This window comes from Heptranchias perlo, chromosome 19 (genome assembly GCF_035084215.1).
Source record: "Heptranchias perlo isolate sHepPer1 chromosome 19, sHepPer1.hap1, whole genome shotgun sequence".
Taxonomy (NCBI): Eukaryota; Metazoa; Chordata; class Chondrichthyes; order Hexanchiformes; family Hexanchidae; genus Heptranchias; species Heptranchias perlo.
In genome coordinates this window covers 6,979,309-7,221,629 of record NC_090343.1, presented here as the reverse complement: position 1 = coordinate 7,221,629, position 242,321 = coordinate 6,979,309, and the positions used below count along the sequence as shown (strand labels likewise).

General features: G+C 45.2%; 4 protein-coding genes across 4 annotated transcripts; 2 read left to right on the top strand and 2 right to left on the bottom strand.

Moving 5' to 3' along the window:
- Window positions 1-4,982: 4,982 nt before the first annotated feature.
- Window positions 4,983-8,307, bottom strand: si:ch211-15p9.2 (uncharacterized protein LOC562650 homolog). Its single transcript, XM_068000241.1, has 2 exons — window positions 8,194-8,307; window positions 4,983-6,910 (listed from the first exon to the last, which is right to left on the bottom strand). The coding sequence occupies exon 2, from the start codon at window positions 6,840-6,842 to the stop codon at window positions 5,235-5,237; it is 1,608 nt and encodes a 535-aa protein (XP_067856342.1). The 5' UTR covers window positions 6,843-6,910; window positions 8,194-8,307; the 3' UTR covers window positions 4,983-5,234.
- A 656-nt stretch (window positions 8,308-8,963) lies between these two features.
- nfs1 (NFS1 cysteine desulfurase) lies at window positions 8,964-40,107 on the top strand. The gene is made up of 13 exons (XM_068000240.1): window positions 8,964-9,181; window positions 12,646-12,710; window positions 13,425-13,541; window positions 18,794-18,877; window positions 20,194-20,346; window positions 21,491-21,584; window positions 23,244-23,378; window positions 24,827-24,984; window positions 25,941-26,046; window positions 30,019-30,100; window positions 31,703-31,786; window positions 33,471-33,560; window positions 35,775-40,107. The coding sequence occupies exons 1-13, from the start codon at window positions 9,082-9,084 to the stop codon at window positions 35,836-35,838; spliced, it is 1,332 nt and encodes a 443-aa protein (XP_067856341.1). The 5' UTR covers window positions 8,964-9,081; the 3' UTR covers window positions 35,839-40,107.
- Window positions 40,108-47,178: 7,071 nt separating this feature from the next.
- Window positions 47,179-182,703, top strand: LOC137335116 (serine/threonine-protein kinase 3/4). Its single transcript, XM_068000239.1, has 11 exons — window positions 47,179-47,288; window positions 68,427-68,507; window positions 78,121-78,249; window positions 80,478-80,592; window positions 85,705-85,869; window positions 90,671-90,838; window positions 93,349-93,486; window positions 98,419-98,547; window positions 105,635-105,824; window positions 135,118-135,278; window positions 174,809-182,703. The coding sequence occupies exons 1-11, from the start codon at window positions 47,257-47,259 to the stop codon at window positions 174,965-174,967; spliced, it is 1,467 nt and encodes a 488-aa protein (XP_067856340.1). The 5' UTR covers window positions 47,179-47,256; the 3' UTR covers window positions 174,968-182,703.
- A 12,590-nt stretch (window positions 182,704-195,293) lies between these two features.
- Window positions 195,294-205,556, bottom strand: si:dkey-43k4.5 (potassium voltage-gated channel subfamily S member 2). Its single transcript, XM_068000856.1, has 2 exons — window positions 204,591-205,556; window positions 195,294-195,743 (listed from the first exon to the last, which is right to left on the bottom strand). Exons 1-2 carry the CDS (start codon window positions 205,554-205,556, stop codon window positions 195,294-195,296), a joined length of 1,416 nt encoding a protein of 471 aa, XP_067856957.1.
- Between the last annotated feature and the right edge of the window lie 36,765 nt (window positions 205,557-242,321).

Below are 242,321 nucleotides of genomic sequence, written 5' to 3'. Positions count from 1 at the left end.
TAAATAGATTTGGCTAAAAAATTAGATTAAATAGATGACACTTGAAAACATTGCACGTCAACGTGAGATGAAATGGTTTTGTGATTGAGTCTCCAATTTCAAAGTACAACAGTTCTGGTCTTAAAACATAAGAACATAAGAAATAGGAGCAGGAGTAGGCCAATCGGCCCCTCGAGCCTTTTTTTTTATTCGTTCACGGGACGTGGGCGTCGCTGGCGAGGCCGGCATTTATTGCCCATCCCTAATTGCCCTCGAGAAGGTGGTGGTGAGCCGCCTTCTTGAACCGCTGCAGTCCGTGTGGTGACGGTTCTCCCACAGTGCTGTTAGGAAGGGAGTTCCAGGATTTTGAGCCTGCTCAGCCATTCAATAAGATCATGGCTGATCTGATCCTAACCTCAAATCTAAATTCATGTCCAATTTCCTGCCCGCTCCCCGTAACCCCTAATTCCCTTTACTTTCCATGCCTTGAAACAAACCTTGAATTTCCATGCTTTCGAGGTACAAAAATAACCCCCAACCACCCAACTACAATTCAAAACCCACCATGAATAAATCAGAATTCTGAATAAACGCAGAATAGAAAAACCATTTTAGAGTTTTATTTACTTAATATGTTATTATCACGTACAATACGGTACATTCATGCCACCTTAAGTTGCTTGACTCCACTTTCAGGTTCTGCATCATTTATTGTGAAACATAGCTGGGAAAGTTGATTAAAAATATATTTTTTTTAAATTAATGGTTTTGTCGGGGCCAAATCTCTTCACATTTAAATCTTCCCAAACATAAAAGGTGTCAGCGATGATTGGAAAAGGTGCCATTTCCTTGTTTCTTTTTTTTATAAAAAAAACCCCAAGCTTTTCCACTTTGTTTTTGTTTTGTGACCAACCAAAACAGAGCTAGCTGTTGAAAGTGGTGAATTTGGTTGGAGCTAGAACTTTTAGAATTATATTTTAGAAGAAGGGTTTTCACGGGCTCAGAGTCCAGTGCGGCGGAAGGGCAATTTGGGGCAGGGCCTGAAACCCGCCAACAGTGGCCCAAATTCCGATCGGACGGACGGACGGAGGGAGGGAGGGAGGGAGGGGGGAGGCTAGATTTCCACCCCCCTTCCCGTTCTTCTTCCTGGTGTTCCCGGGCTGCCTCTGGAATTCTGGCCAGCCAGCAAGCCCACCCCACCTCCTCCTCCTCCTCCTCAGACAGGCTCAGGGGGAGATAACACACCCGCCAAAACCAGGCCCGGTTACAATTCTAGGCTTTTAAAGGCGGCCACGGACAGCTGAGGGAGGAAAAGTCATCGAGGCCACAGCGGATCCATTATCTCACAACAGCCAGAATTGTTCTGCTGTGGGTGAGAAGAAAAATTGTTTCTGTTTGGCACGTAAAGAGCCTTTGCATCTCCCCCTCACCTCCTCCCCCTACCTCCACCCCACAATCAGGGCGACACTTCAATGTCCTGGCACCTCCCATAACAACAACTCGCATTTATATAGCGACTTTAACATAGTAAAAACGTCCCAAGGCGCTTCACAGGAGCGATTATCAACCAAAGTTCGACACCGAGCCACATAAGGAGATATTAGGACAGGTGACCAAAAGCTTGGTCAAAGAGGTAGGTTTTAAGGAGGGGCGAGAGGTGGAGAGGTTTACGGAGGGAATTCCAGAGCTGAGAGCCTAGGCAGCTGAAGGCACGGCCGCCAATTACGCGCAAGAGGCCAGAATTGGAGGAGCGCAGAGATCTCGGAAGGTTGTAGGGCTGGAGGAGGTTACAGAGATAGGGAGGGGCGCGAGGCCGTGGAGGGATTTGAAATCGATGTGAATTTTAAAATCGAGGCGTTCCCGGACTGGGAGCCAACGTAGGTCAGCAAGCACAGGGGGTAATGGGTGAACGGGACTTGGTGCGAGTTACCTCTACGGACATGGCCATCTGTCCCGACTATTTAAATGACCCTGACCCCATGCTTTGGGATCGGGTTTACCTACTGTGGCCTCAGCAGCCAGGAACGTCAATATAAATCTAGGAACATAGGAACAGGAGTAGGTCATTCAGCCCCTCGTGCCTGCTCCACCATTTGATAAGATCATGATGTGGAGATGCCGGTGATGTAAAATTGTTTACAATTGTCAACCCCAGTCCAACACCAAGTTATAGTCCAACGATTTTATTTGAAATCTACAAGCTTTCGGAGGCTTCCTCCTTCCTCAGGTAAATGTCAGGAATTCCTCGAAGCCTACGCATTTATAAATCAGAGAACAATACATGGTGATTACAGACTGCCCCTGCAACTGCCCGTTGCCAAGGCAATCACCGTGTTCAGACAGAGAGGTGTCACCTACAGAACCCCCGAATATACATTCAACAAAAAAAACAAACAGGAAAAAAAGAGAGAGAGAGAGGCAGAAACATCCGGAAGGCAGAGAAAGCCAGGTCATTTGCTGGCTTTCTCTGCCTTCCGGATGTTTCTGCCTCTCTCTCTTTTTTTTTCCTGTTTGTTTTTTTTGTTGAATGTGTATTCGGGGGTTCTGTAGGTGACATCTCTCTGTCTGAACACGGTGATTGCCTTGGCAACGGGCAGTTGCAGGGGCAGTCTGTAATCACCATGTATTGTTCTGTGGTTTATAAATGCGTAGGCTTCGAGGAATTCCTGACATTTACCTGAGGAAGGAGGAAGCCTCCGAAAGCTTGTAGATTTCAAATAAAATCGTTGGACTATAACTTGGTGTTGTAAAATTGTTTACAAATGATAAGATCATGGCTGATCTGTGATCTAGCTCCATATACCTGCCTTTGACCCATATCCCTTAATACCTTTGGTTGCCAAAAAGCTATCTATCTCAGATTTAAATTTAGCAATTGAGCTAGTAAAAACTGAATTCAGTTTGGAAGAAACACAAACACAAAGTGGAAAACTGATCAAAATTTAAGTGCTTGTAAAATTAAGGAATTATAATTCTAAAAAAAAGTATTTGCTGTGAAAGAAAGCCCAACAAACTGGATCCTTGATCCCAGCAACCGGACCATAAAAGCCAGTGCAGGAGCTGGAGCCTCGGTAAAATTAACCTCTAAACAAACGGACCATTTTTTCAGGGACTGAGTTTGCGATTAAAAAATAAAAGAACTCGCGCCTTCCACGACCTCAGGACGTCCCAAAGCGCTTTACGGCCAATTAAGTACTATTTGAAGTGTAGTCACCGTTGTAATGTAGGAAACGTGGCAGCCAATTTGCGCACAGCAAGATCCCACAAGCAGCAACGAGATTAATAAATTTCAAACTGCCATTTTTTTTTGACTAAGAAATCAAGCGTACAATGTTAAACTCTTAAATTCTTGAGACCGCATACCTACCAATGGGTTGAATGCATCTAGTGTTCTCGTTGGGAAGTACTTCAGTTCACACTTTCTCGGACAGCGGGTGCTGGTAAAGGTTCTGCTGTGGCCGTTCACACCTCCTCCGGACCCATCTTTTGTTTCTGTACTTGTCCCATTACAACCCCCCCCCCTCCTCCCTTTTGCCTCGCACCATCATCCCTTTAATCACTCCTGCCCTCCACACTATCCTCCCCTCCCCTCCCCTGGCTCTGTATTTGCTTATCTCTAAATCCTCCAGTTCTGATGAAAGGTCTTCGACCTGAAACGTTAACTCTGATTCTCTCTCCCCACCGACGCTGCCTGACCTGCTGAACGATTCCAGCATCTTCGGTTTTTATTTTCAGTGCGCGTTTCACCTCTCTGTGTTGCCCTAGAATTGATCGACTTTAGACCGTCTTTGTGAACGCGCCATTTGCTGATCAGAACCATAAAAAATGCATAGAAGCAAAAGTTTCCTCTCCTTCGACCCAGTGTTCTAAATGTAGGCGGGGTTAATCTAAGAAAATTTTTCAGGCTTGTTGGGCCTAAAGGTCTCGTCTGGTCTCCATGTTAAGAGAAAGGAAATAGAGGCACTGGAGAAGGAGCAAAACAAAAAGATTTACAAATATGATCCCAGAACTGGGAGGTTACAACTATCTGGAAAGACTGAACAGGCTGGGGCTCATTTCTCTAGAAAGGATAAAGCTGAGGGGTGACCTGATAGAGGTCTTTAAAATTATGAAAAAGTGTTCAATAGGGTAGACGTAGAGATGATGTTTCCACTTGTGGGGGGAGACCGAAACTAGGGGGCCATAAATACAAGACAGTCACCAATAAATCCAATAGGGAATCCAATAAATGTCTTTACCCAGAGAGTGGTTTGAATTGGAACTCGCTACCACAATGTGAAGATGAGGCGAATAGCATCGATGAATTTAAGGGAAAACCAGATAAGCAGGTGAGGGAGAAAGGAATAGAAGGATATGCTGATAGGGTTAGATGAAGAGGGGTGGGAGGAGGCTCGTGTGGAGCAGTAACGCCGGCACGGACCAGTTGGGCCGAATGGCCCGTTTCTGTGCTGTAAATTCTGTATATTACCCACATGTACTTAACGTGTAAGACGTGCCTTTGATCTCATTGGAATGAGAGCTCCAGATTCAATAGTCCATCTCTTTCGTACTTCAGCTCCAGACACTTTATATACAAACCTGTACAGCACAGAAGGAGGCCATTCAGCCCATTATGCCCGTGCCGGCTCTTTGAAAGAGCTATCCGATTAATCCCACTCCCTTGCTCCTTCCCCGTAGCCCTTGCAAAATGTATGTCCAATTCCCTTTCGAAAGTTACTATTGAATCTCCACCACCTTTTCAGGCAGTGCGTTTCAGATTATAACAACTCGCTGTGTAAAAAAAATTGTCACCTCGTCTCCCCTTCCCCTGGCTCTTTTTTTTTTGCCAATTATCTTAAATCTGTGTCCTCTGGTTACCGTCCCACCCGCCCGTGGGAACTGTTTCTCCCTATTTAACCCCTCATATACCAGAGAGAAAAAAAATCTCCATTCTGTTTTGCGAGTTGATAAAAGATAGGAGAACTGCACAACTTTAGTTGGTAAAGGAAGGTCAAACTCGGGACTTCAAGACAACAAAGGAACTGTAATGGGCGCTCCTCATGTTTCCAACCACATGGAACAAAGTTGGACAAAGTCCTGGGCCACCCGAAGCACATGTTGATTAGGGGGGAAACGGGGAGGGGTGTCACTGTATTATTTCCTCCTCCTCTCTCGCACGATCCCACCCACAGACCCGAAACACCCTCGTCACCTCGAGAGCGCCCGTCCCCGATTTCTCTGAGGGGACGGCGGTCGGGGGGGGGAGGATGTGCGCGTCAGTTGACGCTGGCTTCGGCTTTGTGGTGAGCCCCGATGAGGTGGGAATTCAGCTGCACCACCACCACCGTCATGTCGTCTCGGTACATGCGGGCCAGCTCCTCGGGGAAGCTCAGCATCTGCGACAGGCGGCCGTGCTCGACGGACCCGAACTCGTTGCTGCCCAGGGCGTGGCGGATCAGGTGGGTGGCGGAGTTCTGGTCTTGGAAGGCGGAGGAAACGCGGGCTTTCCTTTCCAGCAGCAGGCTGTGCATCTGGCCCACCGTCACCTTGTAGCCGGAGGTGGAGATGGGCTGCTGGAAGCGCACCCCGGCCAGGTGCTCCCCCACGATCTGCACCACGTTCTGCCGGTGCATGACCTCCCACAGGCCGTCGGTGGCCAGTACCAGAAACTTGTCCTGGGGTCGCAGCTTGTGGTAAGTGACCTCGGGCTCGGCGGTGAGGTACGGCGGAGTGCGGTAGTTGGCCGGGAAGCTTTTCGAGAATTCGCTCCCCGTCAGCAGTTCCGGCCTGGATTCGAGCACCCGCTTTTGGAGCTCCGCGCTCCACTTGAACTTCACGTCTCCGAACGCCCTGAAGGGCATCAAAAGGCCCAACAGGCGGTCGTGCCTGATTACGGTTTTCTCCTCCGACTTGGGGTGCTCCGACCAAACCCGCGTCACTTCAGCTGGGTTCTGTGCGTTGTGATCAGCGCTCAGTGTCACAGCTGACCAAGTGCCGTCGTGGGCCTGGACGCCAAGCACCGCTCTGCTATCGCCAACGTTTGCGACGTGCAAGTCCGTGCCGTCTATATGTGCAACGCAAGCCGTGGCCCCGGAGAGGGCTACCCGTAGTGCGGTGTAATTGATGAACGGATTCCCGGCGCCAATCTGAGCCTCCAGCGATATGTCACTATCGAGTCGCTTGAAGGCGTATTTAAAGGCCGTGCTGGTGTCCAGCTGCTTGCCATCCCCCAAGTCAATGCGCTCTTGCCAGTAGGTTCTTAAACTGGTGAAGTAGAGCCTTCCAGCCTCCCTGCTAACGTAATCGTTGGGGTGTTTGTGCCATTGCAGAATTGGCAACACCGGCCGCTCATTTTCCACTGCATCTTCTATCTCGATTAACGTTTTGCGGGGCAGCAAGGAGACGGCGATGTAATACAGTAACCTTTCGCTGACCGCCTGAGCGCAGGCACAGCCGGCATGCCCGTCGAATACCCCCATCAGCATCCCTCGGCTCTGCAGGCAGGTGGCCGCGCTACGCCTGTCCTCGATGGGGACGTTGGAAGCTAACTGATTGCTGTCGAAGCCCAGGACCGAGCTGATGTTTTTCCCGTCAAACTCCGGCACTTTGAAGCTGTACTCGTTGGTCTTCAGGATGTTGTTGATCTGCGGGAGCGTGAGCTGGTACGACTGAGGTTTGGCTCGGTAGCTTCTGGCCAACTTGAGCGGGTCTGGCCCGTGTGGGTTGTGTGAACGCGGCAGAGTTTTGACAGGGTTTCCGTTGCGAAGATCCCAGGCTCTACATCGCTGAGCAGATTGGTTGCTCACAGCGTACGGTAAACAGTAGATTCCTCTGCACTTCCGAACGTGATGCATTCGAGCCATCACGTCACGCCCTCTCGACATTTCCTTCAGTGTATTCAACCCTGATCAAGGCTCCATTGGCTTCATGAGCATTGCGGTTGTGATGATTCCTGCATGAAGGAGAATATCAACATTTAGAGCGAGCAGTGCGCTGTGAACATTACCATAGCCGTGGCTCAGTGGGTAGCACTCTCGCCTCTGAGTCAGAAGGTCGTGGGTTCAAGAGACTTGAGTACATAATCCAGGCCGTCACTCCCAGTGCAATACTGAGGGAGTGCTGCACTTATAGATGAGACGTTAAACCGAGGCCCCGTCTGTCCTCTCAGGTGGATGTAAAAGATCCCATGGCACTATTTTGAAGAAGAGCAGGGGGAGTTCTCCCCGGTGTCCTGGCCAATATTTATCCCTCAATCAACATCACTAAAACAGATGATCTGGTCATTTATTTCTTTGCTGTTTGGGGGACCTTGTTGCGTGGAATTTGGCTCGGTGATACCTACATTACAACAGTGACTACACTTCAAAAGTACTTCATTGGGAATTTTTTTTAAAACTTTGACTTAGTAGAAATTAAACTCAAAGCTAATTCCCTGCCATCTTTTTTTGACACCTCAAATTATTGCAGAAGCAATTTCTTGAATTAATTATTTCTCCCCGTTCCCTAGCGTGTAACCTCCTGTATTGTTCCTACTGATAATCAATAAATTAATTAAAAATATATGTAAAACACAGAAACATTTAGAGTAAATCACCTCTAACTGATGCAGGATTTTCTTTCTGTGGGGGCTAGAGAGGGCGTTTTGGACACGAGCTCGGCAACGCCCTCAGGCTGTACCTGGTGCCCAGCGACCGTGTCGCTCGCCCTCCGTGCAATGCCAGATTGAAACACGTCCTATCATTCCCACACTCACCTGACGAAGGAGAAAGCCTCCGAAAGCTTGTGACTTTCAAAACAAAACAGTTGGACTATAACCTGGTGTTGTAAGATTCCTTACATTTATCATTTCAGAGTGACGATATATCTCGGTACCAGCAACAGGGTTAAATAACTGCTGCTCGTCCTGTCTTTCGTTTGACTTAGGGGGGGTGGGGGGGGGGGGGGGGAAAGGGGAGAGGCCATTCAGCCCCTCGAGCCTGTCCCGCCATTCAATTAGATCATGGCTGACCTGTATCTTAACTCCACCTACCCGTCTTAAAACCCTCGCCTAACAAAAAAAAAACCCATCGATCTAAGTTTCTGAAATTTTCAATTGACCCCCCCCCCCAGCCTCAGCATGCTTTTGTTTTTGCAAACAAAGTAAATGATTCCTGTATTTTAAGAGCCATTTAATGCAATCCCTTGCTGCTATCCTGATGGCTGCACTGCAGGGCTTGCAATTTATATCTAACTTACCTTAAAGCAGAATGCACCCACTTTTCTTTTTTGGGGTGGGGGGGGGGTTAACCCCCTTTGCTCAATGAGGATTGCACCCAGTTTAATGAATGAACGCTGCCTGCTTCCTCTCAGTCCCAGGTCCATCCACCAGAGGAGGGGGGGCGGGGCGGGGCGGGGGAGGGGGCGGGGAGACGCCTTTTGTTTGACAGGCGGGACGACCAATCAGAGAAGGGGTAAGGTCGGGGGGGGCGGGGAGACGCCTTTTGTTTGACAGTCGGGACGACCAATCAGAGAAGGCGCAAGGTCGGGAGGGGCGGGGCGGGGCGGGGGCAAACCACGCGCGCGTCGCGACGTCAATCAGCGTGACGCGTCACACCCCCGGCGTCCCCATAGCAACCGGGAGGCTCGACACGTCAAGCGAGTCACCGTGAAATATATTTCCAATTTAATTTCAAAAAACCGCATTCCTCATAAAAACCACTTGGAATCACTTTTAACGAGAATAATTAAATAGGTCGCTAAATTTTAAAAACCGCAGGGTGTTTTATGTAACGACGCCATCGGACTTGCCTCAGTCAGTATGACTTAAATTTATAAATACGTACATTATAATTTATTAAAAGAACAATGTCTGCCTCTGTGAATATTTTAACATTCATTTAAGAGTTTTATTAATTTTTTAAAAATATTTAAGCTTTTTATTACGTTCCCCCCTCCTCACGTGATCGGGGCGCCGTTTCCCCTCCGGTTGGGCTTCGCAGTGACGTTGTTTCCGTTGCTAAGGTGAAAGGTGAGGGCAGGTTTCCGGTGGCTGTGCTGGTCCTGTTTGTGTCGGAGTTTCCCTGGTGCTGATCCTCACCCGCCTGGTCATCGGGGGACCGGCCCGGTTTAAAGGCTCGACTCGAGATGCTTTGCGGAAGTTCCTTCAGAAGTTTTTCTATAGCCGGAGGAATCCTGTGCCGGAGGTTCAGCAAATCAGAGCCCCGCAGGGCTGTGGCTGAGAAAGGTGGGGGGGAAAGGTGAGGGGGATGGAGGGGGTAGGTGAGGGGGAGGGGGTAGGTGAGGGGGAGGGGGTAGGTGAGGGGGATGGGGGATGGGGGGGATAGGTGAGGGGGATGGGGGGGATAGGTGAGGGGGATGGGGGGAAAGGTGAGGGGGTGGGGGTAAGACGAGGGGGATGGGGGTAAGACGAGGGGGATGGGGGAAAGACGAGGGGGAGGGGATGGGGGGTGGGGGGGAAAGGTGAGGGATAGACGAGGGGGATGGGGGGGAGGGGGATGGGGGAAAGACGAGGGGGGGGGAGGGGGATGGGGGAAAGACGAGGGGGAGGGGGGTGGGGGGGGATGGGGGGTGGGGGGGAAAGGTGAGGGATAGACGAGGGGGATGGGGGGGGAGGGGGATGGGGGAAAGACGAGGGGGAGGGGATGGGGGGTGGGGGGGAAAGGTGAGGGATGGACGAGGGGGATGGGGAGGAGGGGAAGAGGGATGGGGAGGAGGGGAAGAGGGATGGGGAGGGGGGGAATGGGGGAGCAATTTAATTGGGGAAACACTTAGGGGGGGGAGAGATAGGGCAGCACTTAATTGGGGAGGGGTGGGGGAAGAGGAGGATGGGGTGCTGAGTCATCTGGTTTTTGGGGTTAACATCCAGTACTTTTTTTAAGCGTTGTCGATACCCCAGTGGCTCTGAAGTAATGTCACTGAGAACTGTACGGACCAGGAAGATCCCAGGTTTATTTTCCAGTCTGTCTAACTTAGCTGATCTCCTATCGGGCAATAGTAGGGCCCCTGGGCTAGTGGGGGAACTGGCTTGAGGCCCGCACTCAATCACTTACAGTGACTCAAGTGTGTGCAAATAGAAGCATGCAAGAGTAGGCCATTCGGCCCTTCGGGCCTGCTCCGCCATTCAAAATTATCATGGCTGATCGTCTAACTCAGTCCCCTGTTCCTACTTTTTCCCCATATCCCTTGATCCCTTTAGCATTAAGAAATATATCTATCTCCTTCTTGAATACATCTAATGACTTGGCCTCCACTGCCTTCTGTGGTAGAGAATTCCACAGGTTCACCACCCTCCGAGTGAAGAAATTTCTCCTCATCTTGGTTCTAAATGGCATACCCCGTATCCTGAGACTGTGACCCCTGGTTCTGGACTCCCCATCCATCGGGAACATCCTCCCTGCATCTAGTCTGTCTAGTCCTGTTAGAATTTTATATGTTTCAATGAGATCACCTGTCATTCTTCTAAACTCCAGTGAATATAGGCCTAGTCGACCCAATCTCTCCTCATACATCAGTCCTGCCATCCCAGAAATCAGTCTGGTAAACCTTCGTTGCACTCCCTCTATGGCAAGGACATCCTTCCTCAGACAAGGAGGCCCTGTACAACTGCAGTAAGACATCCCTGCTCCTATACTCAAATCCTCTTGCAATGAAGGCCAACATACCATTCGCCTTCCTAACTGCTTGCTGGACCTGAATGCTCGCTTTCAGTGACTGGTGTACAAGGACACCCAGGTCTCGTTGCACCTCCCCTTTTCCCAATCTATCACCATTCAGATAATCTGCCTTTCTGTTTTTACAATCAAAGTGGATAACCTCACATTTATCCACGTTATACTGCATCTGCCATGTTCTTGCCCACTCACCCAACTTGTCTAAATCACATTGGAGCCTCTTTGCATCCTCCTCACAGCTCACATTCCACCCCAGCTTTGTGTCATCTGCAAACTTGGAAATGTTACATTTAGTTCCCTCATCCAAATCATTGATATATATTATGAATAGCTGGGGCCCAAGCACTGATCCCTGCGGTGCCCCACTAGTCACTGCCTGCCACCCAGAAAAAGACCCGTTTATTCCTACTCTCTGTTTCCTGTATGTCAACCAATTCTCAATCCATGCCAGTCCCATGTGCTTTAATTTTGCACACTTGTGTGGGACCTTATCAAAAGCCTTCTGAAAATCCAAATACACCACATCCACTGGTTCTCCCCTATCTATTCTACTAGTTACATCCTCAAAAAAAAAACTCCAGTAGATTTGTTGAGCATGATTTCCCTTTCATAAACCCATGCTGACTTTGTCCAATCCCGTTAATGCCCTCCAAGTGTTCTATTATCCCATCTTTTATAATAGACTCGAGCATTTTCCCCACTACTAATGTTAGGCTAACTGGTCTGTAATTCCCTGTTTGTTATGTCCCTCCTTTTTTAAATAGTGGGGTTACATTTGCCACCCTCCAATCTGTAGGAACTGTTCCAGAGTCTATAGAATTTTGGAAGATGATCACCAATGCATCCACTATTTCCAGGGCCACTTCCTTTAGTACTCTGGGATGTAGATTATCAGGCCCTGGGGATTTGTCAACCTTTAGCCCCATTAATTTCCCTAGCACTTTTTTTACTAATACTGGTTTCCTTCAGTTCCTCCCTCTCACTAGACCCTTGGTTCCCTAACATTTCTGGGAGGTTATTTGTGTCCTCCTTTGTGAAGACAGAACCAAAGTATGTTCTGCCATTTCTTTGTTCCCCATTATAATTTCCTCCATTTCTGACTGTAAGGGATCTACATTTTTCTTCACTAATCTTTTTCTCTTGACATATTTATAGAAGCTTTTATAGTCAGTTTTTATGTTCCCTGCTAGTTTACTCTCATGCTCTATTTTTCCCCTCAATCAATCTCTTTGTCCTCCTTTGCTGAATTCTGAACTGCTCCCAATCCTCAGGCTTTCTGCTTTTTCTGGCAATTTCATATGTCTCCTCTTTGGATCTAATACCATCTCTAATTTCTTTTGTAAGCCACGGTTGAGCCACCTTTCCTGTTATTCATTCCTGTCTGGCGCAAAAATATAATTGTTGCAATTCCTGCACGTGTTCTTTAAATATCAGCCATTGCCTATCCACCGTCATCCCTTTTAGTAAAGTTCCCCAATCTATCCTAGCCAACTTGCACCTTGTACTTTCGTAATTTCCTTTATTTAGATTCAGGACCCTTGTTTCAGATTCAACTACTTCACTCTCTATCTTAATGAGGAATTCTATCATGTTATGGTCGCTTTTCCCTAAGGGACCCCGCACAACAAGATTGTTAATTAATCCTTTCTCATTGCACAATGCCCAGTCTAGGATCGCCTGTTCTCTGGTTGGTTCCTCAATGTATTGGTCTAGAAAACCATCATGTACACACTCCAGGAATTCCTCCCCCACAGTATTATTGCTAATTTGGTTTGACCAATCTGTATGTAGATTAAAGTCACCCGTGATTATAGTTGTACAGTTCTTGCATGTGTCTCTAATTTCCTGTTTAATGCCCTCCCTGTCATCTCCACTACTGTTTGGGGGGCCTATATAATGTTGAATGAGAGAAGGCTCTGTCTTGGTGTGATGCCTGCCATCAAAAACCAACTGAGCTTCACTGCTGAGACTATGTCCTGAATCTTGTGTAATTTTCAAAATCGTTTTGTTTTTCCAGATGGCAAGACTTTAGAAAATGAGCTTCGACCCCTGTACTTGGATTTCCAGGCTACCACACCAATGGTACGGACATTTGATGCAAATAAATCCATACAGATGATGACGTCCAAATTAGAGGAACATTTTAATCTGTGAGACAGTGTGGCTGACTAGCCAAGCCCCATGGATATTGAGTATATTATAGAAATTGTGGCAGCTTGAGCATTAAGTGAGAACGGTATTAATTTAAAAAAAAACTGTATGGAATTTAGTAAGAAAGAAATACTTGTATTTATACAGCACCTTTCACATCTTTGGGACCTCCACAAAAGGATTCACAGCTGATGAAGTACTTTTGAAGTGCAGTCGCTTGTTTTGTGGGAAAACATGGCAGCCAATTTGCATGCAGCGAGGTCCCACAAACGGTATTGAAATAAACGACCAGTCAATTTGTTTTGGTGATGTTGGTTGACGGTTGAATGTTGCCCAGGACACCGGGAGAACTCTCCTGCTCTTTGGGGGAAAAAATGCCACAGACCCATTTTACATCTAGCTGAACAAGTAGATGAGTGGTGTCTCAATTTAACCACTCACCCGAAAGGCGGCACCTCAGTATTGCACTGAAGTGTTGGCCTAGATTATGTGCTCAAGTCCCTGGAAGTGGGATATAAGCCCTCAACCTTCTGACTCTCTCTCTCTCTCTCGAGTTCTGCCGCTGAGCCAAGATAGTGCAATGTACACTGGTACATATCACGTCGTGTGTGGCCACCTTGTTTAATATTCTAAATTAACCCCTAGGATCCTAGAGTGTTGGACGCAATGCTCCCTTACCTTGTCAACTCCTTTGGCAATCCTCATTCAAGAACACATGCGTACGGCTGGGAGAGTGAAGCAGCAGTGGAGAAAGCGAGGAAGGTAGGTCTTTATTTTCACAGCTTCAGCCGACTCTATTTAAACAACAGTTGGCTGGCCCAGATCTGTTGCAATCTTAATAAATATTTGTTTGAAAAGTCAAAGTACAATCAGCATTCAGGCTTCGTTTTATGGCAGAAGACCTGCAAGATTCTCCTCCTTTCCATGGGGCAACGAAAGACTTGTTTTATTTCTTATCAAGTTTTCATGTTTCTTGCCAGTCCAGCTGACAGCTATTACCTCTTACCATAGAACCATAGAAAAGATACAGCAGAAGGGGGCCATTCGGCCCATCGTGTCCGCGCCGGCTCGAAGAACAACCAGGTGCCCATTCTAATCCCACCTTCCAGCACCCGGTCTGTAGCCCTGCAGATTACAGCACTTTAGGTGCAGGTCCAGGTGCTTTTAAAAAGAGTTGAGGGTCCCTGCCTCTACCACCAATTTGGGCAGTGAATTCCATACACCCACCGCCCTCTGGGTAAAAAAGTTTTTCCTCATGTCCCCTCTAATCCTTCCGCCAATCAGCTTAAATCTGTCTTAGAGTTCTTGAACTCTCCGCTAGGGGAAACAGGTACTTCCTGTCTACTCTATCTGGGCCCCTCATAATTTTGTACACCTAAATCAAGTCTCCTCTCAGCCTCCTCTGCTCCAAGGAAAACAGCCCCAGCCTATCCAATCTCTCCTCGTAGCTGCAATTTTCAAGCCCTGGCAACATTCTTGTAAATCTTCTCTGCACTCTCTCTCCAGAGCAATTACGTCCTTCCTGTAATGTGGTGACCAGAACTGCGCACAATACTCCGGCTGTGGCCTTACCAGTGTTTTATACAGTTCCATCATTACATCCCTGCTTTTGTATTCTATACCTCGGCTAATAACGGAGAGCATTCCGTATGCCTTCTTCACAACCTTATCTACCTGTACTGCCACCTTCAGGGACCTGTGCACATGCACTCCAAGGTCTCTCACTTCCTCTACCCCTCACAATATATTCCCATTTACTGCGTATTCCCTTTTACTGTTTGCCCTCCCTAAGTGCATTACCTCACACTTCTCTAGGTTGAACTCCATTTGTCACTTTTCCGTCCACTCCACCAACCCATTGATATCTTCTTGGAGTCTACAGCTATCCTCTTCACTATCAACTACACGGCCAATTTTTGTGTCGTCTGCAAATTTGCCAATCATGCCCCCCTACATTCAAGTCCAAATCATTAATATATACCACAAACAGCAAGGGACCCAACACTGAGCCCTGTGGCACACCACTGGAAATGGATTTCCATTCGTAAAGACATCCATCGACTTTTACCCTTTGTTTCCTGTTACTGAGCCAATTTTGGATCCAATTTGCCACATTTCCCTGTATCCCATGGGCTTTTACCTTTCTGACCAGTCTGCCCTTGTCAAATGCCTTACTAAAATCCATGTAGACAACATCAACTGCACTACCCTTATCAATCCTCCTTGTCACTTCCTCAAAGAATTCAATCAGATTTGTAAGGCATGACCTTCCCTGAACAAATCCATGCTGGCTATCCCTGATTGAATCATGCCTTTTCAAGTGACAGTTTATCCTATCTCTCAGTATTGATTCTAATAGTTTGCCCACCACCGAGGTAAGACTGACCAGCCTATAATTGTTTGGCCTTTCCCTTGTACCCTTTTTAAACAATGGTACTACGTTTGCAGTCTTACAGTCCACCGGTACCTCCCCTGTATCTAGTGAGGATTGGAAAATGATCCTCAGCGCATCCGCTATTTCCTCCCTGGCTTCCTTCAATAGCCTTGGAAACAATCCATCCGGCCCTGGTGACTTACCAACTTTCAAGGATTCCAGTCACTCTAATACTTCCTCTCTCGTTATGTTTACCTTATCCAATATTTCACACTTCTCCTCTTTAACTACTATGTCCGCATCATCCCTTTCCTTTGTGAATACGGAGACAAAATATTCATTTAAAACCCTACCCACATCCTCTGCTTCTACACACAAGTTACCCTTATCATCCCTGATAGGTTCCACCTTTTCCTTGGCTATCCTCTTCACTATCAACTACACGGCCAATTTTTGTGCCGTCCTTAATCTTGTTCTTAATGCACTGATAAAACATCTTTGGGTTTTCCTTAATCTTACCAGCTAATATTTTTTCATTCCCTCTTTGCTTTCCTTATTTACTTTTTAAAGTCATCCCTATACTTTCCATACTCCTCTAGGCTTCCTGCAGTATTTAGTTTTCTGTGACAGTCATAAGCTTTCTTTCTTTTTCTGCTGTATTCTTCTAGACAACTAGGGGGCTCTAAATTTGGCAGTGCCACCCTTTTTCTTTGAGGGGACGTGTCTGCATTGTACCTGTAGAATTTCACTTTTTAGTGCCTCCTACTGGCTTGCCACTGATTTCTCCTTACCAACTTACCTTCATCTTAAAACATTCACAGTCCTCCCGACCTCCTTTCATCCACTCCTTTTGCTAAAGCTGCCTCTGAGAAGCACCGCTTCCCTTTTGATGCCAAACTCTTAACTTTCTGGCGAGCTCATCTGTTGTAGATTTGAGTATTCTTTCCATGTTTTGGGGTGTACTTCCAGCGCACCCCTTGCACTCCTGGATGGGATACAGAAAAATGTTGAAGGGAAGTCCTCTCGCTGCCAGCTTCCAACCTGTTTTTCATTTCCCCCTCTTCCTCTTTTTCTATTCTACTGCAGTCAACGCTCTCATGGATTTTCCTGTCTCGTTCCTTCTGAGCTCCAAATGCACCGTCCGATACACATTTCCTCCTCCAAACAAATTAAGACTCAGTTCTCGGTCACACACTCTAACACGTTCATTCCCATACCCTTAAAACTGTGGGGCTCATTACCTCACTCGGCCTTTCCTCCCTCTTAGTAACTTCCGACTTTTAAAGCCCAGTTTAAGCATCGCCTAATCACTTCTTCCTAATTCACCCACTAATCAACTTCAATCTGTTCACCCCTGTCATTATGGGCTTCAGCCCTTCACCTTCATTTCTCAAGTTTAAAAGAGCTGAGATTAATTACAGCACCCCAACTTTGTTTCTCCTCCCTATATCCTGTTGTGATCAGCTAAATTGAGAGCAGGAATCAAATCTGGGACTTTCTGGCCTGCGTGTCTCTGTAGTGGAATTTGACATCACGACCATCTGACTCAGAGGCGAGAGTGCTACCAGTGAGCCAAGGCTGATATATCAAGGCAGCATTTGACCGAGTGTGGCACCAAGGAGCCCTAGTAAAATTGAAGTCAATGGGAATCGGGGGGGAAAATCTCCAGTGGCTGGAGTCATACCTGGCACAAAGGAAGATGGTAGTGGTTGTTGGAGGCCAATCATCTCAGCCCCAGGTCATTGCTACAGGAGTTCCTCAGGGCAGTGTCCTAGGCCCAACTGTCTTCAGCTGCTTCATCAATGACCTTCCCTCCATCATAAGGTCAGAAATGGGGATGTTCGCTGATGATTGCACAATGTTCAGTTCCATTCGCAACCCCTCGAATAATGAAGCAGTCCGAGCCCGCGTGCAGCAAGACCTGGACAACATCCAGGCTTGGGCTGATAAGTGGCAAGTAACATTCGCGCCAGACAAGTGCCAGGCAATGACCATCTCCAACAAGAGAGTCTAACCACCTCCCCTTGACATTCAATGGCATTACCACCGCCGAATCCCCCACCATCAACATCGTGGGGGTCACCATTGACCAGAAACTTAACTGGACCAGCCATATAAATACTGTGGCTACAAGAGCAGGTCAGAGGCTGGGTATTCTATTGACTCACCTCCTGACTCCCCAAAGCCTTTCCACCATCTACAAAACACAAGTCAGGAGTGTGATGGAATACTCTCCACTTGCCTGGATGGTGCAGCTCCAACAACACTCAAGAAGCTCGACACCATCCAGGACAAAGTCGTCCGCTTGATCAACAGCCCATCCACCATTTTACACATCCAGTCCCTCCACACGCTGTACCATGTACTATCCACAGGATGCACTGCAGCAACTCGCCAAGGCTTCTTTGACAGAAACCCGCGACCTCTATCACCTAGAAGGACGAGAGCAGCAGGCACATGGGAACACCACCACCTGCACGTTCCCCTCCAAGTCACACACCATCCCGACTTGGAAATATATCGCCGTTCCTTCATCGTCACTGGGTCAAAATCCTGGGACTCCCTATCTAACAGCACTGTGGGAGAACCTTCACCACACGGACTGCAGCGGTTCAAGAAGGCGGCTCACCACCACCTTCTCAAGGGCAATTAGGGATGGGCAATAAATGCTGGCCTTGCCAACGACGCCCACATCCCATGAAGGAATCTTTTAAAAATACCCAAGCCTCGCGGTGTACAGTTACCCAGTCGGCCAGCTGGGATGCGATGATTTGACTCACCCATGCAATGACTCATCCTGCCATTAGTTAGATGTGTATTTGCATACTGGAAAATTACAGAATGTAACACCACGCTCTTAACTCTTTCTGTTTCTAAAATTTCTGCAGTTTCACCACCACACGAGTTGTGCTTTCACCCTATTTCCTAATTGTGATTGCATGTAAAAAAAAAGACCCATCTTTGAAAACTTTTGAGATTGGAAAAAAAAAACTGAAAATGCACAGAACATCAATCAAGGCCCCCAGAAACTGATGGATCCGCTCTGTAATTTCTAGCGTTTCCTTTCAGTTTTGGATGACCTTTCTATTTTTAGCGATAGATATTTGTCTCTGGGAGGTTGCAGGCAGGAAAGACTGGTTTTCCAAGCTGCCGCTGGTTGCTTCAAACGGAGATGCGCTCCCTGTGTTTTCTGCTTGTTCCCCATGTCTTCCCCCGTTCGTGCACTAACTCCTGCCTGAGGTTGGATGATCTCTTCCAAGGCCCTTGCAATTGTGAACCAGAACTTGGAAAAGTTTGTCACAACAGTTCAGTAATGATTTTTCTCTGACTTTCCCCACCCCCCCGCCATTTTTTTTTTAAACTTGCGAATTCTCGACTGGTTTTTCTCCCCATCTCTTCTGAAGGCTGCTACAAAATGCTGCCGTTAACTGTCCTGTCAAAAGCTCCTGTATTTGGTGAAGTCAGGATGAAATTAAATATATGTCTTACAGGCTGTGCATTTTAAGGATCTTCTCGTTCTTATTATTTTGAGCCAGTTGGCGATAAGTTCAGTTTTTTTGATACAGAAGGTAAACTTAAGTGCGTGTTTTAACCGACATTTATAATTTTTTTTTGTTGCCCAAATCACTTGTTGCTGCAGCAAATAGCTGACCTGATAGGAGCAGACTACAGAGAAATCATCTTCACCAGTGGTGCTACAGAGTCAAACAACATCGCCATCAAGGTCAGTTTTCTGTTCTGTTGTCCGTACATGCATTGGTGCAGTGCACCATCTCCGATCTGTATCTGTGCCTCTGCCTCGATCTTGCCTGTTGACACAGGGTGTGAGCTTGCTTCTGTGTGAAAGCCGACCATTAACATATTGAACTGGTTTAATTGTATTAACATCGCTGGGATGTCTATACTGACCTTTTTGCTTTTGGAAATATATACTTATTTATCTATGTCTATCTGACCTCGGTAGACTTCTGTCTTAGTCCAGTGGGGTCAGATTTGCAGCAATGCATTGTGCATAAAATGTGCTGTAATAGAGAGAGTTACACAAAGGGCTGAGACAGCCTTGAAGCAAATCACTGATTGCACAGTTTTAGTTAAACAGTTAAGAGGTTTGTTGGTGAATGTTGTTACAGCCTGGGGGGGATCCAATTTGCTAGTCATCCTTTTTCACAGAAATACAAATAACAGATCATGGGATAGGACTGGAGAACAAAGGCCTTTCATCCCTGCTGACCCCAATGTCTTCTCATTACATATTTGATGTCAGCCTGAACATGCTGGCACTCAGTTGGGGCTTGCTGCGGTAAGCGATAGGATTCTCAACAATGCAGCGTCTCCTCTGTACTGCTATGCAATGTCAGACAAACGTGTGGGGCTTGAACTCGCAACCTTCTGACCCAATGTTGAGTGCTGCTGAGCTGACACTTGGTGGTAGGAACAGGGGGAGGCCATTCAGCCCCTCAAGGCATTCAATTAGATTCTGGCTGATCTGTATCTTAACTCCATCTACCCACCTTGGTTCCATAACCCTTAATACCCTCGCCTAACAAAAATCTATCAATCTCAGTTTTGAAATTTTCAGTTGACTCTCAGCCTCAACAGCTTTTTGGGGGAGAGAGTTCCAGATTTCCACTCCCCTTTGTGTGAAGAAGTGCTTCCTGACATCACCCCTGAACGGCCTGGCTCTAATTTTAAGGTTATGCCCCCTTGTTCTGAACTCCCCCCACCAGAGGAAATAGTTTCTCTCTATCTACCCTATCGAATCCTTTAATCATCTTAAACACCTCAATTAATCACCCCTTAATCTTCTGCACTCAAGGGCAAACAAACCTAGTCTATGCTACCTGTCCTCACAATTTAACCTTTGTATATTACTTATTGTAAAAATGATGGAAGTGCTTTTTAATACATTTATTTGAGATGCATTAAACTTCCCCACTTGAGTAATGTTGCCATTTTCAGAAGACTACAGTTATGAATACCTCTTTATTTTGGACCTATTTTTGATATGATGTGCTCTAACTCTCCTCCTCTTGTTTCCAGGGTGTTGCAAGGTTTTACAAAGCCAAAAAGAAGCACGTCATCACAACCCAAACAGAACACAAGTGTGTTTTGGATTCATGCCGCGCTCTCGAGACTGAGGGTTTTCAAGTGACCTATTTGCCAGTAAAGAGCAACGGACTAATCGATTTAAAGGCAAGTTTTTAATTTTGCCAGTTTTCCCCACAGATTTTTTTCCCCCCCCTCTTTTCTGAAGGCATTAATTCCTTGTCAGGGTATAGTCCCATGGGTGCCAGTCAGCACCTTATTGCTTGCGCATGTGGTCAAAGACCTGACGGTGAATGTTGGTAATTATCTCAGTCAACCAGGGAGGAGTGGGGGTTCCTGTCATAGCTGAGCCAGACCCTGCCTGTCCACACCTGACCCTCGCGTGCACTTTCAATTGGCAGCAGGGGCCTTAATTGATCTCTTTATTCCCCTCTCCCTAGTTCAGGAGTGTTGAGGCCAATTATAGACTCATGCGAGATCAACTAACTGGGAGTGAGGACCAACCTGACCAGTATGGCTTTGCTCCACATTGGGCAGTGTATATATCAATTGAGAGAAAAACTTTCATCCTATAGCCTCAAATTAGAGTTGAAGCCAAAGAATTAAGAGTGAACTTGCATTTATATAGCGCCTGTCACGACCTACCAAAGTGCTTAACAGCCAATGAAGTACTTCTGAAGTGTAGTCACTGTTACAATGTAGGCATTTGCAACGGGCGATTTGCGCACAGCAAGGTCCCACAAACAGCAATGTGCTAAATGACCCGATAATCTGTGGTGATGGTTGAGGGATAAATATTGGCCAGGACACCGGGGAGAACCCCCCCTGCTCTTCTTCGAAATAGTGCATTGGGATTTTTTACGCCCACCTGAGAGGGCAGACGTTGGTTTAACGTCTCATCCGAAAGACGGCACCTCCGTCAGTGCAGCGCTCCCTCAGTACTGCACTGAAGTCAGCCTAGATTATGTGCTCAAGTCTTTGGAGTGTGGCTTGAATCCACAGCCTTCTAACTCGCTGAGTGCTGCCCGCTGAGAGTGCTGCCCCAATAGTGAAACGACCACGTTTAACTTTTTTTAATGAAAAAAATCTCGTTGATGTGCATCTCCCTTTCAGTTACTACTCTCTTGCACTGTACTGGATGCATAATTGATCCATTCAGACGTCTTCGTGGATCAAAAAGTAGATCTTAATTAATGCCAATTAGATCACTGCCATCAATTGGTAAAGGGTGGGTTTAGAAAAATAGATTTTTTTTTTCGTTGCTGATTATACAATTTTTCTTTCCTGCTAGGAACTAGAGAAGGCAATCCGACCAGATACCAGCTTGGTGTCGATAATGACTGTGAACAATGAAATTGGCGTAAAGCAACCAGTTGATGACATAGGTGTGTAAACACAGTGTAACTGTTGTACAGTATTCACACTCAATTGCATGTTGTTAGAACCTGAGAGTTTGTTTAAACAGATTTATTTTCTCTCCTTTCTTTACCTCCTGCTCCCCAGCCAAAAAATAAATGTTGACTCCTTGCTAGGGTGCAGTTCTGGGAGTTAATCCAAGTAGATACTTCCTCATGGGAGCCTTAGCAGTGATTGCCAGCAGATTATTTGGTCATGAGCGTGCTGTACAGCCGGGCCTGATCCAGTACTTGCTCACTATCCTGTTTACATTTCTAGAAGAGGTAATTAAGTAGTGATGAGGAGCAGGAACCTGGCTGCTTTCCACTCCATAACTTGGGTCACTGAGGGTGACTATAGCGTTGTTACTGTTAACTCAGCATAAGCAGAGCATTGAACCTCAGACCTTCCTGTTCTGAGAGGCTCAGCTGCTCACTGGATGAACTCACTGACCCATTAAGATAGCTGTTTTTTTCCACAGTTTTGATTTGGTAAGAAAGAGAGAACGTGCTTTTATATAGCACCTTTCATGTCCTCGAGGCGTTCCAAAGCACTTTTAAATGCCAATTAAGTACTTTTGAAGTCACTGTTGTAATGTAGCAAACATGGCAGCCAATTTTGCTCACAGCAAGATCCCACAAACAGCAATGGGATAATGACCAGATCATCTACTTTGGTGGTGTTGGTTGAAGGATAAATATTGGCCAGGACACCCGGGAGAACTCCCCTGCTCTTCTAATAGAGCCATGGGATCTTTTACATCCACCTGAGGGCAGAAGGGGCTTCAGTTTAACATCTCATTTGAAAGCTGGCACCTTCGACAGTGCAGCGCTCCCTCAATACTGCACTGAACTGTCGAGCTGGATTATGTGCTTCTGTCTCTGGAGTGGGACTTGAACCCACAACCTTCTGACTCAACGGCCAGGGTGCTGCCCTCTGAGAGGCAAGACTGGCACCTTTGATTGAAGAGGTGAGACGAGAATCTCTCCCAACTCTCTGCCTGAGTTCAGATGTTTCCTTTTCTAAAATTGGGTTATTTCTAAACAGCCTCAAGATAGTGGCAAAGTAATTAAGTGGTAGCATAGTGTCAAGGGGTTTTGGGGTTGTGAATCAGCCTGTCAAAGATTGTTGGCCGCTCTGGGACACTCCTGTCGGTGACGTTGCTGAAGTAGCCCAGCAACAAGGAGACCTGACCTGACAAATCCATGGAAGTGAACAATTTGGCACAGAATGCCTTTTTATCCCAATACAAAAACAGTATACTTCAAACCAAAAGTACTTGACCAGACTTACCTTGAGTTGACGATGGGAGGCCTTGGAGTTAGGGAGGAGAAAAACCTATCTGGATTCCTGCTCCTGATTGCAATCTGGTGACTTGGGCTCGAGAGTGTTCACCGGAAGAGGCCAGGCTCAAACTCGGCTGTGACGGCCAGCTGAGTACACCCGCGCTTGAAGAATGGCCACTTGAGGCGCTCGAGAGCTCCTGGGGCCTGTGGAACTGTACCCGAGTAAGGAGTCAACGCCTTCAGCAAAGGAGGGGAGATAATTGCTGAGAAAAAAAATCTCTCTTTTGAGGGCTGATGATTTGAACACCACAATCTCCTAAGTTCAGATGTTGGTTTCCAGTCACCTTTTTGTATCTGTTGCAGGTTGCCTTTGCCAAGCTAACAAGGTGTTTTTCCACACGGATGCTGCACAGGCTGTTGGTAAAATTCCAATTGATGTGAACAAAATGAAGATTGACCTGATGTCTATCAGTGGCCACAAAATCTACGGACCTAAAGGTATAAACTTCAACCAGGTCTGCTCGGGTGCAGTTTAAAAAAAACCTCATTTTTACAAACTCTGTGTCAAAATAACTTGCAATGGGTGTTGTTACTTTTATGAAACAGTTTTCTTTCTCAAAACTGTTAATCAATCACGCAGACACGGCGTGTCCCCTAGATTGCAAAAGTTGCATCTTTCAGAAGACCTCCCCCTTAAACATAGTGCACACCCCGAGGATGAGCAATTATCTCTTCCAGTAGTCTCACCCGATTAAGGACGAGGACCTGCTGTTTGATTTAATGTTGCTGAGTGGCTTTGGTTGCCTGCTATTCATTGAAGTAGCAAGCATTTTGAGCTTGACAAATATTAACACTTTGACGTATTTGTGAATTTGTTATATTTAACGTAAGATGTTTGACCACGCATTCTGCTACCCAACAGTTTTGGAATTGATGGATATTACGCGCAGACCAGAGACACAAAAAGACTAAAGCAGCTAGAATTTTGTATTTAGAATTAAATAGCGTCAGAAAACACCAAGCTATCACTCTTCAGAACATTGGCACAATGCCATTCTTGGCAAGAACACCCTCAGCTTAATGAGAGAAAAGTGTTACACATAACAGAATATTGGAGAATAGGGGGACATTTTCAGTTTCACTTGTGAGCTATGGGGCCAAGTTCACTTGTGTGCCTAACCTATTTTATATCATGTTTTGTGTTTGTGCATCCTTGGGGATCGCTTATGCAGTTGCTCACAGTAAATCAGCGAATAGACTTTTTTTAAATGACTGTGCATTACATGGTTTAATACTCCAATGTAGTATTCTGCTAAGATAGAGCTGTATTGAAGTTGTTCTGCTCTTTTTAAGGCCGGAAGTCTAATTGCTATAAGACAATCTGAGGTCTCACTGAGTTTAATCGGTAAAGCGCCATTTCTGTACGCTGCACTTGCACATAAACGGGAATTGCAATGAAACAAACTTTTCACCATTGGACGTATAGGGGAAAAGAACGGGACTTTAGAAATGGTTGGGTTAAAACAGGAATTGCAATTAAGCGAGTTGCAAATAAACAGATACGACTGTATTTGATTCTAAATGAGGTTGGGTAAGTCTAATGTTAAGGCCAGGCTGCAACAACTGAAGTATCAGCCTCTGATGGGGGAGCAGGGAGCAAACAGGCAGCCACTGTCGGGAGAAGAGAGTGCCTACAGCTGAAGAATATCACTCTGATAAAATGGTGGAGGGTTTGAGATGAGGATCTGTGAGTCGGTTCACTGGGGGGACAAGCTGGAGCTGGGCAAGAATGGGTTGATAACTGGTGCCTGGGACATTGCACGAGACCTGTTTGCCAAGATATTATACTTACAGGTATAACAATGAGATACTAGCTTTGAACGTGATATGTGATAATGCTGTTGTGTTCCGGTTTATCCTCTTCACCACCCCCCACCCCCAAATAGGCGTGGGTGCTTTCTACATCCGCCGACGCCCCCGGGTGCGAGTGGAGGCCGTGCAGAGTGGCGGGGGGCAGGAGCGGGGCCTGCGCTCGGGTACTGTTCCCACTCCACTGGTGGTCGGGCTTGGAGCAGCGTGTGAAATAGCGCAGCAGGAGATGGAGGTAAGTGAAGTGTTGGTCAGCTTTCTGCTTTGGTAGTTCCCTGGGCCCTGTGTTATCCCATAATGATAGGCACATGTTTACTGTAAAGAGCCTTGGGAGTGTTAAACAAAAGTCGACAGCGTTTTCAACCATGAATTTTAAGGAATGTGTTCTGTGTGCATGCGTAAAATAGACCTACCGTTATAGATACATTTTTCAATACAGTTCCACATCCAGTGATGAGAAGGGGTATTTTACAACTTGGCATTTGACCAGGGATGGAATCGAATTCAGCTGACAAACAATTTTTTTTTTTACTCAGCCCCCAAGTTCAGGGTCATCACACTCCCATATACAGAATCTATTTTGTTTTAATGCATTATACCACTTCATTTCTCCCCTCTTCCTCCTTTCCCCGCAACCCATTTCCTCCCCTCTTCTGACGGCATTGACTGTTGCTCACTACAGTTCCGTCGATGGGCACCTTCGGTGCCTCGCCATAACCGCTCGTTCCTCATGTGTGAGCCTAGACAGGCTGTTTAACCATGATGGCATCAGCGGAGTTCAGCGTGCTTAGAGAATAAGGGGAGGGAGGTAATTTCGGGAGACCCACAGAAATTGTTCTTTGCTGCCGTCGGTAATGTTGAGATTGGTAAGTTTTCATTTGCCAGCACTGTTGACTGCATAATGCTCGTACCTGGGCATTGGCTCTGGAATAAGGTAAAAGCAACGGTAGAGATTCTAAAAGTTAATCGTTACTTGCCAGCGATGCACACTCCACTTGACAGTTTCTGTTATATTGTCTGTACTTCATTTCCTTGGCTGCTGCCCAGCCTCAGTAAATGCAGTGGAACTGTTATCTGTACTCTGTAATCTGCTTCACTGTACTGAGTACATTGATGTGCTTTTAAAGTGGCCTGCCCTGGCCTTTTGTAGATGTAGCATGTAACACATGCTGTGTGTGTGTGTTCCTGCAGCTTGATCTTAAGCACGTGTCCAGTCTGGCCAATCGTTTGGTGACGAAGATAATGAATGGGATCCCCGACGTGGTTCTGAATGGGGACCCAGAGCAGAGGTATTCAGGTACAGCGACTGATTCTACTGTACAAGCTTGAAGGAGGATTGAGTCATAGAATTTGCAGAAGGTCATTTAGCCCATTGTGCCTGAGCGGTTTCCAGCTCTTCATCTGGAACTTATCCACTCTATCCAATTATGACATGCAATGAGATGATATACTTGAAAAGGAAAAATTTACAGGGCTGTGGGGAAAGAAGAGTGTGACTAATTTGATAACACTTTCCAAGAGCTGGCACAGGCACGACAGGCCAAATGACCACCTCCCGTGCTGTACGATTCTATTTCCCTGCCCAGGTTGTAATTAAAATATTGGGTATGATCGTCTCTATTCCATCAAGGAACTGAGAATAGGCAGGTGGATGTGAAGGATGAGATGACTGACTGCATTCTTCAAAGAATCTGCTGTCCCTGGTTCCCCAGTAAAGATAAAAAGAAAACACTGCAAATGCTGAAAGTCTGAAATAAAAACACAAGATGATCAAAGTACCCAGCGGGTCAGTCAGCATCTGAAAAGAGAAAGGATGAGTTAATATTTCGGGTGTAGACCCTTTGTTAGAATTGGAAGATGAGCAAGCAGCTTCATAGTACTGAATATAATGGGGAGCGACAGATGAGTCATTATTTTACCGTCTGTTTTGAAGCTGTTTTTTGCTCCCCTTTTGTCCTTCTAGTGCTTTTTGCTGCCCCAATGAAATAATCTTGGTGTATCATCCAATGCCCTTTCACCTATTTCCAGCTCTTCATAAGTATGTTCACAGGCCATTAATTCCTCGTTTGTGACAGGAGTAAACGTACCTAGCTCTTGACTATTACATGCCGTTCTACAGGCCATTCTGCCCCTCGAGCCTGTTCCGCCATTCAATTGGATCATGGCTGATCTGTATCTCAACTCCATTTACCCGCCTTGGTTCCGTAACCCTTAATACCCTTACCTAACAAAAAAATCTATCAATCTCTGTTTTTAAATTTTCAATTGACCCACAGCCTTTTTGGGGGGGGGGGGGGGGGAGGGAGGAAGAGGGAGTTTTCCAGATTTCCACTACCCTTTGTGAAGAAATGCTTCCTGACATCACCCCTGAACGGCCTTGCTCTAATTTTAAGATTATGCCTCCTTATTCTGGACTCCCCTCACCAAGAGGAAACACTTTCTCTCTCTCTCTACCCTATCAAATCCTTTAATCATTCTAAACACCTCAATTACGTCATCCCTTAATCTTCTATACTCAAGGGAATGCAAGCTTTGTCACTGCATCCTGTTCTTGTAATTTCTCCCTGACCACTAACCCCCCCCCCCCCCCCCCCCACCCCCTTTGTCTTGTTCAGCCTGCTAAAGGATTCACTTATCTTTCAGTTCCCAGTTACGATGAGCCATCTATATTTAAAAACATTAATCTATCTTTCTCTCCTCAGATGCTGACAACCAGCTGTGTATGTCCAGGATTTTCTGTGGCAGGGTTAAAATATTCATTAAAAGTTCATCTGATTCTTATTTCTCCCATTCTGTGTTCAGAATTCTGTTCAGTCCCAACTTTTTTTTTATGACTGATTAATGCTGCCTGGGCTTGGGGATTTAAATGGAGAACTTTCCACTGTCATTGAGTGAAAGTGATGGACTGACATCGCGCAGTGTATAATAACAGCATCTTGTGAGGCATTCTCACCTAGGCTCAGCGCCATCAGTAGAGTTGGAATGTGGCGTACAGGCCGTCCCAGCACTGTTTTCAAACACTGCCTGAAGGCCCATTTGTCACTGGTTTTTTCATTTGGGACAATTTAGCTTTAACAAAATAAAAACTGTCCCTGTTTTTCTCTCTCGTTGACCAGCCCCCTGCCCAAATTGCAGGTTGGTACGATTTTGAAATGCGCAATGGTGGGGGGTCAAACGGGGACACTCCCATTTTTCATCAAAATAGTAATTTCATTCCCTTGGTGTCGGAAATCATGGACAGATCACTGGGTGTTTCGATGCCACTTTTGTTTCATCAGTTCACTCGAGTGGAAAACCTGGGCTTTTTTTTTTTGCTATTCTCGCTTTGTTCCGTTTGGTTTAGTGACGCTCTTTATTGCAGCCTCTCCTTGTGTTGCTTTTTGGTCAGTTTTCCTGCTGGCCAAGGTGAGGATATCAGTGCTGATGGAAATGAAACACCTTTTCTGCTTGTATCATCCAGCGTCCCCAGACCTGACAACATGGGCTGGATGCAAAGCTCCACACGTCAGCTAGGCTGAGTTGGTAGCACACTCTTGGTCAGAAGGTCGTGGGCTGCAGAAATTAAGCCTGCAATGCGGGCTGACACTCCAGTACAGTGCTGCATTGTCAGAGTTGCCATCCTCCAGCCGAGACATTAACCTGAGTACAACCCATCTGCTGAAGTAGATGGTAAAGATCTCCTGCTGCTATTGGAAGAGGAGCAGGAAGTCATTCCTGTGACTTTGCCAACATACTTCCCTCAACCAGCACCACTAGGTAAAAGAAGTGAATGGTCAGTCATTTCATGGGTATTGGTGGGATGTTACTGGTCCAGGATGGCTGCCACATTTGCCCACTGCGTGTGAAGCACTTTGGTCTTCTTTGACCTTGTGGTAAAGAGCTGTATAAGTGCAAGTATATCTTCCCCACCCCACAGTGCCATTTAAACCGAATCTCAGAAGCAGCTTCGAGCACCAGCTGTTCTTGCAGCCTTCTTTGAGCGAAGTGGCCAAAGTGTAGGTTGCCAGTCCATTCCCTGTAGGGACTTGCTTGAGATTGGTCCTAATTAAGCCTCTTTGGTGACGCCTACAGGGCTTTGATGAGACCACACCTGGAGTACTGCGTACGGTTTTGGTCTCCTTACCGAAGGAAGGATATACTTGGCTTGGAGGTGGTGCAACGAAGGTTCACGAGATTGATTCCTGGGATGAGAGGGTTGTCCTATGAGGAGAGATTAAGTAGAATGGGCCTATACTCTGGAGTTTAGAAGGATGAGAGGTGATCTCATTGAAACATACGATTCTGAGAAGGCTGGGCAGGGTAGATGCTGAGAGGCTGTTTCCCCTGGGTGGAGAGTCTAGAACCAGAGGTCACAGTCTCAGGATAAGGGGTCGAACATTTAAGACTGAAATGAGGAGGAATTTCTTCACTCGGTTGTGAATCTTTGGAAGTCTCTACCCTAGAGGGCTGTGGATGCTGCCGTTGAGTACGTTTAAGGCTGAGATCGATAGATTTTTGGACTCTAGGGGAATCAAGGGCTCTGGGGATCGGGCAGGAAAGTGGAGTTGAGGTCGAAGATCAGCCAAGATCTTATTGAATGGCGGAGCAGGCTCGAGGGGCCGTATGGTTTACTCCTGCTCTTATTTCTTACCTTCTTGAGTCAGAAGGTCATGGGTTCAAGCCCCACTCCAGAGACTTGAGCACAAAAGTTAGGCCAATACTCCAGTGTAGTACTGAGGGAGTACTGCACTGTCGGAGGTGCCATCTTTCGGATGAGATGTTAAACTGAGGCCCCATCTGCTCCCTCAGGTGGACGTGAAAGATCCCATGGCACTATTTTGAAGAAGGGCAGTGGAGTTCTCCCTGGTGTCCTGGCTAATATTTATCCCTCAACCAATATCACTTTTTAAAAAAAAATTATCTAGTCATTATCTCATTGCCGTTTGTGGGAGCTTGCTGTGCGCAAATTAGCTGTTGCGTTTCCCTGCATTACAACAGTAATTACACTTCCGAAAGTACTTCATTGGTTGTAAAGCGCTTTGATCGTGAAAGGCTCTATATAAATGCAAGTTGTTCTAGGACACTTCAATTTGGGTTGAATCTGATCCTGAATCCAAAGTGTTGAGTGGGGGCAATCCACCACATGTCTAGTCTTGTCTTGCCCTTTCCTTGCTTCTGACACTAATTATTTACAGTGGAGAGCAAATTCGTTTTTTTTCCCCTCAAATTGCTTTTGAGATCGTGGTCCTTTGCAACTCTAATCAATGTGCATTTTACCCAATTCCTGCAGGCTGCATTAACCTGTCGTTTGCATACGTGGAGGGAGAGAGTCTCCTGATGGCTTTGAAAGACGTTGCGCTCTCATCGGGAAGGTAGAGTATTGGGCTGACCTGACTCTCTCGTTTTTGAGTATTATTTATCCAACTCTCAGATTTAGGCACCTGAAATCCTACACCGGCCCAAAGCTCAGACCTCGAGACTATACAATTTTATAAATTGAGGTGGCTTGATAATAGCATTTTTAGTAGGTTGCCTTACCAAAATGTACATTTAAAAATAATTTCAAGAACGTGAAACATAACCCTCTTTCTTTTGCCTGATTGTATGGAGGGACGTTAGCAGTGTGTCTCAAAAAAAAAAACTAGTTGACCATTTGTTTCCCTAAGTCATGCCCCCTTTACCCAAAGAGACAGAGTGATAACTTTTTGTGGTAGAGAGTGGTGTAGTGCTGCTTCAGTGTGCTGTGCCTCAGAGTCAGACGGTGCAGGATTGTGTACGTGATTCCCCTTTCAGCGTTCGCAGTTTCTGCTGTGGTATCATGGGGTATGGATGAACTGGGAAAAGGCACATTTCCATCCCTCCCACCCCACACACCCATAGAATGGGAGAGGTGATCAGCGAGACCCGACCACTACCTTCCAGTAGCTCCCTACAGTAGCATTGGCAGAGTATAGAGGGCATGCCCACCTAGCTACCTGCCCAAGGATATCTAAAGTAAGAGGAGAGGAAAGATAAATCAAAATAGCCGCCTTTTTACTCAAAAAGGTGCAAACCCAGCCCAGGTTTGCCTCAACCAATTGCATTCCTACCTCAAACATTAAGGCTGTATTCTTCAGAACAGGGGTGCTCCTGGGGTGTTTTGATAGAGGTGTTTTAAAATTATGAAGGGATGGGAAAGATTAGATAGAAACGGACCGTTTCCAGTGATTGAGGAGACACAAATACAAGGTTTTAGGACGGAGCGGGATTTTCTTTTTACACCGAGGGTTGAGAGACTCTGGCATGCACGACTAGAGTTAGTGACTGAAGCAGAGAGCATGTCAACATTTAAGGACAGAGGAACAAAGGGATATGGGAGCAGGGCAAGCACGTGAGATCCTGTGGATGATAAACACAAACGTGGACCGGTCGAGCCGATTCCCGTGTTGTAATTTCTATCGTTCCTCCTGCTGCTCCGACTGAGATGAGCTAACTCGGCGTGGACAGGAGATTGAACCTTGACCCTTCTGGTTTCTCCGGTTCGGCTACTCATTGGCTTTACCAATTGAGCCATCGGGGAACTCCAGTTTCTTTCAGATCGTTTATTCCTCCATGAATTTCTTTTTCGGCTGGCACAGACATGATGGGCCGAGTGGCCACCTCCTGTGCCGTCAATTTCTGTGATTGCAGGCACCCCCTCCTGTTGCACGTGTCTGGTTATAAACTGACCTATAGAGTAGATCAGAGATTGTGAGTGTGAGGATTAGTAAATTATCCTAAATTACGGTGTGTAAAAGTTTTTCAGCAAGCTTTCCACGATTATTTCTTTCCACTTCCTCTCGTCTAACAGGCAGGCAGCAACTTCTCTGCCACTTAACGGCAATCTTATCAAAATATATATTTAAAGGACTTGTTGAAGTGAAAGTAACATTTTGTAGGTTTAATTCCTAGTTGAGATTCATCACTGCCGGTGCATTGTGTGTTTCCGTTCGCAGTGCCTGCACGTCTGCCTCTCTGGAACCTTCCTACGTCCTGCGAGCTATTGGTGCCGATGAAGACCTGGCGCATTCCTCCATCAGGTACAGTGTAACGAGGGCGTGGCTCCCTCCCCTCCCCTCCCTCGTGTCCTCCTTCCTTTTGTGACTGTCTGACTTGATTTTGGGAAGTAACCATAGAATATTGAAAAATGCGTAGAGAATATAGAATATTCCACATTGCCCTGCCCCCGCCGTGCTGATATGAATATTCCACATTGCCCTGACCCCAGTGCTGATATAGAATATTCCACATTTCCCCGTCCTATGCTTTTTTTTATTCATTCATGGGATGTGGGCGTCGCTTGCCCATCCCTAATTGCCCTTGAGAAGGTGGTGGTGAGCCGCCATCTTGAACAACTGAGTGGCTTGCTCGGCCATTTCAGAGGGCAATTAAGAATCAACCACATTGCTGTGGGTCTGGAGTCACATATAGGCCAGACCGGGAAAGGACTGCAGGTTTCCTTCCCTAAAGGACATTAGTGAACCAGATGGGTTTTTATGACAATCCAGTAGTTTCATGGCCACCATTACTGATACTAGTTTTTTTAAAATTTAATTTAAATTCCCCAGCTGCCGTGGCGGGATTTGAACTCCGGAATATTAGTCCAGGCCTCTGGATTACTAGTCCAGTAACATATCCACTATGCTACCGTATCCATGCTGATATAGTATATTTCCCCCCCCCCCCGAATGCTGCCAGCTTCACTGCAAAATGAGAATTTCACTTTTGAATAATTTGGCTGAGTGTGAAATCTCCTGTCTGTGTGAAGAGGCCTGTGCAGTATTTGATTAGAGCCCACTGTTTATTTCCCCGGGTGTGACTGGCTCCTTGATTTAGTGGTTGGGGTGAGGAGAGACTGAGCTGCTTCACCGAAAGGAAAGAAAATCTGAGGACGAGCCTATTCTGGCTAATCTCACAGTGCCTAGAGACTGCTCTCTGGTAGTACTGACAGAGGCCTGGGGGAAACAAGTCTTTTGCCTGCTTCGTAGAGCAATGAATAGTGGGTGGGGATTAATATGGTGCCACCCAATAGTTCCAGCAGAGTTCTTGGCTCAACTAGGAGGGAACGAGTTCTGGAATGGACAAATGTAGGGCAGACGTCTGGAAGTTGTTTTCCACAGAGGGTGAGCAACAGCTGGGATGTTTGTTCAGGCCGTGACACTGGAGTCATTTGAAGAAGCAGGTCGACACTGTATTGGCAGAATGGTAGGGTTGGTATTCTGGAATGATGTCAAATAAGCTGAAGGACCTTCGGCTGAACCTATAGGAACAGGAGGAGGCCATTCAGCCCCTCGGGCCTTTTTCCGCCATTCAGTTAAATCATGGCTGATCTGTATCTTAACTCCATCTACCTGCCTTTGCTCTGTAACCCTTAATACCCCCGCCTAACAAAAACCTATCAGTCTCAACAGCTTTTTGGGGGAGAGAGTTCCAAATTTCCACTCCCCTTTGTGTGAAGAAGTGCTTCCTGACATCACCCTTGAACGGCCTAGCTCTGATTTTAATGTTATGCCCCCTTGTTCTGGACTCCCCCCATCAGAGGAAACAGTTTCCCTCTATCTACCCTATCAAATTCCTGTAATGCTGTATCATTCTGTGATTTATTTATTTCCCCCCCCCCCCCCCCTCCCAGGTTGGACTTCTAGAAGGATCAGTGTGGCAGTACTTGTGTTTTGTTTTTTGGCTGCTCTGTGATGCTGACACTGCCCCTTTTTTCAATTGTAGATTTGGGATTGGACGCTTCACTACAGAGGAGGAGGTGGATTACACTGCGCAGAAGTGCATCCAGCACGTGCAGAGGCTGAGGGAGATGAGGTGCGGTGTTTTATTCGTCAATTAAAATTGACAAACGATATTTTTGTCACTAAATTTTAATATTAGAATTTCATTTCTCTTTAAGACGAAAACTTAACGTCTACGCTTAAAATTAACATTTCTACGATTTTAAAAGGATAGTGGTCATAAGTTCACAACTTTTGGAACAGGTGTTGGATTTCAAACAGATGAATCAATTATTTAATTGACACTCCAATCCCAACTACATCTCAACACTTCTTGTCTTGAGAAGAGAGAAAACAATTTCTTGAAATATATAAATTTCAAATAAAATTCCCGAAAGACTAGAATGAAAATAGGGAATGGGAATGCTAAATTATTTTTTTTCCCAAAACTAAAATTTGGGATCAAGCGACCAGACTGAAATAACCTAAATTTCCTCTGAAGACTAAGTAAGAAGAGCCTCAAACCTGAGCTGCTGAGATTAGTCTGAAGCTAAGATTAAAATTAATGTAGAACTAAAACACTGATCTACTGTAACCACAGTGTAGGATGGCTGAGAGATTATCTGCAGGATTAAGTATGTTGGGGGCTACAGGTAGAGGTGGATAGATATCTATCTGGTACCCAGGTTGGTTAATTACTTTGAGAGAGATATACCACAGCAAGACTAAGGAATGATTTTTGTTCAGTATTCTTTAATTTTGCAGTTAAATAAAGTAGGATTGATGAAATAACGAAAGTTTAAAAGCAATTGGCCAACTTCCCTCAACCTAACACATTATTTTTGTACTCCTCGAGGTGAAGGATCTTAGTGCTGGAAATTGGAGCTTTTCCCATTTCAGGCCATCCGTGTCCAGATGCCCTCATTTTCAACAAAAACTTGACTCAAGGGGAGGGTGGGGGGACTGATCCTCGGTTTGGTATCCTGTTCTCCACCAAGATGTCCATTGTGTGTCAGACAGGTCTTTGTGTGTGTGAGTTGCAATTTTTTTTTTGAAAATTCTTCTTTGATGTGGGTGTCGCTGGCAAGGCCGACATTTATTGCCCATCTTTAGTTGCCCTTGAGAAGGTAAGCCGCCACCTTAAGAACATAAGAAATAGGAGCTGGAGTAGGCCATTCAGCCCCTCGAGCCTGCTCCGCCATTTACTCAGATCGTGGCTGATCTTTGAGCTCAGCTCCACTTTCCTGCCCGATCCCCATTTCCCTTGATTCCGCTCGAGTCCAAAAATCTGTCGATCTCAGCCTTGAATATTCAAAGACTCAGCAGCCACTGCCCTCTGGGATAGAGAATTCCAAAGATTCACAACCATCCGAGTGGAAAAAATTCCTCCTCATCTCAGTCTTAAATGGCCGACCCCTTATCCTAAGACTATGCTCCCTAGTTCTAGACTCTCCAGCTGAGGGAAACAACACCTTGAACCGCTGCAGTCCATGTGGTGAAGGCACTCCCACAATGTGCCTTCACTATATGTCCAAGTTGTGTGTGTGACTTGGTGGTGCTGGGGCTCCCATGTCCTTCTGGGTGGTGGAGGTCACTGGTTTGGGAGTAACGGTTCAGTGGCTCCTGACATCATTCCTCAATCCCAGTGTGTCAGCGTAAGCCGCTTCAGTCCATTTCCAGTTCCTATTGGGCCCGAGTCCGTGCCACACAACTGCCACTAACTGGCAGTCTCGCACAGGCCCCAGGATGGCTGGTGTGGGAAATGGGAGTGGGTGGAGAATGTCAACACCAGCGTAGTAGGGGGAGCTCTTCTGAAGCTAAGGTATGTTGTTGGGGCAGAGTTGGAGGAAGCTTCACTCTGCATCTGGCTGTGCTATACCTGACCGTGGGAACGCACGGTGCTGACAATGGGTGCCTGAAGTGTGGAAAAGTTCCATTCCCCAGCACTAACATAACAACCGTCCCTCCTTGAGTGCAAAAAACAAAGAAACAGGAGATTGTTGTGGTCGAGTCGAAGAGACTTCATGTTAAATATACCTGAACTGGGCATTCATGGTACTCAGTGGGTGTCCAAACTGGATCAACGTCTTGCTTCTATCTAGGTCTTCATGCACATTGTCCGGGAAGAATAGAAGCGACTTCACTTTACATATGAGCTGGGAACGCATGGTCCCCTCACAGGGTGGGAACTAGGAACAAATGTCATTTCCCCAGCGCTAACACCTCTCACCTTGAGCACAGATTTATTTTATTTTTTTAAAAAAATTGGTCCCTACGATCTTTATGACTTTATTTTTTTTTTTTGCAGCCCTCTCTGGGAGATGGTACAGGAGGGAATCGACCTGAAGAATATTAAATGGTCTCAGCATTAGGACTTTCTGGAAGGAGCAGACTGCCGTCGTGCTCAGCGACAGGGAAAAAAAAAGCAGCCATTGGGACTCTGCTCACTGTACTCCGCAGACCGATGTCAGTTTCTACATACGGGGCAGATAAACAGAGACGAGCTCGCTGTGCCTCGAGTGCTGAACCTGAGTGTGCTTTGTGGTTAACGTTGCTGCCCTCACCTTGATTATATTGGCAAGTTTATGTAAACTCAGTATATATTTCTTCAATAGCTGATCATAAATGGTTCACTTTTTTTTTACAAACAAAACCCCTGTTGATGGATATTGAATGAATTACCACTGCTGCAGCTCACCTGATGATGTGCCTTAATGTGTTGGGAGTCAGCCAGCACCATTTAGAGATCCACACGATCCCTCCGCAGGCTTTTGGTTTGTTAAACACAGCACGTGCTGAGCTGTACAGACCGGGAAGATCCCGGGTAGAAATCCTGACACGCGCTGAGCTAGTTAACTGTGGTTGGGCCAGCGGAAATAGAAGCTACAAATGGGTCTCAGTTCCTACCTCTTCCCCGGCCCGGCCCGGCCCGCAGGGCAGAAGTGACTGGGGTTCCTGCGCGACGCACTCCTGCAGTTCCTGTTGGGTAAGGGGGGAGTGAGTGAGTGAGTGAGTGAGTGAAGAACTTTCGGCTGCAAAGCCCTTCACTTTCAAAGTCAACTAGTCTGCTCAAATCGCTGGGTCTACTCCAGAGGAGCCCCCCACTAGGGTGAGGTACCAGAGGGATGCTATCACACATAGAACCCCTAAACCTCCTAATTCATATTATCCTCAGGAGAGATGGGGGTGAAATGGGGAGGGGGTGGGTAGGCGGGGAGGAACATAAAACCACGAGTGGATCTCCTGTGATGCTGTCCAGGAAAGTCGGGGCAAAATGAATTGAACTATTCTATGAATGTCCCTCTGGTGCTGATGGTATCGTTATAGGGATCTGGATGCTCCATCTAATGGTACAGTGCAGCTGCAGGTAGTTTTAAAATGGGAATATCCGATTAAAACACCACCTCGAAGCATTAATGTATTGATTTTTAAATTAGCAAATTAAATTCAAGTCACGAAAACCACAAAACTGTACGTTCACAACATCGAATAAGCATAAGATGATCGAATGACAAAAGCTGATATCTAGTGATGAAACAATACATAACCAACCATTCACCACTGAGAACCATTCAGGCACTCAGTCTGCGGGAGGCTTGCGCGAATAGCCTGCAGAAACAATCGCTAAAGAGAGGAAAGAAACCTGGCAGGCTGCCGGAAACAGTCAGGAAACCTGAAACCAGCTAATCGTGGCAGGCAGAGCGTTTCAGCAGGAGTTCAGGGGCAGCAGTAATCCCAAGGGGAAGGGAACTCGGGGCTGTGCAGAAAGGAGGAGATGGCGGGAACTGCCTGCAGAATCGATCGCTCGGTTGCAGGAATCATTTATTATCCAGCAGGAATGTTGGCGTCGAGGCGCAGGGATGGGCTCAGAAGCTTCCGGAGCCGATGATGCTCCGTCTAGTGGTGGGAGTATGAAGCTGTAGGCGTGACCCAGTGTCACAGAACGGGTGATGCCCAAATAAGGTGGCCACGCGCGACAGCAAATATAAGACTATAGATTATATAAAGATCAGATCTGCAATTTTACAATGAGCATCAAAGATCTGCGTCCAGGGTTCACCACCAGTCTCTCTGATACTGTATGAAGGTGCGACTTGTACAGTGATTTAATCCCTTATTACACTAGTGTGTTGCAAGTTGGCCTACCTTGTTTCCTCCTCTTAAAATCCCCCCCATTTGGAAGATGTTGACTTGTGCTGGGAAGCATCGCCACAAGGTTTGGAGCAGCCCCCACCCCGGGCTAACTCCGTTCTTGTGCTGAACTAGACAGTGAGCTTTAGGAAAAACTCCTGAGATTCAGGAGGAGAGGAAGGCATCTCTCCCACACCCATTTGCTCCTCACCCGATGGCCACACCTTTAGCAGAGGTTGCTAGTCAGGGACGGTGGATCCCTCAGCTGGAGTGTCGGCCTAGATTCTGCACTGAAGAGGGGCTCAAACTCTCAGCCTTTGTACCCAGAGCTGTGTTAGGGGTTGCCAACTCTGGCTGGGCGGATTCCTGGAGGTTTCAACACATGACTTCTAACCGCCCCGCCCGCTCAAACAGCCTTTCTTCCCATCTCCAATATTTTTATAACTAATTAAACGAAAGTGTGCAAAGAAAATGAATAAAACACACTTTATTTTATTGCCCCAATGATTTTTCCCCTGGGTGTCGCTGGCAGCAGTGTCCGGGAGATTAATCTTTAATTCCTGGAGACTCCAGGGCAATCCTGGAGGGTTGGCAACCCTAGAGCTGTGCGATGTACCAGCTGACCCAACCTGGCCTTCGTTCAGTTGACTATCTGGTACCAAACTCTCCGCCCATTCAACAGAACTCCTGACTCAAAGCGACTCAAATGTACAGTAATCCTCAGGAAAGTAGGAAATGGTTTTGTATGCAGCGCCTGATGGTCACATTTTGCATCATAACATTCTCCTGAGAAAATATTATGTTTTATAGAGCTTAATTAATTTGCTACTAAGGTAGTTTGATGGGTAGATGTGCAAGCATTTCCAAGCTGGTTTTGTGTGGGAGTGTTTATATTCATTCCTTTTTTTTAAAAGGAAAGTGATGGAGTGTGTTGCTTTATTCTTGCTTTCTATGGGGAGAAAAAAGGCAAATTCCCGAGGCCGTGCCATTTTGAGTCTCTGATTTTGTAATGGGAAGGAGCTGCTTCTGGGAACAAAACTATTTTAATCAGGGTGGGTGGGGCTTGCATCTTGGGATTTGTCTGGGAAGTTGATCCTAGGATAATATCCTAACTATAAAATATGCAGTGTACCCACTCACTGGCGTCTCTCCCGGGTGTCTCATGCCGTGTACCCCCTCACTGACGTCTCTCCCCCGAGGTAGACTGCAGTGTACCCCCTCACTGACTTCTCTCCCCCGGGGTAGTCTGCAGTGTACCCCCTCACTGGCTTCTCTTCCCTGGGGTAGTCTGCAGTGTACCCGCTCATTGCAGACTACCCCGGGGGGAGAGACACCAATGAGCGGGTACACTGCAGACTACCCCGGGGGGAGAGACACCAGTGTACCCCCTCACTGGCGTCTCTCTCCCCCGGGGTAGTCTGCCGTGTACCCCCTCACTGGTGTCTCTCTCCCCCGGGGTAGTCTGCAGTGTACCCCCTCACTGGTGTCTCTCTCCCCCGGGGTAGTCTGCCGTGTACCCCCTCACTGGCGTCTCTCTCCCCCGGGGTAGTCTGCCGTGTACCCCCTCACTGGCGTCTCTCTCCCCCGGGGTAGTCTGCAGTGTACCCCCTCACTGGCGTCTCTCTCCCCCGGGGTAGTCTGCAGTGTACCCCCTCACTGGCGTCTCTCTCCCCCGGGGCAGTCCGCAGTGTACCCCCTCACTGGCGTCTCTCTCCCCCGGGGCAGTCTGCAGTGTACCCCCTCACTGGCTTCCCCTACATCTTGTGTGACACCCAGTGCTCAGTAACCACTGTGACATTTCCTCGGAACACCTGATATTTTGAATTGATGGAACGATTGCAATCATCTGAAGGCCTTTAAATTTGCGTTTTTGGAGCAGTGTCAATCTGATAGCTAGTGGGTGGAACACCCCCTCATTCAGCACCAATTGACAATCTCACTCAGAGGCCACAGGGATGGCTGGTTTAGGAAAACACAGAAATCACTCTCTCTTGCAGTAGGGGCTAAGATGTTGATGGGGCAGAATGAAAGGATGTTTTAGTTTGCATCTACCAGAGGCTTAATGCTGGGTTCCTGAAACAGGAAGTGTTATATTCCTACATGTTAACATATTCCTCTCCTTGATGAACACACTTTCTGTTAATTGGAGTTTCATCAGTGACAAACCCCTGGGCTTGGGCCACACCAAACTCATTCATTATTGGGATAGGACCAGGCCCTTTAAGTAAGATTAATTTTTTTTCCGGGTCTCAAGTTTGTGACCATGAGAGTTGGCCGCGAGTTACATTGGAATTTTTACTTTTTGTGTGTCACAGCAATGGGACTAAACGATACGCACAATTTATGCTTAGATGTGTCTGTTTTATGTCTAAGCCTGTTTGGGTTCCCAGGAACCCACGACAAATGTTGTTGTGCTGCTTTTGTGAAATGTGTTGTGCTTTATTCACCGGTATTAAACTTTACCAATGCTTTATGTACAAGATCTATGTCATTAAAGGGTGTATAGTGTTGTTGTATGTCTCTTGTTGCCAGTAGATTGCAAATACGGCCCTAATGTGGAGAACTGTAATCAACGCTGTGGGGTAAATTACAAAATCACTTTCTACTCTGAAAGTACCATATTGTGGTTCCAGTACTAATAGCATAAACCACCTTTGTCATGACCGTAAAGCCATTCAATGGTGTATTTTACATGTGTCCGGGCTCCAGTGTGTACCTTCCATTCATACCATAACTGCATTTTTTAGGTTATGGTGGTGGTATTGGATGACCTTTGAAGAGCCGAAGTATTCAAATCCCACCACGTTAAGTTAAAATTGAAAGGTGTCAGCTGTGGTATGGTGGGTACCATTCTTGTCTCTTGAGGCAGAAGGTTGTGGGTTCGAGTCCCACTCCAGGGACTTGAGCGCAAAATCTAGGCTGATGCTCTAGTGCAGCATCGAGTCAGAGGTGCTGCCTTTTGGATGAGTCATTAAACTGAGGCCCGATCTACCCTCTCAGGTGGACGTAAAAGATCCCATTATTTCGAAGAAGAGCTGGGGAGTTCTCCCTGGTGTCCTGGGCCAATATTTATTCCTCAGCTAACATCACACAGTCATTATCTCATTGCTGTTTGTGGGACCTTTCTGTGCCCAAATTACCAACCATGTTTCCTACATTACAACAGAGACTACACTTCAAAAAGTACTTAATTGGTTGTAAAGCACTTTGGGATGTCCTGAGGGTATAAATCCAAGTTCTTTCATGCAATAAGCCTGGCAGTTTGTAGAATGACCATGAAGGCTGCTGAATTATCATTAAAAACCCAACTGATTCACTAATGTTCTTCAGGGAAGGGAACATGCCACTTTTTACATGTGATTCTAGTCTTGTGGTTGACTTCATGGATTCTAAAGTGGCCAAGCAAGGCATTAGGTTACAATCACGAGATCATCATCTCAGGTCAAGTAGGGTTGGGGAAGGGCGATAAATTCATATAGTGTATTAGGGACTGTTTCTTAGACCAATACGTCGGGGAACCAACCAGGGACCAGGCCATTTTGGATCTGGTAATGGGTAATGAAACAGGATTAGGAACATAGGAAGGGACTGAGAGACATCAATCACTGTACAGATATCTCCCTGAGGAAGGGACTGAGACATCAATCACTGCACAGATATCTCCCTGAGGAAGGGACTGAGAGACATCAATCACTGTACAGATATCTCCCTGAGGAAGGGACTGAGAGACATCAATCACTGTACAGGTATCTCCCTGAGGAAGGGACTGAGAGACATCAATCACTGTACAGGTATCTCCCTGAGGAAGGGACTGAGACATCAATCACTGCACAGATATCTCCCTGAGGAAGGGACTGAGACATCAATCGCTGCACAGATATCTCCCTGAGGAAGGGACTGAGAGACATCAATCACTGTACAGATATCTCCCTGTACAGATTAATGATCTCAAAGTAAAGGATCCCTTGGGAAGCAGTGATCATAACATGATAGAATTTCACATCCAGTTTGAAAGCGAGGATCTTGGGTCTGAAACTACTGTATTAAATTTTAATAAGGGCAATTATAAAGGAATGAGTGGGGAATTGGCTAAAGTGGACTGGGTAAACAGATTAGATGGTATGATGGTGGATAAACAGTGGCAAACATTTAAAAAGATATTTTATGACTCGCAACAAAAATATATCCCTGTGAGGAGGAAAGACCGCAAAAAGGGTGAACCAACCATGGCTAACTAAGGAAGTTAAGGATGGTATCAGGTTAAAAGAAAAAGCATACAACATGGCAAAGATTACTGGTAAGCCTGAAGATTGGGAAAACTTTAAAAACCAGCAAAGGATGACTAGAAGAATAATAGAGGGAGAAAATAAATTATGAGAGTAAACTAGCAAGAAATATAAAACCTGACAGTAAAAGCTTCTACAAGTATATAAAAAGGAAAAGGGTAGTTCAAGTAAACATTGGTCCCTTAGAGGATGAGACTGGGGAAATAATAATGGAAAACAAGGAAATGGCAGAGGAATTGAACAGATATTTTGTATCTGTCTTCACAGTAGAAGACACTAATAACATACCAATAATAGTAGAAAATCAAGGGGCAAAGGGGAGGGAGGAACTAAAAACAATCACTATCACTAGAGAAAAAGTACTCGGTAAACTAATGGGTCTAAAGGCTGACAAGTCCTCTGGACCCGATGGCTTGCATCCGAGGGTCTTAAAGGAAGTGGCTACAGAGATAGTGGATGCATTGCTTGTAATCTTCCAGAATTCACTAGATTCTGGAAAGGTCCCCGCGGATTGGAAAACCGCAAAAGTAACACCCCTATTCAAGAAGGGAGTGGGACAGAAAGCAGGTAACTATAGACCAGTTCGCCTAACATCTGTCATTGGGAAAATGCTAGAATCCATTATTAAGGAAGTAGTAGCAGGACATTTGGAGACTCATAATACAATCAAGGAGAGTCAACATGGTTTTGTGAAGGGGAAATCATGTCTGACAAATTTATTAGAGTTCTTTGAGGAAGTAACAGGCAGGGTGGATAAAGGGGAACCAGTGGATACAGTATATTTGGATTTCCAAAAGGCATTCGATAAGGTGCCACATAAAAGATTACTGCACAAGATAAGAGCTCATGGTGTTGGGGGTAATATACTGGTGTGGATAGAGGATTGGCTAACTAACAGAAAACAAAGAGTTGGGATAGAAGGGTCATTTTCAAAATGGCAATCTGTAACTAGTGGGGGGCCGCAGGGCTCAGTGCTGGGGCCTCAACTATTTACAATATATATCAATGACTTGGATGAAGGAACAGAGTGTCTTGTGGCCAAATTTGCTGATGATACAAAGATAGGTGGAAAAGCAAGTTGTGATGAGGACACAAGGTGTCTGCAAAGGGATATTGACAGGTTAAATGAATGGGCAAAAATTTGGCAGATGGAATATAATGTGGGAAAATGTGAAGTCATCCACTTTGGGAGGAAAAATAAAAAAGCAAAATATTATTTGAATGGAGAAATACTACAAAATGCTGCGGTATAGAGGGATCTGGGTGTCCTCGTACATGAAACACAAAAAGTCAACATACAGCTGCAGCAGGTAATAAGAACATAAGAAATAGGAGCAGGAGTAGGCCAATCGGCCCCTCGAGCCTGCTCCGCCATTCAATAAGATCATGGCTGATCTGATCCTAACCTCAAATCTAAATTCATGTCCAATTTCCTGCCCGCTCCCCGTAACTGTAACCGTAATCCGGAATATTGGCCTTTATTTCTAGGGGGATGGAGTATAAAAGCAGGGAAGTCATGCAACAACAGTACAGGGTGCTGGTGAGACCACACCTGGAGTACTGCGTACAGTTCTGGTGCCCTTATTTAAGGAAGGACATACTTGCATTGGAGGCAGTTCAGAGAAGGTTCACTAGGTTGATTCCGGGTATGGAAGGGTTGTCTTATGAGGAAAGATTGAACAGGTTGGGTCTATAGTCATTGGAGTTTAGAAGAATGAGAGGAGATCTTATTGAAACATACAAGATTCTGAAGGGGCTCAATAGGGTAGATGCTCAGAGGATGTTACCCCTCATGGGGGAATCTAAAACTAGGGGGCATAGTCTCAGAATAAGGGGTCGCCCGTTTAAGACGGAAATGAGGAGGAATTTCTTCTCCCAGAGGGTCGTGAATCTTTGGAATTCTTTACGCCAAAAAGCTGTGGAGGCTGAGTCATCGAATACATTCAAGGCTGAGTTAGACAAATTTTTGATCAGCAAGGGAGTCAAAGGATATGGGGAAAAGGCGGGAAAGTGGAGTTGAGGTAAAAATCAGATCAGCCATGATCGCATTGAATGGCGGAGCAGGCTCGAGGGGCCGAATGGCCTACTCCTGCTCCTATCTCTTATGGTCTTATGGTCTAAATGTGGCTCACATCCCAAGAACAAAGGAAAATGCTCTTCCTTCTCCCTACTTCCTCAGTGTTACAATCCTTGACTCTTCTCTGCTCTTCTGGGGCTAAAAGGTTTACATTATGAGGACCAGTTGCATAGGCTAGGTTTACATTATGAGGACCTAAAAGGTTTACATTATGAGGACCAGTTGTATTCCCTTGAGTACAGAAGATTAAGGGGTGATCTAATCGAGGTGCTTAAGATGATTAAAGGAATTGATAGGGTAGTGTAAGGAATTCCTTATTTCCTGTGATTCTTGGACACTGGACAAAGAGTCAAGCAAAGAAAGTCACCCTCACTCACAGTAAGTTTGTTAATCAAAAGTAATTATTTAATGATATCATTCATGAAGTAAAATTGAACCATACATATGACTTTCCTCTATAAAATCCAGCCATACACTTAATAATTCGCAACATTATTATGTAATGACTTAACAATTCATACACACATCAGGAAAATCATTAATACATGTTCAGCCTTTAAACCGAGGCTTTTGCTCATCCGGCCTGAAGGTTGATCAGCTCTTCAGTCCACGAGATTCTCTTCTTCTTACACGATGTTCGACTGCAGTGTGCGTTCCTTGTGACTGCCGGGTGGTGAAGAGCCTGTCCTTCTCTCAAAGTCTTCCTTTTATATTGTTTTTTAACCAATAGGATGTAAGATTGGGGAGGGTCATTCTTTTTGTCCAATCGCTCCCTGTGGCTGTGCCTCAGTCATTAACGTACCTCAATGATTGACAGTTTAGGTTTTGATCACGTGACTGGAGACCCTGTGATGTAGAAGAGACCGTGTGCTCGAACCATGGAATGTAACAGGCCCCTTTACTCTCTCTGCTCATGGCCTTTCATGTAGAGATAGCCCCTTTCATTTCTATGCACAGACATTCTTAATGGTCCTGACGTCTCCAATTTTGATTGCTTCAGTGGCTTCAAATCCATCCCTTATACCATTTGACCATAGATTGGGTGCAACACTATTTGATTTTTACAAATCCCAGCTCTTTGAACAGACTACCAGATAGGATTGAAAGGACCAATGCCTTTTCACACCTATCATTGCTTTCCCGATCCGAAGCCTTTGATGAATGCCTTTTCATACATTGCATCCTGCTGTGTTGAAAAGCTTGTGTTTCCAAAAGCCTGTGCTTTGCAAGCCTGACAATGCTTTGAGCTCAATATTATCCATCAGGCTTATTTATTTAATAATCTAGATATCTATCCGCAGGACAATGTCTTCGATTCCGAAACTCAGACTTCTCCAACGCCATCAGCGTCAGTGAGGGGAAAACCAGGATTTGCGAGAACACAGTTTACTACATTGCTGTGTTTGCAGGCTTTCAAATGCCTTTGTTTAAAAGGGGTACAGTTAACCCTGTCCTTCAAACGTCTTTTGTTAAAGGGGTTTTGAACCCCTCAGTAGATAGAGAGAAACTATTTCCTCTGGTGGGAGAGTCCAGAACAAGGGGGCATAACCTTAAAATTAGAGCTAGGCCGTTCAGGGGTGATGCCAGGAAGCACTTCTTCACACAAAGGGGAGCGGAAATCTGGAACTCTCTCCCCCAAAAAGCTGTTGAGGCTGGGGGTCAATTGAAAATTTCAAAACTGAGATTGATAAGATTTTTGTTAGGCGAGGGTATTAAGGGATATGGAACCAAGGCGGGTAAATGGAGTTAAGATACAGATCAGCCATGATCTAATTGAATGGCAGAACAGGCTCAAGGAGTAGTGAATAGGCAACATCAGGCTTTTTAAAATCCAAGCCTAATGTTGCCTATTCACTACTTCCCAATGCTGTTATGTCTTTAGGGCTTCATCAGATAATTGTCTCATGCTGAGTGCCAAGAACCATTTATAAACAATTTTACAACACCAAGTTATAGTCCAGCAATTTTATTTTAAATTCACAAGCTTTCGGAGATTTTCTCCTTCCATTTAAGCAAGTACTTGGCCCTCATTAACTGGGGTGTGTGACTTTACATAACAATATTGGGTAGTGTAGCATTGCCTAGAGGTACAACAGAAACCTTTGTACTGGAATTTGCACACTGGAATTGACATCAGCATTGCCTCATTCACCTTGTCTTCTGATAGTGTTACAATGCTGATTAAACTATGCTGCTCATTATAAACTACTAATGAGTTCAGCAGCCCCATTTCGTGTTCAAGCTTGTTATTCAGTGTGGTGGTGTCACTAAGTGTAGATTTTTTTGAAGCCTATTTAACTGTGATGCTCTGTATTCCTGTAGGTGGTGCTACAGCAGCATTGGAAATCACTCCTTCAACAGGACCTCATCAGTGTAACAGTTCCAGATCTGGTATCTGCTTCATTCAGTGACTCAAGGTTTATCGTTGGTACGAAGAGGCAGAAGTGAGGTCTCACCACCTGAGAGGGCGGTGGAAGCAGATTCAATAGTAACTTTCAAAGGGGAGCTGGATATACTGTATTATATATAAATGCAGGGCTATGGGCAGAGCAAGGGGTAATTGGCTAGTTCTTTCAAAGAGCTGACACAGACACGATGGGCCGAATGGCCTCCATCTATGCTGGAAGATTCTCTGATTGTTATGATTCCTTGAAGGGACTCTGGCGAGCACGGGATTTCCCACTTAGAGGCTGGAATTGCTGCCGGGTGGGGTGCTGAGAGAAGAGATGGGTCCGGTCCATTGGCAGCTGGACCCAGGCAGGACCAATAGGTAATACATGGCAACAGAGGGAGGAAGTGAAGGTGAAAGGGGGCAATGGAAGGAAGGTGAACAGATGGCACTGAAGGGAAGGGAAGAAGCTGAACGTGGCATTTTGTTGCAATAAAAACCTCACATTCTCTTCCAAGGCCCTCTATCTACATGTGATTTCACTTCCGTCTCTCTGTCCTGGATTCTCCTCCTTCCGCCCCGCTAGCAGTGCAGGGTTTAACTTCCGCCCCGCTAGCACTGCAGGGCTTCACTTCCGCCCCGCTAGCAGTGGATGGCTTCACTTCCGCCCCGCTAACGGTGGATGACTTAACTTCCGCCCCGCTAAGAGTGAATGGCATAACTTCCGCCCCGCTAGCGGTCGACCGCTTTACTTCCGCCCCCGCTAGCAGCGCAGGGCTTCACTTCCGCCCCGCTGGTTACATCATTTGGCCGAGCGAGTTTCTTCTGGAAGGGGGCTTCCGGTTGCGAGGCGGAAGTGAGTGAGAGGAGAAGGAGCCGCAGGGAGAGCGGGAGCAGCGCGAGCGACATGGAGGAGGTGCAGCGGCGGCACCCGCGCCGGTAAGAGCCGGGGGCAAGGGCCGAGGGCAGGCGCGGCCAGACGCGGGGCCCGGGGAGTTGTGAGGGAAGCGGGGGCCCGGGGGAGAATGGGGGTGAAGGCCACTCGGTGCCCCCTCCCTGTGATCAGCGTCTGAGGGTAAATCCCCCCCCCCCAGGGATCAGTGTCTGAGGGTAAATCCCCCCCCCCCCCCAGTGATCAGTGCCTGAGGGTAAATCCCCCCCCCCCAGGGATCAGTGCCTGAGGGTAAATCCCCCCCCCCCCAGGGATCAGTGCCTGAGGGTAAATCCCCCCCCCCCCAGGGATCAGTGCCTGAGGGTAAATCCCCCCCCCAGGGATCAGTGCCTGAGGGTAAATCCCCCCCCCCCCCCAGGGATCAGTGCCTGAGGGTAAATCCCCCCCCCAGGGATCAGTGCCTGAGGGTAAATCCCCCCCCCAGGGATCAGTGTCTGAGGGTAAATCCCCCCCCCCCCCAGGGATCAGTGCCTGAGGGTAAATCCCCCCCCCAGGGATCAGTGTCTGAGGGTAAATCCCCCCCCCCCCCCCAGGGATCAGTGCCTGAGGGTAAATCCCCCCCCCCCCCCCAGGGATCAGTGCCTGAGGGTAAATCCCCCCCCCCCCCCAGGGATCAGTGCCTGAGGGTAAATCCCCCCCCCAGTGATCAGTGCCTGAGGGTAAATCCCCCCCCCCCCAGTGATCAGTGCCTGAGGGTAAATCCCCCCCCCCCCCCCCAGTGATCAGTGCCTGAGGGTAAATCCCCCCCCCCCCCAGTGATCAGTGCCTGAGGGTAAATCCCCCCCCCCCCCAGGGATCAGTGTCTGAGGGTAAATCCCCCCCCCCCCCAGGGATCAGTGTCTGAGGGTAAATCCCCCCCCCCCAAGGGATCAGTGTCTGAGGGTAAATCCCCCCCCCCCCAGGGATCAGCGTCTGAGGGTAAATCCCCCCCCCCCCCCAGGGATCAGCGTCTGAGGGTAAATCCCCCCCCCAGTGATCAGTGCCTGAGGGTAAATCCCCCCCCCCCCAGTGATCAGTGCCTGAGGGTAAATCCCCCCCCCCCCCCCCCAGTGATCAGTGCCAGAGGGTAAATCCCGCCCCACCCCCCAACAAAAGCAATCTACCTCGAAAGGCCAATCCACATGGTCCGAACCTTTCCTTTTTATTATTTGAAGGACCCCAATCAAATCTTCTCTACGTCTACACTTGGGGAATAAACCCCCAGCTCTCTCAGGCTGTCGTGGCAGCTGAGTGCCTTAAAACTGGATGTCATCTGTGGTGGCAAGAGGGTATGTATGGTCCTCGGGACCCTGGGTTGGGGGAAAAACAGCCATGTTTCCGTCACCTGACCAAATGGCCCTTGCCGGAATTGCGTGGAATCAGAATCAGGCTTGGTTGTGATTCTCATGGTGTCACCTATGGAACATAGGAACAGGAGGAGGCCATTCAGACCTTCGAGCCTGTTCCGCCATTCAGTTAGATCATGGCATAACTCCATCTACCCGCCTTGGTTCTGTAACCCTCCCTATCAAAAATTTATCAATCTCAGTTTTGAAATTTTCAATTGACCCCCAGCCTCAACAGGTTTGTGGGGGAGAGAGTTCCAGATTTCCACTCCCCTTTGTGTGAAGAAGTGCTTCCTGACATCACCCCTGCACGGCCTGGCTCTAATTTTAAGGTTATGCCCCCTTGTTCTAGACTCTCCCACCAGAGGAAATAGTTTCTCTCTATCTACCCTATCAAATTCCTTTAATCATCTTAAACTCTTTAATTAGATCACCCCTTAATCTTCTATACTCAAGGGACTACAAGCCTAGCCTCTGCAGCCTGTCCTCATAATTTAACTGTGGAACTGTATTCCAGCACCTTTGGGAGAGAAAGGAAAAAGAAATTAATTTGGCAGGTTTGGTAATGATGCGACAATCCGACTATGATGAAGGTTCACAATTTATGTCGCATTCACTACAACAAATCAAAGACGGACTGGATTCTGAAACTTTTGTTGTAATGTCAATGACGCAAATACCATTAAACTTCCTGTTATTAAAAAGAGGAACTACCATAACTGCAGCTACAGTGTAATTGTTTCAGGCAGTGAGCAGAGTTACTGCTCAGATTTCAGTGAAGTGTAGAAATGTTCATACTGTGTCCAGTTGCACCGTGATATTCTCCCACCAGTACAATTATTTAGGTTTTCTCCTCCTGAATGTGGTTGTATTTTGGAGAGAGGATTTTGAGCTGTATAAAGAAAGAACTTTCATTTATATGACCTCAGGAGGTCCCAAAGCACTTTACAGCCAATGAAGTACTTTTGAAGCGTTGTCACTGTTGTAGTGTAGGGTAACACGGCAGTCAATTTGCACACAGCAAGGTCCCACAAACAGCAGCAAGTTAAACGACCAGATATTCTGTTTTAGGTGTTGGTTGAGGGATAAACAATGGCCCATTCCACCGGGGAGAACTCCCCTGCTCCTTGTTGAAAAGTGCCACAGGATCTTTTACATCCAGCTGATAGGGCAGATGGGACCTCGATTTAACGTCTGATCTGAAAGACGGCACCTCTGACAGTGCAGCACTCCCTCAGTACTGCACCGGGAGTATCAGCCTGGGTTATGTGCTCAAGTATCTGGAGTGGGACTTGAACCCACAACCTTCTGACTCGGAGACGAGAGTGCTACCCACTGAGCCATTGTAGACATGACTTTGGAGAAATGTTCATCCGGAGGGTATTTTTCTCGGTGCCTCCAAAGGCAAAGTGCTGCTGGTGACAAGTTAAATGGCTCCAGCTTGTAGCACTTATTTCAGGTTGACTTTCTTGACTTTGAATTTATATAGCGCCTTTAACGTAGTAAAAACGTTCCAAGGCGCTTGACAGGAACGATTATCAAACAAAATTTGACACCGTGCCACATAAGGAGATATTAGGACAGGTGACCAAAGGCTTGGTCAAAGAGGTAGGTTTTAAGGAGCATCTTGAAGGAGCAGAGAGAGATGGAGAGGCGGAGAGGTTTGTGGAGGAATGCCAGAGCTTAGGGTCTTGGCAGCTGAAGGCATGGCCGCCAATGGTGGAGCGATTAAAATCAGGGATACGCAAGAGGCAAGCACTGGAGGAGCGCAGAGATCTCGGGAGAGTTGTAGGGCTGGAGGAGGTTACAGAGATAGGGAGTAGATAAAGCTGTTCCATGAATTAATTTGATTTTATTACAGAACTATCTGGCATTTCTTCCTAAAAAGTTCTCCCTTGTGGCGTATAAACATTGTATCATGCAAAGTGAATTTCACAAATAAAATTGCACCTCCTCCATGGAGGGATTTGAAAACAAGGATGAGAATGTTAAAATCGAGGCGTTCCCTGACCAGGAGCCAATATAGGTCAGCGAGCATGGGTGAGGGGTGAACGGGACTTGTTGTGAGTTAGGATACGGGCAGCAGAGTTTTGGATGAGCTCAAGTTTGTGAAAGGTGGGAGGCCGGCCAGGGGAGCGTTGGAATAGTCAAGTCTAGAGGTAACAAAGGCATGGATGAGGGTTTCAGCATCACGAGGCAGGGGCGGAGACGGGTGATGTTATGGGGGTGGAAGTTGGTGGTCTTGGTGATGGGGGTGGAAGTTGGCGGTCTTGGTGATGGGGGTGGAAGTTGGCGGTCTTGGTGATGGAGAGGATATGGGGTCAGAAGCTCATCTCAGGGTCAGATAGGACCCCCAGGTTGGGAATGATCTGGTTCAGTCTCACACAGTGGCCAGGGAAAGGGTTGGAGTCGGTGGCTAGGGAACGGAGTTTGAGGTTGGGTCCAAAGACAATGGCTTCGGTCTTCCCAATATTTAATTGGAAGACATTTCTGTTCTTCCAATACTGGATGTTGGACAAGCAGCATGACAACCAGAGGTAGTGGAAGGGTCAAGAGAGGTGGTGGTGAGGTAGAGCTGGATGCTGTCAGCGTACGTGTGGAATCTGACATTGTGTTTTTGGATGGTGTCACCAAGAGGTAGTATGTAGATGAGAAATAGGAGGGGGTCAAAGATGTTTGGGGGGCACCAGAGATAATGGTGGGGGAGCTCACAGTGCCATACAGGCCAGCAGTGCAGTTTTGGAATTACATCCCCGAATGAACCTTTCCAGTTCAGTGAGGAAGGCCTCATTCACAATGACAAAGTTTCAGCTTGCAATTTGTACTAAATGTGCATGCACTAGATTCGCACATGGGCAGTTGCTTTAATGCCATGGTGAACAACTGTGCACAGACAAATCTTGCCCTTATTCAGTTCTCCCATTTTCAAATCTATCCTGTGTATAGTATTCACTGGCCTGAAGATTATTATAGAATGAATATATATTGTAAATTTCCTGTGCTGTTGCCCACGGTCAGTTGATAAATATGTCTTTTTTATATATATATATATATATACACATACACATGGAGTGGGGAGAAACTTCAGACACTCGCTCCACAGCGCAGCCTGGTGGCTAGAGCTTGCATCAACAAAGTGACAGTTGACATAGCAAAATTGAATGGGAATATTGATATAGTAATTTACGATGGTGATTATTGACACAAAAGCATGACCAGAAATTGTGGCAATGGGAAGAAAAGTTTGTGGATAGGAAGAGCATGTCTGAGGCAAGATTTTTATTTATATTTATATATAGTTTTAAAAGGGGAATTATATTCGAATATACTGTACCAAGGATTCCTTAACCTATTGCATACACTGTATTTCCAGTTCTGTTGGACCATTGTCTTGTGTTTGTGGAGTGCCGTTGTTTGGGCTTGTACAATGTAGCAGGGAATTTTGAGATGGGTTATTCTGGAGCTTTTGAATTTAATACTTTTAGGAAACAGGATAAGAAATTGCAGAGGCCCTATCCCAGACTCTTCATCCCCCCGCCCTATCCCAGACTCTTCATCCCCCCACCCCCCACCAGACGATTAGAGCAATGGGGAGAGTGCATAACGGAACACATTGTGCATGATCTTTAGGAAAGGGCGAGCTGAATGGATGCTTTCTGGTTCTGTACTTTATATTCTTGTATAAAACATAAAGTGTTTAGGTAAGCATATAAATAACAGAAGCAAAGCTAGAGCAGCTTCTAAGTGTTACAGAGCCCTGTGTGTATCAAATTTAACCATGTTCCCAGTATTTCTTTTGTTTTTCCAGTTCCCTCTCCTCTCTTATGAAGGTGTTGACTCCTTGCTGGGTACAATTCCACCTGTGCCAGGAGCCCTACCTCACCTAATCTTCATGTTTGAGCTGAGCAGCGAGTATGGGGAGACACTTAAAGCTGAGACAACAACAAGAATGTGCATTTATATAGCGCCTTTAATGTAGTAAAATGTCGCAAGATGCTTCACAGGAGCGTAAACAGACAAAATTTGACACTGAGCCACATAGAATCATAGGTTACAGCACAGAAGGAGGCCATTCGGCCCATCGAGTCCGCACCGGCTCTCTGTACGAGCAATCCAGCTAGTCCCACTCCCCTGCCCTTTCCCCCGTAGCCTTGCAGTTGTTTTCCTTTCAAGTACTTATCCAGTTCTCTTTTGAAGGCCATGATTGAATCTGCCTCCACCACCAGCTCGGGCAGTGCATTCCAGATCCTAACCACTCGCTGTAAAAAAAAAAAAAAGTTTTTCCTCGTGTCACCTTTGGTTCTTTTGCCAATCACCTTTAAAGAGATATCAGGACAGGTGACTAAAAGAGTTAGGTTTTAAGGAGTGACTTAAAGGAGGAGGAGAAGAGAGGTAGAGAGGCGGAGAGGATTAGGGAAGGAATTCCAGAACTTAGTGCCTATACATACCTATAGAAGCTTTTACAGTCCGTTTTTATGTTTCTCGCTAGTTTACTCTCATATTCTGTTTTCCCTTTCTTTATCAATTTCTTGGCCCTCCTTTGCTGAATTCTAAAATGTTCCCAATCCTCAGGCTTAATGCTTTTTCTGGCAACTTTATATACCTCTTTCTTTGATTTAATACTATCTTTAATTTCTCTTGCTAGCCACGGTTGGATCACTTTTCCTGTTGGGCTTTTGTGCCTTAAAGGAATATATATTTGTTGCAAATTATGTATTAATTCTTTAAATGCAAGCCATTGCCTGTCTACCATCATACCTTTTAATGTAGTTCCCCAATCAACCACAGCCAACTTGTGCCTCATTCCTTCGTAGTTTCCTTTGTTTAGATTTAAGACCCTAGTTTCGGATTGAACTGCATCACTTTCAAACTTAATGAAGAATTCTATCATATTATGGTCACTCTTCCCTAAGGGCTCCTTTACAACAAGATTATTAATTAACCCTTTCTCATCGCACAATACTAGATTTAAAATAGCCTGTTCCCTAGTTGGTTCCTCACCATACTAATCTAGAAAACCATCTCGTATACATTCCAGGAATTCGTCCTCCACAGTGTTCATGCTAATTTGGTTCGCCCAATCTATATGTAGATTAAAGTCTCCCATGATTACTGTATTACCCTTGTTACATGCACTTCTAGTTTCCTGCTTTATACCGTGCCCTACGTTACCACTACTGTTTGGTGGCCTATAAACAACTCCCACCAATGTTTTCTGCTCCTTGCCGTTTCTTAGCTCCACCCAAACTGATTGTGTATCGTGATCTTCTGAGCCAAGATCCTTTCTCACTATTGTACTGATCTCATCCTTTATTAACAGTGCTACCCACCTCCTTTTCCTTTTTGTCTGTCCTTCCTAAATGTCGAATATCCTTGAATATTCAGTTCCCAGCCTTGGTCACCCTGGAGCCACGTCTCTGTAATGGCAATTAGATCAGACCCATTTACTTCTATTTGTGCCGTCAATTCATCTACCTTGTTGCGAATGTTTCAGGTCGACCTTTCGTCAGAACTGGAAGATGTTAAAAAGTTAAAGTTTTTAAGCAAGTACAGAACCAAGGAAAGTGAGGGAGGGAAGGAAAGAATAAAAAGGATGGTCTGTGATAGGGTAGAGGGCAAGAGTGATTAAATGACAAAAGGGATGATGGTGCAAGGCAAGGAAGGTGGTAATGGGACAGGTTAAGTTGTAAATGGCAACAGTAGAGGTTATGGTCTGAAGTTATTGAAATCAATGTTGAGTCCGGAAGGTTGTAAAGTGCCTAAACAAAAGATGAGGTGCTGTTCCTCGAGCTTCCGTTGAACCTCACTGGAACAGTGAAAGAGGCAGAGGACAGAGCAGTCAGAGTGGGAGTGGGACGGGGAATTAAAATGCCAAGCGATCGGCAGGTCAGGGTCACGCTTGTGGACAGAGTGGAGGTGTTCAGCGAAGCGATCACCCAATCTTTGTTTGGTCTCCCCAGTGTAGAGGAGACCGCATTGTGCGCAGTGAATACAGTATACTAAATTGAAAGAAGTACAAGTAAACTGCTTTTTCACCTGGAAGGAGTGTTCGGGGCCCTGGACAGTGGGAAGGGAGGAGATGAAAGGGCAGGTGTGGCATCTCTTGCACTCGCACGGGAAGACGCCGTGGGGAGGAGGGCGGGTGTTGGGGGTGATGGAAGAGTGGACTAGGGCGTCGCGGAAGGAGCGGTCCCTTCGGAATGCTGAAAGGGGAGGGGAGGGGAAGATGTGTTTGGTGGTGGGATTGCGCTGGAAATAGCGGAGGATGATACGTTGAATGTGGAGGCTGGTGGGGTGGAAGGTGAGGACAAGGGCTGGGGCTGGAACCTGGGATCTGTAGTCTGTACGGTCCCGTTACTCAGTGGCTTACCAACTCAGCCATATCTACCGTTCCTTCTGGGATGCTTTCCCATTGACAGTTTGGTGTTAGTCATATCTTCCATCCCTGTCCAGCTGAATGATTTTGATAGGCTGAATGGGGAAAGACTATTTTCTCTGGTTGGGGAGGCAGTGACATTGGGGTGTCGTCAATTTAAAATTGTAGCTAAAACACTTCGGGAGGAATTTCTTTACGTGGAGAGTTGTTGGAATGTTTGCCACAGAAAGTGGTTGAGGCAGAGAGTAGATCAGCATTTGAAACAGAGGAATATACAAAACTTATGGGCAGAGAGCAGGGCTGTGGTAATAGTTTGGATTTCTGCAACAAAGAGTCAGCACAGATGCAATGGGCCAAATGGCCTCCTGTGCTGTGAACATATATGGTTCTGATCCAAAATCTGTCGGACTGATCTATTTTGACCATTTCATATAATTTGTTCCAGCCATGTACAATTTGATCGCATGTCAATTCTGTCAATGTCTGGGATCAGTGCAAGTTCACTAATCTAGGTTCCTGTGTGTATCACATAAGACTTACATAGATTATTATAGATACAAGTAGATTAGTGGACACTCGGGTCTCGCAGTGCTGGGTTACTGTGCAGTAGTGATTGTACGGCCAATATCTAATTGAGGGGTTTGAATGCCAGAATACGTGAAACAAAGCTGGGTCAGATTACCAGAGCAATTCTCGAACCACTCGCAAGTATTTATAGTGCATGCTGATTCAACCTTACTCAGAGTTTTTGCTTTTAGTCCTTTTCTCCCCTCCTGGAAACACTGACCCTTGGTGAGCTATGGGTCCAGGGGCACAGAGGCACAGCCTCCCTGATACTGATGATTTTCCATGTGTGAATCTAGACGTTGAATATCAGCAGGCTATTTGATGATGGGGGCGAAACATTTACTAGCTGAGCCTAACCCTGTCCTCAGCTGACGTCCAGACACGTGCAACAGTGGTGATTAGGAGCAGGAACCGTGGCCGATTGGGTATGGTAGCGTAGTGGTTTTGGCACCAGACTCGCAATCCACAGATCATGAGTTCAAATCCCACTCTGGCAAGTCGTGAATTATGATAATTTGTGGATTAGCTCCAGGACAAATGTCCCTGAAAGATTGTAAAAAAAAAAAATGATTCAAGAAGATCCACCATCAGCTTCTCAGCACAGCTAGGGATGGGCAATAAATGACAGCCCCGCCAGTGTCACCCATATCCCAGGAGTGCTGAGACTCATTGTAATCCATAGCATCATCCCAGTTGAAGTTGCCTCACTCAGCACAGACAGAAACCCATGGCCTTCCTGATCTGTAGCATCGGGTCGAGCAGTGTATTCAAGCTCTCGGGGATCAGTCAGGCGCCAGTGTTTTGGCTGTGTGAGGTGGGTCATTGTTTGTGCTGGATGTGACCACAGGGACATTCATTGTGCTCTCGTCCTGTTCCCTGCGCCATTCATGCTGTTGCATCATTATTGTAAGTTTATCAACAAAATCAGCGGTCAATTAGTGGAAAATGCTGTGTCCTTTTCCATATTGCAAATAGCACAGAGACGAAAAGCATATTCGCATTTAAGGAGAAGCTAGATAAGTATAAGAGGGAGAAAGGAATAGAAGGATATGCTGATAGGGTGAGATGAAGTAAGGTGGGAAGAGGCTCAAGTGGAGCATAAACACCGGCACAAACCAGTTGGACTGAATGGCCTGCTTCTGTGCTCTAAATTCTATGTAATAGCATATGCAATTTTTTTTTAAAGTAATGCTAAATTATGAACAGCAACTTGCATTTATATAGTGCCTTTAATGTAGTAAAACATCCCAAGGTGCTTCACTTGAGTGTAATCAGAGAAAAATAGGCACCGAGCCAAAAAAGGAGATATTAGGATAGGTGACTAAAGGTTGATCAAAGAGGTTGATTTTAAGAAGGGTCTTAAAGGAGGAAAGAGAGACAGAGAGGTTTAGGGAGGAATTTCCAGAGCTTAGAGCCTAGGCGGCTGAAGGCAGAGCCACCAATGTTGGGGCAAAAGAAGTGGGGGATGAGCAAGAGGCCTGAGTTGGAGGAGCGCAGAATTCTTGGAGGATTGTAGGACTGGAGGAGGTTACAGAGATAGGGAGGGGCGAGGCCATGGAGGGATTTGAACGCGAGGATGAGAATTTTAATGTCAAGGCTACAATTAGGAATGTAGGAGGCCATTCAGCCCCATGAGCCTGCTCCGCCATTCAATTAGATCATGGCTGATCTGTATCTGAATGCATGAAGCATCCGTAATAAGGTAGATGAATTAATGGCGCAAATAGATGTAAACGGATATGATATAATAGCAATTACAGAGACATGGCTGCTGGATGACCAAGGCTGGGGGCTGAATATCCAAGGGTATCCGATATTTAGGAAAGACATGCAAAAAGGAACAGGAGGTGGGGTGGCATTTTTAGTAAAGGATGAAATCAGAGCAATAGTGAGAAAGGATATTGGTTCAGAACATCAAGATGTAGAATCAGTCTGGGTGGAGTTAAGAAGCACCAAGGGGCAGAAAACACTGGTTGGAGTTGTCAATAGGCCTCCAAACAGTAGTGGTATTGTAGGGGATGGGATCAAACAGGAAATTAAAGATGCATGTAATCATGGGTGACTTTAATCTGCATATAGACTGGCCAAACCAAATTAGCAATAATACTGTGGAGGATGAATTCCTGGAGTGTGTACGAGATGGTTTTTTAGACCAGTATGTTGAGGAGCCAACCAGGGAACAGGCTATCCTAGATTGGGAATTGTGCAATGAGAAGGGGTTAATTAATAATCTTGTTGTGCAGGGTCCTTTAGGGAAGAGTGACCATAACATGATAGAATTCGTCATTAAGATGGAAAGTGAAGTAGTCCAATCCGAAACTAGGGTCCTAAATCTAAACAAAGGAAACTACGAAGGTATGAGGAGTGAGTTGGCTATGATAGATTGGGAAGCTTCATTAAAAGGCATGACTGTGGATAGGCAATGGCTAACATTTAAGGAACGAATGCATGAATTGCAACAATTATACATTCCTTTCTGGTGCAAAAACATAAAAGGAAAAGCGGCCCAACCATGGTTAACAAAAGAAATTAAGGATAGTATTAGATCCAAAGAGGAGTCATATAAAGTTGCCAGAAAAAGTAGCAAGCCTGAGGATTAGGAGCAGTTTAGAATTCAGCAAAAAAGGACCAAGAGATTGATTGAGAGGGGAAAAACATAGTATGAGAGTAAACTTGCAAGGAACATAAAAATGGACTGTAAAAGCTTCTACAAGTATGTAAAAAGAAAAAGATTAGTGAAGACAAATGGAGGTCCTTTACAGTCAAATGGGAGAATTTATAAAGGGGAACAGGGAAATGGCAGAGCAATTAAACAAATACTTTGGTTCTGTCTTCATGGAAGAGGACACAAATAACTTCCCAAAAATGCTAGGGAACCAAGGGACTAGTGAGAAGGAGGAATTAAAGGAAATTAGTATTAGTAAAACAAATAGTGCTGGAGAAATTAATGGGACTGAAAGCCGATAAATCCCCAGGGCCTGATAATCTGTATCCCAGAGTACTAAAAGAGGTAGCCATGGAAATAGTGGATGCATTAGTTGTCATCTTCCAAAATTTTATAGATTATGGAACATTTCCTGCAGATTGGAGGGTGGCAAATGTAACCCCACTATTTAAAAAAGGAGGGAGAGAGAAAACAGTGAACTACAGACCGGTTAGCCTAACATCAGTAGTAGGGAAAATGCTAGTGTCTATTATAAAAGATGTGATAACAGGATACTTAGAAAATATCAATGGGATTAGACAAAGTCAACATGGGTTTATGAAAGGGAAATCATGTTTGACAAACCTACTGGAGTTTTTTGAGGATGTAACTGGTAGAATAGATAAGGGAGAACCAGTGGATGTGGTTTATTTGGATGTTCAGAAGGCCTTTGATAAAGTCCCACATAAGAGGTTAGTGTGCAAAATTAAAGCACATGGGATTGGTGGTAATATACTGGCATGGATTGAAAATTGGTTAACAGACAGGAAACAGAGAGTAGGAATAAATGGGTCTTTTCCGGGGTGGCAGGCAGTGACTAGTGGGGTACCGCAGGGATCAGTGCTTGGGCCCCAGCTGTTCACAATATATATCAATGATTTGGATGAGGGAACCAAATGTAATATTTCCATGTTTGCTGATGACACGAAACTAGGTGGGATCGTGAGTTGTGAGGAGGATGAAAAGAGGTTTCAAGGCAATTTAGACAAGTTGAGTGAGTGGGCAAATACATGGCAGATGCAGTATAATGTGGATAAATGTGAAGTTATCCACTTCGGAAGGAAAAACAGAAAGGCAGAGTATTATTTAAATGGTGATAGATTGGGGAATGTTGATGTACAAAGGGACCTGGGTGTCCTTATACATCAGTCACTGAAAGCAAATATGCAGGTGCATCAAGCAGTTAGGAAGGCAAATGGTATGTTGGCCTTCATTGCAAGAGTATAGGAGCAAGGATGTCTTACTGCAGTTATACAGGGCCTTGGTGAGACCACACCTGGAGTATTGTGTGCAGTTTTGGTCTCCTTACCTAAGAAAGGATATACTTGCCATAGAGGGAGTGCAGCGAAGGTTCACCAGACTGATCCCTGGGATGGCAGGACTGTCGTATGAGGAGAGATTGGGTCGACTTGGTCTGTATTCTCTCGAGTTTAGAAGAATGAGAGGGGATCTCATTGAAACATATAAAATTCTGACAGGGCTAGACAGACTGGATGCAGGGAGGATGTTTCCCCTGGCTGGGGGGGGTCCAGAACGAGGGGTCACAGTCTCAGGATACAGAGTAGGACATTTAGGACTGAGATGAGGAGAAATTTCTTCACTCAGAGGGTGGTGAACCTGTGGAATTCCCTACCACAAAAGGCTGTGGAGGCCAAGTCACTGAATATATTTAAGAAGGAGCTAGATAGATTTCTATACACAAAAGGCATCAAGGGGTATGGGAGAGATGGGAATATGGTATTGAGATAGAGGATCAGCCATGACCATATTGAATGGATAGCAGGCTCGAAGGGCCGAATGGCCTACTCCTGCTCCTATTTTCTATGTTTCTACGTTAGCTCCATTTACCCGCCTTGGTTCCATAACCTTTAATACCCTTGCCTAACAAAGATCTATCAATCTCAGTTTTGATATTTTCAATTGTCTCAACAGCTTTTTCCACTACCCTTAGCCATTGGAAGAGTTGTATTTTGGGCAATGTCCATTTTAGTAGTGCTTGTGGGAAAAGCCTAAAAAGTTTCTAGGGCCCTGCAGCTTTTAGGCTTGGCTGTTTCCTTCCTCTGCAGCTTCAGATTTGAGTGTAGTGCGAGGCTCAGATGTGTCAGGTACTTTCTGTTCCTCTTTTCTGCTCGGTTCCGTTCCCTATAAGTACGGAGTTCGAAAACGAGAAAGGATTTGCAAATCTGACAAACAAATGTCAAAAGTTATTTGATTTCCTCTACGGGTGTATATAATAACGGTTTCAATGTCCTTCATGGCCATCAATAATTGCCATCTCTTTGTGGAAAATGTACACTAAAAGATAAATTGATGATCTCTTTTATGTTAAACTTTTGTGAGGTAGTAGGATGGAAATCTATTATATTAAAAATGTTTGTGTATGTACACACTTTCTACACCGAAAACTTATCTTCGTATTTTTTGAGTAACATTTTTATGTCATCATTTATAATGAGATTTAATTCCTGAATTCATCAATGAAGGGTTTTGATAGAGTAAATAAGGAGAAACTGTTTCCACTGGCAGGAGGGTCAATAAACAGAGGACACAGATTTAAGATAATTGGCAAAAGAACCAGAGGGGAGATGAGAATTTTTTTGCGCATCAAGTTGTTATGATCTGGAATGCACTCCCTGAAAGGGTGGCGGAAGCAGATTCAATAGTAACTTTCAAAACGGAATTGGATAAATACTTGAAGGGGAAAAAAATTACAGGGCCATGGGGAAAGAGCAAGGAAGTGGGTCTAATTGGATAGCTCTTTCAAAGAGCTGGCACAGGCACAGTGGGTCGAATGGTCTCCTTCTGTGCTATATCATTCTGTAATTCTATGAATTCCCTATCTAGCTCTGTCAACAGCGGGCTGTTGTGATTTAGGCCTCCGTCCAATAGGGGGCAATGTGGTAGGTTCTCTGTCCCTCTCCCACCATATCTGTACGTCTCCTCTGTCGTCTCCCACCAGCTCAGTACTGATACCTGTGCGTCTCTGTCCTTCTACCAGCTCAGTACTGATACCTGTGCGTCTCTGTCCTTCTACCAGCTCAGTACTGATACCTGTGCGTCTCTGTCCTTCTACCAGCTCAGTACTGATACCTGTGCGTCTCTGTCCTTCTACCAGCTCAGTACTGATACCTGTGCGTCTCCTCTGTCCTGCTGCAGCCTCTCTTTTTGAACTTCTCAATTTTTGGGACCATTTTTTGAAACTTTTGTCACTGATGTTTAATATATGTCTACCTTTATCTCCTTTAGCTCCCCCTCACCCCCATGCCCCCTTTCCTTTTTATCTGGAATTCTGATCTTTGGCCTGTGTCTTCAAATATCGTGGGCAATGCTATATCATGAGGGATTTATTAATCTTACAAAAACTGCTATAAATGATTCCTAAAACTACTTACAGACCAGAGGTTTCTGCAGTGTTCTGCCACATTCGGTTAGAGTTTTCTTTCTTTTCCCTCTGGTTTCCCCCATCTCTCCTACATTTACACAGATCCCAGTTATCATGTGTGAGCCAGGGCAGTGAGCGCTGTTAGCTTATTCGACTTTGGAGGGCATCATGATCAAGCGCGATTGTCTTCTTACCCGACATCCCCATTCTGCACTTCCCAGCAGGAGTCACTGGGCAGTGACCAGTAGCAGAAGGCTGGGCTGATTTCCCCCCCCCCCCCCCCCCCCCGCCTTGACCCCAGAGGTACTGATGCCAATTGTGACTTCCCGAACCTCACCCTGGCTGATTTGAGTGATCCCAGCACAGCCCAGCAGTTGAACCTGGGACCTCCTGCTCTACACATCACAGTACTACACAAGGCAGCATATTTATCAATGGAGCCAACAGGGTAATTGTCAACGCTGCCTTTCCTCTTGACTTATGTTGTAGACTTTGATTAATGAGTTCTGGTATCAGGATGTAGTATGCATATATATATATTGTTTTATTCTCTATATTTAAAGTCATGTCTGCCCAAGAATTGTGAGCAGTTATGCATAAATTTTCAGTTCACAAGATGCAGATGTGGAAGACTATTTGCCACATCTGGCTTGTTATCCAGAGCAAACCTACAGCTCCCGCCCCCCCCGCCCACTCCCCCCATCACAGCATCAACACTGTTTCTTAAATGATTCCAGAGTTTTTGTCTCCACTGTCCTACCTGAAGTCCATTCTGTGGGTGAAGAGCCTCCTAACCTCAGTCCTACCTTTGCCTCTTGCTGGTTTCACCCTACGTCCCCTCGCTTGTTCTACTGTCACAGTTTAACTTGAAGTAATGTTCTGAATTTACATTTTCTATATAGTCCTTTGATTACATAAAATTACATAGAAGCACAGAAACAGGCCATTCGGCCCAACTGATCTATGCCAGTGTTTATGCTCCACACGAGTCTCCTCCCTCCCTATTTCATCTAATCCTGTCAGCATATCCTTCTATTCTTTATATATGTACTTATCTAGCTTCCCTTTAAATGCATCTATGCTATTTACCTCAACTACTCCATGTGGGAGCAAGTTGCACATTCTAACCACTCTCTGGGTAAATAAGTTGATTATTATTTGGTATTTATTAGATATACCTCTTAAAAGGTTCCATCTCAGTTGCCTCAATAACAAGGCTGAGAAGCCCAAGGTTTTCCAGTCCTTCCTTATAACTTGGTCCTATGGCACTAGGGACCAATTGTGTGCCTGTTCTCTGCAACACCTCAAGGCCTTTGAAAGTGTGCTCGTGCCCCCGTGACCAGAGAGAACACTGTGCAGTTTCAGCAGGACATCCTCCGATTTGTAAAGGGGAAAACACAACACATTGAAAGTGAGCAAACCGTTCCTGGAGAATGGAAATTGTGGAGAGACTAACATTCTGTAATAAAAACAGAAAATACCGGAGAAGCTCAGCAATTCAGGCAGCATCTGTGGAGAAAGAAACAGAGTTAACGTTTCAGGTCGAAAATGTTTCATCAGAACTAGAACAGTTCTGACGAAAGATCTTCAACCTGATACGTTAACTCTGTTTCTTTCTCCACAGATGCTTTCTGACTCGCTGAGCTTCTCCAACATTTTCTGTTTTTATTTCAGATTTCCGGCATCCGCAGTATTTGGCATCTGATATTCTGTAACGTGGGGACAGTACAACTCCACCGAAGCATTTTGGAAGGGATATGGGAACTTCCTCGCAGGACAGGGCCGAGGGATGAACATCCCCTGCTTTCGGGAGGAAGGGGAAGACACGTTGAGCTGGATGTCAGGTTTTGCACATAGCTCATGCTTTGTTTTTGTACTCGGTGTTTTAATCTGAAATTAAAGTTTTATTAGAAATGAGCAAATGGAGATTGTTGGACATATACTTGAAAAGGAAAAATTTGCAGGACTATGGGGATAGAGTGGGCGGGAGTGGGACTAATTGGATAGTTCTTTCAAAGAGCTGGCACAGGCACAATGGGCTAAATGGCCTCCTTTTGTGCTGTATCATTCTATGAACGCTACAGGTTTTTTTGTTACTGAGAAAGATGAAGAAAAGAATTTGCATTTATATAGCGCCTTTCACAACCTCAGGACGTCCCAAAGCGCTTTGCAGCCAATGAAGTACTCTTGAAGCATAATCACTGTTGTAATATAGGAAACAGGGCAGCCAATTTGCACACAGCAAGGCCCCATAAACATCAACAAAATAAATGAAGAGATCTGTTTTAGTGAATTTGTTTGAACAATAAATATTGAGAGAACTCCCCTGCTCTTTTATGTCCACCTGAGGGGGCAGACGGGGTCTCGGTTTAAAGTCTCATCCGAGAGACGGCACTTCCGACAGTGCAGCACTCCCTCAGTACTGACACTGGAGTGTCAGCCTAGGTTATGTGCTCAAGTTTAGAGTGTGCTTGAACCCACAACCTTCTGACTCATTTTTAAATGATGGCCAGTTTGTGAGCTATTTAGGGATTTGATTGAGGCCTGTTCTGAGTGGACGGAGGTTTATGTTAAACAAAAAACATAGTAATAGTTAAATGAATTCCATTCCCACTCAGCTTTAAGGTCGTGCCGTTTTATGTCAGTGCCCACAGCCCAGTTTTACTTGACATGTAATTAAGTCTTGTTTGGTGTTCCATGGGGACTGGGAGGTTTACAGGGAGTATGTTTGATGTCACTGTGGTTTAGCCTCTGTGCTATCTCCAGGCAAGGTTGAGCAGGCACAGGAAGCGCCCGCTTGCACACTGTGCAGAGAGGCTTGTTTGGGAGTGTACACTGTCGATAATGTTCTGGAAATGTCATTTCCAGCTAAATTACGAGCAAGTTTCCAGGGTTCATTGCCGTTGGAGGCTGGTTAATTGTAGTGTGAGGTCGGCTGATAAGCAACTGACTACATTTCCTTAGCGTCTTCCCCGAAACCCCAGAGGTGGCTGCGGTCATCATACTTGCCAGATGCTCAAGTCCCTGGGCAGTCGATAAGATAAGCAGCATTAAAGAGAAATTTACTCCCTCCTCAAAGACTTGTTATCTCCAACTGTTATAGAGCAGTCACTGTGCTGTATCAACAGAGCAGGAACTGAATGGTGGCCTAGACTTGCATCCAGAGTTCTGAAGCTAAATGTTCAATGATTACTTCCTGTGCACGCTAGACACTTATGTGCTACACTCATGCTTACCAATGGTGAGTTGCAGGAACAACATATTACAACAAGTACTCGCACAAAGAGGGACAGAGAGGTATGATATAGGGCACAAAGAAAGTGTAATACCTCTTTACCTGTTACACCTCAATATGCCACAGTTAGTGTTGTTGCTAACCACTTGGATAAATTGCAGGAGAGAAGAACTTGCGTTTATTGATATAGCTCCTTTCATATCCTCAGGATGTCCCAAAGTGCTTCACGGCCGATGAATTACTTTTGAAGAGTAGTTACTGCCCCGATTTTCATCGCCCTACCATTGGCGGCCGTGCCTTCAGCTGTCTTGGCCCCAAGCTCAGGAATTCCCTCCCTAAACCTCACCGCCTCTCTACCTCTCTCTCTTCCTTTAAGATGCTCCTTAAAACCTACCTCTTTGACTAAGCTTTTGGTCACCTGTCTTATTATCTCCTTATGTGGCTCAGTGTCAATTTTTGTTTGATAACACTGCTGTGAAGTGCCTTGGGATGTTTTACTACAACAGTAACAACTTGCATTGATGTAGCACCTTTAACATAGTAAAATATTTAGTTGGAGGAAATTTCTGCTCATCCAATACTGGATGTCGGACAAACAGCGTGACAAATCGAGGCAGTGGAGGGGTCGAGAGGGGTGGTGGTGAGATAGAACTTGGTGTCGTCAGTGTACATGTGGAAACTGACGTGTTTTCGGATGACGTTACCGAGGGGCAGCATGTAGATGAGAAATAGGAGACGGCCAAGGATAGATCCTTGGGAGACTCCAGAGCTAATGGTGCGGGAGTGGGAAGAGAAGCCATTGCAGGTGATTCTCTGGCCACGCCTGGATGGATAAGAATGGAACCAGGCGAGGGCAGTCCCACCCAGCTGGATGATGGAGGCTGCAGACAGGTCGAGAAGGATGAGGAGGGATAGTTTACCAAGATCACAGCCACATAGGATGTCATTTGTGACTTTGATAAGGGCCGTTTCAGTTCTGTGGCAGGGGCAGAAACCTGATTTGAGGGATTCAGACATGGAGTTGAGGGCAAGATAGGCACAGATTTGGGAGGCGACAACACGTTCAATGGAGAGGAAAGGAAAGTTGGAGATGGGGCAGTAGTTTGCAAGAACTGAGGGATGAAGGGTAGGTTTTTTTGAGGAGGTGAGGTGATGACAGCAGATCTGAAGGGGAGGGGGACAGTAACTGAGGAGAGAGAACTATTAACAATATCAGTTAACATGGGGACCAGGAAGGGAAGTTGGGTGGTCAGAGGTTGGTGGGAATAGGATCGAGGGAGCAGGAGGTGGGCCTCATGGACAAGATGAGGGCATGAGGGGAGATAGTGGAGAAACTAGAGAAAGATGCAGCATTAAAGGCGCTACGTAAATGCAAGTTTTTTTTGTTGTAGGCAAACATAGCAGCAAATGTACGCACAGCAAGGTCCCACAAACAACAGTGAGATAAATAACCTGTTTTAGTAATGCTGTTTCAAGGATGAACATTGGCCAGGTTGGTGGGAGTGGTAAAGGATGGGTGTGAGGATGTACAGCTGTAGAAGGGTGTGAGAGGCAGAGGGTGGGTGTGAGGATGTTTGTGGTGATAGAATGGATAATCAGACTACTACACAAATTGCCCATCATCTGGTGTATGTGCAGGGTCCCTTTTATATTCTAAAGCTGTGGAAACACCATTTTTGGTTGCAGAAAGACATCAGATGGTGTATTTATTCACAGAATCAACTTCCCAAGAGACACCAGATGGTCTTGAATCTGCTCATTGTAAGCTAATTGGGTGATCAAAATAGAAGCCAACAGAAACCAGTCGGAATCAGCACAGCAGACATGAACTCAATAACATTGAAACGTGTTTATTTTTTTTGAGAAACCAAGGTGAAGAGCCAAGACCCATAGACAATGATGCTGGATATCACCAGAGAATAGAAAAGATGAATACTCAAAGAATTACATAGGAGATGCAGCACAGAAGCAGGCCATTCGGCCCAACTGGTCCATGCCAGTGTTTATGCTTCACACGAGCCTCCTCCCATCCCTCTACATCTAACCCCATCAGCATAACTTTCTATTCCTTTCTCCCTCGTGTTTATCTAGCTTCCCCTTAAATGGATCTATGCTATTCACCTCAACTACTCCTTGTGGTAGCGAGTTCCACATTCTCACCGCTCCCTGGGTTTCTCCTGAATTCCTTATTGGATTTATTAGTGACTATCTTATATTTATGGGCCCTAGTTTTGGTCTCCCCCACATGTGGAATCATCTTCTCTGCATCTACCCTACCATAGCCTTTCGTAATTTTAAAGACCTCTATCAGGTCACCCCTCAGCCTTCTCTTTTCTAGAGAAAAGAGCCCCAGCCTGTTCAATCTTTCCTGGTAGGTATAACCTCTCGAAAGTATTCGCCTGGCTGAGTCGGTACCACTCTTGCCTCTGGGTCAAAAGGCTGTGGGTTCGAGCCACACATCAGGGCTCGAGCGCGTAATCTAGGCAGACACTCAAATGAGCGACTTGCATTGCCAGATGTGAGAAACTAAACTGTTTATTCTAGTGGTTCAGGTGGATGCCAAAGATCCCACAGCATTATCTGAAGAGCAGGGAGTCCTTGGCCAGCATTCCTCCCTCAGCCAATACCAGATAAGAACAGATTGGTAATTTATCTCATGGACACTGCTGCTTATGTGCGACTTGAGCACATAATCCAGGCTGACACTCCCATAGCAGTACTGAGGGAGTGCTGCATTGTCAGAGGTGCCACCTTTTGAATGAGACGTTAAACCAAGGCCCCGTCTACCCTCTCAGGTGGACGTAAAAGATCCCAAGGCACAATTCGAAGAAGAGCAGGGGCGTTCTCCCCGATGTCCTGGCCAATATTTATCCCTCAACCAACACCCAAAAAAACAGATTATCTGGTCACTATCACATTGCTGTTTGTGGGACCTTGCTGTGCACAGATTGCCTGTCACGTTTCCAACATTACAACAGTGACTTCACTTCAAAAAGTACTTAATTGGCTGTAAAGCACTTTGGGACATCCTGAGGTCGTGAAAGGTGCTATATAAATGCAAGTTCCTTCTCTTTTCTTTCTGGAATGGCACATACAGTCATTGCACTTCAAAAAGCAGTTCATTGTGCAAAGATGTTTCAGCATGAAAGGTGCTGTATAAATGCAAACATTCATTCAATAGTGAGTGATCAGATGATGACAGGCTTGGGTCTAAAATGGCCTGTAGATTGTAGAAGGTGGGGAAAACAGAGGGAGTTCCGTAGTTTTGAGGTCCTGGAAAAGAATGAGCATATTGTGAATGAAGGGAGTAGGAGAGCTTACAGGACAGTGTGTTTGGAGCTTCGAAGGGGGCAGGAGAAGATAGTTCAGAGGAGCAATCACCATGGTAGTGTCGATTAAAATAAGGGCTAGAAGAGTTGTGACGGAGAGAAGAACCCAGAGATGCAAGAATGATTGGGTATCAGACGGTAAACATACTTCTAAATCCTTTCCAGGACTGTGACTGTTCTTTAAAATATGTTTTTTCTCTACAACAGATCTCTGAAGAAACTGAGTGAGGACAGTTTGACCAAACAGCCTGAAGAGGTCTTCGATGTGTTGGAGAAACTTGGTGAAGGGTGAGTGCCGACTGTTTACTGAGAAATCGGACCGTGTAATACTTGTGAGGCTGAACCGCAAGGGTTCGTTTGAGCTTTTACGTTTTGAAGCACAGTAACGTTTGAATTGCTGCAGGTGGCAAAAGGGTTAATTAAATTCCAGGTTATTCCTTTTGCTGTGGTGTTTCTGCAGCTGTTTTCAAATTCTCCTGCTGGAGCATTCCTTGCTTGCTTATTTTTAGCCTGTCTTGAGTTGTCGCGGCCTATTCTCCCCTTCCTGTCCCCTCCCCTGATTAAAAATATCTGGTCGACAACACAGCAGGAACAATGACCACCCCCCCACCCCACCCCATGGAAGGACAGCATCTCCTAATTCAAGTGCTGAAGTTTACATGGGAGCTGACAGTCCTCATTGATGCCATTTGCCCATGATTCGCAGGGAAGTGATGATACGGAAATCCAAGTACACAGCATACTCAGCTAGCATGTTTTCCCAGTCTCTGTATTGACTGCCAGGCTGGTCCAAAGCTGTAACCCTCACCTTCACCCACCCCACTTAACATGAACAGTGCTCCTTTGCCCTGTCTCCCCATCAGTGAATTCACTCAAATGGTCTGGAAAGGAAGGGGACTGAAATAGGAGGACAAGATTTTTTTTTAAAGAAACGAATGAATATTTTTTTCTTATTGCATGTATTTCGTGCAGACATGGGAGGTGATTGGAGCACTTTGAACAGAAGGTACTTCCCTTTAATAGGAAGCTTTGGCTAGAATAAGAGGAGACTGAGATCTTTCGTGGTGCACAATCCCTTTCATTATTCACTGGTAAAAGTGAGTAATGAAAGACATGGCTTCACCAGAGGGGTTTCACCCCCTCCTCGATTATAGCCCATGGCATTGAGGTGGGGGAGGGGTCCCAATTATAATTGATGAAATTAGTTCATAAGCTAATTTAGAGGAAGGGAAGAGGACCAACACTGGATCCTGTTTGTGTATTTTGCTCAGATAATTGTGCTTCTCCCTCTGCCAGACTAGACTGCGGAGGCTGCAGCTAAGAAATCCTGCCTGTCTCCCTTTCAGAAATACATTACTCCCCCATTTTCAGTTTCCTCCCTTCCTCTTCTGAAGGTGCAGACTTCATGAAAGATAGAAAGACTTGCATTTATACAGTGCCTTTCAGGATCTCTTGTTGTCCCAAAGCACTTCACAGCCAATGAAGTACTTCTGAAGTGTAGTCACTGTTGTAATGTAGGAAACGAGGCAGCCAATTTGTGCACAGCAAGGTCCCACAAACAGCAATGTGATAATGACCAGATAATCTGTTTTACGTGTTGGTTGAGTGGCACATACTCACCAATAACCTGCTCACGATGCTCAGTTTGGGTTCCGCCAGGACCACTCGGCTCCAGACCTCATTACAGCCTTGGTCCAAACATGGACAAAAGAGCTGAATTCCAGAGGTGAGGTGAGAGTGACTGCCCTTGACATCAAGGCAGCATTTGACCGAGTGTGGCACAAAGAGCCCCAGTAAAATTGAAGTCAGTGGGAATCAGGGGGAAAACTCTCTAGTGGCTGGAGTCATACCTAGCACAAAGGAAGATGGTAGTGGTTGTTGGAGGCCAATCATCTCAGCCCCAGGACATTGCTGCAGAAGTTCCTCAGGGCAGTGTCCTAGGCCCAGCCATCTTCAGCTGCTTCAATGACCTTCCCTTCATCATAAGGTCAGAAATGGGGATGTTTGCTGATGATTGCACAGTGTTCAGTTCCATTCGCAACCCCTCAGATAATGAAGCAGTCCGTGCCCGTATGCAGCAAGACCTGGACAATATCCAGGCTTGGGCTGATAAGTGGCAAGTAACATTCGTGCCAGGCAATGACCATCTCCAACAAGAGAGAGTCTAACCACCTCCCCTTGACATTCAACGGCATTACCATCGCCGAATCCCCCACAATCAACATCCTGGGGGTCACCATTGACCAGAAACTTAACTGGACCATCCACATAAATACTGTGGTTATAAGAGCAGGTCAGAGGCTGGGTATTCTGTGGCAAGTGACTCACCTCCTGACTCCCCAAAGCCTTTCCACCATCTACAAGGCACAAGTCACGAGTGTGATGGAATATTCTCCACTTGCCTGGATGAGTGCAGCTCCAACAACACTCAAGAAGCTCGATACCATCCAGGACAAAGCAGCCCGCTTGATTGGCACCCCGTCCACCACCCTAAACATTCACTCCCTTCACCACTGGCGCACTGTGGCTGCAGTGTGTACCATCCACAGGATACACTGCAGCAACTCGCCAAGGCTTCTTCGACAGCACCTCCCAAACCCACAACCTCTACCACATAGAAGGTCAAGGGCAGCAGGCACATGGGAACAACACCACCTGCAGGTTCCCCTCCAAGTCACACACCACCCCGACTTGGAAATATATCGCCATTCCTTCATCGTCGCTGGGTCAAAGTCCTGGAACTCCCTTCCTAACAGCATTGTGGGAGAACCTTCACCACATGGACTGCAGCGGTTCAAGAAGGCGGCTCACCACCACCTTCTCGAGGGCAATTAGGGATGGGCAATAAATGCCAGCCTCGCCAGCGATGCCCACATCCCATGAACGAATTAAAAAAAAACTGCTGGTCATGACACTGGGAGAATTCGCTTGCTGTTGTTTGAAATTGTGCCACGGGATCTTTTACGCCCACCTACTCCGTCAGTATGGCACTGGAAGTGTCAACCTAGATTATGTACTCAAGTCTTTGGAGTGGGACTTGAACCCACAACCTTCTGACTCAGGCGAGAGTGCTCGATGTACAATTCCACAGAGGCTGACTTTAGGAAAGCCTAATCCATGCCAAGTGGGAAACTTTTGTTCGAAAAAATAGAAACTGTGGTGCCTAGGGATGTGCTGCAGCATATGTATTTCAAATGATTCTAAATTACAGAGGGCCCTCCTGGGAGATGTGGTATTTGAAATAGCTGCAACTTTTAAATTTTAAAAGCAATTTCTTTTCAACTCACAGATGAATGCCTTGGTATCAAATGGCATTGGATTTGCTTTTGATTCAAATATGTTTGCTCTAAAGATAATGCCCATTTGCATTATGAGTGGCTTTGGGGGCCAGCAGGTGGGTATGGCCCCCACTCCAATAATCTTCTCCCTTTGTTCTGCCTCCTCTCTTCTTGAGGCGGCTGACTGAACTGGTCACAGTTTCCTGAGCATTAGCCACCCTCCAGTACCTCACTTGTAAAACAAAACCTTGGATAGGGAGCATCGGTGGACTATTTGGGGAAGGACATCATGACTGAGCCCCGATCTTGACATCTACACACAAGAGACTTTCTAGTCGGGGGTCCCTGGACAGCAATCAGAAAAAGGAACGCTGGTTGATTGATTTTTTTTTTAATCTTCCCATTGCCATTACCCAGGAGCACCGAGGCCCTGGCTGAGAGCTCAATCAGTGCGGACTGGGGTTTCAACCTGAGGTGCTTTCTGTTTATGGCTCAGTACTATATCCGCCAGTGCATTTACCCAATCACATATCCAAATTGAACTTATAAAGATTTGTGTGATTGAGTGGGCTAAATTGTAGATATACCGTGCTTGGCAGGAGCTGGGAAGGAAATTCTCACTGGTACGGTGGTGGGGGCTCTTGTGAAGTTGGGGTTGCGATGGGTGTTTTATGGGCCAGTTGAGAGGGAGTTTGAAGGCCCTTTTGTGCTTCTTCCACTGACAGCTGCACTGGTCAATATAAATGATTCATTTTTATGATAGTAGAGACCCATTTTGATGAGAAACGAGCAGCATTGAATAAATGTGGTTTATATTTAAAAAGAAAGAACTTGCATTTATACGTCCCAAAGCACTTTACAACAGTGACTACATTTAAAATAAGTACTTCATAGGCTGTAATGTGGGAAACGTGGCAGCCAATTTGCACTCAGCAAGCTCCCACAAACAGCAATGTGATAATGACCACTTGCGATTCCCCAGCTTCCTTCCCTCCACCATTGGCGGCCGTGCCTTCAGCTGCCCAGGCCCTAAGCTCTGGAATTCCCTCCCTAAACCTCTCCGCCTCTCTACCTCTCTCTCCTCCTTTAAGACACACCTTAAAACCTACCTCTTTGACCAAGCCTGTCCTAATATCTTCTTATGTGGCTCGGTGTTAAATTTGGTCTGATTACGCTCCTGCGAAGTGTATTGGGATGCTTTACTACGTTAAAGGCGCTATATAAATGCAAGTTGTTGTTGTCGTCTGTCTATTGGGGACCAATTCAGGGGCAGGGCTGGGAGCACATTGTTTCTATTTTGGATACGCTGCAAAGTCACGCAGCTGCGGCAGAACTGAACATTGTGCATGTAAATCAGATGAATAATCTCACGTGCTGCTGAATTTTATTGAGCTCGCTGACCCAGTGGTGTCTGCAGCAGCCTGTGATTGTTCATGTTTTCTTCTACGTTGGCAAAGCAACGCTGACTTGTTGAACCAGCTCACTTCATAGATTAGGCCAGATAAATATTGCGGAGAACTCTCCTGCGAAATAGTGGCCAAGGATTCTTTTACGTCCACCTGAGAGGGCAGACGGGGCCTCGGTTTAAACATCTTGTTCGAAAGACGGCGCCTCCGACAGTGCAGCACTCCCTCAGTACTGCACTGGGAGTGTCAGCCTGGATTATGAGGCTCAAGTCTCTGGAGTGAGACTTGAACCCACAGCCTTCTGTCTCAGAGGCAAGAGTGCTACCCACTGAGCCACGGCTGACAATGGGCTCCTGGATACAGCAGTGGAGGCTCAGACCCTGGAATCATTTAAGAACCAATTGGATGGTTCAGTAGCGTGGGCGCGGGAGGGTGAACTTTATGGTCTTTCTGGATGGATGATCTAAGATGGGTTGGACGGACTTCCTCTTCCATAATTATCTTCCTCGGCCATTGTTCATGCAATCAATTGGGTCAAATTGGGTCACCAGAATAAGGGAGGGGGAGGGGTGACTATAACCAATAGCTATAAAACGGACTCAATTTTTGTGGCCCCTCCCTTAAAATGAAAATTAATAGCTGAAATGTAGAGTAATTGAGCTGGGTGAATTTGGCTAGCTTGATTTTTATTTAGAACAAACCTCTTTTTTATCATTAGTATCTCTTAATTGAAAATGACAGTACTTAATACCGAGATACACCCGTTGATGTGGGCCATGCCTGGAGGCCAGTAATGAGTTTGTGGGTTGGAACCTGTCCAGTGTTTCCAAGGTGGGAGGGGCATGAGTGTGCTCTTGCTTCTTTCTTCACCGTCTGTTTTTCTGTTGCACTCGGAGAAGGCGCAGTCAGACTGCTTCCCTTAAAGTGCACCGTAGCTAGATTCTGCTTGTGGGTTTCCTGTTGCAGAGGAAAGATTGGAGGCCTGTGCAGAGTGGCTGTGCACACGCAGCACTGGACACCCCCGCTTGCACGCTTTGCAGCCGCCTTTTGGCACTGACTTTACTTTCACGTTGTTACTAACAGAGCTACAATATTAGAACTTTTAGTCAGAAGGTGTTCTTCCCTTAGCTGGGTGCAGGAGTAGCATTAGGACTAAGCACAAGGAGTCATTGCTTTTTTTATATTTCATAGTTGTTATGATCTGGAATGCACTGGCTAAATGGGTGGTAAAAACGGATTCAGTAGTAACTTTCAAAAGGGAAGTGGATAAATACATTTTGCAGGGCTAAGGGGAAAGAGCAGGGGAGTGGGACTAATTGGATAGCTCTTTCGAAGAGCTGGTACAGGCACGACGGAGGTTGTTTGCTCCTGAGAAGTTGTGAGGCCCCATCCTCTGTTAAAAGTGCTCATTTCTGACTGGGTGGTTCTCCACTTTATAGACTGAGATAACCACAATTTGAACTCTCAGTAATACAAAAAACTTCCTGTTCTTTTACCATGGTGACTGGCTTATTGTGGCCCACTGTTGCATCAGGTCAGAAGGTTTAGAAACAGCAGAATCTTGGCAATGGATCAAAACCAATTCAGATAGACACAGTGGAAACCAATTACTCAGTTTGTTCCACTGTTGAACTGCCTGGTCCAGTTATATGTAAACCCCGACAGTGAGTGTTGGCAAACCATTACCTGTTGGGAAGAGCTATGTTCGAGACTGTCCTTGCCGACATTCCAACCTGGACACTTTATAGAAGTGGGTACTAGATAAAGATGAGGTTGACGACCTCTGGCTGTTTTATTTTATCGTCCCCCCCCCACTTACTAACCCAAATCAATTGTATCTCTCCTCCCTCCCCCCCCCCCCCCCCCAACCCGAATCACTGCCCAGACTGAAATCACATAACTGAGCATTGAAACTGGGAGCTTCTTGGTCTGTGTGGCACAGCACCACACTGGATGCTAATACGCCCACTGAATGATCAGGGAGCTGAAACATTTTTATAGCAGTGTTGTAAAGCCAACCCAGGCTCGGCTCTTGAGTCAGAAGGTCGTGGGTTCTATTCCACTCCAGAGAATTGAGCACAAAATCTAGGCTGACACTCCCAGCTCAGTACTGAGGGAATGCTGCACTGTCGGAGGTGCCGTCTTTCGAACGAGACGTTAAACCGAGGCCCCGCCTGCCCCCTCAAGTGGATGTAAAAGATCCCATGGCACTAGTTCGATGAAGAGAAGGGGAATTCTCTCCGATCAATATTTATCCCTCAACCAACATCATTAAAAGAGATTGGGGGTTAAATTGGTTAACCCCCGAAAACGGACACTGGGATCATCTTGCGCGATTAACCCGCGTAACATTCATGCTGCCTGTTGATTTCAATGATTGCTGCGTGCAGCCATCGCTACCTGTGCTGTTGAGTGGCTGCTCACCAGCAGGGAGTGGCTAGCACCACCTAAAGGTAGCCTGCATCTCTTAAAGGAGAGGTGCACTGTGGCTGCAGGAAGTGGTGGAAGTCAATGGTGAAGCATGGTGATGACGGGAACTCTGGAATTTTTAATGAGCAACAACTTGGCTGCTCAAAATTTGCGGGACTCTTATATTTTCAAAATATAAATACGGGTCTGAACGCACTTCAGAAATCACACGCGTAAAAAACAGATGCAGGTCCCGTCCTTATGATTAAAAACTGTTGATTTATTTTAAAACATTTAATAAATGTTGCTCACAACTACATCCCACACCCTCCAATCTGCACGCAGACCCCACCAATCTGTCGATCTGAGTTTGCACCAGGCTTGCGAGAAAGCGCGCACCAAGGTTCTCTGATGATGCACTAGAGGCCTTGGTGCAAGAGGTGGACAGAAGGAGGGGCATCCTATATCCGCGGGGGGAGAGTGGGGGTCGGCAAGAGGCCCTCCAGACATATGCTCTTGAGGCAGTGGGAGGCAGTAGGGGACACAGCCAGTGCCAGGCGCATAGCGCCAACAACATGGATGCAGTGCAGGAAGAAGTTCAATGATTTGACACAAGTGGTCAAGGTGCGTGAGTTCAACTGTCAAGTGGCATATCCTACCAACTGCACCGCTAGCCGCATCCACTGCTCCACGCACTACACCCGCCGTCACCACATACCAACCAACTCTTTTAATCAGTACGCAACTCTTCCCATCAGATGCTTCATCTCACCCTCACACATTACCACTGTTGCAAGTCGCACACCCACAACTCACAGGTCAGACACACACTGGCAGCTATTCATCCATGACAGTCACATTATCCAAACATCTTGCAGGACACTCACTGACACACTTCCTGCTTTCTTGCAGGAGAAGGTGGCGCATAACAGGAGGCAGCAAGTGGCAGTGACTCCATGGAACATGAACCTGCTGTCCTTTCTCAGGGTGACAGTATTCCTGTCCCACTCCGCCAGTGCCCTTGCTGTTGTCTGTCAGTTAGCTAGCCCACTTCCTGTAGAGTATTGAAACTTTATTAGAGGAACATAGGATCAGGAGTAGGCCATTTAGCCCCTCGAGCCTGTTGCACCATTCAATGAGATCATGGCTGATCTGTGACCTAACTCCATATACCTGCCTTAGCTCCATATCTCTTAATACCTTCGGTTAACAAAAATCTATCAATCTCAGATTTAAAATTAACGATCACCTGCCGTTTGCGGAAGAGAATTCCAAACTTCTCCCACCCTTTGCGTGTAGAAGTGTTTCCTAACTTCACTACAGAATGTCCTGGCTCTAATTTTTAGGCTATGTCCCCTAGTCCTAGTATTCAAGTATGGGAGACCTCCAAAAACAGGTACAAACGCATCAGCAGCGGGAAGCGATAATCCAGCAACTAATCTATAACTCCTGCATGATCCCTTTAAATAGTGCTGGTGTTTGGGGGGGGTGGGGGAGGGGGTCCTCCATGTCATTTAAGACCTGTTGAGCTGTGCGAGGTTAAGGCAATGCATTGGCTGGAACATGGAGTTCCAAAATCGCATCTGTCCTTTTAAATCAGCGTTGCACACTGATCTGCGTCATAATCTCCCTACTTTACATGCTGCCGGCATTCGTTAAGTGCGCGTGCGCAAAAAGCCATTGCCAAGGTGGTGTCTTGTGCACGCCACGCCGGAAGTGTGTACACTCGTCTTGGATGCCGTTTTCGGAGCTCAGGAGTCCGCATAGCGCCTACACAATGGGTGCTGCCCAGCCCAATTTAGCCCCCACTATTTGGTCATTTATCACATTGCTGTTGGCGGGACCTTGCTGTGTGCAAATTGGCTGCCGTGATTCCTACTTTACAACAGTGACTATATTCCAAAAAGTAGTTCATTGGCTGAAAAGTGCTTTGGGACATCCTGAAGCCGTGAAAGGCGCCATGTGAGTGACCAAAAAAACAAACATTGTCCTTTGTGAAATACGAACAGTCGTGAGAAAACGTGTAAAGGTGAACAATATTCTGCACCACAGGTTAGGTGGACACATGGTCTTGCCCTGTGTCTCCTCAAGTGGCGGATTCTGAAGTGAAGCTCAGGTCCGATTCTACAAGAGAAAGAAAATGGAAAGCAGATTGCATGTCACATTGACAGAGACCTGTCATTAGGTTGTCTGCTCACTTTTACGGGTGAAGAGGGGGGGTGGGGGGAAGAGAGAGAATAATGTAGCCTATAATCTCTGTAGTTTAGAAGAATGAGAGGTGATCTTGTTGAAGCATATAAGATTCTGAGGGGGCTTGACAGGGTAAATGCTGAGAGATTGTTTCCCTTGGCTGGAGAATCTGGAACTAGAGGGCATTGTCTCAGGATAAGGGGTCGGCCGTTTAGGACTGAGATAAGGAGGAATTTCTTCACTCAGAGGATTGTGAATCTTTGGAATTCTCTACCCCAGAGGGCTGTGGATACTCAGTCGTTGAGAATATTCAGGGCTGAGATCGATAGATTTTTGGACTCCAGGGGAGTCAAGGGATATGGGGATTGGGCGGGAAAGTGGAGTTGAGGTCGAAGATCAGCCATGATCTTATTGAATGGCGGAGCAGGCTCGATGGGCCGTATGGCCTAATCCTGCTCCTATTTCTTATGTTCTTATGAAACGTAAAGACCAGGGCCCACGAGAAAGCCTCTGATACAAAAGACTGTTACTGTCATTCTCCCTTATTTGCTGTCTGGAGCGGATGGCGTTGATGTATAATGCTGGCTAGATGTTAATGGCCTGTGTTTCCTCCCTCAGGTCCTATGGCAGTGTGTTCAAAGCTATTCACAAAGAATCAGGCCAAGTGGTGGCCATCAAACAGGTCCCGGTGGAATCTGACTTGCAGGAGATTATCAAAGAGATCTCCATCATGCAGCAGTGTGACAGGTGAGGGCAATGAAGTGTTACCCCTGACTGCGGATCTTGATTGATGTGTCTTTTTAAAGAAAAGTAATTACAGTGATGTTGCAATACAAGCGATCCGGAACCCAGAGAACCCTGTTATAGGGTTCGTCAGTTGGAGACAGTACGCCCAAAGGGAATAAAATAACAAGTGCATCAAACTCGACTGTGACATGAGCTGTGTCTTCCTTATGTTTTCACCATTTTGTGTGACCTATGCTGGATTGCGATGTGTTGTTTCCACGACACTCTCTCGCATGCTGCGAAGCACATCGTAGTGGGTGCATGAAGGAACCCAGAGCCTCCAGTGCTAAGTAGGGAACTCTTTTAACTTTTCATTAAAAAAAAGTTTCATTTCTCTTCCTAAAATCACCAGCTCCCTTCTTGGCTCGTTTTGAATGTGCACTTCCTCGTGTTCGAATGAGCAAGACTGACCAGGTCTCGGCTTTGATCTCCGCCTGGCGCTGCCCGTTTTACTCTGCGTCACTGGAGCAGGATTAAGGGGGAAATTGGGTGGAACTTTATACACACATTGGGTGTTAAACTTCTGGAGTGAGTTACCAGGGCAAGCATTTCATAGAATCATAGAATGATACAGCACAGAAGGAGGCCATTCGGCCCATCGTGCCTGTGCCGGCTCTTTGATAGAGCTATCCAATTAGTCCCAATCCCTTGTTCTTTCCCCATAACCATGCAAATTTTTCCACTTCAACTATTTATTCAATTCCCATTTGAAAGTTATTATTGAATCTGCTTCCACCACCCTTTCAGGCAGCGCATTCCAGATCTTAACAACTCGCTGCATAAAAATTTTTTTCCTCACGTTGCCTCTGGTTCTTTTGCCAATTACCTTAAATCTGTGTTCTCTGGTTATCGACCCTTCTGCCACTGGAAACGGTTTCTCCTTATTCGCTCAATCAGAACTCTTCATGATTTTGAACACCTCTGTCAAATCCCCCCTTAACCTTCTCTGCTCTAAGGAGGATGACTTCAGTTTCTCCAGTTTTTCCACGTAACTGAAGTCTTTCATCCCTGGTACCATTCTAGTAAATCTCCTTTGCATTCTCTCCAAGGCCTTGACATCCTTCCTAAAGTGTGGTGCCCAGAATTGAACACAATACTCCAGCTGGGGCCTAACCAGTGTTTATAAAGGTTCAGCATAACCTTCTTGCTTTTGTACTCTGCCTCTATTTATAAAGCCAACGATCCTGTATACCTTTTTAACAGCCTTCGCAACTTGTCCTTCCACCTTCAAAGACTTGTGTACGTACACCCCCCCAGGTGACTGTTTCTGCATTGAAGTACAATGTAAACGGGTTCAAGAGACAACCAGATGTGTTTGTGGAGAGAAAGGTGATTAAATGAGATGGCAAAACCAAGGCCCCTATGTCCGGCTCGGGTGTACGTTAAATATCCTGTGGTGTTATTCGAAGAACAGCAGGAGATGGTCCTGGTGTCCTGGCTGATAGTTCTTCAACCAATACCACCAATCACAGATTAACTGCTCATTCACCTCACTGCTGTTTGTGGGACATTGCTGGTCCAGAATGACTACCTCATTTACCAAACAAGAAAAAGAAAGACTTACATTTATATAGCGCCTTTCACGACCTCAGGCCGTCTCAAAGCGCTTTACAGCCAATGATGTACTTTTTGAAGTGTAGTCACGGCAGCCCAATTTGTACACAGCAAGGTCCCACAAACAGCAATGTGATAAAGACCAGATAATCTGTTTTAGTGATGTTGGTTGAGGGATAAATATTGGCCAGGGCACCGGGGAGAACGCCCCTGGTCTTTTATGAAATAATACCATGAGATCTCTTATGTCTACCTGAGAGAGCAGACGGGACCTTGGTTTAATGTCTCATCCGAAAGACGGCATCTCCGACAGTGCCACACACCCTCAGCACTGCAATGGGAGCGTTAGCCTAGATTATATGCTCAGGCCTCTGGAGTGGGACTTGAACCCACAACCTTCTGACTCAGAAGTGAGAGTGCTACCCACTGAGCCAAGGCTGACACGTGAGCCACTATCATTCAAAGATTGTTTGAGGCAATTTGCCACAAAGAGGTGCTATGTAAATGGAAGTAATTGTTAACAGAATGCTGAGAAGGATGGATAGATGGACCTAAATGAGTTTTCCCTGTTGCTAATGATTCTTTTATTCTGTGTAGAATCCTAGGTCTTTAACGGTCTTTCCCTTTCTTCACAGCCCTCATGTGGTCAAGTACTATGGAAGCTATTTTAAGAACACGGACCTGTGGATAGTCATGGAATATTGCGGTGCCGGTTCAGTATCAGACCTCATTCGAATAAGGAATAAAACGGTAATTCCATCTGCCTGCCTATATCTAACACCAACAACAGCAACTTGCATTTATATAGCACCTTTAACGTAGTAAAAAGTCCCAAGGCACTTCACAGGAGCGTTATCAAACACAATTTGACGATGAGCCTCATAAGGAGATATTAGGACAGGCGACCACAAGTTTGGTCAAAGAGGTAGGTTTTAAGGAGCATCTTAAAGGAGGAGAGAGAAGCGGAGAGGTTTGGGGAGGGAATTCCAGAGCTTAGGGCCTAGGCAGCTGATGGCACGTCCGCCAGTGGTGGAGCGATGAAAATCGAGGCTGCGCATGAGGCCAGAATTCGAGGAGCACAGAGATCTCGGAGGGTTGTGAGGCTGGAGGAGATTACAGAGATAGGGAGGAGCAAGGTCGTGGAGGGATTTGAACACAAGGATGAGAATTTTAAAACCAAGGCGTTGCTGGACTTGGAGCCAATGTCGGTCAGCGAGCACAGAGGGGTGAAGGGTGAACGGTGAACGGGAGTGGGTGCAAGTTAGGATATGGGCAGCAGAGTTTTGGATGAGCTCTAGTTTATGGAGGGTGGAAGGTGGGAGGCCAGCCAGGAGAGCGTTGGAATGCACTCTTGGCGTAGGTTCTCAATAATAAAATAAAATTGGCATGATATTAGAAACTCTGCTTGTCATCTGCTATTATACTAAGGATTTTTTTTTGTTGCTAACTTTCACCCCTCCTCCTCTCCTGAAGGTCATAACTCCTGCTGAGGTATGATTGTAAAGTAATCGTTCCTCATGTATTACACTAGACCGTTTACTGCTGGCCAGCTATTCAACCAGCTGAGTGTGATTCTGCCCTCAGCAGACATCCAGTCTAGTGTGGTAGTTATTGGTACTGGCCTAGCAATCCAGAGGTCATGAGTTCAAACCCCAGCGTGGCAAATTGAATTCCATAAACCTGCTAATTTGTGGGTTGGCACATCTGGTTCACTCATGTCCTTTGGCTAATGGAACATGCCACTCCTACCCAGCCTGGCTGACACGTGGCTCGAGCTCCGCACTATGTGGTTGACTCAATGCCCACTGAAGCCTAGCAAGCCAGTCAAGACATGCAGGGATGTGGAACTGGTGCTTTGGCCATCAAATTAAAAAAAAATACACAACACTCTTTCAATCTGGACAGCTAATTGGCCAAGCATGCAGGCCGTAAATGTGAGTTATCTTTTGTCGTTGCATTGGTAATTTTCACGGACTTTCCATCATCAGGGAAGGTTCACGACCAGAAAAGACCCGATTGCGTTGTTCTTTTCCAGAACACTAGCAGCCTCATACCATAACTGAACCACTTGTCATAATGTTTCTACATATGGAGCAAAAGAGAAGCAGTTTAGAAAGAAAGAAAAGAGAAAGAACTTGCATTTATATAGCGCCTTTCACGACTTCAGGGTGTCCCAAAACGCTTCACAGCCAATGAAGTACTTTATGAAGTGTAGTCAATGTTGTACTGTGGCTACAAGAGCAGGTCAGAGGCTGGGTATTCTGTGGCGAGTGACTCACCTCCTGACTCCCCAAAGCCTTTCCACCATCTACAAGGCACAAGTCACGAGTGTGATGGAATACTCTCCACTTGCCTGGATGAGTGCAGCTCCAACAACACTCAAGAAGCTTGACACCACCCAGGACAAAGCAGCCCGCTTGATTGGCACCCCATCCACCACCCTAAACATTCACTCCCTTCACCACCGGCGCACAGTGGCTGCAGTGTGTACCATCCACAGGATGCACTGCAGCAACTCACCAAGACTTCTTCGACAGCACCTCCCAAACCTGTGACCTCTACCACCTAGAAGGACAAGAGCAGCAGGTACATGGGAATGAAACCACCTGCACGTTCCCCTCCAAGCCACACACCATCCCGACTTGGAAATATTTCGCCGTTCCTTCATCGTAGCTGGGTCAAAATCCTGGAACTCCCTTCCTAGCAGCATTGTGGGAAAACCTTCACCAGACGGACTGCAGTGGTTCAAGAAGGCTCACCACCACCTTCTCAAGGGCAATTAGGGATGGGCAATAAATGCTGGCCTCACCAGCGACGCCCACATCCCATGAACGAATAAAAAAAAATGTTGGAAATGCAGCAGCCAATTTGCGCACAGCAAGATCCCACAACCGGCAGTGTGATAATGACCAGATAATCTATTTTTTTAAATCCAGGACACCCCAGGAAGAACTCCCTTGCTCTTCTTCAAAATAGTGGCGTGGGATCTTTTATGTGAACCTGAGAGGGCAGACAGGTTTAACATCTCAACTGAAAGACGGCACCGCTGACATTTCGCCATTCCTTGTGCTGATGCCCCACAAGGGGTGTGGGGGGGGGGTGGAAAATGGGGGCAGTCGTGTGCCACTATCCTGTGCTGCAGCATTGATAAATAGCCAGCGGGCAGGCACTCACCTGGTTGTGGACTCTCCCTGCCCACCTCGGCCTCCACTGTGGTCACGATGGTGCAGCAGCCCAGCAGCTCCGCTGCCTTCTGTTCATAGTGGGTCAAAGAGCGGAGTGTTTGGAACCCGCCCCCCACTCTACGCCCTCTCGCGGGCGTTGTGCGCATTCTTGTCCTACAAAGACAAAAGTGGAAAAGATTTAAGTGTTTGGAGTAACTGAAGGAGCTACTCGTCTGCATCTAATGGCGGATTTAAGATAATTGGCAAATGAACCAGAGGGGAGAGGAGGAGGACAAATTGTTTTTATGCAGCGAGTTGATATGATGCATTGCCTGAAAGGGTGGTGGAAGCAGATTCAAGTAACTTTCAAAAGGAAATTGGAAGGAGAAATTCACAAGACTGTATTTAAAAAAAAGAGCAGGGGAGTGGGACTAATTGGATAGCTCTTCAAAGAGCTGGCAGGGCATGATGGGCCGAATGGCCTCCTTCTGTGCTGTATCGCTTATGATTTGTGACAGTGCAGTACGCCCTCAGCGCTGGGAGTGTCAGCCTGGATTATGTGCTCAAGTCTCTGGAGTGGGACTTGAACCGACGATCTTCTGACTCAGACGCGAGAGTGCTACCCACTGAGCCACGGCTGACCCTGCACTCGATGCTGTAGGTTAGCGTTGTGTTTTCCAGAAGCAGTACATGTTTGAGGGCAAGTGGCCAACACAATGGAGACTCAGCCTTAAATGACATGACGGACGCAAACAGTTAGAACAGCTCACTCATCCTTTAATCAATAATGTGCTTGTGGCTTTGTTTTTAATTGAGAAACAAAGGTGAAGGGCCAAGTGCAGCCCAAAATTGGAAAGAATAAAAGAGAAGAGATCAATCAAGAAGTAATGATTGTGATGCTTGCGTTATAATAGCCTCAGATTGTTGAAAGGAGAGACTAGCGATGTAAGGAGTCCCTGTTTGTGATCTTGAGAAATCTTAAGTTCAAGTAGGAGATAGAACAACAAGTTTTGATTTCAACAAAATGGGGATGTAGGGAAGAGGACGAGAGAACTTTCCTCTCCATAGTATTTACAACTTGGAAGGAAGAAGAAAGTTTAGAGGATCGATGACTGTAGTATTCGTAAAGTGGAGAAAAACGAGAGGTTGCAACAGGGAGCTTCGAGGTTACGGGTGAGAGGAATGGCAGTGATCGAGAGTTACTAGAAGAGCCGCCTCAGGCACAGAGCAGCATTCGTGTTTTGGGTAGAGTTGGGCTTTATAACAATTTAAGTTGTTAAGAAGAAGTGAAGCATTTGACACAAAGGAGGAAACTGAGCTTCTCGAAGGCAGCTTTAGGAATGAAGGAGTTCAGAGGAGGTAGTGAGGCTAATCATAGAATCTTACAGCACAGGAGGCCATTTGACCCGTCGTGCCTGTGCCAGCTCTTTGAAAGAGCTGTCTAATTTAGTTCCACACCCCAGTTTTTTCCCCATAGCCCTGCAAATTAGTCCTCTTCAAGTACATGTCCAATTGCCTTTTGAAAGTTCCTATGGAATCTGCTTCCACCATCCTTTCAGGCAGTGCATTCCAGATCTTAACAACCCTCTGTGTGAAAAAATTCTCCTAATTTCCCCTCTAGTTCTTTTGCAAGTTATTTTAAATCTGTGACCTCTGATTACCGACCCACTTGCCAGTGGAAACAGTTTCTCCCTACTTGCTCTATCAAAACCCCTCATAATTTTGAATACCTCTACTAAATCTCCCCTAAACCTTCTCTGCTCTAAGGAGAACAATCCCAGCTTCTCCAATCTCCCCACAGAACTGAAGTCCTTCATCCCTTGTACCATCCTGGTAAACCTCCTCTGTACCCTCTCCAAGGCTTTGGCATCCTTCCTAAAGTATGGTGCCCAGAATTGTACACAGTATTCCAGCTGAGGCTTAACCAGTGGTTTGTAAAGGTTTAGCATGACTTCCTTGTTTTTGGATTCAGTGCCCCTATTTACAAAGTCAAGTATTCCATAGGCTTTCTTAACCACCTTATCAACTTATCCTGCAACTTCAAAGATTTGTGAATATGTACCCCAGGTCCCTCTGCTCTTGCGCCCCCCTCAAGATTATACGCCTCTCCATGTTGTTCCTCCCAAAGTGCATCACTTCACGTTTTCCTGCACTAAATTGCATCTGCCATGTGTCTGCTCATTTCACCAGTCTGTCTATGTCCTCCTGAAGTCTGTTACTATCCTACTATCCTACTCACTATTTACTATGTTGCCAAATTTTGTATCATCCGCAAACTTCGAAATTGTCCTCCCTATACCCAAGTCCAGGTCATTTGTATATAACAAGAAAAGCAATGGTCCTAATACCGACCCCACTGCATACTTCTCTCCACTCAGAAAAACATCCGTTCACCACTACTCTCTGCCTTGCACTGAGAGCATTGTAGGTTGTAATCACTGAAGTGAAAAAGGAATGTTGGGGGAGGGGACTGAGTCATGGGGAACCCCTAAGTTAATGGAAGAGTCAGGAGATGAGTCATCTACAGCACAGCTGGTACAGTGGGAGAGGAAACCAGATAGCCATGCACCCAGTACGGTACAATGACAATTATTTAGAAGCGCATGGTGCCAAACCTTGGAAATTTGGAAAAGTCCAGATGATCCACCATAGTGTTCCTGGCACGGTGGCTGTGATGTAAACCTTTCCTTTTCTTCAGCTAACAGAGGACGAGATCGCCACGATTTTACAGTCCACGTTGAAAGGATTGGAATATCTACACTTCATGAGGAAAATCCACAGGGATATCAAAGCTGGAAACATCTTGCTCAACAACGAGGGACACGCCAAACTGGCTGATTTTGGAGTTGCTGGTCAGCTTACCGTAAGTTATCTCTGAACTCAACTCTGGTACAAACCACATAACAAAATAGCTCATGACAGCCGAAAGATTCTTATTATGAAGTTATGATCTTATCAAATGGCGGAGCAGGCACGAGGGGCTGAATGGCCTACTCCTGTTCCTATATATAAACTTCTTTGTTCTATTTTGCTAAGGCAAAAGAAAAAAACATTTATTAAGACAAAGTATTAAAGATGAACTGACCTGAACCGAGAACATTTTCATGCCTAAAGTAATAAACCTTGGCTGCTCTCAGATCCTTGGATACACTGGGACTACCTATTCCAAGTGTGTTTGAAGAGTTCCATTGAGCGGAGGGTATCGGGTAGATTCAGTGCTGCCGTGCTGCAAGAGAGCAGGAGTTGGAGACAGGGTTACAACACTGTAGCCCTGATTCTTTGGCCTTCAAGCGGGGCTCCTGATGGGGAGCATGGGATTGGTGACAGCTGGTAATTTCTTCCAGAGCATGGGGACACAATTGGCCACAGCAGCATCGGAGAATGGGCTAGAAGCCATAGCTTAAGTACTGTAAAAAGCACTTGTAAACTAATGTCTTTAACTACTTTGGTGTAAACAGCTTACACTTTAGATGCAACTCAGAGCTAGCAGGGGATTCGAGGGCAAGTTGCATAAACTTGGCTTGTGTTCACTTGAGTAAAGAAGATTGAGGGGTGATCTGATTGGGGTGTTTGAAATGTTAAAAGGATTCAATAGAGTAGATACAGAGAAACTATTTCCTCTGGAGGGGAAATCAAGACGAGGGGACATAATAAAATTAGAGCTAAACCATTTAGGAGTGAAATCAGGGAGCACTTTTACACACAAAGGGTAGTGGAAATCTGGAACTCGCTCTCCCTAAAGGCTGTGGATGCTGGGGGGCAATTGAAATTTTCAAGACTGAGTTTGATAGATTTTGAGGGGGCGGACATATGAGGAGAGGTTGAGTAGATTGGGACTCTACTCATTGGAGTTCAGAAGAATGAGAGGCGATCTTATTGAAACATATAAGATTGTGAAGGGTCTTGATCGGGTGGATGCAGTAAGGATGTTCCCAAAGATGGGTGAAACTAGAACTAGGGGGCATAATCTTAGAATAAGGGGCTGCTCTTTCAAAACTGAGATGAGGAGAAACTTCTTCACTCAGAGGGTGGTAGGTCTGTGGAATTTGCTGCCCCAGGAAGCTGTGGAAGCGACATCATTAAATAAATTTAAAACAGAAATAGACAGTTTCCTAGAAGTAAAGGGAATTAGGGGTTATGGGGAGCGGGCAGGAAATTGGACATGAAGCTGAGTTCGGATCGGTCAATGCCCTGTGGGTGGCGGAGAGGGCCCAGGGGCTATGTGGCCGGGTCCTGCTCCGACTTCTTGTGTTCTTTAGATTTGTGGTTGGGATCAGATCAGCCATGATCTTATTGAATGGCGGAGCAGGCTCGAGGGGCCGATTGGCCTACTCCTGCTCCAATTTCTTATGTTCTTATGTTCTTTTGTTAGGCAAGGGTATCGAGTGATATGGAGCAAAGGCGGATAACTGGGGTTGAGGTGCAGAACAGCCATGATCTAATTGAATGGCGGAGCAGGCTCAAGGAGCTGAATGGCCTTCTCCTGTTCCTGTGCTGGCCATGATATTTTTATTGTCAGTTTGCCTAGACAGTAATGGGATCAAACTCCCCAGCAGGACTTGAGAAAATAACCTGGGGCTGACACTCTACTGAAGTATGGACTGAGTGCTGTAATGTATATGGAGCAACTGTTTCTACTGGCAGGAGGGTCGGTAACCAGAGGAGACAGATTGAAGATAATTGGCAAAAGAACCAGAGGGGAGATGAGGAGAAATTTTCATACTCATTGAGTTATTATGATCTAGAATGCGCTGCCTGAAAGGGTGGTGGAAACAGATTCAGTAATAATTTTCAAAAGGGAATTGGATATATACTTGAAAAAAGACAAATTTGCAGGGCTACGGGGAAAGAGCAGTGGAGTGGGAGTAATTGGATAGCTCTTTCAAAGAGCCAGTACAGGTACGATGGGGCGAGTGGCCCCCTTCTATGCTGTACAATTCTATGATTCTATGAGTTAGCCTGCGGTCCTGGCCAACAAACCCCCCTCAACCAAAAACAAAACCAATTAACTGACCGTTTATCTCATTGCCAGTTGTAGGATCTTGAGTGCAAAATGGCCGCTACCTTTGCCTGTATAACCATCATTGCACTTCGCAGTAGTTCAGCATACGTCAAGTGTTTTGGGATGTTATAAGGTACCAGATGAATGCAAGTCTTAGAATTTTTTTTTAACTGCAGTCGTTATGGTAGTTTTACGGAAAGTGCAGAAATCTTAGGAAATAAAAAGAAGACAAGAAAGAAACTCCTGCATTTCTATAGCGCCTTTCACGAACTCAGGACGCCCCAAAGCGCTTTAGTCAATAAGGTACTTTTGAAGTGTAGTCACTGGTGTAATGTAGGAAATGCGGCAGCCAATTTACGCACAGTAAGGTCCCACAAAGAGCAATGTGAAAATGACCAGATCATCTGTTTTTAGGTGTTGGTTGAGGGATAAATATTGTCCAGGACACCGGAGAAAACTCCTCTGCTTTTCTTCGAATAGTGCCGTGGGATCTTTTAAGACCACCTGAGAGGGCAGACGGGGCCTCGGTTTAACGCCTCATCCGAAAGATGGCACCTCCGACAGTGCAGCACTCCCTCAGTACTGCGTCGGCAGGCCATTCGCCCGTGGCACTAGACGTGAACCAATCCTGTCCCCACGTACCTGCTCTTCCAGCGGAAGTCACTAGTTCAAAATCAACAGCAGGAATCCTGAGTGATATTCTTTCAATTTGTACACCCCGACCCAACTAAAGGTACATTTAATCCTTGGTCTGTGCAAACCCGGCTCAGATCAGCAAACTCGGCACACACCAGGGATCAAACCTGGGACTTTACCGAGTCCTCAAACGAACCTTTGGGTCCCTGACAGTAACTGTCAGCATGGACACTGATAACCAGAGCACTTTGTCTTTGATGAACGGTATACTGCAGGGTTACAGTGAGCGATCCAGTTAATTCACAGGAAAGCAATGCAGCCGGTGCCTATTGTAAATCTGTTAGCTTTCCGAATACCCGTCACCTCTTGGGATATTTGTGCTGTCTGTCAATGTTCTCCATTTGGCCACAAGGTGATGCCAAACTAGATTTTTTTTTCCCTCCAGTAACTTGCATTCAATACATTAGCCAGTCAGGGACCAAAATAAAACTGCAAAAGCGAGTAACTTCACCACTATAGATTTTACTGAATGTGAAATGTTTACGCAGAACATGTAGACCAAACTCTGAAGGAGATTTGCATTTGGTGAGTATGAAGGCTTATTGTGTATCACCTCTCCTGCGTTCCTCCCTCCGCCCCCTCTTCCCTGGCAATGCTAACCTGTGCTGGGGCATGTTCCGTAGGCATCGGCTGTACGCTGACCCTCCGCCCAGGAGGCCGTCCTTCATGCTTGCCTAGACAGCGAGCGTCAGTGGGCCTATTCAACCATGGAGAGCACCGTAACCAAGGACGCACTGAGGTTCATTTCTAGAGCGATAGAATTGAAAAGCAGAGAAGTTCGGTTAAACTTTTATAGAACCTTGGTTAGACCACACTTGGAGCACTGTGCACAGTTTTGGTCTCTATATTATAAAAAGAATATAGAGGCACTGCAAAAAAAGATTTACGTGGATGATGCCAGAACTGAGAGGTTATAACTATCAGGAAAGATTGAACAGGCTGGAGCTCTTTTTCTCGACAATAGAAAGCCGAGGGGTGACCTGATAGAGGTCTTTAAGATTATGAAAGGGTTTGATAGGGTAGATGTAGAGAAAATATTTCCACCTGTGGGGAGACCAGAACAAGGGGCCATAAATATAAGATAGTCACTAATAAATCCAATAGGGAATTCAGGAGAAACTTCTTTACCCAGAGAGTGGTTAGAAAGTGGAACTTGCTACCAAATGGAGTAGTTGAGGCGACTAGTATAGATGCATTTAAGGGGAAGCTCGATAAATACATGAGGGAGAAAGGAATAGAAGGATATGCTGATAGGGAGAGATGAAGTAGGGAGGGAGGAGGCTCATGTGGAGCATAAACACCGGCATAGACCTGTTGGACAGAATGGCCTGTTTCTGTGCTGTAAATTCTATCTAATTCTGTCCTCCCCCTCTTGCACAAGTGCACTTTCTAGAAGAGTCACCGAGTAGCAATTGGGAGCAGAGACTGTGGCTGATTTCCACCCCGTTCCCTCACCAGGGCAATGAAGCTAATTGTAGCCCTGTGCCATAGCCCCAAATCTATCACTGGAGGCTCCAGTTCTAGACTTAGTACATTTAATGAGAATCTACGTTAAATTCAATCTTTTCAATTCAAAAACACGTTATTATTCTCTAACAGATCCATTGTTTCAAAAACAAAACGCAGTGTGCATTTGCTAATAGCACTCCTGCGTAAACTCTGTATTCTGGAATGCAATGCCTGAAATGGAGGTGGAAGCAGATTCAATTGTAACTTTCAAAAGGGAATTGGATAAATACTTGAAAAGCAAAAAATTGCAGGGGTAAGAGTGGGACTAATTGGATAGTCCTTTCAAAGAGCCGGCACAGGCACGATGGGCCAAATGGCCTCCTGTGCTGTATGATTCTATGAGATGATAGATGCTCAGCTCAGATTTGTTTCAGTCTTATTTTATGCACTGGGGAGGCATAACACTGACATCCCACTCGGGAAAATTGTCGTTAGTAAATTGTCTGTCTGTACTCAGGATACGATGGCCAAGAGGAACACGGTGATTGGAACTCCGTTCTGGATGGCGCCAGAAGTGATCCAGGAAATTGGTTACAATTGTGTGGCGGACATCTGGTCCTTGGGGATTTCGGCAATAGAAATGGCAGAAGGAAAACCGCCGTACGCAGACATTCATCCGATGAGGGTAAGGAGTGGCAGAGCATTCAACCACACTGGGGATTTAGGGGGAAAATTTGCAGGGCTAGGGGGAAAGAGATGGGGAGTGGGACTAATTGGATAACTCTTTCAACGAGGCATGATGGGCTGAATGGCCGCCTTCTGTGCTGTATCATTCTGATTCTATGGCCGATCTGATTGCGTTGCACTACAGGATTGACAGTGGGAGTGGGAAAGACGGCCAGCAATGCTACGACTTGCCCTCCTCTGGTAATGTTTTGACGTTTTGAGAGCACGAATGGGAGCATCTGTTTCCTCAAAGTGTGAAGTAGGCTCTAAGTGTGTAAACTGCCCAGTAGGTCCAAGGGAGAACTCTTACAAGCTGTAAAATTAAAAGTGAAAGTGTAAACGTTGGAATCCTGAAATAGAAACAAAAAGTACTCGAAATACACAGCAAGTCACTCAGCACCTGTTAAGTGGGTAGCACTCTCGCTTCTGAGTCAGAAGGTCATGGGTTCAAGTCCCCCACCAGAGACTTGAGCACACAATCCAGGCTGACACTTCAGTGCAGTACTGAGGAAGTGCTCCATTGTCGGACGTGCCGTCTTTTGAATGAGACATTAAACCGAGTCCCCGTCTGCCCTCTCAGGTGGACATAAAAGATCCCATGGCACTATTTGAAGAAGTGCAGGGGAGTTCTCCCCAGTGTCCTCGCCAATATTAATCTCTCAATTAACACCTAAAAAAACAGATTATCTGGTCATTATCTCATTGCTGACTGTGGGACATTGCTGTGCGCAAATTGGCTGCCGCGTTTCCTATGTTACAACAGTAACTACAATTCAAAAAAGACATAATTGGCTACAAAGTGCTTTGGGATGTCCTGAGGTCGCTGTATAAATGCAAGTTTTTTCTTTTTTTCTTTTAAAGAGAAAGGACAGGCTAACATTTTGGAAATATACCCCTACAAAAACAAGGAAGTCATGCAAAACCATTACAAATCATTGGTTAGGCCTCAGCTGGAGTATTGTGTACAATTCTGGGCACCACACTTTAGGAAGGATGTCAAAGCCTTGGAGAGGGTGCAGAGGAGGTTTACCAGGATGAGACCAGGGATGAGGGACTTCAGTTCTGTGGAGAGATTGGAGAAGCTGGGATTGTTCTCCTTAGAGCAGAGAAGGTTAAGGGGAGATTTAGTAGAGGTATTCAAAATTATGAGGGGTTTTGATAGAGCAAATAGGGAGAAACTGTTTCTTCTGGCAAGTGGGTCGGTAATCAGAGGTCACAGATTTAAAATAACTTGCAAAAGAACTAGAGGGGAAATGAGGAGAAACCTTTTCACACAGAGGGTTGTTAAGATCTGGAACTCACTGCCTGAAAGGGTGGTAGAGGCAGATTCCATAGGAACTTTCAAAAGGCAATTGGACACATACATGAAGAGGACTAATTTGCAAGGTTATGGGGAAAAAGCTGGAGTGTGGGACTAAATCGGACAGCTCTTTCACAGGCAGGATGGGGCGAATGGCTTCTTTCTGTGCTGTATGATTCTAACTTAGTCTTCAGTTCTGATGCAAGGTACACACTTGAATCATTAATCGGCCTTTTCTTTTTACAGATGCTGATTGTCCTGTTGTGTGTTTCCAGCATTTTCTTTATTTTACTTTTTAAAAACCTGCCTAATCCCCTTTGTGGCTTCCCACCGTGCTGGAGTTATACTGCATATAGTGCCAAGCCCTCTGAATGGGGTTTCACACTGCTTGGCTTTGGTGCTTTCTGAAGTTATACTGCTTTCTTACGTTGACGTGCAGCTTCAGTGTAACTGCACCCTGTAACAAGTACACGCTTATAGTGTTTAAACATTAAACTGGTGCTGTAGAAATCTGCACATTAAATTTCCATAGCACTGAAAGCTGCAGTTGACATTATTAAATTGTCTTCTCAAACAACTTGCATTTATATAGCGCCTTTAACGTAGTAAAACGTCCCAAGGCGCTTTACAGGAGCGATTATCAAACAAAATTTGACACCGAGCGAACATGAGCTATTAGGACAGGTGACCAAAAGTTTGGTCGAAGAGGTAGGTTTTAAGGAGTGTCTTAAAGGAGGAGAGAAAGGCAACGAGGTGGAGAGATTTAGGGAGGGAATTCCAGAGCCTAGGGCCCAGGTAGCTGAAGGCATTGCTGCCAATGGTGGAGCGATTAAAATCGGGGATGCGCAAGAGGCAAGAATCGGAGGAGCGCAGAGTTCTCTGAGGGTTGCAGGGCTGGAGGAGGTTACAGAGATAGGGAGGGGGCGAGGGCCATGGAGGGATTTGAAAACAAGGATGAGAATTTTAAAATCGAGGCGTCCCCGGACAGGGAGCCAATGTGTTATGAATTATAAATACAGCGTTAAAATAGCTAGTTACTGTCTGCAACAACAGAGAGCTGATCTTTAAGATCTGTTACAATGTCTTTTTTTTATTCAAACAAGATTAGCTTTGTCTATTTCACCAGTCGTTTGCAAGTGACCTGAATACTGTTTTTTCCTATTCTACAGGCTATTTTTATGATTCCCACGAATCCACCACCAACATTCCGGAAGCCAGAACTCTGGTCGGATGAATTTACGGATTTTGTGAAGCAGTGTTTAGTTAAGAACCCAGAGCAAAGGGTCGCTGCCACACAACTCCTGCAGGTAAGTTATAACCTCATACTTGTAACAGGAAACGTAACATTTAACCAAAATACTGTTAACATTGTAACAGGAAATCTAATGGCGCAGAACTTGCTCCCGAGATAACAGAGGAGCTCGACAGCGCTCTCCGTTTTTAATGGCGAATCGAAGGAGCAAGTTTCCGCGTTTTCACAGGCGCACTAGAACGCAGAAATCATGAACTTGCTCCTACTGATTCGCCGTCGATTTGACAGCTGCGAATTAAAGGGCCATCGCACGCTGCAAACATCGAAATCACTGAAAGATCGCAAACTTGCTCATCCGCCCAGTTGGAAAGTAACTGACTTCGCCACCAAACAGGTACGCTTAAAAATACCAGGTCTAAACTAAGTTTTAAAAGCGCGGTTAGTCTTAATGACTGCCAATCAACTAAAAATTTAATAAAATGGGAGTTTCATATTACTCCTTATTTTAATAGTTTTTGGTGATTAAAAAAAATTTTTGAAATTTTAAATATTAAATTTTTTTTTTACTTTTCCCTTCTGTCTCTTTAATTTAACTCAATTATTTCTTTGGCTTTTTAATCAAAAAAAATTAAAATTTCTATTTACAATGACTTCCAAAATACTAACCTTAAATGAATGAAGTCTGCTTGTGGGCGTGTCTTCTCTTCCTGACAGATTTTGTGGGCGTGTCTTCTATTCTCTCAGACTGTTCCGTGTGCATCAACTCACGCTGCTCAGAGGCTGGGTTGATAGCGCAAGATTTTTTAAAAGTTCAAAATCAGGCAAGTCAAGGCCACAGAGCCTGCAGCAAGTACATTCGTTAATTTAGTTCGCAGGAGCTGCAGCGAGTGTTGCCTCTCCGCTCTGAGCAAGTCCTGGCCCAATATTTAACCAAATACCAATAAGATTGCAACCGAATACTGGTGACGAAACAGGAAACATAATATTTAACCAAAATACTGGTAACAGTGTAGCAGAAAACATTACATTTTAACCAAAATACTGGTGACATTGTAACTGAATACTGGTAACATTGTAACAGAAAATGTAATATTTAACCAAGTGTTGATAACGTAACAATATTCTGGTAACATTGTAACAGAAAATGTAATATTTAACCAAATACTGATAACATTGTAACAGAATTCTGGTAACATTGTAACAGAAATGTAATATTTATTCAAAATGGAGTGAATGGATGGGGCTGAAAAGCAGGTAAGAGAAGTCTTTGAAAGAATGGAGGGATTTTGGGAGAAATTTCCAGAGGGCAGGAACATGGTGATTGGAAGAACTTCTGCTAATGGTGGAGTGAATGGACGGGAAACGAGGAGTAGATTATTGCTGGAGGAGTACAGGGTGAAAGCAGGGCATCGGGCAGCAAGAGGCCAGTAAGGTCGGACGGAGTGAGGCTATAGAAAAACTTGAAGAATCTTGGAATTGATTTGCAGGAGCACTGGGAGTCAGTGGAGCCTAATGAGAACCAGGGTAATGTCAGTGCAGGACTTGAGCAGATAAGGACAGGTGCAATGACATTTTGAATGAGTTACTGTTTGTGGTACATTATGTGGGAGTCTGATACCAACTACAAACTGCACTGGGACAGTTTAAGTTAATACCACTTGGGAAGTATTGGAGAGAGGAGATTTTCACCCAATCACTCCCACCAGACTGGGCTCGGTTTATACACCAGTCCCAGAGGCAAAATGACAGCAACCTAGCCTACTGCACCATCCAAGTTTTTTTTTTAAAAAGGCTTTCTTTGTTGTGGGGATTGGAATCGGGCAGAAGAGAGTATGATGGTACGCTGGGTTTTGATTGGGTTTGCAAACAGTAACTAAGCTGTATATAGGACAAGTAACTTGGCATGCCACAACGTCACACCAACTGGTCATTCGTCGCACGTAGCACGATTTGCTGCCCAAGTACTGTTCTGGAGGGAATGAAAATCCCACTTCCTGAGCAATAAATCACTTGCCTTAGCTATAAACAGCTGCGAGTTGTTAATTGCATGATCCTTTAGCGATATTACAAAACGGCTATACATTATAAAACTGCTTAGTCAAAACATTGTGTTGCTTCTTGTCCAGTTATTGTGAGTTATTGTCCAGGGTTTGCTCTGGTCACATTATGTAGCCAACTTGGCTGGAATTCTAGTCAAGCACTTGAGAGGAATTCGATCTGCCATCCATCTCCTTGACCTCTACAGATGAATCAGCTGGGCTGAAAGGGATAGTGATTGATTAGAAAAACACAGTCGCGTCTTTATGAAGCATCCTGCAGAACACAGATGCGTTTGAGGGGAAGCTAGATAAGTACATGAGGGAGGAAGGAATAGAAGGATATGCTGATAGGGTTAGATAAAGTAGGGAGAGAGGAGGCTTGTGTGCAGTATTAACACCGGCATGGATGATCTGTTTCTGTGCTGTACATTCTATGTAATTCTATGTAACTTGCCAATTCAGTATTGATCTGAAATGAAAAAAGACACATCTGCCATTGATGGCCGAATCTGACATCTTGTGTACATGAGGGAATATCAATCTGAATTGAAGATTTGGGTTTCCTGATAGCGTAAATGGGTTTTCCTTGTACTTCACAGGTGCAGTTGCTTCATATGGGTCATTGCATGTGCCTCGTGTGCTGGGCTGGCACCTCCACTTTTTTTTTTATTCGTTCATGGGATGTGGGCGTCGCTGGCAAGGCCAGCATTTATTGCCCATCCCTAATTGCCCTCGAGAAGGTGGTGGTGAGCCGCCTCCTTGAACCACTGCAGTCCGTGTGGTGAAGGTTCTCCCACAGTGCTGTTAGATAGGGAGTTCCAGGATTTTGACGCAGCGACGATGAAGGAACGGCGATATATTTCCAAGTCGGGATGGTGTGTGACTTGAAGGGGAACGTGGAGGTGGTGGTGTTCCCATGTGCCTGCTGCCCTTGTTCTTCTAGGTGGTAGGGGTTGCGGGTTTGGGAGGTGCTATCGAAGAAGCCTTGGCGTGTTGCTGCAATGAATCCTGTGGATGGTACACACTGCAGCCACAGTGCGCTGGTGGTGAAGGGAGTGAATGTTTAGGGTGGTGGATGGGGTACCAATCAAGTGGGCTGCTTTGTCCTGGATGGTGTCAAGCTTCTTGAGTGTTGTTCGAGCTGCACTCATCCAGGCAAGTGGAGAGTATTCCATCACACTCCTGACTTGTGCCTTGTAGATGGTGGAAAGGCTATGGAGAGTCAGGAGGTGAGTCACTCCCTGCAGGATACCCAGTCTCTGACCTGTTCTTGTAGCCACAGTATTTATGTGGCTGGTCCAGTTAAGTTTTTGGTCAATGGTGACCCCCAGGATGTTGATGGTGCGGGATTTGGCGATGGTAATGCCGTTGAATGTCAAGGGGAGGCGGTTAGATTCTCTCTTGTTGGAGACGGTCATTGCATGGCACTTGTCTGGCACGAATGTTACTTGCCACTTATGAGCCCAAGCCTAGATGTTGTCCAGGTCTTGCTGCATGTGGGCACGGACTGCTTCATTATCTGAGGGGTTGCAAATGGAACTGAACACTGTGCAATCATCAGCGAACATCCCCATTTCTGACCTTATGATGGAGGGAAGGTCATTGATGAAGCAGCTGAAGATGGTTGGGCCTAGGACACTGCCCTGAGGAACTCCCGCAGCAATGTCCTGGGGCTGAGATGATTGGCCTCCAACAACCACTACCATCTTCCTTTGTGCTAGATATGACTCCAGCCACTGGAGAGTTTTCCTTCTGATTCCCACTGGGGTGAGATCTGCAGTGGAAAAAAATCCAGAAATAAAAATTAATGAACCTGAACTGGATTTGGAAACTACAAAGCTTCCTGTAAACCTTCAACTATATACTTGCTCCCCCTTCCACTTTGGGCCCTAAGTTTAGGAAAAATTTAGATGGATTTGTGCGTAATATGGAAATCCCATTTTGGATTTTGTTTTTTTTGGGAGGAATAGTGCTTATTGTATTTATTGCATTTATGGTAGTCCCTATTCCACTGGAGGACAATTTAGCAGCAGTTCACCATTAAAGGGGCAGTGTTTTCATAGTGACATGTCTTGCCGTCATCTTATTTCTAAATGGCATAAAATTAATGACGATAGCCTTGTGTGCTGCAAAACTGAGGCATGCACTGGAGTGTGCACTTGTGATTAAAAACCCGGTCTATTCCAGGAACTGAGCCTGCCTGAGATCTCCGCACCAAGATCAGGAAAGATTGAACAGGCTGGGGCTCTTTTCTCTAGAAAAGAGAAAGTTGAGGGGTGACCTGTTAGAAGTCTTTAAAATTATGAAGGGGTTTGATAGGGTAGACGTGGAGAAGATGTTTCCACTTGTGGGAGAGTCAAAACTAGGGGTCATAAATATAAGATAATCACTAATAAATCCAATAAGGAATTCAGGAGAAAACGTCTTTACCCAGAGAGTGGTGAGTATGTGGAACTTGCTACCACAAGGAATAGTTGAGGCGAATAACATCGATGCATTTAAGGGGAAGCTCGATAAGTACATGAGCGAGCAAGGAATAGAAGGTTCTGCTGATCGGGTTAAATGAAGTAGTGTGGGAGGAGGCTCATGTGCAGCATTAACACGCCGGCATAGACAAGTTGGGCCGAATGGCCTATTTCTGTGCTGTACGTTCTATGTAAGATGGTAACTCCACTTTCAATACTGGCTTACTCGCATAACATGTAAAATGTTCACAGTTCATGGTTGGATAGTAGCTGATGATTATTTACTCACCTGGTTTGCAAATCTCAGTGTCAACAGTTCCATCTCACAATGAGTTCTGAGGTGAAGAAAAAAGGTGAATTCAGGCTGCGTATGCTGCATGGTACCGTAATGTGTCAACCAATCATACTCTGATCAAATGGCTAGGCTTTTCTCTTTTTATCCTCTCAAAATACTTTACATTCTTATTTTTTCTAATCTTTTAGCATTCCTTCATTAAAAATGCCAAACCCGTGTCGATCCTGCGGGACCTGATCAATGACTCGATGGAAATTAAACTGAAGCGTCAGGAGGAGCAACAGCGGGACTTGGATCAGGACGACGAGGAGAACTCGGTAGGTCTCTGTTTCCAGCTTTAGACTTGCACCCCAGGGGAGTTAGGCTGATGGTTGGTTTAGCAAGCAAAACTGGCCTTCGTTAGCAGCATAGCTTAAACCTCTTAAGGCTGTAACCTTAAGCAGACTTGCTTGTTTTAAATACCATTTATTCATGTTTAATGTGGACGGGCTGGAGTTGTATCATCAGTGAGGTTCGCCAGTTTGGTGGTATTTATCTGTCTTTCAAAAGAATACAGTACTTGCAACCAAGGCGGGTAGATGGAGTTAAGATACAGATCAGCCATGATCTAATTGAATGGTGGAACAGGCTCGAGGGGCTGAATGGCCTCCTTCCTGTTCTTGGGTAACCATTATTGATGCACAGTGGAACTTTAATTATCTACCAGAGGCCCTGCCCCAGTTGGGTAATGGTAATGGAGAGAGTCCTCCTATACTTAGTCCGATGGTGAATTTTTAGTTTCTCCTCGGTCGGTTCAGATTACCCAAGCAAGTCTCAGCACCTTGAGATAGCACCCACATTTTTCCACTTTAAAAATTAAATATTCTCGGGGAAAAATGCTGAAAGGTCGACTCCTCCTGACAAAGGCGCTATATAAATGCAAGTTGTTGTTGAGCGTCTCACCATAAGGAGGGAAAGGGTATGGTGAACACAAAACTAAATGGCCGAGCTGCACAGAGGGCACATTCTGAGCATCTAGATAACAACTTATCCTTGCTGGATCGCGAATCCACAATCTGAAAAATCAGCCGGAAATGTTCAATTGCATTTTAGCTGGTTTATCCAAAACCGCGCCCCAACTCCGATAAAATTCTTGCAGATGATTGAGGTGGTGTACAATGGGAGTGCCAATGGCCCAGATTCCACTGGATAAAGTTGAAGACGTGTTGCACCCTACTGATGTTGAGTAAACTTTCTCGTGATGCCAGAGCCTATCTGTTTATAAATGTGCCCAGCGTTTTCATCCGTGAAGCTCCCACTAGGTCAATGGAACTGCTCTGGAGCATCAACTGCATAACCGTAGGCAAAGATACTGGAGGGTTACCAGCCAAAGCTACTGAGGCTTTTCTAAACATCATTGCAAGAGCACGTGACATTTGCGCTTGTGCTCTGCTGACCATTGTTCTGTGCTGCTTGATTCTGGCTCGGTGATGGACAGCAATCGGAGTGAACTCCTGAACTAGTTTTGATCGCCTGGTGGGGTGGGTCGGAGTGGAATTTCCCAGATTTTTTCCCCAATTGGCCTGGGTTTTTATCTTTTTTTTTCCCCTTTTCCCGTGAGATCACATGGTTTCGGGTGGGACGGAGGGTGTATATATATATATATCGACGGTATCACTATTGTGTGCCATGATGTGGAGATGCCGGTGATGGACTGGAGTTGACAAATGTAAAGAATCTTACAACACCAGGTTATAGTCCAACAAAATAAAATTGTTGGGCTATAACCTGGTGTTGTAAGATTCTTTACTATTGTGTGCGACAGGCTGGATGGATCAGAGGGTCTTTTACTGTCCGTCATTGTTCGTAACCTGGGACTGAAGCTGTTTAATCTGTGGTTTGGATACAGACGCAGTTTCAGAAACGGGCCTCCACTGCGCCACTTTGAACACCTTGATGTGGTGGTGCAAAGAAATTTCCCTCCTCTTTCCTTGCTTCTCTGCTGAAGTCGATGACTCGTGCTCGGCTGGTAATAGGAGACTAAGAAACAGGAACAGGAGTAGGCCGTTCAGCCCCTCGAACCTGTTCTGCCATTCAGTGAGATCGTGGTTGATCTGTATCCTGACTCCATTTACCCGCCTTGGCTCCATATCCCTTAATACCTTTGGCTAGCAAAAATCTATCGACCTCAGATTTAAAATTATTAGTTGAGCTTAGCATCTACTGCTTTTTGTAGGAGAGAGTTCCACACTTCTACCACCCTTTGCGTGAAGAAGTGTTTCCTAACTTCGCTCCTGAATGGCCTGGCTCTGATTTTAAGGTTATGTCCCCTTGTCCTAGACTCCCCCACTAGCGGAAAAAAGTTTCTATCCAGCCTATCAATTCCTTTCAAAATCCTAAAAACTTCAATCAAATCACCCCTTATCCTTCTATATTCCAGGGAATACAAGCCAAGTTTATGTAATCACTCCTCGTAGTTTAACCCTTGGAGCCCTGGTAACATTCCTCCGATACCTTGCCTAAGCGCAGAGCTTGCGTTATCCAGAGCAGTTCTATCGGCTTTATTGGGAGCCAACACTTCAGACCGACCTAGAGGCAGATCCAGAGTCTTCCCCCCCACCCCAGAAAGTCCACCCTTGGCTAAGTTTGCATCAGACGTTGTTGGTTGTTCCTGGTGTCAGGCAGCCCTGGATTGGTCCAGAGTTCAGTCTCAGGTGCAGGCTCCCATTAAAAGGAAGGGAGCTGCTCTGGGAGGAATGAGGCCCATCCCCGTACCCAGCATCATCAGAGTAGCCTTGGAGGGGAACGGAAGTGGGAAATGTCAGCATCCAGAAAGACTTGCATTGACACAGCGCCTTTCACGACCTCGGGACGTCCCAAATCACTTTACAGCCAAGTACTTTTGAAGTGCAGTCACTGTTGTAATGTAGGAAAGCCAAAAGAGAACTTATTTAGTACCAGGTATTGTAAATGGTTACATTGAGAGCTGGAGGAAGAACGTAACACAGAAAGCGCTCTCACCCAGACCGTCCTCCTGTAAACATTTATGTGCAACAATTTCTGGTTAGTTTTTCTTACTGGGTTTGTAATCCTTTTCTTGTCTAGAAACCAATTTATAGAAAATTTGTGTTACTGACTAGAAATAGACATAAGATGGAGGTGAGGAGAGTGTGTGCTTGCCATTTTGAGGAGTGCAGTTGTTTTGTGTGAAGTTTTGCATGGGACTGTGCTGTTTTTTTAAAAAAAAAAGTTGCATGCTTGTTTTGAAGGAGGGAATATTGTGCAAGAAATACCTGCATTTACGTAGCGATTTATCGTGTTGTCGAAACACCTCGAAGCACATCCCACAATTAATTACTTTTGCAATGCAGTGACTGTTAAATAGGCAACTGCACCAGTTCAGTTGTAAATTAATGTTGAAGTTGTTTGCTGTGCTTTTGATTTTTTTCTTTGTTTGTGTGTGTCATCAAGGTGAAATATCAGAGCTGGAGACTGGGATGCTTTCCATTTTGCGCACCCAGTATCAGCATCCAGCACTCCCTGATCAGATATAGGATAATTAGACAGAGAATAAAGCTCCCACCGACTCTACTCCAGTCAAAGAAGAGCATACCCCCATATCTCACCAGTGTGATATTTTTCCATTTTCCAAACCAGCCATTCTGTGATCTGTTCAATAAGATTTTCAGTTAGTACTTTGGCGCCCAGTTGAGACTGCTCAAACTCATTTCACAGTCTGCTGTGCCTTTTGATTTTATTGAGAATGATAATGCATGAGGCTCACACCCCATTAACTCAGACTGTTCCCCTACATTATGTGTCTCTTCATAAGTGCCTCTTTTAAACATCAAAAGTATAGTGTTCATTTCTGCAATTTTTTTTTTCTATTTCAACATTAAATTGGTGGCATGATCAAGGGAAAACAGGCCTGGAGGTCTTGTCTGACCTTTGAGTGTGAGGAGCTAGGATATTATTAGTAGATTCAGGGCGATTCAGTGATCTTATCTTTTCAACTGTGGATGTTACTTCACTTCCCTCACACTCTAACTGAGTAATCTCTTCATTCCTGTTCCCCAGTTGTATTATTGGTATTCACTGCTACAACAAAAAAGGCCCATTATCATAGAAACATAGAATGATACAGCACAGGGAACAGGCCATTCAGCCCATCGTGCCTGTGCCGGCTCTTTGAAAGCGCTATCCAATTAGTCCCACTTCCCCTGCTCTTCTCCCATAACCCTGACATTTTTCCCCTTCAAGTATTTATTGCATCAATAATAATTTTCAAAAGGGAATTGGATAAACACTTGAAGGGAAAAAATTTACAGGGCTATGGGGAAACGAGCAGGGGAAGTGGGACTAATTGGATAGCTCTTTCAAAGAGCCGGCACGGGCACGATGGGCTGAATGGCCTGTTCCCTGTGCTGTACCTACTACGATACCGTACAGATCAGAAGGTCCCAGGTTTGATTCCTGACCTGTGCTGAGCTAGCTGATTTGGGATGGCGGCGGAGGTGCTACAGTTGATCTGAACTAAAGAGGTTCCCGCTCTCAGTTCCTACCCTGCGCGAGGTGCTTGTGTGTGTATCCAGGGTGAGAATAGATTAGGTTCAGTTGCGATACACTGCTGCTGGAATATCCTGCTGCCACTCAGTCTCAAGGCTCCAGAATAAAGAATGGCCACTCAAACGAGGAACGGAGAGAGGCAGAGAGACAGAAAAAAGCATTTATGAAAGAAATGGATGCTCTGGTTTAACTAATTCTTATTGGGGGGGGGGAAAAATTTGCAGGGCGATGGGAAAAGGGCAGGGGAGTGGGACTAATTGGATAGCTCTTGCCAAGAGCTGGCACGTGCACGATGGGCCGAATGGCCGCCTCCTGTGCTCTATGATTCTATGATACATGAAAGGGGTACTGTTAGTGAGACTTTCCTCTTTAAAAGCCTGATTACTGCACAGTTGTTTTGAAGTAATGTTTAAACTTTTTACAGTTTTTATTTCATGTGCATTTATTTCCATTTTATTGGGGGGTGGGGGAAGTACAGTTGTAAATACTTTTGTTCATTGAGGTGAGATGTTAGCGCTGGAGAATGGAATACCTTCACCCACTGATTGCATCGTGCACTCCCAGATCAGTGAATCTTTCCATGTCTGTTGTGATGTCCGGGGTCACAGGAGGGTCAATCAAGAAAAAAAATTGACCTTTTATGAAGTAGGAGCACGTGGCGTGTTATGACTTCAGAAAACCTTGACGATGAGCAAGAAATGACGAGTATGATGGTGCAGCTTAATCTTTGCATCTGGATTGGATGGTTAAAATGTTACTGCACCAACTGGTGAAGCATTGATTAATCTCGAGCAACAAAAATGGGCTTCTATTTCCCTCCATTTCCACTTCCAAGCTCGCTTTTCTCACACTCCGAGGACCTCTGCATTACCCATTTTACAATGAGAGTGGTGAAGAAAGGGAGGAGAGGAGGAATTCCCTTTCTGGCCGGCATATCTCTTGTTGAACTTCATGCCCGAATACCTTGGGCTTGGGCTCATAAGTAGCAAGTAACATTCGCACCAGATAAGTGCCAGGCAATGACCATCTCCAACAAGAGAGAGTCTAACCACCTCCCCCTGACATTCAACGGCATTACCATCACCGAATCCCCCACCATCAACATCCTGGGGGTCACCATTGACCAGAAACTTAACTGGACCAGCCATATAAATACTGTGGCTATGAGAGCAGGTCAGAGGCTGGGTATTCTGCGGCGTGTGATTCACCTCCTGACTCCCCAAAGCCTTTCCACCATCTACAAGGCACAAGTCAGGAGTGTGATGCAATACTCTCCACTTGCTTGTATGAGTGCAGCTCCAACAACACTCAAGAAGCTCGACACCATCCAAGATAAAGCAGCCCGCTTGATTGGCACCCCATCCACCACCCTAAACATTCACTCCCTTCACCACCGGCGCACTGTGGCTGCAGTGTGTACCATCCACAGGATGCACTGCAGCAACTCGCCAAGGCTTCTTCGACAGCACCTCCCAAACCCGCGACCTCTACCACCTAGAAGGACAAGTGTAAACAATTTTACAACACCAAGTTATAGTCCAGCAATTTTATTTTAAATTCACAAGCTTTCGGAGGCTTCCTCCTTCGTCAGGTGAACGATGTGAAAAAAAAGGACAAGAGCAGCAGGCACATGGGAACAACACCACCTGCACGTTTCCCTCCAAGTCACACACCATCCCGACTTGGAAATATATCGCCGTTCCTTCATTGTCGCTGGGTCAAAATCCTGGAACTCCCTTTCTAACAGCACGGTGGGAGAACCGTCACCACACGGACTGCAGCGGTTCAAGAAGGCGGCTCACCACCACCTTCTCGAGGGCAATTAGGGATGGGCAATAAATGCTGGCCTCGCCAGCGACGCCCACATCCCGTGAACGAATAAAAAAAAACATCTCTCTGCCAACGCCATCCCACCTCTGGGATTCTAGATTGGGAGGGTCGGATGGACAAACCTGTGGACATCTCGGGGCCAATGCTGCTTATTTACTGAAAAATGAATAGAGTTGGTTTTTGAAGGGCCTCCAGCCCAACGATGACAACGGCCTTGTTCTCAGGACTCTGAAGAATGCTAGAATGTGTAAAAGACTCTTGGCCTTGGATTCAATGGACTGTTCTTGTGTCCATAGTTAGTGGGTCATTCTTAAAGAAAAGTTATTTTCCACCTTCTCAAGTATAGAATCATACAGCACAGAAGGAGGCCATTCAGCCCATCGTGCCTGTGCCCGCTCTTTGAAAGAGCTATCCAATTAGCCCCTCTCTCCTGCTCTTTCCCCAAAGCCCTGCAAATGTTTCATTTTCAAGTATTTATCCAATTCCCTTTTGAAAGTTACTGTTGAATCTGCTTCCACCGCCCTTTCAGGCAGTGCATTCCAGATCATAAGAACTCATGTGTGTGTGTAAAAAAAAAAAAATTGTCCTCATCTCCCCATTCTTTTGCCAATTACCTTAAATCTGTGTCTTCTGTTTGCTGACCATTCTGCCAGTGGAAACAGTTTCTCCTTATTTACTGTATAAAAACCCCTCAAAATTTTGAACGCCTCTAATAAATCTCCCCCTTAACCTTCTCTGCTCTAAGGAGAATAATCCCACCTTCTCTAATCTCTCCACATAACTGTGTCCACTCGCATTTAGACTGTATTATTCTGGAAGCAAATCCGATTGAGTTGGGAATGGGGCTCATAGGTATTTCCCCCCCCCCCCCCCCCCGTGAGAGGGTTTCAAGTTTGGGATGGCTTTTGTACAATAATACGGTTCTGGTTTCAACTGTATTTATTTTACTGCTTGCATTCTATTGAATTCGAGAAAGTCAGAGGGTTGCTATCTTTTTAACATCAAGCTGCTCTTGAATAATTAACACAGGAAGAGGACGACATAGACTCGGGCACCATGGTCCGAGCGAGTGCAGAGGACACGGGGACCATGAGGGCCGCCAGCACGATGAGCGATGGCGCGCGGACCATGATTGAGCACGACAGTTCTACACTGGACTCTCAGATGGGTACGATGGTGATCAACAGCGGAGAGGATGAAGAGGACGGAACAATGAAACGTAAGACCACAAACTATTTTCTTCTCCTTTGGCAGTCCCTCAGGGTCGAGGATGACTTGCTTCCACTCCGGGAGGTTGGGTTCCGCGGTGGCTGAATAGCCCGATCCTGGAGCCGCAGACTCTGCCACAGGTGGGGCAGGGTAGCGTTTAATAAGGAGGGTGGGTGAGACGCTCTGGATTCTGCGCGCTGCTTACGCTTGGCCTCCGCGTGCTCCACACGGTGACGCTCGAGGTGATTGGCGCCTTCGCGGATGCTCCTTCTCCCGTTTGGGCGTTCTAGGGCAAGCGATTCCCACGTGTCGGTGGGGATGTTTCATTTTTTTTAGGGAGGCTTTGAGAGTGTCCTTACAGCGTTTCCTGTGCCCTCCTAGTGATCACCTGCCATTGCGGAGCTCGGAGTAGAGCACTTGTTTAGGGAATCTTGTGTCGGACATGCGGACAATGTGGCCCGCCCATCGCAGCTGGTTGAGCGTGACCAGTGCCTCGATACTGGGGATGTTATCCTGGGAGAGAACGCTCACGTTGGTATGCCTATCCTACCAGTGGATTTGCAGGATTTTGCACATGGCCTTTCTCGATCTCGAAAAGGCCTTTAGCTCTATCAACCGTGAGGGATTGTGGAGCATCCTCCTCAAACTCGGCTGCCCGCAGAAATTCGTCGCCATTCTCCGCCTGCTCCACGATGACGTGCAAGCCGTGATCCTCACCAACAGATCCACCACAGACCCAGTACGAGTTGGTGATATCTCTCCAGGGATTTGAGGTGTCTGCGGTGCATTGGCCATGTTTCTGATGCGTACAGGAGGGCGGGGACCACCGCTGCTCTGCAGACCATGAGCTTGGTGCTGGATTTGAGATCTCGATCTTCGAACACTCTGTTTCTCAGGCGTCCGAAAGCTACACCGGCGCATTGGAGTCGATGTTCAATTTCACCGTCGATGTCTGCTCGCGCCGAGAGGAGGCTCCCGAGGTATGGGAAATGATCCGCGCTGTCCAGAGGCTCACCGTGGATCTTGATGGTCGGGGGGCAGTGTTGTGTGGCAGGAGCGGGCTGGTAGAGGACCTTTGTTTTCCAGATGTTTAACCTGAGGCCCATTCTCTCAAACGCCTCGGTGAGTGCGTCGACGATGGTTTGTAGCTCTGCCTCTGAGTGTGCGCACACGCTGGCGTCGTCTGCGTACTGCAGCTCGATGACAGAAGTCGGGGTGGTTTTGGTTCTGGCCTGGAGGCGTCGAAGGTCGAACAGTTTCCCGCTTGTCCTGTAGGTGAACTCCACTCCGGCGGGGAGCTTCATGGTGATGGGGTGGAGTGTTGCAGCGAGGAAGATTGGGAAGAGCGTTGGTGTGATGACACAGCCCTGCTTGACCCCAGTTTGCACTCGTATTGGGTCTGTGGTGGATCCGTTGGTGAGGATCACGGCTTGCATGTCATCGTGGAGCAGGCGGAGAATGGTGACGGATTTCTGCGGGCAGCCGAATTTGAGGAGGATGCTCCACAATCCCTCACGGTTGACAGAGTCGAAGGCATTTGCGAGATCGAAGAAGACCATGTCCAGAGGTTGATGCTGCTCCCTGCACTTTTCCTGGATTTATCGCGTGCTAAAGATCATGTCCATTGTGCCTCTTGATGGGCGGAAGCCGCAATGGGACTCGGGGAGGAGCTCTTCGGCCACTGGAAGGAGGCGATTGAGGAGGATTCTCGCGATGACCTTTCCCATGGCGGACAGTAGGGAAATCCCTCTGTAATTTCCGCAGTCAGACCTATCTCCTTTCTTGAAGATGGTCACAATTACGGCGTCTCTCAGATCTCCCGGCATGATCTCTTCCTTCCAGACAAACTATTTGCAGAGGCTTAAATCACTTGTTTCCCCCTCTGAGCACCAAAGGATGAGCTCAAGACCAAAGTAATAACTGAAAACGTTTAGAATCATAGGATGGTTACAGCACAGAAGGAGGCCATTCGGCCCATCGAGCCTGTGCTGGCTCTTTGTAAGTTAGTCCCAGTCCCACACTCTTTCCTCGTAGCCCTGCAAATTTTTTCCCTTCAAGTATTTATTCAATTCCTTTTTGGAAGTTACGATTGAATCTGCTTCCACCGCCCTTTCGGGAAGCACATTCCAGATCATAATCACTCGCTGCTTAAAAAAGTTTTTCCTCATGTCGCCTTTGGTTCTTTTGCCAATCACCTTAAATCTGTGTCCTCTGGTTCTCGACCCCTCCGCCAGTGAGAAGTTTCTCTTTATTTACTTTATCTAAACCCTTCATGATTTTGAACACTTCTCCTCTGAACCTTCTTAACTTTTGTGGATAGTCTGCATTACAGGAATACTTGCGTAATTGTCCAAAAGAAGGTTTTAACGTTATCATGATATGGTGTCAGTCGTGGCTTAGTGGTAGCACTCTCTCCTCCGAGTCGGACAGTGGGTTCAAGCCCCAGTCCAGAGACTTGAGCACAAAATCTAGGCTGACACACCCAGTGCAGTGATGAGAGGGTGCTGCACTATCGGAGGTGCCATTTTTCAGATGAAACATTAAACCGAGGCTCCTGTCTGCCCTCTCTGATGGACATAAAAGATCCCATGGCACTATTTCGAAGAAGAGCAGTGGAGTTCTCCCCAGTATCCAGGGGCCAATAGTTGCTAGAATGGAAGAAGAGAGTGGAGGATCTAGATGAACACAACCTGTTGTGCTCTTGCAGCAGGGATCTGGAACAGGAACTCTTGCCTGATGTATTGTTTCCCTCCCACTCGCCCCTCAAAAGCTCGAGGGGGCAGAGGCCAATTACATTGTTCCTTCCTGCCTTCCTTCCCCAGTTGAGAGGCTAGCCCAGCACAAACTGCGGATTGGACCTAGGACCCTACAGCTGCAATGCATTTGAGAAAAAACTTAATCTAGAATTTTAGCTTTACCCATACAAGGTGGTGGTTTGTAACATTCATCATTCCCCAATGAAGAGAAATCCGGACCTGTTTAACCCAGGAGAGATATGGTGGCTGATTTATGTTACAGGTGGCAATGTATCTTTTTCTTCCAGGGAGGAAGGGACGATGGTAAGCTGTCTTCACCCTTCTTGACCTGTCTGCAGCCTACGACATGGTTGACCACACACCATCCTCCTCCAATGCCTCTCCTCCGTCGTCCAGCTGGGTGGGACTGCCCCTCTCCTGGTTCCATTCTTATCAATCCAGTCGCATTGGAGGAGGATGGTGTGTGATCAACCATGTCGTAGGCTGCAGACAGGTCAAGAAGGGTGAAGAGGGATAGTTTACCATCGTCCCTTCCTCCCTGGAAGAAAAAAGATACATTGCCACCTGTAACATAAATCAGCCACCATATCTCTCCTGGGTTAAACAGGTCCGGATTCCTCGAGGGAGGGGCTTGTGTGGTAAAACTGGGTGTCGTCAGTATACATGTGGAATCTGATGTCGTGTTTTTGGATGATGTCGCCGAGGGGCAGCATGTAGATGAGAAATAGGAGGGGGGCCAAGGATAGATCCTTGGGGGAATCCAGAGGTAACGGTGCGGGAGTGGGAAGAGAAGCTTCAGAGGATGACAAACCAGTAGAGCTTGGCATCACTTTTCCACACATTGTTTTTTTTTTCTCTTTTGTAGCATGTTACCTAAGCCTGCTGTATAATCTCCAGTGTCTGGGCTGCTTTTGTTTTGTTTGTCCACTTGGGTTGTTATATTGTGAAGCTGTTGTGATGCAGCCTCAGTGGGTGGAGATGTGGGGGGAGGAGATTATCTTGTCAGGAAACGAGGCTAAACTGGAGATATCTTCCTGGGATGTCCAGTGTCATGTATACAAACACCAGTGTACTATCTAATCTATAATTGAATTAGCTAATCTGGCTACAATCTGATTCCTTCCCTAAAGCTACATTTGGAATCAGTTGATTTTCCACCACTACTTGTCACCAGCACACTATTTAAATTCTATATATATATTGTTTGACTTATAGGGAGAGGTTGGATAGACTGAGACTTTTTTCCCTGGAGAGTAGGAGGTTTAGGGGTGATCTTATAGAAGTCTATAAAATAATGAGGGGCATAGATAAGGTAGATAGTCAAAATCTTTTCCCAAAGGTAGGGGAGTCTATAACGAGGGGGCATAGATTTAAGGTGAGAGGGGAGAGATACAAAAGGGTCCAGAGAGGCAATTTTTTCACTCAAAGGGTGGTGAGTGTCTGGAACGAGCTGCCAGAGGCAGTAGTAGAGGCGGGTACAATTTTGTCTTTTAAAAAGCATTTGGACAGTTACATGGGTAAGATGGGTATAGAGGGATATGGGCCAAGTGCAGGCAATTGGGACTAGCTTAGTGGTATAAACTGGGCGACATGGACATGTTGGGCCGAAGGGCCTGTTTCCATGTTGTAAACTTCTATGATTCTATGACTCTATAAGGTGAGCCTGCCATACAACAACAATAACAACTTGCATTTATATAGCATCTTTCATGTAGTAAAACATCCCAAGGCGCTTCACAGGATTGTTATCAGACTAAAGGAGATATTAGGGCAGGTGACCAAAAGCTTGGTCCAAGAGGTAGGTTTTAAGGAGCTTCTTAAAGGAGATGCGAGAGGTAGAGAGGTTTTAAGGAGGGAATTCCAGAGCTCAGGACCTAGGTAGCTGAAGGCACGGCCGCCAATGGTGGAGCAGTTAAAACCGGGGATGTGTAAGAGGCAAGAATTGGAGGAGCGCAGAGTTCTCGGAGGGTTGTAGGGCTGGAGGAGGTTACAGAGATAGGGAGGGGCGTGGGCCGTGGAGGGATTTGAAAACAAGGATGAGAATTTTAAAATCGAGGTATTCCTGGACTGGGAGCCAATGTAGGTCAGCGAGCACAGGGATGATGTATGAATGGGACTTGGTGTGAGTTAAGATACAAGCAGCAGAGTTTTGAATGAGTTCAAGTTTATGGAGGGTGGATGATGGGAGGCCGGCCAGGAGAGCATTGGAGTAGTCAAGTCTGGAGGTAACAAAGGCATGGATGAGGGTTTCAGCAGCAGATGAGCTGAGGGAGGGGCGGAGACGGGCGATGTTATGGAGGTGGAAATAGGCGGTCTTGGTGTTGGAGCTGATATGCGGTCAGAAGATCATCTCTGGTTCAACTAGGAAGCCAAGGTTGTGAACGGTCTGGTTCAGCCTCGGACAGTGGTCAAGGAAAAAGGGATGGAGTCGGTGGCTACAGAACGGAGTTTGCGGCGGGGACCGAAGAAATGGCTTCGGTCTTCCCAATATTTAGTTGGAGGAAATTTTTGCTTATCCAGTACTGGATGTCAGACAATCAGTGTGACAAATGAGAGACAGTGGAGGGAGTGAGGGAGGGGCTTGTGAGGTAGAACTGGGTGTCGTCAGTATACATGTGGAATCTGATTTCGTGTTTTGGATGATGTCGCCGAGGGGCAGCATGTAGATGAGAAATAGGAGGGGGCCAAGGATAGATCCTTGGGGGAATCCAGAGGTAACGGTGCGAGAGCGGGAAGAGAAGCCATTGCAGGTGATTCTCTGGCTATGACTGGATGGATAAGAATGGAACCAGGCGAGGGCAGTCCCACCCAGCTGGACGACGGAGGAGGGGCGTTGGAGGAGGGTGGTGTGTGGTCATCCGTGTCACAGGCTGCAGACAGGTCAAGAAGGGTGAAGAGGGATAGTTTACCATCGTCACAGTCACATAAGATGTCATTTGTGACTTCGATAAGTGCCATTTCAGTGCTGTGTCAGGGGCAGAAACCTGATGGGAGGGATTCAAACATGGAGTTGCGGGAAAGATGAGCAGGGATTTGGGAGGCGACAACACATTCGAGGACTTTGGAGAGGAACGGGAGGTTGGAGATGGGGTGGTAGTTTGCAAGAACAGAGGGGTCAAAGGTGGGTTTTTTGAGGAACCAACGACCTTCTGACTCAGGTGAGAGTGCTACCAGCTGAATCATAGTGACACTGGTATTCAGAAACTATAGTTGGAAACTGAACTGGTGTTGTAAGGGTTTTGCCCTTTGATTTTCCTCTTATTTTAATTTGAACCACGCTTATATGCAAAATTATCAATACCAAGTTTTTTTGATGCAAGTAGAGAAGGTTTTTTTTAAGTGAAATGTGCAGATGTGAGTTGAGATTCTTTTTGACCACATGGTGGTGCCAGATCTCAGTGTCAGAGCGAAGTCTAAATATAAGAGAAAGGGGATTTGATGCCTTTTATTAACTAATTCTTCTGTTGCAGCAAATTATTGATTTTATTTTCTTCTGATTTTTTTTTCTCCCGTCTCCTGAAGCTGACTTTCAAACCATACATCTGTCAAGACTGCCCCGTTTCCATCTCTTCACTATCACCTGTCTCTGCCATTACTTCACCTCCACTGCTGTAACACATCCTCACCTCTCTTACATTCAGGCTTGACTTCTCCAGTGCGTTCCCCAGCTCTACCCTACACAGACTACAACTCGTCCAAGTACTGCCCGCATCCTGTCCTGTAATACGTCCCACCCGTTAATCTATGACTCACTGACCTTTACCAGCTCCCCGTCTCCTAACACGTTGGTTTCAAAATGTTTGGCCTCGTCTAATATGCCTCCGCGGTTTTGCCACACCTTATTCCTGCAGTACCTTCCAGCCCTACATCCGACTTGCGACCTCCGCCATCCTGCCTCTGTACTGCTGTGCAACTCCCTCCCTCTGGCCTGCCGTCGGGGGTAGAGCCCTCTGCCATTTCACCCCCGTGCTCTAAATCCACGCGCCTTCAAACATCCCCCGTAACTCTTCTGTCAGTTTCTACTCAGTGTCTTTGTTTATCACTAAGCACCGTGAAGACATTTCACCAAGTTAAAGGTTCTGTTTAAGTGCAAGTTGTTGTTAGGGGTTCCTCTTTCCCCATAACCCTGGGTTAAAATAGAATTTTTAAAAACTGCAGATGCTGGAAATCTGAAATGGGAACAGAAAATGCTGCAACTTCACAGCAGATCAGTCAGCACATGCTATCATAGTAGGTACAGCACAGGAGGAGGCCATTCGGCCCATCGTGCCTGTGCTGGCCCTTTGAAAAAGCTATCCAATTAGTCCCACTCCCCTGCTCTTTCTCCATAGCCCTGCAGATTTTTTTCCCTTCAAGTATTTATCCAATTCCCTTTTGAAAGTTACTATTGAATCTGCTTCCACCGCCCTCTCAGGCAGCGCATTCCAGATCATAACAACTCGCTGCATTTAAAAAAAAATGTTTCTTCATGTCTCCCCTGGCTCTTTTGCCAATCACCTTAAATCTGTGACCTCTGGTTACCGACCCTTCTGCCGCTGGAAACAGTTTCTCCTTATTTACTCTATCAAAACCGTTCATGATTTTGAACACCTCTATCAAATCTCCCCTTAACCTTCACTGTTCTAAGGAGAACAATCCCAGCCTCTCCTGTTTCTCCACATAACTGAAGTCCCTCATCCCTGGCACCATTCTAGTAAATCTTTCATGTAAAGAGAAAAGATGTGACTGTTTGGGTGTGTAACGCTTTATCAGAACCGAAGGATTGTACACCTAGAACGTCATAGCCTGTTTTTTCTCTTTATAGGAGCTGACTGACCTGCTGTTTATCTCCAGCATTTTTTTAATGCATTTTTGTGATATGGGCGTCACTGGCAAGGCTAGCATTTATTTACCAAGGTGATGGCAGGCCTTCCTCGTATTTCAATTTTAATCATTCTTGTATGCAAAATTATCATTACCAAGTTTTTTTGCTGCAAGTAGAGAAATCTTTTTTATATATATAATGTGAAATGTGCAGCTGTGTGTCAGCCGTGGCTCAGTGGGGAGCAGTCTCGCCTCTTAAGTCAGAAAGCTGTGGGTTCAAGTCCCACTCCAGGGACTTGAGCATAAAATCCAGGCTGACGCTCTTAGTGCAGATTGAGGGAGCGCTGCACTGTCTGAGGTGCTGCCTTTCGGATGAGACGTTAAACCGAGGGGACCCCACCCCCGGCTGTCCTCTCAGGTGGACGTAAAAGATCCCATGGCACTATTTCGAGGAAGAGCAGGGGAGGTGTCCTGGCCAATATTTATCACTCAATCAACACCCTAAAAGAACAGATTATCTGGTCATTATCACATTGCTGTTTGTGGGATCTTGCTGTGAGCAAATTGGCTGCCACGATTCCTACATTACAACACTTCAAAAATACTTCATTGGCTGTCAAGCGATTTGGAACATCCTGAGGTCGTGAATGGCACTCTCTGAATGCAAGTCCTTCCTTACTGTGAATTTTCTTTTAAATTAATTCAAATGTTCAAACAGCCACGGTGGGATTTGAATTCACCTTCTCTGGATTACCAGGCCGCTAAAATAACCACTACGCCACCATATTCCCTTTAAAAGTGAACTATTTTTCTCTTTTTCTGTGGGAAGTGTGGGGTTTCCGCTTGGCAGAAACTCACAGTGTGTGGGGAGTGCTGGGCCCCAGAACCCACACCACAGTACGACATCCCCAAAGGACTTTTGCACAAGACCGTAGGTGGGCATCGAGGCCCTCGGCAAAACCTCGAGTAACACTGACCTGCAGAAACATTCATTATGGTTCGCTGACTGTGTGTTCAGCTCCCTGAACTGTAACAGAGAACCAGAGTTAATTGTTCCTCACAGTTCACCTAAGGTAACTTTAATTTATATCACACTGCTGTTCAATTACGATATACCCTGCTCTATTATGTAAATGCAACACGCCTACGAAACCTCCTAAAGCAATTACTTTCAAAGACATTAATGACTAGTTTGGAGAGGCTTCCAATTGCCTCCTAATTACAGTCTGCTGCTGATTGACACCCAAAATGTCAAAAGTAAGAAGAATAAAAGGCATGGCATTTGACTACAACAACAACAACTTGCATTTATATAGCGCCTTTAATGTAGTAAACCATCCCAAGGCGCTTCACAGGAGCGATTATCCAACAAAATTTGACACTGAGCCACTTAAGGAGATTTTAGGACAGGTGACCAAAAGCTTGGTCAAAGAGGTAGGTTTTAAGGAGCGTCTTAAAGGAGGAGAGAGAGGAAGAGAGGCGGAGAGGTTTAGGGAGGGAATTCCAGAGCTTAGGGCCGAGGCAGCTGAAGGCACGGCCGCCAACGGCGGAACGATTAAAATCGGGGATGCGCAAGAGGCCAGAATCGGAGGAGCGCAGAGATATCGGAGGGTTGTGGGGCTGGAGGAGGTTACAGAGATAGGGAGGGGCGAGGCCACGGAGGGATTTGAACACAAGGATGAGAATTTTAAATTCCAGGCGCTGCCGAACCGGGAGCCAATGTAGGTCAGCGAGCACAGGGGGTGATGGGTGAACAGGACTTGGTGCGAGTTAGGATACAGGCAGCGGAGTCTTGGATGAGCTCAAGTTTAGGGAGGGTGGAAGATGGGAGGCCGGCCAGGTGGAATAATAGAGTCTAGAATGTGTTTGGGTTCCGTTAGCTGATCATTTATTTTGTTGATTTTTTTTTTGCTCTTGTTGTTTAAATGGACTCTCTAGCGCAGTTCACCCCAACATTGGCGGCCTGTCTTCTCCCAGAGTTGCAACTCTGGCTGGGGTTTGGCGTGGCAGCCAGCAGCTCTCCGGCACCTCCCCCAGCCGGCTGTTCTACCGTGAAAGACCTCGCAGCCCAGTCTGATTCTGTTCTCACTATGACGTCCAGAGGGCAGGTGTGCCTGGGTAACAATCAGGTGCAGGAATCGTCGGGTGCTGAGGTCAGTTCTAGCCCGCTCCCCCACCTCCCAACCACTCCAGCCTTCCCACTCCCTTCCCTCCCCCAGCCGAGACACTGTACTTGTTGACGTTAGCAGGCGGCCTCCTTGGCCATTTCTGTGCAAAAAAGCGTCGACATTGCTGAGTGTTTTAAACAGCGAGATCAAACGCAGACTCGCTCCATTGAGAGTTCTCACCGCAGTTCCTCCATTAATAATGCAACGGATCGAGACCCCACTTTAGTATGTGTAACAGAAGGAACAGCAGCATCGAGTTTCATCTTCGACTGAGGAAAACTGCCAGTGCTCAGTTAGCCAAAGGATGCTTTGGGAATCCTCCGCTTGCACCTTATCTACGATTAACTGATTTTCTAACCAACACTAGCAGGCATTTGTACACTTTTCTAATATCGATCTTGCATTCCTGCAGAAAAAAAATGCTTGTCATTTGTTGAGTGATTGATCCCCTCACCTCTAGCCTCCAATCTATTTTTTTTGTCTCTGGCACAACCTATCGTGCCTCTATGTTATTGATACTACAATATTGAACTGTCCTCTCATGTTCTTCCTAATCTGCAAACCCCATCCCCCACCTGCGTCCTACTCTCTCTATAACCTGCGTGCGTTGAAGTCAAGACTCATCCCATTATCTCCTGCTGTTTAATGCATTCTTTCCCAGGGATTGAAAGCTGCAAATGTCCCCTTCTCTTTTCCCCCCACCCCTCAGTTTCCTCTTCCTCTTACAGTCCAGGTTTTTCAAACCCAAGTTTGGCGTCACCACACACTTGCTAATTTATCCAGTCGTCTTCCTATTTTTTTCAACACTGGTGTTGTCCTGAATTGTAAAGCGTGGCCCCTCCCCTGGGGATCACCTGTATTGTAGGCTGTGGCCCCTCCCCTGGGGATCACCTGTATTGTAGACTGTGGCCTTTCCCCATGGGGAATCACCTGTATTGTAGACTGTGGCCTTTCCCCATGGGGAATCACCTGTATTGTAGACTGTGGCCCTTCCCCTGGGGATCACCTGTATTGTAGGCTGTGGCCCCTCCCCTGGGGATCACCTGTATTGTAGGCTGTGGCCCCTCCCCTGGGGATCACCTGTATTGTAGGCTGTGGCCCCTCCCCTGGGGATCACCTGTATTGTAGACTGTGGCCTTTCCCCATGGGGAATCACCTGTATTGTAGACTGTGGCCTTTCCCCATGGGGAATCACCTGTATTGTAGACTGTGGCCCTTCCCCTGGGGATCACCTGTATTGTAGGCTGTGGCCCCTCCCCTGGGGATCACTTGTATTGTAGGCTGTGGCCCCTCCCCTGGGGATCACCTGTATTGTAGGCTGTGGCCCCTCCCCTGGGGATCACCTGTATTGTAGGCTGTGGCCCCTCCCCTGGGGAATCACCTGTATTGTAGGCTGTGGCCCCTTTCCTGGGGATCACCTGTATTGTAGGCTGTGGCCCCTCCCCTGGGGATCACCTGTATTGTAGGCTGTGGCCCCTCCCCTGGGGAATCACCTGTATTGTAGGCTGTGGCCCTTACCCTGAAGATCACCTGTATTGTAGGCTGTGGCCCTTACCCTGGGGATCACCTGTATTGTAAACCGTGGCCCTTACCCTGGGGATCACCTGTATTGTAGGCTGTGGCCCCTCCTCTGGGGTTCTCAATGACAATAAAAAAAAAAGTCAATCTGTTTGACTAACCACAGTACTTTGCTGACTGTGGTTAGGATTACTTTGTCTGTTTGTCCATAGTGTATAAACTAACTTGACTGTTATATATGTAAGTACCTTAAATGCATTAGTTGAAGGAGACATTCATCAATAGGATGTCTTTCACACTGGAAAAATATTAGCTTTTGTAGTCTGATAGTCTTGAGAGCCATCTGTGGCTCAGTAGGCAGCTGTCTTGCCTCCGAGTCAGAAGTTTGTGGGTACAAGGCCCACTCCAGAGACTTGAGCCCCATAATCCAGGCTGACATTCCCAGTGCCAGTACTGAGGGCTGCACTGTCAGAGGTGCCGTCTTTCAGATGAGGCCCTGTCTGCCCTCTCAGGTGAATGTAAAAGATCCCACGGCACTTTTCGAAGAGGGGCAAGGAAGTTCTCCCCGGTGTCCTGGACAATATCCCTCATCCAACATCACTTTAAAAAAAAAACAGATTATCTGGTCATTATCACGTTGCTGTATGTGGGATCTTGCTGTGCACAAATTGGCTGCCGTGTTTCCTACATTTCAACAATGACTACATTTCAAAAAGTATTTCATTGTGGCTGTAAAGCATTTTTGGGACATCCTGAGGTTGTGAAAGGGGCTATATAAATACAAGTTCTTTCTTTTTGACATGACAAAACAAAGAATTGTCTGCTCATATAATCTGTCCGTTATGGTCATTCCTCAACAATCACTAATACCTGACCTTAAAGCTCAGAACATAGGCAACAAATGGCCAGAGGTTCCTTACCACCTCAAATAAAATTGTTTCCGCTCAATACAATTATAAGTACTGTTATCTCCAAGAATTGAAGCCTGGTCACAAGCTGCTGTGCATTTAGAAAGTCTTTTTTAAAAAAAAACTTGCATATGTAAAGGGCCTTTAACGTTCTCAGAATGCCACAACCAATTAATTACTCTTGAAGTGTAGTCACTCTTGTAATGTGGACAAACACCACAGTAAGATCCCACAGGCAGCAAATGAGATAGGTGACCTGTTAATCTGTTTATTGTGGTATTGGTTGAGTGATGAATGTTGGCCAGAACACCGAGAGTGTGCCCCTGTCCCTCTTGGAATAGTGTCATGGGATCTTTGACTTCCAACCAAACAGGCTGACGGGACCTTGTCGTAATGCCTCTACCGAAAGGCAGTGATGAGGCGTCAGCCTAGGTGACTGCTCAGTTCCTGCAGCAAGGCTTGAACCCATGACCTTTTGACTCCGAGGCTAACACTGAGCCAAGCTCACACTTGGCAAAGAGATTTTTCAGTAAGAGTTGACTAAAGCTGCGTGTATATTACAGCATTGCTGACAAAGGAACCACCTCAGGTGGTGAGCATTAAAAGCCTCTGTAGGCTGCCATTTATCGGGGCAGTCGGGGAGCTGGACGTTTATTCACCATACAGACCAGCGGTGCGGTTTCCCGATTGCTGCGTGTATGGAGGTTCCGCAGCAAGCTTGTGCACAGGGCAGTTTTTGTGTTGCCCCCCCGGTATTCGGGAATCCATCTTGCAGCATGAATGGGGTCGTGTGATAGAGTGCAGGGAGCCAAAGCAGAATGATCAGAGCAGGGAGGTCCTCTGTAACGTATCGTGAAGTTCCGGTGACTGAGCCTGTAGGTGCATTATACACAGGGCACTTGTGTGCAGAGAGCGTTATATGCTTCAACATAACTTGCATTTATATGGGACCTTTAACATACTAAAGCGCTTCACAGCGGTGTAATCAGACAAAACTTGACATCGAGCCAAAGAAGGAGACACCAGGACAGGTGACCGAAAGCTTGGTCAAAGAGGTAGGTTTTAAGGAGGGTCGTAAATGAGAGAGGGGCAGAGAGGTTTGTGGAGGGAATTCCAGAGCTACGTGAGTAGACAGCTGAAGGCTTGGCCACCAATATTGGGGTGGAGGGAGTGGGGGATGCACAAGAGGCCCTTGTTGGAGGAACGCAGCATGCTCGGAGGGTTGTAGGGCTGGAGGAGGTTACAGAGATAGGGAGGGGCAAGGGCATGGAGAGATTTGAAAACAAGGGTGAGAATTTTAAAATTGAAGAGTTCGGGGACCGGAAGCCAATGTAGGTCAGCGAGCACAGGGGTGATGGATGAACAGGACTTGGTGCGAGTTAGGATACCGGCAGCAGAGTTTTGGATGAGCTTAAGTTTATGGAAGATGGGAGTCCGGCCAGTAGAGCATTGGAATAGTCGAGTCTGGAGATCACAATAGCAAACCCCTTTACCCCAGGATACTGAAATGTAGGTTGTTTAGCTGTTGGCAAAATTTGTGAATCTCACTGGCTAAGAAAGCAGACAACTGTATAGTTGCATTAAATTCCGATAGTGGAATTGGTACTTGATGCGGCCAATGGATGAAGAAGCAAATATCTCCTCTTTGGTGAGCAACTCCCTACGCACCATTCTCCCTCTGCTGTTATGTGAAGGATGACCCATACTCAAAGAACAAAGATGATTCCTCGGTACACGAGGAAGCTTTCTCCCAATGTTCGCTATAAACGTTCAGTCTTTCCTTGAGATGGTCACACGCCATTTGCTAAAGTTTGGATTGCCTTCAGATTAATGACTTCAGCTCACAGTTACACTGTGCTCTGTGTATTGTGACAAAGCAGATTATAATTGGCCTATAAACAGCTATTCCAAAAAAAGCTAGACAGAGAATCATTTCCACAGAGTTTGTAAAGCTGTAAATTGGTCCCAGTTGGATGCCTTTGGAACAACACAAATATCTATACTTGGTACAAAACTGTGACAGAGAGATAATCTTGTTCATTAATGACCTTCATTAAGTGAAGTATCAGTGCTCGCTGCACCATCTGCAAAACACTAATTACAGGCTCATTAAGAATCACAGTTTGTGCAGATGAAAGTAGCATTTTTGTATTTTTCCAAATTAGCAAATCACTGAACTGGCTAACCTGTTGAAGAATGAATCTCCATTGTAGTTTCAGACGGTATGTAAGAAAGATTGGGGAGGGAAAGGCTTGTATCTACTATAACCACATCTGTTAAATGTCTCAAAGTGTTTCACATAAATTGAATTCACGTGAATTGCAATTGTAGGCAAACAGCAATCGTTACAGCACAGCAAGATCCCGACAAACAGCAATGAGGTGGTGTTGGTTGCGGGAGAAATGTTGGCCTGGACACTAGGAGAACTCCCAGCTTTACTTCAAGTAATGCCCTGGTTTAACATCCACCTGCAAAATCAGAACAGGCAGTTTGGGTTCAGTTTAACACCTCATCTGACAATGCAGCTCTTCCTTAGTACTAGTGCACTGAAGTGTCAGCGTAAATTAAGTTTTCATTTTTTAGAGTGGCACTTGTACACACGACCTTCTGACGCAGAGGCAGGAATGCCATCACTGAGCCACGGATAGATTTGAAGATCGTGCGTATTTAAAGGGGTAAAAACTGCAAAAGAGTGTTCAGGAATGTCACTATTTTTACTAAAATGTTGCAATTGCGCCAACGTTCAATAAACAGCTAAGCTTCTGGGAGTCACATAGAGGCCCAGACCAGGCAGCTTTCCTTCCCTAAAGGACATTAGTGAACCAGTTGTGTTTTCACAACAGATCAACAGCTTCACGGTTAAATTCTCAAGCTGCCATGTGGGATTTGAACTCACCATCTCTGGATTATCACACCAGGCCTCTGGATTACTAGCCCAGTAACATAACCACTAAACTACCGTACCGTTCAACTGACTGACTCACTGGAGATTTTAGGAAATGTGGTTTCACACCGGACTGGAGTTAGACAGCAGCAGATGCAAACTCAAAGCAGGGCGAGACGTCGCTTGGCTTTAGTACGGAAGAGATGCGCGTAGTATCGGAGTATGGTATAGCACAGGAGGAGACCATTCGGCCCATCGTGCCTGTGCCGGCTCTTTGAAAGAACTATCCAATTAGTCCCACTCCCCTGCTCTTTCCCCATATCCCTGTGAATATTTTCCCTTCAAGTATTTATCCAATTCCTTTTTGAAAGTTATAATGGAATCTGCTTCCACCACCCCTTCAGGCAGTGCGTTCCAGATCATAACAACTTGCTGTTTAAAAAAAATGTTTCCTCATCTCACCTCTGGTTCTTTTGCCAATCACCTTAAATCTGTGTCCTCTGGTTACCGACCCTTCTGACACTGGAAACAGTTTCTCCTTATTTACTCCATCAAAACCCTTCATGATTTTGAACGCCTCTATCAAATCTCCTCTGTTCTAAGGAGAACAATTCCAGCTTCTCCAGTCTCTTCACATAACTGAAGTCCCTCACCCACGTGCATCGTACTGAGAAATTACATTTGTTTAAAATTCAGGAGGAAATCATACAAAAAAAAAAATCCAGCAATTTATTGTTGGAAATAGGTAAAAACTGAATTTCACAACCCTAACCTACCTCTTTGTTCCCCCCCCTCCTTTCAATCACCTCATCTAACCTTTTCCCTAAGTGCCTAATCTGTTCATTTGTGAAGCACCTTGGAATGATTGGCTGAATTAATGTGCTGTAAAAGGATCAATTGTTATTTACACACGTCCCCTCAGATTCGAGTTCTCGCTTGTTTTTATTTCCCCGCACTCAAGTGCTTCAAACCCTGCGGTACTTCTGTGTAAAAATAAAATATTAATTAGCTGTTAATGCACCGTGAAAGAATAAAACCAGCTGAAAGAAAAAGTTTATTTTTCATGGTTAATAATCCTTGCATGGAGGGGGTATAGGATAGGACGTTCACTCTCAGTGACTGTAGGCACTGTCCAAAATCACTACCATCGCAGTCACTCTCACTTTAGATGGCGTCACTACCAGAGCACTTCAGTTTTGAAAACCTTTTATCCTTAAAACATTTATCTACACTGCGTTGTTGCAGCTACGCTAATAAAGAGCAAGGGCGTTGTGATTTTTTTTTCCTCTTTGACGCACAAATGGCCCAGTTTATTTTCTTTGGGGAGGTTCAATAGCGACCGGCAGCAAAGAAGGATGGACACGGTTTATTAAAAATATCAAGCAGCTTTGGAGGTGAGCAGCACTGAAGTTGTTAGCCATCGACGTAACTGCGTTCAGATGTTATTTGGAAGATTCAGTAGCGGTCAGGTACAGAAAATAATTAAAAAGGCTAATGGAATGTTAGCCTTTATAACTAGAGGATAGAATGTAAAGGGGAGAGCGTTTTACTACAGCTGTACAAAGCCCTGGTTGGACCACATCTGGAGTACTGTGAACAATTCTGGGCACTGCACCATAGAAAGGATATATTGGCCTTGGAAGGAATTCAGCACAGATTCACCAGAATATTACCAGGGCTCCAAGGGTTAAATTATGAGGAGAGATTACATAAACTAGGCTTGTATTTTATGGAATGTAGAAGGTTAAGAGGTGATTTGATTGAGGTTTTTAGGATTTTGAAAGGAATTGGTAGGGTAGATAGAGAGAAAATGTTTCCGCTGGTGGGGGAGTCTAGGATAAGAGAACCAAACCTTAAAATCAGAGCCAGGCCATTCAGGAGAGAAGTTAGGAAACACTTCTCCACACAGAGGGTGGTAGAAGTGTGGAACTCTCTCCCACAAAAAGCAGTAGACGCTAGCTCAATTAATAATATTAAATCTGAGATCGCTAGATTTTTGCAAGCCAGGGGTATCAAGGGATTATGGAGCCAAGGCGGGTGGATGGAGTTGGGAAAAAGATCAGCCATGATCTCATTGAATGGCGGAACAGGGTCGAGGGCTGAATGGCCTACTCCTGTTCCTATGTTGCTGCTTTTTGAGGGTTTGCTTTGCAGTGACGCAACCAGGTCTTGCAGGATCGCTTGCACTGCTAAACCCACATATGGCACCAGTCTCTTACTTGATAGCGTTGTGTCAGATGTTTGTATGCCTCAGATCTGTTATACCGGTTGTCCGACATCCAGTACTGAATGAGCAAAAATTTCCTCCAACTAAATATTGGGAAGACCGAAGCCATTGTCTTCCAGACCGTTCGCAACCTTCGCGACCTATTTGACCCGGAGATGAGCTTCCGACCACATATCCACTCCATCACCAGCTCCGCCTACTTTCACCTCCGTAACGTCGCCCGTCTCCGCCCCTGCCTCAGCTCATCTGCTGCTGAAACCCTCATCCATGCATTTGTTACCTCTAGACTTGACTATTCCAATGCTCTCCCATCTTCCACCCTCCATAAACTTGAGCTCATCCAAAACTCTGCTGCCCGTATCCTAACTTGCACCAAGTCCCGTTCACCCATCACCCCCGGTGCTCGCTGGCCGACATTGGCTCCCGTCCGGGAATGCCTCGATGTTAAAATTCTCATCTTTGTATTCAAATCCATCCGTGGAGGAGGTGCAAAATGATTTGCATTAAAAAAAAATTGCATGGTGCAATGTTTGTATGCCACAAGGGAGAACTTTTTAGGAAGAAATGCAAGATATTTCTGTAATAAAATCAAATTAGGTATCATGAAACAGCTTTATCCCCTCCCTATCTCTGTAACCACCACTGTAATCACTCCACCATTGGCGGCCATGCCTTCAGTTGCCTGGGCCCTAAGCTCTGGAATTCCCTCCCTAAACTGCTCTACCTCTCTACTTCTACCTCCTCGTTTCTCTCTCTCTCTCCTCCTTTAAGATGCTCCTTAAAACCTACCTCTTTGACCAAGCTTTTGATCACCTTATGTGGCTCAGTGTCAAATTTTGTTTGTTAACGCTCCTGTGAAGCGCCTTGGGATGTTTTACTACCATTAAAGGCAATATATAAATGCAAGTTGCTGTTGTTGTAGCATGCTTTCTTCATATAAATATTTATTTTAAAAAAGAAAGCACAGAGGCTGCGACCAACCTCACCAGATTAACTGGTTACTCATTTCACTGCTGTTTGTGTGATCTTGTGTGCAAAATGCTTTTAGCATTTGCTCACACTCGACTTCAAAGTAATTCATTATACATGTGATTTTTTTTGAGCAACATGCTATGTCAATAGAAGTCTTTCTCATGCTCCGATGAGTTTGTGTGAGGTAGCTTTTGCTTCAGAGTATGACAGAGTCTTGCATTTTTTTTCACTTCTGCACTTTTACACTTCTTTTCCACACTTCCTGCCGAATGCATTATCTGAGGAGGAGCTGGGTGATTTGAACTTGCCCTCTCGATGCTTCCCTGGAACCACAGGTGCTTCAAGAGTCGGGAGTTGATTGGGTGATTTTGCATTTCTGCATGGAACGACTTAACCTCACTCAGTGTCCTGTGTCCACCCCACACCAGTGTAGCTGAGTTCAGCATCTCATCATGGGGAGTATAATAAGCAACGGGTACACAACCCATTACATTGTCCTCCCTGAGCAGCCTTCATTGAAATCCCACAAGTTGGGAAACTATTTATATATTAAAAAAAAAGTCTTGCCGCTACCACATAGATATTCCGTTTCAGACGCTCAAAAGTTTCATGCCGCTTACATCTGACCTACAGCCAAAAATTTACAAGCACCTCCCAATCTGCAGACTTCCTTTATCAACAAGAATTAAGCTCAGGATTTAAACAGCTAGACTTGATGGCCTTGGAAGAACAGGCCAGCTTAAATATGTGTCATCTTAGCATTGTACCTTACAAGATACAATACTCCAGACATTGTAAAACAGTACATCATCTGACTTAATTTATTACATAAATTTACACTGTTAACTGTCCCAAATCTAATAACTATAATTATTCAGGAAACTTGTTCATGACTTGTAGTAAGTCACCTTAATCTTCCCAATTAACTGTTGGACCAGGGATCACCCAAAGGACCATAATTTTATCTGCTATGAGCAGAACAAAATTAGTGGTGGAAAGTCAGAGATAGACTGGTCTAGCTGGTTCTAGAATGCAACAACCATCACTACCTTTAGATATGACAAATTGTCACCCCGAGGGAGTAGATGAACACTAGCTAGTATAACCAAGCCATGGACGGAGAGAGTGGTGCATGGTTGGGTTGCAGTTTGTTGGGGACTGGTGTGGAAAAGTGTCCACAGTTAGATGTCTAGCAGGGACCCGAGTGCTGTGACTGACCTGTACAACAGGAACACATTTCTGCCCCTAAGAGCACCCGTGATCTTCTGAACATGTTTCTTCAAATAGATGGGCATTTTTTGTTGCAAGTAAATGAGCTACTCCTACTTGACAAAACACTAAGGGCTCTATTCCTTAATTTGACTGTGACCCAGTGGGGAGAAGTTTCTTTACGCTTTTCCACAAGTAATGGGGCATTAAAAAGACCAAAGATGATTTTCCATTGTTCCACGCTAGTCACAGGCTTTCCAAGCTCTTCCTCCATGAGTCTCATTTTGTGGCTTTTCCTCAAAGCAGACTCTGTCCAGCCTGCAAGGAACAGGTTAGATACACTTGACACTGTTGTCAAGTTTTTGGAATCCATTACTCCACACCAGAAGAACTCCTCTGCTCTTCTTTGAAATAGTGCCCTGGGATCTTTTACGTCCACCTGACAGGGCAGACGAGTCCTCGGTTTAAACTCCTCATCCGAAGGATGGCACCCCTGACAATGCAGCGCTCCCTCAGTACTGTAGTGTCAGCCTGGATTATGTGCTCGAGACTCTGGAGTGGGACTCGAACCCACAACCTTCTGACTCAGAGGCAAGAGTGCTACCTACTGAGCCACGGCTGATGAAAGATAAGCTGGTAAATCACCCATAGGTGATCACTGTTTACAGCTGGAAGGATCTAGAGATCAGAGAATAGTCTTTTGGTGAGTGCAGGAGGACTAAGGCGAGCAGATTGTATTTTCTCCTCTTCTATTAGATGCATTACAGGGAAGAATAATTCTTTTAAAAACCCTGCTGCCTAGAATCAGATGTAAGGGAATTCTAGTTTCTGCAAGCAGCCATAAAGAGCAATGATCATGGAGATTTATATCCAAAATTTAAATCATTGCCATAAGGGAAATGGTTATTGAAATTAAATATCTTCATTCATCATATTGGTGTGACAGCTAATCGTTAACATGCTAAAAAGAGATTGGTAGACATTTCTTGTCCCGTAGTTTATGGCTGGATTATAGTTCAGTACAAGAACGCCAGCCATAGAAATCATCAAATTTTCATGAGTTAGATTTGCATAATTTAAGGTACGTTCAGATTTCGTAATTGCTTTATAAAGATCCAGTCTGTAGTTCAATCATTTAGAATCTCATAAACGTAATTATTGTTGACATTTAAAAGGCCTGAATATATCTCGTGTCCTGGAATATTTTTAAAAATCATATAAGGAGCCGCTTATTTTTTGGGCCGGTCTGAATGTGCTTAAACCTTTTCTTGCTATAAACATTAATGTGAAAGTTATGTAGGTTCTGGTAACATTTTTATTTATAATTCCTTGGAATGTGAGCGTTGCTGGCGAGGCCGGCATTTATTGCCCACCCCTAATTGTCCTGAGAAAGGGGTGGTGAGCCGCTTTCTTCGTGAACCGCTGCAGTGTAGCAGTTTTGATACAACTGAGTGTCTGCCTGGGCCACTTCAGAGGGCAGTTAAGAGTTAACTGCGTTAGTGTGGGACTGGAGTCACGTATTGGCCCAGACCGGGTAAGGACGGCAGGTTTCCTTCCCTAAAGGACAGCTTCATGGTCACTTTTACTGATGCTAGCCTTTTATTTCCAGATTTTTTAAAAACTGAATTCAAATTCTCAAACTGGTAGGATTTTAACTCGCGTTCTCTGCATTATTAATGCAGACCTTTGGATTGGTGTCCTGGCCAATATTTATCCCTCAATCAACATCACTAAAACAGATTATCTGGTTATTTATATCATTGCTGTTTATGGGATCGTGCTGTGCGCAAATTGGCTGCCGCGTTTCCTACATTACAACAGTGGTAGAGGTCGTGCGACTGGGAGGTGCTGTTGAAGTAAAATGTCGAATTGCTGCAGGACTTCAGGCGTGTGAATGACGTGGTTTAAACTCTTTTTTAAATGATCATCATAGCAAGTAATGAAAGTATCTTAATGATCCCCATTATATTAAGTGAGCTGCTTATGTGCTTTATAAATGTAGCTGGCTGCCAGTTTGAAATTTCTTTTTGAGGAGATAGCTTTTTGCCCCCAGTCCTAAACACAGCTGCTCTCATGAGACGTGGAGCTAATGCAGAGTTTTAGCTTCACGGCTCCTAATGAAACTTTGGAATTTATTTGCCAATCTACCATTGCTAAACGGAGAACAAAAGCTCCCCATTGCAACTTTGATGGGATACTGCAAGCCATAACTGTAGTGATACAGTAACAAAGTGATTATAGTGGTAGTCGGTGAGGGATCGGTGAAATCTGACCGAGACATTATCATATTATCTGATTATTTCTTTTTTATTACACCATGTTTATCAAAACGCCTGTTGTACGAACTGCACGGCACAAAAAGATTATCATACGTGATGTGCGAAGATCTCTCTCTTCCCGGATTTGCATTAACTGCCAGGGTAACATGGAGCAAGCAGCTAGGCTGCTATACTATCGGGTTAAACCCACTGCTCTCTGTACCTCTTGACATTTTCAGAGTTCCACACATTTTAACTGAAGCCTTTCATAGTTCTCAGAGTAAGAAGTGCCTGTGCTCATCAGGGGCTATTCGACAACGGCAATGTGTATTTATATAGCATTCCGACCCAATTTAAAAACAGTAAATACATAGCAGCTCGTTCTACCTCTGAAATGGAAAAGACAGATTCAAGCTTCAGGTGTGAATTTGCCAAAAGATTTCCACCTCAAACTTTAACCTCGTCTTTTCTCTTTCGGGTGCTGGCAGAACTGTGTGTTTTTCAGCATTTTGTTTCTATTTTGGATTTGCGGCATTATTTTTACTTTTATCTCTCTCCATAAATTCTAATCCACTTCACCCTGGCATTGTACAGCTCAGAATACTCTCTGCAGACGCAGCTCAATTTGGAAAGACAGAATCTATAATTGTGCTGCAGGCTATCCTTCCACACTTCAAGGGGACATAGTACGAAAACGTCACGCTGCACTTGACTAAAATCGCAGTGGAAAAATGCCTGCTGTGTGGCCACATGAAAATCGCATGCGTTGACCGTTGCATTTGACTGAAATCCCAGTATCAACACTGCATGAGCTGGACGTGGATTTGTTATTTACTTCGGGAGCTGCAGCTTATTGTAGTTATCGGCGATGAGAAGTGACACAGTTAGATTTAGACAGCGCACTGTGTTTCCAAATTGCTTTATCGCTCGCTGCAGAAAAACTACTCTTGTCAGATTTATTATTGGTAATTTCTTTCTTGTTGGCCAATACATGTCAATTCCAAAGCCATTAAGCTGGTAACACAAATGACTTTCACAATGAGCACACCTGTCTCCCCAAGCAGGATCTTGACATTTTTAAAGCTGTGTTCTTTCTCTCTGGTAATATTTTATGCATCAGTTAAGTTGATTTCTGTAATCTCTGCATCAGCCCCTAATCTGATATAAAGACATTTTCCCTTCTGTAGCTGAGAAGATCAGGAAGCTCAAGGCACTGATATTTTTCTGTTTGCATCTACACCAGGACAGGTCCATACTTGTCCTAACACTTCCTTCCCTTCCTCTCTGACGTAACACTGTCTGGAAAATTTTGGGGTTCCAAATCAGTTTTCTTACCTTTATTTTTAATGGCATCGTTCCCATGTTGCTTCTCCTCTGTCAAGATAGCTTCATTGTCTCTTCAAGAGCTTGGGCTCACCGTGGTCTTGTGGATGGTCCTCTGCTGTTAATCTAAGGTCACCAACTGTGGTTGGACATGTTCCTGGAAGTTTCAACACCTGACCTCCAACAGCCTCGCCTCCACCTTCCCGCCATTGGTCGCCCGACACGTCCATCCTTGCATTCCCATGGCCAATTGGAAAGCGAACAGACTCTTTATTACCTGATTGGATGATTCATGACTGTTAGTCAAACAGCCTTTTCCCCCTCTCCAATATTTTTATACCTAATAAACAAAAGTAGTCAAAGAAAATGTAAAACACACACAATTTATTTAATGCCCCCAATGACGTTTCTCCCTGGGTTGCTCGCTGCAGGAATTGTAATCTTCAATTCCTGGAGACTCCAGGACAATCCTGGAGGGTTGGCAACCCTATTTTTATAAGCTGTAGGCAAGGTGACTGCGGAGCAGTTCTCTGTTCCTTATCTGTACCGATATCTCACTGTCTCCATGGGGACAGTTTTGAGGATTCTTTTATTAATTTGTCCGAGCCAGTTCTGCAGATCCCTGTCCTGTTGAAGTTGTTGAGCCCGTCACGGTTATCGGGGCTGACACAGCTCCGAATCAGCACTTTTCTTATTTTCTATCATAGATAGCAAATCAAAGCAGGTCTTTGGTCCATTCCCACACAAGATTTCAAGTGCTGCCAGTCTGTTCATTGGGATTTTTTTCCCCTCAATAGTTGCTTGTTATAACCTGCATTTTTTGGTAAACTTTAAACTGCAATATATTTGCTAATGTAAGTAGTAAGGGAATGTGTCAAAAAAGAAATTGTGAATCCCTCTCCTCTTGCAGTCTCCATTACTGTTCTACTTTCCCATCACCCTTCTTAAAAAAAACACCGTCTATCATAATAAATAAAATTGTCACTGTCTGCTTGGCTCAGTTGGTACCACTCTTGCCTCTGAGTCAGAAGGTTGTGGGTTTGAGGCCCATGCACAGGTTTGATCTTATAATCTAGGCTGACACTCCAGTGCAGTACTGAAGGAACATTAGGAACAGGGGAAGGCCATTCAGCCCCTCGGGCCTGCACCGCCATTCAGTTAGATCATGGCTGGGTCTTGAAAGCTCCAATTATCCCCCAGCATCCACAGCCTTTTGGGGGATTTCTACTACCCTTTGTGTGAAAAAGTGCTTCCTGATTTTGCTCCTGAATGGTCTAGCTCTAATTTTAAGATTATGTCCCCTCGTTCTTGAGTCCCCCACCAGCGGAAATAGTTTCTCTGTATTTACCCTATCGAGTCCTTTTAACATTTTAAACACCTCGATCAGATCACCCCTCAATTTCCTTATATTCGAGGGATTTGTTGATTGGATCTGGCTTGGGTTGGGAGCAATCTTTTTCAAGTGTATTTCTGATGTGTGGTGATAGTTTAGGATCTGCATTGTTCTCAGTGCCACGTTCACAATGAATTGGTCGCAAGATAAATATGAATGAGGAAGGCGGTTCGGCCCATCTTAGCTCAATCGTCCAGAATAAAACTCCCATTCTCTTTTTTTAAATCTCTTTCCCCTTCTTTCCCCCACCCCAATCACAGAATCCAACTGTCCCTGAGACTCAACTTTTTGCCTCCACTATCCAACTTGGAAGTACATTCCACATGTCGATTGATCGTCAAGTGAAGAACAGCCAAATTTGCCATGTTAATTGGGTTTTTGAGGGTGGCAGGACAGGTTGAGAGCGCGGTTGAGGAAGCATGCAGGATCCTGGGCTTTATAAATAGAGGCATAGAGTACAAAAGCGATGCTATGTTGAACCTTTAGAAAACACTGGTTTGGCCACAATTGGAGTGTTGTGTCCAATTCTGGACACCGCACTTTAGGAAGGATGTGAAGACCTTAGAGAGGGTGCAGAAAAGATTTACTAAAATGGTTCCAGAGAAGAGGGACTTCAGTTACGTACATAGACTGGGGTTGTTCGCCTCACAGCAGAGAAGGTTGAGAGGAGATTTGATAGAAGTGTTCAAAATCATGAAGGGTTTAGATAAAGTAAATAAAAAGAAACTGGTCGCATTGGCGGAAGGGTCAAGAACCAGAGGACACAAATGATTGGCAAAAGAACCAAAGGCAACATGAGGAAAGTCTTTTTTACGCAGCGAGTTGTTATGATCTGAAATGCGCTGCCTGAAAGGGTGGCGGAAGCAGATACAATCAGGGCTTTCAAAAAGGAATTGGATAAATACTTGAAGGGAAAAAAATTTGCAGGGCTACGGGGAAGAGCAGAGGAATGAGACTAACTGGATTACTCTTACAAAGAGCCGGCATGGGCTCGATGGGCCGAATGACCTCCTTCTGTGCTGCAACCATTCTATGATTCTAAAGGCGCTATATAAATGCAAGTTGTTGTTGGTGTTTACCATTTTGAACCTGTGCACCCTTGTCCTGCGGCTGCTCTCTTTTGGTCGGCCTGGTTCTACAATGGAAGCACGGCAGAGTTACATGGGCTGGCTGGTTCATGCACATGACGTAGCTTCAGAAGACCAGACTAGAACTTCCCACTACTGTATCAGAAGTACCTTTTAGTTTTACTGATGTGTTGAACTACGTGAGGAGTCATTCAGATACACTAGGGAAATTTATCCACATAAAGAATGATGATGGCCTTAGGGCTGTAATCACTGAATATAAATAATTCTGATCTTGTTTATTAGCGATGCGTCCAGCATCTGAAATTGCATGTTTTGGATATATTCCACAATTCCGACTATTGAAACTTTAAAGGGTTCAGATTTTAATTTTCCACTATTAGTAAATGTGTTTGGATGTAGCTAAAGGATATGAAGAGCAGGTTATTTCTCCCCTGATCCTGATTATCTCTGAACGTCCTGGTGTGTGTGCATTTGAATCTGAAATATAGAGGACTGCATTTTGCCAATTATCTTCTTCCTCTGAGAGAGGATATAATATAGTAACAAATACATAAAGGGCAAAAGAGTAACTAGGGAGAGAGTAGGGCCTCTTAAGGATCAACAAGGTCATCTATGTGCGGAACCACAAGAGATGGGTGAGATCCTAAATGAATATTTCACATCGGTATTTACGGTTGAGAAAGGCATGGATGTTAGGGAACTTGGGGAAATAAATGGTGATGTCTTGAGGAGTGTACATATTACAGAGAGGGAGGTGCTGGAAGTCTTAACGCGCATCAAGGTAGATAAATCTCCGGGACCTGATGAAATGTATCCCAGGATGTTATGGGAGGTTAGGGAGGAAATTGCGGGTCCCCTAGCAGAGATATTTGAATCATCCACCGCTACAGGTGAGGTGCCTGAAGATTGGAGGGTAGCAAATGTTGTGCCTTTGTTTAAGAAGGGCGGCAGGGAAAAGCCTGGGAACTACAGACCGGTGAGCCTGACATCTGTAGTGGGTAAGTTGTTAGAGGGTATTCTGAGAGACAGGATCTACAGGCATTTGGAGAGGCAGGGACTGATTAGGAACAGTCAGCATGGTTTTGTGAGAGGAAAATCATGTCTCACGAATTTGATTGAGTTTTTTGAAGGGGTAACCAAGAAGATAGATGAGGGCTGTGCAGTAGACGTGGTCTACATGGACTTTAGCAAAGCCTTTGACAAGGTACCGCATGGTAGGTTGTTACATAAGGTTAAATCTCACGGGATCCAAGGTGAGGTAGCCAATTGGATACAAAATTGGATTGACGACAGAAGACAGAGGGTGATTGTAGAGGGTTGTTTTTCAAACTGGAGGCCTGTGACCAGCGGTGTGCCTCAGGGATCGGTGCTGGGTCTGCTGTTATTTGTTATTTATATTAATGATTTGGATGAGAATTTAGGAGGCATGGTTAGTAAGTTTGCAAATGACAGCAAGATTGGTGGCATTGTGGACAGTGAAGAAGGTTATCTAGGATTGCAACGGGATCTTGATAAATTGGGCCAGTGGGCCGATGAATGGCAGATGGAGTTTAATTTAGATAAATGTGAGGTGATGCATTTTGGTAGATCGAATCGGGCCAGGACCTACTCCGTTAATGGTAGGTCGTTGGGGAGAGTTATAGAACAAAGAGATCTAGGAGTACAGGTTCATAGCTCCTTGAAAGTGGAGTCACAGGTGGATAGGGTGGCGAAGAAGGCATTCAGCATGCTTGGTTTCATTGGTCAGAACATTGAATACAGGAGTTGGGATGTCTTGTTGAAGTTGTACAAGACATTAGTAAGGCCACACTTGGAATACTGTGTACAGTTCTGGTCACCCTATTATAGAAAGGATATTATTAAACTAGAAAGAGTGCAGAAAAGATTTACTAGGATGCTACCGGGACTTGATGGTTTGGCTTATAGGGAGAGGTTGGATAGACTGAGACTTTTTTCCCTGGAGAGTAGGAGGTTTAGAGGTGATCTTATAGAAGTCTATAAAATAATGAGGGGCATAGATAAGGTAGATAGTCAAAATCTTTTCCCAAAGGTAGGGGAGTCTATAACGAGGGGACATAGATTTAAGGTGAGAGGGGAGAGATACAAAAGGGTCCAGAGGGGCAATTTTTTCACTCAAAGGGTGGTGAGTGTCTGGAACGAGCTGCCAGAGGCAGTAGTAGAGGCGGGTACAATTTTGTCTTTTAAAAAGCATTTGGACAATTACATGGGTAAGATGGGTGTAGAGGGATATGGGCCAAGTACAGGCAATTGGGACTAGCTTAGTGGTATAAACTGGGCGACATGGACATGTTGGGCCGAAGGGCCTGTTTCCATGTTGTAACCTTCTATGATTCTATGATTCTAGTAACCGCTATAGAAAGGAACACTAATTCAAACTACAGTCTACTCTTAATTGAAATTATTCGATAATCTTGCGCATCCCTGATTTTCATCATTCCACCATTGCCAGCTGTGCCTTCAGCTGCCTAGGCCCTAAGCTCTGGAATTCCCTCCTCAAACCTCTCTACCTCTCTCTCCTCCTTTAAGACGCTCCTTAAAACCATCCTCTTTGACCAAGCTTTTGGTCACCTGTCCTAACATCTCCTTACGTGGCTCCGTGTCAGATGTTTGATAACGCTCCTGTGAAGTGTCTTGGGACGTTTTATTACTTTAAAGGCGCTATATAAATGCAAATTGTTGTTGTGATCGCACAATGTGTGTAATTAAGAGTGGACAAGTGGGTAATGTGCTCCAAAGATTCTGCCTGTGCTGCTCTGCCCCTTCCCCCTCCCTATGAAGGAGTGCTGCATAGCCTCCATTTGCAGCATGCCGACAGTGGCACCTGAGGTTTTGAATTCAGCTGTGTGGGAGATCAGACATACGTGCACTGGTCCACGGCACTGCACGTTTGGTGTTCCAGTTCACTTTATGGATTGGCTTTTCTTTTGAAAGATGTTTGCTCCTGCTCTTCACCATGTACCTTTCTTCAGCCACAAGGGCTGTCTGCATGCAGCTAGCGAAGTCCCGATTCCATGTTGTCTGATTTATGGAAAGTATGCTGCATAAAATGCAGTGCCGTGGACCAGTGGATTTGTGTCTGACCTTCCAAAACAATTGAGTTCATAATCTCATCTGCATCTGTCATGATGCTATAAATGGAGGAGGTGCATTTTTCCAAGGGGAGGAGCAGAGCAGCATAGGCAGAAACCTGGGAGCAGATTGTCCACTTGCCCACTCCTGATCGCACGTAGTGTGGGATTGCAAGATGGATAAAGATGAAGAAGGTGGCTATTCGGCACATCTTACAACAACAAGAACTTGTATTTATATAGCGCCTTTAACGTAGTGAGACGTCCGAAGGCGCTTCACAGGAGCGATTATCAAACAAAATTTGACACCGAGCCACATAAAGAGATATTAGGACAGGTGACCAAAAACTTGGTTGAAGAGGTAGTTTTCAAGGAGCGTCTTAAAGGAGGAGAGCGAGGCGGTGAGGTTGAGGGAGAGAATTCTAGAGCTTAGGGCCTAGGCAGCTGAAGGTATGGCCGCTAGTGATGGAGCGATGAAAATCCGGGATGCACAAGTGGCCAGATTTGGAGGAGCGCAGAGGTCTTAGCTCACCTTAACCCTATATTTGGTGGGCAGCCCTGGGGTGATCATTCACAACCTGAAAGATTGGAGTTGACTGCTCAACATTAACTGTTGAATTTGACTATTGAATCTCTTTAAACCCCCGAAGAACTACCTTCCAGCTTTTAACTCACTCCATTTCGTTTTTTTTAAACTAAAACAGGGAAAGAGGATACCATGCAGCAAACCAAACCATCCTTCCTGGAGTATTTTGAGCAGAAGGAAAAAGAGAACCAGGCAAATAGCCACAGCAATCGGAATGCACAAGGACTTCAGAACTCCTCTGATAATTGGAAGGTACCGCAAGATGGGGACTTTGAATTCGTAAGTAATGTAAAGACTGAATGTAATTAATATTTGGCAAAGAAATAGTAAATAAGTGGCAATATTCAATTGGTATTTTCTGTTTTCCTACCATCTTTGGCTCAGATGATAGCACTGTTGCCTCTGGTTGTGGGTTTAAGCCTTGTACCGATAGACTAGAATGATACCCCAGTGTGTGCTGAGGGAATGCTGCAGTCGGATGCTGTCCTTCAAATGAGACATTTAAACAAGAGTTTTATTACCTATTGTGGTGGATGTTAAAGATCCCATGGTACTAGTTGATAAAGAGCAGGGAGTTCTCCCAGTGCCCTGGTCAACATTCTTCCCTCAACTAATAGCACCAATTAAAAAAAAAAAATCATCTTACATAGTTACATAGAGTCTACAGCACATAAACAGGCAATTCGGTCCAACTGGTCTATGCCGGTGTTTATGATCCACACGAGCCTTCTCCCTCCCTACTTCATCTAACCCTACCAGCATATCCTTCTATTCCTTTCTCCCTCATGTGTTTATCGAGCTTCCCCTTAAATGCATCTATGCTAGTCACCTCGACTACTCCTTGTGGTAGCAAGTTCCACATTCCCACCACCCTCTGGGTAAAGATGTTCCTCCAGAATTCCCTATTGGATTTATTAGCGACTATCTTATATTTATGACCCCAAGTTCTGGTCTCCCCACAAGTTGGAACATTTTCTCTACATCTACCCTATCAAACCCTTTCATAATCTTAAACATTTCTATCAGGTCACCCCTCAGCCTTCTCTTTTCTAGGGAAAAGACTCCAGCCTGTTCAGCCTTTCCTGGTAAGTATATCCTCTCAGTTCTGGTATCATCCTTGTAAATCTTTTTTGCACCTTCTCCAGTGCCTCCATATCCTTTTTATAATATGGAGACCAGAACTGTGCACAGTACTCCCAAGTGTAGTCTAACCATCTTAATACTATTTGTGAGACATTGCCGACATAAGTCACTGTACTCCAAAAGTATTTTGCTATTTGATGTATTTGGATGTTATATTGTGATACGGTGATATTTAAATACCAGATTTTGTTCACTTCTCTTCCCCGAACACATTTCTTCCTTACACAGGTACATAGTGAAGAATTTAAAGTAATTTTGACTAGTGCTTTTTATGACTTATTTTTAGTCGTCTGCTCTTTGATTGACAGGCTGTGGTCTCTGATGCAATGAGGGTCCCTGGTTTCATTGAAGTGAATTAATACAAATTATAAGCACTGATTTAAAATAAAAGGAGGAATCATTTGCTTCAAAATCCTGTTTGTGGTTATACCTTAGATGCACAATAAATTTGTACGTGGTTTAAGCTTTCTTTGGCGCGGTAAGTGCAGACGTTCTTGGGATTGATGTGGGATGTTTCATCAGTGACATGTAGGTTTAAATACAAAGCAAAGCAGTTGCACAAATCAGATAACAGACTGTTTGTATCTCTGACATCCTCAGAACCCCCTCTGATTTGTTGCTTTGTGATTTGAGTACAGGAGCTGGGATGTCTTACTGCAGTTATACAGGGCCTTGGTGAGACCACATCTGGAGTATTGTGTGCAGTTTTGGTCTCCTTATCTGAGGAAGGATGCCCTTGCCATGGAGGGAGTGCAACGATGGTTTACCAGACTGATTCCTGGGATGGCAGGACCTTCGTATGAGGAGAGATTGGGTCGACTAGGCCTATATTCACTAGAGTTTAGAAGAATGGGAGGTGATCTCATCGAAACATATAAAATTCTAACAGGACTCGACAGACTAGATGCAGGGAGGATGTTCCCAATGGCTGGGGAGTCCAGAATCAGGGGTCACAGTCTCAGGATACAGGGTATGCCATTTAGAACTGAGATGAGGAGAAATTTCTTCACTCAGAGGGTGGTGAACCTGTGGAATTCTCTACCACAGAAGGCAGTGGAGGCCAAGTCATTAGATATATTCAAGAAGGAGATAGATATATTTCTTAATGCTAAAGGGATCAAGGGATATGGGGAAAAAGCAGGAACAGGGTACTGAGTTAGACGATCAGCCATGATAATTTTGAATGGCAGAGCAGGCCCGAAAGGCCGAATGGCCTACTCTTGCTCCTATTTTCTATGTTTCTATGACACGCTCCAACATACACGAAACATAGTCCAAGTCTTTTATAAAAACAAACGCATAAATTTACATCAGTATTGTCTGTTATCATTTGTCCTGGAAACAAATGTCATTTTTATTTTTACAAAAAAAAGCTTTGAATGTTTTTAGCTGTTTTACAAAACACAAGCGTGGAAACCTCAAGTTGAAATTGGACTGTGTGCCTGTTCTTAGTTTGACCTAGAATCATAGAATCATAGAATCATAGAAGTTTACAACATGGAAACAGGCCCTTCGGCCCAACATGTCCATGTCGCCCAGTTTATACCACTAAGCTAGTCCCAGTTGCCTGCACTTGGCCCATATCCCTCTATACCCATCTTACCCATGTAACTGTCCAAATGCTTTTTAAAAGACAAAATTGTACCCGCTTCTACTACTGCCTCTGGCAGCTCGTTCCAGACATTCACCACCCTTTGAGTGAAAAAATTGCCCCTCTGGACCCTTTTGTATCTCTCCCCTCTCACCTTAAATCTATGCCCCCTCGTTATAGACTCCCCTACCTTTGGGAAAAGATTTTGACTATCTAACTTATCTATGCCCCTCATTATTTTATAGACTTCTATAAGATCACCCCTTAACCTCCTACTCTCCAGGGAAAAAAGTCTCAGTCTATCCAACCTCTCCCTATAAGTCAAACCATCAAGTCCCGGTAGCATCCTAGTAAATCTTTTCTGCACTCTTTCTAGTTTAATAATATCCTTTCTATAATAGGGTGACCAGAACTGTACACAGTATTCCAAGTGTGGCCTTACTAATGTCTTGTACAACTTCAACAAGACATCCCAACTCCTGTATTCAATGTTCTGACCAATGAAACCAAGCATGCTGAATGCCTTCTTCACCACCCTATCCACCTGTGACTCCACTTTCAAGGAGCTATGAACCTGTACTCCTAGATCTCTTTGTTCTATAACTCTCCCCAACGCCCTACCATTAACGGAGTAGGTCCTGGCCTGATTCGATCTACCAAAATGCATCACCTCACATTTATCTAAATTAAACTCCATCTGCCATTCATCAGCCCACTGGCCCAATTTATCAAGATCCCGTTGCAATGCTAGATAACCTTCTTCACTGTCCACAATGCCACCAATCTTGGTGTCATCTGCAAACTTACTAACCATGCCTCCTAAATTCTCATCCAAATCATTAATATAAATAACAAATAACAGCGGACCCAGCACCGATCCCTGAGGCACACCGCTGGTCACAGGCCTCCAATTTGAAACACGACCCTCTACAACCACCCTCTGTCTTCTGTCGTCAATCCAATTTTGTATCCAATTGGCTACCTCACCTTGGATCCCGTGAGATCTAACCTCATGTAACAACCTATCATGCGGTACCTTGTCAAAGGCTTTGCTAAAGTCCATGTAGACCACGTCTACTGCAGCCCTCCTCTATCTTCTTGGTTACCCCTTCAAAAAACTCAATCAAATTTGTGAGACATGATTTTCCTCTCACAAAACCATGCTGACTGTTCCTAATCAGTCCCTGCCTCTCCAAATGCCCGTAGATCCTGTCTCTCAGAATACCCTCTAACAACTTACCCACTACAGATGTCAGGCTTCCTGATGGTGAAGTGGCTCTAACAGAATACCATGCAAATAGGGCCCCATGTTAGTAAAGTGTCATGGGAACATAAGAAATAGGAGCAGGAGTAGGCCATCCGGCCCCTCGAGCCTGCTCCGCCATTCAACAAGATCATGGCTGATCTTCAACCTCAACACCATTTTCCTGCACTATCCCCATATCCCTTGATGCCTTTAATATCTAGAAATCTATCGTTCTCTGTTTTGAATGTACTCAATGACTGAGCCGCCACTGCCCTCTGGGCTGGAAGACTCCAAAGATTCACCACCCTCTGAGTGAAGAAATTTCTCCTCATCTCAGTCCTCAATGACCTACCCCTTATTCTGGTACTGTGACCCCTGGTTCTAGACTACTCCACCAGGGGAAACATCCTCCCTGCATCTACCTTGTCGAGCCCTGTAAGAATTTTGTATGTTTCAGTGAGATCACCTCTCATTCTTCTAAACTCTAGAGAATACAGGCCTGGTCTACTCAATCTTGCCTCATACAACAATCCTGTCATACCAGGAATCAGTCTGGTGAACCTTCATTGTACTCCCTCTATGGCAAGTATATCCTTTCTTAGGTAAAGAGACCAAAATTGTACAAACTACTCCAGGTGCGGTCTCACCAAACCCTTATGTAATTGCAGTAAGACATCTTTACTCCTGTACTCAAATCCTCTTGTAATAAAGGCCAACATACCATTTGCCTTCCTAATTGCTTGCTGCACCTGCATGTTAACTTCAAGTGACTCATGTCTGTAATAGAGTACCAGATAAACAGGGCCCCATGTTAGTAACGTGTCTGTAATAGAATACTACGCAAACAGGGCCCCATGTTAATAATTTGTCTTTAATAAAATAGCAGGTGAATTTGTTTCTTAAGACACTTTTACAGTGCAATACTGACATCTCCTCTTGACTGACATGCAGTTGACAGCACTACCGTTGGTTTGCCTTGAGTTGGCTGTAGTGAAGGCTGAGATTTTCCTGGGCTTCCTGATTTTCTGTCAGCGCTTGAAGCTTCCTTTGCTGCCTTCTTAAATGCACTGGGCGGTTCAATTTGCCACATGCTTACATTGTGAAGCAAGCACACGAGTGCGAGACCCAGCTCCCTACCATGTTAGTAATGTGCTATTTGCTTTGTGGCACTGAATTTAGAGCGATTGCATGTGCGCCGTGTTAGAAAGCTCCTAGTGGAGCTGCCAAACAGGACCTGTGCTTACACAAAACTGGGTTCTGTTTCAGGAGTGAGCCTACACGAGATGAACCCCACTTTACGGTGTAGTTGCAGAAAAGTGATGCACATGGGTCACTTTCCTGAAACCCCGAACCTGGACCAAACATCAGGAGCAAAGCAGCTTAATAAAACAGTGAAGGAAGTCCCAAAGTTTGCATCCTTTTTGAAAACACGGTTATATTATAAATAAATATAATGTATTTATACATTATTTTATATTTGTGGGCTATAAATATAAGATAGTCAACCAGAGAGTGGTTAGAATGTGGAACTCGCTACCACAAGGTGTAGTTGAGGCGAATAGCACAGATGCATTTCAGAGGAAGCTAGATAAACACATCAGGGAGAAAGGATATGCTGATAGCATTAGATGAAGAGGGGTGGAAGGAAGCTCCTGTGGATCATAAACGCTGGCATAGACCAGTTTATCCGAACGCGGAAGATGTGGGTATGGTTCTTAATGAATACGTTGCGTCTGTCTTCACAAAAGAGGGGGACGATGCAGACATTATAGTTGAGGAGGAGGAGTCTGAAATATTGGATGGGATAAACATAGTGAGAGAGGAAGTATTAAGGGGATTAGCATCTTTGAAAGTAGATAAATCGCCAGGCCCGAATGAAATGTATCCCAGGCTGTTAAGAGAAGCAAGGGAGGAAATAGCGGAGGCTCTGACCCATCATTTTCCAATCCTCCCTGGCTACAGGCATGGTGCCGGAGGATTGGAGGACTGCTAACGTTGTACTGTTGTTTAAAAAGAGAGAGATAGACTGAGTAATTATAGGACAGTCAGTCTAACCTCAGTGGTGGGCAAATTATTGGAATCAATTCTGAAGGACAGCATAAACCGTCATTTCGAAAGGCACGGGTTAATCAAGGACAGTCAACATGGATTTGTTAAGGGAAGGTCGTGTCTGACTAACTTGATTGAATTTTTTGAGGAAGTAACAAGGAGGGTCGATGAGGGTAACGTGTTTGATGTAGTCTACATGGATTTTAGCAAGGCTTTTGACAAAGTTCCACATGGCAGACTGGTCAAAAAAGTAAAAGCCCATGGGATCCAAGGGAAAGTGGCAAGTTGGATCCAAAAATGGTTCAGTGGCAGGGAGCAAAGCATAATGGTTGACAGGTGTTTTTGAGACTGGAAGGCTGTTTCCAATGGGGTCCCGCAAGGCTCAGTACTAGGTCCCTTGCTTTTTGTGGTATATATTAATGATTTGGACTTGAATGTAGGGGGACTTGATCAAGAAGTTTGCAGATGATACAAAAATTGGCTGTGTGGTTGATAGTGAGGAGGAAAGCTGTAGACTGCAGGAAGATATCAATGGATTGGTCAGGTGGGCAGAAAAGTGGCAAATGGAATTCAGTCCAGAGAAGTGTGAGGTAATGCATTTGGGGAGGGCAAACAAGGCAAGGGAGTACACAATAAATGGGAGGATACTGAGAGATGTAGAGGAACAAAGGGACCTTGGAGTGTATGTCCACAGATCCCTGAAGGTAACAGGACAGGTAGACAAGGTGGTTAAAAAGGCATACAGGATGCTTTCCTTTATTAGCTGAAACAAAGACTATAAGAGCAGGGAGGTTATGCTAGAACTGTATAAAACATTGGTTAGGCCACAGCTTGAGTACTTTGTACAGTTCTGGTCACCACATTACAGGAAAGATGTGATTGCACTAGAGAGGGTACAGAGGAGATTTACGAGGATGTTGCCAGTGCTGGAGAATTTTAGCTATGAGAAAAGATTGGATAGTCTGGGATTGTTTTCTTTGGAACAAAGGAGGCTGAGGGGAGATTTAATTGAGGTGTATAAAATTATGATGGGACTATATGGAGTGGATAGGGAGGACCTATTTCCCTTAGCAGAGGGGTCAGTGACCAGAGGGCATAGATTTAAAGTAATTGGTAGAAGGATTAGAGGGGAGCTGAGGAGAAATGTTTTCATCCTGAAGTTGGTGGGGGACTGGAACTCACTACCTCAAAGGGTGGTAGAGGCAGAAACCCTCAACTCATTTAAAAAGTACTTGGATGTGCACTTGAAGTGCCATAACCTACAGGGCTACGGACCAAGTGCTGGAAAGTGGGATTAAGCTGGATAGCTGTTTTTCGGCCGGCACGGACACAATGGACCGAATGGTCTCCTTCTATGCCGTAACATTCTATGATTCTATGAATGGCCTGTTGGGCCTGAAGCCATTGCTGCATTGGGTATTTATTTTTTTGGGGTTCAAAAAACATTCTTCCGTCTCTAATACCCACAGTACTTCGAAGGCTAGAGTTAGTAAGGATTGCGGCCACTAAGCTGCGCCCATGTGACAAAGCCACAACTGAGACAGGTTTTCGCACTGTGCTTCTGATCGTTCGAGTAACTGGGACCCTGTTGACTCAGAACACCAGAAAATTGCAGCCGTAAAGAAACCTCTTAAAACTCATAATCATTGCTTCATAGCTTTGCCCTTTCCAGGTTCATGGGGGTAGCACTCTGTTGGATTCTGCAGTAATAAGATTGTAGCTTTATAGGATTACATTCGGCTTTCTCTACAACCCCGAGTCATGAAGGTGCGTTGGTCAAGAATTTCTGAGCACTTAAATGGTGCCTGCAGGTATTGTTAATAGAATCATTACACACAGCGGATAAATCTAGCATTTAAGAGCAGCGTGCTTTGGTCATGGCTCAATGGCCATTTCCTCGGGGGATGTCATGGGTTATCTCAGCTACAGCTGGATCTGTTGTAGTTCTAACGGATTAATTTAGAAGCTGTGCAGGTATTAGTTATAGTTCAGCAGCCAATCTTACAGGGAATAACTGATCAAATGTTTTTTTTTCTAATGTGTTGAGAGTTCAGCCTTTCTCCCCATCTCTCCTCAACGTGTTGGCTTATTGTTATATAGATATATAACTATCAGGAAAGGCTGAACAGGCAGGGGCTTTTTTTGAGAGGTGACCCTGATACAGATCTTTAAAATTATGAAATGGTTTGATAGGGTAGATGTAGGGAAGATGTTTCCCCTTTGAGAGAATCAAAAATTAGGGGGTCATAAATATAAGATAGTCATTAATAAATCCAATAAGGAATTCAGGAGAAACTTCTTTACCCAGAGAGTGGTTAGAATGTGGAACTCGCTATCAGAAGGAGTAGTGGAGGCGAATAGCATAGATGCATTTAAGCAGAAGCTGGAGAAGTACATGAGGGAGAAAGGAATAGAAGGCTATGCAGATAGGGTTAAATGAAGTAGGGTGGGTGCATGCTCATATGGAGCATAAACACCAGCACAGACTAGTTGACCCGAATGGCCTGTTTCTGTGCTATAAATTCCATGTTATTGCTGGTGAAGGTTCCATGGGGAGAGGGCATCGGTCCCCCCAGTACTTCTCATAAGTGGTCATTGTTCATGCATTATATTGATGGGGAATGGGGCTTGTACAACTGCATGGAGTGGGGCAGCACAACGGAGCTTGATACTGCCCCCACCTGATGCCCATACACACATGCCCACACCCAGCAGGAGTCATTAGCTGGTGGTCAGAAGTTGGAGCCTGGTAGGTACTTTCTCCTCTCTAACTCAAGGGTGCAAATGCTGGTTGACACCAGCTGCCTCAGCACAGACTGTGACTTGAACTCTGGATCTGTTCGTCTCTGTATGTCTCACAACCACACTAGGTTAGGGTTCACCCTATTAAGCCAGCAGAAAGCTCTGAAAATTCGGCCTTTCTTCCCCCTCAACAATTCTCTCCCTCTCCTGATGGCCTTGATGGGATATGCTTCTGCGATTGCTTAATGTTTCCCCAATACCTTGGCCAAGTGGCCTCTTGTGTGAGGCTTTATGAGTTTTGGCAAGCAATTTGACTGGGGAAGGCATCACAGCTGAGCGCAATCCTATGTACGCACGCACACACCTACACACACACACACACACACGCACAGACCTACACACACGCACGCACAGACCTACACACACACGCACAGACCTACACATACACACACGCACAGACCTACACACACGCACTGACCCACACACACACGCACAGACCTACACACACACATGCACAGATCTACACACACACACACACGCACAGATCCACACACACACACACACAGACCTACACACACACACAGACCTACACACACACGCACAGACCGACACACACACATACACGCACTGACCCACACACACACGCACAGATCTACACACACACACGCACACACACACACACACACACACACACCTGAATTTTCCCCACCCCCACTTTATTTAATCCAGAGCACTGAGACCAATTGTAGTGTCTCAACTGCTGCCCCAGCCTAGGAAAGCCTAACGCAGCACGGACCGGGGTTGAAATCTCGAGATATTCTGCTCCGTATGGCTCAGTCCCTCACCATGGTATTTACATGACCCACTGAGGGCGATCTGACACTTAAGTTTTCTGATCGATATCGATGAATCCAGAATCTCAGGCACCTGGGCGCTGGGTATGATTTTGTCCCCTAAGTGACAGGGTCAGAATTGCTTTGTACAGCTAGTGTTAGCATAGCACAAACCAGGAATTGAAACCGTGCAATTTTGTAACAATACTAAAGAAGTGACAGTGAAATATAGCATTGCAGAGGCTAAGAAGTGCGAGTTTTGACAAATATTGCATCTAATGATCAGGCATTTGAGGTTTTGTTTCCACAGAGAATGGAATTAAATTTGTATCAATTTTTCCTCGCCCACGCCGCTGGCTGACAGTTCTTATTATATCCTTGGGAGACTCCGTCTCTATTGTTGCAGTAACAATATGAATGATTTAGCAGGGTTAAGCAGATTGATATTGATGCAAGGCGTGAACAATTACCTTTACTTTGAGGTTTGGAAGGAGTTTCATTATCTAATGATTCGGCAGACCCCACTGGTGAGAGGGGTTGGGTTGGGGAGAGGGGAGAGGTTGGTGGTGGGCAGTTAAGTCACCTTACATAGAATTTACAGCACAGAAACAGGCCATTCAGCCCAACTGGTCTATGCCAGTGTTTATGCTGCAGGCGAGCCTCCTTCATCTAACTCTATCACCATATCCTTCTATTCCTTTCTCCCTCATGTGTTTGTCTAGCTTCCCCTTAAACGCATTTATGCTATTCGCCTCAACTACTCCGTGTGGTAGCAAGTTCCAGATTCTAACCACTCTCTGGGTAAAGAAAGTTTTCCTGAATTCCTTGTTGGATTTGTTAGTGACTATCTTATATTTATGGCCCCTAGTTTTGGACTCCCCGAAGAAGTGGAATCATCTTCTCTACTTCTATCCTATCGAACCCCTTCGTAATTTTAAATACCTCTATAGGGTCACCCCTCTTTTCTAGAGAAAAGAGCCCCAGCCTGTTCAATCTTTCCTGATGGCTATAACTTCTCAGTTCTGGTATCAGCCTTGTAAATCTTTCTTGCACCTTCTCCAGTGCCTTTATTAAGTGTTGCGAGGTGTTGGAAACTCAGAGATGTATTTTTGCAGTGGCTAGTCACCACCTTTTGCTTTGGCTGGATGGCACCAGAAGTAGCGGGCACCTCCCTATCTCCATCTTTCAGAATGAATGCCCGTGTGTTTTATATTACCCGTGCGCACATAACATTGTTCCGATGGCAATTGCCTTCTTGCATTTGTGTGCCACATCCCAGGGCTAAAAGGGTTAAATTATGATGACAGGTTGCATAGACTAGGCTTGTATTCCCTCGAGTATAGAAGTTTAAGGGGTGAGGTAATTGAAGTGTTTGAGATGGTTAAAGGATTTCATAGGGGGATAAAGAGAAACTATTTCCTCAGGTGGGGGAGTCCAGAACAAGGGGACGTAACCGTAAAATTACAACATGGAAACAACTTGCATTTATATAGCGCCTTTAACGTAGTAAAACGTCCCAAGGTGCTTCACAGGAGTGATTTTGAAACAAAATTTGACACCGCGCCGCATAAGGAGGTATTAGGACAGGTGACCAAAAGCTTAGTCAAAGAGTTAGGTTTTAAGGAGCATCTTAGAGGAGGAGAGGTTTAGGGAGGGAATTCCAGAGCTTAAGGCCTGGGCAGCTGAAGGCACGGCCGCCAATGGTGGAGCGATGAAAATCAAGGATGCGCAAGAGGTAAGAATTGGAGGAGCGCAGAGATCTCGGAGGGTTGTAGGGCTGGAGGAGGTTACAAAGATAGGGAGGGGCGAGGGCCATGGAGGGATTTGAAAACAAGGATGAGAATATTAAAATCGAGGCGTTCCCGGACCAGGAGCCAGTGTAGGGGTGATGGGTGAACGGGACTTGGTACGAGTTAGGAAAGGGGGCAGCAGAGTTTTGGATGAGTTCAAGTTTATGGAGGGTGGAAGGTCGGGGTCCAGCCAGGAGGGCATTAGAATAGTCAAGTCTAGAGGTAACAAAGGCATGGATGAGGGTTTCAACAGCAGGTGAGCAGAGGCAGGGTGGAGTTAGGCGATTTTACGGAGGTGGAAGTAGGTGGTCTTGGTGATGTGGATATGCAGTCAGAAGCTCACCTCAGGGTCAAATTAGAGTTAGGCTGTTCAGGGGTGATGTCAGGAAGCACTTCTTCACACAGAGGGTAGTGGAAATCTGGAACTCTCTCCCCCAAAAAGCTGTTGAGGCTGGGGGTCAATTGAAAATTTAAAAACTGAGATTGATAGATTTTTGTTAAGCAATGGTATTAAGGGTTACAAGACCAATGCGGATAAATAGAGTTAAGGTAGAGGTCAGCCATGATTTAATTGAATGGCGGAACAGGCTCGAGGGGCTAGATGGCCTGTCCTGTTCCTATGTTCCTATCCCCTGATGGAGAATACTAGATAATACTGCCTGTTTTTTTGCTTTTTTTTATGATAACATCATAAATAGTAGTAGTATTAAATAAAATTGTATAGAAGGTCCTGGTTTTTATCCCTTGTCTGTGCCATGTTAGCTGATCTCAGCCTGAGTACATATATGAATAGTCCCACTCCAGAGACTTGAGCACATAATCCAAGTACTGGGGGAGTGCTGCACTGTCCGAGGTGCGATCTTTCGGATGAGATGTTAAACCGAGGCCCCGTTTGCCCTCTCAGGTGGACATAAAAGATTGCACGGCACTATTTCGAAGAAGAACAGGAGAGTTCTTCCTGTTGTTCTGGCCAATATTTATCCTTCAACCAACATCACTAAAAAAACAGATTACTTGGTCATTTATCACACGGCTGTTTGTGGGAGCTTGCTGTGAGCAAATTGGCTGCTGCATTTCCTACATTACAACAGTGACTACACTTCAAAAAAGTACTTAATTGGCTGTAAAGCACTTTGGGTGCTATATAAATGCAAGTCTTTTTTTCTTTAGTCATAAAGGCAGTCACCCTTCCCCCAGCATTGGTGTGACTCCCCTTGTACTGATATCTGTGCAGAGGATGGCTATGACTTGATAAATGCTAACAGGGCATCCTCTGCCTCAAGTAGAAAAATAAATTGGAACAAATTACTGTCAGTCAGAGGTGTGCAGCACTACGAGAAGCATCTTCTGCATAATCTGTAGTGTCTCTTATTAAAATCAGACTATATTTAAAATGACTTTTGTTACTGACAACAGAAGCACTATTTCTTTGTGAAAGTTATTGGTGAGCTGGAGGCAGCATCCAATTATATCAGCCGACACGAACCAGCACTTCAGAATGATTAAAAGTTCCAAATAAAAAAAAATTAAAAATTGCCTAATCCATCTTCATGCCCTCTCTCAACTGTCTGAAACAATTGCGTCAGGGCGGCTGTAACAATGTGAATTCACTGTGAGGGAGTTGTCTGTTTTGAGTAGTGTGTTTAGCAAATGCGTGCTGAGAGGATACAGGAATGTCATGAGAGAACTGCTGTGGTAATGATTGATGCGTCCGTGAATTCCCCCTGGGAGTTCAGCCCTGCTGTTAGTGTTCATGTATTGTAATTCTTGAAATATTGTTGCAAGACTGTTTTGTAAAGTTCTGCCAGTTTAATATACACCAATTGAATGGAAATAGCAGACGGTTAATACAATTCTTTTTGCTTTTCTTCCCCCGGCCCCATCCCTGAAGGTTCTAACTCTTGCTGGGTTTTGGTTCCATGGCTTCCAGTATCTCACTCAAATGGTCCCCAAGAGCCGATTCAGTGGCTGTTGGCAGGCAATTTGACCATGGGGAGCATCACAGCCTGTCTTAATTGTGCACGCATGCAGCACATTCCTGCAGAGGTCACTGGGCGCAGTTGGAGTGGGAGCTTTGGCCAATTTTCCCTCTCAAGTCAGCCAGGAGCTTGCCATGTGTGGAGTTAAATAAAACCCTTAGCATGCTACCCGATGCAGTGCATTGGTGCACCAACCTGCTGCATCACTGCCTGGCCCGATATAGTTAAGAGCTCTTAGTATTAATATGGGGACACAGTGCAAATAGTGAGAGAGCAACAGTACTGTATGTGCCCCTGTTTTATACCGAACTGGGAGATTCCAAGGAATGCGATGGAAAGAGAAGTGGAACAGAAAGGGGAATAAAAGGACACAAAGAAGGAATTATACAGTGCAGAAGAAGGCCGTTCGGCCCATTGTGCCTGTGCCCGCTCTTTGAAAGAGCTATCCAATCAGTCCCACTCCCCTCGCTCTTTCCTCATAGCCCTGCAATTTTTTCCTTTTCAAGTATTTATCCAATTTCCTTTTGAAAGTTCCTATTGAATCTGCTTCTACCGCCCTTTCAGGCAGTGCATTTCAGAGCGTAACAACTCGCTGCATAAAAAAAATTCTCCTCATCTCCCCGCTAGTTCTTTTACCTGTATCCTCTGGTAACCAGTCCTCCTGCCAGTGGAAACAGTTTCTCCCTATCTATCAAAACTCTTCATAATTTTCAACACCTCTATTAAATCTCCCCTTAATAGTTTGCATAAAGAGATCATGACATGAAAAAATACAGAAGAGACAAGCAAAAGTAGAAGTGGGAAAACAGAAGCTGAATAATAGACTTTAGCATGAGAGGGACAAGGGTATGTAGACCAAGAAAGGAAAGTGTAAAGTGTTATTACAGGAAGTAAATGGGGCCTGCAGCAATAGGGTTTGATGTGCATTGGCTCTAATCCAGCATTTAGTTTGGTTGAGGCTGCCTAAATATTGCATGTCGACAATGGGCTCAGCATGGATTAGCTCAAACCCAGCTTGCTTTTTGCTAATTGGATCTCTCCTGGACCAGTCATGGTGTTGTTGGGAAAGTTGCACGACCTCCTGATTATCTTCAATTAAATAAAAGTTTCAGATAAACAATCAACCAATTAAAGTGCATTATAGTAACAGTGATATTGGTGCAAATAATTTCTTTTGATTGTAGTTCTATTCATATTGATCCCTGCATTCTCATCCTTGTGTTCAAATCCCTCCATGGCCTCTCCTCTCCCTATCTCTGTAACCTCCCCCAGCCCTACAATCCTCCAAAAACTCTGCGTTCCTCCAATTCTGGCCACTTGTGCATCCCTGATTTCCTTTGCCTCACTATTGGTGGCCGTTCCTTCGGCTGCCTAGGCCTTAAGCTCTGGAATTCCCTCCCTAAACCTTTCCTGTCTCTCTACTCTCTCTCCTTTAAGACACTCCTTAATACCTACCTCTTTGACCAAGCTTTTGGTCACCTGTCCTAATACTTCCTTATGTGGCTCGGTGTCAAATTTCATCTCACAACGCTCCTGTGAAGCGCCTTGGGACGTTTTACTATATTAAAGGTGCTATATAAATGCAAATTGTTGTTGCATTCATAAATCAATTCTGTTGCACTCATAAATCAATTTTTTTTATTAGCATTTAGTGTGCTCTTGACTGCTTGTTATTCTTTCTGTGAATATCAAAGTGAGTGTTATTTTCTGTAGATTCCTCATTTGCCTCTAACTAAATCTATAGGGAAATATAATTTTCTGTTCAAATTGCTGTATATTTCTTGGAATATTTCATCGTATTGTCGCTGAATACCACAGTAGGTATCGCTTGATTTTCCTCAGTGGGAGCACTCATACTTCCGAGTTGGAAAGGTGTGGGTTCAAGCCCCACTCCGAGACTTGAGCATGCTATCTAGGCCGACACTTCAGTGCAGTACTGAGGGGGTGCTGCACTGTCGTAGGTGCTGTCTTTCAGATGAGACGTTTAAAACGAGGACCCGTCTGCCCTCTCAGGTGGATGTAAAAGATCCCACAGCACTATTGGAAGAAGAGCAGGGGAGTTCTCCCCGTTGTCCTGGCCAATATTTATCCCTCAACCAGTATCACTAAAACAGATTATCTGGTCATTACCACATTGCTATTTGTGGGACCTTGCTGTGCGCAAATTGGCTACCGCGTTTCCTACTTACAACAGTGATTACACTTCAAAAGTATGTCATTGGCTGTAAAGCAGTTTGGGACATCCTGAGGTCATGAAAGGCGCTATATAAATGCAAGTCTTTCTTTTTTTCTTTAAGACACATATTGCACTGATGGATGACATCAGTAGCAGTATAAATAGAGTTATATCATATATTCTCAGAATGAGATAACTTCATAAACTGCTATAACTTCACTTTTCCAGTTTATGATGTTTAAAATCCTTGATTAGGCTACACCCTCCAGGAAAAAAAGACACATTGATTGAAGCACTTTAACACATCTCTCAATGTGAATTGTCAAGTCTGAATATGCTTTAGGCAGAAAGAATTGACTGTTACATAGGCAAATGTGCAGTCATTATTCATACAGCAAGATTCGACAAACAGCAGCTGTTTCTTGATGGTATTAATGGAGGGAGAAGTGCTGGCCAAGACATTTAGCAATTGCCTTACAGCATTACACTTCGATTGCCTTGTTACTGATAATGAAAGTGTTTTTTTGTCATTTGTTCTCAGGATGTGGGCATTGCTGGCAAGGCTGACATTTATTGCCCATCCCCAGTTGCCCTGAAACGCCTTGTTGAACCAGTTTTAACAGTTTGATACAACTGAGGGCAGTTAAGAGTCAACCACATTGATGTGGGACAGGAGTCACACATAGGCATGCTTCCTGCTCTAAAGGACATTAGTGAACCAATTGGGTTTTTACAACAATCCGACAGCTTCATGGTCACTTTTACCGCTATCAGCTTTTTATTTGCAGATTTTTAAAACCGAGAATAAAACCATTCTCAGACTGCCATGGTGGGATTTGAACTCATGTTCTCTGGATTATTAATCCAGTGATATAACCACTACACCATAGTATACTTTATGGAAGTGTCCTTTATGTCATAGGGCTTCAAGAAACTTAGATCCAATATACATTATTGCAAAAGCAAACAGCTTTTAGTTCAGAACCTCTCACTTTGAGTTAGTTCTGTTTGAGCAGAACCAAGGAATCCAAGAATAGCCAATTTCAAACCAAGGACACTGATCTAAGGTGGGAGTGTAACACTACAAAGTGCAAAAAGAGGTTTTTTATTTTGGAATAGTTACTTCAAGTTTCAGTGAGGTTTTTTTTTGCAGCCAGGTGAATCTGCAAATTTTATTTCTCAGTAAATTTGATTTGTAGCCACAGGTACAGAGTCTATCATGGTGTGTTTTGTCTCTCAGTCAGAGAGACCAGGAGAATGTGAGGCGTCTTGTACTATTTCCAATGGGATTCGCAGCAGCCGCAGGGGTTTATGGTGACTACACTTCATTAGTTGTAAAGCGCTTTATAAATTGTTTAGTGATATGCAATTGGGCTGTTCAGTAACCAGGTGCTCATATAGACCGTGTCATCTGTGAACTCATGTATACATCAGATTGATGCTGATTGTAAGGTGGTTGGAGTGCTGGTGTACATAAAGAAATACTTCCTCACAGGGAGGAAAAGTAGTCATGCTGGGCTGCCCATATGCACCTCCTGGTAGCCAGTTATTAGTGGCATTGTTGGAGGCAGATGGGCAGGTTTTGCCAGTCTTTGGTTGAGGAAAACTAAGATCTAAAGGGGAGAAAATGACAGATTGTGTTACTCCTAGCTCACTGGTTCCACTGAAAAAGCAAACATTAATGCCTTTTGGGGGAGGAGAGTTCCAGATTTCCACTACCCTTTGTGTGAAAAAGTGCTTCCTGATTTCGCTCCTGAACAGCCTAGCTCTAATTTTAAGATTATGCCCTCTTGTTCTGGATTCCCCCACCATAGGAAAGTTTCTCTGTATCTGCTCTATCGAACCCCTTTATCGTTTTAAACACCTCGATTAGATCACCCCTCAATCTTCTAAACTCAAGGGAGTACAAGCCAAGTTTATGCAACCGCTCATCATAATTTAACCCTTTATGCCCCGGTATCATTCTGGCGAATCTGCACTGTACCCCTTCCAAGGCCAATATATCTTTCCACCTGCAGTGGGAGATGGGGGATCTCCTGCTGGCCTTGGCACCCCTGGGCCAGGCAGAAGAAAAAAATCGGCTAGGATTCCAGCACCTGAATGCTACCCAGTAATATCTTGTTGGGGAGTTAATGCACATGTAGGCATACAGACTCTGCTTTCCTCCAACTCTGGCCTCTTGTGTATCCACCACTCCCTTTGCCCCACCATTGGCGGCCGTGCCTTCAGCCATCTAGGCCCTAAGGTCTGGAATTCCCACCCTAAACCTCTCCGCCTCTCTACCTCTCTCTCTTTGCCTTTAAGACCCTCTTTAAAACCTACCTCTTAGACCAAGCTTTTAGTCTCCCCTCCTAATATCTCCTTCTTTGGCTCAGTCTAACCTTTGCCTGTGAAGTGCCTTGGGACCTTTTTCATTAAAGGCACTATACAAATGCAAGTTGTTGTTGAGAGAGCCTTGATTAGGCTCAACTATGGTGCCCTGCCACAGTCAAATAGCAGACTTGAAACGCTTGTTTCGGCTCAATTGAAGACTGGTCATTTGAATGAGGTACTGAAGGGTAGCCAGCACCCTTAGAGACACCTCCCAGCGTCAGTCTAGTGAGGGGGGGCTTTTCACCTGAAAAGAAAATGGTTAAATTATTATGTGCTGTTGGATTTGTCCGACACAGAATGTTGGAGGTTGGTCAAAGTATCAATGTCTTTGTGGTTGTATTTTTTTTAATATAAAGGGATATTTCTGTTGTACCATATATTGTCTCTGAAGGTCAAAAAGATAATTAAAGAATCATTAAAATTTATAAACCCTGATCCTCAGAGGAGCTGGATGCAATTACCTCAGACATGTCTCTTGTATTCTTTTAACAGGGAATGAATACGGTGTTTTGTAATCAGTCAATATCCAAGAATAACCAGTCTCTAAAACTATTCACTGGGACTTGGAGGGTTTAGAAGTCATAGAAAAATTGCTTTCAGGGTAGGGGATGTAATTATCCTTAAAAAGTATCTTTTACTGCCATTTGCTTTTGAAATCCTAACTTAACTGGCCTTCTGGGCTCAGTATAAATATGTCCTTAATGTCACAGTGCAGAGGGTGCAGTGCACTGGCATCAGGAAAAGGGATCTACCAGCACAGGTGTCCATGTGTTCTGTTTTCAAACCAATTGCTCACTGCACCGAGCACCGGGTCATCCAGGAGCACTGGCGGTGCATGAGCAGGATAATGGCATCTTCAACAGCCCATCGAATACTAAGGCGCTTAAACTCATAACCTGTACAGATCGGGAGGAACTGTTTCCACTGGCAGGAGGGTCGGTAACCAGATGAACCAGGGGGAGAAGAGGAGAATTTTTATGAGGATAGTTGTTATGATCTGGAATGCACTGCCTGAAAGGGCGGCGGAAGCAGATTCAATAGTAACTTTCAAAAGGGAATTGAATAAATACTTGAAAAGGGAAAATTTGCAGGGCTGTGGGGAAAGAGCAGTGGGTGTAGGTCTTAATTGGATAGCTCTTTCAAAGAGCCGGCACAGGCACGATGGGCCAAAAGGCCTCCTTCTGTGCTGTATGATTCAATAATATACTGAGTACAGTAGTGTAGTAGTTATGTTACATGGCGAGTAATCCAGAGGTCTGGACTAATAATCCAGAGAACGTGAGTTCAACTCCCACCATAGTGGTTTGAGAATTTGAATCCAGTTTTATTAAAAAATTGGAAATAAAAAGCTGGTATCAGATTGCTGTAAAACTCAACTGGTTAGGGAAGGAAACTTGCCGTCCTTACCTGGTCTGGCCTATATGTGACTCCAGTTGCACACCAACGTGGTTGACTCTTAATTGCCCTGTGAAGTGGCCCAGCAAATCACTCAGTTGTATCAAAATCGCTACCAGTGGTTCAAGAAGAAGGCCCTCCACCATCTCAAGGGCAACTAGGGACGGGCAATAAATGCTGGCCTTGCCAGCGACGCCCACATCCCGAGAATGAATTTTTAAAAAATTATATAGTCTGCATATCCTTAAGCCAACTCATCTACGGAATAAAGAAAACGAGAATTTAACTGATGGTGGGAATGGAGGAGACAGAAAATTGGAAGTGTTATCTGATGGGAAGCATCTGATTCAGGGTTAGACACTGACGTTCCATCTGTTGGGCCTGGGTTCAAATGCAGTCCAAATGGATGGGATGAAATATTCTCCTTTCTGACAGCTGCAAAGGTGCTATGTGTAACAAATTTTGGCAGCTGCAACTCAGTCCCTAGTGGGCACAGGACCCACAATTTAAAAATAAAATCAGTACTGGCTGATATGGAATTCACAATCGCAGTCCGAAGCCACAGGATGGCTGGTGTGAGAAATGTCACGCTGGTGCAGTAGGGGATACTTTAAAAGTTGCAGCTGGGAGTAGCATAGGTTTTCAAACTGGGTTCCATGGACTCGAGGAGATCTGCGAAATCATCAGCATTTTTTCCATCTGGGTCAGTGTCTTAAGAATTCTGCATTCAGTATTTTTCTGTGTGGCCTTATTAGCAGGTTATTTCTATTGTTTTTTTCTACAGTTACATTCTTTCCCCTTTGAAACACTATTTCTGAAGTTATCAATATTTACAGGGTATATAAGTATATATGCATGTATGTGTGTATTATATGTGTATGTATGTATATATATATTATATAACCACAACCTATATTTATATAGCGCCTTTAACGTAGTAAAACGTCCCAAGGTGCTTCACGGGAACGGAATCAGACAAAATTTGACACCGAGCCACATATTAGGACAGGTGACCAAAAGCTTGGTCAAAGAGGTAGGTTTTAAGGAGTGTCTTAAAAGAGGAGAGAGAGGCGGAGCAGTTTATGAAGGGAATTCCAGAGCTTAGGGCCCAGGCAGCTGAAGGCACGGCCGCCAATGGTGGAGCGATGAAAGTAAATATATATATACATACATACACACACATACACCCACGCACAGACAATTAACACCAGCATCTTGCAATCCCTTCAATCCTGGATGATTGGAGTTGCATTGGGCAAATGGTTTTCATACTTTCATAATACATATACGTGTATATGTATATTGTGTGTATATATATATATATATATATATAATATATATATTGGTAATGAAAGTATGAGATCCATTTGCTTTAAACAACTCCAATAATAGTCCAGCAATAAAGGGATTGTGAGGATGATGAAGTTAATTGTCCCGATGCACTTAACTTATTGGCTGCTTTTGTGCAGTTGTCTTTTTTTTTAAACAATTGAAGCGCGTTGAGTGGAACCACATCAATTGTGCAAAGTTCTGCACATGATTAATAGAGCATAGAGTAGGTCCCAGCCATTGCTGATTTATGCTGTCTGGTAGCAATAAAAATTGAGTCACTGTTAAATTGACCCCAGCAGTACTCCATAAATCACGACCCAATCTGCCGTGAGAGAGACATAATTTCCTCTCGGTGATTTGGGTTTTTGTCTTTGACCTGAGCTCGCACTCGCTCACTTAGCTTTCTGCTCCACCTTAAGACTGGTACTAACTTTTTGACGACGACCACAATCCCAAGCAGCATCTTAAAGAGGAAGGGAAATTCCAAAGGGCGTACTTTTAAAAAAATTCCAAGTACTTCAACTTTGTTTAGAAGGAAATGATAAATAGGAACATAAGAACAGGAATAGGTCATTTAGCCCCTCCAGCCTGTTCCGTCATTAATTGAGATTATGGCTGATCTGTGAGCTAACTCCATATACCCACTGTAGCCCCATATCTCTTAATACCTTTGGCTAACAAAAATCCATCAATCTCAGATTTAAAATTAACCTGCCGTTTGTGGAAGAGAGTTCCAAACTTCTACTACCCTTTGCGTGTAGAAGCGTTTCCTAACTTCACTCCCACAAGTCCTGGCTCTAATTTTTAGGCTATGGCCCCTAGTTCTAGACTCCCCAACCAGCGGAAATAGTTTCTTTCTATCTACTCTATCAATTCCCCTTAATACCTTGAAAACGTCAATCAAATCACCCCTTAATCTTCTAAATTCCACTTGTGTAATCTCTCCTCATAATTTAACCCTCGGTATCATTCAAGCAAATCTACGCTGCACTCCCTCCAAGACCAATATATCCTTCCTAAGGTGCGGTGCCCAGAACTGAACACAGTATGTGGTCTAACCAGGGCTTTGTATAGCTGCAGCATAACTTCTACCCCCTTGTATTCTAGTCCTGTAGATATAAAGGCCAGCATTCCATTAGTCTTTTTGATTATTTCCTGTATCTGTCCATGACAGTTTAATGATCTATGTCTCTATGGCCCCTAAGTCTCTTTGGACCGCCACCGTTTCGAACTTTTCACCATTTAGAAAGTACTCTGAACTATTCTTTTTAGGTCCAAAGTGGATGACCTCACACATGCCTACATTGAAATTCATTTGCCACAGTTTCACCCGTTCACTTAATCTATTAATATCTCTCTGTAATTTTATGCTTCCATCTACACAGCTCACAATGCTGTCTATCTTTGTGTCATCGGCAAACTTGGATATGTGGTTCTCTATCCCATCATCTAAGTCGTTAATAAATACAATGAATAGTTGAGGCCCCAACACAGAATCCTATGGGACACCACTAGTCACATCCTGCCAATTTGAGTACCTGCCCATTGTCCCTACTCTCTGTCTCCTGCCACTCAGCCAATTTCCTAACCAGGTCAATAATTTGCCCTCAATTTCATGAGCTTCAACTTTAGCTAATAATTTCTTATGAGGGACTTTATCGAAGGCCTTCTGGTAGTCCATAGAAACAACATCCATAGACAATCCCCTGTCATCTACTTTAGTCACCTCTTCAAAAAAAATTCAGTCAGGTGGGTCAGGCATGACCTACCCTTTACAAATCCATGCTGGCTCTCTCTGATCAGCTGAAAATTTTCAAGGTGTTCAGTCACTCTATCCTTAATTATAGACTCTAGTAATTTCCCGACAACAGATGTTAGGCTAACTGGTCTATAATTCCTTGGTTTCCCTCTCTCACTTTTCTTAAATAGCGGAGTGACATGTGCAATTTTCCAATCTAAAGGAACGGTTCCTGAATCGAGAGAACTTTGGAAGATTATAGTTAGGGCATCGGCAATGTTCTCACCTACTTCCTTTAAAATCCTGGGATGGAAACCATCTGGCCCTGGGGATTTGTCATTCTTCAGTGCCATTCTTTTCTTCATTGCTGTTAATTTACTTATGTTAATTATGGTGAGTCCCCGTCTCTGATTCAAAATTAGTTTCCTTGGGGCATTCGGCATGCTATCCTCTTCCTCTACTGTAAATACTGATGCAAAGTAATTATTTAACATGTCTGTCATTTCCTTATTTTCATTTACAATATCATTATTATCAGTTTTTAAGGGGCCCACATTGCCCTTGACCACCCTCTTTTTCCTAATAGGATTGTAATAATTTTTGTGTTTTATTTTGATATCCCTTGCAAGTTTCTTTCTTACTTAGCTTCTTGTCCTGTAATGTTGAGACCATCAAGTAGGGTCATCCTCCCAGATTAGAGCACTTTGGTGATTTCAATTATGGGGAGTATCTTGTGGGGGAGCTCCACTTGGAAACAGCAAGGTGGAGGGGGGGTGCGAGGAGAGAGAAGAAATTCGGAGATCTGGAGCCACCAATTCCTGGAAACTACGATACAGACTGGGAATGCAAATATCCTACCCTCTTCCAGTGATCCCGCTATTTCCCTATGGGGGAATTCAATTCCTTTGCTCTTTTAGACTCCGATATTCCTCATGCCTGGATAGCTCCTCTAATTTATGCCGTTAAGTTAAAAGACGGTGGGAGTTACACAGCAGGTCTATCAGCATCTGAAAAGGCAGGTTAACGTTTCAGGTGTAGATCCAACATTAGAATTGCAGTCAACAACAAAAAAAACCAGATTAACTCATCGTTCATCTTATTGCAGTTTGTGGGTGTTTGCGAGTTCAGCATATCTCACAGGCAGTGCAGCCCAAAGATGATTGACAGTGTGAAATACATTGAAATATTCGGACAAGCTATTATTTAATACATGTATTTTCTTTTAAAGTTGTGGAATCCTGCAGGTAAGCAGGACTGACCTGTTAAAAACGAATGGGCCAGAACTTGCTGGAATGGGGCATCCTGCAGTGTACGCTGTTAGTTAGACTTCTTCCTGCACCCTTCAGCTCAAAAGTTTTTGCACCCTAACTTGTTGGAAGTGCGAGCTGATAACAGCGTGGCAAGGGCAACGGGGCATCTGGGACCTTGGTGAACGACAGGACCAACAGTCTATCTCCTTAACCAGTGAGATTTAAAGGTTGAGAAAGAAACTAACGGCGGGTCGACCAGCAACTTGCGGTGATTCGCAATTCACAGGGTATCTCTTCCTCTCCACAAGTTGCTGGACAATTTACACATTAATAATGGCGAGTGCCATTAAACTCGCAGTTATTTTGGCAGCAGATTCTGGCCCAATATGTTGAGTTTACAAGCATGCTACTGACATGTAGTAGTGGTTTAACCAACGGCTACGACTGACATGTAGTAGCCGTTGGTTAAACAGTTTCTGCAGCAGCATTTTGAGCCTTTTTAAACTTTTATTTTTTATTTAATTCCCTTTCTTTGTCTGCCTGCTCTGATATCTGCAGACGAGAGGGCAGGCACAGGGCAGCAATGTCCCTTGTAGCCAGAAGACATCAGAGGTTTCCTCTCCACCCCCTCCCCCGATTACTCCTCCTTCCTCTGGACTGTGAGACGCTGCAGCCTTTGCTTGGGTACCTCCTTATAGGAACAGGAGGAGGCCATTCAGCCCCTCGAGGCTGTTCGCTGCTAAATTAGATGACGGCTGATCTGTATCTTATCTGCATTTACCCGCCTTGGTTCCATATCCCTTAAATCTAATATAATCTAAATCTCAGTTTTGAAATTAACAATTAACCTCCAGCCTCAACAGCTTTTTGGGGGAGAGAGTTCCAGATTTCCACCACCCTTTGTGTGAAGAAGTGCTTCCTGACATCACCCCTAGCTCTAATTTTAAGGTTATGCCCCCTTGTTCTACACTCCTCCCACCAGAGGAAATAGTTTCTCTCTATCTACCCTTTCAAATCCTTTAATCATCTTAAACACATCAATTAGATCACCCCTTTACTTGCTATGGCTAGAGTAGGCCTTGTTATTTGCACCACTCCTGCTCTGTGTGACGCTGAACATTGGTGGTGGGCGCTCTGCACCCCTTTCTGATTTCTTTACACCGCCTTACCTACTCCCAAGGCCCACTTTGGAAATTGAGCACGTAATCTAGGCTGCGGTTGCAGTGCCTGCTCTGAGCGAATGCTGCATTGTCAGGGCGTGCCGTCTTTCAGGTGAGACTGTCAGACCGAGCCCCTGTCTTGTCTGTTCAGGTGGATATAGAAGATTCCCACGACGCTATTTGAAGATGACAGGGTGTTCTCTCAGTGTGCTGGCCAACACTGATCCCTCAACCGACACCACCAAAAATGCAGTAACCAATCATTTATCTGGTCGCTGTTTTTTGGGACCTCGCTGTGCGGAAATTGGCTGTCGTGCTTACCTGTATAACGGTCACTGCGCTTCAAATGTAATCCATTGACTATGAAGTGCTACAGGATGTCCCGAGGACTTGAAAGGTGCCATACAAATGCAAGTTCATTCGTTTTTTTTTCTCTTCCTGTCAATAAAAAAAATCCTGTTAAAGTTATAATAATGCAACTGTTTTGCAGAAATAAACATAGTTCTCTTTTTAATTCAAGGGAAGGTTTAATTATAGATATGCTGTGCTTTAGTTGTGTCTCTGCACAGCCTCAAGCCTAAATGCCCCCGCTGTTTGTGATTTTTCTAATTAAGGTCTAATAGCTCAGTCTAGTCCATCTTGCCCATTAATTTCCTTTTACTGCACCATTGCATATTGACTCGGGCTTGGAGTTTTTTTGGCTTGCGGCTGCTGGTACATGATTCAGGTTAGCACAAGGAAGGCAGTTTATGATTCAGGGAACTGGAAAGTTTGGTCGGCATGCTCGGTGAACAAAAATAAATCGGTTGAAGCTGAATGGCTTTGGAATAATTCACTTCAAATTATTTTATCCTTGCGCAGACTGAGAGGTTTTGTTATTAGAAGTCAATGACTGTAAAGTGAATCCTCCCACCCCAAACAAATTGCCAGTGACCTTTCCAAATTCTCTCCAATAAGAAGAACAACTTGCATTTATATAACGCCTTTCACGACCTCAAAAACACAGGAACAGGAGTAGGTATTCAGCCCCTTGCTCTGCCATTCAGTTAGATCATGGCTGATCTGTATCTTAACCCCACCTACCCGTCTTGGTTCTGGAACCCTTACCTCAACAAAAATCTATCAATCTCAGTTTTGACATTTTCAACTGACCCCCAGCCTCGACCGCTTTTTGGGGGATTCAATACTGACCTGTTGCTCAGCTGTAGTTTCGGTCACGTGTTCTGTTTGCTGTAGTTCGTAGAGACTCTGTTTAAATAGACTCTGTTTGCTGCATGCTGTGTAAATAGACTCTGTTTGCTGTAGTGTGTAGAGACTCTGTTTAATGTACTCTGCCTCCAACTCATTGGCTGACAGTGGTGTTAATACTCACTCCGTTATCTATATTGTAGAACTATTTAATTGGGAGCTAAGAATGATTTCGTGCATGAGTAAGATGTTTGCTTGCATACATCGGAGGCGTAGCAATTTAATTTTCTCCCAAATGGGCGAATCCTTCTTGCTCTGAGTGTATCTCTGCGTGATCATAAACAGTTCTACAGCACAACTTCCAGAGAGAAAAATTCCTCAGTGCTGCTCCCCGAGCTGGTTACTCTATCATAGATCGGCTGAAACATGCTGGTATGTTTTGGGCTTAGGGTTGCCAACCCTCCAGGATTGCTCTGGAGTCTCCAGGAGAGCAACCCAGGAGAAAAATCATGGGGCAATAAAAAAAATTGTCTTTAAAAAAAATTTTTGAACACTTTGGTTGTTGGTAATAAAAAGTATCCGAGATGGGGAAAAAGAAAGCTGTTCGACCGACTGTCAAAAATCATCCAATTGGGTAATGAAGAGTCTGTTCGCTTTCCGATTGGCTGTGGGAAGGCAGGGCGGCGCAAGTATGGGTGTGTTGGGTGACCAATGGTGTGAGTGTGGGGGGCAGGGGCAGGGCGGGGCTGTCAGAGACAGGAGATCATGTGATGACACCTCCAGGAATACGTCCCAACCAGAGTTGGCAACCCTATGTGGGGTGGGGTGAAGGGGGTGGATCAGGACAGAGTTCCGTGCAAATATCCAGTAATATTTCATTATAGTGGGAGGCACAAGCTACGGGATGAGGCAGCATCATCTGTCATTACAATCGGGGCTTGTTTGAGAGTAATTTTGAGTGGCAGTGATTCACTGGGGAGAGGGTGGGGGATGGAGGGGGAGATGTAATGTAGCATTTAACTTTAACACTGCTTTGGGCCAGCTCCATGAGGTTTAACCCGGGTGACTCAGAGTGTTTGAAGGTTATTTTGTCGCTTGACTAGCAGACTGGATCGATTGATTTTTTTTTGAGTGCTGGAGAACAATGTTTTGCTATTGAATTGCAGGAAGGCACATTTTCAAACACAAAAAAATAGATTTTATTTAAGAGGCAACAACTCTGTAACACTGAGAAGGTTACGCTGATTTCAGTTTGTAGGTACTGCATACATAACATCACTTTCCCTTTCACTTCACGGAAATAGTTGGACTAACCTCCAAAATCCACTTTTCTACCTCTGGGCACGCTCCTTGTTGAAGGACATTGTGGAATTCCATATGCCCTGTCCCAGTGGTACAGCCCAGTGGCCACCTGCAGCTTTCACCCACAGTCCTCACCAGATCTGCCCCTTATTTTGGCCAAACAACAACAACTTGCATTTATATAGCGCCTTTAACATCCCAAGGCGCTTCACAGGAGCAAAATCAGTCAAAATTTGACACCGAGCCACATAAGGAGATATTAGGACAGGTGAGCAAAAGCTTGGTCAAAGAGGTAGGTTTTAAGGAACGTCTTAAAGGAGGAGAGAGAGGCGGAGAGGTTTAGGGAGAGAATTCTAGAGCTCAGGGTCTAGGCAGCTGAAGGCACGGCCGCCAATGGTGGAGCGATGAAAATCGGGGATGCGCAAGAGGCCAGAATAGGGGGAGCGCAGAGATCTCGGAGGGTTGTAGGGCTGGAGGAGGTTACTGAGATCGGGAGGGGTGAGGCCATGGAGGGATTTGAAAACAAGGATGAGAATTTTCATATAAGCAGGATGTTTGCTTGGAGGTGGGCATCACAGTCTGCCTGCCTGTCCCCCCTTTTCCCCCTCCCTCAATCCTCTCCTCCCTCTCCACTTGCCCCCCCCACCACTCTCTCTCTCTCTCTCTCTCTCTCACACACACTCTCATTCACTCTTACCTTCCAAATGAAGTCGCTGATATTTTTGTCACTCCTTTCACCGGAATGTTTGAGCCAGTAGTTCTATCCTCCACTAGCACCTAAGCAGAGACCAGAAATCAAACCTGTGACCTCCCTTCTGTATCGTTCAGTATCATACTGAGCAGTATATTTACCGACTGAACATAGTATCAGCAGTATACTTGCACTGAACTTCGATGAAGGAATTAAATGCCCTTGTTCCATCATCAATGCAATCTCCAAAATATGATAGAAACATAATTTTAATGATTCGATTTCAGCCAAATCTGAGAATTTATTAATTTCTCAGTTTTTCTGTAAATTTTAAAATTGTTTTTTTTCCCATCGAGATTGTCACTGAAATAGATCAGACTGCCTCGCCTGATCATACAGTATTCCTCTGGTAAATATTTTACGTTTTTTTTAACCCCGTCACAATTGAGATGAATGCACCACAGTCCAGAGTTGGTTTCCGTTACATAAATACTGCTGACAGATTAATTAAAACTGTTGCGTAAATGAGCTAAGACACTTAACAGTAATTTACATTCGAGAAACAGCCAGAGCTACGTCAAAGGGAATACTGTGACTTAAGTCAGTGCTATCAGGATGGTTGCCTTCGAATGTCAGTGATCAATGGTCACATACTTGTTTTTCCTTCCTCCAAAATATTCTTCCGTTCAATTGATCGTCACAGCAGCCTTGGCTAAAGTGATTTGTTATAATAAATGATGAGTCTGCGACCGAAGCACGATGTATCATACAACGTCATAAGCGCATTACAAGACTGCATTTCAAAGCATCGAGACAAATTGTATGCATCCAGCACTTATCCCATAAATATCTTATAGCACATTCCGACTTGGGCTTCAGTTACTTAAAAAGGTCTGGATTGAAATTCCCCGTAAAAGTCATGCACAAGGTTAGAGGGTGTAGAGAATACCCTTGGGTGACTGGATGCTGGCAAATTAGGGATGTGACGAGTATTGAAAAATTGATCAGAAATGTATGCAGGGAAAGGGGATGAGGGCAATTAGTATAGTGACTTGGACAGGTTTCAAAAAGAAATTAGGTTTGCATCGATACGCTGGCAGCGATTAGGTTTTAAAACCTTTAAGGCTGTTTTGATAAGGAAGGCCTTTGTGCTGATAAAATGCTCTTTGGATGTTGAACAGCCGAGCTTAAGACATACTTGCATAGTTTAACCAAATTACATGCGATAATGAAGATTATTTAATCCTTGCAAATGGTTTGTCAGCGAACTTTTAGCAACATGCGTAAACTTGAGCTCATTGAAAACTCTGCTGCCTGTATCCTAACTCGCACCAAGTCTTGTTCAACCATCACCCCTGTGCTCGCTGACCTACATTGGCTTCCGGTCCGGCAATGCTTCGATTTTAAAATTTGCATCCTTCATTTCAAACCTCTCCATGGCCTCGCACCCCCCCCCCATCTCTGTAACCTCCTCCAACCCTACAACCCTCCGAGATCTCTGCGCTCCTCCAATTCCGGCCTCTTGCGCATCCCCGATTTTAATCGCTCCGCCATTGGCGGCCGTGCCTTCAGCTGCCTAGTCCCTAAGTTCTGGAATTCCCTCTTTAAACCTCTCCACCTCTCTGCCTCTCTCTCCTCCTTAAAACCTACTTCCTGTCCTAATATCTCCTTACGTGGCTCGGTGTCAAATTTTGTTTGATAATCGCTCCTGTGAAGCGCCTTGGGACGTTAAAGGCGCTTTATAAATGCAAGCTGCCGTTGAACAAACACAGAAAGCATCACAGCCAAATACACCCTTTTCAGCAGGCATGACTGGATAGCAACCAGGAATGATGGGTGAACGGGGACTTGGTGCGAGTTAGGATACGGGGCAGCAGAGTTTTGGATGAGCTCAAGTTTACAGAGGGTGGAAGGTGGGAGGCCGGCCAGGACGGCGTTGGAATAGTCAAGTCTAGAAGTAACAAAGGCATGGATGAGGGTTTCGGCAGCAGGTGTGCTGAGGCAGGGGTGGAGACAGGTGATGTTACAGAGGTGGGAGTAGGTGTGTTTAGGTTCACCCATGAAGAAGGTCCTTTTGGTTGAGGTAGTTGAGGGCAGACAGTGCCTGTGCAAAATATACTCCAGCATAGTATTGTTGTGTGAGCCTCACTCAGCATTGGGGATCTGAGTATTCAACCATGTGGCACATCTTCGTCAAGTCCTGAAATGAAAACAGAAAATTCTGAAAACACTCGGCAGGTCAGGCAGCATCTGTGAAGAGAGAAACAGAGTTAAAGTTTCGGGTCGATGACCTTTCGTCAGAACTCGTAGTCAAGTCCTGTCCTGCCATCATCTGCTATCTACACACATGCACTTTTGCAGCAGGGGTCACCGGTTAGTGGTCAGCTTTATTCATTATTTGTTTAAGATCAGCTAATTCAGCACAGACTGAAGATTGAGACTGGTCTTGCCCATGTCTGTATAGCCTAAAACACCAAATCTGGCAGACGGGGGGGGGCCGGGGGCCTCTGTTTTGCATCTCATCCAAAAGATGACACCTGACAGTGCAGCACTCACTCATTACTCCGCTGAAGTCTCAGCCTGGATTATGTGCTAAAAAAAAAAGACTTGCATTTATATAGCGCCTTTCACGACCTCAAGATGTCCCTAAGCTCTTTAGAACCAATTAAATACTTTTGCAGTGTCGTCATTGTTGTAAAGTCGGAAACACAGCAGCTAATGCGCACAGCAAGCTCCCACAAACAGCAGTGTGATAATGACCAGATCACCTGTCTTAGTGATGTTGGTTGAGGGATAAATATTGGCCAGGATACCGAGGAGAACTTCCCTGCTTTTCTTCAAATAGTGCCGTGGGATCTTTTACTTCCTGAGAGGGCAGACGGGACCTCCATTTAACATCTCATCTGAAAGATGGCACTTCCGACAGTGCAGCACTCCCTCAGCACTGCACCGAAGAACAGGCCAGAAAACCCCAAGTTTGCTCCCTGGTCTGTACTGAGTTAACTGTCCTCAGCCAGGGTATCAGTCTGGGCGCTGCAATTGGCCGTAACATCCCCAGCTAGGAGGTACTGGAGGGCAGTTGACTCGGTGCAAGTCAGCCCCATTGGGAAAGGAGGAGGCCAAATAGAAACAGGTCCATTTCTATTCTACCAAAACTGTGAGCCTCACTGCCAATCGGGAAAATATAACATGTCCGTTTTAAATACTGCCTTCAATGAGTAAGCAAAGAAGTTGGGTAGAAGAAATAATCTTTTAACTTGAAGGATGATTGATGTAGATGTCCTCAAAGGTTTCTTTTTGATACACAGATAATACTCTGGGACTGTTGCCCAAGCCTATCGGTTTTCCTAGTGCGCTGTCTGTTTGACCTTTTAGAGTGCATCTTAGCTGTAAAGGTTATAGCGTGTTTATAGAGGCAGGGCAGAAATTAACTGAATCGTGTTGCAGACATTCTGCCGTTTGGGAAATTTGGTCCTGTTGTAAAAAAAAACGTCAGATCTTTGCTCAGCATCTCAGAACAATGATTGACCAATACCCCATAGTCACCGATTAAACACTGCAAGTTTCAATCACTGAAAGGCTTGTTTTGGGGACAGCATGGATTGTTCTGGAAAACCCTCTCTGGAGAGGCATAGCACATTAACAGAGGTATGGTAGGACTCTTGAGCTAAGTGTTTGTCACATGGGGAGGGATTTTTAGTTGTTAGTCACAACAATGTGTTCTTTTAGGAATGGAGTCTTTAATGGCCTCCAGTGCAGTGTGTTGGGAAAAACTTGATTGCCCCCTGACAACATAGTGTTTTTTTAAGAGGAGGGGAGGTTTAATAGCCCAGACTGTGCAATGTGTTTGTGGGAGGGTAGGAGAGGTGGTGGAATGACACTGCTGTGCGGGGGAAAGGACAATAAGGCAATGACTGCATCTTCACAAGAAAGGTCCCAATGAAAAAAGGTCCTTCACCCATTTGATCGCATCCTTCCGGAATATCAACCCTACCGTCCTTCCATTACAGACAGTTATTCACCCGAATGATCGCACAGGAACTTGATTCTGTCTAATGGAAAGCCTGTCACCAATAACAACAACTTGCATTTATATAGCTCCTTTAACATAGTAAAACGTCCCAAGGTGCTCCACAGGAGCGATCATCAGACAAAAATTTGATGCAACACTTTCTCAGTACAGCACTGGAATGTCAGCCTAATACTATTCATTCAAGTGGGGCACATAAAGGGGCTTGAACCTGCAATCTTCTGGCCCAGAGATAAGAATGCCACCAAGCTGCCATTTCATGGTCCCCGACAACAGTGGGTAAGAAGGCAAAACCTGAGGGTTTGAAATCACAGTATGAGGTAGGGGATTGGAAACCTAACAGCCTCGACAGTGCAGTGTGCATGTTTGTGTGCTGGTGGAGTGGGGTACTTAATAACTTAAATGATGCTGTGCATTGGCATGAAGTGACACTGCACAATGCAGCCAGCAAGAATTCTCTGAGATTTATTTGTTGAAAAGTTACTGACTGTTGTATTGTGCAGTATTTACCTAAGGCCCAACAGTTTGCATTAGTGCAGGAATCCCTGGGCACCAGCATTTATTTCCTTTAGAAGTGCAGGTTACTTTCAGAGAAGCATCCATATAGCTCACTTGTGATTGAGAGTGTTAAGGGATTTGGAAAGAGTTTCTGAGGTTAAAAAATGCAATTTAAAATCAGAATACTCAGGCCAGATAACAATTTCAAGATTAACCGATTCCTGATTGCATGGTCTGAAAATGGGAACATTTAAAATACGAACTTGAGAAAATTAATTGGGTTAAATGTTAAATAATTTTTTTTGAAAGAAACCCAAGGGGAGCACTCATGGTAAGGGCATCAAACGATGTAATATCGAGCCATGCCAATCAGAAAGAACCTGCATCTATATTGTGTCCAATTCTGGGAACCACACTTTAGGAAAGGATGTCAAGACCTTGGAGAGGGTGCAGAGGAGATTTACCAGGTTTGATCCTTATTCTCTGCTGAGTTATCTGACCTCAGCTAAGCGGGCCTCAGCACTCCTGGACTTGCGGGGGATGGGGGGGGGGGTGGAAATCAGCCAGGATTTCTGCATCTAATCGCTAAGCAGCGACTCTCACGCGCACACATGTGGGAACTGTCGAATTGACGGCTGACAACCACCACTGAAGCTCACACACGAAGCATGGCCAGTTGGCTGAGGTACAGGGCGGGGGGCCCGGGGGTGCTGCCAACACAAGTAGAACCGTATCCCAGCAAGAGTCAGCAGAAGGGCAGACAATTGTGGGGTAGGATTGTCCCGGAGTCTCCAGGAATTAAATATTAATCTCCTGGGCACTGTTGCGAGCAAACCTGGGAGAAAAATCATAGGGGCGTTAAAAAAAAAACGATTTTTTCATTTTCTTTGAACGCTTCAGTTTATAAATTATTGCAGATGGTTAAAAAGGCTGTTTGATTGGACGAGGCTGTTGGAGGCAGGAGGTCATGTGATGAAACCTCCAGGAATACGTCCAACCAGAGTTGGCAACTCTATTGTGGGGGGAGGCAGGGGAGAGGAAAATACCTCAAAGAAAAGACAACAGCACATTGAAGTGTGAGAGCTTAAACAAAGCATCACAACAACTACTTGCATTTATATAGCGCCTTTAACGTAGTAAAACGTCTCAAGGCGCTTCACAGGAGCGATCATCAGACAAAATTTGACACCGAGCCACGTGAGATATTAAAACAGGTGACCAAAAGCTTGGTCAAAGAGGTTGGTTTGAAGGAACATCTTAAAGGGGGGTAGAGGCGGAGAGATTTAGGGAGGGAATTCCAGAGTTTAGGGCCTAGGCAGCTGAAGACACTGTCGCCAATGGTGGAGCGATTAAAATCGGGGATGCGCAAGAGACCAGAATTGGAGGAGCGCAGAGATCTCGGAAGGTTGCAGGGCTGTAGGAGGTTACAGAGATAGGGTAGGGAGGGGAGAGGCCATGGAGGGATTTGAAAACAAGGATGAGAATTTTAAAATCGAGGCGTTGCATGCTAAAGGCAACGTACATTACAGATGATGTGGATATGTTAATGTCAGAGATACAAAAAAAGACCTGTCCATATTCAGAAAGCACGGGGTCGTAAAATATTTTGATTCCTTTGTTTGAAAAGCATTGTTTAGAACAAGACATTTTGCTTTGTTGCATCACAGACAGCCGTTTCTGCAGATATTACCATGGGTCCTGAACCAGAGACTGAGCATCGCCCATTTTCACCCTGCAGTTAATATCAACAAAGGATGAAAACTCCTCCCCTTTAAGCTGTTTTCTTTTGTAGCAAAAACAATTTTTTTTTAAAAATGGCAAATATCACGGCCGTGTCACAAATTAGGGAGAAGGGGCGGGGGGGGGGGGGGACGGGGAGAATCCCACGACGTGTTTCGTTTGCAAAAAGCAGAACGGTTGCTAACCGCAGAACATTGTGATTGAAAAAAAAGAGAGAAAGCGGTGTTTGTTACCGCTCTCCTCCCCTGATCGTCCATCACCATCCAGCGTGTCGTGTTGGCCATCCTCAAACCAGCCGCGTAATTGACTGGGCCTCTAAGGGCTGTTACAGCAAACGAGCGCCAGAGATTGGCACCACATCACTGCGGCTTTGTAAGAAAATTACTGTTCAGATGAAGAATGTCCCGGCGGAGCCTGCACAACGCAGCCGTGTTCGATATCACCAGGTTGAAGTTCATTAGAAGGTACCCCCTGTGGGACCAGAGACCAGTCTATTTCCCACCCCCCTCTGTAAATCTAGTGTGACACACAGCAGATTCTCTAAAATAAATATGTTGTCGCTGCTTTGAAGGAGAACAGATTTAAATTGATTTGTCGCGTTCCAGCGGAAATTCACCCTCCCTGAGAATTGGCTGCTCACAGCCCTGCTACCACCTGCTTGGGGGCTGTTGAATTTAGTTGGGGTTGGGGGAAAGAGGAAGCGTTTTACACGGTGAGTGTAGCCTTGCAATGGGCTGCAATTCCCGCTACCGGGGGGTAGGGGTGTTCTACCCGCTGACTTAGACCCGCTGTGACCCTGACCTAATTTTCCTGGGCAGTGGCTGGCTAAACATGTGGGGGGAGGGCCTCCTGCTCACCCCACCATTGCGAGGGAGGAAAGTGGGACACCCAGCCTGAGGGAGAGGAAGCACAGGCAGTACAAAGAAGGTTCACTCAGTTAATCCCGGGGATGAGGGGGTGGACGTATGAGGAGAGGTTGAGTAGATTGGGGCTCTACTCATTGGAGTTCAGAAGAATGAGAGGCGATCTTATTGAAACATATAAGATTGTGAAGGGTCTTGATCGGGTGGATGCGGTAAGGATGACCCCAAGGATGGGTGAAACTAGAACTAGGGGGCATAACCTTAGAATAAGGGGCTGCTCTTTCAAAACTGAGATGAGGAGAAACTTCTTCACTCAGAGGGTAATAGGTCTGTGGAATTTGCTGCCCCAGGAAGCTGTGGAAGCTACATCATTAAATAAATTTAAAACAGAAATAGACAGTTTCCTAGAAGTAAAGGGAATTAGGGGTTACGGGGAGCGGGCAGGAAATTGGACATGAATTTAGATTTGAGGTTAGGATCAGATCAGCCATGATCTTGTTGAATGGCGGAGCAGGCTCGAGGGGCCCATTGGCCTACCCCTGCTCCTATTTCTTATGTTCTTATGACCAAAAGCTTGGTCAAAGAGGTAGGTTTTAAGGAATGTCTTAAAGAAGGGAAGACAGGCAGAGACGTTTAGGGAGGGAATTCTAGAGCTTAGGGCTCTGACAGATGAAGGCACGGCCGCCAATGGAGGGGTGAAGTACTGGCTACGTTGGGCTCAGTTGGGACCCGGCAAATCAGTAGAGTATGCCCAGTCAGGTGTATCGGTCTGTGCACGGGCGGAGGTGTTGCATCACCAGTGGGTTGAGGCCAGAGAACTGGCCCGAATCCCCAAAGAATCCCAAAGGTTCCTACAAAAAATTTTGAGATTAGTCCCCTTGCTCAGACAGATTAGATTTTCTAAATTGATTCCTGGGATGAGAGGGTTGTCCGATGAGGAGAGATTGAGTAGAATGGGCCTATACTCTCTGGAGTTTAGATGAATGAGAGATGATCTCATTGAAACATATAAGATTCGTAGGGGACTTGACAGGGTAGATGCTGAGAGGTTGTTTCCCCTGGCTGGAGAGCCTAGAACCAGAGGGCATAGTCTCAAGGTAAGGGGTCGGCCGTTTAGGACTGAGATCAGAAGGAATTTCTTCACTCAGAGGTTTGTGAATCTTTGGAATTCTCTACCCCAGAGGGCTGTGGATGCTGAGTTGTTGAGTATACTCAAGGCTGAGATAGATCGATTTTTGGACTCTAAGGGAATCAAGGGATATGGGGATCAGGCGGGAAAGTGGAGTTGAGGTCGAAGATCAGCCATGATCTTATTGAATGGCAGAGCAGGCTCGAGGGGCCGTATTTTTTTAAAATTCGTTCATGGGATGTGGGCGTCGCTGGCGAGGCCGGCATTTATTTCCCATCCCTAATTGCCCTTGAGAAGGTGGTGGTGAGCCGCCTTCTTGAACAACGTATGGCCTACTACTGCTCCTACTTCTTATGTTCTTATGTTCAGGGGGCCGAGGTGACTGTGGCTGGGTTTGGGGCGCTGGGCAACCCGGCCCAAGGGCAGGAGGGAGGACACCCCAGATGTGCCAGACTTGGCACTTGCAACCACTTGTCACATGTTATTGAGGTGCCGATCTACTGACCCTGCAAACTCCGCAGGACAGCACTAGAGGGCACCGGCAGGGGCACATTCTCAAACTTGTGGATTTTCTGCCGCTGGGTTTCTGATAGCTCCAGGATAATTCTGGCCCCTTGCACATCCCTGATTTTCATCGCTTCCACCATTAGCGGCCGTGCCTTCAGCTGCCTAGTCCCTAAGCTGTGGAATTCCCTCCCTAAACCTCTCCGCCTCTTTCACCTCCTTTAAGACGCTCCTTAAAACCCACCTCAACTGTCCAAATGTCTCCTTATGTGGCTCGGTGTCAAATTTTGTTTGATAATCGCTCCTGTGAAGCGCCTTGGGACGTTTTACTACGTTAAAAGGCAGTATATAAATCCAAGTTGTTGTTGTAAATGCAACATTATCAAGACGCTATTGAATTATTAAAATGGTGTCCTAGCTGTAATTTCCAGTGTTCGCTCGTGTCCAGTGCATGTATCTATTGAGCTTTTGCCAATTCAGGAAATGCCAGAAGCAGCCTTTGAGTTGAATTTCTAAACAGTGTGAAGGTGCCCCCTTGACTAAAACATTAGAGAATAATGTTTTAAAACTGGAGTGAACACAAAGGTTCCAGTATTTGCTGGGTTTTTTGTACCTTTTTTTGGGGGGGAGAATGACCTTTGTGTACTCACCTGAAAGCAAAGTTGCCCTTTAACGCACCTAGTGCGATGAAGCAGTGTGGTCATCTTCCTCCCCCCCACATCTGGGTTGCTGCTATTTTCCTCTGTCTGAGATTTGAGTCATCGCACAGCGTTAGAAGAAAGAAGGGAAAATCCTTTGTAGTTGAATTACTTTCTGAATGAAAGTAGCTCGGTTTAATCAACAGATGTTAATTAAATGCTGTAAAGTGCAGTTAAAAGTGGGGAGAAATCTTGAGTATAATTGCTTCTCCTAATGTGGCTTTTAAAGTGCTGTAAGGATTTACTCTCTGGAGCCAAGAGATAAAGTGCTTTTTTTACAAAAAATTGCCCCTGTATCACACTGGTCCGTGAGGAACACCGATTAGTCATGCCAATAAGGCAGAAAATTCTTGGAACTCGTAGGTACCTGCCATCCTTTGAGAATCTGCACAGATCACGTCCTTCAGCAACAGTTCACAGGTTGCAAAACCATCACATTGCCCAGGAGCCCAAACTGCTGGCTCCCCACCCACCCAAATAGGACTTTAAAGGAATTCAGGAGAAAAGTCTTTACCCAGAGAGTGGTGAGAATGTGGAATAGCATTTAAGGGGAATCTAGATAGGTACATGAGAGAGAAAGGAATAAAAGGATATGCTGATAAGGTTAGATGAAGTAAGGTGGGAGGAGGCTCGTGTGGAGCATGAACACCAGCACAGACCAGTTGGGCCGAATGGCCTGTTTCTATGCTGTAAATTCTATGTCTATGTCTGTGTCATTCTAAAGCCGCATAGCAGCCAACCCATCACCGGCGTCTACTGACACAGCACAAGCACTGAAAAATATATATCTATAATAAAAAACAATTTCATTCATAATTCATTCACACTGCTGCACTATGCTTTATATGCTCTTGCCCTTCATGACCCAGTTGAAAGACTGTCATCCTAGCTGTAATTTCCAGTGTTAGTTCTACTCCACTCCACAAATTTGATCACAGCAAGTTCCATTTAAAAGTAAATTTTGTAGAAGTGCAAGCTTTCTGTTCCGCACTCCAATGGGTATTGAGTCCTGGTCGACACAATCTGTTCATCTTTGAATATTCCTTCTCCTCTCCCTCCCCCTCCCCTCGACGATGAGAATTTTAAATTTGAGGCATTGCCGGACCGGGAGCCAATGCAGGTCAGCGGGCGCAAGGGGGCTGATGGGTGAACTGGACTCGAAAACCCAAGTCAAAGTCCAGTGTGGTGTTATTCCACCGCCTTCCGAAGAGATGGAGAACCGTGAAGGCACGGGATAAAGCCAGGAGCCGAAATAAACCGAAGAGGGTTCTCTGTTTGTTACCTGGGCACGCTGCAAATTTACCTAGATGTCTGGGCAAGTGGAAACACTCTCTGGGACAGAGAGAGATAGGGTTCACCAACAATATGAAACATGGAAACCAACAATATCTAGGGTAAAAAGGAACCCCCAAAAAATGCAATGCTGCTTTCTCATGGGGAAAAAAGAGAAGTGGGAGATGCAACATTTTAAATATTACATAGAATTTGCAGCACAGAAACAGGCCACTCGGCCCAACTGGTCTATGCCGGTGTTTATGCTCCACACAAGCCTCCTCCCACCCCTCTTCACCTAACTCCTTCCATTCCTTTCTCCCTCATGTATTTATCTAGTTTCCCCTTAAATGCATCTATACTCTGCGCCTCAACTGCTCCTTGTAGTAGCGAGTTCCACATTCTAACCACTCTCTGGGTAAAGAAGTTTCTCCTAAATTCCTTATTAGATTTATTAGTGACTATCTCATATTTAGGAACATAGGTACAGGAGTAGGCCATTCAGCCCCTCAAGCCTGTCCCGCCGTTCAATTAGATCATGGCTGATCTGTACCTTAACCCCATCAACCCGCTTTGGTTCCGTAACCCTTAATACCCTCGCCTAACAAAAATCTATCAATCTCAGTTTTGAAATTTTCAATTGACCCCCAGCCCCAACGGCTTTTTGGGGGAAGAGAGTTCCAGATTCAATAATGATTTTCAAAAGGCAATTGGATAAATACTTGAAGGGGAAAAATATGCAGGGCTCTGGGGAAAGAGCAGGGGAGTGGGACTAACTGAATAGCTTTTTCAAAGAGCCAGCACAGGCACAATGGGCTGAATGGCCTCCTGTGCTGTATCATTCTATGATTCGATAATATCCAATACCCTTTGTATAAAGAAGTGCTTTCTCACATCACACATGAACGGTCCCTTGTTCTACACTCACCCCCACCAGAGGAAATAGTTTCTCTCTATCTATCCTATTAAATCATTTAATCATCTTAAACACCTCAATTAGATCAGCTCTCATTTATGTTCATCTATATTTCGATTCAGTGGCAACGGCAATAAAATAAAATAAAACTTGTGTTTTTTTTCTCTGTTGTAATTTGCAGCTGAAGAGTTGGAGCGTAGAAGAGCTGCAGCGGAGACTCGCCTCACTCGACCCCACAATGGAGCAGGAGATTGAAGAGATCCGCCAGCGCTATCAGGCCAAGAGGCAGCCGATCCTGGACGCCATCGACGCCAAGAAACGCCGGCAACAGAACTTCTGAGACTCCGGGGGTGGGGGGGGGGGGGGGGCGGGGGTTGGGGGGGAGAGTTCTCCCCACCAAGGCGATGTTTCGAGCTCGGCTTCACGATCAAGGCTCTGCGAAGGAACGTTACTCTCCAGAGCGGGCGCGCGCACACACACACACACAACAAACACAAACACGCACACACGCACACAACAAACACAAACACAAACACGCACACACACACCACAAAAAAAAAGCTCGCAGTGGACCGTTACGGCAATTTGCCCCTCTGACCTCAGGAGTCTTCCTTATTGTTATGTGGCGGTAAAATCCCGCCACCAGGAACGAACGTTATTTTTGTTTTATTTTTTAAAAAAAAAACTATTTTTCTAAAATATTTTTTCCAGAAGCCACCCCCTCGCTCCAGAAAACCTTCAGCTATATATTTAATAAAAACACAGAGGAGACCCCAGATTCCTTGCTTTGCGACGCTTGATAAAACTGCTGTATTTCAGAGCTTCAGAAGCAAACTTCTCTCCCCCTTTTTCCACCAGCCTCTTCCCCCCGCCCCCCCCCCCTCCCCACAGCTAAAGAAAACCTGGCCTTGCACAATGGACATGACTGCTGAATCTAAGACACGGAATGGAATTAAAAGTAGGGAATCCCTGTAGGAGAGGAGGGCTTTCTGACCCAAAAAAAAATCTTTCCTGTTCCCCCCCCCCCCCACAGTCTCTCCTCTCGGACTGTATTCTTGAACGATTGGTTGCTTGGCCTGTCCTCAATATTCTCCGTGACAAACATCACGTAAGAACGCCGCTCCAGAGATGGGTTTTATTAACCCCCCCACTCCGCCCCATTTTGGTCCTCCAGGTTTTACAGCCATCAGTAAAAGTAACAACACCCCAGTGATTTGCTTTGGCCAAGCACTTTCGGACGGTTTGGATGGATAGAACTTGCATTTATACAGCGCCTTTCGTGACCTCAGGACATCCCAAAGCACTTCACAGCCAATGAAATACTTTTGAAGTGTAGTCCCTGTTGTAATGCAGGAAACGCGGCAGCCAATTTGCGCACAGCAAGATCCCACAAACGGCAATGTGATAATGACCAGATCATCTGTTTTTTAGTGATGTTGATTGAGGGATGAATATTGACCCAGACAGCAGAGCGAACTCCCCTGGTCTTCTGCAAAATAATGCCACGGGATCCTTTGCATCCTCCTGAGAGGCCAGACCGGGGCCTCGTTTTAACGCCTCATCCGAAAGACGACGCCTTCAACAGTGCGGCACTCCCTCAGAATTGCACTGCAGTCTCAGCCCAGATTTTGTGCTCAAATCTCTGGAGTGGGACTTGAACCCACGGCCTTCTGACTCAGAGGCGAGAGAGAGAGAGAGCTACCCACTGAACCACGGCCGACACCTTTACATCTTAGCATCTCAGGACTGGCAATCTCGTCACGTTAACCCTCTGAGGGCTGAGTACTACTTGCAGCTTGAAACGAAATTAAAGCAATCGTCATCACCTTTGCTAATGATGCTACCAAACGGAAGTGCCGTTCTTCATAAAATAGTGCGAAGGTACCAGTTTTGGCCACTAGATGTCAATAGTACCCCTTTCTGCTGTGCGAGCTTCTGTTCAGCCAATATGGCTGCTCTCTTTGAGGTGGTCCTTCCACATTCTTAGCCACTGGCTCTTCAATTCCATCACACGCCACACGTAGGGAGACGCAATATTTTATAAATGCAAAATGCTGAAAATTGGCAGCAGATTGAAGATTAAGATATAAAAACAGAAAATGCTGGAGAAGCTCAGCAAGTGAGGCAGCGTCTGTGGGGAAGGAAACAGAGTGAACGTTTCAGGTCGATGACCTTTCATCAGAACCGATGCTGCCTCACTTGCTGAGCTTTTCCAGCATTTTCTGTTTTGGGTGGAACCCACCATCAGAATGCATCCAAACATCAACCTATCTTCCTCTTTCAGTTGCTGACTAAGTGTTTCTAGCAAATTTTATTATCAAGATTTTCAGCACCTATCATTTTCCTTTTTATTTTACCACAGAGGTTTTCTTGAATTGGTTGCTAATCTAGTTATCGCGGTGGAGCTTTCTCAGGCAATTGGCTTTGAACACGGCTAGTTGAAATTCATCGATAAATTAATAACCTGCTCTGTATTTTCTTTTTAAAACAACAAATGGGTATCCCAGTTCAAAATTAAAAGTTATTCATTTTTGATCAGCATAAATTTGGAAATTCTTGACGTGAGAAATTTTGTCAAGCCCCCATTAATATTTCATTCCGACCAAACGTTTTTGGTTGGGAGCTGCTGATGTCAGGAAACGTCACAAGGTTCTAAGCTTTTCAAAAAAAAAAATTCACACGGTATTGCCGGGAAGGGTATGTCTGAATTCTTGCCTGTGTGTCTGGGTGACCCTGGAGTACTGCTATGTGGTATCTGCTGGTTCACTGGACATCACCTGTGACCGATCAGCATTGCCTGACCTGCGTTGTTTAATTACATAGAATCACCATAAAATTTGCAGCACAGAAACAGGCCACTCGGCCCAACTGGTCTATGCCGGCGTTTATGCTCCACGCTCGCCTCCTCTCACCCCCGCCTTCATCTCACCCTATCAGCATAACCTTCTATTCCTTTCTCCCTCATGGAGAGAATTTTATCTAGCTTCCCCTTAAAGGCATCTATACTTTTCGCCTCAGCTGCTCCTTCTGATAGCGAGTTGCACATTCTAGGTTTAGAAGTTTCTCCTGAATTCTCTATTGAATTTATTAGTGACTGTCTTATATTTATGACCTCTAGTTTTGGTCTCCCCCACAAGTAGAAACATCTGCTCCATGTCTACCCTATCAAACCCTTCATAATCTTAAAGACCTCTATCAGGTCATCAGCCTTCTCTTTTCTAGAGAAAAGAGCCCCAGCCTGTTACACTTTTGTGTTTAGATAAACTGTTTAGATAACCCGCTGCTACCAAAATGATCGTGGTTCCTTCTTGTGCAAGATGGGTCAATACCCCACCTGTCCTGAGGCCCCTAGTTTCGATCCCGGGTCTGTGCTGCATTTGTTGATCTCGGTAGAGGACTATGATCTCGGTTGGGGACTAGGATTGGTTTCAGTGCCCTCTGTAGCCGGGGTATCCGCTCCTGTTTACTTCCCAGCGACCACTGCTACACAGTGCACCTGCGGACATCGAGTGAGAACGCGATCGGCTTGGCCTCCCTCCCTCGGGCATCTTGTGATGTCTTCCATAGTCAAATAGTCTGCTGGCATTGGCTACCCACTAACCACTGGTCTGATCAACATAGTATTATTAGCAACATCTCGTGACAGAAAATTGTTTCAGCAACTGATTGGATGAGGATGGTCTGCAAACGTACACTTTTAACCACATTGGCGAATTGGGATTTACCCCTAGTATTTATTTAATATATGGCATAATGGAATCTCACGGTTTGTGAGGGTTCAGAGCACATTTATGGTGCTGTACATGGGACATTAAAAAGTAGACTTTCACTGGCAGTATTGAATGAACTGGATAGTGTTATATATTATTTTCAAAATATTGGAAAAATGCTTACTACGCCATCAAGAATTAAAGGGTCTGGGCTGGCTGAGTGTGCCAGTGTCTCTCTCTACACGAGCCCACTCTCCTGCTTGCTTTCTGTACCCTGTAACATTCCTCTGACCTGTGCATTATACAGCCAAAGACTGCAGGCTATCTTCACAAAAAAGTCCTCCCACAGGTTTTCATTGCAGCTAGGGTTCCTGCTCCCAGTCCGTACTCAGAGATTGCACTTTGCAGTGATGTACACTCCATGAAGGAATAGCACCGTTGGCCTTTAAAGGCGCTATTTAAATTCAAGGTGGTGTAGAATAGCCTGCCAACGCTCGCAGTCTTAATTTGGCACCTGAAGATTGGTCACTTGGGATGAGGTGCCAGAGGGTGATGAGAGCCCGAGGAACATGGGAACAGGAGTAGGCCATTCAGCCCTCTCGGAGTTGTGACCATCCTTCAGACGAACGAAGGAATCGCTGTAACACTGAGTGCTTTGGTGTTCTACACGTGCACCTTTTGAAACTCATCCTGGAACACCTTGCGTGCTCATGCACCTAACGAGAGTCGCCTTATCACTTTTCCCAGCTGTGATCGGCAGCATTGACCACGTAGTTCCAGAATTGAGGACTCTCGGCTTGCATCGGTCGCGTTGCAGGAATGATGGGGTTAAGGTTTCAAATCACGAAACATTCTTTTTATAGAATTCCCCCCCCCCCCCGCCCGCCCCCGAGTTTTGGAAATCCATTTCCTATGTGCTGTTGAGGATGCACCAACTGTTTACCCAGTAGCTATGTAACAGTGTTTAAAATATTCCATTTTTTTAAAACCCAGACACTAATTTGATTCCAAAATGGATTGATGATGCGGGAAAATGTAATCTCCTACACTTTTAAGGGGATAGTACCTCTTTTGTCAAATCTGCACAGGATGATGTCCGCAATTTATCAAAAATAATAGCAAAAGCAAAATCTGTTTTCAAGAATGTACTGAGTTTCCCTGGTTAAACCCCTCGGGTTTACTGAACTGGATTGAGTGAATGCTTTCACCCCTTTCCCTCTCCGCTTCAGAGGGAACGCAAAGTGACTTTTGAAATGGGTAAGTGATGAGCGAATGGGGTTGGAATCAGACTTTCGCATTGGCGCTCGCAGATGTGAGCAAGATTCGCGTTCTCCTTTAGGTTTTGTTGGCTGGCGTGATGCAAGTGGGGATGGGCCAGAGTGTGGAGAGCAAGAGTGTGAAATGATTTCAGTTTGAATGAGTTGCCTTGTTCAGTGGTCACCTAAGGCAGCTGGTCTGCTTTGATGATTGAGCTGAACTCGAGTCCGAGACTCGAAGGCAGTTTATATTCCTGATATTTCAAAGATTGTGCTTAAAAAAAAAATCCAATAATTTGAATTAAACAATGTAACCAACAACAACAAATTTGGTGCTTAAAAAATGTGAGTGACCAGATAATTTGAATTAAGCAACCCTGAACTAAGAGCAGCAAGGTGTGTCGCTCCCATTCTGGGCATGCTCCCTGGTGCAGTCCTGGAGTAAACACAAGGTTAATAAAATGCTGGTCGTCCGATAGATGATCCCTCTCTCACCTTCGGCCTTCAACTTTCTTCTCTTTTCTATTTTATTGTTAGTAATATCGCTGCTCTTAACTTTTCCCCATTTTGTGACCTCAGAGTGCAGATAGGCAGTCCTACAGCCTCTTCGCCCCTTCTTGTATCTTCACAGTGTTTAAGTCGAGACTTTTGTGCACGATTGTATCACGAGCTTATTTATTTTTTGTTTCGGTTCTCAAAATCGGAACTCCTTAACTCTTCCTTCCTCCTCCATGCTTTTGAAACCCAAAGCTTTACTTCAAGCAACCGCCAACATTTATTTCAATCGCGGTGGCATCCTGCACTGTGAGCCTTGAGGCTTGGACTAGCCTTGGCGACGAAACAAAACAGGACCTGAGGGGGTAAGGATTCGGCACCGACTTGAGGGAGTCCAGAGTTCCTGATCTCAGCCTGGGGAGGGGTGAGGGAGGAGGAGAGTTGTTGAGCAGGAGCAAAGTGACTCACATCTCCTGGTATCTGGCTCAAAAAATGGCATAGAATCATACAGCACAGAAGGAGGCCATTCGGCCCATCGTGTCTGTGCAGGCTCTTTGAAAGAGCTATCCAAATGGTCCCACTCTCCTGCTCTTTCTCTGTAGCCTTGCAAATTTTTTCTTTTCAAGTATTTATCCAATTCCCCGTTGAAAGTTACTATTGAATCTGCTTCCCGACCGCCCTTTCAGGCAGCGCATTCCAGGTCACAACTCGCTGTGTAAAAAGTTCTCCTCATCTCCCCTCTGGATCTTTTGCCAATTATCTTAAATCTGTGTCCTCTGGTTACTGACCCTCCTGCCAGCGGAAACAGTTTCTCCCTATCAACTCTTATCAAAACCCCTCCTAATTTTGAACACCTCCATTAAATCTCCCCTTCTCTGCTCTAAGCTTCTCCAGTCTTTCCACATAATTGAAGTCCTTTATCCCTCGTACCATTCTGGTAAATCTCCTCCGCCCCCTGTCCAAGGCCTTGACATCCTTCCTAAAGTCTGGTGCCCAGAATTGAACACAAGGCTCCCGCTGCGGCAGAACCAGTGATTTTTAAAGATTTACCGAAACTTCCTGGCTTTTGTACTCCATGCCTTTATTTATAAATGATGTGGAGATGCCGGTGATGGACTGGGGTTAACAATTGTAAACAATTTTACAACACCAACTTATAGTCCAACGATTTTATTTTTAATCCCACAAGCTTTCGGGGGCTTTCCCATTCCTCAGGCAGTGTGCTTTCCCCTTCCTCACTGCCTGAGGAAGGGGAAAGCCCCCGAAAGCTTGTGGGATTAAAAATAAAATCGTTGGACTATAACTTGGTGTTGTAAAATTGTTTACAATTTATTTATAAAGCCCAGGATCCTGTATGCTTTTTTTTAAGAGTCATATCAACTTGTCCTGCCACCTTCAAAGATTCAATGACATTGATAGAAGCTTGGACAAAAAAATGGAGGGGAAGGTGATAAAATGGCACCGGGGCGGGGGGTCGGTGGTGGTACAGAAGGAAAAGCATTCCAGCTTCAAAAGTCTTTCATTGTAGATCTGGTCAAACCACGGCTAGAGTGTGCCAAGAAGATTATATAGCCACTCGGACCACCAAGTACTTTCTCATGGGCAGCCTTTTTTTTTGAATGTGTTGACTGGAGCTGAGGCCTGTTTTTTTGGCGGGGGTGGGGGCGGGCGAGGAGAGGTTTCGGTGACTGGCATATGCCAACCGAGCATCTCAGCTGCCGAGTGAAGTGGAGCTCAGCTCCAGGATGGCATCTCACTAGCCTGCAGCGGTTTTATGCAGATCTCCGCTTGGATCAGGTTGGAGCCTGGGGCTAACTGTCGGGCTTCTGTCGAGCGCAGCCAAAGACCCTTTAAAGGGGGAAGCACAGCGCAGTGAGCACGGAGGTGCATGCATTCTACAACAGTGTGTGTGTGGGGGTGGGTGGTGGGGGGGTTGGGGCTTAAAATAACCAGGGAAAGATGCTTTGATATTGCAGACTGCCAATGCCAAAGGCACAAGTGTTTTGCTATCATTTCAATGTGTTGACTTCCTTAAAATGTCAGTAGTGACTCATTCTTCTTATCCGCTGTCTGAAACCTGGAAGTACTGTGCTGTCTGTATGTCTTGAAAGTGTTATTGTGTGAGTGTGAGTCCAAGCTCACTGCTGTATAGATGAATTTTTTTTGGGGAGGAGGTGAGAAGAGACTGAATTAAAGTCCATTCATCCAAATCAATGAGACTTCACTATCCTGCAGTCAATTAAACACACCTAATCACTAATGCAAAGCCTGTGTTACTGAGTCCTTTTCATGAAAGCACTGAGGTGGAAAGTGACGTTAATATTTTGACTTTCTAATTTAAAAATTCAAACTTGAGTTTTAAAAATAAATATCATCACAGCAGGCTCTGATGAGTTCTGGAACCTAGATCGAAGCCTTCAGTTTTTTTTTTGTGCATATATTATACGAAATGGTCAATTTTAGATGTGTATGTTTGTGGAACAACAAAAAAAAGTTTGTAAATTTTACTGTCTTTTTATTCTGATTTAAAGTTGCAGCCGCTTTGTTCTGTAAACTTTTGTCTTACTATATTTGAGAATGATAATGTCAATTAAAAGAAAAAATGTTGGGAAATATATGAAGGAGCGTTTCCTAATCTGTTAAAATGCTACAACTTTGCACTAAATGGCTTTTAGTTCTGAGAGACCAAATGTGTTAATCTGTGTTTAAATCTTCAGGTGCACGCGCTGACCTGTGCAATACCGGGTCTCTCAGTCTAAATACTTAGCTTCAGTCCTCAGCCCACGCTGCATTAGATGGCTTCAGATGAGGCTATGAAGGATGGAATAATGGCCAAGGTCATCATTGCTGTCTGTTAATCCTCTGCTGAAAAGTGAATGTGTTTGGATGTCGGGTGAGGATACAATTGGGCTGGAGTGTGATGCACCCCATGGTTGTGCAGCCTGCCAACAATCTCTTACCTAGGCGCAGGCGCGAAGGCTGGCCACCGTAGGTGAGGTACCAGACAGCAGCTGCTGATGTGCAGTGCGGCAATGAGTCAGGAGCTGGGGGAGAAGGAATAAAATTACTTCACTTTCTAAAATTATTTTAAAAATGACCCACCTTCTCGCTGTGCTGCCTTCTTCCTGCTCGTTGCCCCATTTGAAGTGACTGAGGTGAGACTTTTTTTTACTATCCTCCTCTTCCTGTAGGGTACTTTCCCTTTTCATAGGAACAGGAGTAGGCCATTCAGCCCCTCGAGCCTGTTCCGCCATTCAATGACATTATGGCTGATCTGTATCTTAATTCCATCTACCCGCCTTGGTTCTGTAACCCTTAATACCCTCGCCTAACAAAAATCCATCAATCTCAGTTTTGACATTTTCAATTGACCCCCAGCCTCTACAGCTTTTTGGGGGAGAGAGTTCCAAATTTCCACTGCCCTTTGTGTGAAGAAGTGCTTCCTGACATCACCCCTGAACGGCCTGGCTCTAATTTTAAGGTTGTGCCCCCTTATTCTGGACTCCCCCACCAGAGGAAATAGTTTCTCTCTATCTACCCTATCAATTCCTTTAATCATCTAAAACATCTTCCTTAATCTTCTATGCTCAAGGGAATACAAGACTATTCATGATCTTGCTGAGATGGGGTATTGGTTGTACTCCTTAATCCCACCACTGTGTGGCAGTATAGGCTATGCCACTGAGCCACCTTCCTATGCAGATGTACCTTTCGATCTGCCAGACACCGTATGCCCCATACTTTGAGTCTTGCGTCCCCGCAGTCAAAAATTGCAGATCTTTTGTACTTGTACCCATTTGTATGCCGAGTAGCAAATTTTCTCCTTGTACCAGGATAAACCATTAAACTGAGGCTACCAAAAAAACAATTAATTGGTCATTCATCTCATTGCTGTTTGTGGGAGGTTCCTGTTGCAGAATGGCTGCAGGTTTCCTACGTAACATTAGTCTCTGCACTTCAATAAGTAGTTCACTGTATGAAGCACTTTGAGATGTTTTGATGGTGTGTTGAGATGCTATATAATTGCAAGTAATTTGTTGTCTTGAGAGCAACGAAAAGTGAAGTTGGCGCAGCACAGTTTGCTCATCGCTGAACAGCAAAACATATCGACACCGAGCAACTTTCACTGCCCTATGGATAAAACTGAACATGGCTATGATGCAGATGCGGTACAAAAGGAGCACTGATTGTAATGGAGACCCAATACAAGAGGAGCACTGATTGTAATGGAGACTCAATACGAGAGGAGCACTGATTGTAATGGAGACCCAGTACAAGAGGAGCACTGATTGTAATGGAGACCCAGTACAAGAGGGGCACTGATTGTAATGGAGACCCAGTACAAGAGGGGCACTGATTGTAACGGAGACCTAGTACAAGAGGAGCACTGATTGTAATGGAGACCCAGTACAAGAGGAGCACTGATTGTAATGGAGACCCAGTACAAGAGGAGCACTGATTGTAATGGAGACCCAGTACAAGAGGGGCACTGATTGTAACGGAGACCCAATATAAGAGGGGCACTGATTGTAACGGAGACCCAATACAAGAGGAGCACTGATTGTAACGGAGACCCAATACAAGAGGAGCACTGATTGTAATAGAGACCCAATACAAGTGGAGCACTGATTGTAATGGAGACCCAGTACAAGAGGCGCACTGATTGTAATGGAGACCCAGTACAAGAGGGGCACTGATTGTAATGGAGACCCAGTACAAGAGGAGCACTGATTGTAATGGAGACGCAATACAAGATCGTAGTGGAGACCCTAGAAAGAAACATGTCCAGCTCTCACTTTCCAACAGCATCTGCAGCCAATATCCAGCAGCGACCTATTCTGGTTTTTATTATCCTGTCCCCATGAACCCATTTCCCAGCAGTGTGTGAATGAGAGGCACAATCCCATGGCTCAAAGGATTTAAAGGGTTTTTATTTTCATCGATAACTGTGAGGTAATAATAATAGTTTGGCTGAACAAATTATTCCACATCAGCTTGGTTGAAAGGCCCAAATGGCCCACTCATGTAACATTGTGCACTGAGTGAGTCAATACTCTTGTTGATATTGGCAGGAACCACTTTGTGAAAGATAGAATGTCAATAATATTCAGAGTTTGACTTATTGGTGTATTTTATATCCCTTAGTCAGCATCGTGGGTTAATGTACACTTGCAGGATATACTACAAGCACAAATTGAAGCAATAGGTTTAGTTTTAAAAACTGGAATTATATTTAAATATTATGTAATACTAGTCGATATCTTGTGGTGTAGTCTTCAGGGGACAAGTGGGGTTCGAGGGGGTAATTGGTGCAGAGGGTGCAATTACAGAATGACAAGTTTACATAGGCAGTTTCCATTATAAATGGGGACTTAGGAATCTGTCATTTAAAAGGTTGACAGGAAGGGGTAGATCATGACTTCGTGCGACAGTGTAAGACGGACGATTAGCGAGTCGGCAGCCCGTTTTACATCCCTCCCCATTTTTATTTCCATTGAAGAAAATCATACTCCATCTTTATATCTCTTACATGCCCCAATTGTTTCTTTAACCAAAAAAAAATGCAGCTAGCTCCCTCTTGAATTTGTCTCATTTTTGCACCTCGCTGGGCAGCCTGTTCCACACATTCAATGCCCTCCTTGTGAAACTGTCCAATTTAACTAATTCCATTCTCTGCTTTGAGCTCGAGTCCATACCATTGGTTATGGACTTTGAGCTTAGCACATCAACAACAACAATAACAACTTGCATTTGTATAGCGCCTTTAACGTAGTATTGGGAGGAGCGTTAGAGAACCATAGAAAGGTTACAGCACGGAAGGAAGCCATACGGCCCATCGAGTCTGTGCCGGCTCTCTGCAAGAGCAATCCAGCTAGTCCCACTCCCCCACCCTATCCCCTTAGCCCTGCAAATATTTTCCTTTCAAGTACTTATCCAGTTCCTTTTTGAAAGCCATGATTGAATCTGCCTCCACCACCCCCTCGGGCAGTGCATTCCAGATCCTAACCACTCGCTGCGTAAAAAAGTTTTCCCTCATGTTGCCTTTGGTTCTTTTGTCAATCACTGTAGATCTATGTCCTCTGGTTCTTGACCATTCCGCCAATGGGAACAGTTTCCACTCTGTCCAGACCCTTCATGATTTTGAACACCTCTATCAAATCTCTTTTTAACCTTATCTGCTCTAAGGAGAACAACCTCAGATCTCCAGTCTATCCACGTAACTGAAGTCCCTCATCCCTGGAATCATTCTAGTAAATCTCTTCTGCACCCTCTCTAAGGCCTTCACATCCTTCCTAAAGTGCGGTGCCCAGAACTGGACACAATACTCCAGTTGTGGCTGAACCAGTGTTTTATAAAGGTTCACCATAACCTCCTTGCTTCTGTGCCCCATGCCTCTAATTATAAAGCCCAGGATCCCGTATGCTTTTTTAACCACTTTCTCGACCTGCCCTGCCACCATCAACGATTTATGCACATATACCCCCAGATCTCTCTGCTCCTGCACCCCTTTTAGAATTGTACCCTTTAGTTTATATTGCCTCTCCTCGTTCATCCTACCAAAATCACTTCACATTAAATTTTCTGCATTAAATTTCATCTGCCACGTGTCCGCCCATTCCACCAGCCTGCCTATGTCCTCTTGAAGTCCAACACTGTCCTCCTCACTGTTTACTACACTTCCAAATTTTGTGTCATTTGCAAATTTTGAAATTGTGCCCTGTACACCCAAGTCCAAGTCATTAATATATATCAAGAAAAGCAGTGGTCCTAGTACCGACCTCTGGGGAACACCACTGTACACCTCCCTCCAGACAGAAAAACAACCGTTCACCACTACTCTCTGTTTCCTGTCACTAAGCCAATCTCGTATCCATGCTGCCACTGTCTCTTTTATTCCATGGGCTTCAAATTTGGTGACAAGCCTATTATGTGGCACTTTATCAAACGCCTTTTGGAAGTCCATATACACAACATCAACCGCATTGCCCTCATCGACCCTCTCTGTTACCTCATCAAAAAACTCAATCAAGTTAGTTAAACACGATTTGCCTTTAACAAATCCGTGCTGGCTTTCCTTAATTAATCCACACTTGCCCAGGTGACTATTAACTTTGTCCTGGATTATCGTTTTTAAAAGTTTCCCCACCACCAAGGTTAAACTGACTGGCCTGTAGTTTCTGGATTTATCCTTACACCTTTTTTTGAACAAGGGTGTAACATTTGCAATTCTCTAGTCCTCTGGTACCACCCCCCATATTTAAGGGTGATTGGAAGATTATGGCCAGCACCTCCGCAATTTCCATCCTTATTTCCCTCAGCAATCTAGGATGCATCCCATCCGGACCGGGTGACTTATCTACTTTAAGTACAGCTAGCCTTGACACCGAGCCACGTAAGGAGGAGAGAGAGGTAGAGAGGCGGAGAGGTTTAGGGAGGGAATTCCAGAGCTTAGGACCTAGGCAGCTGAAGGCACGGCCGCCAATGGTGGAGCGATTAAAATCGTGGATGCACAAGAGGCCTGAATTGGAGGAGCGCAGAGATCTCAGAGGGTTGTAGGGCTGGAGGAGGTTACAGAGATAGGGAGGGGCGAGGCCATGGAGTGATTTGAAAACAAGGATGAGAATTTTAAAATCGAGGCATTGCCGGACTGGGATCCAATGTAGGTCAGCGAGCACAGGGGTGATGGTTGAACGGGACTTGGCGCGAATTAGGATATGGTCAGCAGATTTTGGATGAGCTCAAGTTTATGGAGGGTGGAAGATGGGAGGCCAGTCTAGACAGCTTTGGAATAGTCAAGTCTGGAGATAATAAATTGTAAACAATTTTACAACACCAAGTTATAGTCCAACTATTTTATTTGAAAATCACAAGCTTTCGGAGGCTTCCTCCTTTGTCAGGTGAATGTGGAAACCTGAGGAAGGAGGAAGCCTCCGAAAGCTTGTGATTTTCAAATAAAATAGTTGGACTATAACTTGGTGTTGTAAAATTGTTTACAATTGTCAACCCCAGTCCATCACCGGCATCTCCACATCATTAGAGATAATAAAGGCATGGATGAGGGTTTCAGCAGCAGATGAGCTGAGGCAGGGGTGGAGACGGTCGATGCTACGTCAAACAATTTATTAGGGTTCGGTTTCTCAAACACCTTTAAAATTTGGAAAACACCAAGAAAGTCTTCCCAGCTTCCAAACTTGAGCTCATCAAAAACTCTGTTGCCCATATCTTAATTCTCATCAAGTCCTGTTCACTCATTGCCCCTGTGCTCGCTGAGCTGATCTACATTAGCTCCCAGTTCGGGAATGCCTCGATTTGTGTTTTCAAACCTCTCCATGGCCTCGCCCCTCCCTATCTCTGTAAACTCTTCTAGCCCTACAACCCTCCGAGATCCCTGCGCTCCTCCAATTCAGGCCTTTTGCGCATCCTCGATTTTCATTGCTCAACCATTGGCGGCCGTGCCTTCAGCTGCCTGGGCCCTAAGCCCTGGAATTCCCTCCCGAAGCCTCTCCACCTCTCTACCTCCTTTAAGACGTTCCTGAAAACCTACCTCTGTGATCAAGCTTTTGGTCACCTGTCCTAATATCTCCTTCTATGGCTCGGTGTCAAATTTTTGTTTGATAATCGCTCCTGTGAAGCGCCTTGGGACGTTTTACTATGTTAAAGGCGCGATATAAATGCAAGTTGTTGTACGTATTTGACAGCAACTGTTCTACTTATAACGCACTTGCATCTGCAGTGTCTGCGAAATAACAATGAAACCAAAGTCACCAGTGCCACTATCTATATTTAGCATTCCCCTGCCTCCCAGCTGCTGCCATCACTGCTGCTTCACTGAGTGCAGTATATCTGAACAGTCAGTTTCTGAAATAATATCGGCTATATATAGAATATCCTTGTTTCTTGCCATTAACACTCACTGTAAATACGTCACCCTTGTCACATTCGCGGCAGATGTGTCACAATAGAGTGACACAGCACCACCTTACAAAGATAGTTACATCGAGTCTACGGCACAGAAACAGGCCATTCGGCCCAACTGGCCTATGCCGGCGTTTATGCTCCACACGAGCCTCCTCCCTCCCCCTCTTCATCTCACCCTATCAGCATATCCTTCTATTCCCTTCTCCCTCATGTGTTTATCCAGCTTCCCCTTAAATCAATCTATACTATTCGCCTCAGCTGCTCCTTGTGGTAACGCGTTCTACATTTTTACCACTCTTTGGGTAAAGAAGTTTCTCCTGAATTCCCTATTGGATTTATTGGCAACTATTTTATATTTATGGCCTCCAGTTATGGGGCCCCCACAAGTGGAGACATTTTCTCTACGTCTACCCTACCAAACCCTTTCATTATCTTAAAGACCTCTCGGCCTTCTCGTTTCTAGGGAAAAGAGCCCCAGCCTGTTCAGCCTTTCCTGATAAGTATGTCCTCTCAGTTCTGGTATCATCCTTGTGAATATTTTTTTTCACCTTCTCCAGTGGCTCTATATCCTTTTTATAATATGGAGAACAGAACTGTGCACAATACTCCAAGTGTGGTCTAACCAGGATTATAGAATCATAGAGTCATAGAATGGTCACTGCACGGCAGGAGGCCATTCGGCCTGTCGAGTCCGTGCCGGCTCTCTGCAAGAGCAATCCAGCTAGTCCCACTCCCCCGCCCTTTCCCCTTAGCCCTGCAAATTTTTTCCCTTCAAGTATTTATCCAATTCCCTTTTGAAAGCCATGACTGAATCTGCCTCCACCACCCTCGTGGGCAGTACATTCCAGGTCTTAACCACTCGCTGCGTAAAAAAGTTTCTCCTCGTGTGGCCTTTGGTTCTTTTGCTAATCACCGTAAATCTACTTCCTCTGGTTCTTGACCCTTCCGCCAGTAGAAATAGTTTCTCTCTATCTGTCTAGACGCTTCATGATTTCGAACACCTCTATCAAATCTCCTCTTAACCTTCTCTGCTCTAAGGAGAACAACCCCAGCTTCTCCAGTCTATCCACGTAACTGAAGTCCCTCATCCCTGGAACCATTCTAGTAAATCTCTTCTGCACCCTCTCTAAGGCCTTCATATCCTTCCTAAAGTGCGGTGCCCAGAACTGGACACAATACTCCAGCTGTGGCTGAACCAGTGTTTTATAAAGGTTCATCATAACCTCCTTGCTTTTGTACTCCATGCCTCTATTTATAAAGCCCAGGATCCCGTATGCTTTTTTAAACACTTTCTCGACCTGCCCTGCCACCTTCAACGATTTGTGCACATATACCCCCAGATCTCTCTGTTCCTGCACCCCTTTTAGAATTGTACCCTTTAGTTTATATTGCCTCTCCTCGTTCTTCCTACCAAAATGTAACACTTCGCACTTTTCTGCGTTAAATTTCATCTGCCATGTGTCCTCCCATTCCATCAGCCTGTCTATGTCCTCTTGAAGTCTATCACTATCCTACTCACTGTTCACTACACTTCCAAGTTTTGTGTCATCTACAAATTTTGAAATTGTGCCCTGTACACCCAAGTCCAAGTCATTAATATATATCAAGAAAAGCAGTGGTCCTAGTACCGACCTCTGGGGAACACCACTGTACACCTCCCTCCAGTCCAAAAAATAACCGTTCACCACTACTCTCTGTTTCCTGTTACTTAGCTAATTTCGTATCCATGCTGCTACTGCCTCTTTTATTCCATGGGCTTCAACTTTGCTGACAAGCCTATTATGCGGCACTTTATCAAACATCTTTTGGAAGTCCATATACACAACATCAACCGCATTGCCCTCGTCGACCCTCTCTGTTACCTCATCAAAAAACTCAATCAAGTTAGTTAAACACGATTTGCCCTTAACAAATCCGTGCTGGCTTTTTTACTGTAACGGCCTATATGCGAGGAAATACAACCAACAACTACTATTTGCATTTATAAAGCTCCCTTAATGTAGTAAAACGTCCCAAGGCGCTTCACAGGAGCATAATCAGACAAAATTTGACACCGGGCCACATAAGGAGACATTAGGACAAAAGAGGTAGGTTTTAAGGAGCGTCTTAAAGGAGGAGAGAGAGGTGGAGAGGCGGAGAGGTTTAAGGAGGGAATTCCAGAGCTTAGGGCCGAGGCAGCTGAAGGCACGGCCGCCAATGGTGGGGCGATCAAAATCAGGGATACGCAAGAGGCCGGAATTGGAGGAGCGCAGAGATTCTATCTCAGAGGGTTGTAGGGCTGGAAGAGGTGACAGAGATAGGGAGGGACGAGGCCGTGGAGGGATTTTGAACACAAGGATGAGAATTTTGCAACCGAGGCATTGCCGGACCGGGGTCCAGTGTAGGTCAGCGAGCACGGCGGGGGTGAGGGCTGAACGGGACTTGGTGCGAGTTAGGATACGGGCAGCAGAGTTTTGGACGAGCTCACGTTTTTACGGAGGTAACTGACAGGCAAGCAACACGGGAAAAAGGTGTGTGACACCCATTTTCTCTCAAACTTGACAAATCACTTCAGTTACTGCATGTGTACTCAGTGACAGATTCTGCCTGTTTAACAAAACGTCACGTTAATTTGCATGTTAATGAGAGAATATAACTAATTTCACCGGCTGCTGTTCTTTTGTGAACAGGAGGAAAAGATACCTTGAGATAATTAGACCAGGAGCAAAACACACAGACAGATCCATTCTTCAGCCACAAGTCCAGCTTGAAAAATCAATCTCTATGTTTCCCTTTTTGTGACAGACACCTGAAATTGTTTCTTGTCTGTCTCCGTTTTTATCCCATCCTTTTCCGCCTCATGCTGGGATATGGTGCCAACTCCCTGTGGTACTTCACCCAAGTGCACATTCTTCACACGCCATCATAGATGGCGAGCATCTGCAGGCTGTTCCACCGTAGAAGGCAGCGCGGACGTATCCAATTCTGTGCTCTATTGAGCCCATAGGCACGCCTGGAATATCGCGTCCGGCTTTAGGTGCCTTATTTTAGGAAAGAGTTTCGGGTCGTGGGGAAGGGCACAGACAAGATCCCCTGAGATGATTCCAGGGGTGAGAGGCGTTACTGATTGAGGAGAAACTGGGGGGGAAAAAACGGGTCTCTTTTCATTAGGACAAAGGAGATTGCACCCTCCCTTTGCCTTGCGCCATCACCCCTTTTTGTCATTTAATCACTCCTGCCCTCCACCCTATCGTAGACTTTTTTCTTTCCTCCCCTCTCCCAGGTTCCGTACTTGCTAATGAACTGTTAAATCGCCAACTTCTTCCGGCGCTGACAAAAGGTCATCGACCTGAAACGTTCACTCTGTTTCTCTCTCCCACAGATGCTGCCTGAACCTGCTGAGTGTTTTCCAGCATTTTCTGTTTTTATTTGAGATTAAGAGGAGATCTGACCGAGAAGTTCAAAATTATATGGGGTTTTGGATAAAGTAAATATGAGAGAAACTATTCCCACTGGTCAGTGAGTTGGTAAACTGGAAGACATAAATATAAGATCATCATCAATAGAGAGCAAGAGGATAGGAGAATTTCTTTTGTGCACAGTGTGGTGTCAGAACAGGGAATACCCATCAGAAAGATGCTGGGAATGGAATCCATAATTGCCTTGGAAAGGGACATGGATAAATATTTGAAGAAGAATTTGTTTTAAAAGGGTATGGGAAAAGAGCAGGACCTTCTTTAAGAGTAGGTGAATGGCTCTTTCAGAGAGCCGGGGACAGGACCGATGCAACGATTGGCCTCCTTCTCTGCTGTACAATTCTACGGTTCGAAGATTTACCAGGACAGGTCGCTGGCGCAGAATCAGGAGCGGAAATCCTGGCTCTTTTGTCCTGCCTAGATCTCTGCAGCACCCCCTCCCCCCTCTCCCCCTCCCCGATGGCTGTGTTGGTAAGTACAACCACCCAGTGTAATCCTGAGCCATGCAAATCAGGAAAATCCTAGTTTTGGCCCTTTGGTCTGTGCGGAGTTTGCTGATCTCAGCCAGGACTGCGGTCGGGGCCCGTTCTGCAGTTGTGCTCCTGCTCCTGATCGGTATCCAGTCACACCTGCCCGGAGAGTCTGCATGTGAAGTGAGGGGACAGGATCATGCTCAGGTGTGATGCCCCCATGGTGGAATAGTTTGCGGACATTCAGGGGGTGAAATTTGTCACAGACGAACGGAAACCTTAACCCCATTGCTCCGAGGCTTGTTCGAGGAACCTGTTTGAGTGTATTTTCTGTTCATTGACAGACACCAATAAATCCACATGCTCTGCTGATAACATTCTTTATTGAATACAATACTGTAGAGCATGCATAGTTAGCCTTCAACTGCATGTAAATACACATGCAAATATTAGTACAATAATAGTTATTGAGTTTATTCTGAATATTATTGATAGTTTATTCCTATAATGCTTTCATCGAGACAGACACTACCAAATCCCTTTAAGTGAGTGATAGTCCCAAAAGCCTATCTGTGCAGTGTCTTAACCGCAGATTTATTGTTTTTTGGTTCCTTCTTTGTAGCTTAATTTATTTTAAGTGCTTTTGGCTTTGGTTCAATCTTTAGCTCTGATTAACCTGAACACTTCCAACCCTTTGAAAAGATTGAATGATTTTCTTTTCATCTTTTTTTTTTGCAGATTTTCTCAAAGGTCCGGGTACCATACTGTTGAGGTAGAACACTCCTGTTGGGAAGGGTCCCGAGTGTGAACACTTGCTTGCCCCAAGGCCCACCCCCACCTTCTCGAGGGCAACTAGGGATGGGCGACAAAAGCCGGCCTTGCCAGCGACGCCCATGTCCCCGAGACAGAATAAAAAGAAAATTGTTATTTTTCAAACCTGATTTCCTTCCCCCCATTGCCCCCATCAACCTTCATCACAAGAGGGTTGGAATACAAAGGGGTGGAAGTTACGCTACAGTTATATAAAGCTCTGGTTAGACCCCATCTGGAGAGACTGCCTTCAGTTCTGGGCACCGCACCTCAGGAAGGATATACTGGCCTTGGAGGGGGTGCAGCGCAGGTTCACCAGAATGATACCGGGGCTAAAGGGGTTAAATTCCGAGGACAGGTTGCATAGACTAGGCTTGTATTCCCTTGCATATAGAAGATTAAAGGATGATCTAGTTGAGGTGTTTAAGATGATTAAAGGATTTGATAGGGTAGATAGAAAGAAACTATTTCCTCTGGTGGGGGAAATCTGCCCCCTGGAACAACGCAAAGGGAGACCCCCTTTTAGAAAATGTGCAATTATTCCCGTTGGAATAAATCCGCAATTTTCCACCTCCAGAAAAATAAAGCAAGGCTGTGGGGGTGGGGGGCTTGGTCATAACAGACATGATGCAGCATCTTCCAAAGCACCACCCAAACCCATGACCTCCGCCACCAGAAGGACAAGAGCAGTAGGCACATGGGAACACCACCACCTCCAAGTCACCCACCACCCCGACTTGGATCTAACGTCACTATAACAAATCCTGCTCATAACGAACCACCGGTTTTAACGATCCCAATAGCAGGATTCTATTTTTTTCTAACGGAAAATCAGCCCTACTGCGGCCGCGCCTTCAGCTGCCGAGGCCCTAAGCTCTGGAATTCCCTCCCTAAACCTCTCCGCCTCTCTCTCTCCTCCTTTAAGACGCTCCTTAAAAACCTACCTCTTTGACCAAGCTTTTGGTCACCCGTCCTAATATCTCCTTACGTGGCTCGGTGTCAAATTTTGTTCTCTGATTACGCTCCTGTGAAGAGCCTTGGGGAAGTTCTTACTAGGTTGAAGGCGCTATATAAATGCAAGTCGTTGTTGCTCTTGTGTAGAAGCCAAAAAAATCCAAACGAGGATTCCCAACCTCCCTCCCCCACCCACTTTGAAGACGGTCGTGATCGGGTTGCAGGCCGGTTATCGCTGCGTACAGTAAGTAACGGACAATAAACACTTTACGGGTGGGCTCGGCGGGAGACGGCGGGTTTATGTTGGAGGGTTTAGCGTCTTGGTGTACAATCGACACGAGTATGATGCCAAGCAGTAAGGATAACAGATCGTGGCGTCGGGAATTTCACCACATGCTCGATATTGTGGCTGCCTTCAGATCATAGATGGAATTTCTTCTGGGTAGATTGAGACCTGCGGCTGAGGGAAGTGTGTATATATAACGATCATAAGGATTCTTTGACAACAGTCCTTATTCATTCAGAATCCTCCTTGGTAAAGCCCTTGTGATCTAATATAGATTCTAAAACAACTTTTTTCTGTCCCGTCGGACAGTTTTATTTCGTGGTCGGTGTGTCGTTCGCCGGTCTGTCGGAGTCCCTCGGTTCCCAGTCGTCCAGCCGTCCCTGCCCCTCCCCCGGCTCCGACTCTCCCCCCCCCTCCGCCGTCCCTTTCCCCTCCAGGCGGCTGCCCCTCACGGCCGCCTCGAGCGCCTTCTCCCGCCGGTAGAAGTGGGAGAACTTGTTGAAGATGATGGTGATGGGCAGTGCCACCACCAGGATGCCCAACAGGATGCAGCCCGAGGCGGCCAGCTTGCCGGCCACGGTGATGGGCACCACGTCGCCGTAGCCCACCGTCGTCATGCTCACCGTGCCCCACCACCAGCAGGCCGGGATGGTGTCCAGCCCCACGTCCTCGTCCTTCTCGGCCGTGTACGCCATCCCGGAGAAGACGCAGACCCCGACGGCCAAGTACAGCAGCAGGATTCCCACCTCCCGATAGCTGTGCTTTAAAAAAAACAGAAATAAAAGAATGATCAGTACCGGAGCATTACATAGAATTTACAGCACAGAGTTCGGCCCAACTGGTCTATGCCGGTGTTTATGCTCCACACAAGCCTCCTCCCTCCCTACTTCATCTCACTCTATCAGCATATCCTTCTATTCCTTTCTCCCTCATGTGTTTATCTAGATTCCCCTTAAATGCATCTATGCTATTCGCCTCAACTACTCCTTGTGGTAGCGAGTTCCACATTTTAACCACTCTCTGGGTAAAGAAATTTCTCCAGAATTCCCCATTGGATTTATTAGTGACTATCTTATATTTATGACCCCTAGTTCTGGTCTCCCCAGCAAGTGGAAACATCTTCTGTACGTCTACCCTATCAAACCCTTTCATAATCTTAAAGACCTCTATCAGGTCACCCCTCAGTCTTCTCTTTTCTAGAGCAAAGAGCCCCAGTATGTTCAGCCTTTCCTGGTGTAATCTCTCAGTTCCGGTATCATCCTAGTAAACCTTTTTTGCACCTTCTCCAGTGCCTCTATATCCTTTTTATAATATGGAGACCAGAACTGTTCCCAATACTCCAAGTGTGGTCTAGCCAAGATTCTATACAAGATTAACATAACTTCTCTGCTTTTCAATTCTCTCCCTCTAGAAATGAACCCCAGTGCTTGGTTTGCTTTTTTTTATGGACTTATTAACCTGCATTTCTACTTTTAGTGATTTGTGTATCTGTATCCCTAGATCCTCCTCTCCCCATTTAGACTCTTATTATCCAAGCAGTATGTGGCCTCCTTATTCTTCCTAGCAAAATGTAACACCTCACACCTATCTATATTGAAATTAATTTGCCAATTACACGCCCATCTGTAACAGTATCTGTAAGTGGATTTTCCCATTACTGTTGCAACAAAGGGTTATTAATCCTTCAACGATAACTTCCGTGTGATTCGGGCCCGAGTGGTTATTCAACAAGAAGCTTTAATATTGACTTACCACTTCAGCTATCTTCAACATTTCATTAAAATGCTAAGAAGTTCATACAACCTGGACTCAAGGTGATCAGACTCGACCTCCGGAGGCTGCCTTTCTGGGCTGTGAACTTCCTACTGTCCCGAGAATTCCAGCTTTTGGGAGTGAGCGTGCCCTGTCTTTATATTATTCGGCTGCTTTGTTCTGCACGTACGCATCTCTGGCCTTATCCCCTAGTTGTTAATCATCATGCCAGGTTAGCAACTCAAGATGAGCAGTTTTACGTGACATAACTAATGACCTCAACCTTCATCTCTGTTCTACAAGCTGTTATTGTTCTCAGGAATGTGTAGGCCCTTCTTATCTGTATCTCATGGCCTTATGTGTTCTGTTTTGATTCAAACACAGAGTGGAATTTGCCACCCACCCCCAGCATTCGCCCTCTTGCTAAAGTGCCCGGACGCTCTGCGAGATGGAATACTTGACCATACTTGTTTTAAACCATATTCTTACAGCATCATAGAGATGTACCATTAGATCTTTGGTGGGACATGGATGGGAGCAGATGGTGTAGAATAACAAGTCCGAGACGGCGAGATTATTTAGAAGACCCGACTGAAAGAGTGAGCATGAGCTACGGCAACTTGCAAAGGGGAGAGCACGGGGCAAGGTCTGTGGTCAGCCTAGGGTTTTGATGCCTGAGTGAATGACAGTAAATGGTTGAAGCTGACATATTATAGAATCATACAGCACAGAAGGAGGTCATTTGGCCCACCGTGCCTCTTTGAAAGAGCTATCCAATTAGTCCCACTCCCCCCCTGCTCTTTCCCCATAGCCCTGCAAATTTTTCCTTTTCAAGTATTTATCCAATTACCTTTTGAAAGTTACTATTGAATCTGCTTCCACCGCCCTTTCAGGCAGCGCATTCCAGGTCATAACAACTCGCTGCGTAAAAAATTCTCCTCATTCCCCACCCCCCCCCACCGGCTCTTTTGCCAATTATCTTAAATCTGTTTTCCTCTGGTTACCGACCCTCCTGCCAGTAAAAACAGTTCCTCCCTATTTTCTCTATCAAAACCCTTCATAATTTTGAACACCTCTATTAAATCTCCCCTTAACCTTCTTTGCTCTACGGAGAACAATCGCAGCTTCTCCAATCTCTCCACAGAACTGAAGTCCCCACAGAAAGTTTTTTTTTAAGGTGACCTCTTACCATCCGAAAGGGAGTCCAATCACACTTCAGAACCCACTTCGAGCCTCGGGGGAGGGGGATGAGAGAGGGTTTTGGGGGGGTGGGGGTGTGAAGACCCCTACCTACAGACACACATCACCCTACTCGGTCGTTCACCGCTCTGGCCAGCTTTTCCTCACCAGCCTCCGGCTCAGCCTCAGCTGCTCCAAACAAGTATTAAAAGGGTTAAATTATGAGGACAGGTTGCAGTGACCAGGCTTGTATTCCCTCGAGTATGGATGATTAAGGGGTGATCTAATTGAGGTGTTTAAGATGATTAAAGGATTTGAGAGGGTAGATAGAGAGAAACTATTTCCTCTGGTGGGAGAGTCCAGAACAAAGGGGGCAGGACCTTAAAATGTCAGGAAGCACTTCTTCACACAAAGGGGAGTGGAAATCTGGAACTCTCTCCCCCAAACAGCTGTTGAGGCTGGGGGTCAATTGAAAATTTCAAAACTGAGATTGATGGATTTTTGTTAGGCGAGGTTATTAAGGGTTATGGAACCAAGACAGGTAGATGGAGTTAAGATACAAATCAGCCATGATCTACTTGAATGGCGGAACAGGCTTGAGGGGCTGAATGGCCTCCTCCTGCCTCTCTGTTCCTAAGTAGATCTTTTTTTTCACCAGCTGCCAATTACTCACCAATTAAACCCCACCCGCTTTTGTGTCCCGATGGAATTCAATTGGGTGCAGTTTACAAACTGCTCCCTGCACACATCTGGTGAATACGGCCCAGCCCATTCACTCTGATCCACACATTGAAATCTCTACATTCTGTGTGTTTCACAGATAAAGTGGATCTGCCGGAGTGTTGAGCACAGAAAGGCAACACCAGGACTCTTCCTCCCAGGATTTGTTGGGATGATCAGTCCAGGAAAAGTGCGGAAGCTGCAGAAAGAGGATTAGAGCTGAAGACAACAGTGACTACACTTTAGAAATACTTCATTGGCTGTAAAGCGCTTTGGGACGGCCTGAGGTCGTTATATAAATGCAAGTTCTTTTCATTCTCTTTATTAGTGGACGGGTCTCTGAGGGGAAAAACTTATCTGACGGATTTGAGAAAAGAAATGGGCAATTTTATGGGTAAGTTGAAAGTTTTTTTTGGAGAATTTTTATGTGGTTATTATGCTATGAATTGTATTTTGTCAGGTTTATATAGTTGGCATGGAAACAAAATGGGCACTGAAAGAGTTTGGAAAAAAAACTAAACAATTTGATTTTGTGGCCCAATGATGGTTGTGAATCGTAACTTTGGGGGAAAAAAACTGAGGGATTTGTTTCTCTTTCTGTCGAATCCTTGTTCCCCATTAGTACTTTTTTGCTACTTTTGATTTGTTCACATTCAGTCGATAGAATAGTTGATTGGTAATTTAACAGTAAGTGACTAATTGAGCCAGTTACAGTTTTTTTTGCCCTAAGACATGTGACACTTTGGATATGTGCTGTCCGAGGCCTCACCTTCAGACGTGATGCCTTTGAAAGGTGTGACGCTCTGGGTACATGCTAGACCTTTAATTGTATTTTTGAAAAATTCATTCTCGGGATATGGGTGTCGCTGACGAGGCCGGCATTTATTGCCCGTCCCTAGTTGCCCTCGAGAAGGTGTTGGTGGGCCTTCCTCTTGAACCGCTGCAGTCCGTGTGGTGACGGTTCTCCCACAGTGCTGTTAGGAAGGGAGTTCCAGGATTTTGACCCAGCGACGATGAAGGAACGGCGATATATTTCCAAGTCGGGATGGTGTGTGACTTGGAGGGGAACGTGCAGGTGGTGTTGTTCCCCATGTGCCTGCTGCTCTTGTCCTTCTAGGTGGTAGAGGTCGCGGGTTTGGGAGGTGCTGTTGAAGAAGCCTTGGCGAGTTGCTGCAGTGCATCCTGTGGATGGTACACACTGCAGCCACTGTGCGCCGGTGGTGAAGGGAGTGAATGTTTAGGGTGGTGGATGGGGTGCCAATCAAGCGGGTTGCTTTGTCCTGAATGATGTCGAGCTGACTGATATATATATATCTCTTAATTGCTGCCGTGTAATATACTCTTTATATATTGTGTTATTTATGTTATACTAGCAGATCACCTGTGGCATTGCGCATGGTAAGCTTATACTGACAAGCGCCTTGGGATATTTTACTACATTAAAGGCGTTATAATAAATGTTGTTGACAGAAGACGTATAACATGTGACACACAAAGTGTTATTCTACTGCGAAGGTGAAGCTATGTTTAGTCTGGCCTGTCCCTTTACGTACACCAAGTCTAATTGCTGTAAATGATATGGCCATTTAGAGGTTAATCGTTTCTGTTGAGGGCTGTTTTCCCATTGGGATATCCTCTGACTCCAGGCCAGATTAAACCAGCTTTTCATTCCTTTTTTTTATACTTTCGGCACTTTAAAGTGTGATGAACACACACCAATCGCAAAACTTTTATATTTATAAACACTGACTGTTGTCCATATTCTCTTTACAAAGTATCTTATCTCCTTAATTAGATTCCAGCCTGTAATTGACTCCTGAGTATATTATTCTGCATCTAATCCACTCTCCCCTCGATTTGATTCCAGCCTGTAATTCACTCCCATTATTCACTATTTAAGGGTCTTTTAAGATCAACTTAATTGGTGCTCGTTTGATAAAAAGCCTTTGTCCGGTGATGTAATGTTGAGTTGGATTGATTACAAGTGTCTTTAGATAAGAAATGCATTAAAATTAATAACTTTGAGATAGATAATGCTATATTTCTATGTTCCATTGTATCACTATTTAACAATAATATTGGGATTCCCATTATTTCTTTGTTATATATGCAACAGTATAACATAATATAGCTCATAATACAGCAGTATTATTCTTATATAATAGAGCAGTGTTTATTATTATGTGATATTTGGAGCACTGTTACTTCCCAATAGGCTGCAGGAGGTGAAATTCTGGTAATTTTACAATAGCCTTGCTATAATTGCCCAACCTCTCAGTTTCTTGTCCTGTCCTCCATGCTTCTCCTTTCCCTTCGATTTATACTGGGGTACAGTTTCTGAAGTGATAGCAGCCTTTCTGTACCTTACATAAGTGGTCACTTGCTGTGGTTCAGTGGGTAACACTCTCGCCTTTGTGTCAGAAAGTTGTGGGTTCAAGTCCCACTCCTGAGACTAGAGTTGCATAATCTAGGCTGACACTCCCAGTATTGAGGGAGTGGCCGCACTGTCCCAGGTGGTTTATTAATTGGCATTATTATTGTTCCCTTTTTAATTATGCTGAACTGTGCAAATTGTCCTAAGTGGATTTTGAAAGTGTTGCATAAAAAGCTTCTTAAATGAGCACTGTCTTCAAGTGAGGGGTGGGAAGAAGGGATGGATTTTAACTCGCAGGAGATTGCATACAGGGACGGGAAGGTTGAGAGGGAGCTGATGGTGCATGGTGGCTGCCCCATGTCTGGATTGGACTGGTTGGACGAATCAGTTGGTCTTTTCCTGTCCTTTTTCATATGTTTCTACGATGACTGTGGGCATTGTGACAGGCAAATTACTAATATACATAATATATACTGGCCCAGAATTTGCTGTAGCCGAGCTACAAACATACCCTGCCAGATTTGCCCTTGTCCGTTTAATCTCCATGATATTTTGTGCTGTGAGTTGCTGGAAGTGGGAGACGGAGACGGCGAGGCGCCCCCTACAGGGCATCTGGGACCTGAGCGAACAGGGCAAGCAACTCCTTAACCAATCAGATTGAAGGACTGAGAAGGACGTGTAAGTTAGGGGGAGTTAATTCAATGTCAAATCAGGTACAGAAAGAGAAATAAAGGGAGAGGAAAAGAAAGATTGGATTAAGAGAGAGCGAGAAAAGAGACAGAAAGAAAAAGTTTTTAAAAAAATGTAACTTTAATTTTTAAAAAAATCTCCAACAATTAAAAGCTGGAGGAATGAGACTCCACACTTTTAATAGTTAATTTTCACTGCCGGAGAGGTTGACTGGCAGTAATTAACGCTTATCACGCCGTTAAAAGGGGTACTGAGACTGGAATGGACAAGACTTAACTTTCTGTGGCGAGTTTAGTTTGTATCCACTGCACAAATACAGCGACTTCACGCCGTTCAATGCGTTTCGATGGTGAGGCAGACGGCGAGATACCGTCTTCTGGAAGCTAACGGCGGAGCGGTGCGTCTCGGACAGCAACTTTTGGATTTCCGCGATTCTGTCCCTCGCCTGAAGTTGCTGTGCGATTTGCGCATAAATAACGGTCAGTGCTGTTAGCCTCACCGTTACTTTAACAGCAAGTTCTGGGCCAATAAATGTAAAATCCTAAAAGTAAATCCCTCTAAAATAATCATCCTACCATCAAAGTACACCTCCGTGCTTTCAACTGGAAGTTAAACAAAAATGGGAGAGTGAAGGACGGAGACGCATGAACATAAACAGGAGACAATACAAGAAAACCATGTAGGAAAGAGAGGAGAAAATGTGCAGGCCGAGAAATCTGATGGCTCCATTTTTGGGCAAGAGCAAATTTTTTACCTGATAGTCTCGAGGCAAAGCCTAACCATGGTTTAGTAACAACAGAATATTTTATCTGTGATTGATTGATAATTGAATCACAGCTGAAATCTGAGATTATATTTTTTGTAAAAATGCGGGATTACATAGAACTTACAGTGTAGAAACAGGCCATTCGGCCCAACTGGTCCGTGCCGGTGTTTATGCTCCACACGAGCCTCCTCCCTCCCTACTTCATCTCACCCTATCAGCATATCCTCCCATTCCTTTCTCCCTCATGTGTTTATCCAGCTTTCCCCTTAAATGTATCTATGCTATTTGCCTCAACTACTCCTTGTGGTAGCGAGTTCCACATTCTTACCACTCTCTGGGTAAAGAAGTTTCTCCTGAATTCCCTATTGGATTTATTAGTGACTATTTTATATTTATGGGCCCTGGTTCTGGTCTCCCCCATAAGTGGAAACATCTTCTCCACGTCTACCCTATCAAACCCTTTCATAATCTTAAAGACCTCTATTAGGTCACCCCTCAGCCTTCTCGTTTCTAGAGAAAAGAGCCCCAGCCTGTTCAATCTTTCATGATGTTTGCATTGTCTACACCAAAGCTTTGTAATTTGTTCCAAGCACATATGGTGTCATCAAATTGTACTGAAAGCAATGGATTAAATTGTATAATTAGGATCGGGCACTCTGATAGTTGACTTGTGGAGATGTGACTAATCTGTCTGTCATATTATGAAGAGAGTCCATCATTCTCTGTTAGATCACTGGGTGAGAGCCTGTTATGGAAATGAAATGCCCCATAAAAGAGAAGGCCAAACTTTGTCTATTTAACCTTGAGATAATCATCTTTCCTCTGACTGGGAAGAAAATATGTTAACAGTGGGTCCAATTCAAAGTTGTTACGGGGAGGGTGAGCTGGGCACTTGCTCTACTGGTACTGGCAGAATGTGAGTGGGGTTGAAAGAGGTGTTACTGTTTGCTGATTTGCAAACCATTGGAGCCACATGGCAAATAGGTGAGTGAATCCCATTTTAGGAAAAGCTACCATTAGAAGAAAGGACTTGCATTTATATAGTTCCTTTCACAACCTCAGGACGTCCCAAAACACTTTACAGCCAATGATGTACTTTTGAAGTGTAGTCACTGTTGTAATGTTGGAAACGCGGCAGCCAAATTGCGCACAGCAAGATCCAGCGCACAGCAAGATCCCACAAACTGCAATGTGATAATGACCAGATAATCTGTTTTAGGTGTTGGTAGAGGGATAAATGTTGGCTAGGTCACCAGGGAGAACTCTGCTACTCTTCTTCAAAATAGTGCCGTGGGATCTTCTAGAGAAGGCAGAAAGCGCCTCAGTTTAACGTCTCATTCGAGGCATGTGCTCCAACAGTGCAGCACTCCCTCAGCGCTGTACTGGTGTCAGCCTAGATTTTATGCTCAAATTCTCTGGAGTGGGACTCTGAACCCACAACCTTCTGACTCAGAGGCCAGAGTGCTGCTGCTGAGCTACAGCTGACACCTGGTGTTGATATGTCTGCCCTGCCAATGATTAATTTGCTCCCATTCCCTTAGGATGCTTCCTGCTGTAACTTAGGATGGATGGGTGAAAATGTATGGCCTTATTGGGAAAGAAGTCAAGAAAAAAGGGTTGGAGAACTGTCAAGTTATATGTTGATACACTGGCCTTTGACCGTTGATTCCTCAGTGTTAGAACACTGATTGTGTGACCTCTGGGACAGAGTTTGATACCTGTCCTCAAATCTGGAATTCTCTCCCCAAACCACTGTGGATGCTGGGGGACCATTGGAGCTTTCAAGACTGAGATCAATAGATTTTATGTTAGATAAGGGTACCGAGAGATATGGAGCTAAGGCGGGTAAATGGAGTTGAGGTACAGATCAACTGTGATCTAACTGAATGGCGGAACAGGCTCAAGGGGCTGAATGGCCTACACCTTTTCCTTGGTTCCTCATAGAAGTGCCCTTGACCTTTGATGCCTTGACCACTCACAGATGGAAAAGGCTGAGGTCCCTATCTTTCTTTAAAGGTCTTTAGTGAAATAAGTTTGAGTAGTTTCAGGCTGATTCCTCATCGAAAGCACAAAGGAAAACTGGCCTCTCGATCAGCACTAAATTAAAAAGAAGAGTCCATTTCTAACCTTCAAGGTTGCTCCTAATGACCGAAGTCCTGTCGAGTGACGAGCTAACTTGAGCACTCTAAAAATCCTCATCAACCTGAGGACTTGGATCACCTTCCCCAGATTCCCGAGATCAGTTGCATGGCCAAACAACAGGTCAACCACCAGCGTGAAGTAAAACGGCAGCACGGAAACGATGTCAATTATGTTGAGTGGGTGAAAACAAAACCTCTTGAGGTTGGGCGTCAGCAGCAGCCGTGAACAGACCTCCATGGAGAACCAAGCAATGCAGAAGTGCTCCACGATTTGTAACCTGGGGTCGTCAATCCCATTCTCGTATTCATCCATGATCTGGTACTCAGGCATGCTGTGAATGCACATGGTGGCAATGGACCCCAGCACCACACTGATGGACATGAAGCTGAAGAGTCTACTTGGGATGGAATATCCGGGATTCTCCAAGGTCAGCCAGAGCTGTTTCCTGTAGTTCCCGTACTTCATCCCACGGAATCTCAGCAAGTCGCGGTTGAAGTCGGAGATCTCATCCGGAGAAGTGTCGATGCTGCTCACGTCACTTTCGTCATCCCAGTTTTTGCGCCTGCTCTCGGTTTTGCGCTCGTGGTATCGATAGCTGCAGCAGGAATCAAGGAAGAACTCATTGATGCCCCAATATTCGATCTCCTGCGAGAATGAGAAAACGCAAAGTTCGTCCATCATGTGCAGCTTCCCGGTTTGGTAAAAGTGCAAGACGTACGGGAAAAGTCCTGGGTTCCTGTCAAAGTAGAACTCTCTCTTTGATACATCATAATCGTCACATATTCGGAGAATGGACTCCTCCGAGTCGCAGGTCAGCAACTGTCCGAGTCTGGTGTTGGGGAACTTGGAGAGGGTGCTGGAGCTGAGCTTTCTCTTCAGCCCTCCAACATTGACATTAATAGCTTGATCCTCAAACTTAGGATCCCAGGTTCGGAATGTTTCATTAACCATGGTAACCAAGAGAGCGGATCCGGATTAACCTGGGAATGGACAAAACGATAGATATATAGAACAATGGAGACTGCTGGGAAGGGCAAAGAATTACATAGAATTTACAGCACAGAAACTAGTAATTTGGCCCCAGAAGTCCATGCCGGTGTTTATGCTCCACATGAACCTCCTCTGATCGCTCGACATCTCACCCTATCAGCATATCCTTCTATTCCTTTCTCCCTCATGTGTTTATCTAGCTTCTCCTTAAATGCATCAATGCTCTTCGCCTCAACTACTCCTTGTGGCAGCGAGTTCCACATTCTAATCACTCCCTGGGTTAAGAAGTTTCTCCTGAATTCCCTATTGGATTTATTAGTCACTATCTTATATTTAGTTTTGGACATGCCCACAAGTGGAAACATCTTCTCTATGTCTACTCTAGAGAATGATTCTTTGAGAGCTGCTGCAGTACTCTAGATTCTAGTGAAGGAGTACTGCAAATGATAGTGTCATAGAGTCATAGAGTTATACAGCACGGATAGAGGCCCTTCGGCCCATCGTGTCCGCGCCGGCAATCAAGCCCTGTCTACTCTAATCCCATATTCCAGCATTTGGTCCGTAGCCTTGTATGCTATGGCATTTCAAGTGCTCATCCAAATGCTTCTTGAATGTTGTGAGGGTTCCTGCCTCTACAACCCTTTCAGGCAGTGAGTTCCAGACTCCAACCACCCTCTGGGTGAAAAAGTTCTTTCTCAAATCCCCTCTAAACCTCCCGCCTTTTACCTTGAATCTATGTCCCCTTGTTATAGAACCCTCAACGAAGGGAAAAAGCTCCTTAGTATCCATCCTATCTGTGCCCCTCATAATTTTGTACACCTCAATCATGTCCCCCCTCAGCCTCCTCTGCTCCAAGGAAAACAAACCCAATCTTCCCAGTCTCCCTTCATAGCTGAAGCGCTCCAGCCCTGGTAACATCCTGGTGAATCTCCTCTGCACCCTCTCCAAAGCGATCACATCGTTCCTGTAGTGTGGCGACCAGAACTGCACACAGTACTCCAGCTGTGGCCTAACCAGTGTTTTATACAGCTCCATCATAACCTCCTTGCTCTTATATTCTATGCCTCGGCTAATAAAGGCAAGTATCCCATATGCCTTCTTTACCACCTTATCTACCTGTTCCGCCGCCTTCAGGGATCTGTGAACTTGCACACCAAGATCCCTCTGACCCTCTGTCTTGCCTAGGGTCCTCCCATTCATTGTGTATTCCCTTGCCTTGTTAGTCCCTCCAAAGTGCATCACCTCGCACTTTTCCGGGTTAAATTCCATTTGCCACTGTTCCGCCCATCTGACCAACCCATCTATATCGTCCTGCAGACTGAGGCTATCCTCCTCGCTATTTACCACCCTACCAATTTTTGTATCATCAGCGAACTTACTGATCATACCTTTTACATTCATATCCAAGTCATTAATGTAGACCACAAACAGCAAGGGACCCAGCACCGATCCCTGTGGTACCCCACTGGCCACAGGCTTCCAGTCACAAAAACAACCTTCGACCATCACCCTCTGCCTTCTGCCACTAAGCCAGTTTTGTATCCAAAGTGCCAAGGCACCCTGGATTCCATGGGCTCGTACCTTCTTGACCAGTCTCCTGTGGGGGACTTTATCGAAGGCCTTACTGAAATCCATGTATACCACATCCACTGCGTTACCCTCATCCACACGCCTCGTCACCCCCTCAAAAAATTCAATCAAATTAGTCAGACATGATCTTCCCTTGACAAAGCCATGTTGACTATCCCTGATTAATCCTTGCTTCTCCAAGTGGAGACTAATTTTGTCCTTCAGAATTTTTTCCAATAATTTTCCTACCACTGATGTTAGGCTCACTGGCCTGTAGTTCCCCGGTTTTTCCCTACTCCCCTTCTTGAATAATGGTACTACATTAGCGGTTCTCCAGTCCTCTGGCACATCCCCTGTGGCCAGAGAGGTTCTGAATATATGTGTCAGAGCCCCTGCAATCTCCTCCTTTGCCTCACACAGTAGCCTGGGATACATTTCGTCCGGGCCTGGGGATTTATCCATTTTTAGGCCTGCTAAAACCGCCAATACCTCCTCCCGCTCGATGTTAATATGTTCGAGTATATGTTCGAGTCTGTGCATTACTGCCACTTCACTAATATATAACATTATTGTATCAATGTGCTGCGAAGTTTGGGTTTTCCTCTCTTAACTTTTTGCTACTTGTTGGTTGCTGGCCAGTTGGGACTTTAGGAGGCAAACGGTCAAGGTTGAACAAGGTAAGATGTGAGAGATGTTTCATTTGGTTTATCTTTGAGGGGCAGGGCGAATATTAGCAAACCCTCCCCTCAGGAGATTGGGGTAGCGTCCAAGATAATGTATTAAAGCTGGTCTGTGGAAAGAATGAACTTGATAGGCCAAATGGCCTCGTCTCCTCTTTCCGTGCTTTCTTACGTTCTTCGGGTGAGTTCTCGACCTTTGCCTCGGGTTAAAGATACTGAACAGGATAGAGACAATTCCCTAGGGACATGGAAGGAACAACTGGAAGTCCAAATTGAACCAGATTGCGCTTGTGCGATGACCTAATAAACACTAATAAATAGACATGTGGGAGCAGAAGACTGGTGCATGGGACAGAAGTAAGGGGGGGGGTGTTGGGGAGGTGGGGGGGTGGAGGGGTGGAGAGGAGAAACCAAAAAGGAGGGGGGAAAAATAAACAATAAAAATGAGCTACATGTCTATTGCAGAGCAAGCTTGCTCGATTTTTCGGGAATTAGGGATATCATTGGCACTCTGGGTAAACATTCAAAACCAGATCTGTACACTTGTAAATAAAGAACGACTTGCATTTATATAGCGCCTTTCACAATCTCAGGATGTCCCAACACGCTTTACAGCCAATTAAGTACTTTTGAAGTGTAGTCACTGTTGCAGTGTAGGAAAGGCAGCAGCCAACATGCACACAGCAAGATCCCACAAACAACAATGAAATAAATGACCAGATCATATTTTTTTAGTGATATTGGTTGAGGGATAAATATTGTCCAGGACACTGAGGAGAACTCCCCTGCTTTTCTTCGAAATGGTGCAGTGGGATTTTTTACGTCCACCTGAGAGGGCAGATGGGGCCTCGGTTTAACGTCGCATCTGGAAGACAGCACCTCTGACTGTGCAGCACTTCCTCAGTACTGCATTGGAGTGTCAGCCTGGATTTTTTTTTCGTTCACGGGATGTGGGCATCGCTGGCAAGGCCAGCATTTATTGCCCATCCCTAATTGCCCTTGAGAAGGTGGTGGTGAGCCGCCTTCTTGAATCGCTGCAGTCCGTCTGGTGAAGGTTTTCCCACAATGCTGTTAGGAAGGGAGTTCCAGGGTTTTGAACCAACGACATATTTCCAAGTCGGGATGGTGTGTGACTTGGAGGGGAATGTGCAGGTGGTGTTGTTCCCATGTGCATGCTGCCCTTGTCCTTCTAGGTGGTAGAGGTCGTGGGTTTGGGAGGTACTGCCGAAGAAGCCTTGGCGAGTTGCTGCAGTGCATCCTGTGGATGGTACACACTGCAGCCACTGTGCGCCGGTGGTGAAGGGAGTGAATGTTTAGGGTGGTGGATGGGGTGCCAATCAAGTGGGCTGCTCTGTCCTGGATGGTGTCGAGCTTCTTGAGTGTTGTTGGAGCTGCACTCATCCAGGCAAGTGGAGAGTATTCCAAAACACTCCTGACTTGTGCCTTGTAGATGGTGGAAAGGCTTTGGGGAGTCAGGAGGTGAGTCACTCGCCGCAGAATACCCAGCCTCTGACCTGCTCTTGTTGCCACAGTATTTATATGGCTGGTCCAGTTAAGTTTCTGGTCAATGGTGACCCCCCAGGATGTTGATGGTGGGGGATTCGGCGATGGTAATGCCGTTAAATGTCAAGAGGAGGTGGTCATTGCCTGGCACTTGTCTGGCGCGAATGTTACTTGCCACTTATGAGCCCAAGCCTGGATGTTGTCCAGGTCTTGCTGCATGCGGGCTCGGACTGCTTCATTATCTGAGGGGTTGCGAATGGAATTGTGCTTTGGTCTCTGGAGTGGGACTTGAACCCATGACCTTCTTGACTCGGAGGTGAGAGTGCGACCTACTGAACCGAGCCAGGCTATAGGGGAGGTGGAGTATGTGGAAGCACATGGGATGCTGAGGAGGAGCAGATTTTAATAGAGCACCGATCTGCATCGTCTAACCCAACTGGGCAATGAGCTGGATCATCGTAGACAAAAAAAATTGAAACATGTTAATTTGATTTTTTAACACTCTTGCTTTTGTATCGAATTATTTACCATCTGCTCTTTATTTTAAACACACTTTAATTGCAAACAAAACAAGATTAACAAAATTAAATATTAACAAAATTAAATATCATAGGGTCCCATGGCAGTTGTTTACTGCTACTGTGTTGTGTAAAGGAGCCCATGTGTGGAATTAAAGGGAGGTATGAATCACAGGCTGGTATGAATTGTAGGGAGGCCAGGTGGTGCTTTGGGTTTGATCCTGCTCCTTTACCACAGGACCTGATTTTAAATCCAGCCCAGCCTGTTGGGATGAAAGTCTTCCCTACCTGTTGGCGGTTTGAAATGAGTTTGTGCAGATTCAATCAAGTCCCTAGGGCACATGCCCCCTCCTCCCCGGCCCAATTCACCATTGAATGCTTTGAAATTGGCAAACTCACAGTATGGGGTGCGAAGTAGACAATGTCGGATGTTAAACCTCTCCCACGGTGAACGTCAGCTGTGGCTCAGTGGGTAGCACTCAGAGTCAGAAAGGCATGGGGTCATGTTCCACTCCAGAGCCTTGAGCACGTATCCTAGGCTGACTCTCCCAGTGCATTACTGAGGGAGTGCTGCACTGTTGGAGGTGCTGTCTTTTGGATGAGACGTTAAACCAAGGCCCCATCTGCCATTTCAGGTGGACATAAAAGATCCCATGGCATTATTTTGAAGGAGAGCAGGGGAGTCCTGTCCAAAATTTATCCTCAACCAACATTCACAAAAAACAGATTATCTGGTCATTATCACATTGCTGTTAGTGGGATCTTGCTGTGCACAAATTAGCTGCCACGTTTCCTACATTACAACAGTGACTACACTTCAAAAAGTACTTGATGGTGTGTAAAGTGCTTTGGGACGTCCTGAGGTCGTGCAACGCAATATAAATGCAAATTCTTTCTTTCTTGTTATTGGCGGGACATCACCTTTTAAAGTAAGTATGAGCAAAATGTCAACAAGAGTGATTGTCACTTCATGCTTGTTATCACTTGCTTGGCAAATACAAAGTGACGGATCTAGGAAGCCACTTCAATTAGAATATATGTCAATAACCGGTCAGACCTGAAGGTGTTCTGCTGATCAGAGAGATTTAGTCTAATGTTAAAGCTATGGTGCCCAGGCAGCAGGTAGTACTTTCATACCAATGCAGCGCACCTTAAAAGGGAGACTGCAAAATAGAATGCACAGCACAGAAACAGGCCATTCGGCCCAACTGGTCTATGCCGGTGTTTATGCTCCACACGAGCCTCCTCCTTCCCTACTTCATCTCACCCTATCAGCATATCTTTCTATTCCTTTCTCCCTCATGTGTTTATCTAGCATCCCCATAAATACATCTACGCTAGTCACCTCAACTACTCCTTGTGGTAGTGAGTTCCACATTCTCACCACTCTCTGGGTAAATCAGTTTCTCCTGAATTCCCGATTGGATTTATTAGTGACTATCTTATATTTATGGGCCCTAATTTAGGACTCCCCCGTAAGTAGAAACACCTTCTCTACGTCTACCCTATCAAAGTCTTATAGACCTCCATCAGGCCACCTCTCAGCCATGTTTTTTTTTGTAAGGAATCTTACAACACCAGGTTATAGTCCAACTGTTTTATTTGAAAATCACAAATCATTTTTTTTTTTAAAAGAGAAAAGAGCCCCAGCCTGTTCAGTCTTTCCTGATAAGTATAACCTCTCAGTTCTGGTATCTTCCTGGTAAATCTGTTCACAAGATCACAAGATAATTACAGTTGATGAGGCCAATTAGGCCATCTTAGTGCATCATCTGGAACTGCTCTGAAATGACTTCCCCCTTGAACATTTTTGCCTTGCCGCAGGATGAAAGACACCTTGTTGCTCTCAGCGCCTCTGTTCTGATTACAGTAGAGAACAGGCACAGCTATAAACTCACGCCCACTTCCCTGCAGTGCAACAGATTACTTCACTGATGCACCACATTATTACAACTCTCAATATTGTAAGTTACAAATCAAATAGAACACAAGAAATCGTGGCCTTGTAGACTTTGTTTTGTTTTATTGAGAAACCCAGGTGTAGAGCCAAGGATGGCCCACAGTGTAAGGCACCACCAAGACTGAAAAGACTTCTGAGAAATCATAGAATCGTACAGCACAGGAGGCCATTCAGCCCCATCACGCCTGTGCTGGCTCTTTGAAAGAGCTATTCAATTAGTCCCGTTCCCCTGCTCTTTTCCCATAATCCTGTAACTTTTCCCCATCCAATTCCCTTTTGAAAGTTATTATTGAATCTGCTTCCACCGCCCTTCCAGATCATAACAACTCGCTGCGTTAAAAAAAATTCTCCTCATCTCCGCCCTCTGGTTCTTTTGCCAATTATCTTAAATCTGTGTAATCTGGTTACTGCCAGTGGAAACAATTTCTCCTTATTTACTCTATCAAAACCCCTCAAAAATGATGAGTGGACATCAAACTTGGGTTTTGACAGTTTGTAGCTTGTTGGAGGGAAAGGACAGAGGCAACTAAACAAATTCCACAGTGAAAAAGGCAAGAGCATCAGCAAACGGCTTGACTATGGTGGAGACATCACAGCCGAGCCTGTTCTGTCCTCACCAGCTTCCAGCAAGGGTTGATCAGGAATGGAAATCCTGGCTGGTTCATCTCCTTGCCCAAGACGTGCTGACAGTGAGATGAATCTTGAATTCATGAGTGATTGCAAATAATCTGAAGAGGAGAGAATCACAGTGACTCCCTCTTTATTTACACCTATCGGAGAGAATGTGTCATTATCTGTATATTACTTTTAAAGATTAAACAATTAAAATGATGGCTGCTAGTTGTAATCCCACCCAATGAATTTTGTGTTAATAAGTGATGGCTAATGGCATAGTTTAAGGGATTGACTGGGAGGAATTTCTGAGCTCACCAGTATAAGTGAATTAATTTAGCTTCAGTGATGATATGATTAACTCATTGAATGATCCACTTATTGCAACCTTGTGAATGTTAGCTCATCTTTCTGGTATAGTAATTTCTATAAAATAAATAGCTGAAGGTGTTCTCAGCATTCAAACAGAAATATTCAAGAAATCAACAGGAAAATAAGCAACTTAAAACAGTTTTAGTTTTTAATCCCCCCAATTCTCTTTCCTTTTCTCCCTCGCTCCCGTCACAAGCTTCGGCTGAGTTTCATGCTTCACATCTGAATTTAAACAGTTGAGTATCGGACGGGGGCGGGGGCAGAATCTCAGCTGAGTCCCATTCCCTCCCCACAGACCTGACAGACACGATGGCAGAATGCGTCTGTGTTTCACAAGTAATTAATGCCAAAAATGCAGAAATCAAACCCTGTCAGAATTAAAGTAGCCCATCATACAGTTGAAATCGGACAAATGCAGGGACAGACATGTCTGCATTAATTCCACTTCAGTGCAGATGTCTTAATTTCATAATCTTATTTAATTACAGAAAAATCTCTAACCCCAGTTTAAGTCGCTAAGAGGTGAGCATTCTGTCACTCACTTGAAAAACTTCAATCTATCTCCTTTATTTCCAGTAAATAGAATGCTCATAATCCTCCCCTCTTCTCCCCCATCCTCGTCTTTCCAAATTTAACCGATGCACCATTTAGTTTACAAGTTCATATATTTCGCATTGGGCAAAACGGGGAAGAAAACCCAATACCTCCGTGGGATAGTCAGATCCCCGATCCCAGGTGTGCAGCCGCTGCCAGGGGGCGATTTCCCCTCCTCTCCGTCTCTCTTGCAGTAGGGTGAGGCAGACAAGCCCATCTCCCCTGCGCCAGTCTGGTAAACGGGCCAACTTCTGCCCAACAGAGGCGGAATTTTAACAGTGGAAACTGATTGGCTTCTGAGCCCGGTTTAAGTGAGGCCTTTTCGTTCACATTTTGTGTCTGTCTCACTCTCAGTTTATCTACACTCTAACTTTTCACTTTATTTTAAAATTTTCTCCTCCTTTTCACATCTTGATACCCACCCCGTTCTATCCTTTTTTTTCTGCCTTTCACACATTCTTATTCACCCTCTTTTTGAATTCTGATCCTATCTCGAATTTCTACTTTAAAAAAAAATATATATAAAAGCGCCCACACATTTTAGAAAAAACCCAATCACCAACAGTAACGCAGGATGAAGTCTGTCTCATTCACTCGTACAAGAGTTGCACGGGATTTTTTTTAGTCCATGGAGCGAAAGACAAGGCAATGGGCCGTGGGAGATTAAACTGGTTCTGGAAAGAAAGTTTTTAAAAAAAAATGAAATGTAAAATCCGACAGGGTGATTGCGTATCTGATATTCCAGTTCAGACAACTTAGGCAGTGAAAATCGCACCGTTTATAACAAATAACGACCGAATTAAATCATTTGAAGTAAAATATGTAAGATTGTGTCACACCATCAAAAATACAAATCACACACACACACACAGGGAAAGAGCAGGAATGGCTTACCTTAAACGAGGCGTGAAGATCAGTCGGATAAAATCTCTCTCGGATTTTATAAATTTAATTCAATTTTCTTCCAAGCAATATTTGCTCCTTTCCCCCTCCTTTTTGACTTTCTGGCCCAGTTCAGCTCCCCCACCTTCCCTCTGGAAAGTTATCCTATTCCCGTCCCATACACTCCTGGCTGCATACTAACTATTTCAATCAGAGTAAGTTTAAAAAAAAATAAAATAAAATTGTTTGAAGCAATGGATAACGAAAGGGTTAACTGTTTCTGCTGCTCCCTTCAGAACATTCTGGGAATCTCAGTCTCTGATTCCTTTTCTTCTGGCAGTAGTTGGAGATTTCTGTATTTATAAATGTTGTTAATATTGGTTTTGTCCTGGTTTCAGGAATTCCCTTGCGGGATGGGGGCTCCGGCTGCCCAAGGTTTGTTGTTCTCTCGCTCTGTGTGTGTTTGTCTGTGTGTGTGTGTTTTTTTTCACTGAGATTCTCCAACTCGCCAGCCTCCCCAGCTAATGGTCCGGATCTCTGCTCCCTCTCCCCTCTGATCCGGGAGCCGCTGATCTGGATCTGATCTCACGTGTGCTTTGAGTCACTGGGAACCTTCACTCCCAGGAGTTGGACAGCTGGGAATGTCACACAATTCATCGAGTTAACGGGAGCCCGATAACAACTGACATCTAAATAAAACCGGATTAAAATAGATCAATCTGAAATCCATCCATAATCTTTACTGTTCACCCGTACACATGACTATATGGCAATGGGCAAATTGCACCTTAAATATCATGTTATATCATCTATACATTATAATTTGCAAAGCAGATTTTTGTCTAAACAAGACATATTCCAATCCATATATATGGAATTGAATATATATGTTATATATAATTATTTTTTCTAAATATAATAAATTACTTAGACAAAATATCTAGAATAAACGCATGCAATTAGGTAAAGCAGATTTGGATTTGAAAACAAAAATTGATTATCTGAATTGCGAAGAATCAAACTGAGCACTGAGCCCAGCAATCTTAAATCCAGGAAACTCCTTCCCATCACAATGGGCCTGTTCACCGTACAACTGGAGGTGTGGAGCCACCAGCCGATGGAGCAGGAGTCCTTTTTAAAAAAAATAAAAAGCGATCGGGTCAACAGGCGAGATCCTATGAAAAGATCACCATTTAAGGCGAGAATGCTCTAAACATGTTTGCGACACATTGTCGGTAAGAGCAACTTACCGAAAGGATCTTTCGGGCTGGCCGGTACTTGGCCAGTTGTTAAAGCCAGTTGTGGTTAAGAAGCAGCAGCGCCCTAGGGCTATCGAGGGTGCAGGAACTTGCAAAGATTGTGCCTGGTTTCATTGCATGATACAGCGCAGGAGGCTATTCGGCCCATCGTGCCTGTGCCCGCTCTTTGAAAGAGCTATCCAATTAGTCCCACCCTTTCCCCGTAGCCCTGTAATTTTTCCCTTCAAGTATTTATCCAATTCCCTTTTAAAAGTCACTACTGAACCTGCTTCCACCGCCCTTTCACGGAATCCTTTATGACAATAAAGGAAAATGTAAGTTTTAAAAAAAAACAAAATAAACCTAACATTTAATATCAAAAATCTGTGTTAGTGGATCAGAAATAACACAGGGTGTAGAGAGGATTGGACAGAAACAAATGGAATTCTCACCTAATCCCAGGAACCATGGAAAAGACAATTGGTGGGAATGGACAGGAATAACCTCGGGATGGACTCGGATTCGGGACTGGATCTCGGTGGTTCCATTAGAAACGAAGCGGCGAGTTTTTAGTTGTTTTTATAAAATCACTTTTTCGGAAACTTTAATAAATCCACCGATAAAACGGGCCACCCAGTTTACAGCGCCGCTGCCGCCTTCAGTGGCATCTGGTGTGGGGAATACACGGGTTAGGAACTAGTATTGTCTGGGGCGAGGGGGCTGGGGTTTGGACTGGGGGGGAAGGGGTGGAGGAGCGATATCAGTATCAGCCGTTAATGGTATCAGAGTGTGAGAAGAACATCAGACCGGGAATGAGAGGGAGATGGAGGGAGAGGGAGGGAGATGGAGGGAGGGAGATGGAGGGAGGGAGGGAGGGAGATAGGGAGAGGGAGGGAGGGAGGGAGGGATGGAAGGGGAGGATCTGAGAACGACGTTCAAATTCTTAAACAATACTGGAAAGACGAGTCGATACATTCAGATCAAAAGGGAATCGCGGCTGAGGGATTCAGTGCCGGGAGCTCGAGATTAAATGCGATGCAACCCGAAATTAATATCGTCGATATCCTGGGTTTTACGATGGGAGAAGACTCCTGGCTCCTGACTCATCAGCTGGAGGGGTGCAAGGATCTGAGGCTCTGAGGGGGGAAGCACCGGTTTCAATAGACAGGACAATAGGAAGGAGAAAGCAGACATCTCATCTCCAATCAATGGGGAGCTCCAAACCGCTGCTCCTAGGCTCCCAGCCCATCATTTGTACTTGGGTGTAACCAAGTGTTCAATAGGACGCTGCCTGCTCATTTTCATCGGCTCAAATATATTGGAAAATAAAGTCACCCTAAGTCTGACTCGATTTACATTTCTGGTGCTAATAATTAATTTTTTTAATTGTATTTTTTTTAATGCATCAGCCATTTAACACAGAGAGACAGAAAGAAAGACAGACAGCGAGACAGACAAAGCGAGATGGAGAGAGTGAGAGACAGACAGAGAGAGAGACAGAGACAAAGAAAGAGAGAGAAAGGATGGAGAGGTCGTTAATTTACCGCAGGTGTGAGCTGCAAAAATCCAGTAAAGTGATTAGAATTTTTTTTTTTAAAAAAGGAATACAATGAGATATTTATTATCCATCACCCTGTATATTTTCTCCTCTGAAGCTGTGTAAAGGTGATGGCGTTTTTCTCCTCTCCTTCTTCCCATTCATTCCCCCTCTCTCTCTCCCTGTCCTGTTCTTTGGCGCCTGGGGTGTTTCCCGTGACGTCAGGTGGAATGTTGGGCGGGTCACGTGGCGCGGGGGTATCCCCGGCAGGGAATTCCCTCTCTGCCTCGCGTCTTTTTCAAGCTGCAGAGAGCGAGTGATCCCTTCAATTGTTTCTCTCTCTCTCTCTCTCTGCCCAAACATTTGCAAAGCGGACTATATTCCCCCCCCCCCATTCGACTGTAGTGATTCAGTGGTCACATGCAAATCACATGCAAATTTCTAAAATAAAATTCTGCTAAATGCAAATATAAAAGGAAATAAGGTTTTGTTAAGGATGCGGTGCAGCCGCTCCCTCCCACACTGACATACTGTTTGTAAACAATTTTACAACACCAAGTTATAGTCCAGCAATTTTATTTTAAATTCACAAGCTTTAGGAGGCTTCCTCCTTCGTCAGGTAAATGTTCAGGAGCTCCTTGAAGCCTACGCATTTATACATCACAGAACAATACATGGTGTTTACAGACTGCCCCTGCAACTGCCCGTTGCAGGGGCAGTCTGTAAACACCATGTATTGTTCTGTGATGTATAAATGCGTAGGCTTCAAGGAGCTCCTGAACATTTACCTGACGAAGGAGGAAGCCTCCGAAAGCTTGTGAATTTAAAATAAAATTGCTGGACTATAACTTGGTGTTGTAAAATTGTTTACAATTGTCAACCCCAGTCCATCACCGGCATCTCCACATCATGACATACTGTTTGTGAGAGAAGGTGGGGTAGATACCGACAGAGGGGAGGAGGAGAGGGGGAGGGGGAGGAGGAGAGGGGGAGGGGGAGGGAGAGGGGGAGGGGGACGAGACATTAGAACAAGACATCTCTTCCATTTTTAAGGTATTTAAATATTGCCACACTTGTCAGCAGTGGCTCAGTGGGCAGCACTCTGGCCTCTGAGTCAGAAGGTGGTGGGTACAAGGCCCAAAATCCAGGCTGATACCTCAGTGCACTACTGAGGGAGCGCTGCACTCTCTGAGGTGCAGTCTTTCGGATGAGGCGTTATGCAGGGGCCCCGTCCGCCCTCTCAGCTGGATGTAAATAAACCCATGGCTGAGTGGTGACCTGATCGAGGTCTTTAAGAAAATGAAAGGTTTTGATAGGGTAGATATGAGAAAATGTTTCCATCTGTGGGGGAGTCCAAAACTAGAGGTCATAAATATAAAATAGTCGCTAATAAATCCAATAGGGAATTCAGGAGAAACTTCTTTACCCAGAGAGTGGTCGGAATATTGAACGCTCTACCGCAAGGAGTAGTTGAGGCGAATATCATAGATGCGTTTAAGGGGAAGCTAGATAAACACATGAGGGAGAAAGGAATAGAAGGATATTCTGATAGGGTTAGATGAAGTAGGGAGGGAGGAGGCTCGTGTGGAGCATAAACACCAGCATAGACCAGTTGAGCTGAATGGCCTCTTTCTCTGCTGTAGTTTTGATGTAACTGGATTTATTCAAAGAACAGCAGGGGAGTTCTCCACCCAGTCTTGACCAAAATTTATTCCTCAACCAACATAATTAAAACAGGTTATCTGGTGATTTATCTCAATGCTGTTTGTGGGATCTTGCTGTGTGCAAATTGGCTGCCATGTTACCTAGATTACAACAGTGACTACACTTCAAAAGCAGTTAATTTGCTTTAAAGTGCTTTGGGATGCTCTGAGGTCGTGAAAGGCGCTATATAAATGCAAGTTTATTTCTTTTTTCTTTAATTCCACAAAGAAATGGAGCAACAAAGATCTTTCCCCTGATTTGGTCTTACTGCGGTGCAATGATTCCTTAATGTACCCTTCACACATGCTGTGTTCTAATTACAGGGAGCTGTGGCCTGTTTTGTGTCCCCGTGCAGGTTTTCCATTCAATCTGACATTTCTAATAAAACGATTGTGAAGCACGTTCATTGCGACTGAAACATTTATTAAACGGTCTGCAGGTATATAGAAGTAAGATAATACATAGAAGACGGAAAGCACATCAAGTTATTGGAGTTCATATCTAATTGTTCATGTTTCATTGGTATATAGTGGGAGTGAATGGGAAATGGTTTGGTCCATTGAAAATTCTGTATAAAAAGGAGAAAAGAAATAATTTGCATTTATATAGCACCTTATCACACTTTCGACGCATATCAAAAGCTTTACAACCAATGGCAAAACACTGCAGATGCTGGAAATCTGAAACAAAAACAGAAAATGCTGGAAACACTCAGCAGGTCAGGCAGCGTCTGAGTTAAGAGTCTGACCAATGGATTGCTTTTGAATTGCAGCCATTCTTGTCACGTAGGTAAACACAGCAGCCGATTTGCACACAGCAAGATCCCACAAACACCAAAATGAATGACAGACTAGCTGGTTGGTTTTGGTGATGATGGTTGAGGGATGAATGTTAGACAGGGTGCCCTGCTCTTCTTCAAATAGTGCCATGGGATCTTTCCTGTCCAATTGAGCAGGTAGAATGGGCCTTGGTTTAACGTCACTTCCGAAAAATAACATCTCCAACAATGTAGCACTCCCTCAATACAGCGCTAAAGCGATAGCTCAGCTTATATGCGTGAGAGAATGGTGCATTGGAACCCAATACAATAAAAATTTTAGTTGAAGGACTTGGCCAATTGGAATTATGCATAATGGAATTAAATGTGAAAAGGCTAGATACTTTGGAATTGTGTACAATGGGAATGGATATGAAGAGGCTTGGTACACTTGGAGTGCTGTACAATCAGAGTGAATGGAAAGGGACTTGCACATTGGACTGCTACGTAATGACAATGGAAGGGAATGAGCTTGGTGCATTGGGATTCTGTACAATGGAAGTGGATGGGAAGTGGTTTTCTACATTAGAATTCAATGCAAAAGGGGAATGAATGGGAAGGGGTTCGCTCTATTGGGATTTCGCCTTTATCTAGGTATATCTTGAACTTCTTAAACTGCTGCAGTTCAAGAAGGCGGCTCACCACCACCTGTTCAAGGGCAATTAGGAATGGGCAATAAATGCTGGCCTTGCCAGCGATGCCCGCATCCCATGAACGAATAAAAAAAAACATGCATTTATCTGGAGTTAGTTGGGTTGACAAAAATGTGAAACTGATGGGTGATAGATTCACCAGAATGGATCGTTTTATTTCAATTTCTTTTGAATGTGCATCAACGACACACAAATGATTCTATTGCTGCTCAGTTGCAATTGGCCCACATTAATATTAATGGTTCATTGTTAACACCCGAATATAATCACTTCCAAATTCACAGTATCTGCAGTTACCCTGGCAACAATAATACGAACATATGAAATTGATGGGTAGGAAAAGACCAGATAGTCTATTAAGCCCCACACCATGATGGCCAGACCATCATAGCTAGGCGCTTCTTCCCTCCCCCGACCTCCCTCCCTCACACCCATCCCCGCAGCCATGTAATCTCCTGGGAGAGGCAAAAACAGAAAAACTCGGACAATAAGGGAAAAATACACTGTAAAATTCCTCTCCGACCCCCTCAGGCGATTGAAACCTGTCCAGGAGATCACACGGACCAAGTGTTATCTATAAAGACACTTACCTTCTATGTGATGTGATCTCTGCCCCAGTCAGGAACACCGCGGTCCAGCTCCCTCTTGAAGGCAGAGAGTCAGCACCGACCTCACCAGCCGGTAACACATTCCAGAGACTCACCACTCTCTGGGGAAAGAAGAACCGCCCAACATCCAGTCTATTCCTACTCTTCCATAGTTTAAACTCGTGTCCCCTGGTCCTCCCCAACCTGTCAAATTGGAATAATCTATCAATAGGGCTTTATCCATCCCTTTAATTATTTTATAGACCTCTATCAGGTCACCTCTAAGTCTACGCTGCTCTAAAGTAAGTAGACTAAGGTCCTTGTGCCTATCTGAGTAGCTGAGGGTCTTTTAACTAGGAATCATCCTTGTAGCTCTCCTCAGGACCTTTTCCGAAGCCGCTATATCACCCACCATATGGAGGTACCAAGACTGAGCGACCTGTATAGTGTCAAAACTGCTTTGATTCATACTGAATGGTTCTATTAATACAACCCAATACCTTGTTAGCTTTAGCTACAGTTTCTCTACATTGGTCATGAACCTTTAGTGATCTCTGCACAATAACATCAAGATCTTTTTGTCGCTCAACCTCTTTCAGTATTGTTCCCTGCAAATGATACGTTTATTCTGTGTTGGCCCCACCAACATGCATAACACCACATTTATCTAAATTAAACACCATTTGCCATTGTGTGGCCCATTCCTCTGGCACATCTAAATCTTTTTGGATTTGATTGCACTCCTCTACCGTCTTAACCCTTGCACAGATTTTGGTGTCATCTTACTTACCGTACCCCCAACACCACTGTCCAGGTCATTAATAAAGACCATGAAGAGTAGTGAGCCCAGGACCGATCCCTGGGGGACACCACGAGTAACCTGTCTCCAGGCTGAACCACATCCGTTAATTACAACTTTTTGGCTGGGGGATTGGAACCAATTCCTAATCCAGCTTGTCAAATTTCTACTGATACCACCAGATTCCATCTTGTGAAGTAACCTAGTGTGAGGTACCTTATCAAAGGGTTTCTGAAAGTCCAGGTAGACAATATCTACCCAATTACCCTCATTCACTACCCTAGTGACCTCCTCAAAAAAAAACTCTTATCAAATTTGTCAGGCATGACCTATTTTTTCAGAAGCCGTGTTTATTTTTAATGGCCCCTTTCCTTTCCCAGTGATCATAAAGGGCATCTCTTACGATCCTTCCTAGCGTCTTCCCAATAATGGATGTCTGGCTGATTGGCCTGTAGTTCCTTGGCTCTGATTTGTCCGCTTTTTTTTGAAAATAGAAACTCCACGAGCGAGCTTCCAGTCTAAGGGAACTATCTCTGGCTCTATCGAACTATTAGAGATAGGGGCAAGGGGTTCATAGAGCACCTGTACCATCTCTTGGATGGATATTATCCTGACCTGGAGCTTCATCCATTTTGAGCTTTCCTAACCTATCCAAGATGATATTACTATCTATTTTAATATTAATAATGCTACTCAATACTAATCTCCCCTCATCTGGAACATAAGCATCGTCTATAGGAGTATAGACTGATGCAAAATAGTCATTTAGCAACCCTGCCATAACCTGAGAATCAGTTTGAATCTGCCCTACAGTATCTTTTAGTGGCCCTATACGGTCCTTTATGTCTAACTACGGACATAGCTAAAAAGGCTTTTGCTATGACTGCCACAAATATGCACCATCTTCTTTTCCAGAGACCTCTTGGCTAATCTTATGGCTGTTTTTGTTTTCCTTAATTGCATGCGATAATTTTCCCTGTTCTCCTGCGAGTTAATTGCCTTAAGCATGTAGAATACCTTCTGTTTCGTTCGAATTTGCCTCTATACATTCCTCGTCAACCATAATAGTTTTGTTTTACCATGTGCCCTTCTTTTAACCACTGGGACACGTATGGCTTCATTCTGTTTGAGTGGTTTTAAATAGAACCCATTTGTCCTCAGTACTTGATTGCCTATCTAGTAGGGTTGCCCAGTCAACTTTTGCCAGTTCTTCAGCCATTTTTGTAAAGTTAGCCCTCTTGGAATCTGGGACCAGCATTAGCTTGGCTGCCGCCTTCAATTGGCCAAAAAGATTAAACCTAATGATGATATGATCAGAACTGACCAGGTGTTCCCCACATGGAGGTTTGATAATGCACTAAGGTCACTGCTAAAAACCACAGCTAGAATTTGTTTATCCCTAGTTGCCTCACCAACATGCTGTGTAAGGAAACAATCATTTATGGTGTCTACAAAAGTCCCATCTACTCTCCCCATTACACTAGATGCTTCACCATCAGACTATTTAATACAAGCACAATATATAAACCACTTTCCTGACCAGAGTTTCAGAGGAAAAGATTTGTTATCAATAATGGATTTTTAACATCTCTTAAATGGCCCTTTTGATATATGCATGACTTTCTACAAGTGGATGATGCTAAGGGTCCTTTCAAGCTTGATGTGAATTACATGATTCGCATTGACCGATAAGGCCATTGCTTTAAAAGCAATCTTATTCCCAATTTCACAAAATCACTTGATAGATATGGATGAGGAAGCCACTTGATTCATCTCACCCCATCCATCCAGAAAGAACATGGTCCCCCCCGACCCAATACAGTATCTAATTGTTTCTTAAGTGATTCCAGGATGGGATGTTGACAATGTTATCAGACCAAATTTCTCCCTCCATTATTTTAATAGGGTTCATCGCCCATTTGAAGTAAATGGCTTAAAGTAGCACAGAGTGGGTTTTAGCATGAGCAGGTTCACACAATGATACTGCTGCCAGTGATTTCTGACCCCTCCATTACCATACCTGGAAGTCCACTCCACATGGTGATCACTGTGTGTGGAGACTAACTTCCTGACATCAGTTCTATATTTGTCTATCACTAGAATCATAGAAAGGTTACAGCATGGAAGGAAGCCATTCGGCCCATCGAGTCCACGCCGGCTCTATGCAAGAGCAATCCAGCTAGTCCCAATCCCCCGCCCTTTCCCCGTAACCCTGCAAATTTTTTCCTTTCAAGTACTTATCCAGTTCCCTTTTGAAGGCCATGATTGAATCTGCCTCCACCACCCCCTCGGGCAGTGCATTCCAGATCCTAACCACTCGCTGTGTGAAAAAAGTTTTTCCTCATGCACTTTTGGTTCTTTTGCCAATCACCTTAAATCTATGTCCTCTGGTTCTTGACCCTTCCACCAATAGGAACAGTTTCTCTCTGTCTAGACCCTTCATGATTTTGAATACCTCTATCAAATCTCCTCGCAACCGCCTCTGTTCCAAGGAGAACAACCCCAGCTTCTCCAGTCTATCCGCGTAACTAAAGTCCCTCATCCTTGCAATCATTCTAGTAAATCTCTTCTGCGCCCTCTCTAAGGCCTTCACATCTTTCCTAAATTGCGGTGCCCAGAGCTGGACACAATACTCCAGTTGTGGACGAACCAGTGTTTTATAAAGGTTCAACATGGCTTCCATATTTTTGTACTCTATGTCTCTATGCCTCCATTTATAAAGCCCAGGACCCCGTATGCTTTTTTAACCGCTTTCTCAACCTGCCCTGCCACCTTCAACGATTTGTGCACATATACCCCCAGATCTCTCTGATCCTGTAGCCCTTTTAGAATTGTGCCCTCTAGTTTATATTGCCTCCCCTCGTTTTTCTTACTGTACTGTATCACTTCGCTTTTTTCTGCGTTAAATTTCATCTGCCACATGTCTGCTTGTGCCACCAGCCTGTCTATATCCTCTTGAAGTCTATCACTATCCTTCTCACTGTTCACTACCCTTCCAAGTTTTGTGTCATCTGCAAATTTTGAAATTGTGCCCTGTACACCCAAGTCCAAGTCATTAATATATATCAAGAAAAGCAGTGGTCCCAGCACTGACCCCTGGGGAACACCACTGTACACCTCCCTCCAGTCCGAAAAACGACCGTTCACCACTACTCTCTGTTTCCTGTCCCTTAGCCAATTCTGTATCCATGTTGCTACTGCCCCCTTTATTCCATGGGCCGCAATCTTGATGATAAGCCTACCATGCGGCACTTTATCAAACGCCTTTTGAAAGTCCATACACACCACATCAACTGCATTGCCCTCATCTACCCTCTCTGTCACCTCATCAAAAAACTCTATCAGGTTAGTTAAATGTGATTTGCCTTTAACAAATCCGTGCTGGCTTTCCCTAATCAATCCACCCTCGTCCAAGTGACTGCTAATTCTGTCCCGGATTATCGTTTCTAAAAGTTTCCCCACCAGTGAGTTTAAAATGACTGGCCTATAGTTGCTGGGTTTATCCTTACACCCTTTTTTGAACAAAGGTGTAACATTTGCAATTCTCCAGTCCTCTGGCACCACCCCCGTATCTATGGATGTTTGGAAGATCATGGCCAGTGCCTCTGCAATTTCCACCCTTACTTCCTTCAGCAACCTAGGATGCATCCCATCTGGACCGGGTGACTTATCTACTTTACAGCTAGCCTTTCAAGTACCTCTTCTTTATCAATTTTTAGCCCTTCCAGTATCTCAACTATATCTTACTTTACTGAGACTCTGACAGCATCTTCTTCCTTGGTAAAGACAGATGCAAAGTACTTATTTAGTACCTCGGCCATCCCCTCTGCCTCCATGAGTAGATCTCCTTTATGGTCCCTAATCGGCCCCACCTCTCCTCTTACTACCCGTTTACTGTTTACATGCTTTTAGAAGACTTTTGGATTCCCTTTTATGTTGGCCACCAGTCTATTCTCATACTCTTTCTTTGTCCCTCTTATTTCCTTTTTCACTTCCCTTCTGAACTTTCTATATTCAGCCTTGATTTCACTGTGTTATCAACCTGATATCTGTCATATGCCCCTTTTTTTCCATTTCATCTTACTCTCTATCTCTTTTGTCATCCAGGGAGCTCTGGCTTTAGTTGCCCTACCTTTCTCCCTCGTGGGAATGTACCTAGACTGTACCCGAACCATCTCCTCTTTAAAGGACGCCCATTGTTCAATTACGGTTTTGCCTGCCAATCTTTGATTCCAATTTACCCGGGCCAGCTCTATTCTCATCCCTTTGAAATTGGCCCTCCTCCAATTGAGTATTTTTCTTTAGAGTGGTCCGTGTCCTTTTCTATAGCTATTCTAAACCTTTTGATGCTATGATCGCTCCTCACTAACACTTGCTCCAGTTTGGATCTGTGCTCCATTGTCCTATTGTTACTGTTTGGTTGAAGTAGTGTTTGCTCCATTTATTATCTTGTGTACTTCCATGAAATTCCCTCTTAGCCTCCTCCTTTAGAGGCTGATTGGCCCAAATTTTTCCGGTCTTCCTTCATTATCCAGTCCTCTGGTACTGGAGGTCAATCTTAAATGTCTTTCCTCTGCATCGGTCCAGGGCCTGAAAGTTACTCTTACATTCCAGTGACCAAAACTGGACAGTTTTCAAGGTACATTCTGACCAGGGAAATGTGCACATGAGTAATTTGAGACATGACATGTGGTAAGTGTAACTTGCTTTGGAGGAACGGGTGACTTTGGACCTATGGTTCCTGAAGCTCTCCATCACTGGGGATTTTCCTTGTGTAATAGCTGGGTCTGTTGTAGATTGATCGATAGAGATTGATTGCTACGATTAGTCAACAACTCCATTATCGTGGTATCATGCGACTACCAGGATAGTGGAAGGCGAACTAGTTGGACCTTGGTCTTTTTTGATCTAGCAATTACATAGGATCAAGAGTAGACCATTCATCCCCTTGAACCTACATTGAGTTACATCGAAACTACAGCAGAGAAACATGCCATTTGGCCCAACTGGTCTATGCTAGCGTTTATGCTCCACATGAGCCTCCTCCCTCTCTACTTCGTCTAACCCTGTCAGGATACCCTTCTATTCCTTTCTCCCCCATGTGCTTATCTAGCTTCCCCTTAAATGAATCCCCGTTTGACTTCTTTCCTAACCTCTTTGGAATTTGTTTTGAATATTACCCTCTGCTGTTCTAGTTCTTTGTCAATTTTTTTTTCCAGTTTACCTGCCCTCATTCCACTCTCATCCCCTCAAAATTAGCTTTTTTCCGAGCTATTACTGTGGCCTTTGTCTCACTTAATCATTATTTTAAAACATATTATGTTATGATCGCTATTACTTAGATGTTCCCCTACGCTTACTTATCTTATCTGCTCTGGTTCATTTCCCATTACTCGATCCAGCAGTGATTCCTCTCTTGTTGGGCTTCTCACATACCGGGTAAGAAAGGAGTCCTGTACACATTGTAAAAACTCCATTCCCATTTCTCCTTTCCCTGCCTCTTCTTGCCAGTTTATTTGGGGATAGTTGAAATCTCCCATAGTTATTATTAAATGTTTTTCACTCATTTCATAGATTTGTCTACATATTTCTTCCTCCACTTCCCTTCCACTGTTAGGTGACCTGTAGAATATACCTATTAACGTGATCGATCCCTTCTTATCCTGTTCCACCATTTAATTAGATCATGGCTGATCTGTATCTTAACTCCATCTACCTATCTTGGTTCTGTAACCCTTAATACCCTCGCCTAACACAAAACTATCAATCTCAATTTTGAAATTGAATAGGCTCGAGGGGCTACTGTTCTTAACTGCTGAAAATCCTGAAATAAAACAGAAAATGCTGGAGATACAAAGCAGGTCGGCCAGCATCTGGTAAAGAACTGGGAAGGGGCAAGAACTGGGAGAGTGACAGCTGAAGATGGTGCTAAATACCAGTACAATGATGCAGTTCATTTGGCCGGGGAGATTTATGTATTGTTTTGGTCAGTCCTACAAAAAGGGACTTGCCGACCTTCCCTCCTTAGTTCTGACAAAGGATCTCTACCCAAAAAATGAATCCATCATTTTTTTATTTATACACTGGCCTCACAAACTCTATAAATTTATTACTGGCACAGACACTGTAAAAAATTGTATTAGAAACTGTGTCTATTGTGTATTCCCTAAGAGACTGCAGTCAGTTCAGATCAGGGTATTGCAAACTCTTGCGATTCCTCGGGAGATGCACTTTACTGCTGTCCAACCACAGTTCATGTGGCTGATAGCATTCAATTAGCAGCCTGATGCACGGGGTTTTCCTGTCCTAAAGATGCATGGCATTCTAATTTTCCTGCTAAGGTAACTGCAAATCCAATCCGGCCAATTACCGCCTCATCAGCCTCCTCCCGATACCCCCACCATCACGGAAGCCAGTCTTCGGCCAATTCGATTCACTCCACGTGATATCAAGAAACGGCTGAGTGCACTGGATACAGCAAAGGCTATGGGCCCTGACAACATCCCAGCTGTAGTGCTGAAGACTTGTGCTCCAGAACTAGCTGCGCCTCTAGCCAAGCTGTTCCAGTACAGCTACAACACTGGCATCCACCCGACAATGTGGAAAATTGCCCAGGTATGTCCTGTCCACAAAAAGCAGGACAAATCCAATCCGGCCAATTACCGCCCCATCAGTCTACTCTCAATCATCAGCAAAGTGATGGAAGGTGTCGTCGACAGTGTTATAAAGCGGCACTTAGTCACCAATAACCTGCTCACCGATGCTCAGTTTGGGTTCCGCCAGGACCACTCAGCTCCAGACCTCATTACAGCCTTGGTCCAAACATGGACAAAAGAGCTGAATTCCAGAGGTGAGGTGAGAGTGACTGCCCTTGACATCAAGGCAGCATTTGACCGAGTGTGGCACCAAGGAGCCCTAGTAAAATTGAAGTCAATGGGAATCAGGGGGAAAACTCTCCAGTGGCTGGAGTCATACCTGGCACAAAGGAAGATGGTAGTGGTTGTTGGAGGCCAATCATCTCAGCCCCAGGGCATTGCTGCAGGAGTTCCTCAGGGCAGTGTCCTAGGCCCAACCATCTTCAGCTGCTTCACCAATGACCTTCCCTCCATCATAAGGTCAGAAATGGGGATGTTCGCTGATGACTGCACAGTGTTCAGTTCCATTCGCAACCCCTCAGATAATGAAGCAGTCCGAGCCCACATGCAGCAAGACCTGGACAACATCCAGGCTTGGGCTCATAAGTGGCAAGTAACATTCGCGCCAGATAAGTGCCAGGCAATGACCATCTCCAACAAGAGAGAGTCTAACCACCTCCCCTTGACATTCAACGGCATTACCATCGCCGAATCCCCCACCATCAACATCCTGGGGGTCACCATTGACCAGAAACTGAACTGGACCAGCCATATAAATACTGTGGCTACGAGAGCAGGTCAGAGGCTGGGTATTCTGCGGCGAGTGACTCACCTCCTGACTCCCCAAAGCCTTTCCACCATCTACAAGGCACAAGTCAGGAGTGTGATGGAATACTCTCCACTTGCCTGGATGAGTGCAGCTCCAACAACACTCAAGAAGCTCGACACCATCCAAGATAAAGCAGCCCGCTTGATTGGCACCCCATCCACCACCCTAAACATTCACTCCCTTCACCACCGGCGCACTGTGGCTGCAGTGTGTACCATCCACAGGATGCACTGCAGCAACTCGCCAAGGCTTCTTCGACAGCACCTCCCAAACCCGCGACCTCTACCACCTAGAAGGACAAGAGCAGCAGGTGCATGGGAACAACACCACCTGCACGTTCCCCTCCAAGTCACACACCATCCCGACTTGGAAATATATCGCCGTTCCTTCATTGTCGCTGGGTCAAAATCCTGGAACTCCCTTCCTAACAGCACTGTGGGAGAACCGTCACCACACGGACTGCAGCGGTTCAAGAAGGCTGCTCACCACCACCTTCTCGAGGGCAATTAGGGATGGGCAATAAATGCTGGCCTCGCCAGCGACGCCCACATCCCGTGAACGAATAAAAAAAAACTCCCATATCAGAAGGTAGGAGATTCTTTTATTCTGGACTATGATCAGTGTATGTCACCCTGAACTGGTTCTTTTGCTTTAAATTTAACGTTCCTGATAAATGTTATTGTAATCACTTCTTTCTTTCCTCCCACAAACACCAATGTGATAATGATCAGATAATCTATTTTAGTGACGTGGGTTGAGGGCTAAATATTGTCCAGGACACCGGGGAGAACTCCCCTGCTCTTTTTTGAAATAGTGCCGTGGGATCTTTTACGTCCACCTAAGAGAGCAGATGGAGCTTTAGTTTAACATCTCATCTGAAAGACGGCACCTCTGACAGTGCAGCACTCCCTCAGTACTGCGCTGGAGTGTCAGCCTGAATTGTGTGCTCAAGCCTCTGGAGTGGGACTTGAACTCACAACCTTCCGACTCAGAGGCGAGAGTGCTACGGCTGACAAGAGAAGCCTGATCTAGCTTCCCGAATTAGTTTAAATAAAACAGGAAAGGTCGAGCCAGTGATCCCTGCTGATGGAGAAGGATATACCTCGCTGGTGTCAGACTCTTGCAGGTGTGCGATCCCTGGTGTAAATGAGCTTTATAACTCATTACAAAAGGGTCATAACTCACTGCCGCTGTGAGAGGCCCCTCTGAATAACGATGACAATTTAATGGTTTTGATACACATGCAAGATAATGGCAAATCTTCCCCATACCCGCCCATAACCGCAGGAAGAAATGAAGATATCATCAGATGGGAAAGTGTTAGTTGAGATTGCAATTCTGTGGTAGATTTATGTTGTTGAAAAGTTGGTGCAGGGATTTAAATATTTATTCTTCTTTTCCTCTCTGATATTTTGAATGGATTTTAGTTCTCTCCTGTGGTTCACCAGCTCCTCTACCCCTCACACTGCAAAGGCAGATTAATGACTTGCTCCCAGGACCCTGCTAACACTGCTCCCCTGCGATCTGCTGAAAGCTGATCCCACATTGGTCCAGAGTGCTAGTTCTTACCCACTGAGTGTAATGTTCTGTATATCATCATGCTTTGGATGGCTGCACTCTGTTTTGCTGTTAGATCACTAATCTACGCACTTCGCTTGATTACAGAACCACAGAGGTTAAAACCAGTTCGACTGAAGGTAAATGATCCACAGTCTTTGTGTAGTTCAAATCCCCCCATGGCCCCACCCTTCTCCACCCCTGTAACCCCTTCTGACGGTACAACCTTCCCGAACTCTCTGTTCCTTTGTCTCTGGGCTCTTGTTCAGCTTGGCTCAGTTGGTAGCATTCTCACCTCTGAGCCAGAAGGTTTTGGGTTCAGGTCCCACTCTAGGGACTTGAGTACAAAGTCCAGGCCGACAGTCCACCACGAGGGGGGCGCCGTCCATGAGTGGGGCACTAGGGGGCGCCGTCCATTGGCGACTACTGGGATTTCATTTCTGGATCCTGAGTTCAAATCCTGCCCAGGACTGGCCATGAAATGAGTTTGAACATTCATCGTCCAACAAAAAACAGCCCTTCATTTGTTACTAACTGGAAATCTCATCCAGGCCACAGGACGGCTGGCACAGGAACTGGAACAAAAATATCACAATGGTGCAATAGGTGGGGTGCTCTTCTGTGGTCGGAGGCCGTGTAATGGGAGCTTTACTCTGCATCTAATTGACCCGGGAACGCCCGATGCTGTCATTGGCTGCCCGGAATGGAAATAGTGCCTATCCCCAGTGCTAACATCCCTCACCTTGCCGATGATAAAATCAAGAAGGAAAAAAAGAGACCTTGAGTACTTACAGAGCGAGACAAACATGGAGATACAAGTGGTGGTGGCTCCAGGTCTTGAGAATTACTGATTCGATTGTGCAGTTCGGAGATTGGTTGGGGCATAAAAACTAAACGGGAAGGGAGGAAGTTTTAAAAAAAAAATGAAATGTAAAATTCATAGGTAAACAGCCAGGTACAGCTGCACTGAGCTCCCCTGGTACTGGGGCAGTTGTTTAATGACTTTCTATATATAAATATATATCTGGTTGAATTACAGGCTGCATCTCAGCTACTCTGCAGGGAAAAGGGTTATGTGTGAGAAGGAAGACACACTCTTCAGGGCCCAAGATTAAAGCAAACAGCGTGAATATCGTGCATAAAGAAAAATACCGCGGACGCTGGAAACAGGCATCAAGGTCAGGCGGCATCTGTGGAGAGAGAAACAGAGTTAACGTTTCAGGTCGATGGTCTTTCCTCAGAACTGTAAGATGTTAGAGGTGAACAGCTTTTAAGCAAGTCCAGAGCCGGGGAATGGGGTCGGGCAGGGAAAGAACAAAAGGGGAAGGTCTGTGATAGGGTGGAGGGCAGGAGAGATTAAATGACTAAAGAGATGATGGTGAATATTGTGCACCTCCTCTGATCTCACACCAAGTCTCGTTCACCCATCACCCCTGGGCCCTAAGCTCTGGAATTCCCTCCCTAAACCTCTCCGCCTCTCTAACTCACTCTCCTCCTTCAACACACTCCTTAAAACCTACCAAGCTTTTGGTCACCTGTTCTAATATCTCCTTATGTGGCTCAGTGTCAAATTTTGTTTGATAATCGCTCCTGTGAAGCGCCTTGGGACGTTTTACTACGTTAAAGGCGCTATATAAATGCAAGTTGTTGTTACTTGCCAACCTACATCGGCTCCTGGACCGGTAAGGCCTCGATTTTAAAAATTCTCATCCTTGTTTTCAAATCCCTCCGTGGCCCTCGCCCCCACCCAACTCTCCCTATCTCTGTAACCTCCTCCAGCCCTACAACCCTAAATTTGTCAGCCTATTTATGACCGAGGGTCTCCTCTGAGGTCAACACTGCAACATAAACACGGTAGAAAGCATTGCGTTAAGGTCAGGAGTGAACAAGCAGAACCTGGGGAATTTCCGTGGGGCTTCCCCAGATCATCATCATCATCATCATCATCATCATCATCATCATCATCATCATCATCATCATCATCAACAACAACAACAACTTGCATTTATATAGCGCCTTTAACGTAGTAAAACGTCCCAAGGCGCTTCACAGGAGCGATTATCAGACAAAATTTGACACCGAGCCACATAAGGAGATATTAGGACAGGTGATCAAAAGTTGGCCAAAGATGTAGGTTTTAAGGAGCGTCTTAAAGGAGGAGAGAGAGGCGGAGAGGATTAGGGAGGGAATTCCAGAGCTCAGGGTCCAGGCAGCTGAAAACAGACCTTCGCACGGACATTTCTACCCTGCTAGATGCCCAGGTGGAGGAATCCCAGTTCAGTAAACCCAAGGCAATAATCTCTTCATCTTCTCGCCCTGGTTTTTATAGGTGTACGTAAATTAAAAAGGATTAGCAGACATCACCCTCTGCTGGAGCCAGGCAGTAAAGTCAGGAGTCAATCCTCTCTGTATTAGTGATAACCTAAGGTCACTAAAATCGAAAATCTAAAGCAGCCTCTCTCCAACATACTCCCATGGACTTCCCAGTAATATTGACACACTCCCATAGATCTTGTGCAAATATTAAACATTCCCATAGATCGCGTACAAATATTAAATATTCCATTAGATCTCGTGCAAATATTAAATATTCCCATAGGTCTCGTGCAAATATTAAACATTCCCATCGATCTCGTGCAAATATTAAATATTCCCATAGATCTTGTGCAAATATTAAATATTCCATTAGATCTCGTGCAAATATTAAATATTCCCATCGATCTCGTGCAAATATTAAACATTCCCATCGATCTCGTGCAAATATTAAACATTCCCATCGATCTCGTGCAAATATTAAATATTCCCATCGATCTCGTGCAAATATTAAATATTCCCTTACATCTCGTGCAAATATTAATATTCACATAGATCTCGTGCAAACATCACGGAAGCCAGTCTTCGGCCAATTCGATTCACTCCACGTGATATCAAGAAACGGCTGAGTGCACTGGATACAGCAAAGGCTATGGGCCCCGACAACATCCCAGCTGTAGTGCTGAAGACTTGTGCTCCAGAACTAGCTGCGCCTCTAGCCAAGCTGTTCCAGTACAGCTACAACACTGGCATTTACCCAACAATGTGGAAAATTGCCCAGGTATGTCAAAGCAGGACAAATCCAATCCGGCCAATTACCGCCCCATCAGTCTACTCTCAATCATCAGCAAAGTGATGGAAGGTGTCGTCGACAGTGCTATCAAGCGGCACTTACTCACCAATAACCTGCTCACCGATGCTCAGTTTGGGTTCCGCCAGGACCACTCGGCTCCAGACCTCATTACAGCCTTGGTCCAAACATGGACAAAAGAGCTGAATTCCAGAGGTGAGGTGAGAGTGACTGCCCTTGACATCAAGGCAGCATTTGACCGAGTGTGGCACCAAGGAGCCCTAGTAAAATTGAAGTCCATGGGAATCGGGGGGAAAACTCTCCAGTGGCTGGAGTCATACCTAGCACAAAGGAAGATGGTAGTGGTTGTTGGAGGCCAATCATCTCAGCCCCAGGGCATTGCTGCAGGAGTTCCTCAGGGCAGTGTCCTAGGCCCAACCATCTTCAGCTGCTTCATCAATGACCTTCCCTCCATCATAAGGTCAGAAATGGGGATGTTCGCTGATGACTGCACAGTGTTCAGTTCCATTCGCAACCCCTCAGATAATGAAGCAGTCCGAGCCCGCATGCAGCAAGACCTGAACAACATCCAGGCTTAGGCTGATAAGTGGCAAGTAACATTCGCGCCAGATAAGTGCCAGGCAATGACCATCTCCAACAAGAGAAAGTCTAACCACCTCCCCTTGACATTCAACGGCATTACCATCGCCGAATCCCCCACCATCAACATCCTGGGGGTCACCATTGACCAGAAACTGAACTGGACCAGCCATATAAATACTGTGGCTACGAGAGCAGGTCAGAGGTTGGGTGTTCTGCGGCGAGTGACTCACCTCCTGACTCCCCAAAGCCTTTCCACCATCTACAAGGCACAAGTCAGGAGTGTGATGGAATACTCTCCACTTGCCTGGATGAGTGCAGCTCCAACAACACTCAAGAAGCTCGACACCATCCAAGATAAAGCAGCCCGCTTGATTGGCACCCCATCCACCACCCTAAACATTCACTCCCTTCACCACCGGCGCACTGTGGCTGCAGTGTGTACCATCCACAGGATGCACTGCAGCAACTCGCCAAGGCTTCTTCGACAGCACCTCCCAAACCCGCGACCTCTACCACCTAGAAGGACAAGGGCAGCAGGCGCATGGGAACAACACCACCTGCACGTTCCCCTCCAAGTCACACACCATCCCGACTTGGAAATATATCGGCCGTTCCTTCATCGTCGCTGGGTCAAAATCCTGGAACTCCCTTCCTAACAGCACTGTGGGAGAACCGTCACCACACGGACTGCAGCGGTTCAAGAAGGCGGCTCACCACCACCTTCTCAAGGGCAATTAGGGATGGGCAATAAATGCCGGCCTCACCAGCGACGCCCACATCCCGCGAACGAATAAAAAAAAAAAAAAAAATCCCTCCCACGCCCCTCGTGCGAAAGCGAACACACTTCTGGAGACACCATGCGAGATTCTCCTCTTGGAGGTGGAGTTTCAGTGAGGAGTGACCCCCCCACTCCCCCCACTCTGAATCACCCCTTACTCGAACCCATTTCCCTGAGTCAGGGGTTATTATAATTGCATAGCCGGCGACTGAAAGACAGAACTCGCCTGGTGATGTAGTACTGTGGTAAGACGGCAGTGGAGTAATATCCAACATAGCAATGGTCTGTGACCGAGAAGATTGTCATTCCATTTAGCCTGCTCATCCAGTTATCCTGTTACTTTCCGGTGACATATATCTGTATCATTTATAAACTTTAATAACCATGTAAATCCCTTCAGGAACTCGCCTGTTTCCTTTATGAAACCCCTTAAAATTTCCTGTCCAACCTCTGCCCTGGCAATTTGTTCCACATTAATCATCCTGATGCCAAAAAGATTCTCTCTGAATTGTCTTATTCATTTTATTTTTCTTTTCCCTTCCTTGGATCTGTGACCCCCTCCTCCCCGCGGAATCCTGCCAATAGCAGTAAGCTTCCCCCCCCCGCCAACCTTTACTGAATCCGTTCATAGGCTTAAACAATTATATTTCAAGTCTTCCCTTTTTCAAGAGTGAAAACTCCCAAAGGTTCACAATCACTCTTCATAGCGGATGCCTCCATATTCTGGTGTGAATCTTGTTATCCCTCTGCCTGTCCCACTCCACTAACATAACATCCCTTACAAAGTAAGGGAGGCAAAACTGGGCACACCCCTCGTGACTGATCTCTGTCAACTGTTGATGACAAGGAACGTACTGGAAGTCAGAAGTTGCAAGTGAGCGACACCTGGGAGGACAATCATAGGGGGCATTAAAAAAAATTGTCTTTTTTTTTGAATGTTTTTGTTTATTAGTTATAAAAACATTAGAGATGGCATAAAAGGCTCTTTGACCGGGTGGGGCGGCTGGAGGCTGGAGGTCACATGATGAAACCTCCAGGAAAATGTCCAACCCAAGTTGGCAACCCTATTGCAGACCAGAATCCAACTTTGAGGTTCACTCTTACAGTTTACGGTGCTGCGTAAATCCTTAGATTGTCTGTAACTTTTGGTGCGATTTATAATATTTAGAGGTTGTAAAGTTTGGGGGATTTTAATAATATAGTTAGTGGTCTGTGTTCTTAAAGCAATGTCACATGTACATGACCTCACACAGCATTGTCAATAGTAAATACAGATAAACTCATCTTCCTCTCTGTACAGTGACGGTACTTAGTCTGTGAAGATTACAGCACTCAGTGAGTATATGCAATGCACTGTCACTGAGCTGTCCTGAGAATGCTTTATGGGTGTCATCTAAAGCTCTCAATTAGATTCCGGCCTGCGACTCACTCTCAGATATCAATTATTTCATATGCTATCATAGAATAGAATCATAGAAGTTTACAACATGGAAACAGGCCCTTCGGCCCAACATGTCCATGTCGCCCAGTTTATACCACTATATACCCAATTGCCTGCACTTGGCCCATATCCCTCTATACCCATCTTACCCATGTAACTGTCCAAATGCTTTTTAAAAGACAAAATTGTACCCGCCTCTACTACTGCCTCTGGCAGCTCGTTCAGGTCTCTCATGGTGCTGATCAAGGTAAATCACATTATACGATGTTTTACAGTAGCTATAAAATTGGAAAATTGTGCATATAGTGGCACCACAAGTCCCAGCAAGAATGGAGATGATTGGGTAATTCCCCCGTCAATCACACCTGGAGACCGCACTGCTGTAAGCGGGGATTGATTTTATGCACATAATTTGTATTATGTAATTATCCTCCACTCACTGCAATTTGCTGGAGAAATAATCCTGCTTTTATCGGGAGACGTTGCTATACTTTCGGTCATGAGTTTGAAGACTTTGTTTACTCCGCCCCGTCTCCAAATCATTGGCTGACGCAGCGTTGTCAATATTCACTCCGTTTTATAATAGCAGGAGTGCTATACCGATGTGATACACAATATATTGCTCAGCTAATGTGGAACTCTGTTTAGCTAACTACATCCTTTAAGGCCGCAAAGTCTAATTGCTGCTGGTATACACAATTTAAGGTCAGAGTTTAATTGTTGTCCAGTGAGGGAAGTTTGCAGATCGGAAGGTGCGTTAAAATTTCTGACTCCAAGCCTTTCCTTTCTCTCTTACTTTTGTTTGAAAAGTTTTAACCGTCTGGAGCAATGTCTGAATGTGATGGACATTCTCAAAACTTTGAGATCGCAAGCTAGCTGGGTAGACACGGACTACCTGAACCCCTTGATTGGATTCCAGTCAGTAAATCGGTCCTGGGAATCCACTGTTCAAAAATAAACCACCTGATCATCCCAGGATTAGATTCCAGTCTGGTTAACTATTATTCTATATGGACCCATTCCTATTTTTGCAAGCCCGATTTATGTTCCCTACTGTGTTCAAAGGCCTAGGCCGGGCTTTTAAACATTGACGTTGAACATTACGTAGAATTACATAGAATGCACAGCTCAGAAACAGGCCATTCGGCCCAACTGGTCTATGCCGGTGTTTATGCTCCACACGAGCCTCCTCCTCCCTATTTCATCTCACCCTATCAGCATATCCTTCTATTCCTTTCCTCCTCATGTGTTTATCTAGCTTCCCCTTAAATGCATCTATGCTATTCATCACAACTACTCCTTGTGGTAGCGAGTTCCACATTCTAACCACTCTCTGGGTAAAGAAGTTTCTCCTGAATTCCCTATTGGATTTATTAGTGTCTGTCTTATATTTCTGACCCCTAGTTCTGGTCTCCCCCACAAGTGGAAACATCTTCTCTACATCTACCCTATCAAACCCTTTCATCATCTTAAAGACCTCTATCAGGTCGCCCCTCAGCCTTCTCGTTTCTAGAGAAAAGAGCCCCAGCCTGTTCAATCTTTCCTGATAGATATAACCTCTCAGTTCTGGTATCATCCTCTTTTTGTACCTTCTCCAGTGCCTCTTTTATCCTTTTGTTTTGTAGTTTGGAGACCAGAACAGTGCACACTAAGTGCGGTCCAACCAATGTTCGATACATATTGTGAAAAGATTCAGATGGAGAGAACTGTTGGAACCCTGGGGTCCAATTCCTGTTTCCTCGTGATCCCGCTGCTGTTCGGTAGTTGCCAGTTCTGGGTCATAACCCATTTCACTTGAGTAAACACAGGTTCCAAACTACAAGGTGGAGAGAGACCCACATTTTTAACAGCCCGCATGGAAGTTGCTGATTTTTTTTTGGAAGGGGAATGTTTGTGCGAGAGAGACTTTCCCCTGCCTTTTGCTTTTAACTTAGTTGAAACCTCCAGATAAATTGGACCTTATTTATTTACACAGATGAATATTTCATTTCTGAGGTCGGGTTTGCGAGAAAGAGAGTATTAATGCTTGTCTTTGAGCTGCCTTTGGACCAGCCAAGGTACACACACAGAGACAGAATCTCTGCACTATTTCAATACATTTTCCAGTTTTTTTTTCCAAGAGACCGACTTTCTTGAGCTTTGAGACTATGTCAGGTTTAACCATTTTCAGTCATTCACTTAGTCATCATAAACCAAGGGTTTCCAACCCTCCGGGACTGCCTGGAGTCTCCAGGAATCGGAGAATAATCTGGACAATGCTGCAAGCAACACCCACGACAATAGTTGAATGGTAGAACAAGCTCGAGGGGCTGAATGGCCTACCGCCGTTCCTATGTTTGTCATAGGGGCAATTAAAAAAAATTGTATGTTTTTTTTCATTTTCTTTGAATACTTTTATTTATTAGTTATAAAACATATGAAATTGACAAGCAGGAAAAGAGCAGCTGGTCCATCAAACCTGTCCCACACCATGATAGCCGGAGCATCCTGACAAGACACTTCCTCCGTCTCCCTCCCACCCCCCATGGAGGAGTCATGTGATCTCCTGGGAGAGGCAAAAAAAACCCCAGAGAAACAACCCAGGGCCAATAAGAGAAAAAAAATACTCTGTAAAATCCCTCTCCCACCCCCTCAGCTGATCGAAACCAGTCCAGCAGATCACATGGACCAAGTGTTATCTATAAAGACACTTAACCTTCTATGTGATGTGATCTCTGCCCCAGGCAGAGAGTCGGCACCCACCACACCAGCCGGTAACACATTCCAGAGACTCACCACTCTCTGGGGAAAGAGGAACCTCCCAACATCCAGTCTATTCCTACACTTACACTCTCACAACAGCAACAACTTGCATATACATAGTGCTTTCAACTTAATAAAAAGGCTCGAGGCGCTTCACAGGAGCGCCATCAGACAAAAAATTTTACACCGAGTCGCATTACGAGATATTAGGACAGGTGACCAAAAGCTTGGTCAAAGGGGTAGGTTTTAAGGAGCGTCTTAAAGGAGGAGGGAGAGGAGGAGAGGTTTAGGGAGGGGATTCCAGAGCTTAGGGGCTAGACGACTGAAGGCACGGCCGCCAATGAGTGTTGCCGTGGTGTTTAATGGGGTCCACAGGGCGTGTGGAAGGCAGGACGAAAAGAATTAAAATGGTAACATCTCTCACGGGCGGCAGCCAGCCCGTTTAACACCCCGCCCCACTTTCCTTTCCGCGGCGGAGTGTAAAACTTGCTGCCGACTCGCGACCGTCCGCTTTCTTTGCAGTGCCGCCCGAGATGATTTTAATCTCCCTTTGTTTCTCCTGCCGGTTTCGGCAATGCCATCGACCGCAGGTCTGAAACTGGCCCTTGAGTTTAGAAACTGCACTGTCCCCACGGTCCCATCAACTCCGCGACCCCAGCGTCCAGCATCGTTAAAGGTGTAAATAAGGAGAATACATCCAATGACATATTTCCTTCATTTAAATTGTAATATGAAAGAAAGAACCTGCATTTATATAGCGCCTTTCACAACCTTAGTGCTTTACTCGCTGTGTGCTGAACTCGCACTGCGCAATGTGGTGCTAACTGACAGCCAATGAAGTACTTTTGAAGTGTAGTCACTGTTGTAATGTAGGAGATGCAGCAGCCAATTTGCGCACAGCAAGATCCCACAAACAGCAATGTGATAATGACCGCATCGTTTCTTTTTATCGTGATGTTGGTTGAGGGATAAATATTGTCCAGGACACCGGGGAGAACTCCCCTGCTCTTCATCGAAATAGTGCTATTGGATCTTTTACATCCACCTGAGAGGGGCAGACGGGGCCTCGGTTTAACACCTCATCCGAAAGACGGCACCTCTGACAGTGCAGCACTCCCTCAGTACTGGCACTGGGAGTGTCAGCCTGGATTATGCGCTCAAACCCCTGGAGTGGAACTTGAATCATAGGAACATAGGAACAGGAGTAGGCCATTCAGCCCCTCGTGCCTACTCCGCCATTTGATAAGATCATGGCTGATCTGTGATCTAACTCCATATACCTGCCTTTGGCCCATATCTCTTAATACCTTTGGTTGCCAAAAAGCTATCTATCTCAGATTTAAATTTAGCAATTGAGCTAGTATCAATTGCCGTTTGCGGAAGAGAGTTCCAAACTTCTACCACCCTTTGTGCGCAGAAATGTTTTCTAATCTCGCTCCTGAAAGGTCTGGCTCTAATTTTTAGACTGTGCCCCCTACTCCTAGAATCCCCAACCAGCGGAAATAGTTTCTCTCTATCCACCCTATCTGTTCCCCTTAATATCTTATAAATTTCGATCAGATCACCCCTTAACCTTCGAAACTCCAGAGAATACAACCCCAATTTGTGTAATCTCTCCTCGTAACTTAACCCTTGAAGTCCGGGTATCATTCTAGTAAACCTACGCTGCACTCCCTCCAAGGCCAATATGTCCTTCCGAAGGTGCGGTGCCCAGAACTGCTCACAGTACTCCAGGTGCGGTCTAACCAGGGTTTTGTATAGCTGCAGCATAACTTCTGCCCCCTTGTACTCCAGTCCTCGAGATATAAAGGCCAACATTCCATTTGCCTTCTTGATTATTTTCTGCACCTGTTCATGACACTTCAATGATCTCTGTATCTGAACCCCTGAGTCCCTTTGGACATCCACTGTTTTTAACTTCCACAACCTTCGGACTCAGAGGTAAGAGTAATCAGTGGCTGGCTTCGGGGGGAGTGGTGGCGATCGGGGTGGGGTATGGGGGGGACGGGGGGCGGTGATCGGTGGCTGGCTTCGGGGGAATAAATTTGAATAAATTATTTACATCTTTGAATGTTCCCGACCCGCGCTCCTGAGTTTATCCAATATGGCGGGTGGCGCACTTCCAGACGGAAATATGTGCCGCTTCCTGCCGCCATATTGGAAGCTTAGGAGGCCGTCTAGCGCCTGGAAAAACGGGCGTTCTTTATTTCAGATTTCCACCTTTCGTGCTTTCTCTTTTTATTCCTCTATGTCTAAAATATGCCGTCACCTCCAGGTGAGATTTAGCATTGGATGGGTTCTGTCGAACTTGCAGAGTGTTAAAGGCGGGATAATACATTGGGGTTTTTTTTTTGCATGAATCGGGATTTTTTAAAATTGAAATGCTTATGCTTGGATTGGGGATTGTGAGCAATGGGGAAATGATTGGAAAAGTGGCCTGGTGCGTGCTTGGATCACATACCTCTTCATCCAGAGTCAGTCATACGTCAACACATTCCATTGATCCAAACCGAGAATTCCAATGTGTCGAGGAATTTCCTGCTCACTGGGAATTGTACAGAATTCCGCATCCAGCACGATTTACACTTGTGATTCGGATCGAAGTGTGAAATCCTTCTGTTTTAGTTACTCAGTATTCCTAACCCACCTCATCCGTCATCTTTCAACCACTAACAACCTCTTGTTGAAATGATTTATTTAAATAATGAGCGTGTTTTTGAATCTAATGTGAAATGTCACACAGAATTCCATAGAATTACACAAATCTACAGCACAGATACAGGCCATTCGGCCCAATAGGTCGATGCTGGTGTTTATGCTCCACACAATTGACCAGAAACTTAGCTGGACCAGCCATATAAATACTGTGGCTACAAGAGCAGGTCAGAGGCTGGGTATTCTGCAGCGAGTGACTCACCTCCTGACTCCCCAAAGCCTTTCCACCGTCTACAAGGCACAAGTTAGGAGTGTGATGGAATACTCTCCACTTGCCTGGATGAGTGCAGCTCCAACA

What these genes read in the sequence shown, in the direction of transcription:
- si:ch211-15p9.2 (XM_068000241.1), bottom strand. Translation starts at nt 6,842, where the DNA reads ATGTCGAGAGGGCGTGACGTGATGGCTCGAATGCATCACGTTCGGAAG.
- nfs1 (XM_068000240.1), top strand. Translation starts at nt 9,082, where the DNA reads ATGCTTTGCGGAAGTTCCTTCAGAAGTTTTTCTATAGCCGGAGGAATC. An exon ending in CTGGCGCATTCCTCCATCAG is followed by an intron (nt 31,787 to 33,470) that starts GTACAGTGTAAC and finishes TTTCAATTGTAG; the next exon opens with ATTTGGGATTGGACGCTTCA. An exon ending in CAGAGGCTGAGGGAGATGAG is followed by an intron (nt 33,561 to 35,774) that starts GTGCGGTGTTTT and finishes TTTTTTTTGCAG; the next exon opens with CCCTCTCTGGGAGATGGTAC.
- LOC137335116 (XM_068000239.1), top strand. Translation starts at nt 47,257, where the DNA reads ATGGAGGAGGTGCAGCGGCGGCACCCGCGCCG. An exon ending in TTGGAGAAACTTGGTGAAGG is followed by an intron (nt 68,508 to 78,120) that starts GTGAGTGCCGAC and finishes TTCCTCCCTCAG; the next exon opens with GTCCTATGGCAGTGTGTTCA. An exon ending in AGGACGACGAGGAGAACTCG is followed by an intron (nt 98,548 to 105,634) that starts GTAGGTCTCTGT and finishes TAATTAACACAG; the next exon opens with GAAGAGGACGACATAGACTC.
- si:dkey-43k4.5 (XM_068000856.1), bottom strand. Translation starts at nt 205,556, where the DNA reads ATGGTTAATGAAACATTCCGAACCTGGGATCCTAAGTTTGAGGATCAA. An exon ending in CATTAGGAGCAACCTTGAAG is followed by an intron (nt 195,744 to 204,590) that starts GTTAGAAATGGA and finishes TTTTTTTTAAAG; the next exon opens with CACAGCTATCGGGAGGTGGG.